The 286925-nt window shown below is 48.9% G+C and overlaps 1 protein-coding gene across 4 annotated transcripts; it reads right to left on the bottom strand.

Annotated features, from left to right (window-relative positions):
- Positions 1 to 49221: 49221 nt before the first annotated feature.
- LOC139227784 (tubby-related protein 3-like) lies at positions 49222 to 240645 on the bottom strand. Of its 4 annotated transcripts, XM_070858823.1 has the most exons (14): positions 240307 to 240645; positions 199365 to 199413; positions 99616 to 99757; positions 97781 to 97939; positions 94262 to 94381; positions 87592 to 87711; positions 84882 to 85022; positions 73948 to 74033; positions 71001 to 71183; positions 68310 to 68422; positions 60242 to 60350; positions 58230 to 58328; positions 54058 to 54229; positions 49222 to 50694 (listed from the first exon to the last, which is right to left on the bottom strand). In XM_070858823.1, exons 1-14 carry the CDS (start codon positions 240432 to 240434, stop codon positions 50561 to 50563), a joined length of 1755 nt encoding a protein of 584 aa, XP_070714924.1. In that variant the 5' UTR covers positions 240435 to 240645; the 3' UTR covers positions 49222 to 50560. The 4 variants fall into 4 exon arrangements, with proteins under 4 accessions (XP_070714924.1, XP_070714925.1, XP_070714926.1 ...); XM_070858824.1 differs by lacking the exon at positions 87592 to 87711; XM_070858825.1 differs by lacking the exon at positions 97781 to 97939 and having other exon boundaries at positions 240307 to 240644.
- Positions 240646 to 286925: the final 46280 nt, after the last annotated feature.

Below are 286925 nucleotides of genomic sequence, written 5' to 3'. Positions count from 1 at the left end.
GGAGAGAGTGGGAGCAGGAGTAAGAGGGAGCAGGAGAGGGGGAGCAGGAGAGAGAGGGAGCAGGAGAGAGGGGGAGCAGGAGAGAGGAAGCAAGAGAGAGAGGGAGCAGGAGAGCGAGGGAGCAGGAGAGAGGGTGCCGGAGAGAGAGAGCAGGAGAGTGAGGGAGCAGGAGAGAGAGGGAGCAGGAGAGAGGGAGCAGGAGAGAGGGAGCAGGAAAGAGAGGGAGCAGGAGAGAGGGAGGAGGAGAGAGGGAGCAGGAGAGAGAGGGAGCAGGAAAGAGAGAGAGCAGGAGAGAGAGAGAGCAGGAGAGAGGGAGCAAGAGAGAGAGAGCAGGACAGAGCGAGCAAGAGAGAGATGGAACAAAAGAGAGAGAGAGCAGGAGAGAGGGAGCAGGAGAGAGGGAGCAGGAGAGAGAGAGAGCAGGAGAGAGAGAGCAGGAGAGAGAGAGCAGGAGAGAGGGAGCAAGAGAGAGAGAGCAGGAGAGAGGGAGCAGGAGAGGGAGCAAGAGAGAGGGAGCAAGAGAGAGAGAGCAGGAGAGAGAGGGAGCAGGAGAGAGGGAGCAGGAGATGGCAGGAGAGAGAGGGAGCAGGAGAGAGAGAGCAGGAGAGAGAGCGGAGAGAGGGAGCAGGAAAGAAAGGGAGCAGGAGAGAGAGTGCAGGAGAGAGGGAGCAGTAGAGAGAGGGACCAGGAGAGAGAGAGAGAGAGAGAGAAAGAGGGAGCAGGAGAGAGTGAGCAGGAGAGAGAGGGAGAGAGAGAGTGAGAGAGAGAGAGAGAGAGAGATCAGGAGAGAGAGAGAGAGGGAGCAGGAGAGAGAGAGCAGGAGAGAGGGAAAAGGAGAGAGAGGGAGCAGGAGAGAGAGAGAGAGCAGGAGAGAGGGAGCAGGGCAGAGAGAGGGAGCAGGAGAGAGAGGGAGCAAGAGAGAGAGAGCAGGAGAAAGAGGGAACAGGAGAGAGAGGGAGCAGGAGAGAGGGAGCAGGAGAGAGACGGAGAAAGAGAGAGAGAGCAGGAGAGAGAGGGAGCAGGAGAGAGAGGGAGCAGGAGAGAGAGGAAGCAGGAGAGAGAGGGAGCAGGAGAGAGAGGGAGCAAGAGAGAGAGAGCAGGAGAGACAGGGAGCAGGAGAGGGGGAGCAGGAGAGAGAGAGCAGGAGAGAGGGAGCAGGAGAGAGAGGGCGCAAGAGAGAGAGAGCCGGAGAGAGTGGGAGCAGGAGAAAGAGGGAGCAGGAGAGAGGGAGCAGGAGAGAGAGGGAGCAGGAGAGAGGGAGCTGGAGAGAGAGGGAACAGGAGTGAGGGAGCAAGAGTGAGAGAGGGAGCAGGAGAGAGAGAGCAGGAGTGAGAGCAGGAGAGAGAGTGAGCAGGAGAGAGAGAGCAGGAGAGAGAGGGAGCAAGAGAGAGAGAGCAGGAGAGGGGGGAGCAGGAGAGAGAGAGCAGGAGAGAGAGGGAGCAGGAGAGAGAGGGAGCAGGAGAGAGAGAGCAGGAGAGAGAGGGAGCAGGAGAGAGGGAGCAGGAGAGAGGGAGCAGGAGAGAGAGAGCAGGAGAGTGGGAGCAGGAGAGAGAGAGCAGGAGAGAGAAGGAGCAGGAGAGAGGGAGCAGGAGAGAGAGAGGGAGCAGGAGAGAGAGGGAGCAGGAGAGAGAGGGAGCAGGAGAGAGGGAGCAGGGGAGAGAGAGGGAGCAGGGGAGAGAGAGGGAGCAGGGGAGAGAGAGGGAGCAGGGAGCAGGGGAGAGAGAGGGAGCAGGAGAGAGAGGGAGCTGAAGAGAGGGAGCAGGGGAGAGAGAGCAGGAGAGAGAGGGTGCAGGAGAGAGAGGGAGCAGGAGAGAGGGAGCAGGGGAGAGAGAGGGAGCAAGAGAGAGAGAGCAGGGAGCAGGGGAGAGAGTGGGAGCAGGAGAGAGAGGGAGCTGAAGAGAGGGAGCAGGAGAGAGAGGGAGCAGGAGAGAGAGGGAGCTGAAGAGAGGGAGCAGGAGAGAGAGGGAGCAGGAGAGAGAGGGAGCAGGAGAGAGAGGGAGCAGGAGAGAGAGGGAGCAGGAGAGAGGGAGCAGGGGAGAGAGAGAGAGCAAGAGAGAGAGAGCAGGGAGCGGGGGAGAGAGAGGGAGCAGGAGAGAGAGGGAGCTGAAGAGAGGGAGCAGGAGAGAGAGGGAGCAGGAGAGAGAGGGAGCAGGAGAGAGAGGGAGCAGGAGAAAGAGGGAGCAGGAGAGAGAGGGAGCAGGAGAGAGGGAGCAGGAGAGAGAGGGAGCAGGAGAGGGGGAGCAGGAGAGAGAGGGAGCAGGAGAGAGGGAGCAGGAGAGAGAGGGAGCAGGAGAGAGAGGGAGCATGGGAGAAGGAGCTGGAGAGAGAGGGAGCAGAGGAGAGGGAGCAGGAGAGAGAATCAACAGAAGAGAGAGGGAGCAGGAGAGAGAGGGAACAGGAGAGAGATGGAGCAGGAGAGAGATGGAGCAGGAGAGCGAGGGAACAGGAGAGAGAGGGAGCAGGAGAGAGAGAGAGCAGGAGAGAGAGAGAGCAGAAGAGAGAGGGAGCATGAGAAAGAAGCAGTAGAGAGAGAGAGCAGGAGAGAGGGAGCAGGAGAGAGAGAGCAGGAGAGAGAGGGAGCAGGAAAGAGGGGGAGCCGCAGAGCGAGAGCAGGAGAGAGGGAGCAGGAGAGAGAGGGAGCAGGAGAGAGAGAGCAGGAGAGAGACAGAGAGGGGGAGAGAGAGCAGGAGAGAGAAGGAGCAGGAGAGAGAGAGCAGGAGAGAGAGGGAGCAGGAGAGAGAGAGCAGGAGAGAGGGAGCAGGAAAGAGAGAGCAGGAGAGAGAGGAAGCAGGAGAGAGAAGGAGCAGGAGAGAGGGAGCAGGGGAAAGAGAGGGAGCAGGAGAGAGAGGGAGCAAGAGAGAGGGAGCAAGAGAGAGAGAGGGAGCAGGAGAGAGAGGGAGCAGGAGAGAGGGTGCAGGAGAGAGAGGGAGCAAGAGAGAGGGAGCAGGAGAGAGAGGGAGCGCAGAGAGAGGGAGCAGGAGAGGGAGCAGGAGAGAGAGAGAGCAGGAGAGAGAGAGAGAGAGAGCAGGGGAGAGAGAGCAGGAGAGAGAGGGGGCAGATAGAGAGAGAGCAGCAGAGAGAGAAAGAGCAGGAGAGAGAGGGAGCAGGAGAGAGAGAGCAGGAGAGAGAGGGAGCAGGGGAGAGGGAGCAGGAGAGAGAAAGAGCAGGAGAGAGAGGGAGCAGGAGAGAGAGAGCAGGAGAGAGAGGGAGCAGGGGAGAGGGAGCAGGAGAGAGAAAGAGCAGGAGAGAGAGGGAGCAGGAGAGAGAGAGCAGGAGAGAGAGGGAGCAGGAGAGAAGGGGAGCAGGAGAGAGGAAGCAAGAGAGAGAGGGAGCAGGATAGCGAGGGAGCAGGAGAGAGGGTGCCGGAGAGAGAGAGCAGGAGAGAGAGGGAGCAGGAGAAAGAGGGAGCAGGAGGGAGAGGGAGCAGGAGAGAGAAAGCAGGAGAGAGAGCAGGAGAAAGAGGGAGCAGGAGAGAGAGGGAGCAGGAGAGAGAGCAGGAGAGAGGGGGCAAGAGAGAGAGAGCAGGACAGAGGGAGCAAGAGAGAGGGAACAAGAGAGAGAGAGCAGGAGAGAGGGAGCAGGAGAGCGGGAGCAGGAGGGAGAGAGAGCAGGACAGAGAGGGATCAGGAGAGAGGTAGCAGGAGAGAGAGAGCAGGAGAGAGGGAGCAAGAGAGAGAGTGCAAGAGAGAGAGAGCAGGAGAGAGAGGGAGCAGGAGAGGGCAGGAGAGAGAGGGAGCAGGAGAGAGAGAGCAGGAGACAGAGGGGAGAGAGAGAGCAGGAGAGAGAGGGAGCAAGAGAGAGAGAGCAGGCGAGACAGGGAGCAGGAGAGGGGGAGCAGGAGAGAGAGAGCAGGAGAGAGGTAGCAGGAGAGGGCAGGAGAGAGAGGGAGCAGGAGAGAGGGAGCAGGAGACAGAGGAGAGAGAGGGAGCAGGAGAGAGAGGGAGCAAGAGAGAGAGAGCAGGCGAGACAGGGAGCAGGAGAGGGGGAGCAGGAGAGAGAGAGCAGGAGAGAGGGAGCAGTAGAGAGAGGGACCAGGAGAGAGAGAGAGAGAAGGAGCAGGAGAGAGAGAGCAGGAGAGAGAGGGAGAGAGAGAGAGAGAGAGAGAGAGAGAGAGCAGGAGAGAGCGAGCAGGAGAGAGAGGGAGCAGGAGAGATAGAGCAGGAGACAGAGGGGAGAGAGGGAGCAGGAGGGAAAGGGAGCAGGAGAGAGAGAGCAGGAGAAAGGGAGCAGTAGAGAGAGGGACCAGGAGAGAGAGAGAGAGAGAAGGAGCAGGAGAGAGAGAGCAGGAGAGAGAGGGAGAGAGAGAGAGAGAGAGAGAGAGAGAGCAGGAGAGAGCGAGCAGGAGAGAGAGGGAGCAGGAGAGTGAGAGAGCAGGAGAGAGGGAGCAGGGGAGAGAGAGGGAGCGAGAGAGCAGCAGAGATGGAGCAGGGGAGAGAGAGGGAGCAGGAGAGAGAGAGAGAGCAGGAGAGAGAGGGAACAGGAGAGAGAGGGAGCAGGAGAGAGGGAGCAGGAGAGAGACGGAGCAAGAGAGAGAGAGCAGGAGAGAGAGTGAGCAGGAGAGAGAGGGAGCAGGAGAGAGGGAGCAGGAGAGAGGGAGCAAGAGAGAGAGAGCAGGAGAGAGAGGGAGTGGGAGAGAGAGAGCAGGAGAGGAGAGAGCAGGAGTGAGGGAGCAGGAGAGAGAGGGAGCAGGAGAGAGGGAGCAGGAGAGAGAGTGAGCAGGAGAGAAAAGGAGCAGGAGAGAGAGGGAGCAGGAGAGAGGGAGCAGGAGTGAGAGGGAGCAAGAAAGAGAGAGCAGGAGAGAGGGGGAGCAGGAGAGAGAGAGCAGGAGAGAGAGGGAGCAGGAGAGAGAGGGAGCAGGAGAGAGGGAGCAGGAGAGAGGGAGCAGGAGAGAGTGGGAGCAGGAGAGAGGGAGCAGGAAAGAGACTGAGTACGAGAGAGAAGGAGCAGGAGAGAGAGATCAGGACAGAGAGGGAGCAGGAAGGAGGGAACAGGAGAGAGAGAGCAGGAGAGGAAGAGGGAGGGAGAGAGGGAACAGGAGAGAGGGAGCAAGAGAGAGAGAGCAGGTGAGAGGGGGAGCAGGAGAGAGAGAGCAGGAGAGAGAGGGAGCAGGAGAGAGAGAGGGAGCCGGAGAGAGAGGGAGCAGGAGAGAGGGAGCAGGAGAGAGAGGGAGCAAGAGAGAGGGAGCAGGAGCGAGAGGGAGCAGGAGAGAGAGAGCAGGAGAGAGAGAGAGAGGGAGCAGGGGAGAGAGAGCAGGAGAGAGAGGGAGCAGGAGAGAGAGCAGCAGAGAGAGAGAGAGCAGGAGAGAGAGGGAGCAGGAGAGAAAGAGCAGGAGAGAGGGAGCAGGAGAGGGAGCAGGAAAGAGAGGGAGGAGGAAGAGGGAGCAGGAGAGAGAGGGAGCAGGAAAGACAGAGAGCAGGAGAGAGAGGGAGCAAGAGAGAGAAAGCAGGAGAGAGAGAGAGCAGGAGAAAGAGGGAGCAGGAGAGAGAGGGAGCAGGAGAGAGAGCAGGAGAGAGGGAGCAAGAGAGAAAGAGCAGGACAGAGGGAGCAAGAGAGAGATGGAACAAGAGAGAGAGAGAGAGCAGGAGAGAGGGAGCAGGAGAGAGGGAGCAGGAGAGAGAGAGGGCAGGAGAGAGGGAGCAGGAGAGAGGGAGCAAGAGAGAGAGAGCAGGAGAGAGGGAGCAGGAGAGGGAGCAAGAGAGAGGGAGCAAGAGAAAGAGAGCAGGAGAGAGAGGGAGCAGGAGAGAGGGAGCAGGAGAGGGCAGGAGAGAGAGGGAGCAGGAGAGAGAGAGCAGGAGAGAGAGCGGAGAGAGGGAGCAGGAGAGAAAGGGAGCAGGAGAGAGAGAGCAGGAGAGAGGGAGCAGTAGAGAGAGGGACCAGGAGAAAGAGAGAGAGAGAGAGAGAGAGGGAGCAGGAGAGAGAGAGCAGGAGAGAGAGGGAGAGAGAGAGAGAGGGAGAGAGAGAGAGAGAGAGAGAGAGAGCAGGAGAGAGAGAGTGAGGGAGCTGGAGAGAGAGAGCAGGAGAGAGGGAGCAGGAGAGAGAGGGAGCAGGAGAGAGAGAGAGAGCAGGAGAGAGGGAGCAGGGGAGAGAGAGGGAGCAGGAGAGAGAGGGAGCAAGAGAGAGAGAGCAGGAGAGAGAGGGAACAGGAGAGAGAGGGAGCAGGAGAGAGGGAGCATGAGAGAGATGGAGCAAGAGAGAGAGAGAGCAGGAGAGAGAGGGAGCAGGAGAGAGAGGAAGCAGGAGAGAGAGGGAGCAGGAGAGAGAGGGAGCATGAGAGAGAGAGCAGGAGAGACAGGGAGCAGGAGAGGGGGAGCAGGAGAGAGAGAGCAGGAGAGAGGGAGCAGGAGAGAGAGGGAGCAAGAGAGAGAGAGCCGGAGAGAGTGGGAGCCGGAGAAAGAGGGAGCAGGAGAGGGGGACAGGAGAGAGGGAGCAGGAGAGAGAGGGAGCAGGAGAGAGGGAGCAGGAGAGAGAGGGAACAGGAGTGAGGGAGCAAGAGAGAGAGAGGGAGCAGGAGAGAGAGAGCAGGAGAGAGAGCAGGAGAGAGAGGGAGCAGGAGAGAGAGAGCAGGAGAGAGAGGGAGCAGGAGAAAGACGGAGCAGGAGAGAGGGAGCAGGAGAGAGAGCGCAGGAGAGAGAGGGAACAGGAGAGAGGGAGCAAGAGAGAGAGAGCAGGAGAGAGAGTGAGCAGGAGAGAGAGGGAGCAGGAGAGAGGGAGCAAGAGAGAGAGAGCAGGAGAGAGAGGGAGTAGGAGAGAGAGAGCAGGAGAGAGACACAGAGGGGGAGAGAGAGCAGGAGAGAGAGGGAACAGGAGAGAGAGAGCAGCAGGTAGAGAGAGAGCAGGCGAGAGAGGGAGCAGGAGAGAGAGAGCAGGAGAGAGGGAGCAGGAGAGAGAGAGCAGGAGAGAGAGGGAGCAGGAGAGAGAGGGAGCAGGAGAGAGGGAGCAGGGGAAAGAGAGGGAGCAGGAGAGAGAGGGAGCAAGAGAGAGGGAGCAAGAGATAGAGAGGGAGCAGGAGAGAGAGGGAGCAGGAGAGAGGGTGCAGGAGAGAGAGGGAGCAAGAGAGAGGGAGCAGGAGAGAGAGGGAGCGCAGAGAGAGGGAGCAGGAGAGGGAGCAGGAGAGAGAGAGAGCAGGAGAGAGAGAGAGAGAGCAGGGGAGAGAGAGCAGGAGAGAGAGGGGGCAGAGAGAGAGAGAACAGCAGAGAGAGAGAGAGCAGGAGAGAGAGACAGCAGGAGAGAGAGGAGAGAGAGACAGCAGGAGAGAGAGGGAGCAGGAGAGAGAGGGAGCTGGAGATGGGGAGCAGGAGAGAGAGGGAGCTGGAGCGAGAGAGCAGGAGAGAGAGGGAGCAGGAGAGAGGGAGCAGGAGAGAGAGGGAGCAGGGGAGAGGGAGCAGGAGAGAGAAAGAGCAGGAGAGAGAGGGAGCAGGAGAGAGAGAGAGCAGGAGAGAGAGGGAGCAGGGGAGAGGGAGCAGGAGAGAGAAAGAGCAGGAGAGAGAGGGAGCAGGAGAGAGAGAGCAGGAGAGAGAGGGAGCAGGGGAGAGGGAGCAGGAGAGAGAAAGAGCAGGAGAGAGAGGGAGCAGGCGAGAGAGAGCAGGAGAGAGAGGGAGCAGGAGAGAAGGGGAGCAGGAGAGAGGAAGCAAGAGAGAGAGGGAGCAGGAGAGCGAGGGAGCAGGAGAGAGGGTGCCGGAGAGAGAGCAGGAGAGAGAGCAGGAGAAAGAGGGAGCAGGAGAGAGAGGGAGCAGGAGAGAGAGCAGGAGAGAGGGAACAAGAGAGAGAGAGCAGGACAGAGGGAGCAAGAGAGAGGGAACAAGAGAGAGAGAGCAGGAGAGAGGGAGCAGGGGAGAGGGAGCAGGAGAGAGAAAGTGCAGGAGAGAGAGGGAGCAGGAGAGAGGGAGCAGGAGACGGAGCAGGAAAGAGAGGGAGCAGGAGAGAGGGAGGAGGAGAGAGGGAGCAGGAGAGAGAGGGAGCAGGAGAGAGAGGGTGCAGGAGAGAGAAAGCAGGAGAGAGAGCAGGAGAAAGAGGGAGCAGGAGAGAGAGGGAGCAGGAGAGAGAGCAGGAGAGAGGGAACAAGAGAGAGAGAGCAGGACAGAGGGAGCAAGAGAGAGGGAACAAGAGAGAGAGAGCAGGAGAGAGGGAGCAGGAGAGAGGGAGCAGGAGGGAGAGAGAGCAGGAGAGAAAGGGATCAGGAGAGAGGTAGCAGGAGAGAGAGAGCAGGAGAGAGGGAGCAAGAGAGGGGGAGCAGGAGAGAGAGAGCAGGAGAGAGGGAGCAAGGAGAGGGCAGGAGAGAGAGGGAGCAGGAGAGAGAGAGCAGGAGACAGAGGAGAGAGAGGGAGCAGGAGAGAGAGGGAGCAAGAGAGAGAAAGCAAGCGAGACAGGGAGCAGGAGAGGGGGAGCAGGAGAGAGAGAGAGCAGGAGAGAGGGAGCAGTAGAGAGAGGGACCAGGAGAGAGAGAGAGAGAGAGAGAGAGGGAGCAGGAGAGGGCAGGAGATAGAGGGAGCAGGAGAGAGAGAGCAGGAGACAGAGGGGAGAGAGGGAGCAGGAGGGAAAGGGAGCAGGAGAGAGAGAGCAGGAGAGAGGGAGCAGTAGAGAGAGGGACCAGGAGAGAGAGAGAGAGAGAAGGAGCAGGAGAGAGAGAGCAGGAGAGAGAGGGAGAGAGAGAGATAGAGAGAGAGAGAGAGAGCAGGAGAGGGAGAGCAGGAGAGAGGGAGCAGGAGAGAGAGGGAGCAGGAGAGAGAGAGAGCAGGAGAGAGGGAGCAGGGGAGAGAGAGGGAGCGAGAGAGCAGCAGAGATGGAGCAGGGGAGAGAGAGGGAGCAGGAGAGAGAGGGAACAAGTGAGAGAGAGCAGGAGAGAGAGGGAACAGGAGAGAGAGGGAGCAGGAGAGAGGGAGCAGGAGAGAGACAGAGCAAGAGAGAGAGAGCAGGAGACAGAGGGAGCAGGAGAGAGAGGGAGCAGGAGAGAGAGGGAGCAAGAGAGAGAGAGCAGGAGAGACAGGGAGCAGGAGAGGGGGAGCAGGAGAGAGGGAGCGGGAGAGAGAGGGAGCAAGAGAGAGAGAGCCGGAGAGAGTGGGAGCAGGAGAAAGAGGGAGCAGTAGAGGGGGAGCAGGAGAGAGGGAGCAGGAGAGAGAGGGAGCAGGAGAGAGGGAGCAGAAGAGAGAGGGAACAGGAGTGAGGGAGCAAGAGAGAGAGAGGGAGCAGGAGAGAGAGAGCAGGAGAGAGAGCAGGAGAGAGAGGGAGCAGGAGAGAGAGAGCAGGAGAGGGAGCAGGAGAGAGAGGGAGCAGGAGAGAGGGAGCAGGAGAGAGAGCGCAGGAGAGAGAGGGAATAGGAGAGAGGGAGCAAGAGAGAGAGAGCAGGAGAGAGAGTGAGCAGGAGAGAGAGCGAGCAGGAGAGAGGGAGCAGGAGAGAGGGAGCAAGAGAGAGAGAGCAGGAGAGAGAGGGAGTAGGAGAGAGAGAGCAGGAGAGGAGGGAGCAGGAGGGAGGGAGCAGGAGAGAGAGGGATCAGGAGAGAGGGAGCAAGAGAGAGAGAGCAGGAGAGAGGGGGAGCAGGAGAGAGAGTGCAGGAGAGAGAGGGAGCAGGAGAGAGAGGGAGCAGGAGAGAGAGAGCAGGAGAGAGAGGGAGCAGGAGAGAGAGGGAGCAGGAGAGAGGGAGCAGGAGAGAGAGAGATCAGGAGAGAGAGGGAACAGGAGAGAGGGAGCAAGAGAGAGAGAGCAGGAGAGAGAGGGAGCAGGAGAGAGAGGGAGCAGGAGAGAGGGAGCAAGAGAGAGAGAGCAGGAGAGAGAGGGAGTAGGAGAGAGAGAGCAGGAATGGAGGGAGCAGGAGAGAGAGAGCAGGAGAGAGAGGGAGCATGAGAGAGGAAGCAGGAGAGAGAGGGAGTAGGAGAGGGGGAGCAGGAGAGAGGGAGCAGGAGAGAGGGAGCAGGAGAGAGGGAGCAGGAGAGAGACTGAGTACGAGAGAGAAGGAGCAGGAGAGAGAGAGCAGGAGAGAGACAGAGAGGGGGAGAGAGAGCAGGAGAGAGAGGGAGCAGGAGAGAGAGAGCAGCAGAGAGAGAGAGAGAGCAGGAGAGAGAGGGAGCAGGAGAGAGAGGGAGCAGGAGAGAGGGAGCAGGGGAAAGAGAGGGAGCAGGAGAGAGAGGGAGCAAGAGAGAGAGAGCAGGAGAGAGAGAGGGAGGAAGAGAGAGAGGGAGCAGGACAGAGGGAGCAAGAGAGAGGGAGCAGGAGAGAGAGAGAGCAGGCGAGAGAGAGAGAGAGAGCAGGGGAGAGAGAGCAGGAGAGAGAGGGGGCAGAGAGAGAGAGAGCAGCAGCGAGAGAGAGAGCAGGAGAGAGAGGGAGCAGGAGAGAGAGAGCAGGAGAGAGAGACAGCAGGAGAGAGAGGAGAGAGAGACAGCAGGAGAGAGAGGGAGCAGGAGAGAGAGGGAGCAGGAGATGGGGAGCAGGAGAGAGAGGGAGCAGGAGCGAGAGAGCAGGAGAGAGAGGGAGCAGGAGAGAGGGAGCAGGAGAGAGAGAGAGCAGGAGGGAGAGAGAGCAGGAGAGAGAGGGATCAGGAGAGAGGTAGCAGGAGAGAGAGAGCAGGAGAGAGGGAGCAAGAGAGGGGGAGCAGGAGAGAGAGAGCAGGAGAGAGGGAGCAAGGAGAGGGCAGGAGAGAGAGGGAGCAGGAGAGAGAGAGCAGGAGACAGAGGAGAGAGAGGGAGCAGGAGAGAGAGGGAGCAAGAGAGAGAAAGCAAGCGAGACAGGGAGCAGGAGAGGGGGAGCAGGAGAGAGAGAGAGCAGGAGAGAGGGAGCAGTAGAGAGAGGGACCAGGAGAGAGAGAGAGAGCAGAAGAGAGAGGGAGCAGGAGAGGGCAGGAGAGAGAGGGAGCAGGAGAGAGAGAGCAGGAGACAGAGGGGAGAGAGGGAGCAGGAGGGAAAGGGAGCAGGAGAGAGAGAGAGCAGGAGAGAGGGAGCAGGTGAGATAGAGGGAGCGAGAGAGCAGCAGAGATGGAGCAGGGGAGAGAGAGGGAGCAGGAGAGAGAGGGAACAAGTGAGAGAGAGCAGGAGAGAGAGGGAACAGGAGAGAGAGGGAGCAGGAGAGAGGGAGCAGGAGAGAGACAGAGCAAGAGAGAGAGAGCAGGAGACAGAGGGAGCAGGAGAGAGAGGGAGCAGGAGAGAGAGGGAGCAAGAGAGAGAGAGCAGGAGAGACAGGGAGCAGGAGAGGGGGAGCAGGAGAGAGGGAGCAGGAGAGAGAGGGAGCAAGAGAGAGAGAGCCGGAGAGAGTGGGAGCAGGAGAAAGAGGGAGCAGTAGAGGGGGAGCAGGAGAGAGGGAGCAGGAGAGAGAGGGAGCAGGAGAGAGGGAGCAGTAGAGAGAGGGAACAGGAGTGAGGGAGCAAGAGAGCGAGAGGGAGCAGGAGAGAGAGAGCAGGAGAGAGAGCAGGAGAGAGAGGGAGCAGGAGAGAGAGAGCAGGAGAGGGAGCAGGAGAGAGAGGGAGCAGGAGAGAGGGAGCAGGAGAGAGAGCGCAGGAGAGAGAGGGAACAGGAGAGAGGGAGCAAGAGAGAGAGAGCAGGAGAGAGAGTGAGCAGGAGAGAGAGGGAGCAGGAGAGAGGGAGCAGGAGAGAGGGAGCAAGAGAGAGAGAGCAGGAGAGAGAGGGAGTCGGAGAGAGAGAGCAGGAGAGGAGGGAGCAGGAGGGAGGGAGCAGGAGAGAGAGGGAGCAGGAGAGAGGGAGCAGGAGAGAGAGTGAGGATGAGAGAAAAGGAGCAGGGGAGAGAGGGAGCAGGAGAGAGGGAGCAGGAGAGAGAGGGAGCAAGAGAGAGAGGGAGCAGGAGAGAGAGAGCAGGAGAGAGAGGGAGCAGGAGAGAGAGGGAGCAGGAGAGAGGGAGCAGGAGAGAGAGAGAACAGGAGAGAGGGAGCAAGAGAGAGAGAGCAGGAGAGAGAGGGAGCAGGAGAGAGAGGGAGCAGGAGAGAGAGGGAGCAAGAGGGAGAGAGCAGGAGAGAGAGGGAGCAGGAGAGAGAGGGAGCAGGAGAGAGAGGGAGCAAGAGAGAGAGAGCAGGAGAGAGAGGGAGCAGGAGAGAGAGGGAGCAGGAGAGAGAGGGAGCAAGAGAGAGAGAGCAGGAGAGAGAGGGAGTAGGAGAGAGAGAGCAGGAATGGAGTGAGCAGGAGAGAGAGAGCAGGAGAGAGAGGGAGCATGAGAGAGAGGGAGCAGGAGAGAAAGGGAGTAGGAGAGGGGGAGCAGGAGAGAGGGAGCAGGAGAGAGGGAGCAGGAGAGAGAGGGAGCAGGAGAGAGGGAGCAGGAGAGAGACTGAGTACGAGAGAGAAGGAGCAGGAGAGAGAGAGCAGGACAGAGAGGGAGCAGGAAGGAGGGAACAGGAGAGAGAGAGCAGGAGAGGAAGAGGGAGGGAGAGAGGGAACAGGAGAGAGGGAGCAAGAGAGAGAGCGCAGGTGAGAGGGGGAGCAGGAGAGAGAGAGCAGGAGAGAGAGGGAGCAGGAGAGAGAGAGGCAGCAGGAGAGAGAGGGAACAGGAGAGAGGGAGCAGGAGAGAGAGGGAGCAAGAGAGAGGGAGCAGGAGAGAGAGGGAGCAGGAGAGAGAGAGCAGGAGAGAGAGAGAGAGAGGGAGCAGGGGAGAGAGAGCAGGAGAGAGAGGGAGCAGGAGAGAGAGCAGCAGAGATAGAGAGAGCAGGAGAGAGAGGGAGCAGGAGAGAGAGAGCAAGAGAGAGGGAGCAGGGGAGAGAGAGCAGGAGAGAGAGGGAGCAGGAAAGAGAGGGAGCAGGAGAGAGGGAGCAGGGGAGAGAGAGGGAGCAGGAGAGAGAGGGAGCAAGAGAGAGAGAGCAGGGAGTAGGGGAGAGAGAGGGAGCAGGAGAGAGAGGGAGCAAGAGAGAGAGAGCAGGAGAGAGAGAGGGAGCTGAAGAGAGGGAGCAGGAGAGAGACGGAGCAGGAGAGAGAGGGAGCAGGAGAGAGGGAGCAGGAGAGAGAGGGAGCAGGAGAGAGAGGGAGCAGGAGAGAGAGGGAGCAGGAGAGGGGGAGCAGGAGAGAGAGGGAGCAGGAGAGAGGGAGCAGGAGAGAGAGGGAGCAGGAGAGAGAGGGAGCAGGTGAGAGGGAGCTGGAGAGAGAGGGAGCAGGAGAGAGGGAGCAGGAGAGAGAGGGAACAGAAGAGAGAGGGAGCAGGAGAGAGGGAACAGGAGAGAGAGGGAGCAGGAGAGAGAGGGAGCAGGAGAGCGAGGGAACAGGAGAGAGAGGGAGCAGGAGAGAGAGAGCAGGAGAGAGAGGGAGCAGGAGAGAGAGAGCAGGAGAGTGAGAGCAGGAGAGAGAGGGAGCATGAGAAAAAAGAAGTAGAGAGAGAGAGCAGGAGAGAGTGAGCAGAAGAGAGAGAGCAGGAGAGAGAGGGAGCAGGAAAGAGGGGGAGCAGGAGAGAGAGAGCAGGAGAGACGGAGCAGGAGAGAGAGGGAGCAGGAGAGAGAGAGCAGGAGAGAGACAGAGAGGGGGAGAGAGAGCAGGAGAGAGAGGGAGCAGGAGAGAGAGAGCAGCAGAGAGAGAGAGAGGGCAGGAGAGAGAGGGAGCAGGAGAGAGAGAGCAGGAGAGAGGGAGCAGGGGAGAGAGAGCAGGAGAGAGAGGGAGCAGGAGAGAGAGGGAGCAGGAGAGAGGGAGCAGGGGAAAGAGAGGGGGCAGGAGAGAGAGAGAGCAGGAGAGAGAGAGAGAGCAGGACAGAGGGAGCAAGAGAGAGGGAGCAGGAGAGAGAGAGAGCAGGAGAGAGAGAGAGAGCAGGGGAGAGAGAGCAGGAGAGAGAGGGGGCAGAGAGAGAGAGAGCAGGAGAGAGAGGGAGCAGGAGAGAGAGAGCAGGAGAGAGAGACAGCAGGAGAGAGAGGAGATAGAGACAGCAGGAGAGAGAGGGAGCAGGAGAGAGAGGGAACAGGAGATGGGGAGCAGGAGAAAGAGGGAGCAGGAGCGAGAGAGCAGGAGAGAGAGGGAGCAGGAGAGAGGGAGCAGGAGAGAGAGGGAGCAGGGGAGAGGGAGGAGGAGAGAGAAAGAGCAGGAGAGAGAGGGAGCAGGAGAGAGAGAGCAGGAGAGAGAGGGAGCAGGGGAGAGGGAGCAGGAGAGAGAAAGAGCAGGAGAGAGAGAGCTGAAGAGAGGGAGCAGGAGGGAGAGGGAGCAGGAGAGAGAGGGAGCAGGAGAGAGAGGGAGCAGGAGAGAGAGGGAGCAGGAGAGAGGGAGCAGGAGAGAGAGGGAGCAGGAGAGAGAGGGAGCAGGTGAGAGGGAGCTGGAGAGAGAGGGAGCAGGAGAGAGGGAGCAGGAGAGAGAGGGAACAGAAGAGAGAGGGAGCAGGAGAGAGGGAACAGGAGAGAGAGGGAGCAGGAGAGAGAGGGAGCAGGAGAGCGAGGGAACAGGAGAGAGAGGGAGCAGGAGAGAGAGAGCAGGAGAGAGAGGGAGCAGGAGAGAGAGAGCAGGAGAGTGAGAGCAGGAGAGAGAGGGAGCATGAGAAAAAAGAAGTAGAGAGAGAGAGCAGGAGAGAGTGAGCAGGAGAGAGAGAGCAGGAGAGAGAGGGAGCAGGAAAGAGCGGGAGCAGGAGAGAGAGAGCAGGAGAGAGGGAGCAGGAGAGAGAGGGAGCAGGAGAGAGAGAGCAGGAGAGAGACAGAGATGGGGAGAGAGAGCAGGAGAGAGTGGGAGCAGGAGAGAGAGAGCAGCAGAGAGAGAGAGAGAGCAGGAGAGAGAGGGAGCAGGAGAGAGAGAGCAGGAGTGAGGGAGCAGGAGAGAGAGAGCAGGAGAGAGAGGGAGCAGGAGAGAGAGGGAGCAGGAGAGAGGGAGCAGGGGAAAGAGAGGGTGCAGGAGAGAGAGGGAGCAAGAGAGAGAGAGCAGGAGAGAGAGAGGGAGGAAGAGAGAGAGGGAGCAGGACAGAGGGAGCAAGAGAGAGGGAGCAGGAGAGAGAGAGAGCAGGAGAGAGAGAGAGAGAGAGCAGGGGAGAGAGAGCAGGAGAGAGAGGGGGCAGAGAGAGAGAGAGCAGCAGCGAGAGAGAGAGCAGGAGAGAGAGGGAGCAGGAGAGAGAGAGCAGGAGAGAGAGACAGCAGGAGAGAGAGGAGAGAGAGACAGCAGGAGAGAGAGGGAGCAGGAGAGAGAGGGAGCAGGAGATGGGGAGCAGGAGAGAGAGGGAGCAGGAGCGAGAGAGCAGGAGAGAGAGGGAGCAGGAGAGAGGGAGCAGGAGAGAGAGGGAGCAGGGGAGAGGGAGCAGGAGAGAGAAAGAGCAGGAGAGAGAGGGAGCAGGAGAGAGAGAGCAGGAGAGAGAGGGAGCAGGGGAGAGGGAGCAGGAGAGAGAAAGAGCAGGAGAGAGAGGGAGCAGGAGAGAGAGGGAACAAGAGAGAGAGAGCAGGAGAGGGGGAGCAGGAGAGATAGAGCAGGAGAGAGGGAGCAAGGAGATGGCAGGAGAGAGAGGGAGCAGGAGAGAGAGAGCAGGAGACAGAGGAGAGAGAGGGAGCAGGAGAGAGAGGGAGCAAGAGAGAGAAAGCAAGCGAGACAGGCAGCAGGAGAGGGGGAGCAGGAGAGAGAGAGAGCAGGAGAGAGGGAGCAGTAGAGAGAGGGACCAGGAGAGAGAGAGAGAGAGCAGGAGAGAGAGGGAGCAGGAGAGGGCAGGAGAGAGAGGGAGCAGGAGAGAGAGAGCAGGAGACAGTGGGGAGAGAGGGAGCAGGAGGGAAAGGGAGCAGGAGAGAGAGAGCAGGAGAGAGGGAGCAGTCGAGAGAGGGACCAGGAGAGAGAGAGAGAGAGAAGGAGCAGGAGAGAGAGAGCAGGAGAGAGAGGGAGAGAGAGAGAGAGAGAGAGCAGGAGAGAGAGAGCAGGAGAGAGGGAGCAGGAGAGAGAGGGAGCAGGAGAGAGAGAGAGCAGGAGAGAGGGAGCAGGGGAGAGAGTGGGAGCGAGAGAGCAGCAGAGATGGAGCAGGGGAGAGAGAGGGAGCAGGAGAGAGAGGGAACAAGGGAGAGAGAGCAGGAGAGAGAGGGAACAGGAGAGAGAGGGAGCAGGAGAGAGGGAGCAGGAGAGAGACAGAGCAAGAGAGAGAGAGCAGGAGACAGAGGGAGCAGGAGAGAGAGGGAGCAGGAGAGAGAGCGAGCAAGAGAGAGAGAGCAGGAAAGACAGGGAGCAGGAGAGGGGGAGCAGGAGAGAGGGAGCAGGAGAGAGAGGGAGCAAGAGAGAGAGAGCCGGAGAGAGTGGGAGCAGGAGAAAGAGGGAGCAGGAGAGGGGGAGCAGGAGAGAGGGTGCAGGAGAGAGAGGGAGCAGGAGAGAGGGAGCAGGAGAGAGAGGGAATGAGTGAGGGAGCAAGAGAGAGAGAGGGAGCAGGAGAGAGAGAGCAGGAGAGAGAGCAGGAGAGAGAGGGAGCAGGAGAGAGAGAGCAGGAGAGGGAGCAGGAGAGAGAGGGAGCAGGAGAGAGGGAGCAGGAGAGAGAGCGCAGGAGAGAGAGGGAACAGGAGAGAGGGAGCAAGAGAGAGAGAGCAGGAGAGAGAGTGAGCAGGAGAGAGAGGGAGCAGGAGAGAGGGAGCAGGAGAGAGGGAGCAAGAGAGAGAGAGCAGGAGAGAGAGGGAGTCGGAGAGAGAGAGCAGGAGAGGAGGGAGCAGGAGGGAGGGAGCAGGAGAGAGAGGGAGCAGGAGAGAGGGAGCAGGAGAGAGAGTGAGGATGAGAGAAAAGGAGCAGGGGAGAGAGGGAGCAGGAGAGAGGGAGCAGGAGAGAGAGGGAGCAAGAGAGAGAGGGAGCAGGAGAGAGAGAGCAGGAGAGAGAGGGAGCAGGAGAGAGAGGGAGCAGGAGAGAGGGAGCAGGAGAGAGAGAGATCAGGAGAGAGAGGGAACAGGAGAGAGGGAGCAAGAGAGAGAGAGCAGGAGAGAGAGGGAGCAGGAGAGAGAGGGAGCAGGAGAGAGAGGGAGCAAGAGGGAGAGAGCAGGAGAGAGAGGGAGCAGGAGAGAGAGGGAGCAGGAGAGAGAGGGAGCAAGAGAGAGAGAGCAGGAGAGAGAGGGAGCAGGAGAGAGAGGGAGCAGGAGAGAGAGGGAGCAAGAGAGAGAGAGCAGGAGAGAGAGGGAGTAGGAGAGAGAGAGCAGGAATGGAGTGAGCAGGAGAGAGAGAGCAGGAGAGAGAGGGAGCATGAGAGAGAGGGAGCAGGAGAGAAAGGGAGTAGGAGAGGGGGAGCAGGAGAGAGGGAGCAGGAGAGAGGGAGCAGGAGAGAGAGGGAGCAGGAGAGAGGGAGCAGGAGAGAGACTGAGTACGAGAGAGAAGGAGCAGGAGAGAGAGAGCAGGACAGAGAGGGAGCAGGAAGGAGGGAACAGGAGAGAGAGAGCAGGAGAGGAAGAGGGAGGGAGAGAGGGAACAGGAGAGAGGGAGCAAGAGAGAGAGCGCAGGTGAGAGGGGGAGCAGGAGAGAGAGAGCAGGAGAGAGAGGGAGCAGGAGAGAGAGAGGCAGCAGGAGAGAGAGGGAACAGGAGAGAGGGAGCAGGAGAGAGAGGGAGCAAGAGAGAGGGAGCAGGAGAGAGAGGGAGCAGGAGAGAGAGAGCAGGAGAGAGAGAGAGAGGGAGCAGGGGAGAGAGAGCAGGAGAGAGAGGGAGCAGGAGAGAGAGCAGCAGAGATAGAGAGAGCAGGAGAGAGAGGGAGCAGGAGAGAGAGAGCAAGAGAGAGGGAGCAGGGGAGAGAGAGCAGGAGAGAGAGGGAGCAGGAAAGAGAGGGAGCAGGAGAGAGGGAGCAAGAGAGAGAGAGGGAGCAGGAGAGAGAGGGAGCAAGAGAGAGAGAGCAGGGAGTAGGGGAGAGAGAGGGAGCAGGAGAGAGAGGGAGCAAGAGAGAGAGAGCAGGAGAGAGAGAGGGAGCTGAAGAGAGGGAGCAGGAGAGAGACGGAGCAGGAGAGAGAGGGAGCAGGAGAGAGGGAGCAGGAGAGAGAGGGAGCAGGAGAGAGAGGGAGCAGGAGAGAGAGGGAGCAGGAGAGGGGGAGCAGGAGAGAGAGGGAGCAGGAGAGAGGGAGCAGGAGAGAGAGGGAGCAGGAGAGAGAGGGAGCAGGTGAGAGGGAGCTGGAGAGAGAGGGAGCAGGAGAGAGGGAGCAGGAGAGAGAGGGAACAGAAGAGAGAGGGAGCAGGAGAGAGGGAACAGGAGAGAGAGGGAGCAGGAGAGAGAGGGAGCAGGAGAGCGAGGGAACAGGAGAGAGAGGGAGCAGGAGAGAGAGAGCAGGAGAGAGAGGGAGCAGGAGAGAGAGAGCAGGAGAGTGAGAGCAGGAGAGAGAGGGAGCATGAGAAAAAAGAAGTAGAGAGAGAGAGCAGGAGAGAGTGAGCAGAAGAGAGAGAGCAGGAGAGAGAGGGAGCAGGAAAGAGGGGGAGCAGGAGAGAGAGAGCAGGAGAGAGGGAGCAGGAGAGAGAGGGAGCAGGAGAGAGAGAGCAGGAGAGAGACAGAGAGGGGGAGAGAGAGCAGGAGAGAGAGGGAGCAGGAGAGAGAGAGCAGCAGAGAGAGAGAGAGGGCAGGAGAGAGAGGGGAGCAGGAGAGAGAGAGCAGGAGAGAGGGAGCAGGGGAGAGAGAGCAGGAGAGAGAGGGAGCAGGAGAGAGAGGGAGCAGGAGAGAGGGAGCAGGGGAAAGAGAGGGGGCAGGAGAGAGAGAGAGCAGGAGAGAGAGAGAGAGCAGGACAGAGGGAGCAAGAGAGAGGGAGCAGGAGAGAGAGAGAGCAGGAGAGAGAGAGAGAGCAGGGGAGAGAGAGCAGGAGAGAGAGGGGGCAGAGAGAGAGAGAGCAGCAGCGAGAGAGAGAGCAGGAGAGAGAGGGAGCAGGAGAGAGAGAGCAGGAGAGAGAGACAGCAGGAGAGAGAGGAGATAGAGACAGCAGGAGAGAGAGGGAGCAGGAGAGAGAGGGAACAGGAGATGGGGAGCAGGAGAAAGAGGGAGCAGGAGCGAGAGAGCAGGAGAGAGAGGGAGCAGGAGAGAGGGAGCAGGAGAGAGAGGGAGCAGGGGAGAGGGAGCAGGAGAGAGATAGAGCAGGAGAGAGAGGGAGCAGGAGAGAGAGAGCAGGAGAGAGAGGGAGCAGGGGAGAGGGAGCAGGAGAGAGAAAGAGCAGGAGAGAGAGAGCTGAAGAGAGGGAGCAGGAGGGAGAGGGAGCAGGAGAGAGAGGGAGCAGGAGAGAGAGGGAGCAGGAGAGAGAGGGAGCAGGAGAGAGGGAGCAGGAGAGAGAGGGAGCAGGAGAGAGAGGGAGCAGGTGAGAGGGAGCTGGAGAGAGAGGGAGCAGGAGAGAGGGAGCAGGAGAGAGAGGGAACAGAAGAGAGAGGGAGCAGGAGAGAGGGAACAGGAGAGAGAGGGAGCAGGAGAGAGAGGGAGCAGGAGAGCGAGGGAACAGGAGAGAGAGGGAGCAGGAGAGAGAGAGCAGGAGAGAGAGGGAGCAGGAGAGAGAGAGCAGGAGAGTGAGAGCAGGAGAGAGAGGGAGCATGAGAAAAAAGAAGTAGAGAGAGAGAGCAGGAGAGAGTGAGCAGGAGAGAGAGAGCAGGAGAGAGAGGGAGCAGGAAAGAGGGGGAGCAGGAGAGAGAGAGCAGGAGAGAGGGAGCAGGAGAGAGAGGGAGCAGGAGAGAGAGAGCAGGAGAGAGACAGAGAGGGGGAGAGAGAGCAGGAGAGAGTGGGAGCAGGAGAGAGAGAGCAGCAGAGAGAGAGAGAGAGCAGGAGAGAGAGGGAGCAGGAGAGAGAGAGCAGGAGTGAGGGAGCAGGAGAGAGAGAGAGCAGGGGAAAGAGAGGGTGCAGGAGAGAGAGGGAGCAAGAGAGAGAGAGCAGGAGAGAGAGAGGGAGGAAGAGAGAGAGGGAGCAGGACAGAGGGAGCAAGAGAGAGGGAGCAGGAGAGAGAGAGAGCAGGAGAGAGAGAGAGAGAGAGCAGGGGAGAGAGAGCAGGAGAGAGAGGGGGCAGAGAGAGAGAGAGCAGCAGCGAGAGAGAGAGCAGGAGAGAGAGGGAGCAGGAGAGAGAGAGCAGGAGAGAGAGACAGCAGGAGAGAGAGGAGAGAGAGACAGCAGGAGAGAGAGGGAGCAGGAGAGAGAGGGAGCAGGAGATGGGGAGCAGGAGAGAGAGGGAGCAGGAGCGAGAGAGCAGGAGAGAGAGGGAGCAGGAGAGAGGGAGCAGGAGAGAGAGGGAGCAGGGGAGCGGGAGCAGGAGAGAGAAAGAGCAGGAGAGAGAGGGAGCAGGAGAGAGAGAGCAGGAGAGAGAGGGAGCAGGGGAGAGGGAGCAGGAGAGAGAAAGAGCAGGAGAGAGAGGGAGCAGGAGAGAGAGGGAACAAGAGAGAGAGAGCAGGAGAGAGGGAGCAAGAGAGGGGGAGCAGGAGAGATAGAGCAGGAGAGAGGGAGCAAGGAGATGGCAGGAGAGAGAGGGAGCAGGAGAGAGAGAGCAGGAGACAGAGGAGAGAGAGGGAGCAGGAGAGAGAGGGAGCAAGAGAGAGAAAGCAAGCGAGACAGGGAGCAGGAGAGGGGGAGCAGGAGAGAGAGAGAGCAGGAGAGAGGGAGCAGTAGAGAGAGGGACCAGGAGAGAGAGAGAGAGCAGGAGAGAGAGGGAGCAGGAGAGGGCAGGAGAGAGAGGGAGCAGGAGAGAGAGAGCAGGAGACAGTGGGGAGAGAGGGAGCAGGAGGGAAAGGGAGCAGGAGAGAGAGAGCAGGAGAGAGGGAGCAGTCGAGAGAGGGACCAGGAGAGAGAGAGAGAGAGAAGGAGCAGGAGAGAGAGAGCAGGAGAGAGAGGGAGAGAGAGAGAGAGAGAGAGCAGGAGAGAGAGAGCAGGAGAGAGGGAGCAGGAGAGAGAGGGAGCAGGAGAGAGAGAGAGCAGGAGAGAGGGAGCAGGGGAGAGAGTGGGAGCGAGAGAGCAGCAGAGATGGAGCAGGGGAGAGAGAGGGAGCAGGAGAGAGAGGGAACAAGGGAGAGAGAGCAGGAGAGAGAGGGAACAGGAGAGAGAGGGAGCAGGAGAGAGGGAGCAGGAGAGAGACAGAGCAAGAGAGAGAGAGCAGGAGACAGAGGGAGCAGGAGAGAGAGGGAGCAGGAGAGAGAGGGAGCAAGAGAGAGAGAGCAGGAGAGACAGGGAGCAGGAGAGGGGGAGCAGGAGAGAGGGAGCAGGAGAGAGAGGGAGCAAGAGAGAGAGAGCCGAAGAGAGTGGGAGCAGGAGAAAGAGGGAGCAGGAGAGGGGGAGCAGGAGAGAGGGTGCAGGAGAGAGAGGGAGCAGGAGAGAGGGAGCAGGAGAGAGAGGGAATGAGTGAGGGAGCAAGAGAGAGAGAGGGAGCAGGAGAGAGAGAGCAGGAGAGAGAGCAGGAGAGAGAGGGAGCAGGAGAGAGAGAGCAGGAGAGGGAGCAGGAGAGAGAGGGAGCAGGAGAGAGGGAGCAGGAGAGAGAGCGCAGGAGAGAGAGGGAACAGGAGAGAGGGAGCAAGAGAGAGAGAGCAGGAGAGAGAGTGAGCAGGAGAGAGAGGGAGCAGGAGAGAGGGAGCAGGAGAGAGGGAGCAAGAGAGAGAGAGCAGGAGAGAGAGGGAGTAGGAGAGAGAGAGCAGGAGAGGAGGGAGCAGGAGGGAGGGAGCAGGAGAGAGAGGGAGCAGGAGAGAGGGAGCAGGAGAGAGAGTGAGGAGGAGAGAAAAGGAGCAGGAGAGAGAGGGAACAGGAGAGAGGGAGCAGGAGAGAGAGGGAGCAAGAGAGAGAGAGCAGGAGAGCGGGAGCAGGAGAGAGAGGGAGCAGGAAAGGGAGAGCAGGAGAGAGACGGAGCAGGAGAGTGGGTGCAGTAGAGAGAGGGAGCAGGAGAGAGAGAGCAGGAGAGAGGGAGCAGGAGAGAGAGATAGCAGGAGAGAGAGGGAACAGGAGAGAGGGAGCAAGAGAGAGAGAGCAGGAGAGAGAGGGAGCAGGAGAGAGAGGGAGCAGGAGAGAGGGAGCAAGAGAGAGAGAGCAGGAGAGAGAGGGAGTAGGAGAGAGAGAGCAGGAATGGAGGGAGCAGGAGAGAGAGAGCAGGAGAGAGAGGGAGCATGAGAGAGAGGGAGTAGGAGAGGGGGAGCAGGAGAGAGGGAGCATGAGAGAGAGGGAGCAGGAGAGAGGGAGCAGGAGAGAGACTGAGTAGGAGAGAGAGGGAGTAGGAGAGAGAGAGCAGGAGAGAAAGAGGGAGGGAGAGAGGGAACAGGAGAGAGGGAGCAGGAGAGAGGGAGCAGGAGAGAGAGGGAGCAGGAAGGAGGGAGCAGGAGAGAGAGAGCAGGAGAGAAAGAGGGAGGGAGAGAGGGAAGAGGAGAGAGGGAGCAAGAGAGAGAGAGCAGGTGAGAGGGGGAGCAGGAGAGAGAGAGCAGGAGAGAGAGGGAGCAGGAGAGAGAGAGCAGGAGAGAGAGGGAGTAGGAGAGAGCAGGAGATAGAGGGAGCAGGAGATGGAGTGAGCAGGAGAGAGAGGGAGCAGGAGAGAGGGAGCAGGAGAGAGATTGAGCAGGAGAGAGGGAGCAGGGGAGAGAGAGGGAGCAAGAGAGAGAGAGCAGTGAGCAGGGGAGAGAGAGGGAGCAGGAAAGAGAGCGAGCTCAAGAGAGGGAGCAGGGGAGAGAGAGCAGGAGAGAGAGGGTGCAGGAGAGAGAGGGAGCAGGAGAGAGGGAGCAGGGGAGAGAGAGGGAGCAAGAGAGAGAGAGCAGGGAGCAGGAGAGAGAGGGAGCAGGAGAGAGAGGGAGCTGAAGAGAGGGAGCAGGAGAGAGAGCGAGCAGGAGAGAGAGGGAGCAGGAGAGAGGGGGAGCAGGAGAGAGAGGGAGCAGGAGAGAGAGGGAGCAGGAGGGAGGGAGCAGGGGAGAGAGAGGGAGCAAGAGAGAGAGAGCAGGGAGCAGGGGAGAGAGAGGGAGCAGGAGAGAGAGGGAGCTGAAGAGAGGGAGCAGGAGAGAGAGGGAGCAGGAGAGAGAGGGAGCAGGAGAGAGAGGGAGCAGGAGAGAGGGAGCAAGAGAGAGAGGGAGCAGGAGAGAGAGGGAGCAGAAGAGAGAGGGAGCAGGAGAAAGAGGGAGCAGGAGAGAGAGGGAGCAGGAGAGAGGGAGCAGGAGAGAGAGGGAGCAGGAGAGGGGGAGCAGGAGAGAGAGGGAGCAGGAGAGAGGGAGCAGGAGAGAGAGGGAGCAGGAGAGAGAGGGAGCAGGGGAGAAGGAGCTGGAGAGAGAGGGAGCAGGAGAGAGGGAGCAGGAGAGAGAATCAACAGAAGAGAGAGGGAGCAGGAGAGAGAGGGAACAGGAGAGAGATGGAGCAGGAGAGAAATGGAGCAGGAGAGAGAGGGAGCAGGAGAGAGAGAGAGCAGGAGAGAGAGAGAGCAGGAGAGAGAGGGAGCATGAGAAAGAAGCAGTAGAGAGAGAGAGCAGGAGAGAGGGAGCAGGAGAGAGAGAGCAGGAGAGAGAGGGAGCAGGAAAGAGGGGGAGCAGCAGAGAGAGAGCAGGAGAGAGGGAGCAGGAGAGAGAGGGAGCAGGAGAGAGAGAGCAGGAGAGAGACAGAGAGGGGGAGAGAGAGCAGGAGAGAGAGGGAGCAGGAGAGAGGGAGCAGCAGAGAGAGAGAGAGCAGGAGAGAGAGGGAGCAGGAGAGAGAGAGCAGGAGAGAGGGAGCAGGAGAGAGAGAGCAGGAGAGAGAGGGAGCAGGAGAGAGAAGGAGCAGGAGAGAGGGAGCAGTGGAAAGAGAGGGAGCAGGAGAGAGAGGGAGCAGGAGAGAGGGTGCAGGAGAGAGAGGGAGCAAGAGAGAGGGAGCAGGAGAGAGAGAGGGAGCAGGAGAGAGAGGGAGCAGGAGAGAGGGTGCAGGAGAGAGAGGGAGCAAGAGAGAGGGAGCAGGAGAGAGAGGGAGCGCAGAGAGATGGAGCAGGAGAGGGAGCAGGAGAGAGAGAGTGCAGGAGAGAGAGAGAGAGAGAGCAGGGGAGAGAGAGCAGGAGAGAGAGGGGGCAGGAGAGAGAGAGCAGGAGAGAGAGGGAGTCGGAGAGAGCAGGAGATAGAGGGAGCAGGAGATGGAGTGAGCAGGAGAGAGAGGGAGCAGGAGAGGGGGAGCAGGAGAGAGAGGGAGCAGGAGAGAGGGAGCAGGAGAGAGAGGGAGAAGGAGAGACGGAGCAGGAGAGAGTGAGCAGGAGAGACAGGGAGCAGGAGAGAGGGAGCAGGAGAGAGAGGTAGCAGGAGTGAGAGGGAGCAGGAGAGAGGGAGCAGGAGAGAGAGAGCAGGAGAGAGAGGGAGCAGGTTAGAGAGGGAGCAGAAGAGAGGGAGCAGGAGAGAGAGAGCAGGAGAGAAAGAGGGAGGGAGAGAGGGAGTAGGAGAGAGAGAGCAGGAGAGAGAGGGAACAGGAGAGAGGGAGCAAGAGAGAGAGAGCAGGAGAGAGAGGGAGCAGGAGAGGGAGGAAGCAAGAGAGAGGGGGAGCAGGAGAGAGAGAGGGAGCAGGAGAGAGAGAGAGCAGGAGAGAGAGGGAGCAGGAGAGAGAGAGCAGGAGAGAGGGAGCAGGAGAGAGAGGGAGCAGGAGAGGGGGAGCAGGAAAGAGGGAGCAGGAGAGAGGGAGCAGGAGAGAAAGGGAGCAGGAGAGAGGGAGCAGGAGAGAGGGAGCAGGAGAGAGAGGGAGCAGGAGAGAGAGAGCAGGAGAGAGGGAGCAGGAGAGAGAGGTAGCAGGAGAGGGGGAGCAGGAAAGAGGGAGCAGGAGAGAGGGAGCAGTAGAGAAAGGGAGCAGGAGTGAGGGAGCAGGAGAGAGAGGGTGCAGGAGAGAGGGAGCAGGAGAGAGAGGGAGCAGGAAAGAGGGAGCAGGAGAGAGAGCAGGAGAGAGAGGGAGCAGGAGACAGAGGGAGCAGGAGAGAGGGAGCAGGAGAGAGAGATCAGGAGAGAGAGGTAGCAGGAGATAGAGGGAGCAGGAGAGAGGGAGCAGGAGAGAGAGGGAGCAGGAGAGAGGGAGCAGGAGAGAGAGGAAGCAGGAGAGAGAGAGCAGGAGAGAGAGGGAGCAGGAGAGAGAGAGCAGGAGAGCGGGAGCAGGAGAGAGAGGGAGCAGGAAAGGGAGAGCAGGAGAGAGACGGAGCAGGAGAGTGGGTGCAGTAGAGAGAGGGAGCAGGAGAGAGAGAGCAGGAGAGAGGGAGCAAGAGAGTTAGAGCAGGAGAGAGGGAGCAGGAGAGGGAGCAAGAGAGAGTGAACAAGAGTGCGAGAGCAGGAGAGAGAGAGAGAGCAGGAGAGAGAGGGAGCAGGAGAGTGGGAGCAGGAGAGAGAGAGAGCAGGAGAGAGAGGGTGCAGGAGAGAGGGATCAGGAGAGAGGGAGCAGGAGAGAGAGAGCAGGAGAGAGGGAGGAAGAGAGAGAGAGCAGGAGAGAGGGAGCAGGAGAGGAGGGAAGAGCGAGGGAGCAAGTGAGAGAGGGAGCAGGAGAGAGGGAGCAGGAGAGAGAGCAGGAGAGAGAGGGTAAAGGAGAGAGAGGGATCAGGAGAGAGAGAGCAGGTGAGAGGGAGCAAGAGAGAGAGAGCAGGAGAGAAGGAGCTGGAGAGGAAGCATGAGGGAGGGAGAAAGAGAGAAAGCAGGAGAGAGAGGGAGCAGGAGAGAGGGAGCAGGAGAGAGGGTGCAGGAGAGGGAGCAGGTGAGGGGGAGCAAGAGAGAGGGAGCAGGAAAGAGGGAGCAGAGAGAGGGAGCAGGAGAGAGGGAGCAGGAGAGAGGGAGCAGGAGAGAGGGAGCAGGAGAGAGGGAGCAGAGGGAGCAGAGAGAGGGAGCGGCAGAGAGGTCGATCTTGTAGAGGCATTACCTGTTTAACAGGGTGTACAGGCAGAAGCTCAGATTCCTTGACCTCAGTCGAGCAGTGGGCGGCAACAAATGCATCAGGCAGGTGACTGACGGACTGTTTGCCAGGGCTGACAATTATGTCAACTTTGCCTGTAATGACAGTAGTCAGAATGAGCAGGTTTGTACCCCACAGCTGCAGCATGTCATCAACTACACACACGTGGCACACTGTACATCCCCAGATCAACCAGGAGCATTTGTCAACCACATGGGCTTCCACTCCATCAACGTGCAGCTGGTGTGCAACCACAAGGAAATGTTTCTGCAGGTGTGCGCCAGCTTCCTGGGTAGCTGCCGTGATGCTTTCATCCTGCGGCAGTCTAAGATCACTGAGGTCTTTGGACCTATGATCAGATTCAAGGGGTGGCTGTTCGGGGTCAAGGGATGCCCACTTCAAACTTGGTTGGTGACACCCATGAGAGACCCAACCAATGAAGCCTAAGAGCTGTACAATGAATGCCATATGACAACCAGATGTATCATTGCACAAGTGCTCGACGTGCTCAAGATGCGCTTCAGGTGCCTGGACAGATCTGGAGGCGCCCTTCAGCGCTCACCAGCCAGGGTGTCCGGAATGGTCGTGGTACGCTGAACTCTGCACAATATTGCACAGCGGTGAGGTTTGGAGCTGCAGGAGGAACAAGATGCAGAGCGCAGATCGTCTGCGGACAAATCCGAGGAGGAGGAGGAGGAGGATTGGAGGCTGAAGGTGGTGCCTGAATGCTGCATCAGCCGGCCTGTGATGTCGGGGATTCCCTTATAGTTGTACGGTTCAGTTAGTTACCATCAGTGGACCAATGTAACATCCACATCCAACAACTACTCTCATTGCAACGCCGCCCCCCTCCCCAATTCCACTGACACAAAGCAAGCAACCACCCATTACATAGAAACATAGAAACATAGAAAATAGGTGCAGGAGTAGGCCATTCGGCCCTTCTAGCCTGCACCGCCATTCAATGAGTTCATGGCTGAACATTCAACTTCAGTACCCCATTCCTGCTTTCTCGCCATACCCCTTGATCCCCCTAGCAATAGAAACATAGAAAATAGGTGCATCCCCCTACCCCATTGGTCCCCGGTAATTCATGCCTTCCCAATCATCAACAAACACTGAAAAGACGAGTTGCCAGCCAGCAATCAGGAATGGGCAACGCGGGAATGTGCCGCAGAATATAACAATTTATGGGATTCTACTAAACAATGGAAACTTAACAACATAACCTTTGGTCAAACATCCATCTGAATACCCCTTGTGCAATGAAAAAGCTTTATTCTTCCATTTCCTGCCGCTCCATCGAGGTGAATTTAGGGTTAGGGTTAGGGTTAGAGTTAGAGTAGGGTAGGGTTTCTGCAGAGGTAGAGGCAGGCTGCTCAGATCCTGCTATGACTGCTGAGATGTTTTTGACCGGGACCACCTCTCGGTGTTGGGGCCCATGAGGGTCCCCCAAAGTCTGCTCCACCTGCAACTGTGTGGGGGGTGAGGGGGCAGACTCAGCCGTCGGGGGAGGAGGCAGCATGTCGGATACTGGCAGCGGGTGAGGAGTGGAAGCTCTTTGAGTGGAATTCCCACTTCCACGACCCATCGTCCCGCTCCTGGGCCAGCCACACGTCACCCCTTCCCCTCTCACTGGCAAGCAGTATGGAGCAGATTAAGAGCCTGCTGTAGGCCTCGGCTAAGATATCTGTCGCCCTACTTAAGGTGCCACACACATTGGCATCCAGAGTCTGCACGGCAGTGGGCAAGGCCTGCGTGGACTCTTTTGATTGGCGCGACTGATGTTCCACGGAGCTGGCCAATTCTATTCACGGAAGAAGACATCCTCACAAAGCCCTGTGACATCAACCCACTGGAGGGTGCTGAGCACCTCGAGTCTCGACACCGAGAGCATACAGATATCAAGCGCAGGCAGCGGAAAGAGCATGCGGCAAACCTGTCCCACCCTCCCTTACCTTCAATGACTGTCTGTCCTACCTGTGACTGTTCAGCCACCTAAGGACTCATTTTAAGAGTGGAAGCAAGTCTTCCTTGATTCCAAGGGACTGCCTATGATGATGGGTCAATGCCTCACAGATTCTCTGCTGCCCCTCAGCGATTATCCTTTGTATCCGAGCTTGGAGGAGGCTCCAATATCTAACTGTTGGTTTGTTGTCTGGGAGGTTCATGGACCCCTGCTTCATGCGTGATGCCCCACGGAGAGAAAAGATGTGAATTAGTTCTGGCAAGGTAGGAATGTTGACACTCATCATTCCGAAGATCATATTTCAGTCGCTGAAATCGAGTCAACATGACTGGGTGTTGTTTAATTCTGTCACCAGGTACCTGGGAGGTCCATCTTCAATGGCCAGAGATGTTGACATGTCACTGATTTCCAGTGTCTCCCCCTCTGCAGCTGTCAGCTGCACGCTAGGACCACCTCCGGTTCTCTCCCTCTCCCTAGTGTTCTGTGCTCGCTTCTTCTGCAACGGGGGAAAGAGCAGACTTATGGCACATAAGTCACAGGATATGTGACTGTAATGGCACTTGTTCACCGATGGGTGAGGGTGACTATCAGAGGCAGACACCAAATTAGATAAGGATCCGGGTGAGTGGGAGTAGACGAGGATGTGAGGAAGTGCATAGAAAGAGAAGGTAAGTGGGTGTAAGGAGTGATGTGAAGACGTAGGCTTGACAAGGTCCATGAGGGGGGAAGGCTGATGCGGGATGTAGGTGAATGTGCAACTGTACTCACCTTTGCTGACGTGGTTATGTCATTAAAGCACTTCCTGCGCTGAATCCAGGGGCGTGGCCACAATGCTCCTGCTGCTGAGCTCCTGGGCCAGCTCCAGCCATGCCTTCTTTGTGGTAGCACCACGTATCTTCCTCCCATTGCTGGGGAACCGGATCTTTCTCTGCCTCCTCACTGCCCCCGGCAGTACTTCAAGGGAGGTGTCATTAAATCTTGATGTAGCCAACGCCCATGCCCGCCCTGAACCCGTTCCAATATTTCTCCTTCACTTTGCTGCGACTCCCAAATCTTCCAAATTCTATGCTTGGATTGGCGTTTTACATGCTGCAGTTGCGATGGCGCCATTCGGGCCCTCACTGCACTCACTGTTGCGCACTGGCGACGCCAAACCCGCAAGAAATATTATAATGTGGTGAAACTGTACATTGCCAGGCATCGAGACTTCCTCCAGGTTTCACCCCCAATATCCCACTCCCTCACTCCGAACACACTTCAGAATTATAATTGGGCCCAGTATTGCAGCTCAGGCCCAACCAGCGCTACATAAAGGTTTCGCATATCTTCCTTGCTGATGACCTGGCCTCCTCCTCCAGCACAATGGCTGTGACCACCCCGATCTTCCACTCTGAACACCAGTGGACCACTGGCCCTCCCAATGCCTGCTCCCAACCAAGTCTCGGACCACCTACCATCTCAACAAAGGCCGCTACTCAGCGCCGAGCTTACGGCCAACATCTCGCCGTAAGCAACTAGACTCATACAGCTTATATCTCAGTTATAGAATAGCACAGTTAGTTAGATCGAGAATAATGACCTTTTTAACACCGTCACATGCTAAATCTGGCCGAGTGAGAGCACCACGAGTACAAGGTCATCAAAGGTGATGATGGGCTTGGATCGGAAGCGATGTGGCACGAAGTGACTGGTAGTGAATGACAAGTTGTTTTGCCAGTGTTGACTGGGAATTCCCTGTTCATTGTTTCACCCACACCCATGGTACATTTATAGAATGTACAGATCTGCTGTTGCTTACAACACCTGGCAAAGGAAGTATTAAAAACATTTTTCAAAAACACTTACAGTTCCTTGCACAATACCTCGATATATTGTTTTAATCTACAGAAATAAGAGAAGTACTTTGAGCACAAGTACTTTCCCTTTTTATGTCAAAGAACATACGCACAGATATAGATATATTTGATTGTAATTTTAGATCATTCAAGCCCACAGTTTGCTTGGAAACATTTAATTCAGTCAGACTTTGCTCTCAGTCAAGCTACCGACAGCAATAATAATATTATGAGTTTATTTCAGTTGAATTAGGTTTTGTGTTGAATTGTGGTGTCTCCTTAGTTTGAGTGGGGTCACTTGTGCAGTTGCCGTTGTGTTAGTGGCACAGGGGCAACCCAGGGTCACTATTGGTTTATTTAGAGTAGGTGAGTGAGCACTGACTGACTGGGCAGGCCACATTGTCCACATGCCAGACACGAGACTCCCAAAGCAAGTGCTCTACTTGGAGCTCCTTCACGGCAAACGAGCCAAATGTGGGCAGAGGAAATGTTACAAGGACACCCTCAAAGCCTCCCTGATAAAGTGCAACATCCCCACTAACACCTGGGAGTCCCTGGCCCAAGACTGCCCTAAGTGGAGGAAGTGCATCCGGGAGGGCGCTGAGCACCTCGAGTCTCAACGCCGAGAGCATGCAGAAAACAAGCGCAGGCAGTGGAAAGAGCGTGTGGCGAACCAGTCCCACCCACCCCTTCCCTCAAAGACTATCTGTCCCACTTGTGACAGACTGTGGCTCTCATATTGGAATGTTCATTTTTAGAGTGGAAGCAAGTCTTCCTCAATTCCGAATGTCTGCCTATGATGATGATGACTGGGCAGCGGGGCAATGGATGGACAAGATGGAGCTCCAGTCTACCCCAGCTGCCACTGGAGCCCTGGTGCGGATTGCAGGAAGGAACGGGTCTGTCAGGGACCCACAGCGTGCCTGAGAGCAGACTGACGAACTGCTCCAAAAACATTTCTTTCAGCTGGAGCAAACAATCTCACAGCCAACCCCCTCCCCCCACCCCCCACCTCCCCCAGTGAAGCAGACAAACATGGAAAGGTACTGCCGAGAGCCTTGCAGCACGATCAAACGGGTAGAAGCAGTGCTCTTTCAACGCCTCCCTTCCTTCCCTGGGGAGCACCTTTGTGAGAAGTTTCTGACACATTCCTGTTTCTCTGTGGATGCAACTTAAACCCTTGCCAGGGTGGCGGAAAGGCAAACAACAAACTGGAAGATCGAGTTTGGCACTCTTGCTGTTTGTTTTCGAAAAGGCAAATCCTCCCTCTCCCTCAACAACAGCAATGTTGAATGCTCCCACATAAATCAGGTTAAGTGGATGTGATTGTTCCCGGACTGGGTGGGACCTGAACACCAGCAGCTGGAGCTCCCACCGTTTCCTCTCAGAAATGTCTGGGGGGTGGTGTCGCTCCCGCATGCTCGGGGTGGGGGGGGGGGGGGCGGGGGGGAGGAATGGTGTCTGTGTGCTAAGGTATTTAAAAAAATATCTCTCATACATTGAGTTGTACAATCAGATCAGCAGCGGGAAAACAAAGCCTCAGAATCTACATCGGAGTAGGGCATTCAAGGTGCGGCGGGAGATCGTGGCGGAGGTGCGGCGAATGTTTGTGGCGGAGGAGTGGCGAGAGATCGTGGTGGAGGTCCGGTGGATGAGTGTATGGGGCCCAGAAGAGGCGAGGGCCCAGGGGCAGCACGGGCCAGCCCACACTGCGATGTGTGTGCACACTAGGTCTGCGCAGCAGAGCAGGTCTCCAGTCGTCCTGGTTAACCCTTGCCACTGGATAAAGGCCTAGCTCTGTTGAGCCCGTGTGGTGGCTGATATGCAACGGTCACCACACGTTAAACAAATCCATGCACAGGCATCTTCCACCCGCACTGGAGTTCAGGACTGGAATATGTTGATTGAAATATCTGTGAACTCATGTGGAAGCAAGTCATCCTCGTTCGAGGGACTGCCGATGATGATGATGTCCAATATTCAACACAGCTTCTTAGGCCCGGTTACAGTTACAAGGTTCACGCTGCGACAGATTGCAAATCAACAGGTTCATATGCCGAGGCCCCCCAATTTCCTGAAATATAAACAGAACGTGCTGCAAACACTCAACAGGTCAGGCAGCATCTGTGAAGAGAGAAGCAGAGTTAACGTTTCAGGTCAAAACCCCTGGGCGCCCGATGTGCTGCTCCAGCCCCACGTTGCAGTTCTATAAAACTCTGGTTAGACTGCATTCAGAGCACTGCGTTCAGTTCCGGGCCCCACACCTCGGGAAGCATGTATTGGAAGGGGTGCAGCATGATACCAACAACAACAACAACTTGTATTTATATAGTGCTTTTAACATAGTAAAACGTCCCAAGGCGATTCAAGTGTTATAACACAAACATTTGACACTGAGCCACATAAGAAGAAATTGCGGCAGATGACCAAAAGCTTGGTCAAAGAGGTAGGTTTTAAGGAGCGTCTTAAAGGAGGAAAGAAGAAGAAGAAAAAGACTTGCATTTATATAGCGCCTTTCACAACCACCGGGCGTCTCAAAACGCTTTCCAGCCAACGAAATACTTTTAAAGTGTAGTCACTGTTGTAATGTCGGAAATGCGACAGCCAATTTGCAATGCTCCCACAAACAGCAATATGATAATGACCAGGTAATCTGATTTGTTATGTTGATTGAGGGATAAATATTGGCCAGGAAACCGGGGATAACTCTCCTACTCTTCTTCGAAATAGTGCCATGGGATCTTTTACAACCACCTGAGAGAGCAGATGGGGCCTCGGTTTACCGTCTCATCCAAAAGAGAGGTACAGAGGCGGAGACGTTTAGGGAGGGAGTTCCAGAGCTTAGGGCCTGGGCAGCTGAAGGCACGGCACCGATGGTTGAGTGATTATAATCAGGGATGCTCAAGAGGACTGACTTTGAGAAGTGCAGATATCTCGGGGGGTTGTGAGGCTGAAAGACATTACAATGATGGTGAGGGGCGAGGCCATTGATGTATTTGTAAACAAGGATGTGAATTGTAAAATCAAGGCGTTGCTCAACCGGGTACCAATGTAGGTCATGGAGCACAGGGGTGATGGATGATCGGGACTTGGTACAAGTTAGAACACGGGCTGCCGAGTTTTGGATGACCTCAAATTTACGTAGGGTAGAATGTGGGAGGCCAGCCAAGAGTGCATTGGAGTAGTCAAGTCTAGAGGTAACAAAGCCATGGATGAGGGTTTCAGCAGTAGATGAGCTGAGGCAGGGGTGGAGGCGAGCGATGTTACGGGGGTGGAAATAGGTGGTCTTAGTTATGCCGCGGATATGTAGCCGAAAGCTCATTTCATGGACAAATATGACACCTAGATTGTGAATAGTCTGGTTCAGCCTCAGACAGATGTAGGCAGAGGGATGGAGTCGGTGGCTAGGGAACGGAGTTTGTGGCGGGGACCCAAGACAATGGCTTCGGTCTTCTGAATATTTAGTTGGAGGAAATTTCTGCTCATCCAGCACTGGATGTCGGACAAGCAGTCTGACAATTTAATAGGGGTCGAGAGAAGTGGTGGTGAGGTAGAGCTGGGTGTCATCAGTGTACATGTGGAATCTGATGCTGTGTTTTCGGATGATATCTCCAAGGGACAGTATATAGATGAGAAATAAGAGGAGGCCAAGGACAGATCCTTGGGGGACACCAGAGGTAACGATGCGGGAGTGGGAAGAAAAGCCATTGCAGGCGATTCTCTGGCTACAACTGGATCAATAAGAATGGAACCAGGCGAGTACAGTCTCACCCAGCTGGACGATGGTGGAGAGGTGTTGGAGGAGGATGGAGTGGTCAACCGTGTCAAAGGCTGCAGACAGATCGAGAAGGACGAGGAGGGATAGTTTACTTTTGTCACAGTCACAAAGGATACCAGGGCTAAAAGGGTTAAATTATGAGGACAGGTTTCCTAGACTAGGCTTATATTCCCTTTATAGAAGATGATCTAATTGAGATGATTAAAGGAGTTGATAGGACAGATAGAGAGAAACCATTTACTCTGGTAGAAGAGTCCAAAACAAGAGGGCATAACCTTAAAACTAGAGCTCGGCCGTTCAGGAGTGATGTCAGGAAGCACCTCATCACAGGAGATAAGATACAGATTAGCTATCACCTCATTAAATGGCAAAACAGGCTCAAGGGACTAAATGGCCCACTCATGTTCCCATAGCGAAGACCCTGTTTCAGATCCCGGGGCCTGGGCTATTTTAATGTCGGGGGCAGTCTGTCAGCACCTACAAGGATGCATCAACAGCACCCGCCCCACCCTGCCCAGAGCCGCCCAGACCTGCTCCATCTGAGGATACATTGGGGCCAACTGGGGCTGAAGGAAAAATGTGAATTCCTGGAGCTTTCCGTTTAATTTTGCTTTCAGATGAGCCCTTCCTTAGCCCAATCACAGATCAGAGCCTCATGGCAGCTCTCCACTCTCAGCTTTAAAAACATTGTCTTTAATTTGTTCCTGGGATGTGGATGTCGCTGGCAAGGCCGGCATTTATTGGCCATCCCTAATTGCCCTTGAGAAGGTGGTGGTGAGCCATCCTCTTAAACTGCTGCAGTCCGTGTGGTGAAGGTACTCCCACAGTACTGTTAGGGAGTTCCAGGATTTTGACCCAACAACGATGAAGGAACGGCGATATAGTTCCAAGTCCGGATGGTGTGTGACTTGGAGGGGAATGTTGTTTCCATGTGCCTGCTGCCGTGGTGGAGGGAGTGAGTGTTTAAGGTGGTGGATGAGGCGCCAATCAAGCGGGCTGCTTTGTCCTGGATGGTGTGGAAAGTATTTTTATCTAAGCTGATACCATACGGTATTTGTGTGCCTTTTGATTAAAATGGAGTCCTGGCCCTTCCAGAACTTTCTGCATTTTAGCAGTCAGCTTGCATAAACAGCTAAACCTGCTGTTAGATGGCTGATGGCCATCAGACAGCTAGGAGACAAGTCATGCTGAGACAAGTAACCCCCCATGGTGCTCTCCTATTGTCTACACTACAGGAGTTCCATGTCACCCCACCCTTATCTTCTAGCCATTATCTCTTTCCGAGATCTCATCCATTTGATGCAAACAGATAAACTGACCAGGAAATTGAAACAATCCTGACACCATACAAGACAGGTGATAGCCCATTACCTATGACTCATGGAGTAATGGCCGTTTGGCTTTCTGATAACCCTGACAAAAGGAAATATCTGGATATCATGTCAGGACCAGGATATAGTAATTAACTCTTTATCTGTATTCACTGACAGTGAGACAGAGCAATACACAGGGAGAGGCCAGAACTTTGGTTTTACTGTATAAATATCTTGTTAAACTGAACCATTTTCGGAGGTGTTCACTTAGCCCTTGACTGAGTGTGACCTACCCCTTGCGAGCAAGTAAAGTAAAGAAACTTCTACCGGAGCTGTAAGTGTCGGAGTCATTCTTTTCGGAGGTCGAGATTTCGACAGTTATACTTGGAGGTCCCACCGAGATGCATACTCTCTGTCCTGTGAGTAAAACGGATACAGGCATAGTGCCTCTCCAGTGAAAGGCTTCGGTGGCCAAACAAGGTGAGCCTTTTGCTCACAAGAGGTTTCTTCACTGTTGAATCGCAGATGTAATCTGTTGTCCACAGCAGAGGTACTGCATCTACAAGACTCGGCATTTAAAAGTTAAAGGTATTTTTTTATAACCATTTCTTTCTCAGCTCGCCAGCAGAAGAGAACAGGTTCTGGAAAAAATCTCGAGACAGCCCGGGGAAGGTTTCAGTAGGTAAGGGAGCGCTAGTCGATCGAAAAGGGTTCCAGGTTCTTATGTGATAAGATTTTTATTGTTTTTAATTCGGAAGGGGTTCTTATGTGATAAGACTATTAAAAAAAAAAGAAAGCGCTAATCGATCGAAGGTTCTTATGTGATAAGATTTTTATTGTTTTTAATTCGGAAGGGGTTCTTATGTGATAAGAGTACAGGAAAAAAAAAGAAAGCGCAATCGATCAAAGAGTTTGGGTACGGAACCATTAAAAAGGAAACTTCTACCGGAGCTGTAAGTGTCGGAGTCATTCTTTTCGGAGGTCGAGATTTCGACAATGGTGTCGAGCTTCTTGAATGTTGTTGGAGTTACACTCATCCAGACAATTGGAGAGTATTCCATCACACTCCTGACTTGTACCTTGTAGATGGTGGAAAGGCTTTGGGGAGTCAGGAGGTGAGACACTTGTCGCAGAATACCCAGCCTCTGACCCGCTCTTGCAGCCACAGTATTTATGTGGTTGGTCCAGTTAAGTTTTTGGTCAATGGTAACCCCCAGGATGTTGATGGTGTGGGATTCAGCGATGGTAATGCTGTTGAATATCAAGGGGTGGTGGTTATCTCGCTTGTTGGAGATAGTCATTGCCTGGCACTTCTGTGGCACAAATATTACTTGCCACTTATCAGCCCAAGCCTGAATGTTGTCCAGGTCTTGCTGCATGTGGGCATGGACTGCTTCATTATCTGAGGAGTTGCGAATGGCACTGAACACTGTGCAATCATCAGCGAACATCCCTACTTCATACCTTATGATGGAAGGAAGGTCAATGATGAAGCAGCTGAAGATGGTTGGGCCTAGGACACTGCCCTGAGGAACTCCTGCAGCGATGTCCTGGGGCTGTGATGATTGACCTCCAACCACCACAACCATCTTCCTTTGTGCTCGGTATGACTCCAGCCAGTGGAGAGTTTTTCCCTGATTCCCATTGACTTACATTTTATGAGGGCTCCTTGATGCCACACTCGGTCAAATGCTGCCTTGATGCCAAGGGCAGTCACTCTCACCTCTCCTCTGGAATTTAGCTCTTTTGTCCATGTTTGGACCAAGGCTGTGATGAAGTTTGGAGCCGAATGGTTCTGGAGGAACCATGATCTGGCGTGAGTTGTGCTGCAGCCTTCTAATGACTTAAAGAATGACATATCCGGGTCAACCCAGGTATTCTCCCTTAACATGAGGCAGATGGAAGATCCATCCATGGTTCCTCCCAGTGCTATTTAAATGACCCGTACAAATAGGACAGAATCCTGGCCGAATCCTCCAGCTCGACAACCCTCCATTTCTGACTTCTTCTGCATCCCCGACTTCCTTCACTGTTTAGGCCCCAAGCTCTGGAATTCCTGACCTAAACCCTTGGCCCTCTCCGCTCCTTCTTTAAGACGTTCTTTGCAAGCTACTTCTTCGAGCAAGCTTTTAGATACCCATGCTCCTTCGTTGTCTCAGTGTCAGTACTTGTCTGATTTACGATCCTGTGATGCGCCTTGGGATTTTTTTACTATCTTAAAGGCGCTATTTAAATGCAAGTTGCCGTTGTTGTTGTAACCGGGATCTACCTCAAATCCCACGTTCCGTTTCCCGGGCTGAAGTCATCCTTTCCACCCTCTCTAGCCCCAGGAAATGTGGGATCCAAGAGCCCTAAAAAAGCCCAATAGTTCTGCACAGGACTGAGATCACACTCTGCAGGCTACTGAGGGGGAACTCTTTTACAGGGGCCTTAATGTAGTTCTGTTTTGATTGTATTGTCATTGTTCCTTCCCATGGTCAGATATCCTGCCTCTAACCCCCTGCCAGGGGCACTCTGTCATTACATTGAACTATTTATATTAACGACAGAAATCCTTTCATGTTTTTTGCAGAGAGACCTGACCCGTACAGATAGTCTTACTTTGAATAATGTGGGCTTGTGTCAGCTGTGGCTCGTGTGGGAGTGGTCTCAAATCTGAGTCAGGGGATTGTGGGTTCAACTCCCACTCCAGAGACACTCCAGTGCAGCACTGAGGGAGTGTGGCACTGTCGGAGGTGCTGTTTTTCAGATGAGACGTTAAACCGAGGCCCCGTCTGCTCTCTCAGGTGGATGTAAAAGATCCCAGGGCACTATTTCGAAGAAGTTAACCCCGGTGTCCTGGCCAATATTTATCTCTCCACCAACATCACTAAAACAGATTATCTGGTCATTACCACATTGCTGTTTGTGGGAGCTTGCTGTGCGCAAATTGGCCACCGCGTTTCCTGCATGACAACAGTGACTACACTCCAAAAGTACTTCATTGGCTGTAAAGCGTTTTGAGACATCCTGAGTTTGTGGAAGGTGTGATATTTTCTTCATGACATCACAAACACACACATTCTAGAAGATGGCTCCAATACATCATGTGACTTTTATTGTATTTACAGCAGTAGTTGCATTATCACAGTAGTCCACTAGGCGGAGCAGTAGTCCACAAGGTGGCGCTCTATGGAGGCAAGTGATTTCTCTTTTCTTTTTGTATATAACGCAAGGGGCAGAGTTTAGTGTGATTTCAAGTTTCCTGCAAAAATCCCGTGCTCCAGCCATGGGGAATTTTCCTTGCTGGGATATAAATGGCCCAATGGTCAGTCACTAACTGGAGTAGGGCAGCTTGCTTCCCTCTCCGACTTAATCTCTGCTCTGACGGTCTCCCCAGAGGCACCAGCTGCCGTCAGGAATAGGGTTGCCTTTCGGAGGCAGGTTAAGGGGTCGGGTGACAGCTCGAGTTCCCATGATGCAAGTCCCCCCGAGAGCTGGAATAATGGAGTTGTTGATTAATAAATGCCTCCTGATCATCATACAATGCCAGTGGATTTGAAAAATCCGACTTTTGCCGCCTGATTTACATTCTTGCAATTTCTGACAGCCCATTCAATAAATAAAGGAACACTTGGACAAGCGGTGACTTGAATCAGTAACGCACCGTGAACATGCAAAGAATTTCGGAGGAATTTCTTTACACAGAGAGTAGTGAGAATGTGAAACTCGCTGTCACATGGAGTAGTTGAAAGAGAGAGTGCTGACACATTTAAAGGGAACTTTGATGCTCACACAATGGAGAAGGGAATAGAGAGATATGGGAGGGGGGCAGGGTGGGACGAGCCAATTACAGTGGGAGGAGGCTCATGTGGAGTATAAACACTGGCAAGGAGCAGTTGGGCCGAATGGCTGGTGTCCGTGAGGGAGATTCTAATTAAATTCTATTTGGGGGTCAGTGTACTCGGGTTTGCCTGTGAAGTGCCTTGAGACGTTTTACTACATTAAAGGCACTATATAATTGCAAGTTGTTCTTGTTGTTTGGTCCTGCACAATTGGCTTCAGCCCATAGGTTTTGACAGTACAAGACCGCTCAGGATTGAAAGAACAGAAGTATCCTCAGACACGTGTAACCGCTCATCATCGTCATAGGCAGTCCCTCGAAATCGAGGACGACTTGCTTCCACTCCAAAAGTGAGTTCTCAGGTGACTGAGGAGCCCAATACGGGAATTGCAGTCTCTGTCACAGGTGGGACAGATAGTCGTTGAAGGAAAGGGTGGGTGTGGAGTCTGGTTTGCCGCACGCTCCTTCCGCTGCCTGCGCTTGATTTCTGCATGCTTTCAGCGACGAGACTCGAGGTGCTCAACGCCCTCCCAGATACTCTTCCTCCACTTAGGGCGGTCTTTGGCCAGGGACTCCCAGGTGTCAGTGGGGATGTTGCATTTTATCAAGGAGGCTTTGAGGGTGTCCTTGAAATGTTTCCTCTGCCCACCATGGGCTCGCTTGCCGTGTAGGAGTTCCGAGTAGAGGGCTTGCTTTGGGAGTCTTGTGTCCGGTATGCGGACAATGTGGCCTGCCCAACGGAGCTGGTCGAGTGTGGTCAGTACTTCAATGCTGGGGATGTTGGCCTGATCGAGAACTCTGATGTTGATGCGGCTATCCTCCCAGGGGATTTGCAAGATCTTGCGGAGACATTGTTGTTGGTATTTCTCCAGCAATTTGAGGTGTCTACTGTATATGGTCCATGTCTCTGAGCCATAGAGGAGGGCGGGTATCATTACAGCCCTGTAGACCATAAGCTTGGTGCCAGATTTGAGGGCCTGATCTTCGAACACTCTGTTCCTCAGGCAGCCGACGGCTGCACTGGTGCACTGGAGGCGGTGTTGAACCTCGTCATCAATGTCTACCTTTGCTGATAATAGGCTCCTAAGGTATGGAACGTGGTCTACATTGTCCAGGGCCGTGCCGTGGATCTTGATGACTGGGGGGCAGTGCTGTGTGGTGGGTCAGGTCGGTGGAGGACCTTTGCCTTACGGATGTTTAGTGTAAGGCCCATGCTTTCGTACGCCTTGGAGAAGATGTTGACAATCACTTGGAGTTCAGCCTCTGTATGTGCGCAGACACAAGTGTTGTCCATGTACTGTAGCTCAACGACAGAGGATGGGATGGTCTTGGATCTAGCCTGGAGACGGCAAAGGTTGAACAAGTTCCCACTGGTTCTATAGTTTAGTTCCTCTCCAGCGGGGAGCTTGTTGAGCGTGAGATGGAGCATTGCAGCGAGGAAGATTGAGAAGAGAGTTGGCGCGATTACGCAGCCCTGCTTGACCCCGGTTCAGACGTTGATTGGGTCTGTGGTGGATCCGTTGGTCAGGATCATGGCTTGCATGTCATCACGGAGGACAAACTTTTGGGGCAACCGAATGAGATGAGGACACTCCTTGGTCCCTCGCGTTTAACATTAGTGTCAAAGGCCTTTGTAAGGTCAAAGAAGGCCTTATACAAGGGTTGGTGCTGTTCCCTGCATTTCTCTTGTAATTGTTGCGCCGTAAAGATTATGTCCGTTGTGCCTCATTGTGGACAGAATCCGCACTGTGACTCCGGGAGGAGCTCCTCAGCCACAGGGAGGAGACGGTTGAGGAGGATTCTAGCGATGACTTTCCTAGTGGCTGACAACAGGGAGATTCCTCTGCAGTTGCCGTAGTCAGACTTGTCCTCTTTTTTAAAGATGGTCATGATAACTGCATCTCTGAGATCTCCCGGCATGCTCTCCTCCTTCCAGATGAGAGAGATGAGGTCATGCATTCGAGCCAATAGTACCTCTCCGCCATACTTTAGTGCCGCAGCGGGGATTCCATCCGCTCCCGTGCCTTGTTGTTCGTGAGCTGACGTATCATATCATATCATATCATCATATCAACATATCAACAGTGAAACTGGACCACTGAACTGAAGAGATTCTTGAATCGGCTAACAAGATCGTACAGAGCACTCTGGCAGTCCAGGACACAACTTTATAACTGGCTCATCTACATGTTGCCCCTTGACAACATTATACGAAAACACGGAGTCAGTTTCCCATGTACACTGACAACACCCAGCTCTACCTCTCCACCACTTCTCTCGACCCCGCCACTGTCTCTAAATTGCCAGACTAATTGTTCAACATCCAGTACTGGATGAGCACAAATTTTCTCCAATTAATTATTGGGCAGACCGAAGCCATTGTCTTTGGTACCCGCCTCAAACTCCGTTCCCTAACCACTGACTCCATCCCTCTCCCTAGCATCTGTCTGAGGCTAAACCAGACTGTTCACAACCTAGGTGTCATACTTGACTCTGAAATGAGCTTCTGGCCACATATCCATGGCATAACTAAAACCGCCTATTTCTACCTCCGTAACATTGCCCCTCTCCACCCCGCCTCAGTTCATCTGCTGCTGAAACCCTTATCCATGCCATTATTAACTCTAGACTTGACTATTCCAACACACTCTTGGCTTGGCCACTGTTGTGTATCTGTAAAGCATGCACTCCCATGTTCCGCCACCAGGGAGCGCATTCCCTGAAGTCCCAAGGGATCCAAGCATCCCTTGGGAGCACTGTATATAAGCCAGCCCCTAAGGCCTGTTACTCACTCTGGAGTGTCTTAATAAAGACTGAGGTCACTGTTACTTTAACCTCCCTATGTGCAGTCTCATCTGTGTTAGGAATACAACAACTGGCGACGAGTATACGCATCCAATGCAAAGATGCAGAAAACTGTGGGCATCCAGGAGAAATTCTTGGAGGGTGAGGACTGGGAAGCCTATGTTGAACGGTTAGACCAGTACTTTGTAGCCAACGAGCTGGACGGAGAAGGAAGCGCTACAAAAAGGAAAGCGGTTCTCATCACAATCTGCAGGGCACCAACCTACAGCCTCATGAAGAATCTTCTGGCTCCGGTGAAACCCACAGATAAGTTGTATGAGGAGCTGTGTACACTGGTTCGGGAGCATCTAAACCCGAGGGAGAGCGTGCTGATGGCGGGTTATCAGTTCTATACGTACCAGCGATCTGAAGGTCAGGAAGTGGCGAGCTACATCGGCGAGCTAAAGCGACTTGCAGGACAATGTGAGTTGATGGCTACCTGGAGCAAATGCTCAGAGACTTTTTTGAACTGGGCATTGGCCACGAGACCATCCGACACAAACTTTTGACTGTAGAGGCACCGACCCTCAGTAAGGCCATTGCGATAGCACAGGCGTTTATGTCCACCAGTGATAACACCAAACAAATCTCTCAGCACACAAGTTCATAAATTAACTGGAACTGTGTTTGCGAGCAGAAATGTACAGGCCTCAGGTGACCCAGATGACTCAGAGTCCGCAACAAAGGATGAATGCAAGGCAATTCACACCTTGTTGGCGTTGTGGAGGCTTCCATTCAGCCTATTCATGCCGCTTCAAAGGGTATGTTTGCAAGAGCTGTGGAACAATGGGGCACCTCCAACGAGCTTGCAGACAAGCTGCAAGCTCTGCAAAACCTGCTAACCACCACGTGGCAAAGGAAGATCTGTCCATGGTGGACCAAAGCAATTTCGAGCCTCAGAGAGAGGAGGCAGATGCTGAAGTACACGGAGTGCACACATTTTCGACGAAATGTCCACCTATAATGCTAAACGTAAAATTGAATGGCTTACCCGTAGCCATGAAACTGGACACTGGCGCTAGCCAATCCATCATGAGTAAAAAGATGTTTGAGAGACTGTGGTGCAACAAGGCACTCAGACCAGCCCTGAGCCCCATCCACACAAAACTGAGAATGTACATCAAAGAGCTTGTCACTGTCCTGGGCAGCGCCATGGTCAAGGTCACCTACGAGGGCACGGTGCACAAACTGCCACTCTGAATTGTCCCGGGCGATGGCCCCACACTGCTTGGAAGGAGCTGGCTGGGCAAAATCCACTGGAACTGGGATGACATCCGAGTGCCATCACATGTCGATGAGGCCTCATGTACCCAGGTTCTTAACAAATTTCCTTCTCTTCTTGAGCCAGGCATTGGAAACTTTTCCGGGGCGAAGGTGCAGATCCATTTGGTCCCAGAGGCACGGCCCATTCACCACAAGGCGCGAGCGGTATCTCACATGATGAGGGAGAGAGTGGAAATCGAACTGGACAGGCTGCAACGCGAAGGCATCATCACCCCAGTGGAATTCAGCGAGTGGGCCAGCCCGATTGTTCCAGTACTCAAAAGTGATGGCACCGTCAGGATTTGCGGCGATTATAAAGTAACTATTAATCGTTTCTCGCTACAGAATACCCGCTACCTAAGGAAGACGACCTATTTGCGACGCTGGCAGGAGGCAAGACTTTCACCAAGCTTGACCTGGAGGAGTCTTCGAAGGGCCTCACCTGCATCAACACACACAAGGGACTGTTCATCTACAACAGATGCCCCTTTGAAATTCGGTTGGCTGCAGTGATCTTCCAGAGAAACATGGAGAGCCTATTCAAATCGGTACCACACACGGTGGTTTTTCAGGACGACATATTGCTCATGGGTCGGGACACTGCCGAGCCCCTACAAAACCTGGAGGAGGTCCCCCAGTGACTGGATCACGTAGGGCTGCGGCTGAAGAGGTCAAAATGCGTCTTCATGGCAACAGAAATGGAGTTTTTGGGGAGAAAGATCGCGGCGGATGGCATTCGGCCCACAGACGCTAAGACAGAGGCTATCAGGAACGCGCTCAGGCCACAGAACGTCATGGAGCTGCGGTCGTTCCTGGGACTCCTCAACTATTTTGGTAACATCCTACTGGGGTTAAGCACCCTCTTAGAGCCCCTGCATGTGTTATTGTGTAAAGGTGAGAACTGGGTATGGGGAAAAAACCAAGTAATTGCTTTTGAGAAAGCCAGAAACATTTTATGCTCCAACAAGCTGCTTGTATTGTATAACCCGTGTAAAAGACTTCTGCTAGCATGTGACGCATCGTCGAACGGAGTCGGGTGTGTATTACAATAAGCTAACGTTGCGGGGAAGTTGCAACCTGTCGCCTATGCTTCCAGGAGCTTGTCTAAGGCTGAGAGGGCCTACAGCATGATTGAGAAAGAGGCATTAGCATGTGTGTTCGGGGTAAAGAAATTGCATCAGTATCTGTTTGGTCTCAAATTTGAGCTGGAAACCGATTACAAACCCCTCACATCCCTGTTCGCTGAAAACAAGGGGATAAATACTAATGCCTCAGCCCGCATACAAAGGTAGGCATTCACGCTATTAGCGTATAACTATATCATCTGCCACAGGCCAGGCACCGAGAACTGTGCGGATGCTCTCAGTCGGCTACCATTGCCCACCACGGGGGTGGAAATAGCGCAGCCTGCAAACTTGTTGATGGTGGCGCAGCCCGCAGACTTGTTGGTGGTCATGGAAGCATTTGAAAATGATAAATCGCCTGTCACGGCCCACCAGATTAGGACTTGGACCAGCCAAGATCCTCTGCTGTCCATAGTAAAAAAACTGTGTACTGCATGGGAGCTGGGCCAACATCTCCGTTGAAATGCAAAAGCTAATCAAGCCGTTCCAGCGGCAAAAGGACGAGCTGTCCATTCAGGCAGACTGCCTGTTGTGGGGTAACTGCATAGTGCTGCCCAAAAAGAGCAGGGAGACGTTCATCTCGGATCTCCACAGCACACACCCGGGTATAGTAATGATGAAAGCGATAGCCAGATCCCATGTGTGGTGGCCTGGTATCAACTCTGACTTAGAGTCCTGTGTACGGCAATGCAGCGTATGTGCTCAGTTGAGCAACGCGCCCAGAGAGGCACCACTAAGTTTGTGGTCCTGGCCCTCCAGACCATGGTTGAGGATCCATGTCGACTATGCAGGCCCGTTTCTCGGTAAAATGTTCCTGGTGGTGGTGGACGCTTTTTCAAAATGGATTGAATGTGAAATAATGTCGGGAAGCATCGCCACCGCCACCACTGAAAGCCTGAGGGCCATGTTTGCCACCCACGGCCTGCCTGACATACTGGTCAGTGACAACGGACCATGTTTCACCAGTGCCGAATTTAAAGAATTCATGATCCGCAATGGGATCAAACATGTCACCTCGGCCCCGTTTAAACCAGCCTCCAATGGGCAGGCAGAGCAGGCAGTACAAACAATCAAACAGAGCCTTAAACGAGTCACAGAAGTCTCGCTCCAAACCCGCCTGACCCGAGTACTGCTCAGCTACCGCACGAGACCCCACTCGCTCACAGGGGTGCCCCCGGCTGAGCTACTCATGAAAAGGACACTTAAAACCAGACTCTCGCTGGTTCACCCCAACTTGCATGATCAAGTAGAGAGCAGGCGGCAGCAACAAAATGTTCGCGCCACTGTATCACGGGAAATTGATCTGAATGACCCTGTGTATGTGCTAAACTATGAACATGGTCCCAAGTGGATCGCGGGCATGGTGATAGCTAAAGAAGGGAGTAGGGTGTTTGTAGTCAAACTAGACAATGGACAAATTTGCAGAAAGAACCTGGACCAAACGAGGCTGCGGTTCACAGACTGCCCTGAACAACCCACAGCAGACACCACCTTTTTTGAGCCCACTATACACCCAAAGGATCAACGACACCACGCCGGACCAGGAAATCAAACCCATTACGCCCAACAGCCCAGCAAGGCCAGGCTCACCCAGCAGCCCTGCAGGGCAAACAACATGCCAGCCCAGCGAGGGCACAGCCAACACACCAGAACAGACATTTGTACCGAGGCGGTCCACCAGGGAAAGAAAGGCTCCCGACCGCCTCACCTTGTCAATAGTTTTCACTTTGACTTTGGGGGGGGGGGAGTGATGTTGTGTATCTGTAAAGCATGCACTCCCATATTCCGCAACCAGGGAGTGCATCCCCTGAAGTCCCAAGGGATCCCAGCATCCCTTGGGAGCACTGTATATAAGCTGGCCCCTAAGGCCTGTTCCTCACTCTGGAGTGTCTTAATAAAGACTGAGGTCACTGTTACATTAACCTCCCTGTGTGCAGTCCCATTTGTGTTTGGAATACAACAGTGACATTGTACCCTGCGTAAACTTGAGGTCATCCAAAACTCGGCAGCCCGTGTCCTAACTCGCACCAAGTCACGATCACCCATCACCCCTGTGCTCGCTGACCGACATTGGCCCCCGGTTAAGCAACGCCTTGATTTCAAAATTCTCATCCTTGTTTAAAAATCCCTCCAGGGCCTCACCCCTCCCTATCTCTGTAATCTCTTTCAGCCTCACAACCCCACGAGACATCTGCACTCCTGAAATTCTGCCCTCTTGAGCATCCCTGATTATAATCGCTCAACCATCGGTGGTTGTGCCTTCAGCTGCCTGGGCCCTAAGCTCTGGAACTCCCTCCCTAAACCTCTCTGCCTCGCTCTCTCTCTTTCCTCCTTTAAGACGCTCCTTAAAACCTACCTCATTGACCAAGTCTGCCGTAATTTCTTCTTGTGAGGCTCAATGTCAAATTTCAGTCTTATAACACTGCTGTGAAACACCTTGGGACGTTGTACGACGTTAAAGGCGTTATATAAATACAAGTTGTTGTTGTTTTCTCTGCTCTCCCAAGCTGGCATTGCCCCACAGTGTCACTGTCACACCTGGTGGAGATGAATGTAGCCCCATCTGCTGGCACAGCTGGTGTACTGCATGGTTCGCTGGTCCTGTTATTAATTGACAGCAGAAGACTTCACTCGTAAATTATTTTCTATATTGTTTATATGCACCATTGATCACTGTAACTGAGCAGCCTCGGGCACATTCAGCTTTTCACATGGCAGCTTTCATGTGGCCCAAGTTACATCTTGTAGATCAATCATTAAAAGGCCTGTTGGATCAATGGCAAATCCCAGATTCCCAAATCCCTCCTCACAGATCGAGGAACTGTACAGTCAGCTCTGTGGGGAGATGATCTCTCCACCCTGGGGCATATTTAACAAGCTGATCTGATGAGTGGATACACGTGTCTGTGTTTCAATCCTGAGCGGTCTTGTGCTGTAGAAACCTATGGGCCGAAGCCAACTGTGCAGGTCCAAATAACAAGAACAACTTGCATTTATATAGTGCCTTTAATGTAATAAAATGTCACAAGGCGCATCACAGGAGCGTTATAAAACAACATTTGACACTGAGCCACATAAAGAGAAATTAGGGTAGATGACTAAAAGCTTGGTTAAAGAGGTAGTTTTAAGGAGTGTCTTAAAGGTGGAGAGAGAGAGAGAGGTAGAGAGGTGGAGAGGTTTAGGGAGGGAGTTCCAGAGCTTGGGGCCTAGTCAGCTGAAGGTTGACCACCGATGGTGGAGCAATTAAAATCAGGGATGCTCAAGAGGCCAGAATTAGAGGAGCACAGATATCTCGGAGGGATGTAGGGCTGGAGGAGATTACAGAGATTGGGAAGGGGTGAGGACGGGGAGGGTTTTGAAAACAAGGATGGGAATTTTAAAATCGAGATGAAAAGAGTAGGGGGAAAAGATGAGGTAAATCGTGTAACGGCAGTCTGGGTTTTAAAAGCCTTCCTCAGGAAGAAAGGTTGACTGAGGAGATAAGCAGCGCGACAGTTTTGAGATAACTGGTAACGTCAGAGCGGGTGACGATGGAATGAATCTCCATTTGAACAGAGGACGCAGGGAGCAGAAAAAATGTACAGGACATTATCATTGCAACTTAGGAGTAGGAAGAGAGGACAGTTCAGAGGAGCACAGACACTGTTCGAATCGGTAAAATAAAGAGACACAAAAAAAGACTGAGATGGAGAAAGGAGATTTTGGAAGTTGTGAGGGAGAGCAAGCTGGTCCTGTATCATGTTCAGCGGCATGAGAAGAGCTGGTGCAGAGATGTGCCTTACTGCCTATAGAAATAGAATTGAACGCTTGGATGGCCATGGGGAGTCTACAGAGGTCAGAGTTACTAGTGTGACCAATCCCCATAGCGGCCCAATATATCTGCATCTGTTTGTTCTTCCCAGTTTCCGTTAAGTCACAGAAGTTCCAATCCGTATGGTTGTGCAGGGACCATTCTACACACTGTCTCACTGTGTTACCCACGCAAAGATATACTTGCACACACATGGACACACATACCCACACACACAAACGCGCGCACACACACGGACACACGGCAGGGACCAGGAACAGGAGCTCTGCCTGGTATTCTCCACTCTAGCCCAGGGATGCATAACGTAATAGCAATGTCCATACTGCTACCCAATCAAATCAGCAGGAGACCAGGAACTAGTCCTGGGCCTGCCCAGCCTGTTTAGTTCAGCTACGCATCGGAGAGAGTCATTGGGCCATGAGGAGGGTTCACTGGACCGTGGGGGAGACTGGGCTGTGGGGAGACTGGGCCATGAGGGGGGGTCACTGGGCCATTGGGGGGGGGGTTCACTGGGCCATGAGGGGGGGTCACTAGGCCGTGGGGGGGGGGGGGTCACTAGGCCATGGGGGAGACTGGGCCATGGGGGAGAGGAGCTCCTGGTTTCCCTGTACATATTTGTCCCTGTGCCCAAAGGCGATCCAAATATCAGTTTGCCCAAATAAAGGGCATCTAATAAAGAGACCCCAGCCCACAGCCCCCACCCTGTCCTGCAGCTGTGTGTGCGGGTACTGAGCTTCCCACCTGTCCCACGAGCACATCACTGGGAGGGATTTCCCTGCCTCGTAAGCTCCCACTTTCTCTTGCTGTGAGTTTGTGCCAATGTTTTGTGGCCTGTCGGGCTTGCCTTACTGAGGATGTGGGGCCAGTGCGATGACCCGGTGCACAGACAGGGTCAGGATGCTTGGATACTGCGTGCAGGAGGCCGGAGTCAGCAGAGCAAGTCCGTGCCGCCTGGGGGAGAAATTCAGCTGCTTAGCGCGCGTCCCATTAGTGCCTGGGGCGGGGTACCGGGCGCCGTGGGGTGAGCGACCGGGTGCGGAGAATGCAGCAATACCTGCGATCCTCAGTGCCGGTTTAGCACCAACGCTTATCGCCTGGCCCTCTAGCGCCTCGCAGATTGTGACGTCATAAAGTGCCCTGCGCTCCGTTACCGCCCCGGATGTGAAATTGCCTCCCGCCCCCTGCTGTATCGCCAAGCGTGAACAACGGCAGGAAGAGGAGGCGTTGTCACCTCGGCTGGCCACTGGGGGAGCGCTAATTAAAGGCAATGATTTTCAGGTAGGCCAACCTTTATTCTTTGCACCAGTCTGGTGCCTGCTGAATGTTTTCCATGTTTTATTGCTGTGCGATGTCCCAGCCTTCCACTGTGTGAGAGTGTTTGGGGCTATCATGGCAGTCGCGCAGGTCACCTGGCAACGCAGAAATGCCGATGAGTAGGTTGTGCACTATCGTTGCCCCTACCCTTTAAGCGCGGGAAGCAGTCTCTGATGCTGTTAGCGATGGGCTCCACATTGTTCTGCCGCTAGCGCCCTGCTCTCGGACTTTAGCGGCCCGAGAGAAGTGGTTAGCGCTTGATTTAACGCTCCATTTCCCTCTTGGAGTGCTAAAGCTGAATTTCCCGGCAGGAGCGAATCATTAGGGCCTGGTGTTACTGTTTGTACTTTGCAAAAGTTAACGCCCCCAACTGGGGCACAACAGAATTTCTACCCCAGGTGTCCCAATTCTCCACCGCAGTAAATAAATCTCATAATATTTCAAAGGAAATGATAATTGTTAGGAATAAATACTCAAGTCGGCGTGGCGATTTAACGGCTGGTTTTATTTCAGGCTCTGGAACATTCTCCGCCAAGGTGTAACATTCGGGAGCACGGTGAGAGCCTGGTGTTCTACAGAATGCCAGGGCGCCCTCTGGTGTCCCACGAACAAGGTGCAAGTACAATACATGTCAATGGGCAGCACTTCCATTAAACACTCCTAATGGGCTGCAGTCCTTCGGGACCACCCTTGGAGAAAGCAGCCATTTGATTCCTGCTCCCTGGGGAGGAGTTTACTATTGCCCTCAGGTGGTTGGTCTCTCTCACTGGTGGAGGATACACCCCCAATCGTTTTACCCCGGCTCTCTCTGACAGATACTGACTGATTTGCTGCGATAGATCGCCAGCATTTGCAGTTTTCCTTTATAATTTCCACCGGCTTAACAGCTCTTTTGAGAGGACGCTGTGAACCCCTTGAAGTGAAAGAGGTGCACTTTTTCCTGAGATTACTCCCTCAGTCTCTGCCCGGAAGACATGCTGGTGTGCCGCTATTAAAATAATTCGCATTGTCTCGCTTGGTGAAGCCTGTGGTTTTGTATCTCCGTCCCCCCAGGAGCCACACTGGCATCACTGATGGGAATGAACACCCCCCGGGGAGTGGCTCCATTCATGCCAGGGGTGGGAGGAGGGGTCCTTCAACTTCAGAAGAGCCAGTTGATGTGGAGCCACTTCAGCCCCCCTCGCCCTCCCTGGAAACATGCTGGCGATATAATGGGTGGGGCAGGGCACTGGTTAACGCACTTGCGTAAAATACTGCGGTGTGTTATTTTAAAATCGTGTGTGAAAGAGACTTTCCACGAACACGTTAAGCAGAGAATGTTAAACTCCCAGTATGCCGCACACCAAGGCTGGACTCTGGTGCCCGATTATATTGCCAGCTCTAATGAATGAGAAAATGTTTGCCAAAGCACAAAACATACAGGTAGGTGCTTGACATCATCACAGATACTCTGCTGCTGAGGAAAATTAGAAAAAGACATTAAAAAATTAGGGATATGAACTAAAAATATTATATAAGTTAGGGTTATTAATTAAAAATATCATTCTATTATTCTCCTCTCCAACCTCATAATATTGACTCAATGTGCAAAAAAACACCAAAGTGTTGCCTCCATTTTGGAAACCGTGCGTTCCAGTCACACAGTTTTACCAGGGAGCCAAGTACTTCTTTAGTTCCAAGTTCTATTGCCCTGGCCAGTCCACGAGAAAACTCTCACACAACATTGCAGACATGCTAGCCACCGACATTGTCTCTTTATTCTAAAACTAGTCTTACATCTTAAGTAAAGCGCACTTCAGTAGCGATGTCCGTGCTGTGTGTGCGGGGTGGGCCGCACGGGTCATTCACACGCCAGCTTCCCGTCGAAGCTGGAGAGGGCGATGGCGAAGGCCTGGACAGCACACATCGGGTAGCTGTAATCCATGGTGAACGCATCGTCCGCCACACGTCCAAACTGCATCACAATGTAGTCAGCTGGGAGCGACAGAAGAAGCAGAGGCTGGTTTTACACCGACAGACAATGCATTCAAACCCTCACTGAACAGCTTTTAAAATGGTCATCCTCATCCCTCGAGGGAGCGCTCAAAAAATAATGTTATTCATTGTCCCCTTCCCCTCCCTTGGGTCACCAACCCTCCAGGATTGTCCAGGAGACTCCAGGAATTAAAGATTACTCTCCTGCTGTAATGCATTTGCTTCATGGGTTGTTGGCTTAAGAATTCATTGCAGCACATTGCTATTAAGAACTAGTTGGTTTATTAGCAAAAGGTTTAACAATCACACTACACATTACCAGTTCATCCACCAGGCTCACAACTGCCTGCCTCATCGTGAATGACCTAGGCTCCATTGACTGGGGTTTTATTAAGTCTTGTGAAGATCATGTGACTGGCTCAGCCATTCACAATGCAACAGCTCTACAAATCTGTGCGCGTTCTCGCAGGTGCATAGATTACAGCAAAAAAATGGTGTGCTTCTTAATTTTATTTTGAACACTTTCATTTATTAGTTATAAAAATATTAGAGATTGGATGAAAAGGGCTGTTTGATTGACAGTCAAGAATCATCCAATTGTATAACCAATTGGCATGGGAAGGCAGAACCCCTGAGGATGGATGTGTCGGGCGACCAATAGCGGGCGTGTGGGGGCAGGGCGAGGGGAAATGAGAGGTCATGTGACGAGACCTCCAGGAATGTCGCCACCCAGGGTTGGTAACGCTCTCCCCTCCCCCCCGCCTCGCCCCAGAACTGAAGGGTCAGATGATTCCTGTCACATGGCTACAGGCTCTGGTATCTCACCTAAGGGGCCACTCTTTCCGTGCGAGCCTAGGCAGCAAGTTTCAGCAAGCTGCTTCACCAGGGGAGGGAGAACATAAGAACATAAGAAATAGGAGCAGGAGTAGACCATACGGCCACTCGAGCCTGCTCCACCATTCAATAAGATCATGGCTGATCTGATCATGGACTCAGCTCCACTTCCCCGCCTGCTCCCCATAACCCCTTATCCCCATATCGATTAAGGAACTGTCTATTTCTATTTTAAATTTATTCAATGTCCCAGCTTCCACATCTCTCCGAGGCAGCGAATTCCACAGATTTACAACCCTCTGAGAGAAGAAATTTCTCCTCATCTCAGTTTTAAATGGGTGACCCCTTATTCTAAGATCATGCCCTCTAGTTCTAGTCACCCCCATCAGTGGAAACATCCTCTCTGCATCCACGTTGTCAAGCCCCCTCATAATCTTATATGTTTCAATAAGATCGTCTCTCATTCTTCTGAACTCCACTGAGTAGAGGCCCAACCTACTCAACCTTTCCTCATAAGTCAACCCCCTCATCCCCGGAATCAACCTAGCGAACCTTCTCTGAACTGCCTCCAAAGCAAGTTTATCCTTTCGTAAATATGGAAACCAAAACTGCACGTATTCCAGGTGTGGCCTCACCAAACCTTGTATAGCTGTAGCAAGACTTCCTTGCTTTTATACTCCATCCCCTTTGCAGTAAAGGGCCTTCCTGATCACTTGCTGTACCTGCATACTAACCTTTAGTGTTTCATGCACAAGTACCCCCAGGTCCCGCTGTACTGCGGCACTTTGCAATCTTTCTTCATTTAAATAATAACTTGTTTTGATTTTTTCTGGAAAAGTGCATGACTTCACACTTTCCAACATTATACTCCATCTGCCAAATTTTTGCCCACTCACTTAGCCTGTCTATGTCCTTTTGCAGATTTTGTGTGTCCTCCTCAAACATTGCTTTTCCTCCCATCTTTGTATCGTCAGCAAACTTGGCTACATTACACTCAGTCCCTTCTTCCAAGTCATTAATATAGATTGTAAATAGTTGGGGTCCCAGCACTGATCCCTGCGGCACCCCACTAGTTACTGGTTGCCAACCAGAGAATGAACCATTTATCCCTACTCTCTGTTTTCTGTTCGTTAGCCAATCCTCTATCCATGCTAATATATTACCCCTAACCCCGTGAACTTTTATCTTGTGCAGTAACCTTTTATGTGGCACCTTGTCAAATACCTTCTGGAAGTCCAAATACACCACATTCACTGGTTCCCTTTTATCCACCGTGTTCGTTACATCCTCAAAGAATTCCAGCAAATTTGTCAAACATGACTTCCCCTTCATAAATCCATGCTGACTCTGCCTGACCGAATTTTGCTTTTCCAAATGTCCTGTTACTGCTTCTTTAATAATGGACTCCAACATTTTCCCAACCACAGATATTAGGCTAACTGGTCTATAGTTTCCTGGGGAGTCACCAAAGCCCTCGCTCGATGTGACAAATGGCGGCAGGAGTCAGGGGGCATCCATCTGGAGCGGGAATCCTAGCTGAATTTCTGTCCCTCACCCCCCCTGCCCCCCGCCCTAGTTCCTCCGTGCTGAGAGCAATTGTACTGTTCCCACTGCCACTTGCAGCTCAGATCAACCAAGCGGGGAGGGAGCCCAGCATCTTCGAGTCAATGCTGAAATGACCACCTCCTCATCCCGTCAGTGATTGCGCCTGGAACCTGAACTGATCCAAATGTGGCCAACATCCACGCATACTCGCGGAGACCTGAGAGGACCCGTGGTGCGTCTGGCTAATTTTGTGAATGAAAGGCGAGTGAGATGTGAGCGAGATATCACTCAGGGATGCCATACTACTGTGGCACTTTGAAGCAGTAATGTGAGGCAGGGTGGAATTATGGCTTTGCGATTGGGAACAGTCATGTAGTGGTTATGTCAGAGAATAATAATCCAGTAAGCGTGAGTTCAAGTCCCACTATGGCAGACTGAGAGTTTGGATGTAGTAAAACGATGATCAATGTAAGTGACCATGACTCTATCAGATTGTTGTAAAAAGCCGACAAATTCGTTCATGCTCTATGGGGAAGGAAACCTGCCGTCCTTACACAGTCTGGCCCATACGTGACTCCAGTCCCACGCTAACGTGGTTGACCCGTAACTGCCCTCTGGCGTGCCCGAGCCAGCCGCTCAGTTGTAACAAACTGCTCCCAGCAGTTTAAGAAGTTGGCTCACTGCCATCTTCTCGTAGACAGCAGGGGATGGGCAATAAATGCTGGCCTGGCCAGCGACGCCCACATCGCGAGGATGAAGTTATTAAAAGCATGCGCACTGCCGATCTCCCAGACACAGCTTTGTCGCTGGAGGGGAGAGGCTGACTGGAAGACCAGTCACTCTCCAAAGACAGGGGAGGAGAGGGCCGAAAAACTGCAACCTGAGAACAGAGGCAGTCGCAGTGTCAAACAACAGTGCTGCTTTACAAAGACCTTAATGTTCCAGCACTCGCTGTAAGCACGCCGGATCGGAGATGGAACTCACCATCGTTCTCATGGACAATCTGGAAATTTTTCACTGAGGCGTGCGTCACTCTCCCGTAGAAGTTCAACACGTAGGACTGAGTATCGTCGTTCCACACTGGGGTCTTGTTGTGCAGTTCGATTAAGTTCTCCGCATTTTTATTTTGCCATCTCGAGAGCAGGCCCTCTTTGTCCTAATGGGATGACCACATTTCTTTAGCGGGCAACAGGCATCGGCTCACGTTCCTCTCCAAACACAGGCCCCACCACACCCAACAACCGGGGGACAACAATTCGGGCGCAAACCTTCAGCTCAGTGCCAAGGGCAGAATGTGAGGCCGAATGTGCTGGGGGTTCAGGGGCTGCTCCAGGCCGCCACAAGCTGGGACTTGTTACTTTACTCTGCTTGATACAAAATGTAAACTGATTGATGAGGGGCGTGCGTGTACTTCACAGAATCTGGGCAATTGTTTAGAAATGGGGTGGAATAGTTTACTACAGTGTGGGGAGGGGGGGGCGGTGAATGGTTTACTCCAGTGTTGGGGGGGGGGGGGTGCAGTGAATGGTTTAGTCCAGTGTGGGGGTGGTGGGGGCAGTGAATGGTTTAGTCCAGTGAGAGGCGAGGTGGGGGTTTAAAAAATTGGTTTCTGGGATGTGGGCGTTGCTGGCAAGACCGGCATTTATTGCCCATTCCTAATTGCCCTTGAGAAGGTGGTGGTGAGCTGCCTTCTTGAACCGCTGCAGTCTGTGTGGTGAAGGTACTCCCACAGTGCTGTTAGGGAGGGTGTTCCAGGATTTTGACCCAGCGAAGATGAAGGAACGAAGATAAATGTCCAAGTCAGGATGGTGTGTGACTTGGAGGGGAACGTGGAGGTGATGGTGTTCACATGCGCCTGCTGCCCGTGTCCTTCTAGGTGACAGAGGTCGTGGGTTTGGGAGGTGCTGCCGAAGAAGCCTTGGCAAATTGTTGCAGTGCATCTTGTAGATGGTACACACTGCAACCACGATGCGCCGGTGATGGAAGGAGTGAATGTTTAAGGTGGTGGATGGGGTGCCAATCTCGTGGGCTGCTTTGTCCTGGATGGTGTCGAGCTTCTTGAGTGCTGTTGGAGCTGCACTCATCCAGGCAAGTGGAGAGTATTCCATCACACACCTGATTTGTGCCTTGTAGATGGTGAAAAGACTTTGGGGAGTCAGGAGCTGAGACACTCACCGCAGAATACCCAGCCTCTGACCCGCTCTTGTAGCCACAGTATTAATGTAGCTGGTCCAGTTACATTTCTGGTCAATGGTGACCCCCAGGATGTTGATGGCACGGAATTCAGCGATGGTAATGCCTTTAAACATCAAGGGGAAGTGGCTGGATTCTTTTTGTTGGAGATAGTCATTGCCTGGCACTTGTGTGGCGCAAATGTTACTTGCCACTGAACAGCCCAAGCCTGAATGTTGTCCAGGTCTTGCTGCATTTGGGCACGGATTGCTTCATTATCTGAGGAGCTGCGAATAGAACTGAACACTGCAATCATCAGTGAATATTCCCACTTCTGACCTTATGATGGAGGGAAGGTCATTGATGAAGCAGCTGAAAATGGTTGGGCCTATGTCATTGCCCTGGGGAACTCCTGCAGTGATATCCTGGGGCTGTGATGATTGACCTCCAACCACCACAACCATCTTCCTTTGTGCTCGGTATGACTCCAGCCAGTGGAGCGCTTTCCCCGATTCCCATTGAGTTCAGTTTTACTAGGGCTCCTTGATGCCACACTCGGTCAAATGCTGACTTGATGTCAAGGGCAGTCACTCTCACCTCACCTCCAAAATTCAGTTATTTTGTCTATGTTTGGACCAAGGTTGTAATGAGGTCTGGAGCCAAGTGGTCCTGGCGAAACCCAAACTGAGCATCAGTGAGCAGGTTATTGGCGAGTAAGTGCCGTTTAATAACACTGTTGACAACACCTTCCATCACTTTGCTGATGATTGAGAGTAGACATGGGGCAGTAATTGGACAGGTTGGATTTGTATGGCTTTTTGTGGACAGGACATACCTGGGCAGTTTTACACGTTGTCGGATAGATGCCAGTGTTGTAGCAGCTTGGCTAGAAACGCAGTTAATTCCAGACCACAAGTCTTCAACACGACAGCCAAGATGTTTTCGGGGCCCATAGACTTTGCTGTATCCAGTGCGTCAGCCGTTTCTTGATTTCAAGTGGAATGAATCAGACTGACTTCTGTGATGGTGGGGACCTCAGCAGGAGGCCAAGATGGATCATCCACTCGGTGCTCCTGGCGGAACATGTTTGCAAACGCTTCAGCCTTGTCTTTTCCACTTGCGTGCTAGGCTCCGCCATCATTGAGGATGGGGATATTCATGGAGATTCCACCTCCCGTTAGTTGTTTAATAGCCCACCACCATCCACGACTAGGTGTGGCAGGACTGCAGAGCTTTGATCTAATCTGTTGATTGTGGGATCGCTTAGCCCTGTCTATGGCATGCTGCTTCCGCTGTTTAGCATGCATGTAGTCCTGTGTTACAGCTTCCCCAGGTTGGCACCTCATTTTTAGGTACGCCTGGTGCTGTTCCTGGCATGCTCTTCGACACTCCTCATTGAACCAGGATTGGTCCCCTGGCTTGATGGTAATGAGTGAGGGTTATGCCGGGCCATGAGGATACAGATTGTGGTGGAATACAATTCTGCTGCTGCTGATGGCCCACAGCACCTCATGGATGCCTATGGAGCTGCTAGATCTGTTCTGAATCTACCCCATTTAGCATGTTGGTAATGCCTCACAACACAATGGAGGGCGTCCTCAGTGTGAAGACAGGATTTCATCTGCGGTGGTCACTGCTGCCAATGATGTCATGGACAGATGCATCTGCGACAGGTAGATTGGTGAGGACGAGGTCAAGTAGGTTTTCCCCTTGTGTTAGTTCTCTCATCACCTGCCGCAGGCCCAGTCGGGCAGCTATGTCCCTCCAGACTCGGCCAGCTGTCTGTAGTGGTGCTATCGAACCGCCCTTATTGACAGACACTCCAGCAGGAGGCTGAATGGTTTACTCCAGTGTGGGGGAGGGGTGGGATGGTTTACTTCAGTGTGGGGGAGGGGTGGGATGTTTTACCACAGTGCGGGGGAGGGGTGGGATGGTTTACTCCAGTGCGGGGGAGAGGTGGGATGGTTTACTCCAGTGCGGGGGAGGGGTGGGATGGTTTACTCTGGTGCGGGGGAGGGGTGGGATGGTTTTTTCCTGTGTGGGGGAGGGGTGGGATGGTTTACTCCGGTGCGGGGGAGGGGTGGGATGGTTTACTCCGGTGCGGGGGAGGGGTGGGATGGTTTACTCCGGTGCGGGGGAGGGGTGGGATGGTTTACTCCAGTGTGGGGGAGGGGTGGGATGGTTTACTCCGGTGTGGGGGAGGGGTGGGATGGTTTACTTCAGTGCGGGGGAGGGGTGGGATGGTTTACTCCGGTGTGGGGGAGGGGTGGGATGGTTTACTCCGGTGCGGGGGAGGGGTGGGATGGTTTACTCCAGTGTGGGGGAGGGGTGGGATGGTTTTCTCCGGTATGGGGGAGGGGTGGGATGGTTTACCCCAGTGCGAGTGAGGGGTGGGATGGTTTACTCCAGTGTGGGGGAGGGATGGGATGGTTTACTCCGGTGCGGGGGAGGGGTGGGATGGTTTACTCCGGTGCGGAGGAGGGGTGGGATGGTTTAGTCCGGTGTGGGGGAGGGATGGGATGGTGTACTCCGGTGCGGGGGAGGGGTGGGATGGTTTACTCTGGTGCGGGGGAGGGGTGGGATGGTTTACTCCGGTGCGGGGGAGGGGTGGGATGGTTTACTCTGGTGTGGGATGGTTTACTCCGGTGTGGGGGAGGGGTGGGATGGTTTACTCTGGTGCTGGGGAGGGGTGGGATGGTTTACTCCGGTGCGGGGGAGGGGTGGGGTGGTTTACTCCGGTGCGGGGGAGGGGTGGGATGGTTTACTCCGGTGCAGGGGAGGGGTGGGATGGTTTACTCCAGTGCGGGGGAGGGGTGGGATGGTTTACTCTGGTGCGGGGGAGGGGTGGGATGGTTTACTTCAGTGGCAGGTAGTCTCCAGCAACATGTGGCCCTGGTATCTCGGATCAGAGCCGGGTTGAGGGACAAGGTGTTTGGTTAAAGGTAACAAAGAATGGGCACTTTTAATGTTTTGCTCCAACTCACGTTGCGCGGTCGGAAGGGAATGCGTTCCTGGTCCTCATCCATCGCTGGGATGATTACTGTCATCTTCCTGGGGCCTTTGAATCCAAGGACATTTGTCTCCTGTAAACAATTTACAACTTTGTGTGACGCTTCATTAAAACACACGGGCGCCACGTCGATCAGAACGCTGTAACATGTGCCCAGGTTCACGGTTTATCTGTCCGTACAAAGTCTCTCTGACTAAGTGTAAACCTTGCCCCACATTAAATCCCCTGATCTGACACTTCCAACATGGAGCAGGAGACAAATACAGCCTCAGTGTGAGGGGAGTCCAAGGGACAGAGGTTCAAAGTGTAGACCCTGTCTTGCTTCACAGAAGCTGTGATTGTGGCAATTGGGCCTTGTGGTCGCAATTTACAGGAGGGTCTCAATTCTGGATTGGCCCGAGGGTCAGCTGGAGAGAAACACGATAGTGGACCTCATAGGGTATCAGAGAGGAATTTTCCAATTTTTATTTTGCTAAGTGGCCTGTTTTTAAAATAACCCAGTTTTTCTGCCTCTCCCAGGAGATGACATGTCCTCGTGCAGGTGGGTTGTGTCTGTATTGTGAGGCCGAAGGATGGGCTGAATGGCCCAGTATGTTTTCATATGTTTATATGTCTTCAGTCGTTCCCATGTTGAACCCTGGTCATCTATAAGGAGGTACCTTTGAGGGTAACGCCCAATCGGTCCAGCCCAGCTGGTGGTCTCCTCCTCAAAGGAATCAGGATGTGCCAGGATGTGGGCAGGAAGCGCCAGGATTTGGGCAGGAAGTGGTAGGATGTAGGCCGGAAGTGGTAGGCTGTGGGCAGGAAGTGGTAGGATGTAGACAGGAAGTGGCAGGCTGTGGGCAGGAAATGCCAGGATGTGGGAAGGAAGTGGCAGGCTGTGGGAAGGAAGTGGCATGCTCAGGGTAGGAGCAGCAGGCTGGCAGTAGTTGCAGGGCCTGCTCATGACCTAGCAAGCGAAGGTCGAGCCTCAGAGCCATGTCTCATTGAGGAGGAGGCTGCCATCACGCTCACTCCTGCTGAGAATGTGAATAGAAGAGTTGTGAATGTGTCAGTTGAAAAGGATCATGGGAAGATAGCTAAAAGAAAATGTCAAGCTGTGATATTTGCAATGTCGACACAAAAAGGGGTTACTCAGAGTTGTGGTCAAACACGAGTTACGCGAAAAAGCAAAGTCAGGCATGAGTCAGACGAGGGGCTGCTATAACCAGCCGTAAAATAGGGAAATGCTATGTAAAACGAAACTATAAACACATCCCTGGAGCCCGCCCTATTTGGAGAGTTGTTAGCCTGCAATTGGGTATGCTATGGGGGAAGTCGACCAATGATTGTATAAACTGAGTGCCACTCAAATATGTTCTGCTGTAACAATGTATAAATATTGAGCTTTTGTACTGTTACGAGACTTGTCAAGAGAGAGGTGGACACGCTCAAATCGAGGGTATTCCCTTTATCTTAACAGGTCCCGGCCGGAGAATCTCGAATAAAGATCTTATGCTGCTAAGACTAAAAGTGTTCGTGTGTCAGTGAATTCGCTGAAACAGATTGAAGGGAAAAGAATCCAGTATCTACACTGCTACTGAGGTGGCCCTGAGATAGAGCCCTGGCTTAGGTCAGAGAAAGCACACATTAGGGTGGACTTTGTGATCAGTTGCCCAATGGCTGTAAAGTGGGCCTCCCTGATTCGGAGAACGGGTGCCGATGCATTGCAACAGATTTCTGCTCATTGCGTGCTCCGCCTCATTTCCTGCTCAGGGTTGGTATTGGTGCCAGACAATTGGCCAGTTTGCCGCTTAGGCACTGATGACATCATTTAGACATTCACATCACTTCCTGCTACCGTGTTTCCTGCGTTTTGGGACATCCCAAGGTCATGAAAAGTGCTATTGAAATGCAAGTCCTTGCTTTCTTTCTATGAAAGTATAATACAAGCCTACAGCTGGCGAAAGGTAATTTGGTAAGACAATCTCGTCTCTTGACACTTACGTAAACGACGGCTGAAATCTCCTGACGGACGTTGGAGCGATTGATCTTTCCCCTCTCAGGGTTGACCCCATTGTCAAACACTGTAAACTTGGTCCCCATCAGGTTCGACCTTAGAAAGTTCAAACAGACCGAAATAAAGCTGGGCTACACCAAGGGCCACTAATTATCAACACAGTCACAAAGGGAGCAAGGGAGAGAAAGAGTTCAAGAGGTGAGCATACGACCATTCAGGTAATGATGAATAGGGAAGGACAGTCTGGTCCATCCAGCCAGTCACGTGTATACCTTGTGTATGACAATATAAACAATCTGTCTCCATCCCATCCAAAACCATGTGATTCCCTGGGAGAGGCGACAAATCAGATAAAATCTCAGACCCCAAACAAAATCCGTCTACGACTACCCCCGCCTCCCCCCACCTTTACACGATCAAAACTAATCCAGGAGATGATTCCGGTGGTGACTAATGCCATACAGTATTTACCTTTTGTACAAGGTGATCCCTGCCCCAGCCAGAAACAGGTCTAGCCCTTGCTTGAAGGAATTCCATCGCACGAGACAGCAGCCTGGTCCAGAGGTCCACCATTCTCTGGGAAAAGACCCAAATCCTGACCTTATATAACGTGTGACCCCCTGGTCCTCCCGAACCACCTCCTACAGCAGACCAGGATAGTATTTTTGGTGAACCGAGCGCTGGATTTGTGTATCTGCTTGTGCGTGACAGAGCCACCCGCTACAGTAATGGACTAGTTTATGGAAGATGCCAAGGAGTGCTTCGTCACACCGCAGGTGATCAACAGTTGGATTTGGTCATTGGTAAGGTTGGAACATAAGAACATAAGAATTAGGAGCAGGAGTAGACCATTCGGCCCCTCGAGCCTGCTCCATCATTCAATGAGATCATGGCTGATCTTCTACCTCAACTCCACTTTCCTGCACTGTCCCCATATCCCTTGATTCCCTTAATATCCAAAAATCTAGCAATCTCCATCTTGAATATACTCAAAGACTGAGCATCCACAGCCCTCTGTCCTTCAGGATTTTTTCCAATAATTTTCCCATCACTGAGGTTAGGCTGACAGGCCTGTAATTACTCAGCCTATCCCTTTCTCCCTTCTTAAACAAGGGTTCCGCATTATCAATCTTCTAGTCCTCCGGCACCATGCCTAAATCCAAAGAGAACTGGAAAATGATGGTCAAAGCCTCTGCAATTTCCTCTTTTGCTACGCTCAACAGCCTGGGATGCATTTCATCTGGGCCTGGAGACTTATCCACTTTCAAAGCTGCTAAACCTCTTAATACCTCCTCTCTCATTATGTTTATTTCATCCAGAATATCACACTCCTCCTCCATAGCAATATTTGCATTACCTCTTTCCTTTGTGAAAACAGATGCAAAATATTCATTAAAAATCATACCAACATCTTCTGCCTCCACATAAAGATTACCCTCATGGTCTCTAATAGGCCCTACCCTTTCTTTAGTTATCCTCTTGATTTTAATATATTTATTGAATATCTTTGAGTTTTCCTTGATTTTAATTGCCAAGAATTTTTCATGCTCTCTCTTAGCATTCCTAATATCCTTTTTAATTTCACCTCTGAACTTCCTATATTCCTCCAGAGATTCTACAGTATTTAGCCCTCGGTATGTGACATAAGCTTCCCTTTTTTTCTTTTTCCTCCCCTATAGGACCCTAGACATCCAGGGGGCTCTAGAATTGTTATTCCCACCCTTTTGCTTTAAGGGCATATGTTTGACCTGAGCCTTTCGGATCTCCTCCTTGAATGCCTCCCGCTGTTCCAACACTGATTTACCCACAAGTAGCTGTTTCCAGTCCACTGTGGCCAAATCACTTCTCAACTTAGCAAAGTTATCTTTTCCCCAATTTGGGACTTTTATTCCTGGCCTATCCTTGTCCTTATCCATAACTACCTTGAATCTGACTGAATTATGGTCACTAGCACCCAAGTGCTCTCCCACTGATACCCCTTCCACCTGCCCAGCTTTATTCCCCAAAACTAAATCCAAAACCACCCCCTCTCTTGTTGGGCTTGTTACATACTGACTAAAAAAGTTATCTTGAATGCATTTTAGGAATTCCACACCCTCTATACCCTGCACACCATATTTGTCCCAATCAATATTAGGATAGTTGAACTCCCCTACTATTACTGCCCTATCGTTTTTGGACTTCAGAGATTTTCCTACATATTTGCTCTTCTATCTCCCTCCCACTGTTTGGGGGTCTATAATACATGCTCAGCAGTGTGATCGCCCCTTTTTTATTATTCAATTCGACCCATATGGCCTCGTTTGATGATCCCTCTCACATATCATCCCTCCTCATAGCTGTAATAGTTTCTTTAATCAATGCCGCGACCATTCCTCCTTTTTACCCCCTCTCTGTCTTGTCTAAAAATCCTGTAACCAGGAATATTGAGCTGCCAAACCTGCCCCTCTTTTAGCCATGTCTCTGTAATGGCTATAATGTCATACTCCCAAGTGTATACCTGTTCTCTCAGCTCAGTTTATTTGCTATACTCATTGCATTAAAGTATATATCATTTAACACAGGAAGACCTCCTTGATTACTACTTACTAACCCTTGTTTCCTCTGTCTTATAAATTTACTTTCTACATTCTTGCTTTGCAATTTCAGCTTTACTTCCTTCCCTATTGAATTTGTTCTCAGGTTCCCATCCCCCTGCCAAGTTAATTTAAACTCTCCCCAAAGCACTAGCAAAACTCCCTGTGAAATTCCATTTGCCTTTCTGATTACTTGCTGTACCTGCATATTAACTTTTTGTGTTTCATCCCTATGTACTGCAGCATTATGCAATTTTTCTCCAAATAATAATTTGCTTTTTTATTTTTTCTACCAAAAGTGGATAACCTCACACTTTCGCACATTATACTCCATCTCCCAAATTTTTGCCCACTCACTTAGCCTGTCTATATCCCTTTGCAGATTTTTTGTGTCCTCCACACAACTTGCTTTCCCACCATCTTTGCATCATCAGCAAACTTGGCTACATTACACTCGGTCCCTTCATCCAAGTCATTAATATAGATTGTAAATAGTTGAGGCCGCAGCACCAATCCCCATGGCACCGCACTAGTTAAAGTTTGCCAACGGGAAAATGACCCATTTATCCTGACTCTTTGTTTTCTTTTGGTTAACCAAACCTCTATCCATGCTAATATATTTATCCCAACATCGTAAACTTTTATCTTGTGCAATAACCTTTTATGTGGCACCTTATTGAATGCTTTCTGGAAATCCAAATACACCACATCAACTGGTTCCCCCTTATCTACCCTGCTCGTTACATCCTCAAAGAACTCCAGCAAGTTTGTCAAACATGATTTGCCTTTCATAAAACCATGCAGATTCTGCTTGACTGAATTATGCTTTTCCAAATGTCCCGCTACTGCTTCCTTAATAATGGACTCCAGCATTTTCCCAACGACAGATGTTAGGCTAACTGGTCTATAGTTTCCTGCTTTCTGTCTCCCTCCTTTTTTAAATAGGAGTGTTACCTTTGCAGTTTTCCAATTCGTTGGAACCTCTCCAGAATCCAGGGAATTTTGGTAGATCACAACCAATCCGCTATCTCTGCAGCCACTTCTTTTAAGACTCTAGGATGTAAGCCGTCAGGTCCAGGGGATTTGTCCACCTTTGGTCCCATTATTTTACTGAGTACTTCTTCAATAGTGATAGTAATTGTTTTAAGTTCCCCTCTCCCTATATCCCCTTGATTATCCACTATTGGGATGTTTTTAGTGTCTTCTACCTTGAAGACTGATACAAAATATCTGTTCAAAGTCTCTGCCATTTCCCTGTTCTCCATTATTAATTCCCCAGCCTCAACCTCAAAGGGACCAACATTTACTTTAGCCACTCTTTTCCTTTTTATGGGCCCAAATTTCCTCATGAGTTGCACTGTTTTTTTTGGTGTAACTTGATTTTTCTGGTGTATCCTTTTAGTTGCAAATATGGCCATTTAATTTGCGCCAGTGTAAGTGAGTTAGTTAGGTTTTTTGTTGGGTCAGTTTTTTTTTCCAAAAGGGGCAGTCCCAACCACTTACACCATTTATGCCAATTTGGCCAGAAAGAAGTTGTACTAAACTAATTTAGGGCAGTGTATGTGTCCACTTTTGTCCGCACAGAAAGACCTTACTTACAGTTAAGGAATCGGTGCAAGTAACTACATTTAAAGCATCACCAAGCACCAAACAAAGCACAAAAAGTAATAAGCAATTAATTAACACATAAAATATAAGGAACCCTGCCTCTAAAGCACCAAGACCAAAGTAATAAGCAATCAATAAATAACAAATAAAAAAATAGAAGGAACCCTGCACCTAAAGCACCAAAATCAATCAGTAAATAACAAATAAAAAATAGAAGTCCTACCTTAGGGAACACAGCGGGCCGCCGATGAGGGAGCCCTTTCAGCCAGGGCTAGGAGGGGTGGAGGGAGGGGGGGGGAGGTGAGGGAGTGGTGGAGAGAGGAGAGGGGGGGAGAGGAGGAGGTGGGTAGGGGGGCAAGGGGGTGAGAGGAGGGGGGAGGTGGATGTACCCTCTTGCGAATCACATCTAAACTGATGTCCAGCATGGCATCAAACACCTGCATGAATTCCCGGTTCATCTGGTCGAGAGTTACAAACCCAGACCCCCAGAAACTCTTCAGGAGTTTTACAATCAGGTCAGAGGCGTCGCCACTGGTGGACTCAAGAACCATCACCACGGGCCCCTCCCAGGCCAAAGTTCCAGCTTGATTTTCTGAAAGTGTTTCTAATCTGTAAATCCCCTAATTCAAGCCTGAAAGGAATCAACTCATCTTTTGACATGAAGGGAAGAAAACAATCAGATGACACATGTGCAGACTCTGACCGCCGATGAGAGAGCCCATTCGGCCTGGGCTTGGGACGGCGTGCTTCGGGCCCCTCCCACACAGCCTGCAGCGCGTGCTTGCAGAAACGGCCTGCCAGGAGCTACTGCACATGTGCACAGATTCTGGCTCCATCCCCAATCCATTGGACCACACTGCACCACGATGGCAGAGAGGCTGGGGAGCGGCCAGAATACGGAGGTCTTTTTTCGGCACACTTGGAGGCGGAGAAAAGCGACGCACTTCGAGTGAGGGTGCCAGAAAACAGGTTAGGGAAATTCTAGCCCTATATACCTGCAGAAACTTATACTATCTGTTTTTATATTTCTTGCTAGTTTACTTTCATAATCTGTCCTCCATCTCTTTATTATTTTCTGGTTTTTAAAAGTTTCCCAATCCTCTGGCCTCCCACTCGTCTTGGCCACTTTGTATGCCCTTGTTTTCAATGTGATACCATCCCTTATTTCCTTAGTTAGCCACGGATGGTTATCCCTTCTCTTACAGTCTTTCCTTCTCATTGGGATATATTTATGTTGAGAGTTATGAATTAACTCCTTAAATGTCCACCACTACTCATCAACCATCCCACACTTTAATCTATTTTCCCAGTCCACTTTAGCCAACTCTGCCTTCATACCTTTATAGTCTCCTTTATTTAAGCTTAGTACGCTGGTTTGAAATCCAACTTTCTCACCCTCCAACTGAATTTGAAATTCAACCATGCTATGATCACTCTTTCCTAGAGGATCCTTTACTATGAGATCATTTATTAATCCTGTCTCATTACACAGTAGCAGATCTAAGATAGCCTGCTTCCTGGTTGGTTCCACAACATACTGTTCAAGGAAACTATACCGGATACACTCTATGAACTCTTCCTCAAGGCTACCTTGGCCAATTTGATTTGTCTAATCAATATGAAGGTTCAAATCACCCATGATTATTGCCGTTCCTTTTTTGCAAGCCTCCATAGATTGTGAATAGCTGAGGCCCAAGCACCGATCCTTGCGGTACCCCACTAGTTACAGCCTGCCAACCCAAAAATGATCCGTTTATTCCTACCCTATATTTTCTGTTCATTAATCAATTCTCAATCCATGCTAGTATATTACCCCAAATCCCATGAGCCCTCATTTTGTTCAATAACCTCTTGTGTGGAACCTTATTGAATGCCTTCTGAAAATCCAAATACACCACATCCCTTATCTATTCTGCTAGTTACAAATTCAAAAAACTCTTAACAGAGTTGTCAAACATGATTTCCCTTTCATAACTCCATGTTGACTCTGCCCAATCCTATTATTATTTTCAAAATGCCCTGTTACCACATCCTTAATAATAGATTCTAGCATTTTCCCTACGACTGATGTCAGACTAACTGGTCTGTAGTTCCCCGTTTTCTCTCTCCCTCCTTTCTTAAATAGCGGGGTTACATGAGTTACCTTCCAATCTGCGGGAACCGTTCTAGAATCTATGGAGTTTTAGAAGATGACAACCAATGCATCCACTATCTCTATAGCCACCTCTTTCAAAACCCTAGGATGTAAGCCATCAGATCCAGGGAGTTATCAGCTTTCAGTCCCATTAATTTCTTCGGTACTATTCTTTTTACTAATACTAACTTCTTTCAGTTCCTCATTCTCGCTAGACCCTAGGTACATCATTTTTTCCAGGAGGTTTTTTGTGTCTTCTTCCATGAAGACAGACACACAGTGTTGTTTAATTTCTCTGCCATTTCCTTATTCTCCATTATAATTTCTCCTGTCTCAGCCTGTAGGGGACTCACATTTACTTTTGCTAATCTTTTCCTTTTTACATACCTATAGAAGCTTTTACCGTCTATTTTTATGTATCTCACTAGTTTACTCTCATATCCTATTTTTCCATTCTTTATCAATTTCTTGGTCCTCCTTTGTTGAATTGTAAAATCCTCCCAATCCTCAGGCTTACTGCTCTTTTTGACAACATTATAAGCCTCTTCCTTTGATCTAATACTATCTTTAACTTCTCTTAGCCATTGTTGGACCACTTTTTCCTGTGTGACTTTTGTGCCTTAAAGGAATGTGTGTTTATTGTAAATTATGTATTTAAATGCTAGCCATTGCTTATCTACCATCATATATTTTAATGTAGTTTCCAAATCTACCTTAGCCAACTCTACCATCATACCTACATAGTTTAGATTTTGTTTAGATTTAAGACCCTAGTTTCAGACTTAACTAAATCCCTTTCAAACTTAATGTAAAATTTTATCATATTATGGTCACTCTTCCCCAAGGGCCCCTTTACTACAAGGTTATTAATTAACTCTTTCTCATTGCAGAATACTATGGAGCCGATTTTCATCAAGGCCTCCGCCGCCCAAGTGCCTCCCAAAGTGCTGCCGAGGTACCGGACGGTACTTTGAGTGGGATATTCATCGCCGCGGTCCCTCGAAGGTCGGCGGGCGGCAAATGGACGATGTACGCCGCCAATCTGGGCGGCAGCGGGCAGGAGGTCTCATTCTCGCCGGCAGAGGCGCTTGCCGCCCAAGTGCTGCCGAGGATGGAGTCGGGCCCACGGAGGGTCGAAGAGCTGGAAAAAAAAATCATCAGTAAAAAATACAACTATCGGACCTTCAGGGGACCCCATCCAGGTGAGTCGCTGTGGAAAAAAATATATGAAATGTTCACTTACTTTTTTGTCAGGTTCTTCATACTTACCGTCGGGGACAGACCAGCCTCCAGCCAGCGGTCCAACCCCATTCTGGCGACGACTCCCGCCCGCAGGAATCTGGAAGCTCGGCGGGCGGGATGTCAGTTGCGCCACTCGGCCGGCCACTGACGTCAGCGGGCGATTCCCGGCGGCTCTCCCCGCCCTGCCCGCTCCAGCCCACCCCGAAAGTGGCACTGGGCAGATCTTTCAGAGGAATGTTGGTGGCAGTGGGCGGCAGCAGTGGTGAGTTGCCTGTTCCCGAGTTGGTTCCTCAACATCCTGATCTAGAAAACTATCTTGTATACATTCCATGAATTCGTCCTTCACACTATTACTGCAAATTTAGTTTGCCCAGTCTCTATTTAGATTAAAGGCCCCCACGATTATTGTTGCATGCACCTGTACTTTCCTGGTTTATACCGTACTCTACGTTACCACTACTACAGAAGGGATGGGCAAACGGTAAGAGGCACAACCTGAGCTTTCCAATGAAGTTCTCTCCTCCTCGGGACAGGTCCGTCGGATCGATTGAAATGAGGTAATTGGACGTCTTGCTCTTCTTCCGCTTCCTCCCAGCGAGCAGGAAAACCTGTGAGGAAGGAGGGATTTAGTTAGACGCACAGTTACTACCCAGATTAGCCAATGATGTAATGTGCGAATCTAAATTCCAATCGGTTCAACCTCGACTGTTCATTAATGTGACTTTCAGCACTGAGTAACCTCTGGTTCAAGTGGACCAGTGTAATGCGAGCGTTACTGTGTCGTGCCGTGAGCCACTGTGCAGCCTGGGATGTCAGTCATTCTATAACATGTGACGGTGTTTGTGGCCAGCTTGCCAACTCTGCTGATCGAACTAATGACCCAAATGTTCAGATCCCTACATTTACTGACCCTCCCACCTCCCTCCCTCACTGGTGACTTGCTGCATCATTTTCAGATAGGCTACGGGAAGGAGAGCTCAGTGAACGGATGCAACGTTCCATTACTTTCTTTCTGGAGAGACAAGAACAGTATCAAATCCTCCCCGCAGAAGCATATCTGTGTCACATTAATACTGATGGATGTTGAGAAGTCCACTGTTGTCCTTAAATGGGGCATATCTTCTGCTAAGTCAACCACAGTTCCCAACTGTTCTCATGGGAAATGTTGCGATATTTACTAGTATCCCTCTGCTACCCTTTGTTAGTGCTAGCTAACGATAGCCTGGAATGTATCGTGGAGCTTTGGGCTCTGTGTGCAGCTCTGCGCTGAGGCTGTGTGGAACTGTGCGTTGGCCTCGGTGTGGAGCTCTGCGCTGAGGCTGTGTGTGGCACTGCACTGTGGAGCTCTGTGCTGAGGCTCTGTGTGGAGCTCTGTGTTGGCCTCAGTGTGGAGCTCTGTGCTGAGGCTGTGTGTTGGGCTCTGTGATGAGGCTCCATGTGGAGCTGTGTGTGGAGCTCTGTGCTGAGGTTTTGCGCTGGGCTCTGCGCTGAGGCTCTGTGTGGAACTCTGTGTTGGCCTCGGTGTGGAGCTCTGCGCTAAGACTGTGTGTTGGGCTCTGCGCTGAGGCTTTGTGTGGAACTCTGTGTTGGCCTCGGTGTGGAGCTCTGTGCTGAGGCTGTGTGTGCAGCTCTACGCTAAGACTGTGGGCTCAATTTTGCCCAACCCCTTTTTTCGGCGCATTTGACTTTGCATGCTGGAAACGGCCCCGGAAAAAAGTCACCCATCCTGGCCACTCTTCTGAGTCCCCGGAGTCCCAGCGTGGCGTGCATTCCGAAGTGGGGGGGCGGAGCAACAGGGCAGCGCCGAAAACAGTAAAACAGTGCTGGCACCTGCGCGAATGCACAGTGGTATCGGCCCGATGTGCGCGCATGTGCAATAGCGGCGAAACTTGGCACTACGTAGCGGCGCCCCCCCGCCCCCCCCCCGTGACATCGTGGCCAGCAGCTCGCATTTCTCCGGTCGCTCTGGACTCCCGGTGCGTGTCTTCCCACCTCTATCCCAGGCTGAATGGCCTCACGCACAGGCCGGCCCGCTTCCTTCTTCCCGGGCCGACTTCAAAGATTAAGGTAGGATTTACTTCATTTTTATTAGTATTTTAATTGTTTGAGCTTTTCCTTGCAATGTTTGGTGCTGGGTTGGCCTCTCCAGTTCCCTTCCCTCCCCTATCCCTGCCGAATGTGCGCTGCTTTTTCTTCACTGCCCGCAAGGTTTTTCAGAGCTGGCCACATACGCTGATCTAAGTGGATCTAGAGTACGTTTTTGCTGGCCAAAGTGGCATAAATGGCCAAAACTGGTGTAAGTGTCTGGGAATGCCCCCTTTTGAAAAAAAAACTGACCTAAAAAAAAATCATACCTAACTGACTTACTCTGGAGCAAATTTTTGGGGAAAAATGGCATTTTTTAACTTCTGCCAGAAAAAACAACTTACTCCAAAAAAATTGATGCAAGTCATTGCCAAAATTGGGCCCATTGTGTTGGGCTCTGTGCTCAGGCTCTGTGCTGAGGCTCCGTGTGGAGCTCTGCACTGAGGCCGGTGCTGATGGTAATGGTTGCTCCATCTGTAATTGAATCTTTTAAAGTTTTTCTTTTGTAGAATATTGATGCACTAGGCAGTCACAGTTAGAGTGGAAAACAATGTTACAGCTAGTTAAAAATGTTGTCCGACTGTAAAATGTAACTGGGTCTCTGTCAGTCACGGAATAACCTAGCTCTTCCACTGTTCCCTGCCCAGCATCTTCTGCTTGCTTTTTAAAGAACTTCTTAATCAGCCAAAGCAAAGTTTACACTGTGAAAACCAGAGGCCAAACACCAGTAAGGATGGGGACAGCTCAGTCAGAGATATTCATGAGATAAAATCTGATAAAAGGCCACAAAAAATTCCTAACCAAACTAGAATTGCCAATCCATCTCAACCCTCGGCACCTGAAGGAAGGCCCGCAGATTCCGCCGGTGTATTTTGCTACACATCGCCGAGAGCATGCAGAAACCAAGCGCAAACAACGGAAAGAGCGGGCGGCAAACCAGTCCCATCCACCCCTTCCCCCAACGACTGTCTGTCCCACCTGTGACAGGGACTGTGATTCTCATATTGGACTATTCAGCCACCTAAGGACTCATTTTTAGAGTGGAAGCAAGTCTTCCTCGATTCCGAGGGACTGCCTATGATGATGATTTTGCTACTCTACCTTTTTACTCTCGTCTGTGTCCAGGTGTAGGTAGTACGTGGGGTACAGGCCTCGGTCCATGCCTTTCTTGTCTCTCGTGACTCTGCACTTGATGGTCACGCCCTGCGCTGCAGGCCTCAACACAAACTTCTCCAGGTCGTCGACCTCCACGATGGGAGACTCTGCCCTGGATGTAACGCTATCCTGGAAACAGAAAATGGGTGATGACCCACCCTGACATGATCAGCGCTCCACTGCGGACTCGAGCAGGACATCATCTGCCCTGCTCTAGCAAACATCACCTCTTCCACCCCTCAGTGCAGCCATCGGTTGGTGGATCACTAGATTGTCTGCTCGCTCTCATTTCTGATATATGCGGGAGCGCATACAGCGCAGTTTGTACATAAGCAGGAGGACGTTGAAGATTTTTTAGAACTGGGTGGCCACCTCTTGATATTAAGGGTTAGTCAGGAATGAAGGTGGGAATTTTAACTCCTGGGCGGGAAACCAGCCTAGCGAGCGGCAGGCCTGTGCGGAAGTGGCAATGGGAGGCCCAGCCCATTTTGATGCCCAGTTCCCATTGACAAGCCATGGCTGACTTTCCAACCAGGAAGTCAGCGGGAAGCAGCATCAAATTTGGCAGCTCGGAGGCTTTTCGCCAGGCCCAAGGTAAGAGTGGGGTCAGGGGCTCCAGGCTGGTCAATGGTTGGGGGTGTGGGGGCGTCCGGCCAAGGAAAGCCCAACTTGCCTTGTGGGGCTGAGAGGGACACACCTACACCTCGCGTGGCCCCACAAGAGAAAGGATTAAATATACCTTCGGTGGTTTTGGCCAGGTACTTGCTGTCAGAGTGGCCACACTGCTGACCCCCTGGTCACAGTGGTGTCAGGGTCCCATTGATGTAATAGGCCCCCAATTCGTGTTAATGCATGAAGGCTCCTGCCTGACTCAGACTGGCTCCTCAGACCCTGAAAAATCAGGGATTCTGAAAGCACAGTGGATCGTGGACGGGAAGGGTAGTGGTCCTGCTCCATTGTAACTGCGCCTGGATCCCCCTGACCGAGGCCAGCTGAATTTGCCCTTCAAGAAGTCTGTGCCATGGGCACAGTGGGTACAATCCAACTGGTCGTCCCTTGGGTGACCTCAGTCCTCTCACGTTTAAGGCTGAAGAATATCGGATTCTCAAGTCGTGTTACTGAATGGTGGCAGCATTCATTTAGCAGTCAGTGGCACGAATGTAAGGCTGGTGATACAACCCCCACTGCACTCATGGTCATCTCAATGCATGTCCTATCCCGGTGCCTAACCCCTTAGCAGCAACTTGTGATCTCTGATGTACCCACACAAGATAGTCATGTGTCAAAAATATCCCATTTCATAAGAACATAAGAAATAGGAGCAGGAGTAGGCCATTCGGCCCCTTGAGCCTGCTCCGCCATTTAATACGATCATGGCTGATCTGATCATGGACTCAGCTCCATTTCCCTGCCCGCTCCCCATAACCCCTTATTCCCTTATTGTTTAAGAAATTGTCTATTTCTGTCTTAAATTTATTCAATGTCCGAGCTTCCACAGCTCTCTGAGGCAGTGAATTCCACAGATCCACAACCCTCTGAAAGAAGAAATTACTCCTCATCTCAGTTTTAAATGGATGGCCCCTTATTCTAAGATCATGCCGTCTAGTTCTAGTCTCCCCCATCAGTGAAAACATCCTCTCTGCATCCACCTTGTCAAGCCCCCCTCATAATCTTATACGTTTCGATAAGATCACCTCTCATTCTTCTGAACTCCAGCTTCCTGAAGGTTACCCTGACCAATTTGATTTGTCCAATCAATATGGAAGTTAAAATCACCCATGATTATTGCTGTTCCCTTTTTACAAGCCCCCACTTTTTTCCTGGTTTATGCTCCGACCAACAGAGTTGCTACTGTTAGGGGGCCTATAGACTACACCCACCAGTGACTTTTTCCCTTTGTTATTCCTTATATCCACCCAAACTGTTTCAACATCCTAATCATTTGAGCCAATATCGTTTCTCACTATTGCAGTGATTCCATTGTAGTGAGCTACCCACCTCCTTTTCCTTTCTGTCTGTCCTTTCGGATTGTCAAAAATTCCTGAATATTTAATTCCCAGTCCTAGTCACCTTGCAACCACATCTCTGTAATGGCTATCAAATCATACCCATTTGTCTCAATTTGTGCCATCAACTCATCTATTTTGTTACAAATGCTAGGTGCATTTGGACAAAGTGCCTTTAAATTTGTTTTTTTACCCTTTTTTCCTACTTGTTTCCTCTCTCCTTCAAACTCACTTACTTTATTTTTGCTTTCTAATTCCAGCTTTACTCCCCTCCCTACTGAATCCAGTTTCAGGTTCCCAGCCCCCTGCCAAGCTAATTTAAATCCTCCCCAATATCACTAGAAACCCCCCCCCCGCGAGGATATTGGTCCCGGCTCTGTTGAGGTGCAACCCGTCCGGCTTGTACAGGTCCCACTTCCCCCAGAAGCGGTCCCAATGCCTCAGGAAACTAAAGCCCTCCCGCCTGCAACATCTCTCCAGTCAGATATTCATCTGCTCTATCCTCCTATTTCTGTACTCACTCGCTCCTGGCACTGGGAGTAATCCGGAGATCACTACCTTTTGAGGTCCTGCTTTTTAATCTCTCTCCTAGCCTTCCTTCCTTTAATCCTTGGCAGACCCCCAGTTCTCGACTATGGCCATTCACTTCTGCGACCAGTCCAGCCTCACACTGCCACACTTACTCCGTTACCATGTCCATCTCCTTCCAGTTTTTATCTCGCATACACTGGCTGGGTTCCTGACTCTGGCATCAGTCCCACTCTCCAATTACTGTCAATGGGGGCCCTGTTGCCTTCCAGAGTATCGGAAGTTAATCAAACCACGGGTGGTTCAACGGGATCAAGAACTACTTCACAGTGTCTGGATTATACTAAAAATAAACTTACATTTTTTGATTTTTTCTTTGAAGCTTTCCCCTTTCTATTGCTGTTCTTTTGTGCGATTGTGTTTTCTTCATCCTCATCATCGGATCCTGTCAGATCAGAGACATATGGTTACTCACAGCCAGAGAGATTATCTCAACCTGGTGCGTGTGATGGGCGCAGGAATCACCATATCTCATCGGAACAAGAGTAGGCCATTGAGCCCCTCAAGCCTGTTCCACCACACACTGAGATCATGGCTGATTTGTGACCTAATTCCATCCCTTAATACCTTTGGTTAACAAAAATATATCAATCTCAGATTTAAAATTAACAAGTGACCTGGCATCAACAGCTTTGTGGGGAAAGAGTTTCAAACTTCTACCATACTTTGCCTGTAGAAGTGTTTCTTAACTTCACTCTGGAAAGGCCTGGTTCTAATTTTTAGACTATGCCCCCTATTCCTAGACTCCCCAACCAGTGGAAATAATTTATCTCTGTCTACCTTATCAGTTTCCATTAATAGCTTAACAACTTCGATCAAATCACCCCTTGGTAGGAAAAAATTAAAGACAAAGTATTATTTAAATGATGATGGCTTGGGAAATGTCGATGTACAAAGGGACCTGGGTGTCCTTGTACACCAGTCATTGAAAGCAAACATGTAGGTGCAGCAAGCAGTTAGGAAGGCAAATGGTATGTTGCAAGAGGATTTGAGTACAGGAGCAAGGATGCCTTACTACAGTTATACAGGGCCTTGGTGAGACCACACCTGGAGTATTGTGTGCAGTTTTGGTCTCCTTATCTAAGAAAGGATATACTTGCCATAGAGAGAGTGCAGCGAAGGTTCACCAGACTGACTCCTGGGATGGCAGGACTGTCGTATGAGGAGAGATTAGGTTGACTAGACCTGTATTCACTAGAGTTTAGAAGAATGAGAGGGGACCTCATTAAAACGTATAAAATTCTGACGTGGTTGGATAGACTGGATGTGGGGAGGATGTTTCCCCTGGTTGGGAAGTCTAGAACAAGGGATCACAGTCTCAGGATACGGGGTAGGAAATTTAGGACTGAGACGAGGAGAAATTTTTTCACTCAGAAGGTGGTGAACCTGTGGAATTCTCTACCGCAGAAGGCTATGGAGGCCAAGTCACTGAATATATTTAAGAAGGAGATAGATAGATTTCTAGATACAAAATACATCAAGGGGTATGGGGAAAAGCGGGAATATGGTCATGATCATATTGAATGGCGGTGCAGACTCGAAAGGCCGAATAGCCTACTACTGCCCCTATTTTCTATGTTTCTATTAACCTAAATTCCAGGGAATATAGCACTAGTTTGTGTAATCTCTCCTCGTAATTTAATCTTTGGAGTCCAGGTATTCTGGTCAACCTACGCTGCACTCCCTCCAAGGCCAATATATCCTTCCTAGTGCTTCAGGTGTGGTGCCCAGACCTGCTCACAGTGCTCCAGGTGTGGTGCCCAGACAAGAACAAAGCCACAATCTGGCCCAGCCCATAGAATCATAGAATCATAGAAAATTACAACACAGAAGGAGGCCACTTGGCCCATCGTGTCTGTGCCAGTCGAAAGAGAGTTACCCAGCCTAATCTCGCCTTCCAGCACTAGGTCTGTAGCCCTGTAGGTTACAGCTCTTCAAGTGCACATCCAAGTACCATTTAAATGTGATGGGGGTTTCTGTCTCTACCACCCTTTCAGGCAGTGAGTTCCAGACCCCCACCACCCTCTGGATGAAGAAATATTTCCTCATCTCCCCTCTAATCCTTCCACCAACTACTTTAATCTATGCTCCCTGGTTATTGACTCCTCTGCTAAGGGAAATAGGTCCTTCCTCTACACTCTATCTTGGCCCCTCATAATTTTATACACCTCAATTAAATCCTCCCTCAGCCTCCTCTGTTCCAAGGAAAACAACCCCAGTCTTTCCAATCTTTCCTCATAGCTAAAGTTTTCCAGTCCTGGCAACATCCTTGTAAATCTCCTTGGCACCCTTTCTAGTGCAATCACATCTTTCCTGTAATGTGGTGACCAGAACTGCATGTAGTACTCAAGCTGTGGCCTAACTAGTGTTTTATACAGTTTGAGCATAACTTCCCTGCTCGTATTCCATGCCTCAGCTAATAAAGGAAAGCATGCTTTTTTAACTACCTTATCGACCTGTCCTGCTACCTTTAAGGATCTGTGGACATATACTCCAAGATCCCTCTGTTCCTCCACATCTCTCAGTATCCTCCCATGTATTGTGTATTCCCTTGCCTTGTTGCCCCTCTCCAAATGCATTACCTCACACTTTACTAGAGTGAATTCCATTTGCCACTTTTCTGCCCAACTGACCAATTCATCGATATCTTCCTGCAGTCTGGAGCTTTTCTCCTCACTGTCAACCACACGGCCAATTTTTGTATCATCTGCAAATTTCTTTATCATGCCCCCTACATTTAAGTCTAAATCATTAATACAGTATATACTACAAAAAGTAAGGGACCGAGTACTGAGCCCTGTGGAACCCCACTGGAAGCAGCCTTCCAGTCACAAAAACTCCTCTCAACCATTACCCTTTGTTTCCTGTCACGGAGCCAATTTTGGATCCAATTTACCACTCTCCCTTGGATCCCATGGGCTTTTTCCCATCAATGCAGGCAGGACAATTGAGTACATTAGACAATAGAAACATAGAAACATAGAAAATAGGTGCAGGAGTAGGCCATTCGGCCCTTCTAGCCTGCACCGCCATTCAATGAGTTCATGGCTGAACATTCAACTTCAGTACCCCATTCCTGCTTTCTCGCCATACCCCTTGATCCCCCTAGCAGTAAGGACCTCATCTAACTCCTTTTTGAATATATTTAGTGAATTGGCCTCAACAACTTTCTGTGGTAGAGAATTCCACAGGTTCACCACTCTCTGGGTGAAGAAGTTCCTCCGCATCTCGGTCCTAAATGGCTTACCCCTTATCCTTAGACTGTGACCCCTGGTTCTGGACTTCCCCAACATTGGGAACATTCTTCCTGCATCTAACCTGTCTAACCCCGTCAGAATTTTATATGTTTCTATGAGGTCCCCTCTCATTCTTCTGAACTCCAGTGAATACAAGCCCAGTTGATCCAGTCTTTCTTGATAGGTCAGTCCCGCCATCCCGGGAATCAGTCTGGTGAACCTTCGCTGCACTCCCTCAATAGCAAGAATGTCCTTCCTCAGGTTAGGAGACCAAAACTGTACACAATACTCCAGGTGTGGCCTCACCAATGCCCTGTACAACTGTAGCAACACCTCCCTGCCCCTGTACTCAAATCCCCTTGCTATGAAGGCCAACATGCCATTTGCTTTCTTAACCGCCTGCTGCACCTGCATGCCAACCTTCAATGACTGATGTACCATGACACCCAGGTCTCTTTGCACCTCCCCTTTTCCTAATCTGTCACCATTCAGATAATAGTCTGTCTCTCTGTTTTTACCACCAAAGTGGATAACCTCACATTTATCCACATTATACTTCATCTGCCATGCATTTGCCCACTCACCTAACCTATCCAAGTCGCTCTGCAGCCTCACAGCATCCTCCTCGCAGCTCACACTGCCACCCAACTTAGTGTCATCCGCAAATTTGGAGATACTACATTTAATCCCCTCATCTAAATCATTAATGTACAGTGTAAACAGCTGGGGCCCCAGCACAGAACCTTGCGGTACCCCACTAGTCACTGCCTGCCATTCTGAAAAGTACCCATTTACTCCTACTCTTTGCTTCCTGTCTGACAACCAGTTCTCAATCCATGTCAGCACACTACCCCCAATCCCATGTGCTCTAACTTTGCACATCAATCTCTTGTGTGGGACCTTGTCGAACGCCTTCTGAAAGTCCAAATATACCACATCAACTGGTTCTCCCTTATCCACTCTACTGGAAACATCCTCAAAAAATTCCAGAAGATTTGTCAAGCATGATTTCCCTTTCACAAATCCATGCTGACTTGGACCTATCATGTCACCTCTTTCCAAATGCACTGCTATGACATCCTTAATAATTGATTCCATCATTTTACCCACTACCGATGTCAGGCTGACCGGTCTATAATTCCCTGTTTTCTCTCTCCCTCCTTTTTTAAAAAGTGGGGTTACATTGGCTACCCTCCACTCCATAGGAACTGATCCAGAGTCAATGGAATGTTGGAAAATGACTGTCAACGCATCCACTATTTCCAAGGCCACCTCCTTAAGTACTCTGGGATGCAGTCCATCAGGCCCTGGGGATTTATCGGCCTTCAATCCCATCAATTTCCCCAACACAATTTCCCGGCTAATAAGGATTTCCCTCAGTTCCTCCTCCTTACTAGACCCCCCCGACCCCTTTTATAACCGGAAGGTTGTTCGTGTCCTCCTTCGTGAATACCGAACCAAAGTACTTGTTCAATTGGTCCGCCATTTCTTTGTTCCCCGTTATGACTTCCCCTGATTCTGACTGCAGGGGACCTACGTTTGTCTTTACTAACCTTTTTCTCTTTACATATCTATAGAAACTTTTGCAATCCGTCTTAATGTTCCCTGCAAGCTTCTTCTCATACTCCATTTTCCCTGCCCTAATCAAACCCTTTGTCCTCCTCTGCTGATTATATCACTGTGCAGTCTGCTGGCTTACTTCACCTGAAGGTCTTGCTTGGGTTTAGTAATGACTATTAATGAGCTATAATTATGTAATTAACTCCCTCCTGAGGGAAATCCTTATTAGTCAGGAAATTGTGTTAGGGAAATTGATGGGATTGAAGGCCGATAAATCCCGAGGGCCTGATAGTCTGCATCCCAGAGTACTTAAGAAAGTGGCCCTAGAAATAGTGGTCATTTTCCAACATTCCATGGACTCTGGTTCAGTTCCTATTGATTGGAGGGTAGCTAATGTAACCCCACTTTTTAAAAAAGGTGGGAGAGAGAAAACAGGGAATTATAGACCGGTTAGCCTGACATCAGTCATGGGGAAAATGCTGGAATCAATTATTAATGATGTAATAACAGCACATTTGGAAAGCAGTGACATGATCGGTCCAAGTCAGCATGGATTTATGAAAGGGAAAACATGCTTCGCAAATCTTCTAGAATTTTTTGAGGATGTAACTCGTAGAGTGGATAAGGGAGAACCAGTGGATGTGGTGTATTTGGACTTTCAAAAGACTTTTGACAAGGTCCTACACAAGAGATTAGTGTGCAAAATTAAGGCACATGGTATTGGGGGTAATGTATTGATGTGGATGGAGAACTGATTTGCAGACAGAAAGCAAAAAGTGGGAATAAATGGGTCCTTTTCAGAACGGCAGGCAGTGTCTCGTGGGGTATCACAAGGTTCAGTGCTGGGACCCCAGCTATTTACAATATATATTAATGATTTAGACGAAGGAATTGAATGTAATATCTCCAAGTTTGCAGATGACACTAAGATGGGTGGTAGTGTGAGTTGTGAGGAGGATGCTAAGAGGCTGCAGGGTGACTTGGACAGGTTAGGTGAGTGGGCAAATGCATGGCAGATGCAGTATAATGTGGATAAATGTGAGGTTATCCACTTTGGTGGCAAAAACAGGAAGGCAGATTATTATCAAAATGGTGACAGATTAGTAAAAGGGGAGATGCAACGAGACCTGGGTGTCATGGTACATCAGTCACTGAAAGTAGGCATGCAGGTAAAGCAGGCATTAAAGAAAGCAAATGGCATGTTGGCCTTCATAGCGAGAGGATTTGAGTATAGGAGCAGGGAGGTCTTACTGCAGTTGTACAGAGCCTTGGTGAGACCACGCCTTGAGTATTGTGTGCAGTTTTGGTTTCCTAATCTGAGGAAGGACATTCTTGCTATTGAGGGAGTGCAGCGAAGGTTCACCAGACTGATTCCTGGGATGGCAGGACTGACATATGAGGAAAGACTGGATCAACTAGGCTTATATTCACTGGAATTTAGAAGAATGAGAAGGGATCTCATGGAAGCATTTAAAATTCTGACGGGATTGGACAGGTTAGATGCAGGAAGAATGTCCCCGATGTTGGGGAAGTCCAGAACCAGTGGTCACAGTCTAAGGATAAGGGGTAAGCCATCTAGGACCGAGATGAGGAAAAACTTTTTCACCCAGAGAATTGTGAACCTGTGGAATTCTCTGCCACAGAAAGTTGTTGAGTCCAGTTCATTGGATATATTCAAAAGGGAGTTAGATGTGGCCCTTATGGCTAAAAGGATCAGGGGTATGGAGAGAAGGCAGGAGTGAGGTACTGAAGTTGCATGATCAGCCATGATCATATTGAATGGTGGTGCAGGCTCGAAGGGCCGAATGGCCTACTCCTGCACCTATTTTCTATGTTTCTATGTTCCTGTTTCCATATTCACTTTGAATCTGGGATATCCTTTGAGTCAGAAACATCGGGCAATGTGATAGGTCATTAAATGTTTGCCAACCTTTCTTTACCCCTTGGTAGAGGAGTTCTCAGATAGCACTGTATGTGTTCTGCAGAAAATGGCCAGCGTTTTAAAAGCTAGATGCAACTTCATATTGATTTATTTTTTACTCTATTGTCCCACCATAGACTCTGCTGTTGATATTCTTTCTGCTGCCATTAGGGGGTGTGCTGCACAGACCATCGCTTGTGGGTGCCCTCATTGCTGTGCCCTGCCCTGCCCTGCCAACAGGCAATGCCTCTCCAGAGTATGTCCGACCCTGAATTCTTCCCTGTCTCCCAGGATGGCGCGCAGTCCTACCACACATTGAAGGGTTGAAATTACACTTTAAAGGTGGGGTTTACACCTTGGTGCAAGTATGCAGACAACCTGCTATTGAAGTAAGTAATGCGGTAAGTAATTAATTGCCCTCCCCCTGCCCCCCTCCCCCCTCCCACCCTGCTATCCAAGTCAACATAACAGCCTGTTATAAGGTGGGAATTCATAAGATGGGTCACAGAGACAAAGGATTTCCAGAGATGTAAAGTTAATGCGAATGTATATATATCAGGAAAGGATGAACATGCTGGGTCTGTTTCCTCTTGAAAAAAGAAGACTGAGTGGAGACCTAATCAAGGTCTTTAAAATGATGAAAGGTTTTGATAGAGTGGATACAGAGAGAATGTTTCCACTTGTGGGGAAGACTAGTGGCCTTCAATCTAAGATAGTCACCAAGAAATCAAGTAGGGAATTCAGAAAAAACTTCTTTACCCAGAGAGTGGTGAGAATGTGGAACTCACTACCACACGGAATGGTTGAAGCAAATAATATTGATGCATTTAAGGGGAGACTGGACAAGCATATGAGGGAGAAGGGTTATGAGGGTTATGTGGATAGAGTTAGATGAGGAAGGACAGGAGGAGGCTCGAGTGGAACATAAACGCTGGCAAGGACTGGTTGGGCCGAATGGCCTGTTTCTGAGCCGTATATCCGATGTAATCCTATGTAATCAATTACTCTGAGATTTTTAACTTTAAAATTCCTATTCTGCTCACTGTTGGTGAATATATTACTGTGACGGTAACAACACCTTTAATGTATAAAGTCCCAAGGTGCTGCACAGAGGGTTCATCATAAAACAATGGGACTTGGAGCCAAAAGATGAGACAATAGAAAGGTTGACCAAAGTCTTCACATTAAGGAGGATCTTACAGGAGTCGAGGGAGGTGCCGAGGTGGAAGGATCCACGGAGGAAATTCCAGAACTTGGGGTCTAAGCAGCTGAAGGCATGGCCACCAATGGTGGAACAATGAGAATGTGGTGTGCACAAGAGGCCAGACAGAGGAATGGAGAGCTCAAGGGATGGGGCGGGTTGTAGCGCTGGTGGGCGGGTGAGGCCATGGAGAGATTTATCTACAAGAATGGGAATTTTATATTTGCAGCATTGGCAGGGGTGGAGCCAGTGGGCACAGGGATGATGGGAGAATGGTACTTGGTGCGAATTAGGATATGGAATGATGGGAGAATGGGACAGAGCGAGTTAGGATACGGAGTGATGGGAGAAAGGGGTGATGGGAGAATGGGACGGAGCGAGTTAGGATACGGGGTGATGGGAGAATGGGACGGAGCGAGTTAGGATACGGGGTGATGGGTGAAGGGGGTGATGGGTGATGGGTGAAGGGGGTGATGGGTGAATGGGGTGATGGGTGAACGGGACCGAGTGAGTTAGGATTCGGGGTGATGGGAGAAGGGGGTGATGGGAGAACGGGACGCAGCGAGTTAGGATACGGGGTGATGGGTGAACAGGACTTGCTGCGAATTAGGATACAGAGTGATGGATGAACGGGATGGTGCGAGTTAGGATATGGGCGGCAGAGTTTTGAATGAGCTCAGGTTTATTTGGGTTGAAGATGGAAGGAGAGCATTGGAATAGTCAAGTCTGGAGGTGACAAAAGCCTGGATGAGGGATTGAGGGGCAGATGGGATGAGGCCGGTGTAGAGGCTGTCGATGTTATAGGATGCAGGTGGTCTTTCTGATAGAGAGCATATGGCCTTGAAAGCTCAGCTCGGGGTCAGATAAGAGGCCGAGGTTGTGAACAGTCTAGTTCAACCGGAGACAATGGCCGGGTTAGGGAAGGAATCGGTTACAGGAGTACAGAGTTTATGGCGGAGCCGAAGGTGATGTCTTTGATCATTCCTATGTTTTACTGCAGGAAACTACAGCTCATCCAGGACAGGCAGTCTGATGACACAGGGGCTGTGCAGGGGTCGAGAGAGTTGGTGGAGCTGTGTTTCGTTAGCGTACAAATGGAAGCTGACCACATGTCTGAGTATGATGTCTCCAAGGGCAGCATGTAGATGAGGAAATTAAAGGGGCCAAGGTTAGATTTAATTTATAAAACAGTATCCAGTGGGACTTCTGGTTATTGATCCAGCAGGATAGATAGGTAGTAACCAGTTGAATTTATATTCTATGTAGCTAATATTCAATCTCTGGTCTCTACTCCTGATTGCCAACAGCTTCTTCAACAACAAACCCGTGACCTGCCCCATATAGGACAGCAGTGGGTGCATCGAAACACCACCATCTCCACGTTCCCCTCCGTTACACAACATTCTGACTTGGACATATACCATCGTGTCTTCATCATCACCGAGACAAAATCCTGGAACTCCCTCTCTAACAGCACTGTGGGAGCACCTTCACCGCACGGACTGCGGCGGTTCAAGAGGGCGGCTCACCACCACCTTCTCCAGGGCAACTAGGGATGGGCAATAAATGCCGGCCTTGCCAGCGATGCCCACATCTCGAGAATTAATAAATAGAAAATATACTGAAGGACATTGGGCACCCACCACTGCATTACCAGCCTCATTGCGTCAGAATAAGTGTGCAGGCACTCTGATCATCTCACAATCTCCAGTACCCGTGGTGTTCATTTATTAAGGCCGTACTGCCTGCTGTTTTTGTCACCCAAAAGTGGGAATGCCAGCTGGCCAGTAAGTAACCTTATGCACCCATCCCTCTGACTTCAACTACAGACTCAACTTAGCTCTGCCATTCGAATCAGGGACCCTGCACTAAACACAGACAAAACAACACATTTTAGGGACCAGGTCCAAAGAAACCTAACAAAGTGAAATTGATTCATTGCTAGGCATGTGATGGCACTTATGGATGATTCATATCCTATGCAATCTCTGATGGGATGATAATCAAGCAGCCTCAAGGACACCTGGGGCTCATGACATGTTAACCTGACAATGGGATGTGCAGCTGCTGTGGAACATCTGGGGGTAGAATTTCCATAGGGGGATTCATCCGATTTTTGGTGGAAGACAGTGGGAACCCTGAAAAAATGACTGGAAGAAGCGTTTCTCCAGGGATTTGGTTGGAAGTTACGGAGGGAGAATGGGAGAACCCCATGGGAATTACTGGTGCTAGATTTCTGGTTTATTCATTCAGTGGATAATGGAATTCACATGGTTTACATTTCCCCGTACATGGTTTGGCCTCTTCCCCCACAGATGTTTACCATTAGGTTACCATTCCATGTCCGTGTCTATCCATCAGCCATCTTTCACGTGCCAGCCCAGTCCCCCTGACCACTGGTAGGCTATCACCCTGTGCAATCTATCCCAAACACGTTCAATCTCACCTGACCCCAAATCCTGATGACCTCCCAACACTGGACAGTCAGAAGGAGCAGGTTCCTGGGTTGGTTTCCATCCTCCCTAGCCCAGAGATTCTGGGCCAATTCAAGCATTATCATCACTGCCAACTAACTCAGTACAGAGCACACATCAATCTGGGTATGGCTAAACACCACATGTTATCGGCCAGTCGAATCAACGATTGCTGACACTAACCGCTGCATTAAGGTGTACGGAAGATCGGTTACTTTAAGTTTCTTTAAAACATTTAAGCATCCATGGATAGCCTTTTTCTGTTATTGTTACTGAGAACCCCAGGTGATGGGTCAAGGTCCATTGTGCAGGAGAGGTTAAAGATTAAAAAGAGCAAGGGAGAAGGCGACATATATCAGGATGGAGTGATTAGGTGACACCAAGGCTTGGTATTAAAAACCTTGTAGCTTTCAGGAAGTGGAGGAGACTGAGGGAATAAGGGTAATCCACAGGAGATGGTGTGATGGGGGTAATTGTAACTTGGGGCGATGGTGTAAAATGGGTGATATTGAATTTGGCGCCCATTATAAACCCAGCATGATTCTCCTCTCCATGGATGGGAAAATCAGGCGGGTTGTAAAATGGACTACCAATTCGATGTCGTCTAATTTATACCAACCAAAGTTAGAATTACCCGCCATGGTGTCTTGATTTCAATGCAGTCAGGGTGTATGGAGCGTACCCATCACTGTCATGCTGTAAAAGTAAACCAATTGTCCAGACTCTACTAAAGATTGTGGGTCACATCTAGGGATAGGACAGCCTGACTCATTGAGGGAGATGTGAAGTGAAGGGTAAGGGGGAAGTGTGAGAGATACTTGTTGATGCAGCGAGCTGTAACCTTTCTTTTGGCTCTTTCTCTCCTTTTTAGCGGCACCAGCCTGGAACATATTGGCCGTATTCTTCTTCTGCTTCTTCTTGACTTTTGTTGCTTTTGGATTGGGTTCTGAGTCCTCATTCTCATCCTGCTCTGACTGGGCTTCTGGGCAGTGGAGAGATAGAAGGTACAGAAGGAAAGGAAGAAAAGATTAACAGATTGAAGCAAAAGATGGAGGGAAGCAAATGATTCAAAGAGCCTGAAGAAAACTAAAATACTGTAATGGTCGGAGCTTTTTGACAGCTTGTAGTTACCGTATCCTGTCTTGCCGCTTCCCGCCACTGGGTGGTGTTTTTTGCCATTACAGTCGAGAGCCGGAAAGACAGGGAGAGAGAGAAGCCACATGATCTGCCTCCATTTTAGCTAGAAATATCTTTAACTTTTGTTAATCGGAAATGAGACTTCTGTGTTTGTGAACCTTCCTAGAAGTACAGTTATGTAAATAATTTCTCCTTATCCAATCGTTCTGGAATTATTGTATTTTATCTTTGATGTACAGTAAGAGATAATTAACTTCTCTTCAAGCTGCTTTGTAAATCATTTCTGTGTATTACAAGAATTCTAGACCTGTCTTTATTTTTGCCAACAGTTCACACAATATTTATTAAAGAATTTGGATTCTGAAGCTCTGACCTTTACCCATATTTCTTGGTGTAGTGTTGAAGCTAGCTGGAGAATCAGAGTTATCGCTTGCCATATGCTACACTCTGACAAAACCAGTACAAATACATTGTGGGTAATTTTGACCTTGGGCGACATTGACTCAGCCATCTGTCATACATCTCTCCTGATTTCCATTTCCATTTCCATCGAAGTCCCTCGCCCATTTACACCATCGCCCAAAATTAAAATGATCCCCATTGTGCACAATTGATTTAAATTGATTCTGCTTTCCCAAACACCTATGTAAGTGGAGAGCTGGTGACCCAGTATTAGAGAGGATGGCAAGGGCAGTGAGGCTAAACACCCCAGTTTCCTTTACCATTGATACAACTGGATGACCTTTGACTGAATTTAATCTAAACCTGGACCACTAAAAGCACCTTCCCAAATCCAGAATACAATTTTCCAGGCCCAAGACTCCATTAAATAGAAAGAATCCCTTTACTGGGATGTACACTTATCTGGTTTTTGACCCAATAGTCCAGTTTTTCAGTGGAGTCTCTGGAAATAGAATGTAAATCTATGTATCTTGCGTTGCGATGGGGTTAGTAAGGTTTTCAATCAATCTCCCATCCCTCACACCTTGCCCAGTTTTGGACTTGGGAATTGCTGCCAACCTTCCATGATGTCTTTTCAACCCACCTTTGCCGCATAGAATCATACAGTGCAGATGGAGGCCATTCGGCCCACTGTGCCTGTGCTGGCTCTTTGAAAGAGCTGTCCAAATAGTCCCACTCCTGCAATAATTCTGCGAGTCTTTCCTTTTCAAGTATGTAACCCAATTCCCTTTTGAAAGTTACTATTGAATCTGCTTCCACCAACCTTTCAGGTGGTGCGTCCCAGATCACAACAACTCGCTGCTTAAAAAAAACATTCTCCCCATCTCCCTTCTGGTTCTTTTCCCAATTATCCTGTGTCCTCTGGTTAGTGACCCTCCCGCCAGTAGAGACAGTTTCTCCTTATTTACTCGATCTGGCTCGCTGGGCGTCATCGGGGATCAAGGATCGGGTGAGGTAGGTGAGTCGACGCCGAGGAGGAGGCTGCTGAACGGGGGAAGAGGTCCAGATCATCATCGCAGGAGGCCCGGTCGTTGTTGACAGTCCGGTCATCATTGCCGATGGGTGGTGCGGTGGGAAGCCTGAGGTAGGCCTGAACTTGTGGGATTCGCAGGGTTGGGTTTAAAGTAAGGATTTAAGTGAATAATTAGGGTCTATTAGGGCTAGGGGAAGTTTAGACTGTGGGAGGGGGGAGGTTGAGGGTGGAAAGTTGCCAGATGGCAGAAGATGGGACAGGCGATTGGGCCTTCACCACCACCCCCCCACCCCCTCCAGTGCCGATCGCGTCCCCTCCAACGGCGATCGGGCCCCCTCCCCAACAGCAGTGACAAATGGGCCTCTCCTCCATGACGGCGTCTGGGCCTCCTCCAAGACGCTGGACCGCCCGTGGCGACAGATGACCTCCTCCTCAATGGCAACCGGGCCTCCTCTCCTACAATGGCGGTTGGCCTCCCCTCCTCCTTCAGCGACGACTGGAGTTCTCCTTCCCCACTGGTGACCTGGCCTCTTCTCCTCCTCCAGTATGTAGTGAGTATCATGGCTGTGAACACCCTGACCTTCCACTCTGAACCCCAGTGGGCCACTGACCCTCTCAATGCCTGCCCCTAACCTAGCCTCAGACCACCTACCACCAAGGGCGCTACCCAGCGCCGAACTTGCAGCCAACATCTCGCCGTAGGCAACTAGGCCCATAAAGCAGTGCCTGGCCTCCAGTCGTCTTGAACCCCCCTTGCCACTGGACCAAGACCTTGCTCAGCTAAGCCCGTGTGGTAGCTGGTGTGCAACGGCCACCCCACGTTAAAAGAACTCACCTAGGCATTTCAGCTTCATCATTTACTCTATCAAACCCCCACCAGTGCGAGTTATACCTATTATTCCACAGGGAATCGTAGAAAACAGAATCAAGGTGCTGTGATGTGAAATGAGAGTGTTATTGAGAGGAGAGTGAAGCTGACCTTTCTTTCTGCTTCGGCCTTTTTTCTCGGCCCCAGCCTGAAACACCAGGGTGGGATCCTTTTTCAGAGTTTTCCCGGTTTTCCCTCTGGCCTTAACATCGGGCTCACTTTTGTCTTGCTCTGAGTCCCAGTCGGTGAATGATGCAAAGGCAAAGGGGTTGAAGAAGAAAAGCCAGTGAGGGCGGCGAGATAGAAAGAGGACAGAGAGGGTGCAGGGGACTCAGAAAAGCTGTTCTCAGAGGGGAAACTTAGCAACGTTTCAAACACTTGCATTTTCATTAACAATTTATCAGATTTGCAATTGTTCTAATGCACAAAGAATCACAGAGATAGAAGAGAGACAGAGAGAGGCTTGCATATATGTAGTGCCTTTCAATTCCTCAGGATATCCCAAAATGCTTTACAACCAATTTTGAAGTGTAGGATATATGGCACAGCAAGCTCCCACAGACAGCAATGTGATATTGACCAGATAATCTATTTTAGTGGTGTCCGTTGAGGGATAAATATTGGCCAGGACACTGGGGATAACTCCCCTGCTCTTCTTCAAAATAGTGCCATGGGATCTTTTACATCCACCTGAGAGAGCAGACAGGGCCTCGGTTTAACGTCTCATCTGAAAGACGGCACCTCTGACAGTGCAGCACTCCCTCAGTCTAGATTTTGTGCTCAAGTCTCTCAAGAGAGAGAAGGAGAATTTTTCTCTTTCAATCCTTTCATAATGAATTGTGCAGATTAATAATAGTGTCAAATCAACAAATTATGAACTGAATTACAGATCGTGGGAATACTGCTTTATTTGTCAGGGTAAATACAAGAGATGTAAATGAATCCCAATATCAGTCCTTTAGTGTAAGAATGGCAAGTACCTAATAAGAAGCAAAATCCAGACACATAAACTGGGATAAAGCAACTAAAACTCCCGATTAAGACCTGACATATCATTATTCAGGACCTGTTGCAGGCACCCTAGTAGTAAGGGTGTAATATATATAGCTCCACCCAGTGGACTACTGTGGTAATGCAGCCATTGTTGTTTACAACAATAAAGTGGGAACATGACAGGTTCCTGACTTTATCAACAATCTTAAAATCTGTGCGTTTGTGTGTGTATACATGTGACTGTGTGTGTGTATATATGTGTGTGTGTATGTGTGTATATATATATGTGTGTGTTTTTGTATATATATATATATATATATGTGTGTGTGTATCCATGTCTGTGTGTGAGTGTATATGTGTGTGTGTGTATATGTGTGTATGTATATATGTCTGTGTGTGCGAGTGTATATGTGTGTGTGTGTATATGTCTGTGTGCGAGTATATATGTGTATGTGTGTGTATATGTGTGTGTGTAACTATGTCTGTGTGTGTGTGTATATGTGTGTGTGTGTGTGTCTACGTGTGTATATGTGTGTGTGTATATATGTCTGTGTGTGTGTGTCTACGTGTGTGTGTGTGTGTGTATATGTGTGTGTGTATATATGTCTGTGTGTGTGTATATGTGTGTGTTTGTGTCTATGTGTGTATATGTGTGTGTGTATATATGTCTGTGTGTGTGTGTGTCTATGTGTGCGAGTGTATATGTGTGTGTGTATATATGTCTGTGTATGCGAGTGTATATGTATATGTGTGTGTATATATGTCTGTGTATGCGAGTGCATATGTATATGTGTGTGTATATATGTCTGTGTATGCGAGTGTAAATGTATATGTGTGGGGAGGCCCCAACCTGCGAGAAACCATCAATGGCAGGTCGGGGCCATAAAAGGAGCAGGGTGCGGCCCAGGAAGCAGCGTGAAGGCAGGCCACTACAAGGTACAGCGCGAGCTGGTGCAGGAGGGCAACGGCAGCAAAGAGTGACGTCAGCAAGGTCCAGGTCGGTGATTGGAGCGTGGGCAGATACAGCAGGAGAAGCGAGATCAGGGCAAAGGAGCAGCGAGAGACTGTGGAGGGATGTGATCAGGGGCCAAGGGAGGAGTGAGGGATGTGATTCGGGGCCAGAGGCCCAGGGGCAGCACAGGCCAGCCCACACTGCCATGTGTGCGTGCACAAGGTCTGTGCAGCAGAGCTGCTCTCCAATCGTCTTGGTTAATCCTTGCCACTGGACCAAGACCTAGCTCTGTCAAGCCCGTGTGGTGGCTGGTGTGCAACGGCCACCCCACGTTAAAAAAATCCAAGTACTGGCATCTTCTCTGTTGGGGAGGAGTTAAACTAATATGGCAGGGGGATGGGAACCTATGCAGGGAGACAGAGGGAGACAAAAAGGAGGCAAAAGCAAAAGACAGAAAGGAGATGAAGAAAAGTGGAGGGCAGAGAAACCCAAGGCAAAGAACAAAAAGGGCCACTGTACAGCAAAATTCTAAAAGGACAAAGGGTGTTAAAAAAACAAGCCTGAAGGCTTTGTGTCTTAATGCAAGGAGTATCCGCAATAAGGTGGATGAATTAACTGTGCAAATAGATGTTAACAAATATGATGTGGTTGGGCTTACGGAGACGTGGCTCCAGGATGATCAGGGCTGGGAACTCAACATCCAGGGGTATTCAACATTCAGGAAGGATAGAATAAAAGGAAAAGGAGGTGGGGTAGCATTGCTGGTTAAGGAGGAGATTAATGCAATAGTTAGGAAAGACATTAGCTTGGATGATGTGGAATCTATATGGGTAGAGCTGCAGAACACTAAAGGGCAAAAAACGTTAGTGGGAGTTGTGTACAGACCTCCAAACAGTAGTAGTGATGTTGGGGAGGGCATCAAACAAGAAATTAGGAGTGCATGCAATAAAGCTGCAGCAGTTATAATGGGTGACTTTAATATGCACATAGATTGGGCTAGCCAAACTGGAAGCAATACGGTGGAGGAGGATTTCCTGGAGTGCATAAGGGATGGTTTTCTAGACCAATATGTCGAGGAACCAACTAGGGGGGAGGCCATCTTAGACTGGGTGTTGTGTAATGAGAGAGGATTAATTAGCAATCTCATTGTGCGAGGCACCTTGGGGAAGAGTGACCATAATATTGCATTCTGAATTAGGATGGAGAATGAAACAGTTAATTCAGAGACCATGGTCCAGAACTTAAAGAAGGGTAACTTTGAAGGTATGAGGCGTGAATTGGCTAAGATAGATTGGCGAATGATACTTAAGGGGTTGACTGTGGATGGGCAATGGCAGACATTTAGAGACCACATGGATGAATTACAACAATTGTACATTGCTGTCTGGCGTAAAAATAAAAAAGGGAAGGTGGCTCAACCGTGGTTATCTAGGGAAATCAGGAATAGTATTAAAGCCAAGGAAGTGGCATACAAATTGGCCAGAAATAGCAGCGAACCTGGGGACTGGGAGAAATTTAGAACTCAGCAGAGGAGGACAAAGGGTTTGATTAGGGCAGGGAAAATGGAGTACGAGAAGAAGCTTGCAGGGAACATTAAGGCGGATTGCAAAAGTTTCTATAGGTATGTAAAGAGAAAAAGGTTAGTAAAGACAAACGTAGGTCCCCTGCAGTCAGAATCAGGGGAAGTCATAACGGGGAACAAAGAAATGGCAGACCAATTGAACAAGTACTTTCGTTCAGTATTCACTAAGGAGGACACAAACAACTTCCGGATATAAAAGGGGTCAGAGGGTCTAGTAAGGAGGAGAAACTGAGGGAAATCTTTATTAGTCGGGAAATTGTGTTGGGGAAATTGATGGGATTGAAGGCCGATAAATCCCCAGGGCCTGATGGACAGCATCCCAGAGTACTTAAGGAGGTGGCCTTGGAAATAGCGGATGCATTGACAGTCATTTTCCAACATTCCATTGACTCTGGATCAGTTCCTATCGAGTGGAGGGTAGCCAATGTAACCCCACTTTTTAAAAAAGGAGGGAGAGAGAAAGCAGGGAATTATAGACCGGTCAGCCTAACCTCAGTAGTGGGTAAAATGATGGAATCAATTATTAAGGATGTCATAGCAGCGCATTTGGAAAATGGTGACATGATAGGTCCAAGTCAGCATGGATTTGTGAAAGGGAGATCATGCTTGACAAATCTTCTGGAATTTTTTGAGGATGTTTCCAGTAAAGTGGACAAAGGAGAACCAGTTGATGTGGTATATTTGGACTTTCAGAAGGCTTTCGACAAGGTCCCACACAGGAGATTAATGTGCAAAGTTAGAGCACATGGGATTGGGGGTAGTGTGCTGACGTGGATTGAGAACTGGTTGTTAGACAGGAAGCAAAGAGTAGGAGTAAATTGGTACTTTTCAGAATGGCAGGCAGTGACTAGTGGGGTACCGCAGGGTTCTGTGCTGGGGCCCCAGCTGTTTACATTGTACATTAATGATTTAGACAAGGGGATTAAATGTAGTATCTCCAAATTTGCGGATGACACTAAGTTGGGTGGCAGTGTGAGCTGCGAGGAGGATGCTATGAGGTTGCAGAGTGACTTGGATAGGTTAGGTGAGTGGGCAAATGCGTGGCAGATGAAGTATAATGTGGATAAATGTGAGGTTATTCACTTTGGTGGTAAAAACAGAGAGACAGACTATTATCTGAATGGTGACAGATTAGGAAAAGGGGAGGTGCAATGAGACCTGGGTGTCATGGTACATCAGTCACTGAAGGTTGGCATGCAGGTACAGCAGGCGGTTAAGAAAGCAAATGGCATGTTGGCCTTCATAGCGAGGGGATTTGAGTACAGGGGCAGGGAGGTGTTGCTACAGTTGTACAGGGCCTTGGTGAGGCCACACCTGGAGTATTGTGTACAGTTTTGGTCTCCTAACTTGAGGAAGGACATTCTTGCTATTGAGGGAGTGCAGCGAAGATTCACCAGACTGATTCCCAGGATGGTGGGACTGACCTATCAAGAAAGACTGGATCAACTGGGCTTGTATTCACTGGAGTTCAGAAGAATGAGAGGGGACCTCATAGAAACGTTTAAAATTCTGACGGGTTTGGACAGGTTGGATGCAGGAAGAATGTTCCCAATGTTGGGGAAGTCCAGAACCAGGGGTCACAGTCTAAGGATAAGGGGTAAGCCATTTAGGACCGAGATGAGGAGAAACTTCTTCATCCAGAGAGTGGTGAACCTGTGGAATTCTCTACCACAGAAAGTAGTTGAGGCCAATTCACTAAATATATTCAAAAGGGAGTTCGATGAAGTCCTTACTACTCGGAGGATCAAGGGGTATGGCGAGAAAGCAGGAATGGGGTACTGAAGTTTGATGTTCAGCCATGAACTCATTGAATGGCGGTGCAGGCTAGAAGGGCTGAATGGCCTGCTCCTGTACCTATTTTCTATGTTTCTATGTTTTCCACCCTTCGGGTTCCTCATTCGAAACACCTGTGAACTCATCCTTTTTTTTGGTGTGGGAGCAAGTCATCTTCGTTTTGAGGGACTGCCTATGATGATATGTGTGTGTGTGTATATGTGTGTGTGTGTATATGTGCGTGAGTGTATATATGTCAGTGCTGGGACTGAAAATATGTAAAATGACCCATTACAGTTTAGGAATGCGGCTGTGTGATATTATGATTCAAATACTTTAAAATAAACAGGTTAGCTCCTCCATTAAATCAGCAAAGTCATTAGTTTTCACACATCAATATCACACTGTGTAGTTTCCAGCTTTCCTTCCTTCCTTGCTTTCAAGCGTTCATGGTTCAAATAATTTGTTGCAGCCAAACACACAGACTTTACGAGTTGGCAGGGAGCAACTGACTTTGAGGTTATTAGGAAAATAAGCAGCATGTTGCGAATGACACATACTCTGAGTAGGACGGTACCATACACAGTCACACAGGCCAGAGCCTCACTCAAGCTCACAGCTCTGAATCCACCCGGTAAATCCCTGACGTGTTTTTGCAGGTCTGGTAGTTCTATTTGCGGTAGATTATATTTTTGGTTTGCATATTTTCCATTGCTGAAGTCAAACGTCCCATCAGGAGATACATTCACATAATTATCTGACAGCAGCCCCTTTTCAAGATGGCCACCCGCACATCAATGTTATAATTGTCAGAACCTGTGTGAGTAAAGAGAGCTGGGCTATCGAAATAGAATACAGATCAGGGAGATATCAGGATGGAAACAGCAGATACCTGCAGCAAAATAGTCATTCCTCACCCTCTGCGCACATACATTGTGTACACCCACCCTTACCCAACTGCACACATTCACCATGCACTCCTGCAAGCAGCATCCCCATACACACCGCCATCAGATTACCCCTACTTACAACTATACACACACATACCATGTAAACATACACGTATACCCATGTACATGCACAGATGCCCATATGCTCCCACACAGCCAAGCATAGTGGTATGCACGCACACACACACACACGTGGGTACACACACATATTTATACATACTAGTGTGTACACACACACACACGAGTACACACACATAATCATACACACTAGTGTACACACACACACGCACACGCACACATGAATACACACACATATTCATACACACTAGTGTGTACACACACAAACACATGGGTACACACACATATTCATACACACTAGTGTGTATACACACACACACACATGGGTACACACACATATTCATACATACTAGTGTGTATACACACACACACACATGGGTACACACACATATTCATACACACTAGTGTGTACACTCACACGTCTTTGAATGTGACTCTAGTTGAATGCCTGACCTTTCTGTTTTGGCTTTTTCTCCCTTGAGACCTTGTTTTTCGTGCGTTTTTTGGCAGTCACTTCTACTGCCTCTTCCTGCACCTTGTTCTCGTTATCCTCATCCTCCTCCTCAGACGCCTCTGTGATAAAGGTTTAATAAATAAAAATGACAACATGAGGAGATTCTATGCACAAATAAGCTCAGAGCCAGTGATATCTGAGGCATTGCAGTATAGTTGGTGTCCCATCAGCGGAACGGACGTGTATTATTGTGTGGTTATGGAAACAGCGCACACTATCCATGATCTGATTTAATGAACACTGACCATGAACGATGAACATGAACCATGGACCATGAACCATGAACCATGAACAGCTCTTTCAGGGAGGTATGGTTTAACATGGGAGAATAGTTATACATAGGTGTCACAGTTTCTGAGTTTCTACACTTGATATTCACTCAGATTCAATGTGACTAGTCACTGCCATAAGTGAACCTCGTGATCCCGACGAGCCGAAGTGCACCCTTTTTTACCCCATAAACAACAGCATGGTCGAAAGATCAGAACAGAGAATCCTTCCTCCATATAGTGGTGATGGGTATAAATGACGCCTCTCTTTGTGGATAAAAAATCTACTGAGTCAAGACACAAGTTTCGAACCAACACATAGTTTTATTTATATGAGATTGCCCATGGGAACAGTACTGATTGGCTGCGCTTTAGTGGTGACAAACACTCCTGGTCCTCCCAGCTCTACATTCAGGTGAGTTACTTATTGTTCAGCAGGCGATCCCAGGGACTGACCTATCCTGAGTGCAGCCTGCAATGGTGCTGGCGATGGCAATGGTTGCTGAGACAGCCAGTCTCGGGAGAGGGGACCTCAGGCAGGCAATAGGCTCCTTGTTTGCATATGCTAAGGGCCGAATGCTCACTTCAGGTGTGGGTAAAGGTGCCTCTTGCTCGTCCTTACTCAACACGCGATAACTTGCTGGAGTTTGTGGGCTCAGTGGTTGGGGAAACCTCACGCGTGTGGGACAGGTGGAGCTTTCTGATAAAGAGAGATGGGAATCTGAGCTGGAGTGGAGAGAGACTCCTCCAGTTGGCAAGCAGGTGCTGTCTTCAAAAAAACGGAGATGACATTGGTATTTTTGTGATAGGAACTGAGGCAGGGCTTTGGAATGATACAGTAATCATATGATCACCGAATGTGTTTGTTTTTAATTGCTCAGTCCACGGTCAATGTATAAGACCAGGACCACCACTCGGCACATGTCACACAGGAGGCACCAATGTGTTGCACTGCGGCCTTTCAGTCCCTTCTTCAGATACGGAATGCAAGTCTGAAAAACTAAACCACAAATCTTAACACAAGAAGCATCGAGGAGCGTGGGCGATCGGTGAGATGACGCAACATGCTGGCATTCGCAGTTTGCAATGTGGTTATTCTGCTGGCTGCGAGTGTGTGGGGTGGGGGGAGGGGGGATAGTGGGGGGGGGAAGTACTCTCAGTGGGGAGGGATAGTGGGTGGGGGTAAGTGTGGGGGGGGGTTAGTGTGGGGGGGGTATGGATACTCTCAGTGTGGGGGGGGGTTTAAGGATACTCTCAGTGTGGGGGCGCAGTGTACGGATACTCTCGGTGTGGGGGGGATGTACGGATACTCTCAATGTGTGGAGGGGGGGTTGTATGGATACTCTCAGTGTGGGGGGGATGTACGGATACTCTTAATGTGGGGGGGGGGTGTATGGATACTCTCATGGTGGGGGGGATGTACGGATACTCTCAATGTGGGGGGGGGGTGTATGGATACTCTCAGTGTGGGGGGGGGGGTGTATGGATACTCTCAGTGTGGGGGGGGAGGTGTATGGATACTCTCAGTCTGGGGGGGTATGGATACTCTCAGTGTGTGGGGGGGGGTGGTGTATGGATCTCAGTGTGGGGGGGATATGGATACTCTCAGTGGGGGGGTTATGGATACTCTCAGTGTGGGGGGGGAGGTGTATGGATACTCTCAGTGTGGGGGGGTATGGATACTCTCAGTGTGGGGGGGGAGGTGTATGGATACTCTCAGTGTGGGGGGGTGGTGTATGGATACTCTCAGTGTGGGGGGGGGTTATGGATACTCTCAGTGGGGGGGGGGTGTATGGATACTCTCAGTCTGGGGGGGTTGGTGTATAGATACTCTCAGTGTGGGGGGTGGTGTACGGATACTCTCAGTGTGGGGGGGGTATGGATACTCTCAGTGTGGGTGGTGGTGTACGGATACTCTCAGTGTGGGGGGGTTGTATAGATACTCTCAGTGTGGGGGGTGGTGTACGGATACTCTCAGTGTGGGGGGTGGTGTACGGATACTCTCAGTGTGGGGGAGGTGTATGGATACTCTCAGTGTGGGGGGGGGGGTGTATGGATACTCTCAGTGTGGGGGGGGTGTATGGATACTCTCAGTGTGGGGGGGATGTACGGATACTCTCAGTGTGGGGGGGGGGGTGTATGGATACTCTCAGTGTGGGGGTGTTTACGGATACTCTCAGTGTGGGGGTGGGTGTATGGATAATCTCAGTGTGGGGCGGTGTACGGATACTCAGTGTGGGGGGGAGGTGTATGGATACTCTCAGTGTGGGGCGGTGTACGGATACTCAGTGTGGGTGGGAGGTGTACGGATACTTAGTGTGGGAGGGTGTATGGATACTCTCAGTGTGGGCGGGAGGTGTATGGATACTCTCAGTGTGGGCGGGAGGTGTATGGATACTCTCAGTGTGGGCGGGAGGTGTATGGATACTCTCAGTGTGGGGCTGTGGTGTATGGATACTCTCAGTGTGGGGGGGTGGTGGTGTATGGATACTCTCAGTGTGGGGGGGGGGGTTATGGATACTCTCAGTGTGGGGGGGTGGTGGTGTATGGATACTCTCAATGTGGGGGGGGGGGGGGCGCGGCTGTGCCAACAAACTCAGCCACTAACACCTCTGTAGGGGGCTCCTTGCTTCTCAGCTTTGCCTGTCTGCGTGTGGCTCAGTGTGTAGTGCTTTCTCCTCTGATCAGAAGCTGGTGGGTTCAAGCCCCACTTCCAGAGACTTGAGCACAAAATCAAGGCTGACTCTCCAGTGCAGTGCTGAGGGAGCGCTGCAGTGTCGGAGGTTCTGTCTTTGGGATGAGACGTTAAACCGAGACTGCAATTGATCTCAGGAATGGGTAAACGATCCTATGGCACTATTTGAAGAAGAGCAGTAAAGTTCTCTTCGGTGACCTGGCCAATATTCCTTAACCAACATCACTAAAGTCATTGTCACATTGCTGTTTGTGGGAGCTTGCTGTGTGTAAACTGGCTGCCGCGTTTCCCACAGTACAGCAGTAATCAAAAGCACTTCATTGGCTGTAAAGTTCTTTGGGATGTCCTGAGTTGTGAAAGATGCTATATAAATGCAAATCTTTCTTTTCCTTTAAAGTTGGTCATCTTGGGGCATAAATAATATACATATTGGATTAATTTTTCTATCTTATGATGTATAGAAACACGTGGAGCATTGGGCTCCAGCCCTGTACCTTGCTGTTGTTTTCTGGGTGTCCTTCCGACAGTGAAATAGGAAGCGGGATTCTCCTTTTTCTTCTTGGGGTCTCTGATGAACTTGTCGTACGGATCTTTCTCTGGCTCCGGATCCTCCGCCTTCACTTTCTTCTTCCTTGGTTTCTTTTCTGTACCATCTTTTTTGAGTGTGTGCAGGTCCGGAAGGGGGAGAGCAAGCAATGTCGGTGGTGAGAGACTTCCGCAACAACCACAAAGGATCTGTTGAGCAAGCTGGCCGTGGGTCTACAGCTGCGGGGGAGCGGAGGCCTACTGAGGATCTGTGCAGGTCAGGGGTCGAGGGGGGTCAGGGGTCAGGAACAGGGGGCACCTGATGGACACACATTGAGGAATAGTTTGATAAGCAATACAACCTATGGCTGAGGGCATAACACGAAGGACAACATTGGAGGCACTTAATATAGATCTTGCCCATCGGTATATAAATGAGATAAAGACACAGTTCCTCTCGGTGTGCTCTGTACACACAAATAGCAAAGGAATAAACCTATAAACCCCGCGTTACATTTATTGAACATTAACTTTTAATTAAATTGGGAAAAAAGTGCTGCTGAAAGCAGGTGAAATGCTCACCTCTATTAAATAGTATTTAAGTCATTCAAGCCATTAACTGGCTCTCTGTGATTGGAGTATCCGTAATGTCTTCCCCTCCATTCCATTCTTCACCAATCCGCACTGAATCACTTGTCTACCTTTCAGTCTCCAGTCCCAATGCTGGGTGATACCTGCCCACACCCACCACAGGCGCTGACTCACCAGCCTCGTGGTTGCAGTGTTTTCTGGGTTTTAATGTCAGAATTCCAGCATTTGCAGCTTTTATTTTGGGTTTTCTTTCTCTCGCTAGGTGTTAGTTACTCTAAGTTCCCTGGTTCACTCATTTACAGCATGAAATATGATGGGTAGGTTGGTTCATAAACATGTCTAAAATGATAAACATGAGGATGGGGGTGGGGGGGACGGGGTCGGGTGGGAACGAGAATTCCTGTGGTCACTGTGGTGCATTCATCTGTATGCAAAGATTTCCTCCTCTCAGCATGTCTAACAGTATGTGCCTCATTCAGCAACATATCAAGTCACTGTGCATAGAACCATAGAACCATAGAATCATAGAACCATACAGCACAGAAGGAGGCCATTCGGCTCATCATGCCTGTGTTGGCTCTCTGAAAGAGCTATCCAATTAGTCCCACAACCCTGCTTTTCCCCCATAGCCCTGCAAAATTTTCCTTTTCAAGTACCTGTATATATTCACTTCCCTTTTGAAAGTTACTATTGAATCTGCTTTCACCTCCCTTTCAGGCAGTGCCTTCCAGATCACAACAACTCGCTGTATAAAAAAATGCCTCCTCTTCTCCACTCGCCTTTAGTATAAACCCTCCCCCGTGCTCGGAAAACCTGGCCCAGTCCTTGTGGGGGCCTGAGTGTCAATAAACCTTCGAACCGTGACACCAACACTGAGCCTAATCCATTGTTACCACAATGACCACATACCTTCACTTTCCAGCTCATGGCCCTGGATAGTGGTCAGGAAGCCCGCCTGCAATTTCCCCCCCTCGGGCCTAAGGGAGGCCAATTGTAGAGCAGTGACTCTGATCTAAAGAGGTGCTACGCTGCCTTGCTGCTCCCAGTGTCACAGCAGGCTCCGATGGTCCTGAACAACCATGCATTGCATGGGCCTGGAATTTCCCTATCACCGCTCCTGGTGCAGCCCGGGGTATGTCTCTCGAACATTGCGCGTGCCCAGCTTGGGCCGTTCTCACCGTTACAAACTAATGGCACTGTCCGCCTGTCTTACTTTGGTTCACGGTCTTCGCTTCAACCAATGGGGTCTGTTCGTCGGGGCGTTTAGTCTTCGTCTTCTTCAGCTTCTTGTCCTTGGATTGAGGCATCTGCGGCTCCTGGCGTTTCTTTCTCTGTTTCTGCTCCAGCAGTGCACGCTGTGTGGACAGGACAGGGAAGACAGCTGTTAGCAGGGGTAGACTCAGGCCATTGGGGGCAAGAACGATCCAGAATCAGACATGGAAAGGAGAAAGCGGGTCAATATAAAACACTCTCAGTATAAAATGTAATGCACGTCTAAATCAATTAAAAGAGCTGGATACTCCCCAGTACTTCCCCTTCATTAATATCTGTAATCAGTTAACTTCTGACAGAAAAATGCAAATGCCAAATCTGTTGAATTGAGTGGTTGGCACTACATCAGTGTCAGTCAGTGCCTTTGCCCTCTGGCGACATCGTTAAGTCTCCCCAGGATTCATCTCCCTTCTTAACCAGTTTCTTAAACGATAAAGGAATAAGGGGTTATGGGGAGCGGGCAGGGAAGTGGAGCTGAGTCCATGATCGGACCAGCCATGATCTTATTAAATGGCGGAGCAGGCTCAAGGGGCTGTATAGCCTATTCCTGCTCCTATTTATTATGTTCTTATGTTGTCTGAAAAGTGTGCACTGAAATCCATTAAGTACCAACATTATAACGATGCTGCACATTTTATCTGTGGAGTTTGCCTGGGAGATTAATTTAGATTGTGCAAAAAACTAGATAGAAAATGTCAGGTGGAACCGCTGCAATTATAAAACCCCTCCCTGGTCCTGTGGAATTTCCACTAGTGTCAGCACAGCAGCTCACACCTTGATCTAAGTGAAGTGATGATAAGATCATCATCATCAGAGGCGGTCCCTCGAAGCGAGGATGATTTGCTTCCACACCGAAAAGGGATGAGTTCACAGGTGTTTCAATGAAGGACCTAATATTCCAGATCCTGAACTACATCCTGAAGGGTGGAAGATGCCTGTGCGTGGCTTTTTTTAACGTGCGGTGGCCGTTGCACACCAGCCACAACACGGGCTTGACAGAGCTAGGTCTTGGTCCAGTGGCAAGGATTACCCAAGACGACTGGAGACCTGCTCTGCTGCAGGGACCTAGTGCGCACACATATCGCAGTGTGGGCTGGCCCATGCTGCCCCTGGGCCCTCGCCTCTTCTGTGCCTCGAACTCACACCTCTCCTGGGCCCCGATCACATCCCTCTACGAACTCTTGCCGCTCCTTCACTAACTGCTAACCCCAAAGATTCACCAGCAAGCTCTGATTGGCTGATTCACCGACCCAGACTTTGTGAATCTTTAATTTAACAACATCTCCATGGGAGAGGCAGAGCAGTGAGGAAAAATAACTGTGCAGTATTTTATAACCTCTTTCTGTGCAGGATTACAATAATAGTGATTGTTTGCACTACACATTGGAAGTTATTTCCTGCAGAACACCGGCAGGCAAGTGCCTCGGGGATTATGGGCCTTCTGGCACAATTCTGTAATAGCATCTCTTCCTACAAAACTGTTCAAGGCTCTCTTCTCATCAGGAATCTGGGGACAGGAGTCTCATTCCAGACTTTTCCTGCCTGTTGGGAAAAACATGCAAGTGTCTTCCCCAGACCCCCAGCATGTTAGTCTTACCAGATCTGTGAGGTTAAAGGTCACACAATGACCAACTGTAAACAGTATTGTATCTGCAATGGCTGAAGTGCAAACCAATTCCTTTCACTAAACTACGAGGAGAAGAAGGTAGGTTGTTGTTAAACCCAGAGAGTCCCTCCATGTACCATCCCAGATAGACACTTCTCCACAGAGCTCCTCCCACTACAATGGACTTTCAAAACGCCTTTGATAAGTAGACAGACATGACTGAGGTCTGATCCTGTGGAGTCAGGGGACAAGTAGCAGAATGGATAGCAAACTGGCTACAAAACAGAAAAACCGAGAGTCGGAGTTAAAGGTAGTTACTGAGACTGAGGGAAGGTGGGACCACTTGCATTGCTCAACATTTACATAAATGATTTAGACTCAGGATTTATGGATGACACCAAATTGGGGGTACAGTTAATACTGAGGAAGACTGTGACAAAATACAAGAGGACATTAACAAATTTGCAGAAAGGATGTGTAATTGGCAAATGAATTTCAACAACAACAACAATTTGTATTAATATAGCGCATCTAGCGTGGTAAAACGTCCCAAGGCGCTTAACAGGAGTGCTTTAAGATAAAAATTTGTCATCGAGCTACATTAGAAGAAATTAGGGCAGATGACCAAAAGCTTGGTCAAAGAGTTGGTTTTAAGGAGTGTCTTAAAGGAGGAAAGAGAGGTGGAGAGGTTTAGGCAGGGAGTTCCAGAGCTTGGGGCCTAGGCAACAGAAGGCATGGACACCGATGGTTGAGCGATTGTAATCAGGGATGCTCAAAAGGGCAGAATTAAAGGAGCGCAGCTGTGGGGCGGGAGGAGATTAAAGAGATAGGGAGGGGTCAGGCCATGGTGAAATTTGAAAACAAGGATGAGAATTTTGAAATCGATGAATTGCTTAATCTGGAGTCAATGTAGGTCAGCGAGCACAGGGGTGATGGGTGAATGGGACTTGGTGCGAGTTAGGACACAGGCAGCAGAGTTATGGATGACCCCAAGTTTACGTAGGGTATGTTATATATGTAAACTTGTATTTACTCTGTACAGCCACTAGATGGCTCATCCCCTGGAGTCCCAAGGGATCCCATAATCCATTGGGAGCACATGTATTTAAGGAGGCCTCACAGGTTGGAGAGGCACTCTGGACACCTGCAATAAAAAAATAAGGTCACACTTTACGTTGAGCTCACAGAGTTCAAGTCTGACTCTTTCTCCATACATAACAATTGATGACGAGATACAGATAGCGAACCCAAAGATGCAGAGAAAAGCAGGCATCCTGGAGAAATTCTCGGAGGGAGATGATTGGGAAACTTTTGTGGAATGACTCGACCAATACATCGTAGACAACGAGCTAGATGGGGAAGAGAACGCTGCCAAACGAAGAGCGATCCTCCTCACCGTCTGTGGGGCACCAACGTATGGCCTCATGAAAAATCTGCTCACTCCAGTGAAACCCACTGAGAAATCATACGACGATTTGTGCACACTGGTCCGAGAGCATTTGAACCCGAAGGAAAGCGTTCTGATGGCGAGGTACCGGTTCTATACCTACAAAAGGTCTGAAGGCCAGGAAGTGGCGAGTTATGTCGCCGAGCTAAGACGCCTTGCAGGACATTGCGAATTTGAAGGATATTTGGAGCACATGTTCAGAGACTTTTTCGGACTTGGCAGTGGCCACGAAACCATACTTCGCAAACTTTTGACTGTAGAGACCCTCACCTTGAGCAAGGCCATAGCGATAGCCCAGGCGTTCATTACCACCAGTGACAATACGAAGCAAATCTCTCAGCACACAAGTGTTGCTACAAGTACTGTGAACAAAGTGATGTTGTTTTCGAATCATAAGGTACAGGGCAGGTCACACATGCCTGCAGCTGCACGTCCGCAGATGTCTCAGAGTCCACCATCAAGGGTGATGAATGCAAGGCCATTAACACCTTGTTGGCACTGCGGGGGTGACCATCGTTTCCATTTATGCCAATTCAAAGGATACGTTTGCAAGGGCTGTGGAACAATGGGACATCCCCAACAAGCGAGCTGCACAGCCTGTTAAACCTGCAAACCACCATGTTGCAGAGGAGGACAGATTGACGAAGGATCATGATGAACCAGAGCCTCAGACCAAGGAGGCAGAGGTACATGGGGTACACAAATTCACCACGAATTGTCCCCCGATAATGCTGAAGGTTGAACTAAATGGACTCCCGATGTCAATGGAGCTGGACACGGGCGCGAGCCAGTCCATCATGGGCAAAAAGACTTTCGAAAGGTTGTGGTGCAACAAGGCCTCAAGGCCAGTCTTAACTCCAGTTCGCATGAAACTAAGAACTTACACAAAAGAACTGATTCCTGTAATCGGCAGTGCTCCCGTAAAGGTCTGGTCCCACGCTGCTCGGCAGGAGCTGGCTGGGAACGATACGCTGGAACTGGGACGACGTTCGAGTGCTATCACCCGCTGACATCACTTCGTGTGCCCAGGTCTTAAACAAATTTCCTTCTCTGTTCGAACCAGGCAACGGGAAATTCCAAGGAGCAAAAGTGCAGATCCACCTAATTCCGGGGGCGCGACCCATCCATCACAAGGCGAGAGCAGTACCGTACATGATGAGAGAAAGGGTAGAGATCGAGTTAGACTGGCTGCAAAGAGAGGGCATCATTTCACCGATCAAGTTCAGTGAGTGGACCAGTCCTATTGTCCCAGTCCTCAAGTGAGATGGCACTGTCATAATCTGTGGCGATTACAAAGTAACTATTAATCGTTTCTCCCTGCAGGACCAATATCTACTACCAAAGGCCGACGACCTCTTTGCAACGCTGATGGGAGGAAAGACGTTCACGAAGCTAGATCTGATTCAGCCTACATGATGCAGGAACTGGAGGAATCATCGCAGGCCCTCACCTGCATCAACACGCACAAAGGTCTTTTTATTTATAACAGATGCCCATTTGGAATCCGATCAGCAGCGGCAATATTCCAGAGAAACATGGAAAGCTTACTGAAGTCGGTCCCGCACACTGTGGTCTTCCAGGATGACATCTTGGTCACAGGTCGGAACACAGTCGAGCATCTGCAGAACCTGGAGGAGATTCTTAGTCGACTCAACCGCGTGGGGCTCAGGTTAAAACACTCGAAGTGTGTTTTCCTGGCGCCTGAAAAACGAAGATGGAGGCAATCGAGAATGCACCGAGGCCACAGAACGTGACAGAGCTGCGGTCGTTTCTGGGACTCCTGAACTACTTTGGTAACTTCTTACTGAGTCTCAGCACCCTGTTAGAACTGTTAGCGTTAGTGTTTTCTTAGAAGAATCACTCAACACTCAGGGTCGGTTCCAATGCTGAAGCAGCTTTATTACGCTCAGCGGGAAGGAAAAACTCAGGACCGTATCCAGGTTTCTCTTCACAGAACAAAGAGTTACATGTACCTTTATATGTTTTACAACAGTTAAAAAACAGCTTACTGCAGTTACACAGCTCATCACGGCTGGACACAAGCCAATCATAACGATTATAGATTACATATAGGTTTTTTAATCCAATAGAATTCTCCTAGTAACCAGGGAACCATTGTCAATTTGGGTTGATCGATGACTTTATATGTTCTCTCCCTAGTTCTTTCATCTGGGAGAAATAATTGGTTTGTAGCCTTGTTTACAGCAAATGGTTTCCCTCTTATCTTACTTCCTGGGGAATTAATTGGTTTATGGCCTTGTTCACAGGAGATGGCTTCCTTCTTATCTCTGCCTTCCCAGGCATTCCTACAGTGGGCCTCACAGGGTTATTGCTCGGTCAGTGAACGTTCAACAGTTCACAGTTTGACTACCTGATTTCCCATAATGCCTGGGCAGCCATTTTATGTGTGTGTCCATTTAAGCTTATGTGAGTTCTAAATATCCAGCAGGTGCCTAATGCCTAAGTCTATATATATCTTTCGACTCTCTACAACAATTCCCCCTTTCGGTAAAGGGACTAGCCCTAGTCCCCTTTTAACCGAAATACTGCCTTTATCTGATATTTGTGCACGGCCCGGTATTCCTTGCCTCAACGTGCTGGCCAGTCACGCGGTTTCAGGAGTTCCGGTTGCTCAAATCAAATTAACAAAGGCTAGCTCCTCCCGTCCCCTTATCAAACAGACTTGTTTAATATCCAGGGAACGGTGATTGGTCCGTTTCTGCCGTTTGTGGCGCCTGCATACCTGGCAGGCCATCACGCCCCATGTTATTGCTAAGATTAATTGTATTCCGACCAGTGTGTGTGAAATAATTCGAATCCATGGGTGGATGTTCACATTTATTCCCCAGTCCCAGACCTTTCTCCACCAACTCTGACTTTGTAAGTCTACCTCGGTATCTTCTTTGATTTTAGTTTGTAGCTGGTGATAGAGTTTTACAGATTGACCCACTCTGAGCCTTAACTCCCGTAATACTTCGGTTAGATGTGGGATAGGGACCTGCTCTGGCTCGTCATAATCCTGCAAATGATCATGGAGCTGATCAGTTACTTCAATAACTTCGGACTTCCGGCGCCTAATCTGGGTGATATGCGCTTGCCCGATCGCGACAGGTCGTAGTGGTGTAAAGCAAAAGTTTGGCTGCGGTATAGGGCACTGCAGGTCATTATACTGGTATGAACGCTCAGTAGTAGAGACGCAGTATCTTCCCCTCCCTCCGTAGCCTGCCCTCGCGAAGTGCATGTGTGCGGGCACTATTTCTAGTACACACCCATTGGTTCGGTTAAACCCGCACTCGTCTAGTTCGCCTCGGCCCACCGGGTGAGGGCATACTGTGATTTCCCCCCTTTGCTTGCAATCTGCTAGGGAAATCCCGGTAAGTATGTTGTTTCGACGAACGGCAGAGGTGGTGGTCAGGTAGTAGCGTATGGAGACATTTTCCCGTATTACTCCGATATTCTCTAGTTGGTATAAGGGGAACGGCCCTGAGTCCGGCGTTGCTATGGGGATCAACAGGACTATCCCTATCCCGGTAGTCCTACCCATCTGGCAATCTGGAATTGCGGGGTATACTCGGGTCAGTCCCTTCAGAGTACAATTATCCAGTGTCCCCCTTTGGTTCGCCAACTGAGCTAAATGTGAACTGTCTATCCAATCGGGTACCTCCCCGCGTTGGATCTGGTTGAGGTTGTGGCGGATCTGTCCCACCATCCACAGACCATAAGCATGACAGAGTTGCCCCTGTCTTTGCTTTATTGTATCTTCTTGTTCTCTATCAATGAGGTGATTGATGGTTTTAGCGTGAGCTTCCAGGACTGAGATGCCATCCAACTGGATTTCGGCCCCCTCCTTTCCTAGGTTGGCCTGGTCTTCCTGGTTTTGCTCCACCCTCTCCAATAACCCCTTCATCACCCCTTTAAGCTGTTCTACCCTCTCATTTAGCCCTTGTATGTCTATCGAGTTCACTACGGAGGTTCCTGTATTGAAAACGGTAGCAACATCATTTACTATTTCCCTCTTCACCCTGGGTGCTAACCCCTGTCCCCGGAACTTACTGGCACCCATGGCATCGGCAGCCTGCTGCATTACGACTTTACTTAATACATTGTACATCTTCCTTGACTGTTCGGTACAATATTCCGGCATCTGGATGCCTGAAATATTGATCAGAACAGGCACAATTTCATGTTTAACATTATCATACAATAATTCCCCTTCGTTGTACATTGCAATCCCATTTTCTGGTCCCTTAGTAGTTATGGGACAAGGCAGTTCTTCGGGCAATGTAGTGATTCTTATGGGGCGCGGTGTCGGAGGGGGTGAGAAACATACATACAATTATATTGCAGCCGCCCCCGCCTCCTCGTAATACCCACACAGCCCCATTCCCTTCTTGCGGATGACTGATTGCTGGGATTGTCCCGGAGGCGCGCAAATTATGCCGAAAGTACATTCATCAGGCCCTTTGACATCCCTCCGTTTAATGCATCTGCTCCTTATACCCGTGGAGCACTGTACACATACTCTTATTCTTATTAGGATTCTTATTAGGATTCACTTGTAACCATGCATTAAAATAAGTCCTGTCCTTGCTCCAGTCCTTGGTTGCTGGGATGCACATTCCGTCCGTTAAATTAAACAAGACTCCATAGTTCATATCGTTGTTTATTTCCAGCGTGCTCTGCTGTCCGTCGGTGTTGCCCAGGGTACGTGCATGTCGCAGGGCTATCCATATTACGAGTAGCGCCTTTCGTATTCCCATTCCGGTAAGTATTATCTGTAATTTTAAACAGACGGCCTGGTCGTCACCAGGGGTTAAGTTTTTTTGCTCTACGAGTGTCCCTGTCACCCTGCAAAATCAGAAGGACAAGGTTATAATCGAACCATTTCGAGCTGAATCTGTAGGGCGTGCGCCCGTGTCTTTACCCACTTAAATATTACCCAAACTCCTATTATGACCAAGGCCAAAGCTATTCCTCCAAACATCGCTGTCTGCTTTACCGTTAGGTTGGGTTTGTGGACTACACCTACCCACCGTGGGGTACATTGGCTCTATTGCCAGAGGTGATGGTGCTATGGCTGCGCACTGCACTATCCGTCTAGTCCCGTTATCTCTTCCAGCCTGTTTATCTTAGCTTTTAACTCTTCAATTTGTTTTATTGAATATCTATTTCTTTATTGTATCAGGCAAGTATTATTACATAAGCTAGTTCTGTTTTTATTTTTGTTTCCTCTGTTAGGTGAGTCCTTTTTTTCCCTATTAAGAAATCCAAATTAATAATGTTCAGTATAAAACGGCTGTCAATGGAAAGGGTTAACTCCTTTCCAGGTTTGTAAAAAGACCTGATGTCATTACGTGACTTCACGTAATCATCTGAAAAAAAAGTCTTTGTGCCTTCAAAACTGGCTTCGAAATTAGGAATCCGTTAAACAGCATAAATCATTAGAGTAAACTCCAATGTTTTCTTAACTTCTAATTCAAGTACTTGCCAAAGAATTTTTTTTTTTTAAATTGTTTTAAAACAAGACCACACATACAATAGCAATTTTGTTTACTGAAATTCAATTCTGTGTTTTTTTTTATTTCTCTCTTTCTCCTCGTTATCTTCAAAACCCTCCTGCTTGTTTAGACTGTTCGGGACATTTTGGAAATCTTTTCAAACTGCATTGAAACTTTTTCATAATTGAAAATTCAAATCCATGTAGAGTGTTTTTTACTTATTCCAATTTTTTTTTTTTTCCTCTTCTAATTAAACCAATATCTTTTTCACAGCAAACATCAACTAGTATTTAGTAAGTTATGTCTTTTTCCATTTAGTCCGTTACATCTTTTTTTTTTTTTTTCTTTCTTCAAATTAGGTTTTGTATTTTACACGGAGGGTTCGTAACTCCATAAAGTTGTTAATTTGTTTACTTTCAAAGTGGCGTCTTTATCTTTTTCTTTTTCTCCATAACTGGAATGGAGACCAGCTTTGAGAGTTTGAGTGCTGCCTTTCGTTATCTCAAAATGCTCCAGTTTCAAAGCCGTTACTAAAGCTTGCTGTTTTTTAACATTTTCCAAAAGTTCCTTTTACACCTTCGCAGATAGCTCGCCACTTGCCCAGGAGTTTGACCTGATCAGATTTAATTTAATCTTTTTTTTTTAAATCCACCTCAGTATTTCCTGTGCCTTCTCTGAATATCTCAAAATCCCAATTCAAACTTTGTAATTTCAATCTTTATTTGAAACTTTTTTTTTAGAAGCTCTTTTTTTTTAAAGCATTCTTTATCTCATTCCGAGACTAAATTTATGTCTTTCAACCCAATCAATCATTGCATGTTTACTTTCGGCAAGTAAGTGAGCATGTCAAATAAATATTTTGCTCAACAAACCTATTCTTTATTTGTTTATTCTCCTAGCTCCGTAACTTATCATCCGAATAAATCCACACCTGCGTTTCTAACTTAAATGTCTTAAAACTTCCCACATACAGGACAACATTACAAAGGGTTTAAAAAAAAAGACTTTCACTCTGTTTCTAAAATAAACAGACACTTGCATTCCTCTTCCAACCAGGCTTTCGGAACATGAAAACATAAAACAAAAATTCATTCTGCAGTCAAAAATCACACAGACACTTCTCACTCAACGATCAGACATTTACAACAGTCTCTCTTCTTGTTTTGGCCGGCTCTATTTTTGGATCCATGACCTTTCAGGGAATTCGTAGTTTTATCTAAATAATTCCTCACATAACTAATTAGCTTCTTTTGTTTTTCCGCCAGGTGGCGGGTAAGCGACCCTTCTGGTCCCCACTCGAGTTTACTTGTTTTCATGGCCATTCCTGGGTAGGACTACTACCGTTAGGAATCTACTCTCAGAGGTCCGCTTTCTTTCTAGCGCGACTTGTAGTAAACTGTCTCTTGGCTACTGTCAGGTCACAAGTTCTGCTGTTGCACAAACTTATACAATTCTTAAAAACGCGTTTAAGCAATTCCCGCAGTGCTCTACATATCCTTAACGACTACCTACCACCGCTCAGCCTGTTGGTCCGACCCTGTTCACAGGTTTGGATTCCGTTAGCCGCTGTACACCGCTTGGTTCTATCCCGGGGTATTTCAAATTACACTACTGGGTCCGGAAGATGTCTCTCGGTATCACGATCCCACGGTCTAAGTGTGTTCCCTACGCCTACTTGGTTCCTGGCCGTCACGTGGGACAAAAGTCCTCTTAATTCAGGCTCAGGCTAGGCGTTTGAGATATTAGACCGTCTCCTCATGTCGATCAACCAGCTTCCACCTTCCGCACCCTTTATACTTAAAAATTGTTTTTTTATACTCACCCGGGTTTTTTCCAAGGGCGTCCAGCGACTCCGGGAAATCCCGTCGACTACGCCATTGTTAGCGTTAGTGTTTTCTTAGAAGAATCACTCAACACTCAGGGTCGGTTCCAATGCTGAAGCAGCTTTATTACGCTCAGCGGGAAGGAAAAACTCAGGACCGTATCCAGGTTTCTCTTCACAGAACAAAGAGTTACATGTACCTTTATATGTTTTACAACAGTTAAAAAACAGCTTACTGCAGTTACACAGCTCATCACGGCTGGACACAAGCCAATCATAACGATTATAGATTACATATAGGTTTTTTTAATCCAATAGAATTCTCCTAGTAACCAGGGAACCATTGTCAATTTGGGTTGATCGATGACTTTATATGTTCTCTCCCTAGTTCTTTCATCTGGGAGAAATAATTGGTTTGTAGCCTTGTTTACAGCAAATGGTTTCCCTCTTATCTTACTTCCTGGGGAATTAATTGGTTTATGGCCTTGTTCACAGGAGATGGCTTCCTTCTTATCTCTGCCTTCCCAGGCATTCCTACAGTGGGCCTCACAGGGTTATTGCTCGGTCAGTGAACGTTCAACAGTTCACAGTTTGACTACCTGATTTCCCATAATGCCTGGGCAGCCATTTTATGTGTGTGTCCATTTAAGCTTATGTGAGTTCTAAATATCCAGCAGGTGCCTAATGCCTAAGTCTATATATATCTTTCGACTCTCTACAACAGAACCACTGCATGTTTTACTACGAAAAGTGAACGAATGGGTTTGGGGCAAAAGCCAAGAAAATGCCTTTATAAAAGCGAGAAAATTGTTTTGCTCAAACAAATTGCTTGTGTTGTATGATCCATGTAAGCGTTTGGTACTAGCATGTGATGCATCGTCATATGGTATCAGGTGTGTATTGCAACAAGCTAATGATTTCGGGAAACTGCAACCGGTTGCTTATGCATCCAGGAGTCTGTCTAAGACTGAGAGAGCCTACAGCATGATTGAGAAAGAAGTGTTAGTGTGTGTCTATGGGGTAAAGAAAATGCATCAATACCTGTTTGGGCTAAAATTCGAATTGGAAACTGACCATAAGCCACTTATATCCCTGTTTTCCGAGAGTAAAGGGATAAATACCAATGCATCGTCCCGCATCCAGAGATGGGCGCTCACGTTGTCCGCATACAACTATGCCATCCGCCACAGGCCAGGCACAGAAAACTGCGCCGATGCTCTCAGTAGGCTGCCATTGCCCACCACGGGGGTGGAAATGGCGCAGCCCACAGATCTAGCCATGGTTATGGAAGCATTTGAGAGTGAGCAATTACCCGTCACTGCCCGGCAGATCAAAACGTGAACAAGCCAGGACCCCTTATTATCTCTAGTCAAAAGCTGTGTGCTTCACGGGAGTTGGTCCTGTCTCCCAGTGGAAATGCAGGAAGAGATAATGCCATTCCAGTGGTGCAAAGATGAAATGTCTATTCAGGCAGACTGCCTTCTGTGGGGCAATCGAGTAGTGGTCCCCAAGGAGGACAGAGACACCTTCATCAATGACCTCCACAGTACCCACCCAGGTATCGTAATGATGAAAGCGATAGCCAGATCCCACGTGTGGTGGCCCGGTATCGATGCGGACTTAGAGTCCTGCGTTCACAGATGTGATACATGCTCGCAGTTAAGCAATGCACCCAGGGAGGTGCCGCTAAGTTTATGGTCTTGGCCCTCCAAACCGTGGTCTAAGGTACACGTCGACTATGCAGGTCTGTTCTTGGATAAAATGTTCCTTGTGGTTGTAGACGCGTACTTCAAGTAGATTGAATGTGAGATAATGCCAACTTGCACGTCCGCTGTCACTACTGAAAGCCTGCGGGCCATGTTTACCACACACGGCTTACCCGCTGTCCTGGTGAGCGACAACGGAACATGCTTTACCAGTGCTCAGTTCAAAGAATTCATGACCTGTAACGGGATCAAACATGTCACATCTGCCCCGTTTAAATCAGCGTCCAATGGTCAGGCAGAGAGAGCAGTGCAAACCATCAAGCAAGGCTTGAAGAAGGTAACTGAAGGCTCACTGCAGACTCGCCTATCCCCAGTCCTGCTTAGCTACTGCACGAGACCCCACTTGCTCAATGGGATCCCACCTGCTGAACTGCTCATGAAAAGAACACTTAAGACAAGGCTCTCGTTAGTTCACCCTGTTCTACATGTACAGGTAGAGAGCAGGCGGCTTCAACAAAGTGCATACCATGATAGCGCAAATGTGTCACGCGAGACTGAAATCAATGATCCTGTATTTGTATTAAATTATGGACAAGGTCCCAAGTGGCTTCCCGGCATTGCGGGGGCCAAAGAGGGGAGCAGGGTGTTTCAGGTCAAACTTTCAAATATACTCATTCACCGGAAACACTTGGACCAAATCAAACTCAGATTCATGGACTATCCTGAGCAACCCACCTTGGACCCTACCTTTATTGATCCCCCAACATATACACCAGTGGCAACCGGCACCACAGTTGACCACAAAGCAGAACCCATCATCCACAGCAGCCCAGCAGGGTCCAACACACTAGGCAGCCCCGCAAAGCCAGCTGCACAGCAGCCCAGCGAGGGCCCAACAAATGATTCAACAACACCAGCTTTCACATTGAGACGATCAACCAGGGCAAGAAGGGCCCCAGATCGACTCACATTGTAAATAGTTATACTATTGACTTTGTGGGGGGAGTGTTGTTATATATGTAAACTTGTATTTACTCTGTACAGCCACCAGAGGGCTCATCCCCTAGAGTCCCAAGGGATCCCATAATCCCCTGGGAGCACAGGTATTTAAGGAGGCCTCACAGGTTGGAGAGGCACTCTGGAGACCTGCAATAAAAGACTAAGGTCACACTTTACTTTGAGCTCACAGTGTTCAGTCTGACTCTTTCTCCATACATAACAAGTTAGAATGCAGAAGACCAGCCAAGAGTACGTTGGAATAGTCAAGTCGAGAGGTAACAAAGGCATGGATGAGGGTTTCAGCAGCAGATGAGCTGAGACAGGGGCAGAGACGGGCGATGTTACAGAGGTGAAAATAAGCGGTCTTAGTTATGCTCCACCTTTGGTGGCCGTGCCTTCAGTTGCCTCGGACCTAAGCTCTGGAATTCCCTACAAAAACCTCACTGCCTCTCTTTCTTAGATAAGTGTGAGGAGGTGTAGTTTGGTAGGAGGAATAAGGAAGTCACATATTCCTTGGAAAATCTAAATGGGGTAGAAGAGCAAAGGGATCGAGGGGTACACAAATCATTAAAAGTAGCAACACAGGTTCACAATGTCATAAAAACTGCAAACAAATCTAGAGGAATAGAATTCAAAAGCAGAGAAGTTTTGTTAAACTTGTGTAGAACATTGGTTAGACCACACTTAGAGCTCTGTGCATAGTTCTGGTCTCCATCTTACAAAAGCGATATAGAAGCACTGGAGAAAGTGCAAAAAAGATTTACAATAATGATACCAGAACTGAGAGTGTCAGAGAAGGCTGAACAGGCTGGGGTTCTTTTCTCTAGAAAATAAAAGGCTTGGCGGTGACCTGATAAAGGCTTTTAAAATAATGAAGTGGTTCAATAGGGTAGACTGAGGAAAGCTGTTTGCACTTGGGGGAAAAGTACAAAATTAACAGTCATACTTATGAAATAGTTACTGATGAATCCAGAATTCAGAAGAAACTTCCTTACTCAAAGAGTGATGAGAATGTGGAACTCGCTACCACATGGAATGATTGAGGCGATTAGCATCGATTCATTTAAGGGAAAGCTAGATAAGGGAGAAAGGAATAAAAGAGTATGCTGATTGGGTGAGATGAAATAAGGTGAGGAGGCTGGTGTGGAACACAAGCACTAGTTGGGCCGAATGGCCTGTTTCAGAGCTGTATAATTCGACGTAATTCTATGTAATCCCAGATAGGCACTTCCCCATGGAGTTGTGCACAGTGGCTAATCATTTTATTTAACATTTTAAGTTTTTCATACTGATTATTGACATGGCTACAGCACTGATCTGCAGGAGTGCCTGCTCCCTGCAGGTTGGGTGAACTGGGATGTTTCAGGCAATAGCAGCTCATGCCAATTCCTTTGCTGCTTCCTCAGGAAGGAATCCATTGACTTCATTCACCTTGTTATATCAACTCCATGTGGCCTGCAGCAGTTGGTGCATGGACGACCTCTATAAACGAGGTTAGGAAGATGCTAAATTCCTCATCATAAAATTATTCCTGTGCTGGGGTTAAGTATCTGTCTGTGAGAGAGAAAACCCTCCATTTTAAAGTACCCATAGTAAACAATCGAGTCTGCTGCATGGACAACTTTTTGATTTTTGATGTAAAGAATCACCTCATGAAAGTGTTTCTCATATGTTGGGACATTCCAAAGATTAATGGTTTGGCCGAGCCAAGTGGAACTGAAAATTGCCGATTTCAGGTTGAGGCATTGCCGGATGCATTTTCTTCAGTTGGAAAATGGAACTCATCCATCCATCAGTAGTGAGGGCACACCAAATAAACAACTGGATTGGTCTCGATTCAATGGGAGAGCTGGTTGCTCAGTCACCATTTTATAAACATGGTCCTCCTGAGTCTGATGCTCCAAACCAATGGATCAGTGCAATTACTGCCCAGTCATGGCTACAGACAGGAGAAAAACATGGGCACAAGCTCATGTGACTTTGAAGAGGAGGCCAAACGTTCCACAGTCCTGTTCGGCCCCTGAACATTTCCATCGTCGGAACTCCTGGACCCTTCAGAACTGGTCCTCGGAGATTCAGGCTTTTATTTATTTTTGTTTGTTGTACCTGTCTTCACACAGGAACCTAAAATGTATTTCATTTGTTGATCTTAGTGGCCACTGGATAACATTTTGTCCCTGATCTCTGAGGTAGCCAAACATTTGCCTAAATTCAGAACCCAATGTGAGGGGCAATGGCCCATAGTGCAGGACACCAACAAGACTGAAGAATAAAAGCGATGAGGTGAGTCAGGAAGCAATGATTGGGCCTATGATAGGAGGAGAAAGGAAAGGCTGAGTGAGATAAGAAGTGGCAAAGTTTTGAAGAATGAGTTAGAGTGATGTGAGGTCTGGTGCATGTAGGGAGTAGGAGGTGTGAAGAGGTGTATTTGGAGTTTAGAAGGAACAAGAAAGCAAAGCCTATTGGATCACAGTTCATAGTATTGGTGATAACACAGAGAAGGACAAGAAAGGTTGTGATGGAGAGACAGCAGTCAGAGGCTCCTGGGAAGAGACAGTTCATTGAAAAGAAAGAGGAAACTGAGCTTTGTGGAGGGGATGGAGAGTTTCACCTGTCAGAGGATAGTGAAGGCAAGAAGGTCACTAGAGGAAAGGAGGACTAAAGTGGAACCAAAGATGGTCATTGGATTGAATTTGGCAGAGACCCGAGGAAACTGTGGCTGTAATTTCCACTTCACCGTTGAGGGAAAGGACTGGCAGAACAGATCGTCTGATCGGTCTCGAACTGCCCGACTTTCATTTCCAACAATTTCAGCGCAAAGAATCTTCTATAATGAACGACTGATCTTCCCAAGCAGTGAAGGTGAACGTCACCCCGTGTGTCTTTGAAGAATTGAAAGAGATGAGAGGGGTACGGTGTGTACTGTATGCAGCCATGAGTTTGTTCACAGGTTTGTACAGCTGTTGAGTTGGGAGTGGCTTAGCCAGTCACGTGATGTTTACAAGACTCAATAAAACCCCAGCCAGTTGGGTTCGGTGGATCCACGATAAGGCAGATGGTTGTGAGCCTGGTGAATGAACTGGTAATGTGCCGTGTGATTGCTAATAAACCAACTGGTCCTTAATAGCAATGTGTTGCTATGAATTCTTAAGCAAAGAACCCATGAAGCAAATACATTACAGGGTGAAATTTGATTGGGTGGGAATGTAAAATGGACGGTATCGGACCGGCCACCTGTTATTCGTCCCGGCTCATATTCAGTTCCTTTTACTTCAACAGAATGGAATATAGCACGGGGCATATAGTTGACTACAGAGGTGACATCGTCCACACCCAAGCCAAATTTCACCCCAAAGAACTTCATCATCCCATTGGACGGTGTGAAGAAAATCAGAGAATGGCGATTCAGACACTGGATCGCTGATAAATAGGTGGAGGGAGTCGGACCCTGACCAAGGTTTGGGGGGGGGGGGTCCATGGTGATGTCAGATGATTGATCAAGAGCAGAGTTACAGAGGCATGCCCCATAGGCAACAAGGTCAGCAGTGAGCTGGGCACCCTGATAACCGTTCTGTGCCATCATGGACTAGCTTGAGCTTTCAAGGTTAAAATGGGTCAAATGCAAGTGAGCATGCTGGTCTGCACTTAACTGGGAAAATATTCTGTGCTGCAGCGATAACTCTGTGGGAATGGATTCGAGCATGCTGAGATGCCTTGAACTAAGAAAGCTTAACTTCCATTGGATAGAAAAGTCTCTAATCCCATCGATCAGAGTTAGATTTTAAACCAATATTCAAAACAGTAGACTAATGCATTAAACACTCTTCCATTAGTATCTCACAATGTAATTTCAGGGCCCTTATATTATTAAAGTAAACCTCCCTCCCTCTCCCCTCCTGCCTTGATCAACTGCGCACTCATCCACTCTCTTGTAACATACGTTTCTGCCATCAAACAACAACTAATGTAAATCTCAGCAATAGAAGTGAAGGGAGACGAGAGGCTCATCATTCATTGCAGGGGCAGAGCGCAGCCCCCATCAGTGCGTTCTTTCAGGGGTTTCCACTCTCTTCCACAGCACACTGTCACCATTGTTTCAAACACGGAGCACATGTATTTTTAGCCTTTAAGAGCATTTGACATGTGGCTTCACTGAAGGAAGTAATGCAGACAAGCTGTGGCTCACCCAGCATGATGTCTACATGTCTCCATCAGACAACGCAGCCCATCAGAAGTGCTCTATTCTCGTACACTTTACAGTTGTAGGGCTGCAATTAGTTCTCACTCAGGTATTGTTTGCCATGTGTGGGTTGAAATTGTTAACATTTTGGTACAGAATTGCTCTCTCCTCTATTTCACTGACCCATCTAAACTCAACGGGCTGAAATTTCTCGAGCCCAGAGCAAACCACAGCTCAACATCACATTGCCGCAGAAACAGTCACTAATACCATTCATTATCAACTCTCGGGGTTGGATTTTGGGCTTTTGCGATTTCGGGGCGCTAATAGCAGCAGGGCGTTAAAGATAGCGCCTGAAAATAGTTTGCGCCCTCAACTGCAAGTTTAGGCAAAAATGTAAGATGGAGGAGTGTTGGCGTTAACTCAGGCGTTGCACAACGGACTTTGTGCGCCTGAGCCGAAACTCGCGGCGGTGAAGAAGTTTCAATGTTGTTTAGTGCCCTGCAATATAACGTTGTGTATTGTATGGTTTTATTTTTGTGACTTTGCTGAAGTTAATAATCAGCGTTTGCCATTGGTGTCTTGTGCATCATTCCAACGTTCACCGGATACCTGTCTTTATGGGAGCACATAGTGTGTCCTGTATTAGCTCCAGCCTTCTCACACACTGCTCCTCAGAAAGCTAGAGGACTGAGCATTGGTGCCTATAAACCCGTAGAGGGTAAGCCCTCCTCTCCTGATGTCTTCGGCCTCTTCTCATCCGTGGGCCGACATGGAATAACACGGAGCATGATACTCTGCAGAACTAGTAATACCCCCATTAAATTCTCTCACTGAAGTTGTAAGGGCACTGTAATTGCAGATAAAAGTGAAGTTTGCAAGTCGGAGCTTCACGCACCGTGATGTGCGCAACCGTTGTAGTCAATGTGGCCTGAAATGTAGAATCCTCCTCACTACATTTAAAAATGCTGCCAATACCGCCTTCTGCACCCTAGGAATGTCTGTTTTTTTAGGCGTTTCCTGGGGCGGGCGATAAATGAGGTGTTAAGGCCGAAAGTTCCATCCGGGGTGCTCGCGCAGCATTGCACGACGATTGACGTCATCGTCAAGCTAAAAACGGAGGGCGGGGCGGTAAGTTTTTGTGCCAGCGCTCATCATTATCATCATAGGCAGTCCCTTGGAATCGAGGAAGACTTGCTTCCACTCTTAGCATGAGTTCTTAGGTGGCTGAACAGTTCAATACGAGAACCACAGTCTCTGTCACAGGTGGGACAGATAGTCGCTGAGGGAAGGGGTGGGTGGGACTGGTTTGCCGCACGCTCCTTCCGCTGCTTTCGCTTGGTTTCTGCATGCTCTCGGCGATGAGACTCAAGATGCTCAGCACCCTCCCGGATGCACTTCCTCCACTTAGGGCGGTCTTTGGCCAGGGACTCCCAGGTGTCAGTAGGGATGTTGCACCTTATCAGGGAGGCTTTGAGGGTGTCCTTATAGCATTTCTTCTGCCCACCTGGGGCTCGTTTGCCATGAAGGAGTTTCGAGTAGAGCGCTTGCTTTGGGAGTCTCGTGTCTGGCAGGCGAACAATGTGGCTCGCCCAACGGAGCTGCCGGCGCTAACCATTAGCTGAATCTACCGCCGGGTGGTAAATCCTGGACGCCCGGCATTACGCCCATTAACAGCATTTAACGCCTCACCGGGACACTAACTGAGGTGCAAAAGAGCCGAAATTCCAGCCCTAAGTGCCTGCGGTGGATCAGTTGTCCCACTCTTACCTCTGGGTCAGCAAGATATGGGTTCAAGCCCCACTCTCGACACTTGAGCACAAAATCTAGGTTGACACTCCCGTCCTATGTGCAAAGTGGCTGTCACGTTTCCTACATTACAACAGTGACTACACCTCAAAAGTAAAGTGCATTGGGATGTCCTGAGGTCATGTAAGGCGCTATATAAATGCAAGTTCTTTTTTTCTTGGTAGAATTTTCCAGAAGTCAGCTTGACTTTTCAAGCGGTTGTACTGACGTATCAATCGTTAAAACTCAAGGTCGGGGACAGGAACATCATCTCACACACAGGAAGCAGCGTGCACTGTGCCAGCTTTGACAAATGCAACTAGAAAACCAAATTAAACAGTCTTCACCCCAAACCTGCAACAAATGTTCCCACATATAGATTTTAACATAGAGTTCATAGAATAATACAGCACAAAGGAGGCCATTCGGCCCATCGTTTCGGTGCCTGTGCCGGCTCTCTGAAAGAGCGATCCAATTAGTCCCACTCCCCCGCTCTTTCCCCGCAGCCCTGCAAATTTTTCCTTTTCAAGTATATATCCATTTCACTTTGAAAGTTACTATTGAATCTGCTTCCAGCACCCCTGCAGGTAATGCATTCCAGACCATTACACCTCGCTGTGTCAAAGAAAATTCTCCTCATCTCGCCCTGATTCTTTTGACAATTATCTTAATTTTGTGTCCCCTGGTGCTGACCTATCCATCAGTAGAAACCTCCTTGTTTACTCTATCACAACCCCTCATAATTTTGAACACCTTTATTACATTTCCCCTTCATTTCTCAGCTCCTCCAGTCTCTCGCGTGTCTGACTAACTTGATTGAATTTTTTGAGGAGGTAACAAGGAGGGTCGATGAGGGTAGTGCGTATGATGTAGTGTATATGGACTTTAGCAAGGCTTTTGATAAGGTCCCACAAGGTAAAAGCCCATGGGACCCAGGGCAAAGTGGCAAGTTGGATCCAAAATTGGCTCAAAGACGGGAAGCAAAGGGTAATGGTCGATGGGTGTTTGTGTGACTGGAAGGCTATATCCAGTGGGGTTCCGCAGGGCTTAGTACTAGGGGCTTAATTTTCCCCAATGCCTTTTTTTGCCGTATTTCAAGAGTTATGCCCGTTTTTTTTGGCCACGACTACTCCAAAAACATACTTGCAAGTTTTCCCGTTCTATTTTTTTTAATTGGCGCCGCGCAGCCTGTCCTTTAGCTTCGGGGGGTGGGGGGTGGTGGAGCCTAAAGTCTGCGCTGAAAAAACGATGCCCCTCTTCTGCGCATGCGCGGGAAAAAATTGATCTTTTTTACGTGACTGCTATGGCGTGCATGCCCAGTACACCTCCTGGTCTGCATTCGGTCATTTTTAAAGAGCCAGTTGTGTGTGAGAACTTTAATTCTCAGTGGAAAAATTGGAGCTGCAATATGCAATGTGGCTCAAGGACCAAAAATTTCTCACAGGATGAAGTGGAGGCACTAGTTACTGTAATTGAGGCCAGATGGCATGAGCTGGACACCAGTAGAGGTCACATAAAAGTTTCACCAAAAGAAGTGAAGAAACGCTGGAACCAACTTGCAGAAGATTACTGTGCAATGGTGACCACCCCGAGGTCTGGGGCCAGTGCAAAAAGAAATGACAGGACCTTGGTCAAGTAGTTAGTGTAAGTAAGATTTTCATTTATTCACTGGAATTGCAATTGTAAATGTGACTATCGGTATGTCCCACCCAGCAGAAAGACACCCTCTTTAAAAAGTTATATTTTCATCTTTGCAGAGGAAGGTGGCACACAACAAAATGGAAAGAACTCGAACAGGAGGAGGCCCAGCAAATCTGCATCCACTGACACCCTTGGAAGAGAGGGTTACTGTTTTGATGGCTCCTGCCTGGAGAAAAGCAACCACCACTACACAAGCTGGGCCCACACTCGAGGGAGAGGGCAAGTCCTACAAATTCCACATTCTGGCTTTGCTGAAAGTTAAGTACTGCACGGGCTAGCCATGCTTCGGTTCATGGGGATGTCTCCGTCAGCTACGCTTCGGTTGATGCAATGTGCCATCATTCATCATGTTCCTTCAAATGAGCCTGCTGCCTGTGCTGTGTGAGCCTACTCATACCACCATGCCCCCTCCTCTGCTGCTAACCATTTGTCTGTTCTGTTATATTTTACAGAACTTGAAGCCAACCCTGACAAGGCTGAAGCTGATGCAGAAGAAGATTCAGACGTGGACAAACCTGAAGAGGAGAACATCTTCCAATCCGACCTTCCAGACCAAGAGCATGGGGGTGAGGGGGAGGGGTAGGGGGAGGTGATGGATGAAGCCCCCACTGTTGTACTTACTCTGGAGGAGGTGCAGGTGCCGCCCATTGAGTTTTCCTGAATCGTACAAATGTTGGGACATTCCATGGTTTCGTACAGACCGAGGCTGCGGGTTCCAGTGGGATGCAGCAGGTCACACCTATGGTGAAGAGGAGAAGGAGAGCTCGACAGCACTCTCCTGAGGTGCAGGATGCAACAGATGTGGTTCAGATGATGGCAATGAGTGTGGAGTGTGTTAACCTTACGCGATCACTCCTGGACACCATCAGTAGAGTGGGTGATGAGGTATCGGGACTGTTGGGAGAAGTAACAACACTCTCACGAGAAATGGGAACACTGTCTGATCACATGAGGGAGGGACTGTTGCAGGTAGCTGATACACTGTCGGTGAACATGAGCGAGGGAATGTTGCAGGTAATTGATACACTGTCGGGGCACATGAGGGAGGGAATGTCGGAGTTAGCTGTTGCAATAAGGGAACATGCCCAGATCATGCGGCCATTGACAGAATCAACTGCCACTCCCACTTCAATCCCCAGACCAGCCTCTGAAGAGGCCCAAGCCGGGCCTTCCACATTAACGCCTGCCCCCGCACCCCCCCATCAAGAAGATGCTCAAAAGAATAAGCTTGGTACCAACCCGAAAAACACTGTGCTACTGCCTGCAGGCAGGGATGACGTCACCAAGACCAAGCGCAGCGGGCGGTCTTAGAATAAGGTGGAGGAGAGATGGGTGCAGCCTTTCTTTGCTGCTGCTGTTGTTGTTGTTATTATTAATGTTATTACTGTTGTAACTGTTCTCAAATTAAAAGTTTTTTGTAAGTGATGTAAATTTACAAGTTTAAAAGTTTGTAAGTGATCATAAAATTTTTAAGTGATCTTAAAGTTGTAAGTGATCTTAAAGTTTATAAGTGATCTTAACTGAAAACTTTAAAGTTTGAGACAAGAATATTTTTTTTAAGTTAAGTACAAACAAATGTTAAACTTTTGAATAAAATAGTTTTAAAATTATAACTGAATCATTTCCATTATTTGTTCCATTAATACAACACCACATTAAGGAACAGCTCCAAACAGTAAACATGGTCCATTGGGAATAGTTGCCGCTTCAGGCAGCAAAGTGTTCATGGATGAGCTGCTGACGCAAGGCTCGAGCAATCGTTAAAGGGCGACAATGGCCCGCCCTCCTCCGCCGCCGTGCTCTGGGTTCAGGTAGTTTCATCATCATCATCATCATCATCCTCCTCATCATCATCATCATCATCATCATCATCATCCACTCTCACCTCAGGTGGGTCTTCTATTACCAGCTGCTGCTGCCTCATGATGGCTAAGTTATGCAGCATGCAACATACAACAGTGAACTGACTGAAGTACAGCAAGTAGCCTCCGGAATGGTCCTCTCTATTATGCTGCACGTTATAATGTGCGACATGTTATATTCCTGGTCAGCTTCCGTCCGGGTTATGAGTAGGGGCTTCATGAGCCAGGTGGCGAGGCCGTACTCTTTGTCTCCCAGCAGCCAGCTCTGCCCTTCTGGTTGCTGCTGAAACATGGCAGATATAGCACTCTCGTGTAGGATCAATGCATCATGGGTGCTCCTAGGGTATCTTGCATCGACTGACATGATGCGATGCATGTTGTCACACACGAGCTGCACATTCACAGAGTGGAAGCCTTTTCTGTTCCCGTACATCTCGGAATCCTCCAAAGCTGCTCGCAAGGCGACGTGGGTACAATCAATGCAGCCCTGTACCTTTGGGAAGCCAGCAATCCTGGAGAAGCCCACAGCCCTGTCACGCATTGCCTGGCCGGTCATGGGGAACTTTATGTAGTCATTCCTCTGGGCATATAGTGCAGCAGTCACCTGTCGAATGTGTTGCATGTTGAGAAATGGTGCACACATCCCTAGTTGTGGCCTGGAATGATCCAGATGCATAGAATGAAAGTGCAGCTGTAACCTTCACTTCAACTGACAAAGCAGTCCTCCTGACGCTTCTAGGGTGCAGGCCTGCTTTTGCTAACTCACAGATCTCAGTTACAACTTCTTTGTGGAAACGCAGCCTTCTCACACAGTCTGCGTCACTCAGGTGCAGGTATGAACAACTGTCTCGATATTCCCGATGTGGGTAAGGCCTCCTGCCCATCACCCTACGTGCTCTGAGGTTCCTCATGCGATCAATCATCTCCTCCACAGCACCATCATGCAGAAGGCTTGCACGAGGTATGACATTATCAATATTGCCCCCATAATTAAATTGTAGCTTTGCAAGAAGCTCAAAACAGCAGGACAAGGAGTTAAAGCTTCCCTCCTCTTTCTCTCCCCAAGGTCGATGCCCTAGTATGGACAACACCCTGGTCTGCGCATGCGCAATAGGCTTGCTTAGAACGAGAAGCTAGGCATCCAATAAAGACATTTGAGGCAACTAAGTTGAATGCAATTCTTTAATTTTTGATTTTTTTTCAAAGTATCACCCCACCACTGACCGAACGTCTCCTCATCGGGCTCGAGTGTCGGCTGGCAGAATCGCTCCCTCGCCCGGACACAGGGGCTCAGCGTCCATCCACCTCTGCCCCCCTCCTCCTCCTGGGCTTCTTATGAAGCCGAGCCCCGAGCCCCTGTGTCCAGGTGAGAGAGCGATTCTGCCGGCCGACGCACCAACCCTTGAGCCCGGTGAGGAGATTTCCATATTTCCTTTTTGACTTTGAAAAAAATTAAGCTTCATGATACATCTTCTTTGTCATCTTGACTCCCTCGAAAACTTCGCCTAAAAACAATGGCGTCTTTCTGCGCCGATTTTTTAATGTGCGCTGGTTTTTCTTAAGTGTCCAGAAGGTTTTTTGGGAGTGGACACATACGCTGTCCTAGGAGAAATGTAAGTTGGCCAAACTTGCTTAAATGTGAAAAACTGGCACAGGCATCAGGTTATGCAACCTGTGACGCAAAAAAAACTAACCTAAAAAAATCGCACCTAACTGAGTTACGCTGGCACAAAACTTTGGGGAAACTGGGAGATTTTAATTCTGCCAAAAAAATGGTGCAGATATCTGGGGAAAATTGAGCCCCACAAGCATAACCTCCCTGCTATTGTATTCTATGCCTCGGCTAATAAAGGCAAGTATTCCGTATGCCTTCTTAACCACCTTACCTACCTGTCCTGCTACCTTCAGGGATCTGTGGACATGCACTCCAAGGTCCCTTTGTTCCTCTACACTTTTCGGTGCCCCAACATTTAATGTGTATTCCCTTGCCTTGTTAGACCTGCACAAATGCATTACCTCACACTTATCCAGATTGAATTCCATTTGCCATTGTTTTTCCCACCTGACCAGTTCATTGATATCTTCCTGCAGTCTACAGTTATCTTCCTCACTATCAACCACACGGCCAATTTTTGTATTATCTGCAAACTTCTTAATCATACCCCCTTATATTCAAGTCTAAATCATTGATATATACCACAAAAAGCATGGGAACTATATAAAACACTGGTTAGGCCACAGCTTGAGTACTACGTGCAGTTCTGGTCACCACATTACAGGAAAGATATGATTGCACTAGAGAGTATAGAGAGGAGATTTACGAGGATGTTGCCTGGACTGGAGAATTTTAGTTATGAGGAAAGATTGGACAGGCTGGGGTTGTTTTCTTTGGAACAGAGGAGGCTGAGGGGAGACCTTATTGAGCTGTATAAAATTATGGGGGCCTAGATAGACTGGATAGGAAAGACCTGTTTCCGTTAGCAGAGGGGTCAACAACCAGTGGGCATAGATTTAAAGTACAGGCAGCTCTCGATTATCCGTACATGGATCTAACGGAGAACCCACTGCAACGGCATTTTAAAAAACTGTTGCACATGTGAATACCAGCTGACATAATGAGGGTTGTCACTTCGTCCCCAGTCAGGAACAGATGAAAAACAAAACGTATACTGCAGTCGGTTCTGGTTACTTACAGGGAGGTTAAATCATTGGGGGGGATCCTTGGGACAGATGAAATTCCGATACACATGATAGTGTCCCGTGTACAGCTGCACCAAGATGGACATTTCGCTGTTTTTCTAATCTCAGCACCGGATAACAAACTGATCCCAACTGCAACAGAAAGCAACGCAAAGCTCCTGTCCAAACTACAGTATTTATTTTTGGCCTTTAACGTGCTCTTACAGCCCTGGGTGCAATGAATTATTTATTGAATGTTCCCACTCCAGAGAGTTAAAAAATATCCGCATCCAAAACAATAAGATTCACCGTGTCCTTGCCCGCGGTTTTACCTTTCTCTTCACGTGAAAGACCACGGATCAAATTACAGAGGCATTTAAATTACAGCGGCATCTAAAAACAAAACATAACTAACACAGACGATGTGAATCTATTGTCATGTATTTTATTACCTTCACGCTAAGATAACACGCACTAAGCCTTTGTGGTTGGTTCTATCACCATCAAATTTCAGCTCTGAGAAGTGCACGCGCCCTAGTGGCAAAATCATTTACCCGGAATAGCCCAATCCCCGAGGGACCCGGGTAATCGAGAGCTGCCTGCAATTGGTAAGAGGTTTAGAGGGGATTTGAGGGGAAATTTCTTCACCCAGAGGGTGGTGGGGGTCTGGACCTCAGTGCCTGAAAGGGTGGTAGAGGCAGAAACCCTCACCACATTTACAAAGTACTTGGATGTGCACTTGAAGTGCCGTAACCTACAAGGCTACGGACCAAGAGCTGGAAAGTGGGATTAAGATGGATAGTTCTTTGTCGGCCGGCGCGGACACAATGGGCCGAATGGCCTCCTTCTGTGCTGTAAATTTCTATGATTTTATGATTCGACAAAACTGAAGTCCCCTCCTCCCTGGTATCATTCTGGAAAATCCCCTCAGCATGCTCTCCTTCCTAAAGTGTGGTGCCCAGAATTGGGCACAGTCTGGAGCGCATATTCCAGAGCCAATAAAGTGCCCTGTTTTTGATCACTCTCCAATAAAACAAATCAAAAAATAGATTTTTTTTTGTGCTCATCGCTGTGAGAGATGGCAGCTTTGAGAAATGGAACACATTGCCCACTTCAAATATCAAAGGGATTGGTTCTCCTGTCTTCACACCCCCAGTGGGGAGCCTTGTGTATCAGAAGCAGATAAGGGAAATTATCAGGGTTAAATTATGAGGACAGGTTGGTTTGCATTCCCTGGATTATAGAAGGTTGAGGTGTTTAAACTGTTGAAAGGATTTGATAGTGTGGATTTGGAGAATCTATTTCCTCTAGTGGGAGAGTGAAGAACAAGGGGACATAATCTTAAAATTAGAGCCAGGCCTTTTTGGAGAGAAATCAGGACGTACTTTATCAAGCAAAGGGTAGTGGACATGTGGAACTCTCTCCCCCTTAAAGGCTGTGGATGCTGGGGGGGGCTGGGGGGGGGGGCAATTGGAACTTTCAAGAGTGCGATGAATAGATTTTTGTTGGGGAAGGATATCCGGGGACATGGGGCAAAAGCGGGGAGATGGAGTTAAGGCACAGATCAGCCACGATCTAATTGAATGGTGGAGCAGGCTCGAGGGGCTGAATGCCCTCCTCCTGTTCTTAGGTTCATAAGTGCACCTGGATTGCGATAAGTGTTGCGGCAGGTGAAGCTCTCTGTTGGGTGCACGATGTCAGAGAATGATGTGGAAATGTATTTTTATCTAAGCTGATACCATACGGTATTTGTGTGCCTTTTGATTAAAATGGAGTCCTGGCCCTTCCAGAACTTTCTGCATTTTAGCAGCCAGCTTATTATGAACAGCTAAACCTGCTGTTAGATGGCTGATGGTTATCAGACAGCTAGGAGACAAGTCATGCTGAGACAAGTAACCCCCCATGGTGCTCTCCTATTGTCTACACTACAGGAGTTCCATGTCACCCCACCCTTATCTTCTAGCCATTATCTCTTTCCTTTACCTCATCCATTTGAAGCAAACAGGTAAACTGACCAGGAAATTGGATAATCCTGATACAATACAAGACAGGTAATAGCCCATTACCTATGACTCATGGAGTAATGGCCGTTTGGCTTTCTGATAACCCTGACAAAAGGAAATATCATTTCAGAACCAGGATATAGTAATTAACTCTTTATCTGTATTCACTGACTGTGAGACAGAGCAATACACAGGGAGAGGCCAGAACTTGGGTTTTACTGTATAAATATCTTGTGAAGCTGTACCATTGCGGAGGTTTCATTTGGCCCTTGACTGAGTGAAACCTACCCCTTGCGAGCAAGTAAATTAAAAGGGAAACTTCCATCGGAGCTGTAAGTGTCGGAGTCATTCTTTTCTGAGGTCGAGATTTCGACAGGTTATTGGAGGTTCCACCGAGATGCATACTCTCTGTTCTGTGAGTAAAACGGATACAGGCATAGTGCCTCTCCAGTGAAAGGCTTCGGTGGCCAAACAAGGTGAGCCTTTGCTCACAAGAGGTTTCTTCACTGTTGAATCGCAGATGTAATCTGTTGTCCACAGCTGAGGTACTGCATCTACAAGACTCGGCATTTAAAAGTTAAAGGTATTTTTTTTATAACCATTTCTTTCTCAGCTCGCCAGCAGAAGAGAACAGGTTCTGGAAAAAACCTCGAGACAGCCCGGGGAAGGTTTCAGTAGGTAAGGAAGCGCTAGTCGATCGAAAAGGGTTCCAGGTTCTTATGTGATAAGATTTTTATTGTTTTTAATTCGGAAGGGGTTCTTATGTGATAAGACTATTAAAAGAAAAGAAAAAAAGAAAGCGCTAATAATCGATCGAAGGTTCTTATGTGATAAGATTTTTATTGTTTTTAATTCGGAAGGGGTTCTTATGTGACAAGACTATTAAAAAAAAAGAGCGCAATCGATCAAAGAGTTTGGGTACGGAACCTTAAGTTTTATCAGCTGTTATTAGGATAAGTTAAGGACTCGGTCTGTAGTGGCGTACAACGCAGACTGAGAATTTGTTTAGAGGTTATGATTTGTGTACTCACGGGAATATTGTTTGTTGTCCTTGTATTACTGTTGTGTGCAATACCTTTGTGAGTCATTGCCATTAGAGAAACGGGAAGAGTCACTAGGGAAAATTGTGATTCGAAAAAAAAACACAAGGATTGATTAAGAAAAGAAACAGTAACTGATTGATCAACTACGGTTGGTTCGTGCCAACATATCTCACACACCCAGACTGAGCCCGAATTAAGAGCCTTTTCAGGCCACGTAACGGCCAGGAGAAGTGGGCGTAGAGAACTCGGTTGGCCGAAAGGATTGTGAGATCAGAAACTGTGGAAAATCTTAAATGATCCAGAATGGGTGCCGGAGCAAGTTAAAACACCACAAAAGGCACACCAGCCTATGTCATGCTCCAGAATTGTGGTCAGTCTTCAATTGACCAAAGAAACAAAAACCAGTAAAGTGGACTAAGGGTGAAAACAGGCCATTTCCACCCGATGGTTCATTTAATTTAGAGAGAACAACTTGTCTAGAGGAATGTCTTATAAACAGAGATCCAGGTAAAAAAAAAAAGGAAAGTAATAGAAAAGGCCTGGGTTCCGATTCTTCAAGCCCATGTAAAATTAACAGAGGAAGTAAATCAAATGTAAAAAAAAAAAAGAGAACCTGATAGTGACTTATGAAAAAAAAATGAAGCTAGTAAAAGAAAAAGCTTTATTGAATGGAGAGAGACTTGTGAATGTCTTGTCTTTGAATGAGAGTGCGTGAATGTCTTGTCTTTGAATGAGAGTGCTTCTGTCTTTTTAGCAACCATAACGGATGGGTGTTTGTTATGTCGAGGGCGATTCACCTGCTCTACCCGTTCATCCCCCTGCTTTCTCCCTTTAGTACACTGCTTGCTAACTCTTAGGCTCTTCTCGTGTCGTTCCTCAGCTTCCCTTTTCCAATCTCCAAACGCTGACCAATTCACTTTTTTTTTTCCTCTTCGGGTGCCGGAGCAAGTTAAAACACCACAAAAGGCACACCAGCCTATGTCATGCTCCAGAATTGTGGTCAGTCTTCAATTGACCAAAGAAACAAAAACCAGTAAAGTGGACTAAGGGTGAAAACAGGCCATTTCCACCCGATGGTTCATTTAATTTAGAGAGAACAACTTGTCTAGAGGAATGTCTTATAAACAGAGATCCAGGTAAAAAAAAAAAGGAAAGTAATAGAAAAGGCCTGGGTTCCGATTCTTCAAGCCCATGTAAAATTAACAGAGGAAGTAAATCAAATGTAAAAAAAAGAGAACCTGATAGTGACTTATGAAAAAAAAATGAAGCTAGTAAAAGAAAAAGCTTTATTGAATGGAGAGAGACTTGTGAATGTCTTGTCTTTGAATGAGAGTGCGTGAATGTCTTGTCTTTGAATGAGAGTGCTTCTGTCTTTTTTCCTTGTGTCTGGAAACCTGTTTGGAAAAGTTGTGGAGCTGCCTGTTTGTTTTAGCTCCGCCCACTTTTTCAGACAAAGTGAAGTTTTTTAACCCTTCATAGTGTTGTCCTGTATGTGGGAAGTTTAAGACATTTTAAGTTAGAAGCGCAGGTGTGGATTTATTCGGATGAGAGGTTACGGAGCTAGGAAATGCACAAAGGATGGGTTTGTTGAGACATGGTCCCGGTGGTTAAAAGTTGTAATGCTTTTTTTTTAAAAAGCCTTTGTGGGTCTCTCGAGGTGCAGGCTGGGGGAGTACACTCTCATTGTCCTTGGTGTAAATTCTTGGTACAAAAGCTTCTAGCTCAGTAAAAGGATTTTTTTTTGATAAAAGAATGACAGTACAATAATTGAATTGGGATTTTGAGATATTTCAGGTGATCTCCTTGATCAACATTTAGAGTGTATTGGAAAAATCTTGGGTTTGGAAGCCTTTTAATAAGATTAGAAAACAAGTACTTTACATTCTGTGATCTGTGAATCACTATAAGCATAAATGAGAAGTCCGTGTAACACACAGATTTGTCCAGTTCAGAAGCCCACACAAATGGAGGTTTGTCCATGACCTACGAGCTGTGAATGAATCTACTATATTCTCACAATGCTTAAAGGATGTGGAATGAAGTATCCCGGAATGCTTTCCAGAACCTTAAGCAGTCCCTCACTTCAGCACCAGCCTTGGGATTACCAGATTACACTAAGCTATTCAACTTATTTGTGCATCACAAGTCGGGTTTTGCACAATCTGTTTTGACTCAGTTACATGGGGACAGGCAGCGACCGGTAGCGTATTTCAGTACCCAACTAGACCCAGTGGCACGCGGACTACCAGGATGTCTTCCTTCGTTGGCAGCAGCTTATTATGCTATGCAACAGGCTCAGACAATAACTCTAAATCATCAGACCATTTTATATATCCCACACTCTGTCGAGATTTTACTTACTAAATGTGCCACCCAACACCTAACCTCCGCAAGAACCACCAAATACGAGGTCGAACTGTTATCAAATCCGAACCTTGTCATCAAAAGATGTACTACCTTAAATCCAGCCACTCTACTCCCCACGGAAGATGACGGCGAACCCCATTCATGTGAAATGGTAACCGAATTAGTGACTAAACCACGTATCAATCTAACAGATGTACCAATGTGTAACCCTGAGCTAGTGTACTATGTTGTCGAAACAGCCTCTCTTCCAGACTCCTTTTCAGCCCAACAAGCCGAATTGTTTGCGTTAACTCGAGCCTGTATTCTGGCTGAAGGACACACAGTTAATATCTACACTGACTCCAGGTATGCTTTTGGGGTATCACATGACTATGGACAAATTTGGAAGATTCGCGGGTACCTGACTTCTTCAGGAACCCCTATCAAAAATGCAGAACAAGTGGAAAATCTCCTGCGAGCCATTCAATGCCCCTTAAAACTTGCCATTATCAAATGCCAAGCACATACAGGCCAGTCGAATGAGGTGGCACTTGGGAATGCCAGAGCTGATAATGCAGCTAAGTCAGCAGCTCTGTCGAAAGGGGGGATGCAGGTGTCATTGTTCCCACTAAGGAAAAATAATTGCTCAGACCCGCCACCCATTATTAATGACGTGCTGGCCTTTCAGACACAGGCCAGTACGGAGGAGGTGGTGACCTGGACAAAGGATCAATGTTATAAAAATCCAGAAGGAATATGGGTTCACCATGACGGCCGCGTGGTGGCCCCTAGATCCTTACTTCCATGGATTGCCCGATGTGTTCATACATTCACACATGCAGGCAAAGGGGGATTGGCAGATTATATTTTGGCAACTTGGTATGCACCAGGTATTTCGGCAATTGCAAAACAAATCTGTGAAAATTGTGTTACCTGTCAGACAATGAATCCGGGTAAGACGGAAAAAGTAGAATCTGCCTCCCACCCAAATCCAGTCGGGCCTTTTGTACATTTACAAATGGATTTTATTGAATTACCTATGTGTATGGGATTCAAGTATGTATTAGTTATTGTAGATGTGTTCTCTAGATGGATTGAAGCCTTTCCATGTAAAAAGGCCGATGCCACTACTGTTGCTAAATGTTTGTTAAAAGAAATTGTACCGCGCTTCGGAATCCCTGCTAAGCTTTCCAGTGATAACGGGTCACATTTCACGGGAACTGTCATAAGAGAAATGTGTAAAGCTTTACAGATTAATCAACGTTTTCATTGCAGTTATCATCCACAATCAGCTGGACTTGTTGAAAGATATAATGGAATGCTTAAAAATAAGCTGGCAAAACTATGCAATGACACTGGACTGAAATGGACAGAACTGCTGCCCTTAGCTTTGATGGTAATGCGATCTGCAACCAACAGAACAACAGGCTTGTCACCACATGAGATAGTTATGGGACGTCCCCAACGACTACCTTTTACAGCACCATTTACTGCAAAACAGATGGACATCCACAAAATGGAGGCAAATATGTTGAATTATTGTATTGCACTAACCAAATGTATTTCCAGCTTTCATTCACAGGTAAAGGAAGCCCAAGTCAAGCCAGCGGAAGGGAAGTGTCATAACCTGGAGCCAGGGGAATTCGTTTACATCAAGATTTTTAAAAGGAAAAGCAGTCTACAGCCAAGATTCGAAGGACCATACCAGGTCTTGCTGGCGACCAATACTGCAATCAAGGTAAAGGAAAGACCAACATGGATCCACGCATCCCATTGCAAACGGGCACCCGACCAGGAGGAAGGGACGAAGGAATCAGAGGAACAGAAAAAGGAAGACTGAATAAAGAACTGTATGGACTATGGGGACTGATGGTGCTGGGCTTGACAGGGTTTTACTTCACATTATTGATTACACCAGGGGTGCAGACCCACCACCGAAGGGAATTGCACGTAAACGTATTTATGGCACTGAGTCATAGGTATGCTCAAGAAAGAAACTTGTCGAGTTGCTGGATATGTTCCCATGTACCTGTCCACTCCAGGGGGGGTATTCCCCTCAGATCTGTCCCCTTTAACGAATCAGAAATGGTAGAATGGTTGACAGTGCAAAACAGGACAAAACTAACTAAGGGGCCAGAAACAAAGGAGCAAACAGAATGGAGGTCGGCAGGGTATAAACTTACAGCCTTCCAGGGATGGTACCAGCCCAATTATGATAATAACCATCAGCCTCCCTTCCTAAGCATTACTCCCAGAATAGGAAATCCTGAGGGTATAATATGCCTAGTGAGTAATGAGACTAAAAGAAATGGAAATGGAGAGACTGTACAAGATCAGAATGGATTGAGTTGTCCTTGTGAAGGACAAAATGGGGGAATGTGGAAATGTATTTTTATCTAAGCTGATACCATACGGTATTTGTGTGCCTTTTGATTAAAATGGAGTCCTGGCCCTTCCAGAACTTTCTGCATTTTAGCAGCCAGCTTATTATGAACAGCTAAACCTGCTGTTAGATGGCTGATGGTTATCAGACAGCTAGGAGACAAGTCATGCTGAGACAAGTAACCCCCCATGGTGCTCTCCTATTGTCTACACTACAGGAGTTCCATGTCACCCCACCCTTATCTTCTAGCCATTATCTCTTTCCTTTACCTCATCCATTTGAAGCAAACAGGTAAACTGACCAGGAAATTGGATAATCCTGATACAATACAAGACAGGTAATAGCCCATTACCTATGACTCATGGAGTAATGGCCGTTTGGCTTTCTGATAACCCTGACAAAAGGAAATATCTGGATACCATTTCAGAACCAGGATATAGTAATTAACTCTTTATCTGTATTCACTGACTGTGAGACAGAGCAATACACAGGGAGAGGCCAGAACTTGGGTTTTACTGTATAAATATCTTGTGAAGCTGTACCATTGCGGAGGTTTCATTTTGCCCTTGACTGAGTGAAACCTACCCCTTGCGAGCAAGTAAATTAAAAGGGAAACTTCCATCGGAGCTGTAAGTGTCGGAGTCATTCTTTTCTGAGGTCGAGATTTCGACAATGACCTCGCCCGTGTCAGCACCAAGCACTCCCAGCTCAGAACCTGGCCGCATGATTCTGGGGCCTGCTTTCAAACCCAGCCCCGGCTGCTGGGATGAATGCCAGCTACGGCACAGTTAGATACAGAATAAAGCTTCAGCCACCTTGTCGCAACTAGGTATCTCAGCTCCAACCTCAGTAGAGTCATTCCTAATGCACGGGTGTGAGATTTTCAACTTCCTTATGCGGCTTGGAGTCAACTTTTTTCTGATAACGCTCCTGTGAAGCACCTTGGGATGTTTTACTATGTTAAAGGCGCTATATAAATGCAAGTTGTTGTTGTTATGACACCAGCCAGCCTGTGCCCTCTCTAGGCGAGACTACCAATTTCATGAGGGACTAAAGGCAGCTTTGTGCAGCCACGCTCACAAGGAACTGGATTGAGACAGGCCAAAATCAGCTCACGTAAGATCTGTCGCTGGCATTCATCCCAGCAGTCTGGGCTCGGATGGACACCAGGCTATGTTGTAACCTACTGCATCACCCAGTCCCCGGAAGAGTTGTTGATTTGTGATCAGTTTACAGCTCAGTTTACTGTACAATGAACGTAAGGGAGGTTACTTACCCGCCAGAGAGAAATGTAACGAGAGTAAGAAAGGAGAACAGAGAAGGATTTGTTAGAGCAGGCTGGGAGAACAATAAAGGACAAATTTAACAACCATAAATAATGAGAGTAATGAAGGGAAAGGTTACAGATCATCACTGCGGAGCCTAGTAACTATAGTAACTAGTGAATCAGTGCTGCTGCCTGAACCCACTGCAGTGCTATTGATAGTCTAGTTTCCACCATTGTGGGGTTTTTTGATGCTTTTTATTCTCCCTGCTCGCCTGATGACACTGACTCATGCTGGGCTACAGCCCAGGGTGCCCGATCTCACACACATTCATTGTTCTATCACAGGAACCAAGGCCTGGCTTTTGTCCCTGGGGTTCATTACAGCTGAGCCTAATCCTGACTTCATCATTCGTCCACTATACACACGTACACACACCGTAAATGTACACGCACACATACAAACTGCATACACACACCGCATATATACATGCACACATACACACTGCATACATACACATGTACACACACCATATACACACATGTACACACACGCTACATACACACTACATACTCACATACACACACATGACGTACGCGTACGCACACTCAGATACACACACACCCGCAAACACGCATACGCGTGTGCACATGCACACCACACACAGCGTTTTAGGCAGGCATTTCAAGCACCCAGCAATAGGGCCCTGGGAAAGTCACAGTGAGCCGATTGGCGGGATTAACTAGACGGTAAGACCACCAACTCCAGAATTAGACCGTTACCGCCCTGTTATCACGGATATTCCCCAGTGAAAATTGACCTCGCTGTCTCAAGCTCCAAACTTAATTCCTGGATAGATCGGCCTCCCTCCAATCCTGTCCTGATGGACCACCTTTAGTGCACTGGTTTAACGTGTATGTGATAGATTCCTGTGTGTGCCGATGAACAAAGTCATAAAATGATTGAGTGTTACACAAGAGGGAGTTTTAACTGGGAGCGGGATTGGGCTGGGGAGGGAGGTGGGGGAGGGGCAATCGATCCCGATCCTGGTGCCCTGAGTTGCTAGGTGATTTTAAGTCCCGAGCTATATCTGCAGGGGTCTGACAACTGGCACCAGTGGGAGGCTGTAAGTGGCAGGGAGGGGGTCTCAGGAGGGTATGGGGGCCTCAGGGAAGGGTATGGGGGTCTCAGGGGAAGGTCTGGGGGGTGTCAGGGCAGGGTATGGGGGCCTCAGGGGAAGGTATGGGGGTCACAGTGGAGGGTATGGGGGGCTATGGGGAGGGTATGGGGATCACAGGGGAAGGTATGGGGGTCACAGGGGAAGGTATGGGGGTCACAGGGGAAGGTATGGGAGGGTATGGGGAGGCTATGGGGTGGGTATGGGGGCTATGGGGAGGGTATGGGGGCAATGGGGAGGGTATGGGGGTCACAGAGGAGGGTATGGGGGTCACAGGGGAGGGTATGGGGATCACAGGGGAGGGTATGGGGTCACAGGGGAGGGCATGGGGGGGTCACGGGATGGTAAGGGGGTCACGGGAGGGTATGGGGGTCACAGGGGAGGGTATGGGGGTCACAGGGGAGGGTATGGGGGGGTCACGGGATGGTAAGGGGGTCACAGAGGAGGGTATGGGGGTCACAGGGGAGGGTATGGGGGGGTCACAGGGGAGGGTATGAAGGGGTCACAGGGGAGGGTATGGGGGCTATGGGGAGGGTATGGGGGTCTCAGGCCGGGGGGGGGGCTGACAATCCTCTATTGGCCTGCTCCTCCTGGCCCCACAAGGAACACTAAAGCATTTTCCATCAATGGATCTTAGTCCTGGATCCTTTTCCCACTGTCTTCACCTGACAGGAAAACTAGAGCGGCTTCCCCCTACGGCATCAGTGGATATTTAAAGAAGAACCCCGTTGGTTTTCAGGCGGGTGCCCCTGCGCCGCCTGGAAGACGGTGTGATCTGGGCGGGGCATGGGCGGTAACTGCCTGTCCGATTTACCCCAGGAGCACAGGGTTAAAACATTCCCCCACCCCCACCTCCCCACACATAGTGCCAGAATGAACACAACATGGAAATGCACAAAATAGAAAGCTCTGAGATGAGAAAAAATAAAGAAAAACCTGTAGGAAATGAGGAAAGATTGGGATCGCAACTGGCAAGGAGAATGCCAATTAATTATTTATTTGAAGTAAATTAGCGCTTGTAGGAATTTGAGACAGATGCGATAGACGGTTGGTTACATACAGCACCACAATATCTCAACCACCTGCTATTCACAACCAGTTACACCGTATAACCCCATGAGAATTAATGCTTTACATCGTTACCTAACACACTGTGTACAAAGCAGATTAGAAAGAAGAACTTGCCTTTATATAGTGCTTCTCACTGCCTCAGGACATCCCAAACACTTTACAGCCAATGAAGTACTCTTGTAATTAAGGAAATACAGCAGCCCTATGTGCGTCCAGCAAGTTCCCATAATTAGGAATGTGATAATGACCAGATCACCATGTTTATAGTGATGATGATTGAGGGATAAATATGGTTTCAGCAGCAGTGGGGCTGAGGCAAGGGTGGGGGTGGGGGGGGTGGCTGCCGGGGGGATGGGGGGGGCAGGTGCAGACAACTGATGATATCATGGCTCAGAGTTTTAACAATCTGAACTTTGAAACAGCATTCAGAGTGTGGGCATCTCAGAGAGCAACGGAGCCTGAGGTTCAGATTTACTACAATTTAAGGCTTGATTTCAGGCCTTCCTCTGATTGATGTTAGCCCCACTATTCCTCCCTCCACCCCAGAAGACGCTGACTGTTGCTGGGTGAGATTCCACAGCCACCAGCGGCCCACCTGTACCTTGCTCAAGTGGCTGCTTGTCATGCGTGCACCTGGACAATGAGTGCCGGCAGGCTACTTGGCAGTGAGGGGCATCACGGCTGAGCCTGACCCTGCACTCAACACACTTTATAAGGGGGGGGTAACTCCATGGCAAGTTGTTTACAACAGTGACTACATTTCAAAAAGTACTCAATTGGCTGTGAAGCACTTTGGGATGTCCTGAGGTGATGAAAGGCGCTATAGAAATGCAACTTCTTTCATTCGTTTGTCGAGCGAGGCCAGCTGTAGCTCTTCCGCTGCTGAGATCAACTAACTCGCCATGAACAGGGACCAAACCTGAACCGTGTTCGGTATCTCACTGGGCAGTGCACTTAGCAACTTTTCCTTTACAATATTTCATTCAGTAAGTGCCTGGGACTATTATGGGATATACGGCACAGAAACAGGCCATTCGGCCCAACCAGTCCATGCCGCGTTTATGTTCCACTCGAGCCTCCTCCCATCCGTCCTCATCTAAACCTTTTATTCCTTGCTTCCTCAGATCCTTATTTAGCTTCCCCTTAAATGCATCTAAACTTGACTTTATTCACAGATAGCAGGCCGGGATTCAATGCTGAGCTAATTCCCTCAGCTTACCGGCACTGCAACCTCCAGCCATAAAGCTGATCATTCAAAGCTCTTGCAGTGATGTAGAAGACAAGGATTAGAGAAGATATTCTTACACTAATTAACATGCCACGCTGTGTATAGATTTTTCTTTGCTTTATAAGATTCCTACTCCATGTTGTAAGAATACACCATTTTAAAATGGCGGAACTTTAAAATTGACCAAATGCTGTAACCAGCAGACCTTGCGAAGCCAAGAAGCTACTGTGGGAGCTGTCAGTTAAGCAAAAGCTGTACTTTCTCACAGATAGAAGGAGTAACCGACCTTGGACAGAGGGTGGAGTTATCCTGAGGAATTGATAAGACCATCTGTGCACAATGATGTCTTTAAGGAAAATTTTTAACGAACGGATTATTGATAAGGCCATTGAAAAGAACATCACACATTTAATTAACTGACTGCTGAAGAGGAAAAAGACAACGCTGGTCTTACAGAGTGGACCGGTTGCCAACCTTTTAGGTATAAACAATGGTGTGAGAGGATACTGGTGGTGACTTGCTCAGTTACCAACCAGAGCCACGGACTAATTACTGGCCACTTGACCACCGGTACTATTAGTTACGTGTGAGTTTTGCTTAAAGTTGCTTAAGTATACAGTAAATAAACTAAGTAAAGTAAGTGTTACAGGGTAGGTCTATTAAGGAACTGTTGTGTAATGATGCTATGGAATGGTTAATTTTACTCTGCTGTTGAATTTTAAGTAAAGGTTACCCGATGAGGGGAAACGAATCACCCTGTGTCCATGCTGTTGGTCTCACAAGTCGAACTCTGTAAAGTGTAGCTCAAGACAAGATCTTACCGGATAAAACCTATTTTATTAAGGTAAGTCTTGACTCTGTTATAGTAAAAAGAAAAGACAAAATCTTGCAGGCTAAAACCTGTCCTTATAAAAGTGAAGTCTTACAGTGTTGTACATTCTGTTTCACCAGAATGATCCTGGGGCTTTGGGAGTTCAATTATGCATAAACGTGGCTTGTATTTCCTTGAGTATAGAAGATTAATTACATAGAATTACGTAGAATATACAGTGCACAAATAGGCCCTTCGGCCCAACCAGTCCATGTCGATGTTTATTCATTCTCTTCTCAAGCCTCCTCCCATCCTTCCCCATCTAACTATTAGCTTAACACTCTATTCCCTTCTCCCTCATATGCAAGTTTTACTCTTCCCCACAAGTAGAAAAACGATGTCTGCTCCAGCAAAAACTTTCATAATTTTAAAGATGTCTATTAGGTCACCCTCTCAGCCTTCTCTTTTCAAGAGAAAAGAAGTCCAGCCTGTTCATCCTTTTCTGATAAATATAAGCTCACCGTTCTGGTATCATCTTGTAAATCATTTTTTCACCCTCTCCCGTACGTCTATTTTCATTTTATAATATGACGCCCAGAGCTGGGCACAGTGCTCACAGTGTGGTCTAACCAAGGTTTGATACAAGTTTAGCATAACTTCCCTACTTTTAAATTCTATCCCTCTACAAATAAACCCGAGTGCTTGGTTTATTTTTGTTATGGCCTTGTTAACCTGCGTCACTACTTTCAGTGATTTGTGTATTATACTCCCAGATCCCTTTGCTCCACTACCCCATTTAGATTCTTATTTTCAAAGTAATATGTGACCTCCCTTTCTTTTCACATCAAAATGTAAAACCTTACACTTATCTATGTTGAAATTAATTTGCCAATTATATCAAAGTTTATTAATGTTTTCTTGTAATTTGTTTCATCCTCCTCAGTACTGACTATAGCCCCCCCCGCCCACCCGCCCCTCCAATTTGGTGTCATCCACAAATTTAGAATTGTGCTTTTGATTACAAAGTCTAAATCGTTATATATTAATTATAACGGGATTGGACAGGTTAGATGCAGGAAGAATGTTCCCGAGGTTGGGGAAGTCCAGAACCAGGGGTCACAGTCTCAGGATAAGGGGTAAGCCATTTAGGACCGAGATGAGGAGAAACTTCCTCACTCAGAGAATTGTGAACCTGTGGAATTCTCTACCACAGAAAGTTGTTGAGGCCAGTTCATTGGATATATTCAAAAGGGAGTTAGATGTGGCCCTGACAGCTAAATGGATCAGGGGGTATGGAGAGAAGGCAGGAGTGGGTAACTGAGGTGAATGATCAGTCATGATCATATTGAATGGTGGTGCAGACTCGAAGGGCCAAATGGCCTGCTCCTGCACCTATTTTCTATGTTTCTTTGTTTATATTAACATAAATATAAATTGTGAACAACAGTGGTTCCAGCACTGATCCTTGTGGAACACCACGCCCCACCTTCAGCCCCTGTGAATAGCTACCTTTACCCCTACTGTCTGCGTCCTGTCTTGCTGCCTGCTTGCTATCCATTCTGCTCCTTGTGATGGGTGACCTGATCAAAGTGCTTAAATGTTGAAAGGGTTCGATAGGGTAGATACAGAGAAACTAGTTCCTCTGGTGGGTGAATCAAGAATGAGGGAATATAGGGGGCAAAATTTGGTAATGTCCCATTTGGGGCGTTAAGTTTTAACTTTTTGAACAGTTAACACCTGGCGAGATGGACTGCAAAATTGTGGAAAATTGGACATTTTTACCTCTGAAATGAAGGGAGGCGGTATCCGAGGCATTAATAGCCACAGTGGGGCCCGGCTGCAGCGCTTTTACCAGAGCTGTACCCAATTTCAGGTGACTTTTATTCAGCAATCATTAGCCTCCTGCTCATTCCAGTTCTTAAAGGGGATGTCATTTCAGGCAGCACCTGGTCATTTTCAGCATTGCTGGACTTCACTGAGAGCTGGAAGGAAGTTCTGAGATGGCTGCTCCAAATCCTCAGAAGGGCCACTCGGCTCAATGACCCGGCATTGGAGGCAGTGGTGGGGGCAGTGGAGAGAAGGAGGGAGGCACTTTTTCCTCCATCTGGGGGAAGGCCAATGCTGCAGGTTTTTAGGACCATGTGGGCAGAGGTGGCCGCAGAGGTGTCGGCCAGCACCGTGGTCGACAGAAGCCCAACACAGTGTCGCAGGAAATCCAACAACCTCAGTCGGGTGGTCAAGGTGAGTACGTGTTTACACAACTCTTACATACCAGCCTCTGAACCTCTCTCTGTGCACACTCTTCAAACCAGCACTTAACCCAACAGGCAACCCACCAACCATCCGTACCTACTCACAGCCACATCCTCATTTCATGCCTTGCTAACATTCACAGCTATTCAACCATGGCAGGCATAGCTTCTATCTTCTACACACATAGCTGGACCCTTACTCACACAGGTTCCGCTCTTTTTCAGGCCAAGATGGCACATAACAGAAGGGAGCAGCAGCAGACTGGAGGGGGGAAGCTGAACTGTGGCAGCTGACTAACCTGGAGGATCGAGTGCTGCGGCTCATTGGCCCGCAGGTGGTGGGCGCCGTGGCCGGCGGTGACATCAAGCCCGCTGGGGGCAACAATGGTATCTTAATCCCCTCTTCTCTCGTCTCCGTTAAACCAGAGGTCTTATCAATTTCCAGCTTCTCATTCTGTCTGCCTTCCTTGCTCCATTCCTGCTCCCCCTGCCCTCACCTTAACGCAACTTTGTGCCATTTATGCTTTCAGATAACCATGCAGCAGATGACCAGCTTGTGCCTGAGCCTCCCCAACTGAGTCACGAGAGAGAAGAAGAGGGGGATAAGGGGGAGGAGGAGATGGAGCCAAGCACTGCATCACTGCTTCTCTCACTCGCAGGCACCAGCTCAGTTACTGGCACTACGCGGTTAGGTTAGGTTAGTAGAGGGGCCGGCACCGGGGCCTAGCAGGCTACAGCAAGGTCAAGGGGTAAGGGAACCTCGGGAGCCAGCTCCCTGGAGGGTGAGTTCGTGCGCGAGTTCTGCTGCACAGGACTCAGATGTGAACCTCGATGGAGAGGCGTTCACAGTAAAGGTGATGCCCTTGCTCTGGGTGATGATGGGTGCAATGGCAAGGTGCCCGAGAACCTCTCGGCAATGGTAAGGAGCCTGGAGGAGTCCACCTCCTGCATTGCACAGAGCTCTGCGCACATCATGGAGCCCATCATTGCCAGTGTGCAGGCGATGGTGGACTCCCAGAGAGACCATGTGGATCCAGACCTCACATTGCATGTCATGGGTGATGTGGCAGCTTCCATTGTAGCACAGGCAGAAGCAACACAATGTCTTGCTGCTGTAATGGAGTCAATGGTTACTCACACGGAAGCTCAGACTGCTCTCATGCAGTCTCAGCAGAATGCCACGCAGCTCTGACTGCGACCATCGTCGCTGGGTCCACCACTGTCCATCGGGGATCTCACGGTGTCGCAGCAGCTCAGCAAGCTGTCCTGCAGCAGATTAGTGGGGATGCTGAGGTGCTGCCCCGGGGGAATGGCAGTCGGTCAGTAGAGCAGGAACCTGCTGTCCTCTCTCAGGATGCCACTCCGCCATTGCACTTATTGTTACCTGTCACCCAGACTGCCGCCGCCCAGCCTGAGGTGGTGCCATCTACAGCCGGGCCTTCCAGGCCCAGAGCTGGTCGAGGGAGTCCTGCCGGCCATCTGTAGTCTCTGGCCCTGATACACAGCAGCCTTCCACCAGCCGTGCTGCAGCCACTGGGGAGGCACTACGGAGGAGTTTTAGAATAGGTCAACGAAAGAGGGGATATAAGGAAATGCACAAGGGTGATCAATAAATACAGAGTTATACATTTTATTGTTGTCTCATAAATGTTGATTGGAATGTTTAATGTTTGCTGTTGTCTCTCATTTCAATCTTGGGGCTTTGGTATGGAAGGGCAAATTGATGTGGTGATGGGGACATCCACAGGAAGCAGGAAGTGGGATGGAAATCTGGGGAAACGAGCTTTGATGAGACGGTCGCGGACCTCCCTTGCAGGATTGCGATGGACTCGCTGCCTCCTCCATCGCAGGTATTGTTGCTGCTCCTGCTCCTCCTGGTCCTCCTCCTCCTGAAATGGTGCGGCTATGCCTGGTGGCAGTGGCTGTGCTTCATGATGGCCAGGTTGTGCAGCATGCAGCAGACGATGACTAATAGGGGCACCCTGTTTTTTATGTAGCTATGTAATACTTGCCACCAGAGGGTGTGACTGTTGGTCACCTGCACACATGTGCAGGGCCAGTATAAAAGCTTGGCTGCCATGTTGTTTAGGCACTCTAGATTTGTAATAAAGAAGATTGAGGTCACACTAAGTTTAGCTCACAGTACTCAGCCTCTTCTATACATAATACACCCGCTCAGCCGAGTACTCGAGCGGTCAAGGCAATGGAACCGTTGCTTGAGCACTCCGATGGTCTGCTCACGATGTTCCTGGTGGTGGCATGGCTCTCATTGTATGAGTGCTGGGCCCGAGTGTTGAGGTTGGGGAGGGGAGTCATGAGCCAGGTGGAGAGCAGACAGCCCTTGTGTCCCAGCAGCCAACCGCGAGCTTGATGTGGTGGCTGGAAGAGTGCTGGCACACCGGTCTGGGGCAGGATGAAGGCATCGTGGCTGCTGCCAGGATAGCGAGCATTAAGGGTGAGGATTTGGCGTGTGTGGTCACACACCAACTGCACATTAAGTGAGTGGCAGCCTTTGCAGTTACCGAATACCTCAGGTTTGTTATGCAGTGCCCATAAAGCGATGTGGGTGCCGTTAATAGGAAAGATCGCTATCCTGATGAATCCACATGCACACTCCTGCTGCTTCTCTCTGGTTATGTAGTCCCTCCTCATTCTGTAGAGAGCACCCGTGACCTCACCTGGCTCATGACTCCCATCCCCAACCTCAACACTCGGGCCCAGCACTCATACAATGAGAGCCATGCCACCACCAGGAACATCAGTGAGCAGACCATCGGAGTGCTCAAGCAACGGTTCCATTGCCTTGACCGCTCGAGTACTCGGCTGAGCGGGTGTATTATGTATAGAAGAGGCTGAGTACTGTGAGCTAAACTTAGTGTGACCTCAATCTTCTTTATTACAAATCTAGAGTGCCTAAACAACATGGCAGCTAAGCTTTTATACTGGCCCTGCACATGTGTGCAGGTGGCCAACAGTCACATCCTCTGGTGGCAAGTATTACATAGCTACATAAAAAACAGGGTGCCCCTATTAGTCATTGTCTGCTGCATGCTGCACAACCTGGCCATCATGTAGCACAGCCACTGCCACCAGGCATAGCCGCACCATTTCAGGAGGAGGAGGACCAGGAGGAGCAGGAGCAGCAACAATACCTGCGATGGAGGTGACCTCGCAGATGGAGCATCGGACGGCAAGCTGGGAGATATTGCAGATGTCTCCTGTTGCACACTGGAGGGATCCACTGGTGTAGAAATTGAGCGCGATGGTGACCTTGACTGCCATTGAGAGAGCCGTCCTCACCCTGGTCTGGGGCTCGAGGTCTGGTTGCCAGAGACAGCAGAGCTCTGTCACCACGTCCTTGCTGAAACGCAGCCTTCGTGCACACTGCTCCTCAGTGAAATTGATGTAGAACTGCTGCCAGAATATCCGGGGAGGGTAAGGCCTCCTGTTGGGCCTTCTCCTCTGGCCACATCTTGCTGTCCTTGTACCTGTCTTTCTCCCTCCCTCTCTCTCTCCCTCTGCCTTTCTCCCTCTTTCTCTCTTTGCTTCTGCCTTTCTCCCTCTCTCTCTCCCTCTGCCTTTCTCCTTCTGTCTCTCCCTCTGTCTTTCTCCTTCTCTCTCTCCCTCTGCCTTTCTCCCTCTCTCTCTCCATGCCTTTCTCCTTTTATTGCTGTCTCTCTTTCTCTCTGTCTTTGTCTCCGCCTTTGTCTCTGCCTCAGTAACCTCCCACGGTGATGTCGCAGCAGGAGGTCGAATGTCAACACAGGCCCCATGAAACGAGACAAACGTTGCAGAGTCAAATCTGCCCTGAATTAAACAAAGCAATGTTTAAGAGCCAGACAGTCCTTGAGGTGAAAACCGCTGCATTGCTTGCAACAGGCACTCTGCCTATCTGTCAGCAAGCTGGAAATAATAATGGCCAACAGAAAAGTTTTCGACACGATGGCCCCTTTAAATAGCACTACTCCAGCCAACTCCCGCCTGCAACTCGACGGCTGAAGCTGTCATTGTCAGCGCCTTGCGGGCCTTGAGGGGGAGACGCCGAATTTATGGTGGGGGTGGTGGGGGCGGTAATGGGGCAGTGCGCACGGCGATGACATCATCGGCGGGCGTACCTGAGCGGGGCGCTGCTGGTACCTGGTATCGCCTCCAAAAAACCCGAGGCCAATGTTTCTAAGAGCGATTGCCCCGGCGAAAACTGATTTGCACCCTGCTAGCGCCCCCCGGAGGAGCTTATGGGAGGCGCAGATGAGGCCAATTCGGTCCCAATATATTTTAAAATTAGAGCCGGGCCATTCAGGAGTGAAATGAGGAAGCTCTTTTTCACACAAGTGAAATCTAGGTAGTGGGAATCTGTAACTCTCTTCCTCAAAAGGCGGTGGGGATGCTGGGACAATTGGAGCTTTGAAGACTGAAACTGAATGAGTTTTGTTAGGTAAGGGTATCCAGGGATATGGGGAGAGATGGTGACCAACTTGTGCCAACACTACGATCCTGTATATTTTATGCACTATTCACTCTGTGATATCCTCGTGTAACGAAACACTCGGTGTGTGCAGAGTGTGAATTAACATTGTAATTACCCTAGTAAGGTATCATTACAATGGATCAATGGAGCTAAATGCCACAGAAAGGACACGTGTTAGCTGTGGTGCTGAGGCAAGCAATAGGATGCTGAGAGCAGTAGGGCTGGTGTCACAGTGACTTTCACCAAAGAGTTTAATCACAGATGTCGCCAACCACATCCCAGAATATTATCATCGCAGAATGACAGATGGCTATAATAAGGGTTTGTTTGGTTCCAATGTTTTTCCCTTTCATCTCCTGAGGCCACTGCCTGTTGCTGGGATAGGTTACCATGTGTGCCAGTTACCCTTTAGTACCTCATCCAAGCGGTCAGTCTTCAAGAGTTTTACTGCAAATCGAGCAGCCATTTAGCTCATCGTGCCTGCTAGCCACACCATCCAATTCCCCTGCCTTTTCCATTAGCTGTTTAAATTTTCATTTTCAAATATCTATTGGCTTTCGCTTTTGAAAGCTATTTGGATTTTGCGTTCTGCTCCCTCTCCCTCACCCCACCCGTCCCGTTCCTGGTCGGGTAAGCCCTCCCCCTCTGTGTAAAATAAATTAATCATTTAATCTCTCCCTTCATTCTCTCAGCATAGATCTTGAATTTATGCCTTCTAGTTACTGAGTCGCAAAAATAGCTTTTCCTGAATTACTTTTCAGAACCTCTCATAATTTGAACACCTCACCTTCTCAGTCCAATTTGTTTTCCTACACTTTTGTTTGACAACATCTCAAAGTACTTCATTGGCTGTAAATTGCTTTGGGACGTCTTGAAGTTGATTCCGGAGATGAAGGGGTTGTCTTATGAAGAAAGATTGAGCAGGTTGGGTCTATACTCATTGGAGTTTAGAAGAATGAGAGATGATCTTATTGAAACGTATAAGATTAAAAGGGGGCTTGACAGGATAGATGCAGAGAGGGTGAATCTAGAACTAGGGGGCATAGTTTCAGAATAAGGGGTTGCCCATTTAAAATGGAGATGAGGAGGAATTTCTTCTCTCAGAGGGTCGTGAATCTGTGCAATTCTCGACCCCAGAAAGCTATGGAGGCTGGGGCATTGAACATATTTAAGGTGGAGATAGACAGATTTTTGAATGATAAGGGAGTCAAGGGTTATGGGGAGCGGGCAGGGAAGTGGAGCTGAGTCCATGATCAGATCAGCCATGATCTTATTGAATGGCGGAGCAGGCTCGAGGGGCCAGGTGGCCTACTCCTGCTCCTATTTCTTATGTTCTTATGTAAGTCTTTCTATCTCTATCTCCAGGTTGCTGTCACGACAGACAGTGACAGTGAGAACATATCATGCAGCTGATGTTGGAATGCATCACACTGGAGAATTAGCAATGCCATGTGATCCTTGTAAGCGTTTGTCTGATTACACTCCTGTGAAGCGACATTAAGGGCGCTATATAAATGCAAGCTGCTGTTGTTTAGTGAATGATGATGTGATAGTGCTGGTTATCTGGTCAGGCTGAGTCCGGTTCTGATCACCAAGGCAGGACACGAACATCAGAGTCCTGGCAAGGCCATGGGATTGATCTCTCGAGCCAGGGGTCCGAGATATGAGAAAAGGTCAGGCAATGAGACCCTGGTCCTTGTCCAGGAAATGGAGACACACTGGGAAGTGGGGACACACTGGGAAATGGGGAAATGGGGACACACAGGGAAATGGGGACACACAGGGAAATGGCAACACACTCGCAATGGGGAAATGGGGACACACTGGGAAATGGGGACACACTGGGAAATAGGGAAATGGGAACATACTGGGAATTGGGGAAATAGGGACATACTAGGAAATGGGGAAATGTGGACACACTGGGAAATGGGAAAATGGGGACACAAAGGGAAATGGGGAAATGGGGACATGGGGAAATGAGGACACACGGGGACACACGGGGAAATGGGAACACACTGGGAAATGGGGAGGTGGGGACACAGTGGGAAATGGGAAAATACTGGGGAATGGGGAGGTGGGGACACAGTGGGAAATGGGGAAATGGGAACACACTGGGAAATGGGGACATGGGGAAATGGGGACACACGGGGCAATGGGCACACATGGGGAAATAGGGAAATGGGAAAATGGGGACACACTGGGAAATGGGGAGGTGGGGACACAGTGGGAAATGGGGAAATGGGGACACACTGGGAAATAGGGAAATGGGGACACACTGGGAAATGGGAAAATGGGGACACACTGGGAAATGGGGAGGTGGGGACACAGTGGGAAATGGGGAAATGGGGACACACTGGGAAATGGGGACATGGGGAAATGGGGACACATGGGGAAATGGGGACACATGGGGAAATAGGGAAATGGGGACACACTGGGAAATAGGGACACACTGGGAAATGGGGAAATGGGGACAGACTGGGAAATGGGGATATGGAGAAATGGGAAAATGGGGACACACGGAAATGGGAAAATGGGGACACACTGGAAAATAGGGAAATAGGGACATACAGGGAAAGAGGGAAATGGGAAATGGGGACACATTGGAAAATGGGGAAATGGGGGCACACTGGGAAATGTGGAAATTGGGAAATGGGGACACACTGGGAAATGGGGAAATTGTGAGAAATGGGGAAATGGGAACACTGGGAAAAGGGGAAATGGGGACACACTGGGAAATGGGGTAATGGGGACACACTGGGAAATGGGGAAATGTGGAAACTGGGAAATGGGGACATATGGGGAAATGGGGAGATTGGGAAATGGGGACACACGGGGAAATGGGTACATACTGGGAAATGGGGACATACTGAGAAATGGGGAAACACGGGGAAATGGGGACACAATGGGAAATAGGGAAATGGGGACACACTGGGAAATGGGGACACACTGGGAAATGAGGAAATCGGGACACACTGGGAAATGGGGACACACTGGGAAATGGGGAAATCGGGAAATGGGGACAAACGGGGAAGTGGGGAAATGGGGACATGGGGAAATGGGGACACACTGGGAATTAGGGAAATGGGGAAATGGGTAATGGGGATACACGGGGAAATGGGGACACACTGGGAAATGGGGAAATAGGGACACACTGGGAAATGGGGAAATGGGGACATACTGGGAAATGGGGACACACTGCAAATGGGGAAATGGGGACACACAGGGAAATGGGGACACACGGGGAAATGGGGAAATAGGGAAATGGCGACAAACTCACAATGGGGAAATGGGGACACACTGGGAAATGGGGAAATGGGGAAATGGGGTCACACTGGGAAATGGGGACACACTGGGAAATGGGGAAATGCGGACACAATGGGAAATGGGGAAATGGGAATACACTGGGAAATGGGAAAATGGGGAAATGGTTACACACTGGGAAATAGGGAAATGGGAACATATTGGGAAATGGGGAAATGGGGACACACTGGGAAATGCGGAAATGGAGACACACTGGGAAATGGGGAGGTAGGGACACAGTGGGACACATTGGGAAAATAGGGAAATGGGGACACACTGGGAAATGGGGAAATGGGAAAATGGAGAAATGGGAAAATGGAGAAATGGGGACACACGGGGAAATGGGGACACATGAGGAAATAGGGAAATGGGGACACACTGGGAAATAGGGACACAGTGGGAAATGGGGAAATGTAGACACACTGGGTAATAGGGAAATGGGGACACACTGGGAAATATGGACACACTGGGAAACGTGGAAATGGAAACAGACTGGGAAATAGGGAAATGGGGAAATGAGGACACACTGGGACATGGGGAAATGGGAAAACGGGGACACACAGAAATGGGAAAATGGGGACACACTGGGAAATGGGGACATACAGGGAAAGAGGGAAATGGGAAATAGGGACACATTGGAAAATGGGGACACACTGGGAAATGGGGAAATGGGAACACACTGGGGAATGTGGAAATGGGGACACACTGGGAAATGAGGACACACTGGGAAATGGGGAAATACTGAGAAATGGGGAAATGGGGACACACTGGGAAATGGGGACACACTGGGAAATGGGGACACGCTGGGAAATGGGGAAATACTGAGAAATGGGAAAATGGGGACACACTGGGAAATGGGGACATGGGGGCACACTGGGAAATGGGGGAATGGGGACACACTGCAAAATGGGGAAATGGGGACACCGGGACATGGGAACACACTTGGAAATGGGAAAATGGGGACATACTGGGAAATGGGGAAATGGGGACATACTGGGAAATGGGGAAATGGGGACATACTGGGAAATGGGAACACGGGGAAATGATGATGCACTGGGAAATAGGGAAATGGGGAAATGGGTAATGGGGATACATGGGGAAATGGGGAAATAAGGACACACTGGGAAATGGGGAAATGGGAAATGGGGACACACTGGAAAATGGGGACACACTGGGAAATGAGGAAATACTGGGAAATAGGGACACATTGGGAAATGGGGAAGTCGGGAAATGGGGACATACTGGGAAATGGGGAAATGGTGAAATGGGGACACATGGGAAAGTGGGGAAATGGGGACATGGGGAAATGGGGACACACTCGGAATGAGAGAAATGGGGAAATGGGTAATGGGGATACACGGGGAACTGGGCAAATGGGAACATACTGGGAAATGAGGTAATGGGGACATACTGGGAAATGGGGGCACATTGGGAAATGGGGACACGGGGAAATGGTGATGCACTGGGAAATAGGGAAATGGGGAAATGGGTAATGGGGATACACGGGGAAATGGGGAAATAAGGACACACTGGGAAATGGGGAAATGGGAAATGGGGACACACTGGAAAATGGGGACACACTGGGAAATGAGGAAATACTGGGAAATAGGGACACATTGGGAAATGGGGAAGTCGGGAAATGGGGACATACTGGGAAATGGGGAAATGGTGAAATGGGGACACATGGGGAAGTGGGGAAATGGGGACATGGGGAAATGGGGACACACTCGGAATGAGAGAAATGGGGAAATGGGTAATGGGGATACACGGGGAACTGGGCAAATGGTAACATACTGGGAAATGAGGTAATGGGGACATACTGGGAAATGGGGGCACACTGGGAAATGGGGACACACTGGGAAATGGGGAAATGCGGACACAATGGGAAATTGGGAAATGGGAACACACTGGGAAATGGGGAAATTGTGAAATGGGGACAAACGGGGAAGTGGGGAAATGGGGACACACTGGGAATTAGGGAAATGGGGAAATGGGTAATGGGGATACACAGGGAAATGGGGACACACTGGGAAATGGGGAAATAGGGACACACTGGGAAATGGGGACATACTGGGAAATGGGAACACACTGCAAATGGGGAAATGGGGACACACAGGGAAATGGGGACACACGGGGAAATGGGGAAATAGGGAAATGGCGACAGACTCACAATGGGGAAATGAGGACACACTGGGAAATGGGGAAATGGGGAAATAGGGTCACACTGGGAAATGGGGACACACTGGGAAATGGGGAAATGCACACACAATGGGAAATGGGGAAATGGGAATACACTGGGAAACGGGAAAATGGGGAAATGGTTACACACTGGGAAATAGGGAAATGGGAACATACTGGGAAATGGGGACACACTGGGAAATGGGCAAATGGGGACACACGGGGAAATGCGGAAATGGAGACACACTGGGAAATGGGGAGGTTGGGACACAGTGGGACACATTGGGAAAATAGGGAAATGGGGACACACTGGGAAATGGGAAAATGGAGAAATGGGAAAATGGAGAAATGGGGACACATGGGGAAATGGGGACACATGAGGAAATAGGGAAATAGGGACACACTGGGAAATATGGATACACTGGGAAATGTGGAAATGGAAACAGACTGGGAAATAGGGAAATGGGGAAATGAGGACACACTGGGACATGGGGAAATGGGAAAACGGGGACACACAGAAATGGGAAAATGGGGACACACTGGGAAATGGGGACATACAGGGAAAGAGGGAAATGGGAAATAGGGACACATTGGAAAATGGGGACACACTGGGAAATGTGGAAATGGGGACACACTGGGAAATGAGGACACACTGGGAAATGGGGAAATACTGAGAAATGGGGAAATGGGGACACACTGAGAAATGGGGACACACTGGGAAATGGGGAAATACTGAGAAATGGGGACACACTGGGAAATGGGGACACGCTGGGAAATGGGGAAATACTGAGAAATGGGAAAATGGGGACACACTGGGAAATGGGGACATGGGGGCACACTGGGAAATGGGGGAATGGGGACACACTGCGAAATGGGGAAATGGGGACACCGGGACATGGGAACACACTTGGAAATGGGAAAATGGGGACATACTGGGAAATGGGGAAATGGGGACATACTGGGAAATGGGGAAATGGGGACATACTGGGAAATGGGAACACGGGGAAATGGTGATGCACTGGGAAATAGGGAAATGGGGAAATGGGTAATGGGGATACACGGGGAAATGGGGAAATAAGGACACACTGGGAAATGGGGAAATGGGAAATGGGGACACACTGGAAAATGGGGACACACTGGGAAATGAGGAAATACTGGGAAATAGGGACACACTGGGAAATGGGGAAGTCGTGAAATGGGGACACATGGGGAAGTGGGGAAATGGGGACATGGGGAAATGGGGACACACTCGGAATGAGAGAAATGGGGAAATGGGTAATGGGGATACACGGGGAACTGGGGAAATGGGGACATACTGGGAAATGAGGTAATGGGGACATACTGGGAAATGGGGGCACACTGGGAAATGGGGACACACTGGGAAATGGGGAAATGCGGATCCAATGGGAAATTGTGAAATGGGAACACACTGGGAAATGGGGAAATTGTGAAATGGGGACAAACGGGGAAGTGGGGAAATGGGGACATGGGGAAATGGGGACACACTGGGAATTAGGGAAATGGGGAAATGGGTAATGGGGATACACGGGGAACTGGGGAAATGGGGACATACTGGGAAATGAGGTAATGGGGACATACTGGGAAATGGGGGCACACTGGGAAATGGGGACACACTGGGAAATGGGGAAATGCGGATGCAATGGGAAATTGGGAAATGGGGAAATTGTGAAATGGGGACAAATGGGGAAGTGGGGAAATGGGGACATGGGGAAATGGGGACACACTGGGAATTAGGGAAATGGGGAAATGGGTAATGGGGATACACAGGGAAATGGGGACACACTGGGAAATGGGGAAATAGGGACACACTGGGAAATGGGGAAATGGGGACATACTGGGAAATGGGAACACACTGCAAATGGGGAAATGGGGACACACGGGGAAATGGGGAAATAGGGAAATGGCGACAGACTCACAATGGGGAAATGAGGACACACTGGGAAATGGGGTCACACTGGGAAATGGGGACACACTGGGAAATGGGGAAATGCGCACACAATGGGAAATGGGGAAATGGGAATACACTGGGAAATGGGAAAATGGGGAAATGGTTACACACTGGAAATAGGGAAATGGGAACATACTGGGAAATGGGGAAATGGGGACACACTGGGAAATGGGCAAATGGGGACACACGGGGAAATGCGGAAATGGAGACACACTGGGAAATGGGGAGGTTGGGACACAGTGGGACACATTGGGAAAATAGGGAAATGGGGACACACTGGGAAATGGGGAAATGGAAAAATGGAGAAATGGGAAAATGGAGACACACGGGGAAATGGGGACACATGAGGAAATAGGGAAATGGGGACACACTGGGAAATAGGGACACAGTGGGAAATGGGGAAATGTAGACACACTGGGTAATAGGGAAATGGGGACACACTGGGAAATATGGACTCACTGGGAAATGTGGAAATGGAAACAGACTGGGAAATAGGGAAATGGGGAAATGAGGACACACTGGGACATGGGGAAATGGGAAAACGGGGACACACAGAAATGGGAAAATGGGGACACACTGGGAAATGGGGACATACAGGGAAAGAGGGAAATGGGAAATAGGGACACATTGGAAAATGGGGAAACACTGGGAAATGGGGAAATGGGAACACACTGGGGAATGTGGAAATGGGGACACACTGGGAAATGAGGACACACTGGGAAATGGGGAAATACTGAGAAATGGGGAAATGGGGACACACTGGGAAATGGGGACACACTGGGAAATGGGGAAATACTGAGAAATGGGAAAATGGGGACACACTGGGAAATGGGGACATGCTGGGAAATGGGGAAATACTGAGAAATGAGAAAATGGGGACACACTGGGAAATGGGGGAATGGGGACACACTGCGAAATGGGGAAATGGGGACACCAGGACATGGGAACACACTTGGAAATGGGAAAATAGGGACATACTGGGAAATGCGGAAATGGGGACATACTGGGAAATGGGGTAATGGGGACATACTGGGAAATGGGAACATGGGGAAATGGTGATGCACTGGGAAATAGGGAAATGGGGTAATGGGGATACACGGGGAAATGGGAAATAAGGACACACTGGGAAATGGGGAAATGGGAAATGGGGACACACTGGAAAATGGGGACACACTGGGAAATGGGGAAATGGGAACACACTGGGGAATGTGGAAATGGGGACACACTGGGAAATGAGGACACACTGGGAAATGGGGAAATACTGAGAAATGGGGAAATGGGGACACACTGGGAAATGGGGACACACTGGGAAATGGGGAAATACTGAGAAATGGGGAAATGGGGACACACTGGGAAATGGGGACACGCTGGGAAATGGGGAAATACTGAGAAATGAGAAAATGGGGACACACTGGGAAATGGGGACACAGTGGGAAATGGGGAAATGTGGACACAATGGGAAATTGGGAAATGGGAACACACTGGGAAATGGGGACACACTGGCAAATGGGGAAATGAGACACACTGGGAAATAGGCTATTGGAGAAAAGGGGACACACTGGAAAATGGGGAAATGGGGACACACTGGGAAATAGGGAAATGGGGAAGTGGAGACACACCGGGAAATGGGAAAATGGGAACACACTGGGAAATGGGGAAATACTGGGAAATGGGGAAATGGGGGCACACAGGGATATGGGGACACACTGGAAAATGGGGACATACTGGGAAATGGGGAATGGGGAGGTGGGGACACGATGGGAAATGGGGAAATGGGAACACACGGGGAAATGGGGAAATAAGGAAGTGGGGACACACTGGAAAAAGGGGAAATGTGGACACACAGGGCCGCATGGGGAAATGGGGACACACGGGAAAATGAGGACACACTGGGAAATGGGGACATACGGGGAAATGGGGACATACTGGGAAATGGGGACAGACTGGGAAATGGGGAAATGGGGACAGACTGGGAAATGGGGAAATGGAGAAATGGGGAAATGGGGACACACTGGGAAATAGAGCAATGGGGACACACTGGGAAATGGGGAAATGGGGACACACTGGGAAATGGGGAAATAGGAAATGGGGACACATGGAAATGGGAAAATGGGGACACACTGGGAAATGGGGAAATACAGGGAAAGAGGGAAATGGGAACACATTGGAAAATGGGGAAATGGGGACACACTGGGAAATGGGGAAATGGGGACACACTGGGAAATGGGGACACACAGGGAAATGGGGACACACGGGGAAATGGCAACACACTCGCAATGGGGAAATGGGGACACACTGGGAAATGGGGAAATGGGGACACACTGGGAAATAGGGAAATGGGAACATACTGGGAAATGGGGAATGGGGAAATAGGAAAATGCTGGGAAATGGGGAAATGTGGACACACTGGGAAATGGGAAAATGGGGACACACGGGGACGCAAGGGGAAATGGGGACATACTGGGAAATGGGGACACACTGAGAAATGGGGAAATGGGAAGACTGGGAAATGTGGAAGTGGGGGCACACGGAAATGGGGAAATGGGGGCACACTGGGAAATGGGGACGCACTGGGAAATGGGGAAATACTGGGAAATGTGGAAATGGGGACACACTGAGAAATGGGGACACACTGGAAAATGGGAAAATCAGGAAATGGGGACATACTGGGAAATGGGGAAATTGTGAAACGGGGACACACGGGGAAGTGGGGAAATGGGGACATGGGGAAATGGGGACACATGGGGAATTAGGGAAATGGGGAAATGGGTAATGGGGATACATGGGAAAATGGGGACACACTTGGAAATGGGGATGCACTGGGAAATGGGGAAATGGGGACACACTGGGAAATGAGGAAATGGGAACACACTGGGAAATGGGGAAATTGGGACACACTGGGAAATAGGGAAATGTGAACATACTGGGAAATGGGGAAATAGGGACATACTGGGAAATGGGGAAATGGGGAAATAGGGACACACTGGGAAATGGGGACACGCTGGGAAATGGGAAAATGCGGAGACAATTGGAAATGGGGAAATGGGAACATACTGGGAAATGGGGAAATAGGGACATACTGGGAAATGGGCAAATGGAGACACACTGGGAAATGGGCAAATGCGGACACACAGGGAAATGGGGACACACGGGGATGCACGGGGAAATGGGGACACACTGTGAAATGGGGACACACTGGGAAATGGGAAAATGGGGGCACACTGGGAAATGGGGAAATAGGGAAATGGGGGCACACTGGGAAATGGGGAAATGGGGACACACTGGGAAATGGTGACACACTGGGAAATGGGGGCACACAGAAATGGGGAAATGGGGGCACACTGGGAAATGAGGAAATGGGGATATACTGGGAAATGGGGAAATGAGGACACACTGAGAAATGGGGAAATGGGGACACACTGGGAAATGTGGAAATCGTGAAACGGGGACACATGGGGAAGTGGGAAAATTGGAAAATTAGGACATGGAGAAATGGGGACACACTGGGAATTATGGAAATGGGGAAAAGGGTAATGGGGATACACGGGGAAATGGGGACACACTGGGAAATGGGGAAATAGTGACACACTAGGAAATGGGGACACACTGGGAAATGGGGACACACTAGGAAATGGGGAAATGGGGACACACTGGGAAATGGGGACATACTGGGAAATGGGGGCACACTGGGAAATGAGGAAATGCGAACACACTGGGAAATAGGGAACCTACTGTGAAATGGGGAAATGGGGAAATAGGAACATACTGAGAAATGGGGAAATGGAGACATACTGTAAAATGGGCAAATGCGGGCACACGGGGAAATGGGGACACACGGGCACGCACGGGGAAATGGGGACACACTGGGAAATGGGGACACACTGGGAAATGGGAAAATGGGAAATGGGGACACACTGAGAAATGGGGAAATAGGGAAATGGGGGCACACTGGGAAATGGGGAAATGGGAAATGGGGACACATTGGGAAATGGGGAAATGGGAAATGGGGACACACTGGGAAATGGGGACATACTGGGAAATGGGGAAATGGGGACACACTGGGAAATGGGGACATACTGGGAAATGAGGAATTGGGGACACACTGGAAAATGGGGACACTGGGAAATGGGAAATCAGGAAATGGGGACATACTGGGAAATGGGGAAATGGGGAAATTGTGAAATGGGGACACACGGGGAAGTGGGGAAATGGGGACACACTGGGAATTAGGGAAATGGGGAAATGGGTAATGGGGATACACGGGGGAATGTGGAAATGGGGACACACATGGAAGTGGGGAAATAGGGACACACTGGGAAATGGGGACACACTGGGAAATAGGGACTTTGAGAAATGGGGACACACTGGGAAATAGGGACATGGAGAAATGGGGAAATGGGGATATATTGGGAAATGGGGTGATGGGGACATACTGGGGAATGGGGACACACTGGGAAATAGTGAAATGTGGAAATGAAACACACTGGGAAATGGGGACGTACTGGGAAATGGGGAAATTTGGGAAATGGGGACACACTGGGAAATGGAGACATACTGGGAAGTGGCGAAATGGGGAAATGGGGACGCACTGGGAAATAGGGAAATGGGTAATGGGGATACATGGGGAAATGGGGACACAGTGGGAAATAGGGACATGGAGAACTGGGGAAATAGGGACATACTGGGAAATTAGGAAATGGGGACAAACTGGGAAATGGGGAAATGGGGAAATGCGGACACACTGGGAAATGGGGACACATGGGGAAATGGGGCAGAATTATAAGGAGGTCGCTAGATTCTGTGATGGGAAAATTGGGGTGAATTTATTTTCTCGTCTGGATTTATCGCCTGATCTTTCTGTAATGGGTATTTTATTACAAGGAAAAGCACAATCAGTGTTTAAATCATGTACAAATAAGGTTCAGTTTTCACATAAAACTCTTGAAGAAGACACTCATGAAAGCTGTCCCAGATACTGAACTAACTCTTCTTCTGAATGACCGTCTTCTTTGGCAATTGAAGCAAGATGTTCAGGTTTATAATTGGCAATGATGTGCTTGTGAGGCAGATTTTTGCCGACAGTGCATCTTTTGATGAGTGGTGGTCCCTATTTAATTCTCAGAGTGCCACGTCGTTTTCTGCTGACAGCTCTGACTCCAGGAGCGGCCTTGTTGTGGTCCCTACATTTTTCCTCCCCATTCATCCTTCCCACACTTTGGTCTGAGTTGGTGCCAGAGGTACTGATTGGAGCATCTGCTGTCACTGTCACACGACTGGAGATGTTAATAATTGTGTTTGCAGGGAGGGCAAGTTTTAGCAGAATCAATCATCCTTTGATTGAAGTTTTCTTAAGGTTGTGCCTTAAGCCTAACGATGTTTGTGGAGCGATGTGGTATTCAGTGTCAAATTTTGTTTTATAACACTCTTGAGAAGCACCTTTGGACATTTTACTCCGTTAAAGGCGCTATATAAAAGCAAGTTGTTGTATGCACTGCTGCCACAACAGATAGATGAATGGAAGCTTCCACTACTTCCTGATTTAGATCATTTTCCCTCCAACGCTTCCATCAACCTTGCTGGGTTCTTCTCCTGCCGGAATTGTCTGTTTATTGAGATTTCTCACAATAATGAAAACACAGCCTGTTTCTGAGGGTGGATTATGTCCCTATTTCAGGAGGATGTGCTTCACTTTAAACCTCTTCCGTAGGGCTGCCCTTTGCCTGTGGCCTTCCTTAGGATTGGTGTCGCTCTTCCTGAACGCCTTTTATTTCACGCTAAACTGCTGCAATCTTTCCTGCTGTTGTGATCTGGAAGCACTGGCTGAAAGGGTGGTGGTAGCAGATTCAACAGTAACTTTCAAAGGGAACAGGAAATATATTTGACAAGGAATAATTTGCAGGACTATGGAGAAAGAGCAGAGGTGTGAGAGTAATTGGATAAGTCTTCAAAGCGTGGCACAAGTACAATGGTCTCAATGGCCTTCTGTATCATTCCATGAACCCAGACCCTTTTTAGGTGGAGTGGCAATGAATGCATGATCAGGGAATGTGGAGCGTATCCTCTGAGACGGGACAGATGTTTGGACAATGTGGAATGTATTCTCTGAGACGGGACAGATGATTGGACAATGTGGAATGTATTCTCTGAGACGGGACAGATGATTGGACAATGTGGAATGTATTCTCTGAGACGGGTCAGATGATTGGGCAATGTGGAATGTATTCTCTGAGACGGGACAGATGATTGGGCAATGTCGAGTACATTCTATGAGACAGGACAGATGCGACTCAGTCAAGAACACATGACACGCAGCTCATTGCCAGTGGCATTGTGGCTCAGAGTCCAGTGTTGTACAGCTTGAACAATCGGAAAGCTAGGCACATTTCAGAGAACGGGTTCCACCACCAGCACCCCTTTAACCAACAAAATCTCCGGAGGTCTGGGTGATATAATGGGGTGCATTTGGTTTTGTACTTCTGAGACAAAGGTTCAAACGCAGCTCAGACAGATGACATTGAGGCCTCCTCATTCTGACGGCTGTAAGGATTGTCTAAGAAATGAGCTTGGGCACTTTTGATTCAGTTCGTGTGTTAGCATGGACCCACAACACAAAATTACCTCTAATGGGGCTCCAAGTAGCAATAAGTTTGACAGTAAAAGACCTTCATTTACATAGAACATTTCATGGCCTCAGGACGTCCTAATTTACAGCCAAAGAAATTGGAGTGTAGTCACTGTTGTAATGTGGGAAACACAACAGCCAATTTGTGCACAGCAAGCTCCCATGAACAGCAATATGATAATGACCAGATAATCTGTTTTAGTGATGTTGATTGAGGGATAAATATTGGCCAGGAAACCAGGGATAACTCCCCTGCTCTTCTTCGAAATAGTGCCATAGGATCTTCTACACCCATCTGAGAGGGCAGACGGGGCCTTGGTTTAACGTCTCATCTGAACAACGGCACCTCCGACAGTGCAGCACTCCGTCACTGGAATGTCAGGCTAGAATTTGTGCTCAAGTCTCTGGATTGGGACTTGAACCCACAACCTTCTAAAGCAGAGGTGCGAGTCCTATCACTGAGCCATGGATGATGCCATGAGTAGCAGTCTCACTCAGAGAGGCGACAGGAATACTGGGTGATAAATGGAGAGAATGTCACACTGGAGCAGCTACGCAAACACACCTGAAAGGGACAGAAGCGCGATGTTGGGCAAATTAGAGAGATTAATGTTGCATCAGACCTTGTTGTACTGAACCTGGGCCTGCTCAATGGTGACACCGTGTCTGTGGGCAGGGAAGTGGAGCTGAGCCCAAAGTCAGATCAGCCATGATCTTATTAAATAGCGGAGCAGGCTCGAGGGGCCAAATGGCCTACTCCTGCTCCTATTTCTTATGTTCTTATGAAATGAAAATTGTTCCATTCCACGGAGCTAGCACTTGGACGAGGACAAAATAAAAATCAACATTATCCGATAGTTAGCGTATTTCTTTAGTTGATTTCCTGAATACTGTGATTTGATGAATGGGCCTAGTGGTGTGAGTGAGCCTGAGCTGGATTAGTGACCTTGGCCATGTGACACACTGACTGAAACCCAGGGACTTTTGCCGATGTTAATTCAAATCCCTCATATTGTTGCTGTCTGTGACTCTGCCCAGCCCGCAACCCCTTCCCTTCCATGAAGTCAACAGCAACCACTTATCAAAGAAGAAACAAATAAACAAAACCTCAGCAAATACAAGCCAGAATGGTGCTAACGTTTACTCTGTAGCTTTCGGGAACCATTTGATGTTCAAAGGGCTCCTGATGGAGAGTGTGCCACTTTACTCATCTGACGGGTTATTAGCTCGTTCACACTACATGATTCCACAGTTACAAAAAGTTGTAGCTTTTGTGATCTGCTGAAAAGTCACAACTGATAACGATCATAGAATGATACAACACAGAAAGAGGCCAACCAGCACATCGTGCCTGTGCCTGCTCTTTAAAAGAGCGATCCAATTAGTCCCACTCCCCCGCTCTTTCACTGTAGTCGGACAATTATTTTCCTGTCACGTATTTTCCAGTTCCCTTTTTGTAAGTTACTGTTGAATTCTGCTTCCCCACACTTTCAGGCCGTGCATTCCAGATCACAACCTGCTGCGTAAAAACCATTCTCCTCATCACCCCGCCCCCCCTTGGCTTTTTTGCCAATGATCTTAACTCTGTGTCCACTGGTTACTGACTCTCCCACCAGTGGAGGGTTGATCAAAACCCTCATATTGAACACCTCTATTAAATCACCCCTTAACTGTCTCTGCTCTAAGGAGAACAATGCCAGCTTTTCTAGTCTCCCCTTGTCCCTGCTACCATTCCAGTAAATCTCCTCTGCACCCTCTCCAATCACCCATCTTAAACACAGGGCTAATGTTAAGAGTATACTCTCCTGGCCGGCCTTCTGTAAACTCTGTTGCTGGCTGTGTCCTGACTCGCACCAAGTCCCGTTCACCCATCACCTCTGTGCACACTGACCTACAATGGCTTCCAGTCTGGCAGCGCATCGATTTTAAAATTCTCATCCTTGTTTTCAAATGCCTGTGCAATACAGCTGCCAGTATCAGAACCGATAGGCTTTAGCCTAATCCCTGATAGCAAACCTGGAATTAACTTTATAAAGAAATAGCTTCCAAAAAGGAAACTTCATCGAGACGAACATCTTGAAAAGTCTGTAATAAGGTCATTGAGCAGTTCGAGGGTTAACCATTACAACAGACTAAGTCTCAATCCGCTTAGATAAATCCTTCAGGCCCGATACACAGCAACATTATTTTAATTCTGAACTCTTGCAGAGTTGCTTACGTCAATGAGAAACTGTTTCCCATTTAAAAAAAAACGTATTGTTTTCCGACAAACCCCGTTTCGATCCCGATGAGCTGACCACCCTCCATCTCCCACGCATGTTCTCACCTTCTCTGCTGACATCCTTGGCGCAGGGCAGACAGGCGGGCACCCCTGCCAGACACAGGCTCGGGTCTCCGTCAGTCCCTCAGACCAGGCACGCGCTGAGCTGGCTCATCGAGAACAGAAAAGTGTCGACGACAAAATAAAAAATATATAAGTTGCCCCTCAGTTGAGCAGAGGATCCAACAAAGAACGTGGGAATGACGATTGGCCTGGTTCGCAGCACGAGCCTGGTGCTGTGTAACTGGGCCCACCAATCACTGAGCGGATTGACAGCTAAGGTAAAGCTCCCCTCACAAGTCGTCACTTGCACAGAAGCTACCAAGGAGCCACACAGGCAGGGGATGTGGCAGATAACCCTGATTAATCTGTGTACTAGTTGCATCCAGGGACAGACTCACTCAATCACTACCTGACCAGTCCATCCTTGTACCACTGAAATGGTGGCTGTGTCGTTAACATCGCTACATCTGACAGCAGCCCCTTCCCCCCCTCCCGCCCCGCTCCCCCAAAAAATGTTACCACCTGGGAAAACAAAGTATGTTGATAAATGCTAACTGGTCGTGTCATGTAGGAGAGGGCCTGAAGTATTTTTCAACCTCCAATGACCTCAGTAACAGCCAAATATAACATGGGTGTGACTTAGGGGTAATTTTGGTAACGGTGTAAAACGGGCAACCTCGGATCAGCTGCCTGTTGAACATCTCAGTTTTTATTTCCAATGAAGTCAATGGAAATTAAAATGGGATGAGATGTATAACGGAGGGGTGTATTTGCTACTGCCCGTGTTACACTATTGACCAAGGGTAAAGCTCCCCAGTAGTGCGAAGCTCCCTCTGCACCATGACGGCAATGGGCCATATTCTACCATTGGGTCGCGAACTGGTGACAGGCATGTTCTCAGTGTCGTTTATAAATCGCTAGCAAAATGTAACCAACGTGGTTTTGATAACTCCGTTTTCTGCGAATGTGATTTTATTAGTGATAGTGAATTGTTGTGTCCAGAAGAACGATCCTTTAACGTTGCACAAGCCATTTAACTGGTATAAATGCTAAAAAACAAACACCATTAATCCAGCGACAGAGTATTGTGGTAGATCATGCTGTAAAAACTCAGTTCATCCTGATTTACGCACAAGGCCCTAGATGTGAACATAATTGACATTCCTTCTAGTAAATAGATTGAATGATAACAAAACCGCTGTTACATTATGGCACTTGAGATAGAGAAAATAAAAGAGTTATATCACTGAAGATTCCTTTAGCTCATATTAATCATCATTGTTAAATTGTTATTTTTAGATATTAAAACATAAACCTACAAAGCAGGACAGCAGACATTTATTAATGAAGCATGCTCACTGTTTTGGATACAGTTCCTTAGATTATAGTTTATGTTTTAAAACATTAATTTGTGGCTGAGGTTTTCCTATTACAAGAAACAATTTACAGTTCCAGCAAAACACAACTTGTATTTGTATCACAGCTTCAGCAAGAATCATGTCCCAAAGCCGGTCACAGACACAATCCAAAACTGGATGGCAAGTCAAAGTGGGAGGGGTGAGGATAACCAAAAGCTTCTTCAAAGAGGTGGGTTTTATGGAGGTCCTAAAGGAGGAGCTAGATGTGGAAAGGTGGAGGGAATTTCAGAGCTCAGGGCCTAGCCGGCTGGAGGATGGCTGCCAATGGTGGGGTGATGGGAGATGGGGGATACACAAGACTTGCATTTATATAGCGCCTTTCACAACCAATGGACTTATCAAAAGCACTTTACAGCCAATGAAGTACTTTTGTAATGTAGGAAACGTGGCAGCCAATGAGCTCACAGCAAGCTCCCACAAACAGCAATGTGATAATGACCAGATAATCTGTTTTTGTTATGTTGATTGAGGGATAAATATTGTCCAGGACACTGGGGAGAACTCCGCTGCTCTTCTTCATAATGCTGCCATAGGATATTTTACGTCTACCTGAGAGAGCAGACAGGGCCTCAGTTTAACGTCTCAGCTGAAAGACGGCACCTCCGACAGTGCAGCACTCCCTCAGTACTGTCCTAGAGTGTCGCCTAGATTTATGTGCTCAAGTTCCTGGAGTGGGACTTGATCCTAGAACCTTCTGACTCAGAGGCGAGTGTGCTACCCACTGAGACACAGCTGACACTAGAGGCATGAGTCGGTTGAACAGAGGAGGGGATTTAGTGCTGGAGGAGGTTACAGAGATCGGGAGGGGTGGGGACGTGGGGACGAGAATTTTAAATTGAAGACACTGGGAAACTGGGAGCCAATGTAGGTCAGCGAGGACAGAGGTGATGGGTGGCTGAGATTTGGTGTGGGACAGGAAATGGGCAGTAGAGTTTTGGCTGAGCTGAAGTTTATGGAAGGTGAAGGACAGGAGACTGGCCAGGAAAGCATTGGAATAGCTGAGTCTGATGGAAAAGGTATGGATGAGGGTTTCAGGGGCAGTTGGGCTGAGGTAGGGGCGGAGATGGGCGAAGTTATGGAGGTGGAAGCAGGCAGTCTTTGTGATGGAGAGGATATGGGTTTGGAAGCTCAGTTTAAATAGGATTCAGAACCTGCAAACAGACAGCACTTGCGGAGGGGATGGAATTGGAGACACGGTTGAGGAGTTTGTGATGATGGCCAAAGACAGTGGCCTCAGTCTTCCCAATGTTTTGCTGCAGGAAATTGTGCCTCAATCAAGACTGGATGTTGGAAAAGTAGTCTGACACCACAGGGAGACTGGAGAGGCTGAGAGGGGCAGTGTGTCAGCTGATCCAGTGTGTGTGGGTGGTGTGGCCTTGGGATGAGGAAGAGGAGGGGCTGAGAGGTGCAGTGTGTCAGCTGATCCAGTGTGTGTGGATGGTGTGGCCTTGGGATGAGGAAGAGGAGGGGCTGAGTTAGGACTCAATTCATAGAGGCCAGTGTCTAAAGGCTTGTCTCAACCAGTCAGTCCATAAAAATCATTACGTTTAAAGAACCAGAACTTTGTTCAAGAAAGGAGAGATGGTTAAATGCCAGTTTCCCCACAGCTGAAATACTCTAAGATTCGTAATTTGAAGTAAAATGACCGTGCATTTAAAAATTGCACGAATCAGTCAAGGACAGCCAGAATGGGTTTGTTGAAGTCAAGCTGCGATTTGCTAATTTAATAGACTTTTAAAAATAAATGACCGATTTGATAGAATGTGCAGTACTGAGGAGAGTGCTGCACGGTCAAAGATGCTGACTTTCTGATGAGACATTTAAAAAACATTATTTTTTTAATTCATTCATTGGATGCGGGCTGCACTGGCAAGGCCGACATTTATTGCCCATCCCTAATTGCCCTCGGGAAGGTGGTGGTGAGCCGTCTTCTTGAACCGCTGCCTTCGTGTGGTGAAGGTGCTCCCACAGTGCTGTTAGGGAGGGATTCCAGAATTTTGACCCAGCGACGATGAAGGAACTGCGATATATTTCCAAGTCAGGATGGTGTAGGACTTCGAGGGGAACGTGGAGGTGATGGTGTTCCCATGCGCCTGCTGCCCTTGTCCTTCTAGGTGGTAGAGGTCACGGGTTTGGGAGGTGCTGTTGAAGAAGCTTTGGCGAGTTGCTGCAGTGCATCTTGTAGATGGTACACACTGCAGCCACGGTGTGCCGGTGGTGGAGGGAGTGAATGTTTAAGGTGATGGATGGGGTGCCAATCAAGCGAGCTGCTTTGTCCTGGATGGTGTTGAGCTTCTTGAGTGTTGTTGAAGCTGCACTCATCCAGGCAAGTGGGGAGTATTCCATCACACTCCTGACTTGTGCCTTGTCGTGCTTTGGTATATCCGGAGGTCGTGAAAGGCGCTCAAGAGATGCAAGTTTAAAAAAATTGTTTTTGATGATCAGCATTCGAGAGAGTAAAATGGGTGAATATTTTGGGTGGGACCCTTAAAAATAGCGCCTTTCACAACCTCTGGATGCCCAAAAGTGCTTTACAACCAATGAAGTACTTTTGGAATGTGGTCACTGTTGTAATGTAGGAAATGCGGCAGCCAACTTGCGCACAGCAAGCTCCCACAAATATCAATGTGGTAAGCACCAGATAGTCTGTTTTTGTTATGTTGACTGAGGGATAAATATTGGCCAAGACACCAGGGATAACTCCCTTGCTCTTCTTTGAAATAGTGCCATGGGATCTTTTATGTCCACCTGAGAGAGAAGACAGGGTCTCGGTTTAACGTCTTATCTGAAAGACGGCACCTCCGACAGTGCAGCGCTTCCTCAGCACTGCACTGGAATGTCAGCCTGGATTTTGTGCTGAAGTCCCTGGAGTGGGACTTGAACACACAACCTGCTGACTCAGGGGCGAGTGTGCGGTCCACTGAGCCACAACTGCCACATCATCCAATAGCATGAATGGGAGGGAGGTGAAGTGAGCAGGTTCATATATCACAGGGCTAGAAATATGATTGAACTGTAATTTATACCTACAGCTATTTCAGAGAGAAAAATACAGGTGCACAGCACTTTTCTGAAGATGAAATGGTGCCCAAAGGGAGTTTACAAGATGGAGTCAAGTTGTGGGAATTGCTGCATTAAAAGCTTTCAAATCAGTCTTCTTATCAAGGGGGTTGATTATGAGATGTGCGCATGTTTAAGCTGGACCCACCAGCTCTGCCCCCATGCGGGTTTCGCGTGCCACACGTTTCAAGCCCACCCTTTAGCGGGCACCCGAGACACAGCTCTACAGGCACCGCCTCCCAGCAACTTCACCGGGAACCTGCAGTGGGCTCCAGTAACCAGCGGGGCACGGATACTGCTCCGTCGTTGACTCAGAATCACCCTCCGAAGTGGTCGAGCAAGCCGCTCGGTTGTGTCAAAACCGCACATGCAGAAGGTGGCTCACCACCACCTCCTCACGGGGCAGCTGGGGACGGCAATAAATGCCTCACCAGAACGGATCGTGAGAATTGATCAAATAAAAGTGACGGCAGAGGAGTGGCAATTGGAGATCTTGGGCCCCTTACTGGGGTGGATAGATTTTTGTTGGGTAAGGGTGTCGAGGGATACGAGTTAAGGCAGGTAAATGGAGGTGAAGTGCAGATCCGCCCTGAACTCATTGAATGGCGGAACAGGCTCGAGGGGCCGAATGGCCTCCTCCTGCGTTCCCCTGTGAGTGTTATATTGTGAGGTCATTTAAATGTAGCGTTCTGTATTTCGTTCTTGAGTAGACACACACAGGCCGGTTCACATGAACACAGAAGGATTGCAAGCTGAGTGTTTTACTGTTTACTGAGAGGCCTATGTGAAAGGCCAAACCCAAGAGCACAAGAGACCACCCAGGCTGACAAGAGGATGAGTCTGTTCATGCCACAGCATGTGCAACGATGGTCCTGGACTCTGGCCAATTCAAAACCCTGTGGGAATTCTCACTAGCCCCCTCCAGCGAAACCCCAGGACATTAATCAGAACTCCGTGACTCAGCCCTGATCTGCTGCACTCCACAGATGCCTGCCAGACCAGAACAGGGCCCATCGCGTTCCAAATGGAAAGAGGCGGTTCACAAACATGTGTGATCCTGGCTGTTTTTGAGTTTGGGCCTGTACACAGGCTGGCTGCAAACCAACATAGTCCCACACACACACACACACACACACACACACACAGCCTGATTTACCCGGACATAAACAGGGTGCCTTCCTCTTCTGGGCCACAATATGACATATACTGATATGTCCTGACTACACAGTATAAATGCACACAAGGCCCATGCTTGAGAGAAGGTCAGTCTGTGACCTGTCCTTTATTCCTTAGCACTCAAGTGATGAAGGTGGGTGGAGCTTCCCCTTTTATACCTGAAGGTCCAGGTTAGGAGTGTCTCCCACCTAGTGGTCAGTGTTCTTACGATGTACAACTTAGGTCAGTTTATACATGGGTTACAATGCTGGTTGAATACATGACATCACCTCCCCCCCAAAGTCTTATTGGGATCACAGGTTGAGTCTCTCTGGTGGTTTACGCTCCCTTGTAGAGCGCCTGAGTTGGGGCTCCTGTTGTTGGGCGCTGGCCTGAGTGTCTGCTGTTTGCAGTGCCTCAGGCCTGTCCGGACTGCCCACAGTGACTGGGCTCTCCTCCCTTTGGTTCCGGTGTTCGGTCACCTGTGGTGGAGTGAACTCTATATCGTTCTCTTCCTCTGCTTCTTCTATGGGGTTGCTGAACCTCCTTTTTGTTTGATCCACATGTTTGCGGCAGATTTGTCCATTGGTAAGTTTAACTACCAGAATCCTATTTCCCTCTTTGGCAACCACAGTGCCTGTGAGCCATTTAGGCCCTGCAGCGTAGTTGAGGACAAAAACAGGTTCATTTACATCAATACATCGCGCCCTCGCATTCCTGTCATGGTAGTGATATTGTGACTGGCGCCTGCTCTCGACAATTTCTTTCATGGTGGGGTGTATAAGGGATAATCGGGTTTTGAGCGTCCTTTTCATTAGTAGCTCTGCGGGTGGAACCCCTGTGAGCGAGTGTGGTCGGGATCTATAGGCCAACAGGAGGCGTGATAAGCGGGTTTGTAGGGAACCCCCTTGGAATCTGAGCATCCCCTGTTTGATTATCTGCACTGCTCGTTCTGCCTGGCCGTTTGAGGCCGGCTTGAACGGTGCCGTTCTAACATGGTTAATTCCATTGCCTGCCATGAAGTCCTGGAATTCAGTGCTTGTGAAGCACGGGCCATTGACGCTGACCAAGATGTCCGGTAGATCGTGGGCGGCGAACATTGCCCGTAGACTTTCTACCGTGGCAGAGGATGTGCTTGAATTTAAAATGTCACACTCGATCCATTTGGAGTAGGCGTCTACTACAACCAAAGACATTTTCCCCATGAAAGGACCTGCGTAGTCCACATGGATGTGTGACCAAGGCTTGGTGGGCCATGGCCAGGGGCTAAGGGGGGCTTCCCTGGGCGCATGGCCCAGCTCGGCACACATGTTGCACCTGCGAACACAAAGTTCCAGATCTGCGTCTATCCCCGGCCACCAAACATGTGACCTGGCAATTGCCTTTATCGTGACAATGCCCGGGTGCCCATTGTGGAGTTCTCTGATGAACATCTCTCTGCCCATCTGGGGCATGACTACGCGGTTTCCCCACAGTAGGCAATCGGCCTGAATCGAGAGTTCATCCTTGCGCCTGTGAAATGGTTTTAAATTCAGTGCTTGTGAAGCACGGGCCATTGTCGCTGACCAAGATGTCCAGCAGACCGTGGGCGGTGAATATTGCCCGTAGACTTTCTACCGTGGCAGAGGATGTGCTTGAATTTAAAATGTCACACTCGATCCATTTGGAGTAGGCATCTACTACAACCAAAAACATTTTCCCCATGAAAGGACCTGCGTCCCAGTCCCCATTCAGGACACATTTCTTGACTAGAGACAATAGCGGGTCTCTATTTGTCCAGACTTTAATCTGACGGGCTGTCACGGGTGAGCCTTCGCTTCCGAAAGCTTCAACAGCCATGACCATCTCAGCACCATGCTCGGTAGCCCCCTCAGTGGTGGCTAGTGGGAGCCTGCTGAGTGCATCGGCGCAGTTTTCGGTGCCCGGTCTGTGCCGAATTGTGTAGTCATAGGCAGCTAACGTGAGTGCCCACCTCTGTATACGGGCCGATGCGTTTGCATTTATGGCCTTGTTGTCAGCCAAAAGGGACGTTAGGGGTTTGTGATCTGTCTCCAGCTCAAATTTCCTGCCAAACAGGTACTGTTGCATTTTCTTTACCGCATATACACATGCGAGCGCCTCCTTTTCTACCATCCCGTAGCCCCTTTCTGCCTGGGACAGACTCCTGGAGGGATAAGCTACCGGCTGTAACTGACCCTTGGCATTGACATGCTGCAACACACACCCGACACCATAGGATGACGCATCGCACGTTAACACAAGTTTCTTACATGGGTCATATAGCGTTAACAGATTGTTGGAACATAACAAATTGCGTGCTCTATTAAAAGCCCTTTCCTGGCTGTCCCCCCAGACCCATTCGCAACCTTTGCATAGGAGCACATGTAGCGGCTCTAGCAGCATGCTCAATTTGGGAAGAAAGTTACCAAAATAGTTCAGGAGCCCCAGGAACGAACGGTGCTCCATCGTGTTACGGGGTCTGGGTGCTCTCTGGATCGCTTCCGTCTTGGATGCAGTAGGGCTGATCCCATCTGCTGCTACCCTCATCCCCAGGAATTCTACCTCTGGAGCGAGGAAGACGCACTTCACCTTTTTCAGTCGCAGACCTACCCGGTCCAGTCTGCGTAGCACCTCCTCCAGGTTGTGGAGGTGTTCTTCAGTATCGTAACCCGTAATGAGGATGTCGTCCTGAAAAACCACCGTCCCTGGAATCGACTTGAGGAGGCTTTCCATATTTCGTTGGAAGATCGCGGCGGCCGAGCGAATCCCGAACGGACATCTGTTGTACTCAAACAACCCCTTGTGTGTCGTGATGGTGGTCAGCTTCTTCAACTCACTCGCCAGCTCCTGGGTCATGTAAGCTGAGGTCAGGTCCAATTTTGAAAAAAGTTTGCCACTGGAAAGCGTCGCAAAGAGGTCCTCCGCTCTCGGTAGCGGGTACTGGTCTTGGAGTGACACCCGATTGATGGTGGCCATGTAATCGCCACATATCCTGACCGACCCATCTGCCTTGAGCACCGGCACAATCGGGCTCGCCCAGTCACTGAATTCGACTGGCAAGATGATGCCTTCCCTCAACAGGCGGTCCAATTCGCCTTCTATCTTTTCCCGCATCACGTACGGCACCGCTCTGGCCTTGTGGTGTACTGGTCTGGCGTCCGGGTTTATGTGAATCATTACCTTGGCCCCCATGAAAGTGCCAATGCCAGGTTGAAATAATGAGTCAAATTTGTCCAGGACCTGTGAGCATGATACTCGCTCCACAGAGGAAATTGCATTGACATCGCCCCATTTCCAGTTCATGACAGCAAGCCAACTCCTCCCCAGTAGTGCGGGACCGTCCCCTGGGACAATCCAGAGTGGCAACCTGTTCTCCGAATCTTTGTGGGTCACGACTACCGTGGCGCTGCCTCGCACCGGAATGATCTGCTTTGTGTAAGTCCGTAGCTGTGCGTCAATCGGCGATAATTTTGGCCTCCTGGCCTTGGATGCCCACAACTTTTCGAACTGTTTGATACCCATCAGGGACTGGCTGGCACCCGTGTCTAACTCCATTGATACTGGGATGCCATTGAGGAGCACTTTCATCATTATCGGTGGCGTCCTGGTGTATGAACTGTATACGTGCTCCACATGAACTCGCTGAACTTCAGCTTCCAGCGATTTCCCCCAGTGTCTATTTCTGCAATTTCTGCAGGTATTTTGCTCATCTCTGCAAACTCCGGCTGAATGTATGCCTCCACGCCTCCAGCATGAGTTGCGGTTTGAAATAGAAGGTCCCTTGCCAGTCGATCGTCCCTGACTGCCCCTGTTATTGTCCTTGAGTGCACCATTAACAGGTGTTGATGGCCCCATTACTGGCCGCATTGTCCCTTGCAATGGCGTGAATCGCTGTTCAGCTTGCCATTGTCTCTGTCGAACTCCCCCTCTGGGTTCGACTACATGTTGGGGCATGCCTGACTGCCCTTGTCTGCCTGGAGAACTGTGTGCTGCTTTAACAATGTTGAATCTCTGTCCCAACCATTCCTTAACACAGTACCTCTCGTCTGTTCTGCTAGTGGCCATGCTCGCGTGGTTTAAATCCCAGTTTCTTGTCGCCATTGATACGTCTTTACTACACAGTATAAATGCACACGAGGCCCATGCTTGAGAGAAGGTCAGTCTGTGACCTGTCCTTTATTCCTTAGCACTCAAGTGATGAAGGTGGGTGGAGCTTCCCCTTTTATACCTGAAGGTCCAGGTTAGGAGTGTCTCCCACCTAGTGTTTAGTGTTCTCACGGTGTACAACTTAGGTCAGTTTATACATGGGTTACAATGCTGGTTGAATACATGACATATACAGCAGTGTAATAAATAAAGTGAGGCCATTTGCTGATAACACACCCAGATCAATTATTACAGATGGGTGTTTGAAATTGGCTGTGTGACCCGTGGATGCAGCTTGAAATTCTTTTATCTCCCAATTCAACAAGAAGCATTAATCCTGTTTAGTAAAATAATTCCCTCCGCACTCATTGAAACCGTTACTGTTTGTATCATACAGCACGATTACAACCCAATTCAGTCACGAATTCGATTAGATTGAATACTTCAGCGAGGTTGGGGCATCACTGGCTGTCGATGGCAGCGTCGGCCATGACACCTTCCGCGAACAAAAGCTGGAAACCAAGGGGGACAAATTTGAGAGCGTCCGTTTTAAAAGTTGAAAAAACTAGCTGCAGGCGCTAATAATTTTGAAATGTTAAAAATGTTGGCACTTGCGCTCCAGGTAGGAAGTGGGGTGCTAAATCAGGCGCTCCACTTCCTTCCTGGAGAGTAACAGACCACAGGCGGGGCAGTCGTGGTGGTACACTGGGCCGTGCAACGCTGCCGCGTTCCGAGGCTCCTTCCCTCCCTTAAAGAGAAGGGCCATCGCTGCAGGCTCTGCAAGGGAAGGACTTACCAAGTCCCTTCGGGAGTCACGATCCGGCCCGATCAGCCCCATGCACTGCAGCAGAGCGGCGGGCTGATCGATCGCGGCCGAAGAGGAAGCAAAAAAAATGATAAAGACCATTTTGTAATTTTTTTTACTTACCTCGGCTACCTCACCTTTAACCTCTGCCCCCAAAGCGCCCGGCCTCCCGATCAACGCCTCCTGCAGCTGCCGGTGTTTTTGCCCGGCGAGGCTGCGGGGGGCGGAGCCAACGTTCGGGTCCGGGGTACTACCGAGGCGATGCACATGGCAATGACGTCACAATCTCCGGGCGAAAGAGATCGGGGTGCAAAGTGTTACCGTCACCGCTGAATTTAGCGAGAGTCGTTCATCGCGCCGCGCTCGGCCGGTAAGTGATTAGCGCCTCGTTATCGCCCCCTGGAGCCTATAATGGGAGGCACTAAGAAGGCCAATTTCTAAGCCAATGAAAAACTCCATCAGGAACAGGAATTAATCTCATCTTGGGTTCAACTGGCAAACTCATGAAGGTTCACCCTCAATTCACACTTTAGCAGAACTCCTTGATTATTTCCTCAGGACCCTTATTTTCCAGCTGGGACACCATTAGTATTAAACAACCAGAGGCAGCGCTGATTGTAGATCCTTCCTTGGATTGGTTCCTTCAATGTGATTGTAAAGGAAAGGCCTTGCATTTATATAGTACCTTTCATGACATCAGGATGTCCCATTGTGCTTTACAGCCAGAGTAGTCACTGTTGTAATGTAGGAAACGCAGCAGCCAATTTTGTTTTTTAGTGATATTGATTGAGGGATAAATATTGGCTGGGACATCGGGAAGGGAATTCCCTGTTCGTCTTCAACATAGTGCCATAGGATCTTTTAGAACATAAGTGTTATGTATGCATAATGTATGTACTGTAACACTAGACCACTGAATGTATCTTCACACTGTATATACCATACCTGTACCACCAGAGGGTGCTACTGGTGAAACATAGAAACATAGAAAATAGGTGCAGGAGTAGGCCATTCGGCCCTTCGAGCCTGCACCGCCATTCAATAAGATCATGGCTGATCATCCCTTCAGTATCCCTTTCCTGCTTTCTCTCCATATCCCTTGATCCCCTTAACCGTAAGGGCCATATCTAACTCCCTCTTGAATATATCCAGTGAACTGGCATCAACAACTCTCTGCAGCAGTGAATTCCACAGGTTAACAACTCTCTGAGTGAAGAAGTTTCTCCTCATCTCAGTCCTAAATGGCCTACCCTTTATCCTAAGACTATGTCCCCTGGTTCTGGACTTCCCCAACATCGGGAACATTCTTCCCGCATCTAACCTGTCCAGTCCCGTCAGAATCTTATATGTTTCTATGAGATCCCCACTCATCCTTCTAAACTCCAGTGAATAAAGGCCCAGTTGATCCAGTCTCTCCTCGTATGACAGTTCATCCATCCCGGGAGTCAGTCTGGTGAACCTTCGCTGCACTCCCTCAATAGCAAGAACGTCCTTCCTCAGATTGGGAGACTAAAACTGAACACAATATTCCAGGTGAGGCCTCACTAAGGCCCTGTACAACTGCAGTAAGACCTCCCTGCTTCTATATTCAAATCCCCTAGCTATGAAGGCCAACATACCATTTGCCTTCTTTACCGCCTGCTGTATCTGCGTGCCCACTTTCAGTGACTGATGAATCATGACACCCAGGTCTCGTTGCACCTCCCCTTTTCCTAGTCTGCCGCCATTCAGAAAATATTATGCCTTCGTGTTTTTGCCCCCAAAATGGATAATCTCACATTTATCCACATTATACTGCATCTGCCATGCATTTGCCCACTCACCTAACCTGTCCACATCACGCTGCAGCCTCTTAGCGTCCTCCTCACAGCTCACTCCGTCACCCAGTTTAGTGTCATCTGCAAACTTGGAGATATTACACTCTATTCCTTCATCCAAATCGTTAATGTATATTATAAAGAGCTGGGGTCCCAGCACTGAGCCCTGCGGCACTCCACTAGTCACTGCCTGCCATTCTGAAAAGGACATATTTATAGAAGCTTTTGCAGTCAGTTTTTATATTCCCTGCAAGCTTTATATTCCCTGAAGACCTATGGGTCACCTGCACACTGCAGGTAACCAAGTATAAAAGGGAACAAACCTCACTGTGTCCTCACTCAGGGAGCTACAATAAATGGACTAAGGTCACAACATTTCAAGTACAATACCTTACCTCGTGGAGTCATTACTAGAGTGCTTACATATATAATAACTGGCAACGAGATTACAAATTTCCACGTGCAAAATAGCTAACCTAAGCAATTTCCAACAATTCGCTGATGGGGAAGATTGGGAATCCTTTGTGGAAAGGCTCGAACACTTTTTCATCGCGAACGACCTGGCTGGAGACACACTGACCTCTCTGGCAGACAAGCACAGAGCCATCCTGCTCAGCAGTTGTGGGTCCAACGTCCATGGCCTCGTCAGGGATCTGCTAGCCCCAGCGAAGACGACAGCCAAAACGTACGTGAAGTTTGTAACTATAATACAGGAACAGCTCAAACCTAAAGAGAGCATCCTCACAGCCAGACACTGGTTCTACACCCACCGGCGGCCTGAAGGCCAAGAAATCGCAAAATATGCTGCAGACCTGAGACGATTGGCTGTACCGTGTGATCTTGGCGACCACCTCACTGAAGCACTGAGGGACATCTTTGTTATTGGAATCGGCCACAAGGGCTCTCTGCGGACACCACGGTCACCCTGCAGAAGGCAATTAAAGTGAGCCAGGCATTCATGGTCTCGGCCTGCGATTCCAAGAGGATGATGACTCACCCCCAGGACTCTAACTCGACGAATACAGTGAACCGAATGGCGCCTTTCAGAGGCAAGTCTGCTGACCCAAGTCCTGCAACACTGAGTCCGCCACATGGGGCCAACCGGCCAGTCCCATGCTGGCGCTGTGGAGGAAATCACAGGGCCCACCAGTGCTGATACAGAGACTATACTTGCAAGGGTTGTAACACTAAAGGTCATCTCCAGCGAAGTGTAGAAGAAATTTTACTCACTGAGTCGCTGAAGAGTTGGCCGATCACCCGGGCTCCAGCGCTGATGAAGACGAAGAGAGAGTCCAGGAGGCAGCTCAGTCCCAGGAAGAGATGTACGAAGTGTTTACCTGCTCCATCGAGAGTTCCCCGTGGAAAATGGAAGTAGAAATCAACGGTGTTCCAGTCTCGATGGAGGTCGACACAGGGGCAAGCCAATCGCTGATGAACCAGCTGGCCTTCGAGAAACTCTGGGACAATCCCGCCGAACGACCTAAAATGCTCCCAATCCAGGTGAAGCTGCTCACTTACACAAACGACTCCATCCCATTCATTGGCAGCGTGGATGTCCAGGTGTCCTACGGCGGCGCGATGCACAAGCTACCTTTGTGGATCGTTGCTGGTGATGGTCCAACGCTGCTAGGAAGAAGATGGATGAAACAAATCCAAATCTGTTGGAGCTGGGAAAGCCTCCAGGCCCCGGCGATCAACATCCTGCGTGACCCCAAATTTAGATCCATCACAGCACCTGAAGATTCTATCGTCCGACTCGACTGCGCGGCGACGACACAGACCGCACAACTCAACGGCGAGATGATCGAACCCGAACAACCAGACCTCACCCTCCGGGCTCATTGGCAGGACTCCGAAGGAAGAAGATCGGCGCAGATGGTAAATTCTCGGCTTCCGTGGCAGAATCTGGGAAGAAAAGGATCACCACAGCCTACCTCATAGAGGGAAAGAAGATGGTGTCCGCACCACGAGGTGAAGCACTTGAAATCAAGATGGACGCGACCAGACCACGAGCGGCAGCATTGAAGGAGCAACACGTGATGCTGAGCAGCGAACTGGATTGGGGTAAAGATTGCAAGGCTCTCTTAAAGGAGACCGGCAACCCAACACAATTAAAGGGACAGTTCCACTCTTTGTACAGCGATGCCGGTGACACTAATGAAAAAGATGTAATCAACAAATGCAAGTATCTAAATGTAACCTTGCACAGCGACACTGATAGTACACAGGAAAGTGATGTAATTGACAAATGCGAATTTGTAAAGACAACTAACAATGTTGAGTCGGCTGATTGCGGTCGGAGCCAATGTATCATGAACGCTAATGATGAAATGAGATGTGATGTCAGGTTCTACATGCACACCGACAAAGCTAAGGGCATCCTCCCATGGGAAGCACCCAGGTCCAGCGGGCTACCCGATCATGTAGCCTGTGCCTCCGGGACCAATGTGATGCCCCAGGGTGTGTGGCCACACACACAGTAGGAGCATACCCACTGCAGGGCCAGCGATCAATGGATGGCACAGGCACCACTACTGGCACCCTGCCTCAGATCGGCCCTACCCCTCTGGCCACCAGGGCCAGCAACGGGAGCAGGAGGCCAGCACCCTACAGCCCTCCCAACAGGACCTGGGATGACCAGACTCCCACCACCACTGAAGGGCAGCAGGGAGATCCTGCAGCCCTCAACAAGAGGATAGGGACCACACATTTCGGTGGCTTTGCCCACCACTAGGCAACGGCAAAGGCCCTGAGACACAGCCAGGTGAGCAATCCGAGCCCACCCAGCTGGCAGGGGAGCAGCACCGTCATCAGACAACTTGGACACAGTCCGGTTACTCTAGAATTAGTGTCCTCACCCACCTGCACCTAGACCCCACGGGCAAGGCTGTAATACCACATATGTACCTTACCTGTAATATGTATTTGTTCCACCACTGCTGAACTCAAAAACAGTGATATAACTAATCTTATCGATCATTCTTTGTACATGTACGCCAATGCAGATGTCGAGCCACACATGGTCTATGTATGGGGGTGGGGGGGAGGCGGGGCGGGGTAATGGATGTATGTAGCCATGGACACACATGGATCACACCCAGAACCCACACAACCCTCACTACAACCTCCAACCGTCCCAAAGTCGTGGCAATATGGACTTGGAGGTCTACAGGAAGAGAGCCAATCCCAAGCATAGACAAAGCGCAAGGGCTTTGGGCACTCAAGTCGAGGGCCAGAGCACACAGTGCAAAGGCCAGTGGCACAAGTCTTAGGGGAGAGTGATGTTGTGTATGCATAATGTATGTACTGTAACACTAGACCATTGAATGTATCTTCACACTGTATACACCATATCTGTACCACCAGAGGGTGCTACTGGTGGAGACCTAAGGGTCACCTGCACACTGCAGGTAACCAAGTATAAAAGGGAGCTCACATCGCCGTATCCTTACTCAGGAGCTACAATAAATGGATTAAGATCACAACATTTCAAGTATAGTATCTTACCTCGTGGAGTCAATACTAGAGTGCTTACATATATAACAATAAGAACATAAGAAATAGGAACAGGAGTAGGCCATATGGCCCCTCGAGCCTGCTCCGCCATTTAATACGATGATAGCAGATCCAACCATGGACTCAGGTCCACTTCCCCGCCCGCTCCCCATAATCCCTTATTCCCTTATCAGTTTAGAAACTGTCTATCTCTGTCTTAAATTTATTCAATGACCCAGCTTCCACAGCTCTCTGAGGCAGCGAATTCCACAGATTTACAACCCTCTGAGAGAAGAAATTCCTCCTCATCTCTGTTTTAAATGGGCGGCCTCTTATTCTAAGATTATGGTCTAGAACTTCCACTTCTGAGCTTATCGCCCAAAAATAGTCATCATGACATGCGCAGAAGAGGAGACAGAGAGAGAGGGAGCTCAGAGGCACTGAAAGCGTGTGTGGCTGTGGTATGTGCTTGTTTGGCTGTTGTGGGAGGAACAAAGGAGATTCACCAGCAGCAAAAAGTCTACTAAACACCAAGAACATAGTTGGCACGTGTTTTTGTCCAACAAATAACATATAAAATGGAAGGGATAGAGGAGGCCCTGGAGCTGGTAGCCAGGAACACTGGTGGCAGAGGGCTCCCAGTGGTCCCGGAGTGCTGCACTGCACCCCAAGGTGATGCACCCCCATTGCCAACCACATATGAGAGCCAGCAGCAACATCTTGCTTCTGGCTCGGAGCACATTCCCACCTCAGGACCATCCTCTCCTGTATCCGTCCAAGCAGCGCTTCGGCTGTCACCCCTCCCCCCCACAATGAAGCATCGCCCAAGGACCTTCTCGGCCAGGCGGCTTCGAGGCAGGAGGGGAAGGGGAAGGGTAGAGGTGGGGAGGAGAAGCTGGGGGCGGTGGAGGGATGGGGGAGAAGGGTTGGTTTGTACAGAAATACTGATGATTTCAGACTAATATTCGGTTTAAATGTTTTTTATTTAACAAAACCTTGTAGCGCATTGGCTCAGATAGCTGCACCATTACACGCTGGTGATTCCTCAACATCAAAGGGGATAATAACACTTAACTTCAATCAACTTAAACTTTAACTGTCACCAAGGTGATGTCCACCATTGACGTGTGACCTGCACACCCAGCAGTGTGTCAGCCTTGTAAATAACACCGATGTTCTTTCAGGCAAAGTGATCATTGATAAGCTCCTGATGTAAAGCTCTTGCAGCTATAATGCCACCATGGGCCCCTTTCATGTGGTCTACAGGGGGACGGAGGCATGGCTTTAGCGTCAGCCTGATTGTCTGGCCCGATGTCAGCGTCCGCCTCCTTGTCCTCCTCTTCCTCTTTCTGGTGAAGTGGACTGTCAGACTCCATCAGGCAATTCTTGTCCCCTCCTGATAACCAATTTGTGTAGCATGGATCAGACTACCACGAATATTGAGCTACCTGCTCAGAATGGTATTGGAGCTCATAGAAACATAGAAATATAGAAATATAGAAATTTACAGCACAGAAGGAGCCACACGGCCCTTGATCAGTAGCCCTAAAGGTTACATATAAACCTATGAACAATGATGGAAAGGCAAAGAGCACCCAGCCTAACCAGTCTGCCTCAAACAACTGCGACACCCCTTATACTGAAAACATTTACACTCCACCCCAACCAGAGCCATGTGATCTCCTGGGAGAGGCAAAAACCAGATAAAAACCCAGGCCAATTTAGGGAGAAAAAAATCTTGGAAAATTCCTCTCCGACCCATCCAGGCGATCGAAACTAGTCCAGGAGATCACCCTGGCCATATTTTATTCCCTGAAGTACTTACCATTATATCTGCACCGTCCAACAAAAGGTCACCCAGTCTAATCCCAGTTACCAGCTCTAGGTTCGTAACCCTGCAGGTTACAGCACTTCAAGTGCTCATCCAACCATCTCTTAAAAGTGATGAGGGTTTCTGCATCCACCACTCTTCCAAGCAGCGAGTTCCAGATCCCCACAACCCTCTGTGTAAAGAAGCCCCTCTCAAATCCCCTCTAAACCTTCCACCAACCACCTTAAAACTATGCTCCCTCGTAATAGACCCCTCCACCAATGGCAATAGACCCTTACTATCCACTATGTCCAGGCCCCTCAATATTTTGTACACCTCAATGAGGTCTCCTCTCAACCTCCTCTGTTCCAATGAGAACAAACCCAGCCTATCCAATCTGTCCTCATAACTAAGATTCTCCACTCCAGGCAGCAACCTAGTAAATCTCCTCTGCTCCCTCTCTAGTGCAATCACATCCTTCCTATAATACAGCAACCAGAACTGCACGCAGTACTCCAGCTGTGGCCTAACCAAAGGGTTATACAATCTAGGCATAACCTCCTTGCTCTTATATTCTATGCCTTGGCCAATAAAGGCAAGCATTCCGTATGCCTTCTTAGCCACCTTATCCACCTGGCCTATTACTTTCAGAGATCTGTGGACAAGCACTCCAAGGTCCCTTTGTTCATCTACACTATTAAGTGGCCTACCGCTTAATGTATATACCCTTTCCTTATTAGCCCTTCCAAAGTGCATCACCTCACACTTCTCTGAATGAAATTCCAATTGCCACTGCTCTGCCCACCTGCCCAGTGGATTGATATCCTCCTGCAGCCCATGACTTACCTCTTCATTATCAATCACACAGCTAATTTTAGTGTCGACTGCAAACTTCTTAATCATACTCCCTATATTCAAATCTAAATTGTTGATATATACCTCCTGAGTGGTCCAGGCATCTGTAGCGCCGCTTCAGCACTCCAATAGTTTCCTCCACGATATTGCGAGTTGCTCTGTGGCTCTCGTTGTATCACCTCTCGGCCTCGGTGTGGGTGTCACGCCAGGTGGCGAGGCCATATCCTTTGTCCCCAAGCATCCAGCATTGACCTTGTGGCTGATTGTTAAGCAAGTCAGATACAGTGCTCTCACACAGGATGTGCACATCATGGATGCTGCCCGGAAATTTAGCATTCACTGCCAGTATAATTTGCTGGTGGTCGACAATCAGCTGAACATTCAGGGAGTGGAATCCCTTGCGGTTCCTGAAAACCTCAGCATCCTGAAAAGATGCCCGCATCGCAATGTGCGTACAGTCTATTGCTCCCTGCACCTTGGGGATGTTTGCAATTCTGGAGAATCCTAGAGCCCTCTCACTCTGTGCATCCCTGGTCATAGGGAAGCTGATCAAGTCCCTATTGCGTGCGTACTGGGCTTCAGTGACCTGTCTAATGCAGCGATGTGTGGCATGCTGAGAAAGTCCGCAAATGTCGCCATCTGTGGCCTGAAAAGAACCCGAGGGATAAAAACGACAGTGCCGCGGTGACTTTGACCTCGATGGACAGTGCAGTACTGATGGTCCTGGCACGCTGCAGATCTGCCCTTATCAGCTGGCACACCTCAGTGATAACCTCTTTGTGGAAGCGCAGTCTCCGAAGGCAGGTGGTGTCAGATAAGTCGAGGTAAGAATGCTTCTCCTTGTACTTGCGGTAGCTGTAACATCTGGTCCTCCTCATCTGTCTGTGATTTCGTACATTGGGCACATAATGCAGTGGAGTGTTCGAGTCTGCTGCATGGATTTGGTCACCAAGAGAGGGTGAGAAAGGATAGGCCCCATTGCAGTAGCTCTCTGTTTTCCACTGATTGGTCACAAACAAGGAATGTCCTGACAAACACACCTCTTCAATTCCAATTGGTCACAGTGTGGTCAAGATGTTTTTAGAGATGTTCACATCAACTCCAACGACCTGCAGAGTACATCCGAACTCCACCGAGGTTGAAGCACAGCAGCCTTTTAAATGATGCGGCATGTGATCGAGAACATGGCGTCTATACTGCTGTGATTAGTTCCGGTTACTTCCACTTTTTGTTGGCGGTTTTTTGAGCGAGCAATATTGTGGGCGAAATGTGTGCAAGATGGTGAAATTGATGATGGGCGATCTCCATGGCTGCTAGTTTGGGTAAATATGCTCTTTACGACAAAAAACAGTCGCCGGGCTTTAATATTGAATCTCGGCGTTAATTCCGTGCGAAGAGTAACGCTGGGCGATATTATGGGTGTTGAATTCACCCATTCTGCTGATTCCGCCCCAAAAAAGTGGGAGGGCGATAATATTTTTTCTCAGCGTTAACCACATGGGAAAAGTAACATTCGGCGAAAAGTTTCCGAAAAATGCCCACCAGTTTCCATTTTGTACCAAAATGGGCGATATCTGGGTATTATACGTAATTTCAGCGGTAAAATGGGCATTAAGTGGGCGTTAAGCAGGCAAAAAAAGTAGAGGTTCTTATTGTGTTCCTAACACAGATGAGACTGCACACAGGGAGTTTAAAGTGACAGTGACCTCAGTCTTTAATAAGACACTCCAAAGTGAGGAACAGGCCTTAGGGGCCGGCTTATATACAGTGCTCCCAAAGGATGCTGGGATCCCATGGGACTTCAGGGGATGAGCTCCCTGCTGGCGGGAGATGGGAGTGCATGATTTACAAATACACAACATCACTCCCCGACAAAGTCAAAGTGAAAACTATTTACAAGGTGAGGCGGTCGGGAGCCTTTCTTTCCCTGGTGGACCGCCTCGGTACAAATGTCTGTTCTGGGGTGTTGGCTGTGCCCTCGCTGGGCTGGCGTGTTGTTGGCCCTGCAGGGCTGCTGGGTGAGCCTGGCCTTGCTGGGCTGTTGGGCGTGATGGGTTCGATTTCCTGGTACAGCGTGGTGTCGTTGATCCTTTGGGTGTGTGTTGTGTGCTCGAAAAAGGTGGTGTCTGCTGTGGGTTGTTCAGGACAGTCTGTGAACTGCAGCCTCGTTTGGTCCAGGTGCTTTCTGCAAATTTGTCCATTGTCTAGTTTGACTACAAACACCCTACTCCCTTCTTTAGCTATCACCGTGCCTGCGATTCACTTGGGACCATGTCCATAGTTTAGCACATACACAGGGTCATTCAGATCAATTTCCCGTGACACAGTGGCGTGACCATCGTTTACATTTTGTTGCTGCCACCTGCTCTCTACCTGATCATGCAGGTTGGGGTGAACCACCGAGAGTCTGGTTTTAAGTGTCCTTTTCATGAGTAGCTCAGCCGGGGGCAAGTGGGGTCTCGTGCGGTAGCTGAGCAGTACTCGGGACAGGCGGGCTTGGAGTGAGCCTTCTGTGACTCGTTTAAGACTCTGTTTTATTGTTTGTACTGCCCGCTCTGCCTGCCCATTGGAGGTTGGTTTAAACGGGGCCGAGGTGACATGTTTGATCCCATTCTTTAAATTCGGCACTGGCGAAACATGGCCCGTTGTCACTGACCAGTATGTCAGGCAGGCCGTGGGTGGCAAACATGGCCCTCAGGCTTTCAATAGTGGCGGTGGCAGTGCTTTACGACATTATTTCACATTCAATCCATTTTGAAAAAGCATCCACCACCAACAGGAACATTTTACCGAGAAACGAGCCCGCATAGTCGACATGGATCCTCGACCATGGTCTGGAGGGCCAGGACCACAGACTTAGTGGTGCCTCTCTGGGCACGTTGCTCAACTGAGCACACATGCTGCATTGCCGTACACAGGACTCTAAGTCAGTCGATATCGGGCCACCACACGTGGGATCTGGCTATTGCTTTCATCATTACTATACTCGGGTGTGTGTTGTGGAGATCCGTGATGAATGTCTCCCTGCCCTTTTTTGGTAGCACTACACGGTTACCCCACAACAGGCAGTCTGCCTGAATGGACAGCTCGTCTTTTCGCCGCTGGAACGGCTTGATTAGCTCTTGTATTTCAACGAGGAAGCTGGCCCAGCTCCCATGCAGTACACAGCTTTTTACTAGGGACAGCAGAGGATCTTGGCTGGTCCAAATCCTAATCTGGCGGGCCGTGACAGGTGATTTATCATTTTCAAACGCTTCCATGACCATCAACAAATCTGCGGGCTGCGCCACCATCAACAAGATTGCAGGCTGCGCCATTTCCACCTCCGTTGTGGGCAATGGTAGCCAACTGAGAGCATCCGCACAGTTCTTGGTGCCTGGCCTGTGGCGGATGGTATAGTTATATGCTGATAGCGCAAGTCCCCACCTTTGTATGCGGGCTGAGGCATTAGTATTTATCCCCTTGTTTTCAGTGAACAGGGATATGAGGGGCTTGTGATTGGTTTCCAGCTCAAATTTGAGGCCAAACAGGTACTGATGCATTTTCTTTACTCCGAACAATCATGCTGTCGGCCCTCTCGGCCTTAGACAAGCTCTTGGAAGCATAGGCGATAGGTTGCAACTTCCCGCAACGTTAGCTTGTTGTAATACACACCCGATTCCATGCGACGATGCATCACATGCTAGCACAAATCTTTTACACGGGTTATACAATACAAGCAGCTTGTTGGAGCATAAAATGTTTCTGGCTTTCTCAAAAGCAATTATTTGTTTTTTTCCCCATACCCAGTTCTCACCTTTACGCAATAACACATGTAGGGGCTCTAAGAGGGTGCTTAACCCCGGTAGGAAGTTACCAAAATAGTTGAGGAGTCCCAGGAACGACCACAGCTCCATGATGTTCTGTTGTCTGGGTGCGTTGATGATAGCCTCTGTCTTGGCGTCTGTGGGCCGAATGCCATCCGCCGCGATCTTTCTCCCCAAAAACTCCACTTCTGTTGCCATGAAGACGCATTTCGACCTCTTCAGCCGCAGTCCTCCAGGTTTTGTAGGTGCTCGACGGTGTCCTGACGCGTGACCAATATGTTGTCCTGAAAAACTACCGTGCATGGTACCGACTTGAGTAGGTTCTCCATGTTTCTCTGGAAGATCGCTGCAGCCGACTGAATTCCAAATGGGCATCTGTTGTAGATGAACAGTCCCTTGTGCATGTTGATGCAGGTGAGGCCTTTCAAAGATTCCTCCATCTCCTGCGTCACGTAGGCCGAAGTCAGGTCGAGCTTGGTGAATGTCTTGCCTCCTGCCAGCTTCACAAATGGATCTTTGCCTTAGGTAGCGGGTATTGGTCATGTAGCGAGAAACGATTAATAGTTACTTTATAATCGCCACAAATCCTGACCGTGCCATCACTTTTGAGTACTGGACCAATCGGTCTGGCCCACTCGCTGAATTCCACTGGGGAGATGATGCCTCCGTGTTGCAGTCTGTCCAGCTCGATTTCCACTCTGTCCCTCATCATGTGAGGTACCGCATAGCGGCTTGTGGTGAATGGGTTGTGTCTCTAGGACCAAGTGGATCCACACCTTTGCCCCGGAAAAGTTTCCAATGCCTGGCTCAAAGAGGGAAGGAAATTTGTTAAGAACCTGGGTACATGAGGCCTCATCGACATGTGATAGCGCTCAGATGTCATCCCAGTTCCAGCGGATTTTGCCCAGCCAGCTCCTTCCAAACAGTGTGGGGCCATCGCCCGGGACAATCCTGAGTGGCAGTTCGTATACTGTGCCATCGTAGGTGACCTTGACCATAGCGCTGCCCAGGACAGTGATAAGCTCTTTGGTGTATATTCTCAGTTTCGTGTGGATGGGGCTCAGGGCTGGTCTGAGTGCCTTGTTGCACCACAGTCTCTCAAACATCCTTTTACTCATGATGGATTGGCTAGCGCCAGTGTCCAGTTCCATGGCTATGGGTAAGTCATTCAATTTTACTTTTAGTATTGTAGGTGGACATTTCGTCGAAAATGTGTGCACCCCATGTACTTCAGCATCTGCCTCCTCTCTCTGAGGCTCGAAATTGCTTTGATCCACCATGGACAGATCTTCTTCTGCCACCTGGTGGTTAGCAGGTTTTGCAGAGCTTGCAGCTCGTCTGCAAGCTCGTTGGAGGTGCCCCATTGTTCCACAGCTCTTGCAAACATACCCTTTGAAACGGCATGAATAGGCTGAATGGAAGCCTCCACAACGCCCTCAAGGTGTGAATTGCCTTGCATTCATCCTTTGTTGCGGACTCTGAGTCATCTGGCTCACCTGAGGCCTGCTGGCAGTTGCAGACTCATGGTTTCTGCCCTGTACATTTCTGCTCGCAAACACAGTTCCAGTTAATTTATGAACATTGCTAGCACTTGTGTGCTGAGATTTGTTTGGTGTTATCACTGGTGGACATAAACGCCTGTGCTATCGCAATGGCCTTACTGAGGGTCGGTGTCTCTACAGTCAAAAGTTTTCGTAGGATGGTCTCGTGGCCAATGCCCAGTATAAAAAAGTCTCTGAGCATTTGCTCCAAGTAGCCATCAAACTCACATTGTCCTGCAAGTCGCCTTAGCTCGGCGACGTAGGTCGCCACTTCCTGACCTTCAGATCGCTGGCATGTGTAGAACCGATACCTCGCCATCAGCACACTCTCCCTCGGGTTAAGATACTCCAGAACCAGTGTACACAGCTCCTCATATGACTTATCTGTGGGTTTCACCCGAGCCAGAAGATTCTTCATGAGGCTGTAGGTCGGTGCCCCGCAGACCATGAGGAGGACCGCTCTCCTTTTTGCAGCGCTTCCTTTTCCTTCCAGTTCATTGACTAAAAAGTACTGGTCTAACCGTTTGACATAGGCTTCCCAGTCCTCACCCTCTGAGAACTTCTCCAGGATGCCCACAGTTTGCTGCATCTTTGCGTTGGATTTGTATACTCGTCGCCAGTTATTGTGTTCCTAACACAGATGAGACTGCACACAGGGAGGTTAAAGTAACAGTGACCTCAGTCTTTAATAAGACACTCCAGAGTGAGGAACAGGCCTTAGGGGCCGGCTTATATACAGTGCTCCCAAGGGGTGCTGGGATCCCTTGGAACTTCAGGGGATGAGCTTCCTGGTGGCGGGAGATGGGAGTGCATGCTTTACTGATACGCAACAGTTCTAGCCCTAGTTCTAGTCTCCCGTATCAGTGGAAACATCTTCTCTGCATCCACCTTGTCAAGCCCCCTCATAATCTTATATATTTCGATGAGATCACCTCTCATTCTTCTGAATTCCAATGAATAGAGGCCCAACCTACTCAACCTTTCCTCATAAGTCAACTCCCTCATCATTTTATGTCGTACTGAGAGAGCAGACTTCAAAGTCTCATCCAACGACGGCACCTCTGACAGTACAGCACTCCCCTAGCACTGCACTGAGTGTCAGCCTGGTTTATGAGTTCAAGTCTCTCGGTTTGGGACTTGAACCTATGACCTTCTGACTCGAGGCAAGAGTGATAACACCAAGCCATGACTGATGCACCTACATTTCTACCATTTTGTGTTTTAATTTACCATTTCCAGTGGCCTGTTCTTCTTTCCTTGGCTTCACCCTCTCCAAGGCTTTGACTTCCTTCCTGTGTGGTGCCCAGAATTGCCCACAATACTCCAGCTGATTTATAAACGTTCCCAGCTGTCGTGCTGAAGACATGCTCCAAAATTAGCTGCGCCTCTAGACACGCTGTTCCAGTACAGCTACAACACTGGCATCTACCCGACAATGCCCAGTATGTCCTGTTTAAAAAAACAGGAAAAATCCAATCCGGCCAATTACTGTCCCATCAGTCTACTCTCAATCATCAGCTAAGTGATGGAAGGTTTCGTCGACAGTGCTATCAAACGACACTTACTCACCAATAACCTGCACACCAATGCTCAGTTTGGGTTCCACCAGAACCACTCAGCTCCAGACCTCATTACAGCCTTGGTCTAAACATGAATTCCAGAGGTGAGGTGAGAGTGACTGCCCTTGACTTCAAGGCAGCATTTGACCGAATGTGGCATCAAGGAGCCCTAGCAAAACTGAAGTCAATGGGAATCGGGGAAAAACCTCCACTGGCTGGAGGCATACCTAGCACAAAGGAAGATGGTTGTGGTACATCGCTGCAGGATTTCCTCAGGGCAGTGTCCTCGGCCCAACCACCTTCAGCTGCTTCAGCAATGACCTTCCCTCCATCATTAGGTCGGAAGTGGGAATGTTCGCTGATGATTGCACAGTGTTAAGTTCCATTCTCAACACCTCAGATAATGAAGCAGTCTATGCCCGCATGCAGCAAGACTTGGACGACATTTAGGCTTGGGCTGATAAGTGGCAAATAACATTCGCACCCTGCAGTTGCCAGGCAATGACTATCTCCAACAAGCGAGAGTCTAACCAGCACCCCTTGAAATCCAATGGCATTACTCTTATGTATGCAACACCTTGTAACCAGCATTCTACCGCCACCAGAGGGTGCATCTGCTGGAGTCCCAAGGGATCCCAGTATCCCTTGGGAGCACTGCATATAAGCAGGTCTCCCATGCTGTGCCAGCCTCTGGAGTCAGAATAAAGAGACTAAGGTCACACTTGCTCAAATCTACAGTACTCAGCCACATTGCTTTATTTGAGATGTAACAATAGGCGACGAGTAATAGATAACGACCCATCATGCGAAAATGCAGAAAACTGTTGGTATCCTGGAGAAATTCTCAGGTGGTAATGATTGGGAAGCCTTCATGAAGTTACTCGACCAATACTTCGTGGCCAATGAGTTGGAAGGGAACTGCCAAATGAAGGACGATCCTCCTCACCGACTGCGGGGCAACAACCGACGACCTCATGAAGAATCTTCTTGCTCCGCTGAAACCAACAACCAAGTCATATGAAGAACTGTGTACGCTGGTCCGGGAGCACCCAAATTCGAAGGAGAGCGTTCTGATGGCAATGTATCGATTATATACATGTCAACGGTCTGAAGGCCAGGAAGTGGCGAGCTACGTCGCCGAACTAAGGCGCCTTGCAGGACATTGCGAATTTGGTGGATTCTTGGAGCAAATGCTCAGAAACTTTTTCGTGCTTGGCATTGGCCATGAGGTTATCCTTCGCAAACTATTGACTGTTGAAACATCGAACCTGAGCAAAGCCATAACGATAGCCCAGGCATTTATGTCCACCAGCGATAACACCAAATAAATTTTGCAGCATAAAGATGCATCGGCAAGTACTGTACACAAAGTAACGTCGTTTTCAGACAGGAATGCATATGGCAGAACATACATGCCTGCAGCTGCACGACCTCAGATGACTCAGAGTCCGCCATCAAGTGTGAATGCGAGGCAATTAACACCTTGTTGGTGCTGCGGAGATGATCATCGAGTTTATCAATGCCGCTTCAAACACTATGCGTGCAAAGGCTGTGGAACAGTGGGACCACCTCCAGCGAAAGTGCAGATGAGCTGCAAATCCTGCAAACCACCATGTTGCAGAGGAAGACCGATCCATGGCGGATCAAATTGAACTAGACACTCGAATCGAGGAGGCAGAAGTATACGGGGTACACACCTTCACCACGAAATGTCCACCAGTCATGTCAAAAGTGGAACTGAATGGAATTCCAGTATCCATGGAATTGGACACGGGTGTGAGTCAGTCTATCATGAGCAAAAAGGCCTTCGAGAGGCTGTGGTGCAGCAAGGCACAAAGGCCCAAGCTGAGCCCTACTCATACCAAGCTGAGAATTTACACTAAAGAGCTGATCCCTGTAATTGGCAGCGCAGCAGTAAAAGTCTCCTATGATGGAATGGTGCATGAACTACTACTATGGATTGTACCAGGAGATGGCCCCACACTGTTCCGCAGAAGCTGGCTGGGAAAAATCCGCTAGAACTGGGACGACATCCGAGCACTTTCATCCATCGACGACGCCTCATGTGCCCAGGTTTTGGGCAACTTCCCTTCGTTGCTTCAGCCAGGTACCGGAAAAATCTCTGGGGTGAAGGTGCAGATCCACTTGGTTCCCGGTACATGACCCATCCACCACAAGGCACATGCGGTGCCATACATGATGTGAGATGTGATATCTTCACAGAGCACAGTACACACAGCTTCCTAACATGCAGGCTGCTCTCTCGGAACTCTCCGGAAAGCCTATTCTGTTTAATGATTAACTATACAGCTTCAGTACACAATACATCCACATCCAGTGTGGAGCTACAAGCATTACAAGCTTACATCCTTAATGAAAAAGCCATCATAACAAACATCATAAATAACTTTCATTTTTATATATATTTATAAATTTAACTTTACCACTTGTTTTCTGTTTCGAAGAGGACACCTTCGCTCTCAAACAGAATCTTCCAAACATGGTGTTGATTTCACACTCATTTGAGGCTCATCCTGAGGAACATTTTCCTCCCTATCAGGTGTAACCTATGACGGGGAAGGCAATCTAGACATTGCATCAGCATTACTGTGATCAGCTGATCGTCTGTATTTAATATCATATATATACGCTGACAAAATCAAACCCATCTCTGCATTCGGGCTGCAGATAATGTTGGAACTGGGGACTTTGGATGGAGGATTGCTGTTAGGGGCTTATGGTCCGTAACAATGGTAAATTTACGACCATACAAGTATTTGCGAAACATCTTGACCCCAAAAATTAATGCCAAAGCTTCCCTTTCAATTTGCGCATAATTTCTCTCACTGGCACTGAGAGTGCGTGAAGCAAAAGCAATTGGTCTCTCCTCCCCACGACTTAATACATGAGAGATTACTGCCCCAATTTCATACGGAGAGGCATCACATGCTAGCTTAATCTCCTTAGATATGTCATAGTGAATTAATATGGTGCTCTCTACCAATTTGTTTTTACCCTCTTTGAATGCTGTTTTGTATTCTTTTGACCAATTCCACTGGACCTGTTTTTTCAAAAGTTCATTCAGTGGATGTAATACTGTAGCCAAATTTGGTAGGAACTTTCCATATTAGTTCAAAAGACCCAAGAATGAATGAAGTTCAGTGATATTCCTGGGAGTGGGTGCATTTCTAATCGCATCCAGTTTTTCCATGGTTGGATGTAAACCATCTTTGTCTACTCTGTACCCTAAGTACTCCACTGAGTTTTTAAATAACTCACACTTACGAGCAGATACTCGTACTCTGTGCTTCTCTAGCCGTTTGAGGACTTCATTCAAACTTTTATTATGAATTTGCCTATTTGGTGCTGAAATTAGTATGTCATCCAAATAACATACTACCCCTTCAATACCTTGCAAAATCTGGTTCATCACCCCTTGGAAGGGGCGGAAGACACTCCAAACGGTAGCCTATTAAACTGATATAGGCCTAGATGAGTATTTATAGTCAAACATGACTTGGACTCCTCATCTAGTTCAAGCTGTAAGTAGGCATTCGTAAGATCCAGTTTTGAGAAGATCTGACTAACAGTCAGTGTTGTGAACAAATCTTCTCTATTCGGCAATATATTGGGGACATTACCCTCTAGAACCTGGTTCACGGTTACCTTATAATCACCACAAAATCTTACTTTACCATCAGACTTAGGTACAACAACAATGTGTGTAGCCCAATTACATCTATCTTACAAATAATGTTCTCAGTCTCTAGTCTTTTGAGTTCTTGCTCAACTTTCTCCTTGAGTGCATATGGTACGGAACGTGGCTTGTAGTAAACTGATCTAACGTCCTTCTGTACCCTGACACTCGCCTTGAAGCCTTGGATTGGACTGCCCGTTTCGCAGAGCACCTTCGGATACTGCTTGATAACCTCATCCGTTGATGAAAATCTTGCTTCCACACAGAAAATCTTACTCCAATCCAGCTTCAGTGAGCTCAACCAATTTCTTCCTGGTAAGGCAGACTTTTCTCCTTTCACTTCTATTCGAGGCAAGTTCTGAAACTGATCTTTATATTTCACCGGTACGGTGATACGACCTACCACAGGAATTTTCTCTCCCGAGTAGCCTCGCAGCTCTATCTTGGATTTCTCCAGTTGAAAATCACGCAATTTGTCGCGGTACAGTGACTCCGGTACTACACTCACGGCGTATCTTGAAACCCGCAACATCTATGTGGATTTTGATGCTTTCCAAATCGCTGTCCATTAACCTCGTGCTCCTGATGACGTGTAACTCTAACATCTCCTCGTCCTGTTATTGTTCTTCCAAGCTATGTAGTCTCTTTGGATTTCGACTCATAGCTTTGAACGCTGGACTCATAGCTTAAAAAACTGGTTTACCCTTCAGTCAGCATGCCTTCGCCAGATGCCCAGTCTTTCTGCAGAAGAAACACTCTGCCTTCACGTATGGACAACTTTTAGCAATGTGTTGTCCCAGGCACCTATAGCACGACTTCGACGCTCTAGTAGAATTTGCAGTTTCTGAGACTTTTGGCCATGGCCGTCTTTTACTGTTAACCTGCAGGTGATTTACCTCGGTTGACTGACAACCGTAATCATTATTTAATTCTCAGGAATATTGTTCGGCCATGTTCATCGAACTCGCTGTCTGACAATCAATTTCAAAAGTTAAGTCATCTGTTGTCAATAACTTCCTTCTGATCGCATCATTTTTCACCCAACAAACAAAACAATCCCGTAATGCTTGGTTTTGAAAGTTTCCAAAATTACAGTGCATCAATAGCTTTTTTAATGCTATGATGTAATCAGTGATACTTTCATCCGCCTTTTGATTCCGAATCCCAAAACGATAGCTTTCAGCAATTTCTAAAGTTTTGGGGTTATAGTGCTGCTCCAGCTTCATTAAAATCTCCTAAAGCATTGTGTCCTATGGCTCGTCAGGCACAAGCAGATTTACAAGGGTTTTGTATAATGCCGGACCTGCCACTGATAAGAAGATCGCTTTCTTATGTTCCAACACAGCCTGGTTCTGGACTGCATTGTTTGGAACTTCGATTATGTTATTTGCAATGAAATAGATTTCTAGCCGATCCACATATGCCTTAAAACGTTCCCGGTCGTGTCTATATTCACCCAAATATCTGATTACACCTGCCATTTTTAATCTCCACCTGTTCACACCGTGTGCTGTTTTTTACCTCGGATTTTGTTGCTTTTTTTTTTCAAAGACAGAAACTTCCAAATTCTTCTGTCAGCTGGCTGAATCCTTCACCAACAAAATTTAAGCTTTAAACATCCGAAAAATCTCCCATCTCGCCGCTAAATGTGATATCTTCACAGAATGCAGCACACACAGCTTCCTAACATGCAGGCTGCTCTCTCGGAACTCTCCGGAAAGCCTGTTCTGTTTAATGATTAACTATACAGCTGCAGTACACAATACATCCACATCCACAGTGTGGAGCTACAAGCATTACAAGCTTACAGACATTACATGAGAGAAAGTAGAGATCGAGCTGGACAGGCTGCAACGAGAGGGCATCAGCGTGCCGGTTGAGTTCAACCAGTGGGCCAGTCTGATTGTTCCGGTTCTCAAGGGCGATGGCATGGTCAGAACTTGTGGGGACTATAAAGTAACGATTAACCGTTTTTCGCTGCAAGACCAGTACCCGCTACCCAAGGCAGACGACCTATTTGCTGGCAGGAGGGAAGGCGTTCACCAAGTTGGACCTGACCTTGGCCTACATGATGCAGGAGCTGGCAGGATCTTTGAAAGGCCTCACCTGCATCAACATGCACAAAAGTCTGTTCATCTATAATAGATACCCGTTTAGGATTCGATCGGCTGCGGCTATTTTTCAAAGGAACATGGAGAATCTGCTAAAGTCGGTTCCGCGCACCGTGGTTTTCCAGGGCGACATATTGATCACAGGTTGGGACACCATCGAACACTTGCAGAACCTGGAAGAGGTTCTAAGTCGGCTAGATTATGTGGGACTCAGGTTGAAATGCTTGAAGTGTATTTTCCTGGCGCCAGAGGTCAAGTTCTTAGGGAGAAGAATCGCGGCAGATGGCATCAGACCCACCGACGCCAAGACGAAAACCACCAAGAACGTGCCGAGACCACATAATGTGACGCTGCGGTCATTCCTGGGACTCCTCAATTATTTTGGTAATTTCCTAACCGGGTTAAGCACCTTGCTAGAATCTCTACACATGTTGCTACGCAAGGGAGATGACTGGGTATGGGGGAAATCACAAGAGACTGCTTTTGAGAAAGCTAGAAATTTGTTATGTTCCAACAAACTGCTTATTCTGTATGACCCATGTAAATGTTTAGTGCTAGCTTGCAATGCTTCTTCGTACGGGGTCGGGTGTGTGTTACAACAAGCAAACGAATCGGGAACATTGCAACCAGTCACTTATGTGTCCAGGAATTTGTCCAAGGGCCTATAGCATGATTGAAAAAGAAGCTCTGGCATCCGTTTACGGGGTGAAAAAAATGCACCAGTATCTGTTCGGGCTTAAGTTCGAGTTAGAAACTGACTATAAGCCGCTCATATCGCTATTCTCAGAGAGCAAAGGTATTAATACCAATGCCTCTGCTTGCATCCAAAAATGGGCGTTCACATAGAAACATAGAAACATAGAAAATAGGTGCAGTATAGGCCATTCGGCCCTTCGAGCCTACACCACCATTCAATAAGATCATGGCTGATCATTCACTTCAGTACCCCTTTCCTGCTTTCTCTCCATACCCCTTGATCTCTTTAGCCCTAAGGGGCATATCTAACTTCCTCTTGAATATATCCAATGAACTGGCATCTGCAGTAGGGAATTCCACAGGTTAACAACTCTCTGAGTGAAGAAGCTTCTCCTCATCTCAGTCATAAATGGCTTACCCCTTATCCTTAGACTGTGTCCCCTGGTTCTGGACTTCCCCAACATCGGGAACATTCTTCCTGCATCTAACGTGTCCAGTCTCGTCAGAATTTTATATGTTTCTATGTGATCCCCTCATGCTCTCTGCATATAATAATGTAATTTGCCACAGGCCAGGCACAGAGAACTGCGCTGATGCTCTCAGTCGGCTACCATTGCTCACCACCGGGGTGGAAATGGCACAGCCTGCAGACTTGCTCTTGGTGATGGATGCATTTGAAAATGAAAAGTCACCCGTTACGGCCCGCCAGATCAGGACCTGGACCAGCCAGGATCCTTTACTGTTCCTTGTAAAAAACAGAGTCCTCCATGAGAGCTGGTCCAGCATCCCAGCGGAGATGCATGAAGAGATCAAGCCATTCCAGCGGGGCAAAGACGAAATGTCCAAACAGGCGTACTGTCTTTTGTGGGGTAATCGCGTGGTTTAGCCTAAGAAAGACAGGGAAACATTTATACGCAACCTACACTGTATCCACCCAGGCATAGTAATGATGAAAGCTATAGCCAGATCCCATGTGTGGTGGCCCGGCATCGACTCAGATTTGGAGTCTTGCGTGCACCAATGCAACACTTGCTCTCAACTGAGCAATGCACTCAGGGAGGCACCGCTAAGTTTGTGGTCCTGGCCCTCCAAACCGTGGTCTAGGATCCACGTTGACTTCGCTGGCCCGTTTCTAGGCAAAATGTTTTTGGTTGTTGTGGATGCTTATTCAAAATGGATTGAGTGTGTAATAATGTCTGTAAGCACGTCGACTGCCACCATCGAAAGCCTACAAGCCATGTTTGCCACGCACGGCCTGCCTGATGTCCTTGTCAGCGACATGGGCTGTGCTTCACCAGCGCTGAATTCAAGGAATTCATGACCCACAATGGGATCAAGCACGTCACATCTGCCCCGTTCAAGCCCGTATCTAACGGCCAGGCAGAATGGGCAGTCCAAACCATCAAGCAAAGTTTGAAACGCATGTCGGAAGGCTCCCTGCAGACCCGCCTGTTCCGAGTCCTGCTCAGCTACTGCACAAGACCCCACTCACTCACCGGGGTTCCCCCTGTCGAACTGCTCATGAAAAGGGCACTCAAAACAAGGCTCTCTCTAGTCCACCCTGATCTCCATGATCATGTCGAGGGAAGGCGACATCAAAAAAGCATGTACCATGATTGCGCAAATTTGTCACGCGATATTGAAGTCAATGACCTTGTATTTGTACTCACCTATGGACATGGTCCCAAATGGCTTGATGGCACTGTCGTAGCCAAAGAAGGGAGTAGGGTGTTTGAGGTCAAACTTGCAAATGAACTAACTGCAGAAAGCATTTGGACCAAACCAAACTGCGATTCACAGACAGTCACGAGCAATCTGAAGGGGACATCACCAACTTCGACCCTCTGATACACACACAAGTGGCAACCGACATCAAGGTTAACCAAGAAGCTGAACTCATCATCCCCAGCAGCCCAGCAAGGCCAGCTGTTCAACAGCCCAGCAAAGGCCCAACCAACTCACCTGCACCTGTGTTTGTACCGAGACGATCGACTAGGGAGCGGAAAGCCCCAGACCATCTCACCCTGTAAATAGGTGTACTGTTGACTTTGGGAGGGGGGGGGAGTGATGTTATATATGCAACACCTTGTAACCAGCATTCTACTGCCATCAGTGGGTACATCTGCTGGAGTCCCAAGGGATCCCAGCATCCCTTGGGAACACTGCATATAAGCAGGCCTCCCATGCTGTGCCAGCACTCTGGAGTCAGAATAAAGAGAATAAGGTCACACTTGCTCAAGTTTAAAGTACTCAGTCATGTTGCTTTATTTGAGACATAACAATTACCATCGCTGAATCCCCCACCATCAATATCCTGGGAGTCACCATTGACCAGAAACTTACATGGACCAGCCTCATAAATACTGTGGCAACAAGAGTGGGTCAGAGGCTGAGTATTCTGTAGTGAGTGTCTCACCTCCTGACTCCCCAAACCCTTTACACCATCTACAAGGCATAAGTCAGAAGTGTGATGGAATACTCTCCACTTGCCTGGATGAGTGCAGCTCCAACAACATTCAAGAATCTCGAGACCATCCAACACAAAGCAGCCCGCTTAATTGGTACTCCATCCACCACCGGTGCACCGAGTCTGTAATGTGTACTATCTACTTGCCAAGGCTTCTTTGGTGGATCATTCATCAATATAAGACAGTCACCAAGAAATCAAGTAGAGAATTCAGAAAAAACTTCTTTACCCAAAGAGTGGTGAGAATGTGAAACTTGCTACCACAGGGAGTGTTGAAGAGTTTAGTATAGATGCATTTAAGGGGAGGCTAGATAAACGTTTGAGGGAGAAGGGAATAGAGGGTTGTGCTGATAGAGTTAGATCAAGTAAGATTGGAGGAAGCTCGAGTGGAACATAAATGCTGGCATGGACTGGTTGGGCTGAATGACCTGTTTCTGTGCTGTATATCCTATGTAATGTAATCCTATCAAATGACAGCACCTCCCAAACCCACGATCCCTACCACCGAGAAGGACAAGAGCAGCAGGAGCATGGGAACACCATCATCTCCAAGTTCCCCTCCAAGTCAGACACCATCCTGACTTAGAAGGGTATCGCCATTCCTTCATTGTCGCTGGGTCAAAATCCTGAAACTCCCTTCCTAACAGCACCTTCACCACATGGACTGCAGCGGTTCAAGATGGCGGCTCACCACCATGGTGATGGGCAATAAATACTGGCCTTGCCAGCGATGCCCACATCCCAGGAACGTATAAAAAAAAATAGGGTGCAGGACTCATCTGACATTTATTTGGCTCGATTTAATTCCCTGCCTGATCCCTCTCCCTGATCCTTTAGTACAGCTAGTGGGATTAGTACATGATATCAGGCAGATTCAACTGTGGTTAGGTCCAGATACAGACACAAAATCAAAGGAGTGCTTGAACTGCCATACTGTAGACAACACAGAGACAGAATCTTGATTTCCTGTAGGCCACCAACAAGAGTTGATAGAATGATGCAGAATAGCAGGAAGCCATTCAGCCCGTCGTACCTGTGAGCTCATCACTATCCAAATAGAATGTAACCACTTTACAAGGATGTGCTTGTGTCTTGTTTTCAAATCCCTCCATGGCCTCGCCCCTCTCCATCTCTGTAAACCCCTCCAGCCCTACAACCCACAGATGTCTGCGCTCCTCCAAATTATGGCCTCTTGAGCATCTCCAATTTTAATCGCAACACCATTGGTGGCCGTGCCCTCAGCTGCCTAGGCCCCAAGCTCTGGGATTCCCTCCCTAAACCTCTCCGCCTCTCTACCTCTCTCTCCACCTTTAAGACGTACCTTAAAATCTGCCTCTTTGACCAAGCTTTTGGTCATCTGTCCCAACACCTCCTTATGTGGCTCGGTGCCAAATTTTGTTTGATAATCGCTCCTGTGAGATGCCTTGGGATGTTTTACTGCGATAAAGGCGATATATATATATATTATACATACATACATACATACATACATACATACATATATATATATATATATATATTTCAAGTTGTTGTTGTAGATTACCTATCACATAGATTCCTCTCGAAGGATGAGCAATTGATGGCCCTGCTGATTCTGGTCCCAAATGATTGAATTGTTGAACCTCACCAGCTGCCTGAAGCTAGTTTGGGTGCTGCAGTTTGCCTCAGGATCAGAGTTAGGAAGAGGTAAATTTAGTCACGGTTGCTGCTCCCGATTGCCCTCTCGTGGTTTCTTCTGGAAAGTCCGTGTATGTTCAGGCCTACTGAGCGCAGGATCAGGATTGGGCTTCGCTTTGAGTGATGAGCCTGCCAAATCTCACCATCAAGGCTCATACATTTAAAATGGCCACTTGGGTTAGGTACCAGCGAGTAACTATGAAAACGTAACCCATAACTTCTCTTTAATTAATGTAACAAGTGAGACTGGAGAAGAGAAAGAGACAATTAGCAATTCCCTACCTTTAGTGGGTGCAATGTATGTACCTGTGAGTATGCTCACAGGTTTGTCAAGCTGTTGCCACGCCACGGAGCACCATCTTGCCAACCGGAAGAGGCGGGGGTCTCCAATGAAGTGCTCTCTACGCGGGAGTCCTCCCTGTATTCATTGGGAACTTGGCCTGGAGGGTGTTGCACGGAGCAGTCCCGTGCAATAAGTTTTTAAGTCGGTTCTCGGGCTCCCAGGCCGCCTGTAATTTCTACGTCGAATGTGTGAGGTTGCAGCCCCTCTTCCAATATTTGAAGGGGCTGCTGCTCAAGTTCTGGTTGCACTTCAGTCCCACACTCCTGATCTTTGGGCACCCTATGCGGAGGGGAGCGGACAGGTCCGAGGGCCTCCTCATAGGACTGCTCCTGGGCACGGCCAAGGTGGCCATTAACTGGTCCAGGCAGCGGGCGGTCGAGGGGGTCGTTCAGCCCGACTGCCTGCCTCTCTTCCATGGTTACGTCCGAGCCAGGGGTGTCCCCGGAGATGGAGGGACTGGAGTACATCATCACCCCATGCAACCAAATTTTAATTTGACCATATTTGAAAAAGTTTAATTTGTCGGTTTTAGTGCCCCTTTAATAAGGGGCCATTTGTATTAACGTTTTACAAAAAATAGTTGTAGAACTGTTGCCTTGTGAGTGGCTTAGCCAGTCACGTGATCTTTACAAGACTCAATAAAACCCCAGCCAGTTGGGTTCGAGGGATCCACGATGAGGCAGATGGTTGTGAGACTGGTGGATAAACTGGTAATGTGTAGTGTGATTGTTAAATGTTTGCTAATAAACCAACTAGTTCTTAATAGCAATGTGTTGCTATGAATTCTCAAGCAAAGAATCCATGAAGCAAACACATTACAGTGAGGATCAGATTATTTGATAATATCTATAGTGTGGTAAATCAGCGCGTGCACAGACATTCACACACAGAGACTTGTCACACTAGTTTATAAAAATTTGTACACTCTGCCTAGATATTTCAGTGCAGTACTGAGGGAGTGCTGCACTTTTGGAGGTGTCGTTTTTCGGATGAGACATTAAATCGAGACCCCGAACGCTCCCTCGGGTGGGTGTTAATTACCCACTGGCACTATTTCGAAGCAGAGCATGGGAATAACCCCCACCTCCCCCCCCCCTCCCCACCTACCTCAGTGTCCTCAACAATATTTATCTGTCAGATAATTGGGAAAGTGGATTATCGGCGTGCAGATAATGGAGACTCCACTCTATCGTGCTTCATATTTTTATTTAGAAGCTTTCAAATAAAAGAATGCACCACAAAAAAAATGTGAATGTCAAGAGAAAATATTAGAGCAGCGAAGGTTAAAGGGAGATTTAATGGAGGTGCTGAAAATGATGAGTGGTTTTGATAGAGTAAATAAGGAGAAGCTGTTGCCACTGGTGGGAGGGTTGGTAACCAGAGGACACACAGTTAAAATCATTGGCTAAAGACCCAGAGGCGAGATGAGGAGAATTTTGTTTAAATGCAGCGCCGCCTGCCCGTCATTGCTCATATGTAACAGTTTAAGAAAATATTGAAGTTACCTGCTGCTCCAGTCGCCTCTGAGGAGTCTCCGCTTCATTGATGAGAATTCTGCAAGGAAACACAAACACTGTCAGCGACAAACTGCACCCACAGAGACTGGAGAACAGCCAGGCTGTCCCGCAGGACCTCAGCAGCAAGTGAAATCTTCCTCACACCTGCCGAGCAATCGCAATTGGAAGAGCGTCCGTACCAACAAGCGGCAAAAGTGGCCAAGAATGAACGTTGGCAGCACTCCTCGAACAATGGGCAAGTTAACATTGGCTAAGAGGGAACACATTATCAACCAACTGCGAGAGGTTATGCAAATATATTCAAATAGGGCTGCAAGCTATCTGTGAAAAGTTCCCAAAGGTTAAACCCTGGTCACCAAGGTTAAAGAATAGGGAATTGCTTTTGTTCGAATTACTGCCACCCCCCGCCCCAACCCCCCCATTTTAATTCAACATCCAGACATTTGATAAAAAGAAAAGTGTTGTTTCCTCCAGTACTGGCGATGCTTGGATTGTTCATTGGATATATTCAAGAGGGAGTTAGATATGGCCCTTACGGCTAAGGGGATCAAAGGGTATGCAGAGAAAGCAGGAAAGGGGTACTGAGGGAATGATCAGCCATGATCTTATTGATTGGTGGTGCAGGCTCGAAGGGCCGAATGGCCTACTCCTGCACCTATTTTCTGTGTTTCTATGTTTCTGTGTTTGAGTTGGGTGTCCTTCCATGGTGGAAAGACAAGGTGACATCAGTGACTGGGAGCTTCTCAGAACAGCTTCACTGTTCAGGGTACAGGGCTTCTAACCAGCCCGAGAGACGCTCCAGGGGTCTCCAGGCCCACGACTATTTTGAGGTGGACCCAGTGGGGTGTCATTGGGCTCGCCCATGCCACCAAGACACAAACATCGCAACAAGTGCCCGCCCTCAGGAGGAGGGCACCACTAATACTGATGGTCCACTCAAACTAATCAGTGTACAAAACATAAAGCCAAATCATACAATAACTACTTGTACATATAGCGCCTTTAAGGTAGTAAAGCGTTCCAAGGCACTTCAAAGGAGCGTTATCAAACGATGTCGCAGCAAGATCCTGCAAATCCCCTGGGAGGACAGATGCACCAACATTAGCGTCCTCGATCAGGCCAGCATCCCCAGCATTGAAGCACTGACAACACTTGATCAGCTCCGTTGGGCATACCTGACACAAGACTCCCAAAGCAAGCGCTCTACTCAGAAATCCTTCGCAGCAAACAAGTCAAAGGTGGGCAGAGGAAACGTTACAAGGGCACCCTGAAAGCCTCCCTGATAAAGTGCAACATCCCCACTGACACCTGGGAGTCCCTGGCCAAAGACCGCCCTAAGTGGAGGAAGTGCAGGCGGGAGGGCGCTGAGCACCTCGAGTCTCATAGAAACATAGAAACATTGAAAATAGGTGCAGGAGCAGGCCATTCAGCCCTTCTAGCCTGCACCGCCATTCAATGAGTTCATGGCTGAACATGAAACTTCAGTACCCGCTTCCTGCTTTCTCGCCATACCCCTTGATCCCCTGAGTAGTAAGGACTTCATCTAACTCCCTTTTGAATATATTTAGTGAATTGGCCTCAACTACTTTCTGTGGTAGAGAATTCCACAGGTTCACCACTCTCTGGGTGAAGAAGTTTCTCCTCATCTCGGTCCTAAATGGCTTACCCCTTATCCTTAGACTGTGACCCCTGGTTCTGGACTTCCCCAACATTGGGAACATTCTTCCTGCATTTCACCTGTCTAAACCCGTCAGAATTTTAAACGTTTCTATGAGGTCCCCTCTCATTCTTCTGAACTCCAGTGAATACAAGCCCAGTTGATCCAGTCTTTCTTGATAGGTCAGTCCCACCATCCCGGGAATCATTCTGGTGAATCTTCGCTGCACTCCCTCAATAGCAAGAATGTCCTTCCTCAAGTTAGGAGACCAAAACTGTACACAATACTCCAGGTGTGGCCTCACCAAGGCCCTGTACAGCTGTAGCAACACCTCCCTGCCCCTGTACTCAAATCCCCTCGCTATGAAGGCCAACATGCCATTTGCTTTCTTAACCGCCTGCTGTACCTGCATGTCAACCTTCAATGACTGATGTACCATGACACCCAGGTCTCGTTGCACCTTCCCTTTTCCTAATCTGTCACCATTCAGATAATAGTCTGTCTCTCTGTTTTTACCAACAAAGTGGATAACCTCACATTTATCCACATTATACTTCATCTGCCACGCATTTGCCCACTCACCTAACCTATCCAAGTCACTCTGCAACCTCATAGCATCCTCCTCGCAGCTCACACTGCCACCCAACTTCGTGTCATCCGCAAATTTGGAGATACTACATTTAATCCCCTCGTCTAAATCATTAATGTACAATGTAAACAGCTGGGGCCCCAGCACAGAACCTTGCGGTACCCCACTAGTCACTGCCTGCCATTCTGAAAAGTACCCATTTACTCCTACTCTTTGCTTCCTGTCTGACAACCAGTTCTCAATCCATGTCAGCACACTACCCCCAATCCTATGTGCTTTAACTTTGCACATTAATCTCTTGTGTGGGACCTTGTCGAAAGCCTTCTGAAAGTCCAAATATACACATCAATTGGTTCTCCTTTGTCCACTTTACTGGAAACATCCTCAAAAAATTCCAGAAGATTTGTCAAGCATGATTTCCCTTTCACAAATCCATGCTGACTTGGACCTATCATATCACCATTTTCCAAATGCGCTGCTATGACATCCTTAATAATTGATTCCATCATTTTACTCACTACTGAGGTCAGGCTGACCAGTCTATAATTCCCTGTTTTCTCTCTCCCTCCTTTTTTAAAAAGTGGGGTTACATTGGCTACCCTCCACTCGATAGGAACTGATCCAGAGTCAATGGAATGTTGGAAAATGACTGTCAATGTATCCGCTATTTCCAAGGCCACCTCCTTAAGTACTCTGGGATGCAGTCCATCAGGCCCTGGGGATTTATCGGCCTTCAATCCCGTCAATTTCCCCAACACAATTTCCCGACTAATAAAGATTTCCCTCAGTTCCTCCTCCTTACTAGACCCTCTGACCCCTTTTATATCCGGGAGCATGCAGAAATCAAGCGCAGACAGCGGAAAGAGTGTATGGCAAACCTGTCAAACCCACCCTTTCCCTCAATGACTGTCTGTCCCAACTGTGGCAGGGACTGTTGTTCTGGTATTGGACTGTTCAGTTACCTAAGGACTCATGTTAAGATTGGAAGGAAGTCTTCCTCGATTCCGAGGGACTGCCTATGATGATGCTCAAACAGAATGATACCGAGCCACATAGAGAGATATTAGGACAGGTGGGCCAAAGCTTAGTCAAAGAGATAGGTTTTAAGAAGCCAAATCATACTGCTGTTTTTTATGTTATAGAAACATGGAAACATGGAAAATAGGTGCAGGAACAGGACGTTCGGCCCTTCGAGCCTGCACCGCCATTCAATATGAACATGGTTGATCATGCAACTTCAGTACCCGGCCCCTGCCTTCTCTCCATACCCCCTGATCCCTTTAGCCGTAAGGGCCACATCTAACTCCCTTTTGAATATGTCCAACGAACTGCACTCAACAACTCTCTGCGGTCGAGTAATTCCACAGGTTCACAACTCTCTGGGTGAAAAAGTTTCTCCTCATCTCGGTCCTATATGGCTTACCACTTATCTTTAGACTGTGACCCCTGGTTCTGGACTTCCCCAACATCGGGAACATTCTACCTGCATCTAACTTCTCCAGTCCCGTCAGAATTTTATAAGTTTCTATGAGATCCCCTCTCATTCTTCTAAATTCCAGTGAGTATAAACCTAGCCGATCCAGTCTTTCCTCTTTCCTGCCATTCCGGGAATCAGTCTGGTGAACCTTCGCTGCACTCCCTCAATAGCAAGCACATCCTTCCTCAGATTAGGAGACCAAAACTGCACACAATACTCAAGGTGTGGTCTCACCAATTGCGGTAAGACCTCCCTGCTCCTATACTCAAATCCCCTTGCTATGAAGGCCAGCATGCCATTTGCTTTCTTTACTGCCTGCTGTACATGCATGTCTACCTTCAATGACTGATGTACCATGACACCCAGGTCTCGTTGCACCTTCCCTTTTCCCAATCTGTCACCATTCAGATAATAGTCTGTCTCTCTGTTTTCACCACCAAAGTGGATAACCTCACATTTATCCACATTATACTGCATCTGCCATGCATTGCTCATTCACCTAACCTGCAGCCTCTTAGCATCCTCCTCGCAGCTCGCACTGCCACCCAGCTTAGTGTCATCTGCAAACTTGGAGATATTACCTTCAATTCCTTCGTCTAAATCATTAATGTATATTGTAAATAGCTGGGGTCCCAGCACTGAACCCTGCGGCATCCCACTAGTCACTGCCTGCCATTCTGAAAAGGACCCGTTTACTCCCACTCTTTGCTTCCTGTCTGCAAACCAGTTTTCTATCCACGTCAATACATTACCCCCAATACCATGTGCCTTAATTTTGCACACTAATCTCTTGTGTGGGACCTTGTCAAAAACCTTTTGAAAGTCCAAATACACCACATCCACTGGTTCTCCCTTAACCACTCTACTCGTTACATCCTCGAAAAACTCTAGAAGATTTGTCAAGCATGATTTCCCTTTCATAAATCCATGCTGACTTGGACCGATCCTGTCATTGCTTTCCAGATGCGCTGCTATTACATCTTTAATAATTGATTCCAGCATTTTCCCACCACCGAAGTCAGGCTAACCCTGTTTTCTCTCTCCCTCCTTTTTTAAAAAGTGGGGTTACATTAGCTACCCTCCAGTCCATAGGAACTGATCCAGAGTCCATGGAATGTTGGAAAATTACCACCAATGCATCCACTATTTCTAGGGCCACTTCCTTAAGTACTCTTGGATGCAGACTATCAGGCCCTGGGGATTTATCGGCCTTCAGTCCCTTCAATTTCCCTAACACCATTTCCTGACTGATAAGGATTTCCCTCAGTTTCCCCTTCTCGCTGGACCCTCGGTCCCTACTATTTTCAGGAGGTCATTCGTGTCTTCCTTATTGAAGACAGAACCAAAGTATTTGTTTAATTTGTCTGCCATTACCTTGTTCCCCATTATTAATTCACCTGATTCTGACTGCAAGGGACCTACATTAGTCTTCACTAATCTTTTTCTCTTCACATATCTATAAAAGCTTTTGCAGTCAGTTTTTATGTTCCCTGCAAGCTTACTCTCATACTCTATTTTCCCCCTCCTAATTAAACCCTTTGTCCTCTGCTGAATTCAAAATTTCTCCCAGTCCTCAGGTTTGCTGCTTTTTCTGGCCAATTTATATGCCTCTTCCTTGGATTTAATACTTTCCCTAATTTCCCTTGTTAGCCACGGTTGAGCCACCTTCCCTTTTTTATTCTTACGCCACACAGGGATGTACAATTGTTGTAGTTCATCCATGTAATCTTTAAATGTCTGCCATTGCCTATCCACCATCAATCCTTTAAGTATCATTCTCCAATCTATCCTAACCAATTCACGTCTCATACTGCCGAAGTTTTCTTTCTTTAAGTTCAGGACCCTAGTCTCTGAATTAATTGTGTCACTCTCCATCTTAATGAAGAATTCTACCATATTATGGTCACTCTTCCCCAAGGGGCCCCACACAACCAGATTGCTAATTAATCCTCTCTCATTACACAAGACCCAGTCTAAGATGGCCTGCTGTCTAGTTGGTTCCTCAACATATTGGTCTAGAAAACCATTCCTTATACACGCCAGGAAATCCTCCTCCACAGTATTGCTACCAGTTTGGTTAGCCCAATCAATATCTAAATTAAAGTCACCCATTATAACTGCTGTACCCTTATTACATGTGTCCCTAATTTCCTGTTTGATGCCATCCCCAACCTCCCTACGACTGTTTGGTGGTCTGTACACAACTCCCATTAACCTTTTCTGCCCTTTGGTGTTTCGCAGCTCTACCCATATAGATTCCACATCATCCACGCTGATGTCTTTCCTTGCTATTACGTTAATCTCCTCTTTAACCAGTAACGCTACCCCACCTCCTTTTCCTTCCTGTCTGTCCTTACTGAATATTGCATACCCCTGGATGTTGAGTTCCAGCCTTGGTTACTCTGGAGCCATGTCTCTGTAATCCCAATTACATCATATCCGTTAACAGCTATCTGCGCAGTCAATTCACCTTATTATGAATGCTCCTTGCATTGAGACTCAGAGCCTTCATTTTTTTAAATTCTCTTTGTCCTTTTTGAATTATGTTGTAATGTGGCCCTTTTTGAGTTTTGCCCTTGATTTCTTTGTCCTCCACTCTTGCTTTTCTCCTTCCTACCTTTTGCTTCTGCCCCCTTTTTACTTCCCTCTGTCTCCCTGCAGAGATTCCCATTCTCCAGCCATTTTAGTTTAAACACTCCCCAATAGCACTAGTAAACACACCCCCTAAGATATCGGTTCTGGTCCTGCCCAGGTGCAGACCGTCCAGTTTGTACTGGTCCCACCTCCCCCAGAACCGGTTCCAATGTCCCAGGAGTTTGAATCCCTTCCCCTTGCACCATTCCTCAATTTCTCAAGCCACGTATTCATTTGAGCTATCCTGCAATTGCTACTCTGACTAGCATGTGGCACTGGTAGAAATCCTGAGATTACTACCTTTGAGGTCCTACTTTTTAATCTGTTAAGTTAAGAATTACTCCACGAGACTGTGTTGTAAGCTAAACCTTTGTGACCTTGGTCACTTTAATATAATTGCAAAGTGAGGCAGCAGCATGGTGGACTGCCTTTTATACCTGCTTGCACCAGGGTACACAGAAGACCCATAGGTCTCCCACAGGTGTGCCCTCTAGTGGCAAGTCTTACACACAGGTGAGGTTCACATACATAACATCACTTCCCCCAAAGTCTTGAGTACAAGTTATTTTCAGGTTGAGGTGGTCTGCGTTCCCAGGTTGATCGCCTGAGTTAACATCCTGGCATGGGTGAGTTGGTCAGATCATCACTGCACGGCAGCTCGGCTGGTCTGATTGGACTGACGGGTTCATCCTCGTGGTTGACAGCGAGGTCAATTGCTGGTTGGTTGTGTGTTGGTGGATCATAGATGGTAGGGTCTTCTTCAAACTGTTTTTGGTAGTCTGTGAATCGTAGTTTGGTCTGATCCAGGTGCATTCTGTATGTTTGCCCATTCAACAATTTCACAACAAACACCCTATTCCCGTCCTTGGCTAAGACAGTGCCAGCAATCCACTTTAGAAGAAACACCGGATCATTGACTTCAATGTCACGCGAGGTCGTTGCACGATCGTGGTTCACGTTATGCCTGTGCCGCCGGGTTTCTACGTGATCATTGAGATCCGGGTGGACTAAGGAGAGCCTGGTTTTGAGTGCTCTCTTCGTTCACAATTCTGCAGGGGGAACCCCAGTGAGCGAGTGGGGGCGCGTCCGGTAGCTGAGCAGGACGTTAGATAGCTGGGTCAGCAAGGAGCCGTTCGTTACGCATCTCAAGCTTTGCTTGATGGTTTGGACTGCCCGTTCCGCTTGACCGTTGGATGCTGGCTTAAATGGGGCAGGCCTGACATGCTTGATGCCATTGCGGGTCATGAACTTGTTGAATTCCGAGCTGGTGAAACATGGTCCATTGTCACTGACAAGGACATAGGGCAAACCATGGGTGGCGAACATGGTCCTGAGGTTTTCAATGGTGGCAGTGGACGTACATGATGACACTATTATACATTCAATCCATTTTGAGTAAGTGTCCACTAATACTGGGAACATCTTTCCTGGAAAGGGGCCAGCGAAATCTACATGGACCCTGAACCACGGTTTGGAGGGCCATGACCACAGACAGGGGGGCCTCCCTGGGTACATTGCTCAGCTGTGAGCAAGTGTTGCATTAGTGTACGCATGACTCTAATTCGGTGTCAATGCCGGGCCACCAGACGTGCGACCTGGCGATAGCCTTCTTCATGACTATGTCTGAGCGGGTACTGTGTAGGTCGCGTATAAACATTTCCCTGCCTTTTTTGGGTAAAATCACATGACGTCCTTGCGTCGATGAAAAGGCTTAATTTCATTTTGCATTTCCCCGGGAACCCCTGACCAGCTCCCATTGAAGATGCACCTTTTTACTAGTGATAACAGGGGATCTTGGCTGGTCCAGGTCCTGATCTGGCGAGCCGTGATGGGTGACCCCTTGCTCTCAAAAGCATACATTACCAGAAGTAAGTCTGCGAGTTGCGCCATTTCCACCCCGGTGGTGGGCAATGGCAGCCGACTGAGGGCATCAGCACAGTTCTCAGTGCCTGGTCTGTGGCGGATTACATAATCATATGCAGACAATGTTAGTGCCCATCTTTGGATGCGGGACGAAGCATTGGTGTTGATACCTTTGCTTTCTGAGAGCAGTGAAGTAAGTGGTTTGCGGTTGGTTTCAAGCTCGAAGCGGAGACCAAATAGATATTGATGCATTATCTTAACCCCGTATATACAAGCTAATGCTTCTTTCTCAACCATACTGTAGGCTCTTTCAGCTTTGGATAAACTTCTGGGCATATGCAACTGATTGCAGTTTGCCTGACACATTTTCTTGCTGTAACACACAACCGACCCCGTATGATGACGCATCATATGCTAGTACTAAGCATTTACATGGGTCATACAATACAAGTAACTTGTTAGAGCATAGCAGGTTTCTGACCTTGTTAAAGACTGTTTCTTGAGATTTACCCCAAACCCAGTCGTCACCCTTGTGTAGCAACAAATGCAAGGGTTCCAGCAAAGTGCTCAACCCCGGTAGAACGTTACCAAAGTAGTTGAGGAGTCCTAGGAACGAATGCAGCTCCGTCATATTCTGACTGGGTGCATTCTTGATGGCCTCTGTCTTGGAGTCCATGGGTCTGATGCCGCAATCTTTCTCCCCAGAAATTCGACCTCTGGCGCCAGGAAAACACACTTGGAGCGTTTCAGCCTGTGTTCCACTCTATCCATTCGCTTTAGAACCTCTTCCAGGTTGTGCAAGTGTTCCATGGTGTTGCGACCAGTGATCAAGATGTCGTCTTGGAACACCACGGTGCATGGAACCGATTTCAGCAAACTCTCCATGTTCCTGGAAGGTGGCTGCCACCAAGCAAATCCCAAAGGGGCATCTGTGATACACGATCGGTCCTTTGTCATGTTGATGCACGTCAACTTCTTTGACAGTTCAGCCAGCTCCTGTGTCATGTAAGCGGAGGTTAGGTCTAGCTTGGTGAACGACTTTCCCCCTGCTAGCATTGCGAATAAGTCCTCCGCTTTGGGTAGCGGGTACTGGTCCTGGAACGAGACTCGGTTGATCTTACCTTGTAGTCCCTGCAGATTCTGACCGTCCCATCGCTCTTTAGTACCAGCACGATTGGACTGGCCCACTCGTTGAACTCAGCTGGCGATATGATTCCTTCTTGTTGAAGTCTGTCCAGCTCGATTTTGATTTCTCTCGCATCATATATGGGACTGCTCGGGCCTTGTGATGAATGGGCCATGCCCCAGGAACAAGATGGATCTGCACTTTGGCGCCTGTGAAGTTGCCGATGCCTGGCTCAAATAATGCCGGGAATTTGTTTAGCATTTGGGCACATGGGGCGTCATCCCCCGAGGACAGCGCTTTGAAATCGTCCCAGTTCCACCGGATCTTGCCGAGCCAGCTCCTGCTGAACAGCGTTTGGCCATTGCCTGATACAATCCATAGTGATAAATCATGCACCATTCCGTCGTACGATACTTTCACTGCCACACTGCCGATAACTGGTATGAGTTCTTTGGTGTAAGTGCGCAGCGTTGTGTGGATCGGGCTCAGTTTTGGCCTCTGTGCCTTGTTACTCCATAGTTTCTGAAAAGCCTTTTGGCTCATAATCGATTGACTTGCCCCTGTGTCCAATTGCATGGAGACTGGAATGCCATTAAGTTTGACTTTTAACATTATCGGAGGGCTTTTGCTGGTGAAGGTGTGTACCCCATACACTTCCTCCTCATCCACCGTGCTGGATCGGTCGCTCTCTGCTGACTTTGCCACATGTTGAGTCCGAGGTCGCTTGCACATTCACTGGAGGTGCCCCATTGTTCCACAGCCCTTGCACACATGGTACTTGAATCGATATTGATGGGCTCTGTGACTGCCCCCGCAGCGCAAGCATGGTGTTAATGGATTCACATTAGCACTCACCAGTGTCCTTTGAGTCACCCTGGGCCTGGCCTCTGTGGTCGTGTGAGCCCTACCCTGTACAGTCCTGCCTGCTGAAGGCATTATTTTAAGCACAGTACTTGCCAGTGAGCTTCGGTTCTGTGAAGATATCTGTTTCGTGTTGTCGCTCGTGGATGTGAAGGCTTGGGCTATCGTGATGGCCCTGCTCATATCCAGAATTCGGCAGACAGCAGTTTGCGAAGGATGCACTCGTGGCCAATTCCAAGCACGGCAAAGTCCCGCAACATTTCCCCCAAGGATCCTGAAAGTCACACTGCCCCGCAAGGCCTCTTAGGTCGGCGACAAAACTCACCACGTTCTGGCCCTCGGAGCGACAGTGCATGGAAAAGCGGTACCTGGCCATCAGGATGCTCTCCCCTGGCTTAAGGTGTTCCTTGGCCAGCGTACACAGCTCTGCGTAAGATTTGTCCGTTGGCTTATCCGGTGCCAGCAAATCTTTAAGGAGGCCATATACCGATGATCCACTTAAGGCGAGGAGAATCGCCCTGCGCTTGATCTCTGTTTCAGCCGCGTCCAATTCGTTGGCCACAAAGTACTGGTCCAGGCACTCAACAAAGGCTTCCCAATCATCATCCTCAACAAATCTCTCAAGAATACCAACGGCAGCCATTTCCGTGTGAAATTTCGTGATCTGTAGCTCGTCGCCAGTTGTTTTCAGAATAACGAGACTGTGTAGTAAGCTCAAACCATTGTGACTTTGGTCTCTTTAATATAACTCCAAAGAGAGGCAGCAGCGTGGTGGACTGCCTTTTATACCTGTTTGCACCAGGGTACACAGGTGACCCATAGGTCTCCCACAGGTGTGCCCTCTAGTGGCAAGTCTTACATACAGGTGAGGTTCACATACATAACATTATCGATAATGCCAGAGAAGGCCTCAAACATACCAGGTGACACTGTCGAATCTCGCTCCAGGATCAGTCTGGCTCGCACATGGCCAGCCAGCCCAGGGAAGGCCTCAATGCAGGCCGAGGTCACAGATTTCCAACCTGTAGCGGGGCTTCCCAGAGTCAGGCAGCTCGAGGGTGGCTCACAGCTTCAAATGCTGTTCCCTGCTACCTGCTGCCAAGCCACTGACATCACCGGGGCAGCCTAGCGGAGGGCAAGTCTTGGCCCGAAGTCTCCGCGCCAGCAATAAAACTGACGTTTCTTTTACATCAAAGATATTCACCGTGATGTCCCTTGAAGTCCTGGACAATATTTACCCCTCAACCAACATCACTAAACAGAGTTCTGACAAAAGGTCACAGACCTGAAATGTTAACTCTGTTTCTCTCTCTCTCCACAGATGCTGCCAGACCCGCTGAGATTTCCAGCATTTTCTGCTTTTATTTCACTAAAACAGTTCTGGTAATTTATCTCATTGCTGTTTGTGGGATCTTGCCGTGTTTAAGTTGGCTGCCGCGTTTCCTACATTACAACAGTGACTGCACTTCAGGAGTACTTCATTGGCTGTAAATCTCTTTGGGGCCTGAGGTTGTGAAAGGCGCTATATAAATGCAAGACTTTCTTTTAGTTACTGATCCTTTAACCACCTGCAATTGTGACTCTTGCTTTTGTTTACATTGTCAGAATATCGCTAAACTGAGCAAGGTACAAGGTAGCTAGTTCTACAAAGCAGCTCCTTATTCTGTTGCACTATACCGGGAGAAAACTGTCCCTTTGTGTATGGTCTCACTAACCTGTTTCTCACTGACGTTTTGTCACTTTAAATCAGAGTGAATGCTGGAGCTCTGCAGCCCCTTCCTGAAATAATGAGGTTGTTGTACGCACGGCATCCTCGGTGCATGCTGGGTTGGGGCTCCATAGGTGTCGCTTTCCAGATGCTTTCCCACCCAAGTGGCCAGTGAGTGTTGAAAGGCTATTCACCCATGGTAGTCTTCATACTTGAACCCTATTCTATCCTCACTCGATGCCAACACATGCTCATTTTTAGCAGGAGACACTGGATAACGATCGAAACCCAATTGATTTTCTCCTGTCCTCCCATCCCCTCCTCTTGGCAATAAGAACCTTATAATATAATAAATACGAATACATTACCTACACTCGTGCCTTAGCTTAGAACAGGGATCAAACATACATCATCTATCAGTGACCATTGATTAGTTACTATAAGCAATCTATCAGTGACCATTGATTAGTTATTGGTGAACATAGGTAATCTATCAGCGACCAGCGATTAGTTATTGGTGAACATAGGTAATCTATCAGTGACCAACAATTAGTTATTGATGAACATAGATAATCTATCAGTGACCATCGATTAGTTATTGATGAATATAGGTAATCTATCAGTGACCAGCGATTAGTTGTTGGTGAACATAGGTAATCTATCAGTGACCAGCGATTAGTTATTGATGAATATAGGTAATCTATCAGTGACCAGCGATTAGTTGTTGGTGAACATAGGTAATCTATCAGTGACCAGCGATTAGTTGTTGGTGAACATAGGTAATCTATCAGTGACCATTGCTGTCTCTTACCCCCCGTTATTGATGAGCAAGTCCCTCCTGAAACAATATGTTTCCTGCAAGGCATGAATCACTGATTTGGGATTCTGCACAAGCTTGGCCCAGAGGATGGTGTAGTCAGCGAGTGTTCCAGCCATGGCAGGGGTAGGGACATCTCGTGCCCCACACCAGCACCTTACACTGGCAGTGTGACAGGGGTGGCAGGGAGGGATACTGTAGGCCCATCTGATCCCATGGTCATTCAGCATAATATAACACCAGCTCACTCTCACACGCTTGTTGCTGGGCAGCAGCCTTGCTTCATGTCAGTAAATCTGAAACACAAGCCCTTAACCCTTGCACCAAAATCTCTGACCCTCTGCAAAACTTTGTTAGAACACATGGCCTGGAGCTTAAACTGCTGTTAGCACTCCTGGCCAAATAGCTTTTCTACAAGAGCTAGCTTGGATAGTGGACGATTCAACATGGGGGCATCGTACCTAAAGAAAGACTTACATTTCTATAGCGCCTTCCACGACCGCAGGACATCCTAAAGCACTTTACAGCCGCTGAAGTACTTTGAACTGTAGTCAACCTGCTATAGTGTAGGAAACGCAACAGCCAATTTGTGCACAGCAAGCTCCCACAAATCTGCCACAAATAGCAACAACCAGATATTCTGCTGTAGTGACGTTGGTTGAGGGATAAATATTGGCCAGGTCACTGGGGAGAATTTTCCTGCTCTTCTTCAAAATAGTATCAAGGGGTCTTTTACCTGAGAGGGCAGACATGGCCAAAGACGGCACCTCTGACAGTGCAGCACTCCCTCAGTACTGCACTGGAGTGTCAGCCTAGATTTATGTGCTCAAGTCTCTGGAGTGGGACTCCACAAGACTTCTGACTCAGGGTGCGAGTGCTACCCACTGAGCCAAGACTGACACCTCATCCAGATCCTTACAGATCCTCATCCATACACCGCATTTTTCTGCAGGGGCTCATTATTTAGTAATGACAGGCAGATACATGGACAATGTGCACCATTTCCCATACCTCGGGAGCCTCTTATCAACAAGAGCAGACATGGACGACGAGATTCAACACCGCCTCCAGTGTGCCAGTGCAGCCTTCGGTCACCTGAGGAAAAGAGTGTTTGAAGACCGGGCCCTCAAAACTGCCACCAAGCTCATGGTCTACAGGGCTATAGTAATACCCGCCCTCCTGTATGGCTCAGAGACGTGGACCATGTATAGCAGACACCTCAAGTAGCTGGAGAAATACCACCAACGATGTCTCCGCAAGATCCTACAAATCCCCTGGGAGGACAGACGCACCAACATTAACATCCTCGACCAGACCAACTTCTCCAGCATTGAAGCACTGACAACACTTGATCAGCTCCGCTGGGCAGGCCACACTGTTTGCATGCCAGACACGAGACTCCCAAAGCAAGCGCTCTACTCAGAACTCCTTCACAACAAACGAGCTAAAGGTGGGCAGAGGAAACGTTACAAGGACACCCTGAAAGCCTCCTTGATAAAGTGCAACATCCCCACTGACACCTGGGAGTCCCTGGCCAAAGACCGCCCTAAATGGAGGAAGTGCATCCGGGAGCACCTCGAGTCTCATTGCCGAGAGCGTGCAGAAACCAAGCGCAGGCAGCAAAAAGAGCATGCGGCAAATCAGTCCCACCCACCCTTTCCCTCAATGACTATCTGTCCCACCTGTGACAGAGACTGTAATTCCCGTATTGGGCTGTTCAGCCACCATAGGACTCATTTTAAGAGTGGAAGCAAGTCTTCCTTGATTCCGAGGGACTGCCTATGATGATGACATGGCTATCTTTGACCCTCCATAGCTCGGTGGCACTGAGGTCAATTCCAGTGCCCTAACAGCCACCTCAGCTGAGATTAGCTCACTCTGGGGATATGGGGCTCTGATTTTCTCCCCGGCCCCTCTCACACTGAAGCACTGAGCACGATGAGGAGCAATCAATGAACAGAGGTCGTCGTGGAAACGCAGTGGCACCCAGAGCATTGTGGGAGTGCTGCTTTAAAGCTAAAACTGTTCCCCTGTGCCTGCCTTGAAAGGATGTTGTGCCCTTGTACCCTGACAGATCACAGAGAGAAAATTACTTTCCCTTTTGAAATATTAATGGGCCATCTGTGGTGCTTAGTGCTAATTAAAGGCAACTGAAGCACCTGTAATCTAGGCAGGGTTAACCCTCTTGTTCAGGCCTCTGAACTGATGGCTCATTTTAGGTATCAGCTATAGCTCAGTGGTACCACCTTCATTTCTGAGTTAGGAGGTTGTGGGTTCAAGACCCACTTGAGATAATTCAGCATATAATCTAGGCTAACACTCGAGGGAGTGAAGCGATTGCATTTTTCGGATGAGACGTTAATTTCAGGCCCTGTCTGCTCTCTCAGATGGATGTAAAAGATCCCGTGGCACTATTTTGAAGAAGAGCAGCGGAGTTATCCCCGGTGTCCTGGGCCAATGTTTATCCCTCAATCAACATCATTGAAACAGATTATCTGGTCATTATCACATTGCTGTTTGTGAGAGCTTGCTGTGTGCAAACTATCTGCCACATTTCTTACAATGATCCGGAGACATGAGTTTAAATCCCACCATGTCAGCTGTGGAATTTAAATTCAGTTAAATCTGGAACAAAAAGCTAGTATCAGTTATGGTGACCATGACATTACCGGATTATTGTAAAAACCCATCACATTCGTTAATGTCCTTTAGGGAAGGGAATCTGCTGTCCGTACCCGGTCTGGCCTCTTTGTGACTGCAGACCCACAGCAATGTAGTTGACTCTTAACTGCCCTCTGAAATGGCCCAGCAAGCCACTCAGTTGTATAAGGTGGCTCACTACCACCTTCTCGAGGGTTGGGCAATAAATGCTAGCCTTGCTAGTGATGCCCACATCCCGTGAATGAATTAAAAAAAAACATATACACGAACTGAAACATGTTCACACGCTCAACACAAACATGCACGCAAACAAACATGTCGACATGTACACACAGACATGTTCACAAACACTAACGTTCAGACACACACACAAGTAAACAGACATATAAATAAAAACATCACACAAATGCAAACATGTACACATTACACAAACATGCTCACATGTTAATTCACATTCACACACTCACATAATAACAACAACTTGTATTTATATAGCGCCTTTAACATAGTGAAACGTCCAAAGGTGCTTCACAGGAGTATTATGAGACAAAAAATTTGACACCGAGCCACATAAGGATAAATTAGGGCAGTTGACCAAAATCTAGGTCAAAGAGATAAGTTTTAAGGAGCGTCTTGAAGAGAGGTAGAGAGACGGAGATGTTAAGGCAGGGAATTCCAGAGCTTAGGGCCTATGCAACAGAAGGCATGGCCACCAATGGTTGAGCGATTATAATCAGGGATGCTCAAGAGAGCAGAATTAGAGGAGCGCAGAAATCTAAGAACATAAGAACATAAGAATTTGGAGCAGGAGTAGGCCATTTGACCCCTCGAGCCTGCTTCACCATTTAATACGATCATAGCTGATCTGATCTTGGGCTCAGGTCCACTTCCCTGCTCGCTCCCCATAAGCCTTCACTCCCTTATCGCTCAAAAATCTATCTATCTCCACCTTAAATATGTTCAATGACTAGGGAGGGGCGAGGCCATGGAGGGGTGAAATTGAAGTGTTGCTTAACTGGGAGCCAATGTGGGTCAGCGAGCACAGGGGAGTTGGGTGAGCGGGACTTGGTGCGAGTTAGGACACGGGCTGCTGAGTTTTGGATCACCTCTAGTTCATAATAAACTTATAACCTGACACTAGCAAACCCCTCTGCAGAGAAGGGGGTGTCAGAGGGAAGAGTGGACACCTACAAAGGGGGAGTCCCTTGCGTAAAGTTGAGGTTGCCAGCGGAGTCCCCAGGAATGAAAGATTACTCTGCTGCAAGCAACCCAGGAGAAAAATCACAGGGGCATTCAAAAATTGTGTTTTTTTTTCATTTTCTTTGATCACTTCTGTTCATCAAAATGTTGGAGCTGGGGAGAACGGTTATTTGATCAGGTGGGGTGGCTAGAGGTCTAAGGTCATGTGATGACACCTTGAGGAATACATCCAACCAGAGTTAGCAACCCTACATGAAGTGCAGCTGATGCTCCAAGCGGTGTACTCAAAGCCACAAAGCCCCATGTGTCCACGGCAAGCTAATTAGAGTAAGTGACTAAACCATTGCTTAAACTTGCACACAAAGCTGATCCAGATTGGAATAAGCTTTCCTCTTTCCACAGTGCTCCCCTTACAGTGACATCGTGATGCCAGAAAGTTCACAATCAATATCCTTTTTAAAGAAAATTACCCAGTGCACAGTCCAGCAGTTAGCAGGAGTGTCACAGGTGAGAACACTATGTCCCACTGCAGATCGCAATCTTGTTCATATCTGTGTTTGTGTTGACAGCAAGTGATCGCTGCGGAAGAAGCCCTCTCCCATCATTCATTGAGCTTGTTGTAATGTATTTGCTTCATGGGTTCTTTGCTTAAGAATGCATAGCAACACATTGCTATGACGAACTAGTTGGTTTTATTAACAAAGGTTTAACAATCACACTACACATTAGCAGTTCATCCACCAGGCTCACAACTGCATGCCTCGTCGTGGATGACATAGACCCAACTGACTGGGGTTTTATTGACACTAAAGCAAAATACTGCAGATGCTGGAATCTGAAATAAAAACAGAAAATGCTGGAAATCTCAGCGAGTCAGGCAGCATCTGTGGAGAGGAAGCAGAGTTAACGTTTCGGGTTGAGGACCCTTCGTCAGAACTGGAGACTTCGGAAAGAACAGATTCTTAACAAGCACTGAAAGGGGGAGGGGAAGAAAGAACAAAAAGGAAGGTCTGTGATAGGGTGGAAGACAGGAGAGATTAAAGAGACAAAAGGGATGATGGCCCAAATTCAAATGATAATGCCAGGAGTTCGAAAAACATTAGTCAAGATAGGGTGTGAATGGCGGGATAATGACCAGCTGCCATTAGAGACAAGGAGAAAAAAAAAGAAACAGGCTCTGAGAGGGAAGGGAGCCAAAGATGGGCGGAGGTTATGGTCTGAAATTGTTGAACTCAATGTTGAGTCCAGAAGGCTGTAAAGTGCCTAACCGAACGACGAGGTGCTGTTCCTCGAGCTTGCGTTGAGCTTCATTGGAACAGTGCAGGAGACCGAAGACGGAGAGGTCAGAGTGTGAGTGGATCGGGGAATTAAAGTGACAGGCGACCGGAAGCTCAGGGTCACACTTGCGGACTGAACGGAGGTGCTCCGCAAAGCGGTCACCCAATCTATGCTTGGTCTCCCCAATGTAGAGGAGACCACATCGTGAGCAGCGAATACAGTATACTAATTTGCAAGAAGGACAAGTAAATCACTGTTTCACCTGGAAGGAGTGTTTGGGGCCCTGGATAGTGGGAAGGGAGGAGGTAAAAGGGCAGATGTTGCATCTCCTGCGCTTGCACGGGAAGACGCCGTGGGAAGGGGAGTCTTGTGAATGTCATGTGACTGGCTAAGCTGCTCACAATGCAACAGCTCTACAACTATTTTAAATTTGAATTAAACTATAAACTATAAAGCCTTATTAAAGGGGCACTAAAATCAACAAATTAACAAATAAAGCTTTGTTAACCTTAAGTGGCCAAATTAAAAATGTTGTTGCCGGGGGTGATGATGCACTCCAGTCCCTCTGGTGCCCACCTCTCGCGGAAGGCCACGATCGTACTGGTGGACACCACGTGCTCCATCTCCAGGGATACCCTGGCTCGGATGTAACCATGGAAGAGAGGCAGGCAGTCAGGCTGAACGACCCCCTCGACCGCCCGCTGCCTGGACTGGCTGATGGCCCTCTTGGCCCAGGCAACAGCTCCACAAACCTGTGAGCATACTCACAGGTGCATACATTACACCTGTGAAGTAGGCTGTACAGCTTCAGTAGAGAACTTTCATTATCGCTATGAATGTTGGGAGAACCCGACTTCCATTGCTCTCCAGTATGGGACAGCAATGGAAGGTTCCTCCAATTCCCACAGACAGGCAGGCTGTCAGAAGAAAAAGAAAAAAAGTGAGACAGAAAAAGAGGATAAAATCGAGTGGAGGAATACATTTTTGGTTCTTGGACATCCCTTGCAGCCCGAATAACAACCACTGCTTGCTACTTTCAGTCGATGTTGTTGGAGAGAGTAGATTCCTCAGGTGTACAGTTTTGGAGTGGGAATCTCACATTTGGGCATCTTGGTGTACGCTTTGCCAGTTAGGTGGGGCTAAATATCCTGCTGCAATTTGGAATCAAATGCTCTTTAGGTATGGCCCAGGACATGATTAAATTTGTTAGCAGGTGTCTTATATAATACAAGATAACTGATTGTTTGGAGAAGGTAAACCGAAGGGTTTGAAGTTAAAGCTGTGACAGTGGGGCAATGCCAAGAGGGGCAGGTTCAGACAAGGAGAGGTAAATGCAGCACTGTGACAGGATGTTTACACACAAAGGGTGACCAACGCAAAATGAACTCTGTGTAGAATAGTGGAGGCAAAAACCATAACATCATTGAATAAAGCGGTTGGATACTATGATAACCCGTGGGGGTTATTTTGGCCAAAGGGTGAAAGCGGGCACTAAATGGGTGCAGTGTAAATAAGACACGCCTGTTTGAAAGTCTGGATTTAACACACAATTTTGGTCCTAATTGCTGATTACCATAACTTGAACTTGCCCAGAGGTGCTGAACCAAAGGCCTGCAGGTTTAACACTCCAATGCTGATGCAATTTTGGTGGGGTCCTCGCAGCCACTCTCACTGAAGGTGTGGAGTGCCTTGGCTGGCAAACAGCAGCACGTTTCAGGATGGCTCAGGGGCCGAGGGAGAGGGCACACAGGTTCTCGGACTCAACACTGGAGGTCCTGGTGGAGGAGGTCCAGAGGAGTAGGGAGGTCCTGTACTCGCAGGGGGAAGAACTCCACCTCACCCTCCTGCCCCTCTCTCCTCCAGCAGCTGGTGCTGTTCTGCCTGGCCTCATCTCCTCCTCCCATTCCTCGTCCAGACCAAGGGTGCCCCCATGACCAAGCACTGCCTTTCTCCTGGTGACTCCTGTAAGGATCATGGAGTAGCACAGCACTGACTCTTTTTAGGTGAAGTCCTCAGAGAATTAATGCAATAAATGTTGCTCAAATGCTGATGAAATCTTGACAAAGTGTACCAGAAAGTCTCCTGATGTGTTTCAGAGGTGCTCTTCACAACTCCAGCAGCAATGCCCATGTGGTGAGTATCCCTTTAAGTGGTGAGTATCCCTTTAAGTGGTGAGGATACCTTTAAGTAGCACTCAGAATCCACATCAAACATAGAAACATAGAAACATAGAAAATAGGTGCAGGAGTAGGCCATTCGGCCCTTCTAGCCTGCACCGCCATTCAATGAGTTCATGGCTGAACATGCAACTTCAGTACCCCCTTCCTGCTTTCTCGCCATACCCCTTGATCCTCCTAGTAGTAAGGACTTCATCTAACTCCCTTTTGAATCAACGCCTTGTTTACTCCCAAACAGCAGGTTGCTGTTAGGAGAGGGCATTATGACAAGCACCAGCCACCAAAATGCCGTGCAGCCTCCTCAATGAGCGCTAGCAGGCAGTTTTAGTGGCAGTCAGCCCCTGAATGAGCCTCCGGGCGGCTGTTCCTAATGTGTGCCTCAAGACCCCACCTTGGCCACCTCAGAGGATCTTTAGTGCCTGAACACACTGCTGAAAATCGTTATAGATCAACAGGACAGAATGGTCAGAGGGGCCTTTCTCATCCATATCTCTCATGTGATGTTGTGATTTTGAGTATTGATAACCACACCCAATCAGTGGACATTAATCCAATGTGCGCACACATTCCCGGTACTGATGCTGGTTACCATCCATTTATCCTTACTCAATCCCATCAAATAATCCAGATCCCATTCACTCAATCGATCCAAGTTCCTCTTCAGTTCTCTCCACCTTCCTACATTCATCACTTGACCACACAGGTCAATGTCACCAGGATATGTAATATAAGTCAAGGGAAGAGATATTGCCATGCGTGTTCTCTTACATACTGTTTATAAATGAAAACATAGGGCTCAATTTTCCCCAGTATTTATGCCGTTTTTTTTGGAGCAGGCTGTTTTTTCTGGCCTAACTTAAAAATCCCCAGTTTCCCCAATCAATTTGCACCAGCGTATCTCAGATAGTTACATTTTTTTTAGGTATGTTTTTTTTTCCTCAAAAGGGGGCGTTACCAGCCACCTATGCCAATTCTGGCCATTTAGGCAACTTTGGCCAGCTAATAGCTACTCCATTTGCACTTAGGCCAGCGTATGTGGCCTCTCGAGAAAACCCTTGCGGTGAGTTAAAGAAATCGGTGCAGGTAAGTACATCGGAGGCCATTCAGCCTGGGCTAGGGGCTTGAAGCGGAGTGTACCGGGACCGGCGCTCACTCGCCACTGGAGAGGCTCGGCAGGGGAGGGAGGGAACAAACTGACTGGCAGGCATGCACTCACTCGGGGACCAGAGAGGCTCGGCGGGAGAGGGAGCGAGCTCGAAGTACAACCCCTAGTAAAATGGAGAGTTTACAGACAGTAGAATTGTTCTTGCCTAGTAGGACATCACTGTTGCTTCCATTTGCAGTGAAACTCTTTAGACTACAAGGAAATACTTCAGTTGCTGCGTTCGGTTTGCGTCACTGATCTTTGATGGTATTAGGTGGTAATGAGTTCACTCTCTTGAGAGGTGCATCAGTTGCCTGGTATTGCAATCGTGATGCCATTCCTCTCTCAAATTTGTTCTATTCTATCTCATATTCCCCCTCTCTTTGCCACTAAACTGTCAGACTTATTTCCTGTAATACTTTCCTGTGATTGAAATTATCGTCATGCCTGCTTTCGGTCATAATTACGCTCCCTGTTCATTTTAACTACCTCTGACTTGAGTCCTTTAAGCCCAGTCTCCAAACGAGGTGGTGATGTTACTTACTTACCATTGAGCAGTCTTGAAGGACCAAAAATGAGTCCTGTGGCCTGATGCTGCCTCTCATGGCTGCCATCCACAAGCCAACACTGCCTGCCATTCGTCTTTCTCTGAGCTCTACTGCGCATGCGCGGCCATTTCAGCAACGTCAAGAATGTCAGTTTTCCCCCCACAATGCGCAGAAGGCCCGATTCCTTTTTCCAGCGCAGACCGCAGGCTCCACTCCCCCGAGGCGACTGGCCACGCAGAGCGGCTGCAGGTTACAGCCCAAACATCGGGGAAACTTCGGAGATTTTTTCTGGCGCATTTATTTACCTAATTAAGGGACACAACTTTGGCAATACGCCAGAAAACAGGCTTGGGGAAAATTGAGCCCATAAGAACAGGAGGAGGCCATTCAGCCCCTCAAACCTGTTCTGACATTCAGTTAGATCATGGCTCATCTGCTTCCCAACTCCATATACCCAAGAGAAGACCACTTGCCACATCCCACCAATCAGGGAACAAATCCTTTATCCCTACTCTCTGTTTCCCACCTTCCAACCAATTACTGACCCATAACCCAGGTTACCTCTAACTCCATGCAACTTCATTTTTCCAATCATCTCTTGTGTGGAACCTTGTTAAATGCCTTCTGAAAGTTTCATACAGCCACCATCCATAGATAGTCCTCCATCCAGCATGCTAGTGACCTCCTCAAAAACTTCAATGAGATTGGTCAGACATGACCTACCTTTCACAAATCCATGATGGCTCTCGTTAATAAGTTAATATTTGTCCAAGTGCTCAGCCACTCTCTCTGTCTGATCATTGATTCCAGTAACGTCCCTACAATTGATGTTAAACTGACAGGTCTGCAGTTACCTGCTTTCTCTCCCACTCACTTCTTTAATAATGGAGACATTTTCCCCTATTCAACATCTACCAACTATCCATCTTCCTCAAAATATTTAGCCAAGTTAGTGAGACAGGACCTGCCTTTTCGGGTGTCATGTTGCGATTCTCTAATAATGCCTTCTCTGTCTAAGTGGCCATACAGTGCATCTCTAATAATCCATTGCCTATATGGTGCCCAGCTTCTGGCTGCAATATTGGAATCACCACTCTCCAACCCATGGGATCATTCCCAGACCCCAGCGAGCTGTTAAATCAATGAGTAAGTTGTTTTGCTGATCACAGTTCCTATTTCATTCTGCACTCTTGGATGAATACCCCCAGGGGCCAGAACCCTGATCCATTTCTAGCCAGGATTTTACCCACAACACTTTGATATGTTCAATGATAGCATCAGTCAATAACATATTATTGGTAATGAAAACAGAAAATGCTGCAAACACTCAGCAGGTCAGGCAGCATCTGTGGATAGAGGAACAGAGTTAATGTTTCAGGTTGGTGGTCTTTTGTCAGAACTGGAAAAAGTTGGAGATGTGACCGGTTTTAAGCCAGTGTAGAGGTGGGGAAAGGGGGGATGGGAGGAGAGAGCAAAGGGAAAGGTCTGAGACAGGGTGCAAGGCAGGAGGGATTACAATTACAAAAGGGATGATAGTACAAAGCAACAGGAGATGGTAATGGGACCAGTAAAGATAAAAACGATGAGTCTAGAATAGGTGTAAGTGGGAATGGCAGGATCAATAGCTGCCATGGGGAAAAATGGAGAGTTATTTGCACTAGAAAAATGCTCTGATTGGCTCTCCATTATCACATGACTTGATTGCTGATTGGTCCCCTTAGAGGATAAGCCATACCCAGAGGTTTCTCTGGGATATGTAATTGGATCTGCCCAGCCCAAATTCTGAGTTACTTTGCAAAGTGTAATTCGAGCCATTCTGACTTCAGATCCCAGAGGATAGAGCTCCCCAACCCAGCACTGTATTTTTCTCTCCCACTGTGTGTCTCTCCCCCATCCCCGTCTCTCTCTCTCTCTCCCCCCCACCCCCGTGTCTCTCTCTCCCCCACCCCGTGTCTCTCTCACTCCCCCCCATATCTCTCTCCCCCCACCCCCGTGTCTCTCTCTCCCCCACCCCGTGTCTCTCTCTGCCCCACCCCATGTCTCTCTCTCTCCCCGCCGTGTCTTCTCTCCCCCACCCCCGTCACTCTCTCCCCCACCCCTGTCTTTCTCTTCCCCCCCAGTATCTCTCTCTCTCTCCCCCTCCCCCGTGTCTCTCTCTCTCCCTCACCCCCATGTCTCTCTCTCTCTCCCCCCCATGTCTCTCTCTCTCCTCTCCGTGTCTCTCTCTCTCCCCCCGTGTCTCTCTCTCCCCCACCCCGTGTCTCTCTCTCTCACCTCCCCGTGTCTCTCTCTCTCCCCCGTTTCTCCCTCTCTCCCCCCCATGTCTCTCTCTCTCCCCCACCCGTGTCTCTCTCTCTCTCCCCCCCGTGTCTCTCTCTCTCTCCCCCACCCCGTGTCTCTTTCTCTCCCCCCGTGTCTCTCTCTCCTCCCTGTGTCTCTCCTTTTCCCCCCCACCTCCGTGTGTCCCTCTCTCTCTACCCCCCATGTCTCTCTCTCTCCCCACCCCCCCAGTGTCTCTCTCTCTCTCTCGCCCCGTGTCTCTCTCTCCTCCCTGTGTCTCTTTCTTTTCCCCCCACCTCCGTGTGTCTCGCTCTCTCTCTCTCCACCTTCGCACTGCTGCCCGCCCGCCACCTCTCTCTCTCTCTCCCAATACTTCCGATGTTTTCTCTTCCACAGAAAGCCGTGAAAGTGTTCCCAATAATGCAAAATCTGGAAACAAATCCAGCTCGGGGCTCCAGCGGCAAAAAGTGTTTCCGCAGCAGACTCCACGTGACTCGTAGTTTGGCTCCACTTCCGACTTCCTCATCCGTTGCACTGTGCATGCGCGGGCGAATCGAGGCGCGCATGTATTGAAGGACACACAAAAAGCTAGTAGCAATAGTCACTCTGTGAAAATATAGGGGCAGAGGCACCAACATGAAGCGAAACAGCCTCCTCCCATCCCAGTAATTTCCAATTTGCCGGACACTCACTCCCCTCACTTAGAGCAGACGGAAGTTACCATGGCATAGGAGCCGGCCATTCAGCCCTTCGCGCTTACTCCGCCATTCAATGAGATCAGAGCTGATCTGCACTTCAACTCCATCAACCCGCCTTTGTTCCACATCCCTTGGTATTCTTATCTAACAAAACCTATCCATTGCAATCATGAAAGCTCTAATTGTCCCCAGCATCCCGACAGCCTCGTGAAGGACGGAAATCCAGATTACCTCTCCCCTTTTCCCTCCTGAATGGCCGAGCTCTCATTTTAAGATTATGTCCACTCGTTCTGGATTCCCCCATTAAAGGAAATGGTTACTTATCAAATCCTTTTATCATTTTAAACACCCCGATCAGATCACGCCTCAAACTTGTATACTCATGGGAATATAACCAGGTTTCTACACCTTGTCCTCATAATTTAACTCTCTAGGCCCCAGTATTCTGGTGAGTCTGCGCTGCACCCACTCCAAGAGCAATGTATATTCTCCCTGAGGTGCGGTGCCCAAAACTGAACACAGTTCTCCAGATGGGGTCTGACCAAGGCTGTGTACAACTGAAGGATCACTCCCTACCCCTCCAGATAAAGGCCAGCATTCCATTAGCTTTTTGTACCTGTGCACTAGCTTTAAATGATTTCTGTACTTGGGACCCCCGAATCTCTCTCTGCTCCTCTTCAGTCCCCAGCCTCTCACCCTTCAGAAAATACTCCGATCGATCTTTCTGGGGTCTGAACTGGATGGCCTCCGCACTGGCCCTCACTGAACTCCAGCTGCCACACCTCGGCCCACTCATTCAACGAAAAGTTTCAGAGAGGGGTACTCACGGTTCCGAGGCCCAGACTTCATGCAGAATATCTGACTGGAGAGGCATTGTTTGGGTCTGCTGGAACCCTCGGCACCAGAAGGCAGACAGAGAGATCTGATTAGCAGAACCACTCATGCCCACTAATACGATTTCATTAGCAAATTGCAAGCAGATTGCCTTCAGGCAGCGAGCATGCTGGCACAGTCACTCCATCTCCCATCTGTCCTGTATAACTAATTTCCATTTGAAAGTACTATCAATGAGTATCACATTTTTGACCATTGTGTGTTTACTGTTTTTACATTTGAGGCATGAGATAGCGAAGAGGTTTTGCTATTCTCTGTTCCTGTTTATTACTTTAATACTGACCCAGCCCCAGCATTTTCTGTTTCTACAATACTGCATATTTACACTGTGCTTGTAAGTGAAGTAGTTGAGTCCATTATAAAATTTGGGTGTACTAGACATTGACGTAGAAGACATAGAAAACATTGTAAAGTCCTGTCCCCTCAGTACAGATTCACACGAGGCATGTAGTGAAGTCAAGGTCACTCTGGACCTGCACCTTTATTTCACAGCTCAGGAATGCTGCACTTGCCTGAGACCTGTCCTTATATACCTGTCTCTTGCAAGTGCACCCCTGGTGGTAAGGTATGTTGGTGGTTACAGGTCATATCTTATTATAGTCATGTCTAGCATGTTAGGATACAGTTATATATAATAATGTAAGATACATGACATCACCCTCCCCCAAGGTCTTATTGCCTTTATAGGTTCAGTCTCTCAGGTGGTCTACGCTCTCGTGTGAAGCGTCTGAGTTGTGGTTCAGTTGTTTGCCTTGGTGTCGGTTTTTCTTTGGGTATGGTTGCTGGTATCTCACCTGGGCTGTCTGTTTCGATTGGTGTGATTGTTGTTGACTCGCCTGGGCTGTCTGTTGGGATTGCCCTTTCCTCAGGTTGTTCCCTCTGTCTGTCCACCAGGTGTGGTGCGAGTTCCACATTGTAGTCTGCCTCTGGTTCCGCAGTGCTGTTGGTAAATCTGCTTTTGACTTGGTCTACATGCCTCCGGCAGGTTTTGCCATTGGCCATTTGTATTACCAGTAGCCTGTTTTCTTCCTTGCCCGTTACTGTCCCTGCAAGCCATTTGGGACCCCTGCCATAGTTTAGTACAAACACTTTGTCCCCTATCTCATTCCATCTCCCCCTCGAATTTCTGTCATGGTACTCAGTCAGCTTACGGCGCTTTGCCTCAACGATTTTGTGCATGTCTGGGAGGATTAATGAGAGCCTTGTTTTTAAAGTCCTTTTCATCAACAGTTGCGCGGGGGGGATCCCAGTCAATGAGTGCGGACGAGATCTGTATGCCAGCAGCAGTCGCGACAGGCGACCCTGCAGCGTGGGACCTTGGATTTTAAGCATGCCTTGTTTAATGATTTGCACTGCTCTCTCTGCCTGGCCATTGGAGGCCGGCTTGAACGGTGCCGTCTTGACGTGATTTATGCCGTGGTCAATTATAAAATCTTGGAATTCTGCGCTGGTGAATCATGGACCATTGTCACTGACCAATATGTCAGGGATTCCGTGCGTTGCAAACATGGTTGCGAGGCTCTCCACAGTGGTGGAGGTTGTACTCGAGTTGAAAATGGTGCATTCGATCCACTTTGAAAATGCATCTACAACTATGAGGAACATTTTGCCCATGAATGGGCCCACATAGTCTACGTGCACCCGCGACCACGGTTTGATAGGCCAGAGCCAGGGGCTCAGGGGAGCCTCCCTGTGGGCATTGCTGAGTTGGGCACAAATGGTGCACCTTCGGACGCAGAGCTCCAAGTCCGCATCAATACCAGGTCACCAGATGTGGGATCTGGCTATGGCCTTCATGAGAACGATCCCCGGGTGCTCGCGGTGGAGCTCCCGGACAAATGTCTCTCTGCCTCGCAGAGGTATGACTACTCAGCTGCCCCACATCAGGCAGTCTGCTTGTAGTGATAGTCCATGCATGCGCCTGTGAAAGGGTTTTAATTCCTCGGGGCAGGCATCGCGAGCCTCTGCCCAGTCACCGGTTAGGACACATCTTTTTACTAAGGATAACGTGGGGTCGCTGGCCGTCCAGGCTCTGATTTGGCGAGCTGGCATGGGTGAACCTGTGGACTCAAAGGCATTGATTGCCATGACTATCTCACAGTCCTGTTCGTCAGACCCTTCAGTGGCCACCAGGGGTAGCCTGCTGAGCGCGTCGGCACAGTTGTCTGTGCCTGGTCTGTGCCTTATGGTATAGTTGTAGGACACCAGCATGAGTGCCCACCGTTGAATTCGCGCCGAGGCGTTGGCGTTTATTGCCTTGCTCTTGGATAGGAGGGACGTGAGGGGCTTGTGGTCAGTTTCTAACACGAACTTGGCCCCGAAAAGGTATTGGTGTATCTTTTTGACACCGTACACGCACGCGAGCGCCTCCTTCTTTACCATTCCGTACCTGCGCTCCGCCCGCGAAAGTGACCTGGAGGCATAAGCTATGGGTTGTAATTTGCCCGCACTATTGACATGTTGTAAAACGCACCCGACCCCATAAGCTGACGCATCGCATGTGAGAACTAGCTTTTTACCTGGATCAAAAAAAGTCAAAACACTGTTGGAACACAGAAGGTTGCGTGCCTTATTGAAGGCGCGTTCCTGGGTGTCCCCCCAAAACCAATCGCACCCCTTCCTGAGTAGCACGTGGAGAGGCTCCAGCAGCATGCTTAAGTTCTGCATAAAGTTCTCAAAGTAATTGAGTAGCCTGAGAAAGGCACGCAGATCTGAGACATTCCGGGGCCTGGGTGCCAGGTGAATTGCTTCTGTTTTGGACTCTGTTGGACGGATTCCATCAGCGGCAATCCTTCTGCCCAAAAATCAACCTCGGGTGCGAGAAACAGGCACTTGGGTTTCTTGACTCGTAGGCCTACCCGATCCAACTGCTTTAGTACTTCCTCCAAATTACGGAGATGGGAGTCGGTGTCCCTGCCCGTGATAAGTATGTCGTCTTGAAATACAACCGTCCCCGGGATGGACTTGAGCAGACTCTCCATGTTGCGCTGGAATATGGCAGCTGCCGACCTGATGCCGAATGGGCATCGATTGTACATGAAAAGGCCTCGATGTGTGTTGATGGTGGCGAGTAGCTTGGATTCCTCGGTCAATTCCTGCGTCATATACGCAGATGTGAAGTCGAGTTTTCAGAAAAGTTTACCTCCAGCCAATGTGGCAAATAAGTCCTCCGCTCTGGGCAGCGGGTACTGGTCCTGTAGGGAGACTCTGTTTATGGTAGATTTGTAGTCCCCACTGATTCGTACGGATCCATCAGGCTTCATGACTGAGACGATGGGACTTGCCCAGTCGCTAAATTCCACAAGTGATATAATGCCTTTCCGCAGAAGCCTGTCTCGTTCGTGTTCAATTTTTTCCCTCATCACATAGGGTACAGCTCTGGCCTTGTGATGGACCGGTCTAGCATCCTGTGTGATGTAGATTTTGACTTTGGCCCCTTTGAAAGTGCCCACACCTGGCTGAAAGAGATGTTGAAATCGCTTTATAACTGTTGAGCAGGAGGTCCGTTTCTCTAATGACATGGCATGGACATCATCCCATTTCCAGTTTAGTTTTGCCAGCCAGCTTCTCCCCAGCAGTGCTGGGGGGTCTCCGGGGACAATCCACAGGGGAAGTCAGTTCACTGTCCCTTTGTGTGTGACAGAGAGCATGGCGCTGCCGAGGACTGGTACGATTTCTTTGGTATAGGTCCTTAGTTTGGTGTCGACCTTTGTGAGTTTTGGTCTGTCTCTTTTATGCAGCCACAGTTCAAATTGTTGAGCGCCCATGAGAGATTGACTCGCTCCCGTATCCAGCCCCATGTTGACAGGTACCCTATTGAGTAGGACCCTCATCGTTATAGGAGGAGTACTGTTGTAGGAGCAGCGGCCATTGATCGTGTTGACCCGCTGTACATCGGTGTCCCGGGTACTGTCCCCACCGTCTTCTGGTCCACTTTCCGACCCACCCGATTCATATACCAGCCGAGCTGCCGTTTTTTTGCACATGCGGGCCAAATGCCCTGTATATTCACAGTTCCTGCAAACAGCCTGCTGAAATCGACATCCCCTTGACGAGTGCCCACCCCCACACCTCCAGCACAGACCGCTTCTATTGTTCCCAAGAAATGAGCTGCGTCTGTCTGATCTCTCTTGAGCTTCTCTCAGTTTGTAGTTGATTGCTCGCATTGTGGGTTGATGAGGTGTGAACGGCCGTTCCTGTGGCCCTTGATAGCTTCTGGCGCCATTGCCTGCTGTCGAGAGCCTGTTCTCCCGGTTTTGTCTGTGTGTGGGGGGTAACAGCTTGTTTAATGCTGTGAACTTCTTGTTCCGATATTTCGTTAGTTGTCGTACCTGCATTGTAAATCAACCTCGTTTCTTCTTCCCCACCAAGAATGTCTGTGCAACCAGTGCTGCTGCCTCTAAGGTCAGGTTCTTGGTCTCTATGAGCTTTTGGAATATGCCTGCGTGGCCTATTCCTTCAATGAAAAAGTCTCTCAGCATTTCTCTCCTCAGTTCATCGGAGAACTCACATAAACTAGCCAACCTCTGAAGTTCCGCCATGAAGTCGGGTATGCTCTGGCCCACACAGCGTCTGTAGTTGTAGAATCTGTGACTGTCCATGTGTAGGCTGCTCGCTGGCTTCAGGTGGTCTCTTACCAGTGTGCTCAATTCTTCAAACGACTTGCTTGCTGGTTTCTCGGGTGCCAGCAGATCCTTCATTAAAGCGTATGTTTTCGAGGCACAGCTGGTCAAGAGATGGGCTCTTCTCTTGTCTGCTTTGTCGTCTCCTAACCAGTCTTTGGTTACAAAGCTTTGCTGGAGCCTTTCTCTAAAGTCCTCCCAATTGTCTCCCACTTTGTACTTTTCATCTGATCCGTTGTTCACCATTCTGTGGATTCTGTAATCCCGTAACTTGTCGCCACTGTAAAGTCCTGTCCTCTCAGTACAGATTCACACGAGGTATGTAGTGAAGTCAAGGTCACCCTGGACCTGCACCTTTATTTCACAGCTCTGGAATGCTGCACTTGCCTGAGACCTGTCCTTATATACCTGTCTCTTGCAAGTGCACCCCTGGTGGTAAGGAATGCTGGTGGTTACAGGTCATATCTTATTACAGTCATGTATAGCATGTTAGGATACAGTTATATATAATAATGTAAAATACATGACAGTTTTCAAAACCACAAAACCTTTACGGGACTGCAGGTGATCGGTGGGGATTGTCCCGGTGACACAGGGTCCAGGAGGGGCTTAACGTATCAGGAAGTATGGTGGCAGATCAGTTCTTCCACCTTCTCTTCCCTCCATATTGTCCCTGCCCACAATCTCCTGGGCTGCCTCTTCGAACTGGCTGAGAGGATTCCGTTTGGGAGGCGGCTCCTCCTAGCCGGCTTCTCTCCCTCTCCCTCAGTGTCAGCCGTGGCTCAGTGGGCAGCACACTTGCCTCTGAGTCATAAGGTTGTGGGTTTGAGCCCCACTCCAGGAACTTGAGCACAAAAATCTAGACTGATGCTCCCAGTGCAATGCTGAGGGAGTGCCGCACTGTTGGATGAGATGTTAAACCGAGGCCCCATCTGCTCTCTCAGGTGGTCTTAAAAGATCCCATGGCACTAGTTCGAAGAAGAGCAGGGAGTTATCCACAATGTCCTGGCCAATATTTATCCCTCAATCAACATCACTAAAAACAGATTATCTGGTCATTATCACATTGTTGTTTGTGGGAGCTTGCTGTCTGCAAACTTGCTGCTATGTTTCCCACATTACAACAGGGACTACACTCCAAAAGTACTTCATTGGCTGTAAGACTTCTGGTGGTCATGAAAGGCGCTATATCAATGTAAGTCTTTCTTTCTTTCTTGTTATGGCATTCTGCTCCTGCATGAAGATTCTGGGGGCAATTTTAACCTAACTCGCATGTCGGGAAGCTGACAGGATGGGCTTTAACGCTGGTTTTAAAACCTGTTGGAATTGAAGTCAGCGGGGAGTAATATTGTGCGGGGTGTAAAGAGGGCGATCCATGTGATCCCGTGGGTTTCCCGCCCAGTGAGTTTGGATCAAATTCCCACCCCCCCCCCCGAATTTCTAGGCTGATGGCTGTTGCTATTGAGGACGATGTAGGTAGAAGTGATAATGAAGGCAGCAGGGGAATGGGCCCAACCTGTTGCTATGGGGCAAGTGGGGCAGAGAGAGGATGTAGGACTGTTGGTATAGGGGCTGCAGGCCAGCTTTTAGTTCGTCTGGTCATTAGTCTTCGATGGTTCCTGTCTGCCTGGTCACACAACGGCTATTCTCCCTCCTCCCTCCTCCTCTGAAGGCTAACCTTGCCGTCCTTCTGGTTACATGGGTTGCCCCATCTAATGGCGGACACAATCATTGATACCAATCTGTGGTTGCAAGACGGCACTGATCTGTCCACACTGCGCAAGTGTTGCTCCAACACCCCAACGCTGGTCTCTGAGAATTTCGCTAGAGCCTTGAGCCCGAAATATTTTCTTTGGTGACAATAGGCAAGGCAGCCGGCAGTGTCCCTGGTCACCACCTGCTCACATGGTCTGCTCCTCCATGTAGTTTTGTAGTAGCAGTCAAGTACACTGCTCTGCTGGGCAGGCCACATTGTCCGCATGCCAGACACGAGACTCCTAAAGCAAGCGCTCTACTCGGAACTCCTTCACGGCAAACAAGCCAAAGGTGGGCAGAGGAAACGTTACAAGGACATTCTCAAAGCCTCCTTGATAAAGTGCAACATCCCCACTGACACACGGGGGTCCATGGCCAAAGACCGCCCTAAGTGGAGGAAGTGCATCCAGAAAGGCACTGAGCACCTCGAGTCTCATCACCGAGAGCATGCAGAAACCAAGCGCAGGCAGCGGAAAGAGCGTGCGGCAAACCTGTCCCACCCACCCTTTCTCTCAATGACTATCTGTCCCACCTGTGACAGGGACTGTGGTTCTCCTATTGGACTGTTCAGTCACCTAAGGACTCATTTTTAGAGTGGAAGCAAGTCTTCCTCGATCCCGAGGGACTGCCTATGATGATGATAATGATGATGACACCGCTGCCCAGATCCTAACTCACACTGAGTCCCGCTCACCAATCATCCCCGTGACCTACATTGGCATCTGATCCACCAACACCTCGATTTTTAAATTCCGACCCTTGTGTTCAGTTCCCTACATGTCCTTCCCCACTCCCTATCTCTGTAACCTCCTCGAACCCTCCAACCCTCCAACTCTCCAAAATTTCTGCGCTCCTCCAACTCTAGCATCTTAAGCATCCCTGATTTCCTTTGCTCCACAATTCGTGGCCGTGCCTTCAGCTATCAACCCTAAACTCTAGAATTCGCTCTCAAAACTTCTCCGCCTCTCTACTTCTCTCTCTCCTCAGAACCTATTTCTTTGACCAAGCTTTTGGTCACCTTTCCTAATATCTCTTTATGTTGCTTGGTGTCAAATTTTGTGAATCGCTTTGGGATATGTTACTCCGTTAAAGCTGCTATATAAATGCAAGTTGTTATTGTTGTGATGGTGCCACCATTAACTGAAACTACCTGGGCACCGGCACCTGGGAGTCCCTGGCCAAAGACCGCCCTAAGTGGAGGAAGAGCATCCGGGAGGGCGCTGAGCACCTCGAGTCTTGTCGCCGAGAGTAAATGCAGGCAGCGGAAGGAGCTTGTGGCAAACCAGACTCCTCACCCACCCTTTCCTTCAACCACTGTCTGCCCCACCTGTAACAGATACGGTAATTCCTGCATTGGACTGTTCAGCCACCTGACAACTCACTTTTTGAATGTTAGCAAGTCTTCCTCGTTTTCGAGGGACTGCCTATGATGATGATGACGACTGATCGAATGAAATGATTCAGAGATGCTAGCGGTTATTGGTTGGTGACTGATGGCAACATTGGGTGCCATAAATGTGACTCTGCCTATTGGGGAACCCGGGCACTGGGTAGAAGCATTGGGTCATCTCCAGTTCTTCCTCCTTTGGGGAAACTGGGAAAGGTGTCGCTAGAAATCAAGGCTGGAGAGACCTGCCTAATGCACCAGTGTGTGGCCTACTGACACTGCAGCATCAGTGTCTTGGAATGGGACGTCTAACGTTACCTGCAGCAGTAGGCCTGCCCATTGCTGACTTGTGACTGAAGGCCTTGCCTGCAGTAGACGGCACAATTCAGGCACTGCTTCCCTGCTGAAGCACAGGTGGCAAAGGCAGGTCTCGTCTGACAGTCCCAAGTAATTGTGCATGGGCTTTTTAAAATATTTATTCTCGAGATGTGAGCGACACTGGCAAGGCCACCATTGTTGGCCATGAAAAGGTGTTTGTAGGTATTCCTCTTCAACATCCACAATGATAGGTAAAAAGACAGACTTGTATTTATATAGCGCCTTTCACAAAAAACGGATGTCCCAAAGCGTTTTACAGCCAATGAAGTACTTTGGCAGTGTAGTCACTGTTGTAATGTAGGAAATTACTCCAGCCATTGGAGAGTTTTCCACCCGATCCCCATAATGTCCGGGCCACCTGCTAGTGATGGGGGGAGGGAGGTGGGGCGGACCATCTGCTGGTGATGGGGGGGGGCGGTGGAGGTGGGGCTGACCATCTGCTGGTGATGGGGGGAGGGAGGTGGGGCTGACCATCTGCTGGTGATGGGGGGAGGGAGGTGGGGCTGACCATCTGCTGGTGATGGGGGGGGCGGTGGAGGTGGGGCTGACCATCTGCTGGTGATTGCGGGGGGGGGGGGGAGGTGGGGCTGACCATCTGCTGGTGATGGGGGGGAGGGAGGTGGGGCTGACCATCTGCTGGTGATTGCGGGGGGGGGGGGGAGGTGGGGCGGGCCATCTGCTGGTGGTGGGGGCGATGGGGAGTGGGATGATGGGGGGGGTGGGGTAGTAGCGGGCCATCTGCCGTCCCTGTGCCCCTGCACCCCCTCCCGCTGTAGATGTTCCTCTTCCTCCTCCAAACACAGCCCAGCCAATGCAGTCCCGACAGAACACCCGTGGGCAGCACAGCCTGAAGCTGTGGGGACAGCTGGGAGAGGCATGAATGCTGCTGTGGGAGGTGTGGGCCACAGAGCTGAACTGAAGGGAAGCAGCAGCGAGCAGTGAGAATAATAATGCAACAGTTCCACTGCACAAAGTTCCATTTATCAGAATGCAAGTCCCACAAACAGGGCATTTCTTGCAGCTCTGCCCCCACCTGTCTTACACAGGCACTCATTGAGTCAGGGGTTGTGCTGCAGGATCGCTCAGGGACTCTGGCATGGGGCCTATTGGCACCAGATTACAGAATCCTGTAGAGATTAATGACAACGTACAAAATTGAACAACCTTTAGTCCCACAGAATCAGTCGTTCAGTGCCAAGTACACTGAGTCCTAGCCACCTGACCCAGCTGCTGTTAAAGAGCCACTCGCTCCCTGACCCTGTGAAGGCAGGGAGTTTGACTGAAAGTGGAATAAGTCACAGGCCTGTCATAACCTCACTACAGGCACAAACAACATTCAGTCAGCTTTAGTGCAGGGCACTAACACACAGGAGAGTGCGGTTTGAGAAATGATTAAAGCGATGAGTATTGAGGCATCAGACACATTCTCTAGCAGGATCCTGGAGCATACCACCCCTCTCTAGAAAAATTTGATTGCTTGACACTTTATTTGAAGACAGGATGATAATTATAAAGGAATTGTAGAATCCCAGATCATGACACAGAATCTTCCTCTCACAGAGCGGGACGTTCTAATGCTTGTGCTCCGCTGTTGGAAGCAGAGTGTCGGATGAGCTGCGGCGATTCTCTCGCAATCATCATCGTAGGTGATCCCTCGTATTGAGGATGACTTGCTTCCATACCAAAAAGGGATGAGTTCACAGGTGTTCCAATGAAGGGCGTAATATTCCAGGTCCTGAACTACATCCTGAAGGGTGGAAGATGCCTGTGCGTGGATTTTTTTAGCATGTGGTGGCCGTTGCACACCAGCCACCACACGGGCTTGACAGACCTAGGCCTTGATCCAGTGGCAAGGATTACCCAAGATGACTGGAGATCTGCTCTGCTGCACGGACCTAGTGCGCACACATATCGCAGTTTGGGCTGGCCCATGCTGCCCCTGGGGCCTCGCCTCTTCTGGCCCCGAACTCACGCCTCTCCTGGGCCCCGAAATCATAGGATGCCGGGTAAAGGAGAGCAGATTAAAGCGGCCTGGTGAAAATGACCAGCTGAATCCCACTTCCTGTACCTGGGCTGCAGCTGCTGTGGCGCAACCATTCCACCAGAGAGCGCCAGAGACCAAGAGTCTGCTGCCTGTCACAACCCAGGAGGAGGAGCTTGCACTTATAGCTTCACACCCTCACAACATTCAGAATTGGATCAGAAGGGCCCTTCACATCCTCACAACGTACTGAAGCACTTCACAGCCCGAGAATTACCTCTGAGTTTAGTCACTGTTCTTTATATGGGCAAATGTATCAGCCAGTCTGTGCACAGCAAGATCCCACGAGCAGCACATGCCCACATTATCCGCAGTGTCAGTTTAGGTTAGGTGCTATAACAGGGCCGGGTGTTGTGTAAAGGCAATTGTCCAGTGTTGCTCATTGCTTCCTTCGGTATATGGTTTAGCGGGATGAACAATGTGCCACACTGCTGCTTGATTCTTCGCCAGTACTCGATCCTGTGGGTCTGCCTATTTTTGTACATTTCTCTACACCCACATGAAACATTTATTAATCTCTTTTTGAATCCCTCAGGATAACATCCATCAAAGGGTGTTTAAAGCAGTGGGACAGGTGCTCTGTGAGCCCCTTGCCCGTAGCTTCAATACTTCAATAGAGTTGGGAATAGTTCCCTTGGACCTTGGGACTAGCTCACCTAGGTCCTATGTTCAAAGGAAGGGGAGATATCAGAGCCACAAACTATAGGCCTATCAGCCTGACATCCATTATTGGGAAGATGCTGGACGGGATTGTAAGAGATCTCCTTTACGATCACTGGGAATGGGAAGGAGACATTAGAAATACAGCTTCCAAAAAAATAGGGCATCCCGAATTAATATCATATTCCCATGTGACTATTCGTGTTTGCAGCTCACCAACCTTACTTACCAGGCTTCGTGCGTTTACACACATGCTCTGTAAACTTGTCTTAGACCTTATATTCTCTCTCAGTCTGACCCCACCTAATACCGTACTATTTCTTACACTAGTACTATCCGTCTCTCCCAATCCTTTGTGCACCTTGTTTCTCCTTTCCAATGCTACATCTTGGTGCACCCTCCCCCACCCCCACAACGTACACCAGCTGCCAAACTATCTAAAAGGGAAGTAACAAAAGGATGCATTACGTAATATTACAGATGGTCGCCCAGGCTTTCCGTAGCTTCAGCTGATGCAGCTGTTACTGATCCAGCCATCTTTTCTTCATTTCCTCAGGAAACCTCGGCCATCGTTTGCTAAGTACGCACTTTCTCCCGGCTCTCTGTGCAGGCTGGGCACACTGCTTACGTGGAGTCTGCCTGAGGATGTAAATCCGTACCTTGCATTACAGGCTCGCCTGGCCTCCAGTGGGAACCCAGCTTCCTGCTGACATTGGAAGACAACTCTGAGACTGGGTCAGAGTCCCAGGTGTAGCCCGGGACTGAGGTAGATCGGAGATCGGGATCCGAATCTGAGCTCGGATCTGGGCATATGGCTCGTCCCACTGCGGGACTTGTTCACCAGTCTTCAGCCAACATCCACTGGTTGGTGAATAGTCTGCGATTAGCAATAGGGCACTGAATTAGAACATTGCCATCTTCTATATCGCTTTATCTGCCTCCACGAAGCGCAGTTTCTTCAGTGCCAAACACTTCCCCTCAACAACTCTCAATAAGGCCCAGGTCTACCCCAGACCGGAAGACGGATGGAAGGCATGAGACTGCTGACTCGTCTAATATCCCCCCTCACACACCCAAACAGGATGCACGAAAAATCCTCTCATTCCTAGCCTCCCGTTCTCCATGGCAGACTTTCTGGTCTCTTTCTATTGATACCACTATGGTTAGTGGCTCTCTGAATTCAACTTTGGAGGGGGTGCAAAAGGGGTAACATAAGAACATAAGAACTTAAGAAATAGGAGCAGGAGTAGGCCATACAGCCCCTCGAGCCTGCTCCGCCATTCAATAAGATCATGGCTGATCCGATCATGGACTCAGCTCCACTTCCCCGCCCGCTCCCCATAACCCCTTATCCCCTTATCGTTTAAGAAACTGTCTATCTCTGTCTTAAATATATTCAATGACCCAGCTTCCACAGCTCTCTGAGGCAGTGAATTCCCCAGATTTACAGCCCTCTGAGAGAAGAGATTCCTCCTCATCTCAGTTTTAAATGGGCGGCCCCTTATTCTGAGACTATGCCCTCTAGTTCTAGTCTCCCCCATCAGTGGAAACATCCTCTCTGCATCCACCTTGTCAAGCCCCCTCATAATCTCATACGTTTCGATAAGATCACCTCTCATTCTTCTGAATTCCAATGAGTAGCTCAGCTGCCCGTTGTACACCACACCTGATTTCCCTTCCTATTGACCTCAGTTTGAACTGTCGTAACCCTCAGGGTTATGGGCCAAGATCGGGAAAGTGGGATTAGGCTAGATAGCTCGTTTTCAGTCGGCACAGACACGATGGGCTGAACGGCCTCCTTGTGTGCCGTAAACGTCTATGATTCTTCTATGAATTGAAAAGGAAATCATGTGGGGTGTGCACTGTGTTGCCGAACTACTGTCATCTGCTGCGTGCCCACCCAAAGGTAGAATGTCACCCCCCCCGCCCCCCCCTTGGCCGCTTAATCCTCCTGAGCTACAATGACCATGTCCTGATGAGCTTCTCCGTTATTCTCATTATGTTCAAATAAAGGCTCATCGCTCACCCTCCGACAATAACTCATCTTTCCACGGAGCTCAAAACTGGGCAACTCCTCTTCTCCCTCAGTCTTTCATTCCTCCTACACTTTGCTGGCTTTAGGAACCCAAACGTAGCATCAGCTCAGGATTGCTGCCCTGCACTGTGGACCAATCTCTTTTCACTTTGATTTCTCAATATTAAAACACATGCCACACACAGCGCGGTTACCTCACCCAGCCAGCATGACAGGGGTCGCTTCAGATCTAGGGTTACCAACTCTGGTTGGTCGCATTTTGTTTTATTCATTCCTGGGATGTGGGCATCGCTGGCAAGGCCGGCATTTATTGCCCATCCCTAATTGCCCTCGAGAAGGTGGTGGTGAGCCACCGCCTTGAACCGCTGCAGTCCGTGTGGTGAAGGATGCTGTGCGACTTGGAGGGGAACGTGGAGGTGGTGGTGCTCCCATGCGCCTGCTGCCCATGTCCTTCTAGGTGGTAGAGGTCGCAGGTTTGGGAGGTGCTGCCGAAGAAGCCTTGGCGAGTTGCTGCAGTGCATCTTGTAGATGGTACACACTGCAGCCACGGTGCGCCGGTGGTGGAGGGAGTAAATGTTTAAGGTGGTGGATGGGGTGCCAATCAAGCGGGCTGCTTTGTCCTGGATGGTGTCGAGCTTCTTGAGTGTTGTTGGAGCTGAACTCATCCAGGCAAATGGAGAGTATTCCATCACACTCCTGACTTGTGCCTTGTAGATGGTGGAAAGGCTTTGGGGAGTCAGGAGGTGAGACACTTGCCACAGAATACCCAGCCTCTGATCCGCTCTTGTAGCCACAGTATTTATGTGTCTGGTCCAGTTAAGTTTATGGTCAATGGTGACTCCCAGGATGTTGATGGTGGGGGATTCGGCGATGGTAATGCTGTTGAGCGTCAGGTGGCGGTGGTTAGACTCTCTCTTGTTGGAGATAGTCATTGCCTGGCACTTGTGTGGCACGAATGTTACTTGCCATTTATCAGCCCAAGCCTGAATGTCTGCCAGGTCTTGCTGCATGTGGGCATGGACTGCTTCATTATCTGAGGAGTTGCGAATGGAACTGAACACTATGCAGTCATCAGCGAACATCCCCACTTCTGACCTTATGATGGAGGGAAGGTCATTGATGAAGTAGCTGAAGATGGTTGGGCCTAGGACACTGCCCTGAGGAACTCCTGCAGCCATGTCCTGGGGCTGGGCTGACGGACCTCCAACAACCACAACCATCTTCCTTCGTGCTCGGTATGACTCCAGCCAGTGGACAGTTTTCCCCCTGTATTCCTGGAGGTTTCATCACATGACCTCTCGCCCCCAACCGCCTCACCCAGTCAAACAGACAGTTTTTTAAAATCATCCCCAATATTTTTTATAACTATTAAAAAAGTTTTCAAAGAAAATTAAAAAGCATACAGTTTTGTTGGATGGCCCGATGATCGTTCTCCCCTGTTGCTCACAGTAGTGTCATGGAGATTCATCTTCAATTTCAGGACAATGCTGGAGGGTTGTCAAGCTTTCTTTAGTCTAACTGTAGGGGTGAGATACAGTCCCCGCCACTTGCACTGTCCACGCTTACTCTGGGCAGCCCCGATATTGGCCAAATGGCGCTGCCCATTCGCCATATCATTGAGGCAAGTATAAAGACACCACTTATGACACTTTAAGCCCACTGCCGATTTTGGGCAGACTTTGCAATGTCACTTGCCTTGTTTGCTCTATCATTTCAGTGCTCTCCCGCTCAATCAGACTGTGCTTCTATGCTGTCAAAAACAGCTGGAGCTCAATCCAAGTAGATTTTTAATGGTGCGAAGTTTTACGACTGACGTCAGGAGCGGGGAAGTTGCAGACGGTGACCTATGACCTGGAACAGGTGTAGTTAGTCACACGGCTGCTTTTTTGCCTTCCTGCTGCATGTTATCATGACGACCACCGCCTGTAACAGGCCAATCACATTAACTGTAACCTGCCCGTTGTAAGCGATGAGGACTGTGCTGAAGTTCTCCATCTCTCCCAGTTCTGTTTTACACCGGATGCTCTGATCAGTCTACAGTTACATGATTATCCTTCGGATATTCACAGCACTTTCACCTCTTTAGCCAAGTTGGCAGGTTGCCAAAGTCAGCCGAAGATTAAGTGGTCGAAATTCGGTACCATTGTTTTGGAGGCGGTGCCATCGCATGAATGGTGATTTTACCGCCAGGCTCAAACTGCCAAATTCAGTTTTTACGCCCACAGATGAGGGAGCATCGCTAAAAGTGGTGTTGCACACTCACCCTCGGGCGCCAACATGGTGGGACCTCAGTGGCCGACCGAATTTCCCCACGGCAGGCGTGCGAGTTGAAAAAACTGAAAAAAAAAGTTTCAGAAAACTTCTCTGACTCACAACCACACTTCCCCACTGGTGCCATTAATACATAAATGCTGAAAAAAAATTAAAGTTAACAATTTACCTTGATCTCTGGATGATACCTGCCGCGGCCAGCTTCTCCAAACTGTACAAACAGCTGCTGGTAAGGCCACCGTACATATCTAATTTCACAGCCACGGCAAGGGGGCATTGCATGCTGGATGATGTCATCACGTGGGTGGCGGCCGAGTGCGCAGCGGTACATCTTGTCACTGCCCCCACCGCCCAGCTACATTTCTCGTAAGCCGAGGAAACCGGTCGCCCTCGATGGTAAGTCCTTAGCCGCCCGTTAGTTGCCCCTCTCCGGCGGCAACAGATGGCGTTGCAAGCGGATCTTTGACCCCTGAGACACTAGCCGCACAGAAGTGTGAATTGTTGTGCTGAAGCTGGCAGACTCCTCGAACAGTACCACCTAGTGTACAGGGTGTGTAATTACCTGTATCTTTATACCTATCGAGCACTGGGCAAATAGCGCTGTTATAAAGAAAATCTTCTTCTGTGGAAGTACGGCTTCCAATCTCTCCTCGAACGGTAAGTAGCTTATCCTTGAGTTGCTTTTCATTCATTCTTCCAGGCCACTGCTCCACGAGCCAGAGCCTGGGAGTAGACCCAGAGTGGAGTCTGGAACTGGGCCAGGTTCAAGAGTCAATCCTGGAGAGAATTGAAGTGTTGGGCTCAATTTTCCCCAAGCCCGTTTTCTGGCGAATTGCCAGAGTTACGCCTGTTTTTCTAGGCCAGAAATGTGCCAGAAATATTTTGCCAAAGTTTCCCCGATGTACACTTTGAATTTGGTGCCACACAGCAGGTCCAGTCGCCTCGGGAGGTGGAGCCTGCTGACTGCACCGAAAAACGAAGCCACACCTTCTGCACATGCGCGGGGAACAAAAATTACATTTTTGACGTCGTTCCAATAGACGCACGTGCTCAATACAGCTCGGATTTGGCAATCGGCCATTTTTAAAGCTGTGTATGAGAACGTTGAGTGCTGGAAAAATCGCAGCTGGAGCAATACAAGATGCAACACGGTGCAAGGACCAAGAATTTCTTACAGGAAGAAGTGGAGGCACTAGTTACTGTGATTGAGAACAGATGGCAGGAGCTGGACACCAGCAGAGGTCACATAAAAGTTCCACCCAAAGAAATGAAGAAATGCTGGATCCAAGTTGCAGAAGATTACTGTGCAATGGTGACCACCATGAAATCTGGAAGCCAGTGTAAAAAGAAATGGCAGGACCTTGGTCAAGTAGTTAGTGTAAGTAATATTTTCATTTATTCAATGCAATTGTAAATGTGACCAGCTGTATATGTCCCACCCAGCAGAAAGACACCCCTCTAAAAAGTTGCATTTTCATCTTTGCAGAAGAAAGTGGCACATAATAAAATGGAAAGAACCCGAACAGGAGGAGGCCCGGCAAATCTGTATCCACTGACACCCTTGGAAGAGAGGGTCGCTGCTTTGATGGGTCCAGCCTGGAGAAAAACAACCACCACTGCACAAGCTGGGCCCACACTCGAGGGAGAGGGTAAGCCCTGCAAATTCATCATGGTCCTTCAAATCAGCCTGCTGCCTGGCCTGTGATGTGTGAGCCTATTCATGCCACCCACCCTGCCCCCTCCTTTGCTGCTAATCATTTGATAGTTCTGTTATATTTTGCAGAACTTGAGGCCAATCCTGACGATGCATAAGAAGATTCAGGCGCAGACAAGCCTGAAGAGGAGAACATCTTCCAATCCAACCCTCCAGACTAACAAGGGGGTGAGGGTGAGGGTGAGGGCATGGAGCTGGATGAAGCTCCCACTGTTGTACTGACTTTGGAGGTGGTGCCGCTCATGGAGGTGGCAGCCCCTTCCGTGATGTGTGGCTGGAGTGTTGGTGGGACATTCCATGGTTTCACAACTTCTGAGGTTGCGGGTCCCAGTAGTGTCATGCAGCGAGGCACACCCAGGGCCCCACCGTCCCAGGCTGCGGCTCCCAGAGGTGGGGTGCAGTGAGCCGCACCCATGGGAAGGAGAGCTCGACCACGCTCTCCTGAGGTGCAGGATCGAACAGATGTGGTTTAGATAATGTCATTGATTGCGGAGAGCACTGACCTTACCAGATCACTCCTGGACGCTGTCAGTAGGGTGAGTGATGAGGTAGCGGGACTGTCGGGAGAAGTAACAGCAATGACATGAGAAATGGGAATGATATCCAGGACCATCAGTGAGGGAATAGTGGCCATGAGGGAGGGAATGTCAGAAGTAGTGCAAACCTCGTCGCTGACCATGAGGGAGGGAATGTTGCAGGTCGTTGAGACACTGTCAGGGCGCATGAGGGACGGCATGTTGGAGTCGAGAGGAGGCGTCAGAGAGGCCTATAAAAGGCCTGCGAGTTCTGGAGGCCAGCGGCAGTCAGGAGGAGGCATCGGAGAGGCCTATAAAAGGCCTGAGAGTTCTGGAGGCCAGTGGCAGTCAGGAGGAGGCATCGGAGAGACCTATTAAAGGCCCGTGAGTTCGGGGAGCTGCGGGAGTTTGGAGGAGGCGTCGGAGAGGCCTATAAAAGGCCCGCGAGTTCGGGAGGCTGCGGCAGTTGGGATGAGGTGTCAGAGAGGCCTATAAAAGGCCCGCGAGTTCGGGAGGCTGCGGCAGTTGGGATGAGGTGTCGGAGAGGCTAGCTGGTGCTGAAGCAGGGGCAGAAGGTAAACAAAGAAGTAGAAAGAAATCGAAAGGTGACATCACAGCCAAGGGGTAAGTGATTGGCTGGTGATTGATGAGTAGTTTTTCTTTTTCTTTTCCTTTATCAGTAGGTAACCTTTATCATTGTTGTTGCCAAATTAAGTTAACCTAGGGGTTAAGTCATGGCAGGAGAGCTCGGACATGCTCCCCCTGTGCTATGTGGGAACTCAGGAACACTTCCAGTGTCCCTGATGACTACATGTGCAGGAAGTGTATCCTGCTGCAGTTCCTGACAGACCGCATTGCGGCACTGGAGCTGCGCATGGATTCACTCTGGAGCATCCGCGATGCTGAGGATGCCATGAATAGCACGTTTAGTGAGTTGGTCATACTGCAGGTAAAGGTTACACAGACAGAAAGGGGATGGGTGACTAACAAGAAGAGCAATGGAAGGAAGGTAGTGCAGAGGTCCCCTGCAGTTATCCCCCTCCAAAACAGATACACCGTTTTGGGTACTGCTGGGGGGGGGATGACTCATCAGGGGAGGGCAGCAGCAGCCAAGTCCATGGCACTGTGGGTGACTCTGCTGCTCAGGAGGGCAGGAAAAAGAGTGGGAGAGCTGTAGTGGTAGGGGATTCTATTGTAAGGGGAATAGAAAGACGTTTCTGTGGCCGCAATCAAGACTCCAGGATGGTATGTTGCCTCCCTGGTGCAAGGGTTAAGGATGTCTCGGAGCAGGTGCTGAACATTTTGGAGGGGGAGGATGAACAGCCAGTTGTCGAGGTGCATATAGGTACCAACGATATAGGTAAAAAATGGGATGAGTTCCTACAAGATGACATGAAGGGAGCTAGGAGTTAAATTAAAAAGTAGGACCTCAAAGGTAGTAATCTCAGATTGCTACCAGTGCTACGTGCTAGTCAGAGTAGGAATTGCAGGATAGCTCAGATGAATACTTGGTTTGAGAAGTGGTGCAGAAGGGAGGGATTCAGATTCCTGGGACATTCCTGGAACCGGTTCTGGAGGAGGTGGGACCAGTACAAACCGAGCGATCTGCACCTGGGCAGGACCGGAACCAATGTTCGAGGGGGAGTGTTTGCTAGTGCTGTTGGGCAGGAGTTAAACTAATGTGGCAGGGAGATGGGAACCTATGCAGGGAGGCAGAGGGAAGTAGACTGGAAGCAGAAGCAAAAGATAGAAAGAAGAAAAGTAAAAGTGGAGGGCAGAGAAACCCAAGACAAAAAGCAAAAAGGGCCACATTACAGTAAAATTCTAAAGGGGCAAAGTGTGTTACAAAGACTAGCTTGAAGGCTCTGTGCCTCAATGCGAGGAGTATTCGGAATAAGGTGGACGAATTAACTGCGCAGATTGTAGTTAATGGGTATGATGCAATTGGCATCACGGAGACATGGCTCCAGGGTGACCAAGGCTGGGAACTCAACATCCAGGGGTATTCAACATTCAGGAAGGATAGACAGAAAGGAAAAGGAGGTGGGGTAGCGTTGCTGGTTAAAGAGGAAATTAACGCAATAGTAAGGAAGGACATTAGCTTGGATGATGTGGAATCTGTCTGGGTGGAGCTGCGTAATACCAAAGGGCAGCAAACGCTAGTGGAAGTTGTGTACAGACCAGCAAACAATAGTAATGAGGTTGGGGACAGCATCAAACAAGAAATTAGGGATGCGTGCAATAAAGGTACAGCAGTTATCATGGGTGGCTTTAATCTACATATAGATTGGACTAACCAAACTGGTAGCACTATGGTGGAGGAGGATTTCCTGCAGTATATTAGGGATAGTTTTCTAGACCAATATGTCGAGGAATCAACTAGAGGGCTGGCCATCCTAGACTGGGTGATGTGTAATGAGAAAGGACTAATGAGCAATCTTGTTGTGCGAGGCCCCTTGGGGAAGAGTGACCATAATATGGTAGAATCCTTTATGAAGATGGAGAGTGACACAGTTAATTCAGAGACTAGGGTCCTGAACTTAAGGAAAGGTAACTTCGATGGTATGAGACGTGAATTGGCTAGAATAGACTGGCAAATGATACTTAAAGGGTTGACAGTGGATAGGCAATGGCAAACATTTAAAGATCACATGGATGAACTTCAACAATTGTACATCCCTGTCTGGAGTAAAAATAAAACGGTGAAGATGGCTCAACCGTGGCGAACAAGGGAATTTAAGGATAGTGTTAAATCCAAGGAAGAAGCATATAAATTGGCCAGAAAAAGCAGCAAACCTGAGGACTGGGAGAAATTTAGAATTCAGCAGAGGAGGACAAAGGGCATAATTAGGAGGGGGAAAATAGAGTATGAGAGGAAGCTTGCCGGGGAACATAAAAACTGACTGCCAAACTTCTATAGATATGTGCAGAGAAAAAGATTAATGAAGGCAAACGTAGGTCTCTTGCAGTCAGATTCAAGTGAATTTATAATGGGGAACAATGAAATGGCAGACCAGTTGAATAAATACTTTGGCTCAGTCTTCACAAAGGAAGACACAAATAACCTTCCGGAAATACTAGGGGACCGAGGGTCGAGTGAAAAGGAGGAACTGAAGGAAATCCTTATTAGGCGGGTAATTGTGTTAGGGAAATTGATGGGATTGAAGGCCGATAAATCCCCAGGGCCTGATGGTCTCCATCCCAGAGTACTTAAGGAAGTGGCCCTAGAAATAGTGGATGCATTGGTGATCATTTTTCAACAGTCTATCGACTCTGGATCAGTTCCTATGGACTGGAGGGTAGCTAATGTAATGCCACTTTTTAAAAAAGGAGGGAGAGACAAAACAGGTAATTATAGACTGGTTAGCCTGACAAAAGTAATGGGGAAAATATTGGAATCAATTATTAAAGATGAAATAGCAGCGCATTTGGAAAGCAGTGACAGGCTCAGTCCAAGTCAGCAGGGATTTATGAAAAGGAAATTATGCTTGACAAATCTTCTGGAATTTTTTGTGGATGTAAATAGTAGAGTGGACAAGGGAGAACCAGTGGATGTGGTATATTTGGACTTTCAAAAGGCTTTTGACAAGGTCCAACACAAGAGATTGGTGTGCAAAATTAAAGCACATGGTATTGGGAGCAATGTACTGACGTGGATAGAGAACTGGTTGGCAGACAGGAAGCAGAGAGTCGGGATAAACGGGTCCTTTTCAGAATGGCAGGCAGTGACTAGTGAGGTGCCGCAGGGCTCAGTGTTGGGACCCCAGCTATTTACAATATACATTAATGATTTAAATGAAGGAATTGAGTGTAATATCTCTAAGTTTGCAGATGACACTAAGCTGAGTGGCGGTGTGAGCTGTGAGGAGGACACTAAGAGGCTGCAGGGTGACTTGGACAGGTTAGATGAGTGGGCAAATGCATGGCAGATGCAGTATAATGTGGTTAAATGTGAGGTTATCCACTTTGGGGGCAAAAACACGAAGGCAGAATATTATCTGAATGGCGGCAGATTTGGAAAAGGGGAGGTGCAATGAGACCTGGGTGTCATGGTACATCAGTCATTGAAAGTTGGCATGCAGGTACAGCAGGCAGTGAAGAAGGCAAATGGTATGTTGGCCTTCATAGCTAGGGGATTTGAGTATAGGAGCAGGGAGGTCTTACTGCAGTTGTACGGGGCCTTGGTGAGGCCTCACCTGGAATATTGTGTTCAGTTTTGGTCTCCTAATCTGAGGAAGGACGTTCTTGCTATTGAGGAAGTGCAGTGAAGGTTCACCAGACTGATTCCCGGGATGGCAGAACTGACATCTGAGGAGAGACTGGATCGACTGGGCCTGTATTCACTGGAATTTAGAAGGATGAGAGGGGATCTTGTTGAAATACATAAAATTCTGACGGGACTGGACAGGTTAGATGCAGGAAGAATGTTCCCGATGTTGTGGAAGTCCAGAACCAGGGGACACAGTCTAAGGAGAAGGGGTAAGCCATTTAGGACTGAGATGAGGAGAAACCTCTTCACTCAGAGAGTTGGTAACCTGTGGAATTCCCTACTGCAGAGAGTTGTTGATGCCAGTTCATTCGATATATTCAAGAGGGAGTTAGATATGGCCATTACGGCTAAAGGGATCAAGGGGTATGGAGAGAAAGCAGGAAAGGGGTATTGAGGTGAACGATCAGCCATGATCTTATTGAATGGCGGTGCAGGCTCGAAGGGCTGAATGGCCTACTCCTGCTCCTATTTTCTATGTTTCTATGTTAGCTGCTGCAATAAGACCCCGCACCCATTCTCAGAATCAACTGTCACTCCCACGCCAATCCCCACACCAGCCTCTGAGGAGCCCAAAGCCGGGCCCTCCAACTTGCCGCCTGACACCGACGCCCCCAACCCTCAAGAGGTGCACAGTACCCGAGATGTTGGAAAGACTAAGTTTGGTATCAAGCCCAGAAACACTGCGGCGCTGCCTGCGGGCAGGGGTAGTGGTGTGTTCAAGACCAAGCATAGCGGACGGTCTTAGAATAAGGGGGATGAGAGATGGGTAAAGCCTTTCTTTGCTGCTGTTGTTGTTGCTAGTATTACTGTTACTGTTGTAACTGTTCTCAAATTAAATTTTTTTTGTAAGTTATGCAAATTTACAAGTTTATAAGTAATCTTAAACTTTTTAAGTGATCTTAAATAGTGATCTTAAAGTAAAGTTTGATACAAGAATAATTTTATTAAATTTAAGTTATTGTAAACTTTTGAATAAAATACATTTTACATTAAAACTGAACCATGTTCCATTAACACAACACAACATTATGGAACAGCTCCAAACAGTAAACTTGGCCTTGTGGAATAGTTGTCGCTGACTTAAATTTAACCTTTGAAAGAAGCTCAAAACGACAGGAAAGCAGGCAGCATAGGTTTGCAGTTGTATCTCTCCAGGTCTGTATGGATGGACCACACCCAAAGGTCTTGTGACTTCTCCTCTCTCTACCGCCCCCCCACCCTTGAGTCTTGTGACTTCTCGCTCTCCCTCCCCCTCCCCGGGCTCCAAGCCTTCCAATTGGCATCTCACTCACTCTCGCTCCTCCCCCCCCACGGCTTGTTTTGTAGCTGAACCCCGACCCCCTGTGTCTGGGCGCAAGGCCAATTCTGCTGGCCAAACCTACGATCCTTCAGCCCTGCTTCAAGACGTTCGCTGGTGGCGTGTGAGTGAGTAAAATAATGAGAGACCTTCTGAAATCCAACACATTTACACTTCTACGTTGATTGGTTAAAAAAAAGGTTGAACTTTATTGTTGATTTTGACAGTGTTCTTGACTCCCTCCAAAATCTTTGATGTAAAAACAATGGCGTCTTTTAGCGCTGATTTGTGAATGTGTGCTGGTTTTCTTAAGTGCCCAGATGGTTTTTCGGGAGTGGCCAGATACGCCGACCTAAGGGGAAAAAATGTTGACCAAACTGCGAACAATTGAAAAACCTGGTGCAGACATGAGGGAACGTCAAAAAACTGGCCTAGAAAAATCATAACTAAGTCAGTTATGCCGGTGCAGATTGCAGGGGGAAACTTGGAAAAAAAAATCCTCCAGAAAAAACGTCAAGCGCCATAAAAACAGCGCAAATGACGGGGGAAAATTGAACCCATAAGGTTGGCTCCTTAGCATCAAAGGGAGTGACAGCTGTGGAGAAACATGAATATATCAACATTAGCATGTCTCTACTGCTCCATTTCCTGTGGATTAGGAACCGCAGTTTAGTGGCTCAAACCTAAAGGCATTAAACAGGTTGAACAGATCAACAAATGAATCATTCAGTGCCACGCGGTTGAACGGTAACACAAGATAAAACAGGTGCAATCTTCCTTTCATTTAGATCTCTGCACTCCGATCACAAAATATTTCTTTGTAGAATGGGAAAGAGTTTGAAATTTTCTGAAGCTTTTCAGGACCCTTACAAAACACAGGTTCGGCCTCAACTGGACTATTGTGTCCCATTCTGGGCACCGCACTTTAGGAAGGATGTGAAGGCCTTAGAGAAGGTGCAGAAAAGATTTACAAGAATAATTCCAGGGATGAGGGACTTCAGTTACGTGGATAGACTGGAGAAGCTGGGGTTGTTCTCCTTGGAGCAGAGAAGGTTGAGAGAAGATATGATAGAGGTGTTCAAAATCATGAGGGGTCTAGACAGAGAAGACAGAGAGAAACTGTTCCCATTGGCAGAAGGGTCGGGAACCAGAGGACATAGAATTAAGGTGATCGGCGGAAGAACCAAAGGCGACATGAGGGAAAACGTTTTACGCAGCGGGTGGTTAGGATCTGTAATGCGCTGCCTGAGAGGGTGGCGGAGGCAGATTCAATCTCCGGTGTGAGACCCACTTCCTCTTTCCTCATTCCTCAAATCCATGACCACTTGTCTGAAATGGATATGCCAGAACTTCCTCGAAGTGAACATCAAAGCCGTCTTATTCATCTCCTGCCACAATCTGTGCCCTTGCTCATAATTCCACTTCACTGTCCGCTGCTCACTCAGCGTGAAGCAGATTGTGCAACAGCTGAGTGGTCTATACAATTCTGAGATAAATCTCCATCCCTATACCTATTCGTCTGCCACCATGCTTTCCTCACCCCCAGTACCATTTCAACCACGTGGTTTCTTCCAGATCTAATTACTCCAGTGCCCCACACGCCAATCTCTCAAACTCCACCACACACAAACTCTACCACATCCAAAACTCCACTGCCTGCATCCTGCCCTGCGTGAACCCCTCCTCGCACATCTACCCAGTCCCTGCAGACCTCCGTTATCTGTCTGCCCCCAATTCATTGCATTCAAAATCCTTGGCCATATTTTCATATCCCTCCAGGTTCTTGCCCCACCATATCTCTGCACATTCCTCCACACTTGCATTCAACCCCATGCTCTTTGGCCTTCCTGTGCACTGCTCTCTCTGCTCCACCATCAGAGTCTCCAGCTGCTTTTACCAACCCTTTGCAATTCCCTCCATTAACCTCCGCTGCTTCTCTTCCTGCTGCATTAAAGCCAATCAGCTGGATTTTCGGCTTTGATGTTTTTGGGGCGATAATGGTGGCGGGGCAGGAAAGTTAGCGGCCGGGAACAGTTTGCACCTCAGTATTTAAGTTTGCGCAGCTGGGCCCTGCGTCAGGGGGCGCAGTGCTAAGGGAAGCGTTGTATACCTCCCTTTGGCGTTAGCATGCGAAACTCCCGAGCTAAAGAGCCGGGCCGGGAACGCTCCGAGAGACGCCTTTAGAGGGGTAGGGGGTGGGGCAAACATTTTTTTAAAAAACCACAAAACATTCCCAAATATTGCCCACGCCACCACAACACAAATCGCAAAAAAAATTCAAAGAAAAAACACACACTTACCTCAGGAGTCCACCTCTTCGCTGTCGATATCGTTGCACCGCCTGATTTCCCAGGCGTTCTCTGCGGGGCGCGCTGCGGGGCGGATGGGTCAGGCTGAAGATCAAACTCCCGCTGGTGTCACAACCAGGGGCGTTGCACACCGGGCGCAGCTCTTCCGGGCGATGTTGTTCCACGTCGCCACAAAACCGGATCCGAGGATCACTGCAGGGCGCTAGAGGTTGATCGCCCGGCCAAACATCTCACTGCCGCCATTGCTGCCGCTCCGGGTCGCAAAATGGAGCGGAGAAGAGCCGAAAATCCAGCCCAATTTTAACCATGCTTTCAATCATCTCCAAACTCTTTTACTACATCTCGGTTTCTCTTTCTCACAGTGAAGCATCTTGGGTTGCTTCCTGCATTGTGTCAGCTGTAGCTCAATGGGCAGCACTCTCGCCTTCAGGTCAGGAGGTTGTGGGTTCAAGTCCCACTCCAGGGACTTGAGCACAACATCTAGACTGATGTTCCAATGCAGTGCTGAGGGAGTGCTGCACTGCCGGAGGTGCTGTCTTTCGGATGAGCTGTTAAACCAAGACCCCGTCTGCCCTTTCAGGTGGACATAAAAGATCCCATGGCACTATTTCGAAGAAGAGCTGGGGAGTTATCCCTGGTGTCTTGGCCCAATATTTATCCCTTAACTAACATCACTAAACCAGATTATCTGATGATTATCACATTGCTGTTTGTGGGAGCTTGCTGTGTGTATATTGTCTGCCATATTTCTTACATTACAAAAGTGACTACACTTCAAAAAAATTACTTAATGGCTTAATGGTAAAGCACTTGAGAACATCCTGAGGTTGTGAAAAGTGCTATATAAATGCAAGCCTTTTTAAAACATTAAAGCTGTTATATAAATGCAAGTTGTAGATATGTCTTTATTCCTCAACATGTGCCAAGTTAGCATACTCAAGTTTAACTACTGGCACAAATTACAATAAATCACCCACTGGAGGATGCCTAATATATTCTCCTGTCACTTCCCTCCACAGAATCTACAGGCTCAGCAACTGGTCAGATTTATTTCAAACAAAAGTATACAGAAGCAAAATGATGCAGAAGGATGCTAAATCAGCACAGTATGAAAGAGTAGATTGAATCATTCCACAAGGGGTTAATACGCTCTTTTCCCAGAAAGTTACTTCCTACAGCCTGTTGCCTGGCAACTGCTCATTCAGATGTGATAGTCGGGTTTTCTCCTTCATGAGCCTTTAAGGTGAGATGTTTCATGTTTATGGCAGGAGCCGAGAATTTGAGGTAATTGGCAAAAGAACCAGAGGAGACAAGGAGAAATGTTTTTTACACAGCGAGTTGTTACGACCTGGAAGGCACTGCCTGAAAGGGCGGTGAAAGCAGATCAAATAGTCACTTTCAAAGGAGAATTGGATAAATACTTGAAAAGGAAAAAATAAATCGCAGGGTGATGGGGAAAGAGGCAGGGTGTGGAAGCGATTAAAGAACTCTTGAAGAACCAGTGCAGGCACGATGGGCCGAATGGTGTCCTTCCGTGCTGTGTGATCCTATGATTCACCCACAGCTTGAAAGCATTTGTTTGAGCTTGAAAACAAGATGCCAAATCTGTGGTTTTATCCCATGAGGCTTCTTTCATGTAAAGCCAATATTTTGAAGTATTTAAAGAACTGGAGATGTTAACAGTTTTTATCCCTTGGTATGGATATATTTCCCAGAGACTGAGCTCCGCACCTGACTTTCAGCTTTCTCTTTTTATATAAAAATCACAACATCTGTCCAACCGCATATATTAGCGTTCCAAACATGGTGTTGCAGTCAGTAAAGTGACTTCATTGTAATACAAGGCAGTGCCCGACTCCTGGGTGTCTGAGTGACTCTGGTCTTCCATTGGGAAAGTTTGAAGAGCTAGAGACGCTTCAGTGTGACCTTGACTACCGACCAAATAAGGGCAGAAATTTTCCTTTGGCACAACCACTGTACGCCTTGTTTTTATGATATGAGTAGAATCATATCTTCTCCCCCTCCTTCACTCTCTCCCTTTCTCCCCCTTTCTTTTGCTTTCTCTGTTACTCATTCCCTCCTCTGTGGCTCCGTGTCTATTACTCTCCCTCTTTTTCTGTGTTACTCTCTCCCCAGGTCTCTGTTACTCTCTATCATTCTCTCTCTGATACTTTCCCCCTTTCGCTCTCTGTTACTCTTTCCATGTGGGCGGGGTGGTGGGGGGTGGGATTTTAATGCCAAAAGATGGTGGGTTGGGATCGGGTGGGAGGTTAAAGAGTTAAAAATTTGAATCTCGACCCCAACCCTCCTCCAACTTTCGGTTTAAACGCACATTTAAATATTATAATGAGGCTGCATGCCTCATGGCCATCCACCATTTTACATTTAACTGTGGGCGGGCGAGTTTCCTGGGCCTCGGGGAACCCACCAGCCAAAGGAAGATGAGGACTGCTGGATATAGGAGGTAAGTGCCTTTCCACTTACCAGTAGGGTCCAGCGGTCCTGCCTCACCACCACCCTACCCCCCCGCCCCCCCGGCAATCGCATCCCCCCCCCCCCGACCCTTCAAAGGAGTTCCTTGGAGGGGGTCGGAAGGCTGTAGGGGGATCGGGGATCAGAGGCCTCCAGGGAGTGGGGTGGTCGGAGGCCTCCAATCACCCCCAGCCTTCCGACCCTGCTCCCCCGGCCTCTGATCCTCGGCCCCCGACCCCTCCTCCGGCCTCTGACCCCCGGCCCCTGGCTCCCGAACCCCCCTCCGGTCTCCGATCTGCAGCTCCCAACCAGCCCTCCAGTCTCCAGCCCCGACTCCCCCTCCGATTTGCTGCCCTCCCCCCCACCCCGACCCTCTCCAAAGATCCCTGGCCTTCCGACCCCACCCCTGATCCCACCCTCCCACCTCTCTGTGGCCTGGTGCAGCAGGCCTACCCACCTGACAGCCAGCCAGCCTCTCCATCTGGCTGGCAACAGGCGAGCAACAGAGATTCAAAATGTTCATCAGGCCTGCCTTTAAATTCAGCGGGGGGGGGGGGAACCTGATCTCCCCCCCCCTACCCCCCCGATCCCGCACCCCCCCCCCCGCCACTCCCTACCATCCTCCAAATTCAAATTCGGGCCCATGTCCCTGTTACTTCCCACCACCGCCTCGGGACTGCATTACACCACTGAGTTAACTTCTTCCTGCCAAAATCATCAAAGACAAACACAAAGGAAATATTTGTAACCTGACACTACTTTATTAACATATCTATGATAAATTGATTCGTATTATCATAAACTTAAGGAGTACACTAAGTACTTGATAAATACAGTTTAACTGTTTAAATCATCAAAAGTACAATGTATCACAAAAACTCAACATCAGCTGGGCCTTACTTACCACCGAATAAACTTCCACTCAGTTTTCAAGATTAAAGTAAAGTCAACAAGGTTATTTACGGTCCCATTCCCTGTGTAGCTGGCAGCTTAACAGCTTTCAGTATTAAGTACGTCCGAGTGAGTTGAAGTCCATTTCACCATCATGTTGATAAACTGTGAGCTTCACACAGCCTTATCCCTGAGTGTTGTCCATGGGACAGTGCGGTACATCTGCCTCTCACTGGTTACACGAGGGACTGCCTAATACTATACTACTTGTATTCACCTTGGGGACCCGGCAAGATACATTTCCATCTGTAGCCGCAGTATTTCTTGCCTTCTTCCACTGGCTTCTTCCCTTCCTGATAAACCTAACCTTCCCTTCTGATCTTAGAAACTCTTACATGCAAGTGACGCACTTAAAACAGTTTCCTATATCTGGTTGGATTTGCTAAACTTTGTGAGTGGTTTGCCCTTGGTGGTTTCGAATCACGCCTCTTACAACAGTTCTAGACACCAGAATTATAGTCGTGAACAATAATATACAGTCATAGACAGGTCTTTTCGGTCTCAACCGTCACAATGCTTTTATTCAAATTAAAGCACTTACCTGCACCCAGTAAAAACACACGCTGTTAGTGTAATACAAACAAACACAGTACAACACACAGTCAGACCCATCTAAAGAGGCCCCTAACGCAAAGTACCCATGTCTAAAACACCCCTGATCGGATTCAAAATTGCACCACTGGATCTGTCCAACAGAATGTGTGTACGCTTATGATCCTTGCAGAAACCTCCCCACTAAACCCCTGGGACACACAACACCCTTTCACACTATGCGGTGGCCTTAAAGATGTGTGGGCTGGGATAAATGCTCACCAATTACCCCTCTGGCTTACTCGCTGCTTCTCCCGATGAGATGTATTGGGGAAAAAGCGGGAATGTGGTGTTGAGATAGAGGATCAGCCATGATCATATTGAATGGCGGTGCAGACTCGAAGGGCTGAATGGCCTACTGTCACTCCTATTTTCTATGTTTCTATGTACCTTCTGGATCTTCAAGTCCAGTCTCAAGGTCAGTTTCCCAGTCGAAGTAGCAAGGCTCTCTGGTGTTTCTTTTCTCCGTCCCAGATGGAGTGCTCAGTCCTTGTGTGTTGAACGAAGTAAGCAGGCGTAGAAGAGGAGAGAGAGAGAGATGGCAGCAAAACTGCCTCTCTTATACTTGCAAAATGCTTCTTCTCATGTCAAAAGTCCTTCCCCTGAGGCTGTGCAACTCTAAAGCAAAATCAAGTCTCTCGCTTGTTCCTTTGTTAACTGGGCTGTACCTGAGGCGAGGGCCCAGGGGCAGCACACTGCGATATGTGTGCATACTAGGTCCGTGCAGCAAAGCAGGTCACCAGTCGTCTTGATTAATCCTTGCTGCTGAACCAAGACCTAGCTCTGTCAAGCCCGTGTGGTGGCTGGTGTGCAACAGTCACCACACGTTAAAAAAATCCAAGCACAGGCATCTTCCACCCTTCATGATTTAGTTCATGATTTTATTGAAACACCTGTGAACTTTTTGACGTGGAAGCAAGTCATCCTTGACTCGAGGGACTGCCTACGATGATGATGATGACCTCGATGTATGGCCCCAATGAGTCCGTGATCAAATAGCTTTCCTTGGCTTTCGATGGCCTGAAACCCTGGCCACTTTACTTCATGTCTTACTTATTGCAAGCCAAAAGGCCTGTCCATCAACCATTCCTGCCAATGATTCTGTAATGTCTGTAAGCTTGTAATGCCTGTAGCTCCACACTGTAGATGTGGACGTATTGTGTACTGCAACTGTATAGTTAATCATTAAACAGAATAGGCTTTCCGGAGAGTTCCGAGAGAGCAGCCTGCATCTTAGGAAGCTGTATGTGCTGTGCTCTGTGAAGATATCACATTTGGCGGCGAGATGGGAAATTTTTCGGATGTTTAAAGCTTAAATTTTGTTGGTGAAGGATTCAGTCAGCCGACAGAAGACTTTGGAAGTTTCTGTCTTTGAAAAAAAAGCTACAAAATCCAAGGTAAAAAAAACAGCACATGTTGAGAACAGCTAGAGATTAAAAATGGTAGGTGTAATCGGATATTTGGGTGAATACAGACACGACCAGGAACATTTTAAAGCGTATGTGGATCGGCTAGAAATGTATTTCACTGCAAATAACATAATCAAAGTTCCAGACAATGCAGTCCAGAACCGGGCTGTGCTGGAATGTAAGAAAGTGATCTTCTTATCGGAGGCAGGTCCGGCATTATACGAAACTCTTGTAAATCTGTTTGTGCCTGACGACCCAAAGGACACAATGCTTTAGGAGATTTTAATGAAGCTGGAGCAGCACTATAACCCCAAACCATTAGAAATTGCTGAAAGCTATCATTTTTGGATTTGGAATCAAAAGGCGGATGAAAGTATCACTGATAACATCATAGCAGCAAAAAAGCTATCGATGCACTGTAATTTTGGAAACTTTCAAAACCGAGCATTACGGGATTGTTTTGTTTGTGGAGTGAAAAATTATGCGATCAGAAGGAAGTTATTGACGACAGATGACTTAACTTTTGAAATTGCTTGTCAGACAGCGATGTCGATGAGCATAGCTGAACAATATTCCCAAGAATTAAATAATGATTACGGTTGTCAGTCAACCGCGGTAAATCACCTGCAGGTTCAAAGTAAAAGACGGCCATGGCCGAAAGTCTCAGAAACTGCAAATTCTACCAGAACGTCGAAGTCGTACTATAGGTGCCTGGGACAATACATTGCTCAAAGTTGTCCATACGTGAAGGCAGAGTGTTTCTTCTGCAGAAAGACTGGGCATCTTGCGAAGGCATGCCGACTGAAGGGTAAACCAGTTTTTAAAGCTATGAGTTCAGCGTTCAAAGCTATGGGTAGTAATCCAAAGAGACTACATAGCTTGGAAGAACAACAACAGGATGAGGAGATGTTAGAATTACATGTCATCAGGAGCACGAAGTTAACGGACAACGATTCGGAAAGCATCAAAATCCACATAGATGTTGCGGGATTCAAGATACCAATGGAAATTGACACGGGTGCCTCCGTGAGTGTAGTACCGGAGTCACTGTACCGCGACAAATTGCGTGATTTTCAACTGGAGAAATCCAAGATAGATCTGCGAGGCTACTCGGGAGAGAAAATTCCTGTATTAGGTCGTATCACCGTACCGGTGAAATATAAAGACCAATTTCAGAATTTGCCTCTAATAGAAATGAAAGGAGACAAGACTGCTTTACTAGGAATAAATTGGTTGAGCTCACTGAAGCTGGATTGGAGTAAGATTTTCTGTGTGGAAGCGAGATTTTCATCACGGAAGAGGTTATCAAGCAGTATCCGAAGGTGTTCTGCGAAACGGGCAGTCCGATCCAAGGCTTCAAGGCGATGTCAGGGTACAGAAGGACGCTAGATCGGTTTACTACAAGCCACGTTCTGTACCATATGCACTCAAGGAGAAAGTTGAGCAAGAACTCAAAAGACTAGAGACTGAGAACATTATTTGTAAGGTAGATCGATGTAATTGGGCTGCACCCATTGTTGTTGTACCTAAGTCTGATGGTAAAGTAAGATTGTGTGGTGGTTATAAGGTAACCATAAACCAGGTTCTAGAGGGTAATGTCCCCAATACATTGCCGAATATAGAAGATTTGTTCACAACACTGACAGGTGGTCAGATCTTCTCAAAACTGGAACTTACGAATGCCTACTTACAGCTTGAACTAGATGAGGAGTATAAGTCATGTTTGACTATAAATACTCATCTAGACCTATATCAGTTTAATAGGCTACCGTTTGGAGTGTCTTCCGCCCCTGCCATGGGGTGATGAACCAGATTTTGCAAGGTATTGAAGGGGTAGTATGTTATTTGGATGACATACTAATTTCAGCACCAAATAGGCAAATTTATAATAAAATATTGAATGAAGTCCTCAAATGGCTAGAGAAGCACAGAGTACGAGTGTCTGCTCGTAAGTGTGAGTTATTTAAAAACTCACGTGGAGTACTTAGGGTACAGAGTAGACAAGGATGGGTTACATCCAACCATGGAAAAATTGGTTGCGATTAGAAATGCACCCACTCCCAGGAATGTCACTAAACTTCGTTCATTCTTGGGTCTTTTGAACTATTATGGGAAGTTCCTACCAAATTTGGCTACAGTATTACATCCACTGAATGAACTTTTGAAAAAACAGGTCCAATGGAAGTGGTCAAAAGAATGTGATACAGCATTCAAGGAGTGTAAAACAAATTGATAGAGAGCACCATATTAATTCACTATGACATATCTAAGGAGATTAAACTAGCATGTGATGCCTCTCCATATGGAGTTGGGGCAGTGATCTCTCATGTATTAAGTAGTAGAGAGGAGAGACCAATTGCTTTTGCTTCACTCACTCTCAGTGCCAGTGAGAAAAATTAAGTGCAAATTGAAAGGGAAGCTTTGACATAAATTTTTGGGGTCAAGAAGTTTCATAAATATTTGTATGGTCATAAATTTACCATAGTTATGGACCATAAGCCCCTAACAGCAATCCTCCATCCAAAGTCCCCAGTTCCAACATTAGCTGCAGCCCGAATGCAGAGATGGGCTTTGATTTTGTCAGCATATACATATGATATTGAATACAGACAATCAGCTGATCACAGTAATGCTGATGCAATGTCTAGATTGCCTTCCCCATCACAGGTTACACTCGATCGGGAGGAACATGTTCCTCAGGATGAGCCTCAAATGAGTGTGAAATCAACACCATGTTTGGAAGGTTCTGTTTGAGAGCGAAGGTATCCTCTTCGAAACAGAAAACAAGTGGTAAAGTTAAATTTGTAAATATGCATAAAAATGAAAGTTATTTATGATGTTTTGTTATGATAGCTTTTTCATTAAGAAGGGAGAAGTGTAATGTCTGTAAGCTTGTAATGCTTGTAGCTCCACACTGTGGATGTGGACGTATTGTGTACTGCAGCTGTATAGTTAATCATTAAACATAACAGGCTTTCCGGAGAGTTCCGAGAGAGCAGCCTGCATCTTAGGAAGCTGTGTGCGCTGTGCCCTGTGAAGATATCACAGATTCTTTGCCCAGCTGATGTGTATTCCTGTGGGACATGTTTGGACCTGCCCCACATCAGTACTGCCTGCTCTCTGCAGTAACAGAAAATGTGTCCAAGCAATGTCCAAAAATTTTAAGTTTTTGCTGTCGATGCTTTTGCTGAATCTTACAACTTGGAAGTCTAATCTTGGTGCTTTCTTGGTGTAGATAAGTCACCAGGACTGGATGGGGTGCATCCTAGGACGCTGAGGGAAGTGAAGGAGGAAATCGCGGAGGTACTGGCCAAAATCTTCCAATCCGCCTTAGAAATGGGATGGTGCCAGAGGACTGGAGAATTGCAAATGTTACAACCTTGTTCAAAAAAGGGTGTATGGATAAACCCAGCGACTATAGGCCAGTCAGTTTAACCTCGGTAGTGGGGAAGCTTTTAGAAATGATAATCTGGGACAAAATTGACAGTCACTTAGACAAGTATGGATTAATTAAGGAAAACCAGCACAGATTTTTTAAAGGCAATTCATGTTTAACCAACCTGATCGAGTTTTCTGATGACATAACTGAGAAGGTTGATGAGGGCAATGCAGTTAAAGTGGTGTACATGGATTTCCAAAAGGCGTTCAACCAAGAGCCACATAATAGGCTTGCCAGCAAAGTTGAGGCCATGGAATAAAAAGGACAGTGGCAGCATGGATACAGAATTGACTAAGTGACAGGAAACAGAGAGTAGTGTGTATGGCTGTTTGGACTTGATTCTAGGACCACTGCTTTTCTTGATATATATTAACGGGTGCACAGGACACAATTTCAAAATTTGCAGATGACACAAAACTTGGAAGTATAGTGAACAGTGAGGAGGATAGTGATAGACTTCAAGAGGACATAGACAGGCTGGTGGAATGGGCGGACACGTGGCAGATGAAATTTAACACAGAAAAGTGCGAAGTAATACATTTTGGTAGAAAGAACGAGGAGAGGCAATGTAAACTAAAGGATACAATTCTAAAGGGAGTGCAGGAACAGAGAGACCTGGGGTTATATGTGCTCAAATTGTTGAAGGTGGTACGGCAGGTTGAGAAAGCAGTTAAAAAAGCTTATGGGATTCTGGGTTTCATGAATAGAGGCATAGAGTACAAAAGCATGGAAATTATGATGAACCTGTATAAAATACTGGCTCGGCCTCAACTGAAGTATTGTGTCTAATTCTGGGCACCGCACTTTAGGAAGGATGTGAAGGCCTTAGAGAGGGTGCAGAAAAGATTTACGAGAATGATTCCAGGGATGAGGGACTTCAGTTACGTGGATAGACTGGAGAAGCTGGGGTTGTTCTCCTTAGAGCCGAGAAGATTGGGAGGAGGTTTGATAGAGGTGTTCAAAATCATGAGGGGTCTGGACAGAGTAGTGAGAGAAACTGTTCCCATTGGTGGAAGGGTCGAGAACCAGAGGACACAGATTTAAGGTGATTGGCAAAAGAACCAAACACACCATAAGAAAAAAATTTTATGCAGCGAGTGGTTAGGATCTGTAATGCACTGCCTGAAAGAGTGGTGGAGGCAGATTCAAAAGTGAGTTCGATAAGTACCTGTAGGAAAATATTTTGCAGCGCTATGGGGAAAGGGCGGAGGAGTGGGATTAGCTGACATACTCTTGCAGAGAGCCAGCATGGGTTCGATGGGCCGAATGGCCTCCTTCTGTGCTGTAACCATTTTATGATTCTATGATTGACTTAGCAGTCTTGTTTCTTGAGTTATTCTGAACTCTCAGATTGCTCCCAATTGGGGTAATTTTGACATCAGACGATAGTATAAGTGGTCCGATATTTCCAGAGACTTCAGTGGAAACGAGAATCCGGCCAGGTGTTTAATGGATGGCTCAGCCCCTATCACATGTTCTACACTATTGTCCAAAGTCAAAATTATCTCCAGTCTCCCGTCACCTCACTGCTGAAGATCTTCTCTCACAACTTCCAAAGCTTATCCTTTCACAGGCTCGAGGGACCAGATGGTCTTTACGTAGAAACATAGAAAATAGGTGCAGGAGCAGGCCATTCGACCCTTCGAGCCTGCACCACTATTCAATATGACCATGGCTGATCATGCAACTTCAGTCCCCCAATCCTACCTTCTTTCCATACCCCCTGATCCCTTTTGCCGTAAGGGCCACATCTAACTCCCTTTTGAATAGATTCAACAAACTGGACTCAACAACTTTCTGTGGTAGAGAGTTCCACAGGTTCACAATTCTCTGAGTGAAGAAGTTTCTCCTCATCTCAGTCCTAAATGGCTTACCCCTTATCCTTAGACTGTGACCCCTGGTTCTGGACTTCCCCAACATTGGGAACATTCTTCCTGCATCTAACCTGTCCAATCCCGTCAGAATTTTATATGCTTCTATGAGATCCCCTCTCATTCTTCTAAGTTCCAGTCTTTCTTCATATGTCAGTCCTGCCATCCCGGGAATCAGTCTGATGAACCTTCGCTGCACTCCGTCAATAGCAAGAATGTCCTTCCTCAGATCAGGAGACCAAAACTGCACACAATACTCAAGGAGTGGTCTCACCAAGACCCTGTAGAACTGCAGCAAGACCTCCCTGCTCCTATACTCATATCCTCTCGCTATGAAGGCCAACGTGCCATTTGCTTTCTTTACTGCCTGCTGTATCTGCATGCCTACTTTCAATGACTGATGTACCATGACACCCAGGTCTCATTGCACCTCACCTTTTACTAATCTGTCACCATTCAGATAATAATCTGCCTTCCTGTTTTTGCCACCAAAGTGGATAACCTCACACTTATCCACATAATACTGTATCTGCCATGCATTTGCCCACTCACCTAACCTGTCCAAGTCACCCTGCAGCATCTTAGCATTCTCCACCCAGCTTAGTGTCATCTGCAAACTTGGAGATATTATATTTAATTTCTTTGTCTAAATCATTAATATATATTGTAAATAGTTGTGGTCCCAGCACTGAACCTTGTGGTACCCCACTAGTCACTGCCTGCCATTCTGAAAAGGACCCATTTATTCCCACTCTTTGCTTCCTGTCTGCCAACCAGTTCTCTATCCACGTCAATAAATTACCCCCAATCCCATGTGTCTTAATTTTGCACACTAATCTCTTGTGTGGGACCTTGTCAAAAGCCTTTTGAAAGTCCAAATACACCACATCCACTGGTTCTCCCTTGTCCACTCTACTAGTTACATCCTCAAAAAATTCTAGAAGATTTGGCAAGCATGTTTTCCCTTTCATAAATCCATGCTGACTTGGACCGATCCTGTCGCTGCTTTCCAAATTATTCCAGCATTTTCCCCACTACCGATGTCAGGCTAACCAGTCTATAATTCCCTGCTTTCTCTCTCCCTCCTTTTTTAAAAATTGGGGTTACATTAGCTACCCTCACCCTGTCTGGTTTGGGTCACTCTAACACAAAGTTAAGCCCCTTATTCCCGTCTATTTGCCCGGTGACCAACATCCTCCTGACCTGAACGCATCATACTCTGTCACCATGCAACTTTATGAAGCTGATTACTCCTCATCTGTCTCAGGAGCAATCTTCAGACCAGCTCGCTTATAAAAGGCTCAGCGGCAGCGAGAGGCGGTGGCAGTCCAAGAGGTGGGAGTTCGTGGTTGGTGAGGCCTATAAAAGTCCCAGTGGCAACGAGAGGTGGCGGCAGTCCGAGAGGCGGGAGTTCGTGGTTGGTGAGGCCTATAAAAGGCTCAGCGGCAGCGAGAGGCATGCTGGTGCACCTGCAGCAGGGAGAGAAGGCAAAAAAGAAGTAGAAAGAAATCAAAAGGTGACATCACAGCCAAGGGGGTAAGTGATTGGCTGGTGATTGGTGAGTAGTTTTTCTTTTTTCTCTTCTATAACAGTGAGTAAACTTTAGCATTGTTGTTGCTTATCTAAGGGTTAAGTCATGGCAGGACAGCTCGGTCACGTGTTATGCTCCTCCTGTACCATGTGGGAACTCAGGGACGACACCAGTGTTCCTGATGACTACGTGTGCGGGAAGTGTATCCTCCTCCAGCTCCTGACAGACCACGTTGCGGAGTTGGAGCTGAGGGTGGATTCACTCTGGAGCATCCACGATGCTGAGAATGACGTGAGTAGCATGTGTAGCGAGTTGGTCTTACCGCAGGGAAAGGGTCCACAGAAAGATAGGGAATGGAAGACCAGCAGGAAGAGCAGTGCAAGGAAGGTAGTGCAGGGGTCCCCTGTGGTCATCCCCCTGCAAAACAGATACACTGCTTTGGATACTGTTGGGGGGATGACTCATCAGGGGAGGACAGCAGCAGCCAAGTTCATGGCACTGTGGCTGGCTCTGTTGCACAGGAGGGCAGGAAAAAGAATGGGAGAGCGATAGTGATAGGGGATTCAATTGTAAGGGGAATAGATAGGCGTTTCTGCGGCCACAACCGAGACTCCAGTATGGTATGTTGCCTCCCTGGTGCAAGGGTCAAGGATGTCTCTGAGCGGGTGCAGGACATTCTAAAAAGGGAGGGAGATCAGCCAGTTGTCGTGGTGCACATTGGTACCAACAACATAGGTAAAAAAAAGGGATGAGGTCCTACGAAACGAATTTAAGGAGCTAGGAGCTAAATTAAAAAGTAGGACCTCAAAAGTAGTAATCTCGGGATTGCTACCAGTGCCACGTGCTAGTCAGAGTAGGAATCACAGGATAGCGCAAATGAATACGTGGCTTGAGCAGTGGTGCAGCAGGGAGGGATTCAAATTCCTGGGGCATTGGAACCGGATCTGGGGGAGGTGGGACCAATACAAACCGGACGGTCTGCACCTGGGCAGGACCGGAACCAATGTCCTAGGGGGAGTGTTTGCTAGTGCTGTTGGGGAGGAGTTAAACTAATATGGCAGGGGGATGGGAACCAATGCAGGGAGACAAAGGGAAACAAAAAGGAGACAAAAGCAAAAGACAGAAAGGCGATGAGGAAAAGTGGAGGGCAGAGAAACCCAAAGACAAAGAACAAAAAGGGCCACTGTACAGCAAAATTCTAAAAGGACAAAGGGTGTTAAAAAAACAAGCCTGAAGGCGTTGTGTCTTAATGCAAGGAGTATCTGTAATAAGGTGGATGAATTAACTGTGCAAATAGATGTTAACAAATATGATGTGATTGGGATTACAGAGACGTGACTCCAGAATGATCAGGGCTGGGAACTCAACATCCAGGGGTATTCAACATTCAGGAAGGATAGAATAAAAGGAAAAGGAGGTGGGGTAGCATTGCTGGTTAAGGAGGAGATTAATGCAATAGTTAGGAAGGACATTAGCTTGGATGATGTGGAATCTATATGGGTAAAGCTACAGAACACCAAAGGGCAAAAAACGTTAGTGGGAGTTGTGTACAGACCTCCAAACAGTAGTAGTGATGTTGGGGAGGGCATCAAACAGGAAATTAGGGGTGCATGCAATAAAGGTGCAGCAGTTATAATGGGTGACTTTAATATGCACATAGATTGGGCTAACCAAACTGGAAGCAATACGGTGGAGGAGGATTTCCTGGAGTGCATAAGGGATGGTTTTCTAGACCAATATGTCGAGGAACCAACTAGGGGGGAGGCCATCTTAGACTGGGTGTTGTGTAATGAGAGAGGATTAATTAACAATCTCATTGTGCGAGGCCCCTTGGGGAAGAGTGACCATAATATGGTGGAATTCTGCATTAGGATGGAGAATGAAACAGTTAATTCAGAGACCATGGTCCAGAACTTAAAGAAGGCTAACTTTGAAGGTATGAGGTGTGAATTGGCTAGGATAGATTGGCGAATGATACTTCAGGGGTTGACTGTGGATGGGCAATGGCAGACATTTAGAGACCGCATGGATGAACTACAACAATTGTACATTCCTGTCTGGCGTAAAAATAAAAAAGGGAAGGTGGCTCAACCGTGGCTATCAGGGTTGAGCCAAGGGAAATCAGGGATAGTATTAAAGCCAAGGAAGTGGCATACAAATTGGCCAGAAATAGCAGCGAACCCGGGGACTGGGAGAAATTTAGAACTCAGCAGAGGAGGACAAAGGGTTTGATTAGGGCAGGGAAAATGGAGTACGAGAAGAAGCTTGCAGGGAACATTAAGACGGATTGCAAAAGTTTCTATAGATATGTAAAGAGAAAAAGGTTAGTAAAGACAAACGTAGGTCCCCTGCAGTCAGAATCAGGGGAAGTCATAACGGGGAACAAAGAAATGGCGGACCAATTGAACAAGTACTTTGGTTCGGTATTCACTAAGGAGGACACAAACAACCTTCCGGATATAAAAGGGGTCAGAGGGTCTAGTAAGGAGGAGGAACTGAGGGAAATCCTTATTAGTTGGGAAATTGTGTTGGGGAAATTGATGGGATTGAAGGCTGATAAATCCCCAGGGCCTGATGGACTGCATCCCAGAGTACTTAAGGAGGTGGCCTTGGAAATAGCGGATGCATTGACAGTCATTTTCCAACATTCCATTTACTCTGGATCAGTTCCTATGGAGTGGAGGGTAGCCAATGTATCCCCACTTTTCAAAAAAGGAGGGAGAGAGAAAACAGGGAATTATAGACCGGTCAGCCTGACCTCAGTAGTGGGTAAGATGATGGAGTCAATTATTAAGGATGTCATAGCAGTACATTTGGAAAGAGGTGACATGATAGGTCCAAGTCAGCATGGATTTGTGAAAGGGAAATCATGCTTGACAAATCTTCTGGAATTTTCTGAGGATGTTTCCAGTAGAGTGGACAAGGGAGAACCAGTTGATGTGGTATATTTGGACTTTCAGAAGGCTTTCGACAAGGTCCCACACAAGAGATTAATGTGCAAAGTTAAAGCACATGGGATTGGGGGTAGTGTGCTGACATGGATTGAGAACTGGTTGTCAGACAGGAAGCAAAGAGTAGGAGTAAATGGAGACTTTTCAGAATGGCAGGCAGTGACTAGTGGGGTACCGCAAGGTTCTGTGCTGGAGCCCCAGCTGTTTACACTGTACATTAATAATTTAGACAATGGGATTAAATGTAGTATCTCCAAATTTGTGGATGACACTAAGTTGCGTGGCAGTGTGAGCTGCGAGGAGGATGCTATGAGGCTGCAGAGCGACTTGGATAGGTTAGGTGAGTGGGCAAATGCATGGCACATGAAGTATAATGTGGATAAATGTGAGGTTATCCACTTTGGTGGTAAAAACAGAGAGACAGACTATTATCTGAATGGTGACAGATTAGGAAAAGGGGAGGTGCAACGAGACCTGGGTGTCATGGTACATCAGTCATTGAAGGTTGGCATGCAGGTACAGCAGGCGGTTAAGAAAGCAAATGTCATGGTGGCCTTCATAGCGAGGGGATTTGAGTACAGGGGCAGGGAGGTGTTGCTACTGTTGTACAGGGCCTTGGTGAGGCCACACCTGGAGTATTGTGTACAGTTTTGGTCTCCTAACCTGAGGAAGGACATTCTTGCTATTGAGGGAGTGCAGCGAAGGTTCACCAGACTGATTCCCGGGATGGCGGGACTGACCTATCAAGAAAGACTGGATCAACTGGGCTTGTATTCACTGGAGTTCAGAAGAATGAGAGGGGACCTCATAGAAACGTATAAAATTCTGATGGGGTTAGACAGGTTAGATGCAGGAAGAATGTTCCAAATGTTGGGGAAGTCCAGAACCAGGGGACACGGTCTAAGGATAAGGGGTAAGCCATTTAGGACCGAGATGAGGAGAAACTTCTTCACCCAGAGAGTGGTGAACCTGCGGAATTCTCTACCACAGAAAGTTGTTGAGGCCAATTCACTAAATATATTCAAAAAGGAGTTAGATGAAGTCCTTACTACTAAGGGGATCAAGGAGTATGGCGAGAAAGCAGGAATGGGGTACTGAAGTTGCATGTTCAGCCATGAACTCATTGAATGGCACTGCAGGCTAGAAGGGCCGAATGGCCTACTCCTGCACCTATTTTCTATGTTTCTATATGTTTCTATGTTATTCACCAAGGCCATTGCCTGTCCAATTTCCTTGTCTTTAGCTCCAGCTGTTAACACAGTGTCAGCTGATTTGAAGGCCTTTTGTTCCAAAAGTACTGTTTAAACTAAACTTTCCAGAGTTCTTGTTTTAACCCTAGTTTCCCCACAGCCTGAGCTTGTTGTAATACCCCAGTTTAAGGCCAGTTTTTTAACCAGCCAGCCATGGGGAAACCGGGCTGATTTTCCTCGACTTACTGTAGGGGAATACTGAGGCCAGCTGTACTGTCCCATGCCTGAGGTGTCCACCATCAGCCCATGGGCTGCACGTGACTCCTGCAGGTGACCCCTGCACATGACCACTTCACCCTGGCAATTCAGCTAGTCCCAGTCCTATTTTGTAAAGTTACTAATCTTCAGAAAAACACAGACCATGAACTAAAGATTGATTGATCCAAGCATTTTGAATTGAGCTGGACAATTAAGGACATTCTGTGGTCAAGGACATAAAACTGACTTCATGCAGAACAACAATGGAGTTGTTACATGAGGCCCTGAACTTGATTGACCAGGGTGGGGAAAACAGCCACTGGAGACATCGAGTCTATAAAAAGACCGGACAACAAAGGACTCCACAGAATACAAATTTGTGGATAACAGCATTCAGCAAAAGGAAATATCTTTTGCATTGTCGACTCCATTAGTAGCCATTCAAACTCAGCACCACAGTCAGTTAAACAGATCACCATATCGATAATCGGATCTCGGCCCAGCGGGAAACTTATTAAAAACCTGGATAAATATGCGAGCAAAAAGCAGCTCACAGAAGAAGTACAGGAAGACAGAAGGGGCAGCAGCAGAAAGGAACAGAAGCTGCCGAGAACAGCCGGAAGAAGAAATAGCAGGTTACGGAATCAAGGACCACGAATCTGTGATTTTATGTCTAAAGTCAAATTTTTCTCAGTAGTCTAGTCCTGTAGTTTTAGTCGGGTTTTGTTGCGTAATAAAACTGACACTGGGTTAAGCCTAAATTTTGTGCCACGTGTTGTCCTTTCCCATTAGAAGTTCTGAGGTCTGAGAATCAGAGTAGGGTGAACAACAAACATCCTACAATTTGTCCTTGCATCTTTTATTTGTTGCTTATTCCTGTTTAAAGTTTGTAGACCTGGAGATTGGGCTGTTGTTGGTGATGATACCTCACCCATTCTAAATCAGAAGACCAAGATCTGTTTGTGTCAGCTGGGGCCACGTGTTCACCTTCAGTGTCTGAGCGCTGATGTGGTGGAGCAGATCGTCTGACTGCTGTCGAACCCACCCGATGCTCACCCATTGACTCGGATAGAATGAAAGTCGGCGCGGGTTCCACAAGGAACGGCCGATCGGCTCCACCAGTTGGTGATGGTGAAATCTGCCTCCCAGTAACTTGAGATACATTCCGGTTAATGGGATCACCGACGTTCTTCACAAGGTGGAATCTTGTGTTATCGGTGGCAATTTGAAACACTTGATTAGGAATTGGCTCCCATCCCGCAGCCAAGAGGTTGTAGTTAACGGATGTGATTCAGCTCGGAAACCTGTTACTGGTGCACTGTGTCCCCCGGGGATTGGTCCTGGGTCTGTTACTCTTCACGGTCATTATTAATGTCCTGCACAGCAGTGTTGGGAGTATGGCGAGTATCATTATATAGGATTACGATGGTACAGGAATACAATCACATCCCCCAACATTGTGATGAGCCAGGGGAATGGGCCACACATTGGCAAATGCCATTTAATTTAGATAAATATAGTGTCATGTATGTTGGTAGGGCTAACACAGAATAAACATATTATTTGCAGTGTACAATACTGAAAGGGGTTGAGAAAGAAAAGTATCCAGGTGTTACTGTGCACAGATCACTGAAGGTTAATGACCAATGTGAAGAAGCTGTAGCTAAAGCTAACAGGGTATTGGTTCGTATTAACAGAACCTCAGTGTAAGTCAATGGACACCATTGTGATACTATACAATTCAGGTCAGATCGCATCTGGACTACGGTACCCAATTTTGGTCCCTTCACATGGTGGGTGATATAGTCGCCTTTGAAAAGGTCTACAGAAGAGCTGCAAGAATGATTCCTAGCTTAAAGAACCTCATCTACTCAAATCAGCTCAAGGACCTTGGTCTAGTTACTTTGGAGCAGCGTAGACTTAGCGGTGACTTGCTAAAGGTCTGTAAAATGATTAAAGGGCTGGATAGCGTTCCTACGGATAGATTGTGAAAGTTTTATTGATCAGGGAGGACCAGGGGATGAGAGTTTAAATGATGTAAGAGTGGGAAAAGACTGGATGTTTGGCGGTGCAGGTTTCCCAGAGAGCAGTGAGCCGGCCGGAGTGGTGGGTGATGTTCCCTTTAAGCTGCGTGGTCACATGGTCTCGCAACGCTATGCCGCTCCCACGCAGCTGGCACACCGGCTGTTAAATAGTTAAAACCGCGCAGGGGAGGGATTGTGAATGGGCTGAGCAGCCCTTTAAAGGGGCTATGCATCCCCCAAAAATTGAAGGGAACATTGGTGGTGTGATGTATTTGCAGCCAAGCTCTGTACCACACATTGTACCATGTATGGCTGGGTCTGGGGTAAAAATCAAGAAACTGCCTTCGAGAAGGCCAGAAACTTATTATGCTCAAACTAACTACTGGCGTTGTATGATCCCTGTAGGCATCTTGTTTTAGCGTGCGATGCGTCATCCTACGGGATCGGGTGTGTGCTGCAGCAAGCGAATGTGTTGGGTAAGCTCCAACCTGTAGCGTATGCGTCCTGCAGTCTTTCCAAGGCTGAAAGGAGGTACAGCATGGCCGAAAAGGAGGCCCTAGCTTGTGTGTACGTGGTGAAAAAGATGCACCAGTACCCAGTTGGCTGGCAGTTCGAACTAGAAACCGACCACAAGCCACTCACGTCGTTATTCTCTGAGAGCAAAGGCATTAATACCAATGCCTCAGCTCGCATTCAGAGGTGGGCATTAACGCTGTCCGCTTACGACTACACGATCCGCCCCCCCACAAACCAGGCACTGATAACTGCGCAGGTGCGCTCAGCAGGCTCCCGCTCGCCACCACTGAGGGTGAAGCGGAGCAGCCCGCGGAACTGGTCATGGCCATGGAAGCCTTTGAGGGTGAAGGGTCACTCGTCACGCCACGCCAGATAAGAATATGGACCAGCCAAGACCCACTGCTGTCCCAGGTGAAAAACTGTATATTAAGTGGAAACTGGGCAACCATGTATGGAGAGATGCATGATGATTTTAAGCCGTTTCACCGGCGCAAGGACAAGTTATCAGTCCAGGCCGACTGCATTTTGTGGGGAAATCGGGTAGTCCTGCCCAAGAAGGGCAGAGATTTATTTGTCCAAAAGATCTCCATAGCACACACCCCGGCATCACAATGATGAAAGCTATTGCGAGATCTCATGTGTGGTGGCCCGGCATCGACGCAGACTTAGAGTCGTGCGTACGCCAGTGCAATACGTGCGCGCAACTCAGCAACGCACCCAGCGAAGTCCTCCTGAGCCTGTGGTCCTGGTCCTCCAAACCCTGGTCCCACATCCACGTAGATTACGCGGGTCCCTTTCCAGGAAAAATGTTCCTAGTTCGAATTGATGCTTATTCTAAATGGATCGAATGTGTTATAATGTCGTCCAGCACATCCACCACCACAATAGAGAGCCTTCAGACACTGATCGCCACCCATGGCCTGCCCAACATCCTTGTTAGTGACAATGGACCATGCTTTACGAGTTCCAAATTTTGCAAATTTATGTGCTGTAACGGCATAAAGCATGTCAGGTCGGCCCCGTTCAAACCAGCCTCCAATGGCCAAACTGAACGAGCAGTACAGATCATAAAGCAGGGCATGCAGCGAGTGACGGAAGGCCCCTTGCAGACCCGTCTGTCTCATGTGCTGCTTGCATATCGGATGAGACCCCACTCACTCACAGGGGTTCCGCCCGCTGAACTCCTCATGAAGAGGACCCTCAAAACAAGGTTGTCCCTCATGCACCCAGTTTTAAGTGAGATTGTCGAAAACCGGCATCTTAAGCAATGTACATATCATGACCGCAACTCTGTAACGCGTTGTATCAATGTCGATGACCCTGTTTTTGTGCTGAACTTTGGTACGGGCCCAAGTGGCTCGCAGGCACTGTCTTGGCTAAAGAGGGGAGTAGGGTATTCATGGTAAGACTCATGAATGGCCAAACCTGCAAGAAACCTGCAAGAACCTGGGGGAGGTGAGACCAGTACAAATCGGACAGTCTGCACCTGGGCAGGACCGGAACCAATGTCCTAGGGGGAGTGTTTGCTAGTGCTGTTGGGGAGGAGTTAAACTAATATGGCGGGGGATGGGAACCAATGCAGGGAGACAGAGGGGAAGAAAATGGAGACAAAAGCAAAAGACAGAAAGGAGATGAGTAAAAGTGGAGGGCAGAGAAACCCAAGGCAAAAAACAAAAAGGGCCACTGTACAGCAAAATTCTAAAGCGTCAAAGTGTAATAAAAAGGCAAGCATGAAAGGTCGGTGCCTCAATGCAAGGAGTATTCGGAACCCAGGAGAGTGGGTGAGAGCGTAGATGAACAGGACCCCAAGAAAGAATGCAAAAGGCAGGAGGCAACAGAACAGAGTAGCACTGGGGTAAGTGTAAACCACAAGGTGATAGGAAGGGACAATATGTATGAATATAAAGGGGCTGCAGGAGGGGTCAAAACTAAAAATCATGGTTTAAAAACTAGTATTAAAACACTCTACTTAAACGCACGCAGCATTCAAAATAAAGTAAATGAGTTGACGGCACAAATCATTACAAATGGGTATGATTTGGTGGCCATTACAGAAACGTGGTTGCAGGGTGGCCAAGACTGGGAATTAAACATACAAGGGTATCTGACAATTCGGAAAGATAGACAAGAAGGGAAAGGAGGTGGGGTAGCTCTGTTAATAAAGGATGATATCAGGGCAGTTGTGAGAGACGATATTGGCTCTAATGAACAAAATGTTGAATCATTGTGGGTGGAGATTAGAGATAGTAAGGGGAAAAAGTCACTGGTGGGCGTAGTTTATAGGCCCCCAAATAATAACTTCACAGTGGGGTGTGCAATAATCAAGGGAATAATGGAGGCATGTGAAAAAGGAACGGCAGTAATCATGGGGGATTTTAACCTACATATCAATTGGTCAAACCAAATCACACGGGGTAGCCTTGAGGAGGAATTCATAGAATGCATACGGGATTGTTTCTTAGAACAGTATGTTACAGAACCTACAAGGGAGCAAGCTATCTTAGATCTGGTCCTGTGTAATGAGACAGGAATAATAAACGATCTCCTAGTAAAAGTTCCTCTAGGAATGAGTGATCACAGTATGGTTGAATTTGTAATATAGATTGAGGGTGAGGAAGTAGTGTCTCAAACGAGCGTACTATGCTTAAACAAAGGGGACTACAATGGGAATGAGTGCAGAGTTGGCTGAAGTAGACTGGAAACACAGACTAAACGGTGGCACAATTGAGGAACAGTGGAGGACTTTTAAAGAGCTCTTTCATAGTGCTCAACAAAAATATATTCCAGTGAAAAAGAAAGGCGGTAAGAGAAGGGATAACCAGCCGTGGATAACCAAGGAAATAAAGGAGACTATTGTAGGGGAGGACGAAATCCCCCTCATTTTACCCAGAAGGAAAAGGGCTGTGAGATCAGTCTGTACTGTGAATTGAAACCGATAACAGTTTGACCATGGCAGAGCAGTGATTGGATGGGGGAGGACACCGGGGGGGGGGGAGGACCAATGGTGAGACAGAGTCAGCCCGAAGCATGGGGCTTTCAAGCCAATGGGAGAGCACTTGCTCGAAAACTGGGACTGATCACAGCCATTATCGGACTATTGTCTTCCCCATGTTTACACTATGGAAGGAAATGGCTACAGGAGGCCAACTCAATTAACACCTACTCAAACCTTGAGTAGGTTAGGAAAACTGAATTGAAGGATAATTATGCAGACATTTCGAAACCAGGGAACCCAAAACAACTCAAGGGCCTATACAATGGCTACAGGAAGCCAATGCAATCAACACCCACTCAAACCTTGAGTAGGTTAAAATCAGTGGGAAAAACCCGCAATAATCTAAAACTGCTGCATTTTTCAAAATCACAAAGTCCACCAATGAGAAGAATCGATTTCAGCAGGAGAGGCGGACTGGATCTGGCTATAAAAAAAGGGTTCCTGACGTAGGCGGGGAGGGGGGGGGGTGTGATTTTCCCTGCCCTTGTCATCCAACAATCACAACCAGCAAGATTCTCGACACTGAAAGTAAACCAGTGTCCGAAGACACCGAAGATAGAAGAAACAAACCACCAGACTGCAGAAGGCACAGTAGTGAGTATAACCTCTGGTCCCCGGAACTCCCAACTCAGTTAGGCCAGGAAAGGTGGGAGGTTGGGCATTGTACATTGTACTGCTAAACTGGTGTAAAGATTTTCATTGTGTCCGTTTAGTGGGATTTAGGGGGATTGTTTTGTTGGTGTATTGCTGTTTGTTGAGATACACCTTGTCAAATAAATTGGAAGCCTAAAGTTCCTCTTGGAATCACCTTGTCTCAGTTCTATTATATTACATCTCCTGATCGTGAGTCTTATGTCAGAACAGTGTAAGGGAAGCTAGGAGCACCTCGAAAACGCTCAACTGTGTGTCACAGGCTAGGGAAGAAGGGGTTAGGAGTCTTTGACACTCACAGGTGCCTCACAGGCTAGGCATTAGCTGTGGGGATGCATGAGTCTCAAAACCCCCTTCATAAGCTGTGGACACAGTCTCTCCAGGGGTACTCTTGCAGCACTCAGGGTACCTCACAGGCCAGGCATAAGTTGTGAGGGCAGAAGCCCAGAGAGAGACACCCAAGGCACAACAACACTCCCTGAGAAAACCCCTTACAGAACATGGCAACCACGAAGGGACATAAGCAAACAGGAGATGTTAATATAACAGATGAGGTGATAAGAGAGGAAACTAAAATGGAGGAGAGAATTTCCTCATACATTTTTGGCAAGGTGAACCTCACCAAACCTTGGGTACAAGCCCTCACTCGGGCAGAGCGCCCAGTGGATGCTGCTGCTCAGTGGACAGCAGGGAAGGACCACAACCACAGGGTGGAAAAGGCCATCTGGCTCTTCTGCCTCACCCGCCAAGTCCGAAAGCTCGACCAGCGGGTGAAGGACTTGGAACAGAGTCTTCAGAAATCAGAGGAGCTCTCTGCTATCCGGGCTGCGGTTGGGGACAACCTGCTGGCCGAATTAGCTGAGGAGCAGCAAAGGAACCGGCAGTTGGAGGAGACCTTCCGAAATAGCCGGGACTATCTTCAGTGTCAGGTCACTGAGGCCAAGGGTAGTGAGGGGTCCCTCCGGGAACAGAACTCTCAGTACATCCAGAAAATTTGGGAACTAGAGAATAAATTAAAAGATGTACAGACAGCCTATAAACTGGCCAGTAGCAGTGAGTTTGCAGATTACGGTCCCTGCCAGGAGAGGATTAAAACTCTCACCCACGCTCTATCCCAGGCAAAGGGGATGGTTGCCCTGATAGGACCCGGAGGGTCCACAGGGGACAAAGGAGAGTATTGGTGGGTAGAGGAGAATCCAAAGGCAAGAGACGCCCGACCACCTCCTGAGGCACCGGTGGTTTGTCCGGTGGGGTACCAGGAGGGGCGGGGCACGCAGGTAGTAGCATACCCAGGGCTGGGGGCAGGACCAATGTGTCCCGCTCGGCAGCAGGGATGTGAGGCTCCAGCCGAGGGTCAGTTAAGGACTGGATCAGGCGACCAGGCACTGTCTGCTGCACCGGGTATGGTGGGACAACCAGAGGTAGAAGTACCAGCGCAGAAAGATCCTGAACCAGGGCGGATGTGCCCGGTCAGGCAGCGCAAGTACGGTCCTCCACAGGCAGGTGGCCAAGGTCGGGGAGCGCTGGAGAGCGACTTTATTATTCTCCATGGAGTTCAATCACTCAGGGCCATGGTGGCCCATTTGGCCAAACTCACTCGCAGTGGGGACCCATCTATCCACTTCATGGAGGTGATGCAGGCAGGGGAAATTAATGGGTGCGACGAGGAAGAGACAGCCAAGTTGCTGCTCTTCTCTCTGGACAGCAAATTGTACCAGGCCCTACCGGCAGAATGCCGGAGGGGACAGCGTACATTTGCTGAGGTCCAGAGGGCCGTCCTTGAGGCTATGGGCTTCGATGACGGCAGTCCTTTCGAACGGGTCGAAAGGACAAGGCAGCTCACAGGGGAAACCCCGCAGGCATTTGTGGACAGGCTGTGGGTGGTATACCACGCAGCCTGTGGGGAGCTCCTCGACCGGGCGAATCTTTCCGCGGTACAGACTGGCCGCTGGCTGAGGATGCTGGTGGCAAACTGCTTGCCCCGGCTCAAGGCCAGGGCAGAACTGTGGTTCGATTCCCAGGACCCCAACCTCACCGAGGAAGCAGTGGTCAGGCAACTGGCACTGGTCCAACGGAATGGAGGAGGGGAGGAGGAGAAAACCTCCAAAGGTCGGGTAAATGCAGTAAAACCCAACTCGATTCCCAAAAGGGAATGGCACCAGGAAGGTGGCCGCTCGATTGATAAGGAGGGAGTGTGCTACGGGTGCGGGAAAGCGGGGCATTTTAAAAGGGATTGCAGGAGCCCAGTAAAGAGATATGGGGGGAGAAATTCTTTAGGAGCCGCCCAGAGTGGGAGAAGTGGAGCGAGCTCCTCACCATCCCTTGACCAGATAGTAGCTGCAGTGAGGACAGCACTGGAGGGGACTGGGAAGGTAGCCACGGCAACAGGCAGGGAAACACCAGCAACCCTGCCAGTACAGAGGCCGTGACTAGCCCAGACCCAGCCTGCATACCTGTGTCCACTAGAATACGACCCTGGGGACGACCCTGGGTCAAGATGGAGGTTGAGGGTGTATTGGGTACTTACCTTTTGGACACTGGTGCTTCCAACACGATAGTCCATTCGGAGGACCCCACAACCTCATCTCTATCAAACGGGGTGCCGTATCAACTAGTTGGGTTCACAGGTAATGAGAAGGCTGGGTTTTTCTAAGTCCCGCTCGCGGTTCGTTTAGGAGCACTCCAAACACAATGGAAGTGCGTCCTGATGAACTGGGAGCAGGTGGGAAAAGGGATCTTGGGGGCCGATTTCATCATCGCTCGCCAGATCCTAGTAAACTTGAGGAATCACTGTCTATGGGGCACAGTGGACACGGGAGCAGAGGGAGAAGTCATGGTTATTGATAAGAAACAGGGAAAAGGGACTCTGTGTACAATGAAGCCAAAAGGGGGTTACGACCTGGAGGTTCTGGTCGGTAACACCCCGGCCGAGTACCGGGCCTATGTGCAAGCAAATCTTGCAGCATTTGCCACCCATAAACACGATCGTGGGAGAGTCACAGGAGTGGAGTTTAGAATAGATGGGGATCCCATGTCCCGCCCGCAAAAGCTGTATGGCTTTCCCCGAGAGGCAGAAGCAGACTTGGAGACAGCTTTAAGCTTGCTTGTCGAGCAGGGTGTTTTGAGACCCATAGCCACCCATGTCAACTCTCCGCTTTGGCCGGTTAGGAAACCGGATAATTCTTGGAGGGCTACGGTGGATTATAGGGTGCTCAATAAAAACATCCCAGCTTGTGCTCCCACAGTAGCGGCGGTTGCGGATCTGATAGGGGAAATCCCTGCATCCGCAACCACGTTCACAGTGTTGGACATATCCAACGGGTTCTTGTCTATCCCTGGTACGGAGGGAAGACCAGTACAAGTTTGCCTTCACCTTCCGGGAACAGCAGTATACATGGAGCTGCCTCCCAGCATCTTTCACCAATGCATGGCGAACTGCTTAAAAGGCTTCAGCCAGTCACACCAGCTGGTCCAGTATGTGGACGACTTGTTGTTGTTCACAGACAGCAGTGAGGAACACGGTCCACTGCTGGCCGAACTGCTGGTCGTACTGAAGGAAGGGGGTTTTAAAGTTAACCCCAAGAAAGCCCAGATAGGTCTAGGAGAGGTAAAATTCCTGGGCCTGACGATAAGGGCAGGAGAAAGGGCCATTGATGAGGCTAGAAGAAAGGCAGTGCAGGAACTCCCTGTCCCTAGGGATGTGTCGGGGGTAAGGTCTTTCCTGGGAATCACTGGCTACTGTAGGGACTTCATCGAGGACTATGCAACCACTGCCGCCCCTCTGCTCAGACTCCTACATAAGGGGGTCGAGTGGGAATGGGACGAGGGCTGTGAGGCAGCATTTGTCCGTCTTAAGAGAGACCTGCAGGTAGCACCAGCCCTAGGGGCAATTGATGGGGGGGAGGAATTCTTCCTGGAGGTGGCAGCCAGTGGCGACAGCTTAAGTGCAGTGTTGCTCCAGGAGCGAAACGGTCAGCTGAGACCGTGGTGTACTCCTCCAGGGTCCTCACGGAGGTAGAAAAGGGATACTCCAATTGTGAGAGGCACTTGCTTGCCACCCACTGGGCAGTAAAGAGAGCTCAGATCTTTACCGGAATATCCCCCATTACACTCTTCACCCATCATACCCCGACGCAGATGCTGTTGGACGGGAGGTTTAAGGACGGGACAGTGAGCAGTGCTAGAATCACTCGCTGGAATCTCCTGCTCTCCCAAATGACTTTAAAGGTCAAGGGCCTCTGCGAGCCCAGGCTCGCAGCAAATTTAATCTATCCAGGGCAGCCGCATAGATTCTCTGTGGAGGGGGTATGGGACATCAACTTTAGATTTCGGGCAGGGATACACCCCACAGGCCGCGAGATCTACGTTGATGGCTCCAGTTCAGTGTCTGCGGGTACAAGACTCACGGGCTGCGGAGTTTGGGATCCCAAGGCAGGAATTGCCTTGGCTCTTAAACTCCCATGCACCCTGAGCGCCCAGCAGGCGGAACTCTCGGCGGTGATGTATGTGGTCACACACCCCGAGGAATTCCCTACCCCATACACGATTTGCTTGGACAGCATGTTCACTTGCAATTTGTGTACAGAGTATCTGGTGATTTGGTCACGCCAGGGGTACACCTCTGCGGATGGGAAGCCCCTTGTGACCAAACCCCTGCTACAAAAGATCGTGGCTGCAGTGGGAGAAACCGGGGATGTACATATCCATAAGGTAAAGGCCCACTCCAAAACTGAGCCACGGGGGGATGGTAACCAGCAGGCAGACCTGCTGGCAAGGGAAGGTGCTCGTACAGGTTGCCCATGGGACCCATACGAGACAGGCAGGATAGCAGCAGCAAGAAGCAAGCCAGGGACACAAGGGAGCGTAGGGGCAGCTCCGGCTCCGGACCTTAAAGTAGTCCAGATGCAGGATCCGATCCTGAAGGCTGCCTTGGCTGCTATCAAAAAGGGGGGAAAGGCGGAGGGCCCATACAGTGCTGCAGATATGGCTGTGCGGGAAGGCATGTTGTTTAAAGGGGACAAATGGGTAGTGCCGCCACAACACCGGAGGGAATTCCTTCAGCTGGCCCATGAGGGTCCAGGTGCGGGACACCCTGGGCCGGAATCTACCTGGCAACGGGTAGAAAAGGCAGGGTGGTGGCCAGACCTCCGGGAAGACGTCCGCAACTTCTGTGCAGGCTGTCTGGTTTGCGCTGCAAACAACCCAGACCCTCAGAAAAGGAAGGTGTCTATGGGACACGTCAGGCGGGTAGAGGGACCATGGCAGTTGATCCAGATCGACTACATCGGACCCCTACCGGCCACCCAGGGAGGTTATAAATACTGCCTCGTCCTGGTGGATGTGTTTTCCAAGTGGGTGGAAGCCTTCCCTTGCCGAACAGCTACCGCGGTGGGGACTGCAAAAATCCTGGTGAGGGAGATGTTCTCTCGGTGGGGTCTACCTCAAATCGTGGAGTCCGACCGGGGAAGCCACTTCACCGGCCAGGTGATGCAGGCCACCCTAAAGGTGCTGGGGATAAGAGCCAAATGGCATGTCGCCTACAACCCTCAGCCCTCAGGCCCCGTAGAATGCCTGAACCGGACCCTAAAGGAAAGGCTGTGCAAGGAGACGGGAGACTCACCGAACAAGTGGGTGGAGGTCTTACCGTTGGTCCTCATGGGAATCCGGGCCAGTCAGTCAAAGAGCACAGCTGATGACAGGCCGGATCATGAGGACTCCAGTGCATGTGTTGCCGCCGGTTCTCACCGAAGGGCAGCTTCGAGAGGTGAACCGGGACCGCTTCGTCAGGAATCTGTTTGAACAGCTTCAACAGATTCACTGGCAGGCGGCCAACAACATGGGTAAACAGCATCGTGCCAATCGGCTGCTGCTGGAACCCCGTAGTCACCATGATTGGGAGGTGGGCGACCAGGTGATGGTGAGAAGCTTCGCCCAGGTCGGGGTATTTGAACCACTGTATATGGGACCATACAGCATAGTCGACAAGGCTAGCCCTATGGTCTATGCAGTTCAATTGCCTCGCCGGGTGAAGTGGTATCACATTAATCAGTGTAAATTGTTTGACCCCAAAAGAGGTAAAAAACAGAGGGGACGAGCGAGGGAAGGGAATCAGGCACTGGGGGAAGAACAGGCCCCGGTGAATTTGGAGGCTCCGGAGGAGGCAGTGGGCCCTGAAGCTCGACAGCCGGGGCTGGTTCACTGCTCCAGTAAGGCTATCCCACCACTGGGTAGAGGTTCCCAGCCCACTAACAGAAGTAGGGAGAAAGGCTCTACCATTAGCAAGGTTCAAGGGGAAGCTGAACCTCTCATGGTGGATCAGCTGGGGCTAGCCCAAGAGGTGGAGGAGATAGCATTGCAGCCCATAATGTGGGACTCTGCACCGACAGTAAGGAGGAGTAACAGAGTGCCACAGCCCAGGGCGCCGTGGTCCCCTGTTTACAGCTCCCCGCCCCAGACCGAGAAGGCGAAAGACAACAGGGAGGGTGCTCTGTTGCGCTAGCAAGGGTCTCCCACCGATTATCCGGGGCTCGGGAGGGCCTTGGAGGGCAGCACAAAACTCATTAAGAGGGACTATACGAGCCCCTCAGAGGAGGGCATCCTGGTTCCCAGGGTACGGTCAGCCGAGTGGTCGACGATGCCTGTACAGTGACAGGATGTAGCCTGGCCACCCGGGGACGGGTGGCGGTGTATATATTTTCCCTTCCTGTTTTGTTACTTTGTGTTGTGTGTATATGTGTTTAGGTAAGGCAGTAACGGTTGGGTACAGCATTTTTTGTGTTTGGAACATGTTAAGTGGGCCGAGCCTGGAGAGGTCTCTCAAGGCAAGGCCATGTTCTTCTTGCCTTTCAGATGTCAACACCTCCCTACTGGACGCTAGTGATGCTGGTATCGCTAAGGATCTGCACCGGGCACCGAGGGGACACCGAGGGCTCCCTAGTTTTCGGATGCTCTGGGGGCAGAGCGCCGACAGTGACCACAGGAGAAGGGACTCCGGCGGCGGATGGCCGGGTCACCTACTCCCACGAGGGGAAATAGCCTGGGTGGTTGGGATCGAACTCCACCAAGTACTCCAACCATAAGGACTTTACCTACGGAGAGGCCTCCATCCCCTGCCCGGAGATCACTGTGGCCACTTCCAGAGTGAGAGTGACAGAAGGTATGCCTAACTTGCCAAGGGGACATACCTCTGGGACGGTGGTGGTGGCTCAGAAAGCTCAAGAGGGACGTGGGAGACCGACACTCGGACTGGGAACGTCTGGATAATGATACTTACCGAACCATCAGTGGGTCATCTGGCGGGGTCACGGTGTGCTGGGAGAAATGGTGGGCGTACGACCAAGGAATTTATTTGTGTATGTGGGGATCCACTCGCGTGTGTTCAGAGGGGGTCTCCATTGCTTTTTACAGGTGGTGGCAGGATGTCGGGGATGGGGTGGTATGGGATCGCAGCGGGGAGGCGTGTGTGACCCCCAATCCCCGGGTACCAGTAAATGCCACCGAACTTGTAGTTCGGGAAAGAAAACCCCCACCTACGGCCAAGCCCACCGTCCCACACGGGTGCCCGACAACAACCAGGGGGCCGGGGAATGGTTTAGTGTTGGTCCCTACCGAGAAACTACTTTATCAGGGGGTACACTACGCAGTGGCATCAGTGGTGCTAAATGTGACAGAAGTCCGCCTACCTACGCGGTGTTCCCGGGAAACCGAGCTGTTATACCAGGCTCTGCTGCGGGAGATGTTCCGGAAGTTCTATGAACTGGACTTCGGGGATGTCAAAGTGACAGACTTGTATAAACAGTGGGATAGGGCCGAACCGGGCAGGCAGAGGCGTGGCACTTTAAATGACATTTTTATGGGGTTTAACACCGGGGCGTCCGCCATAAACAGTTTGGATAACATGCAGTTGGCCCTCCAGATAAATGTGTCAAAGAATCAGCTGCGCAAAATCCTGGGGGACAAGAATACCGTAGTGGGATCCGCGCTCCACGAAGAGGTGACAATGACAGTTCACTTAAAGGAGATTATCTCTCAATTGGAGGCACAGGCCAGGGCTGTAAACGCCTTGATTCGGGAGGATAGAAACGCCTCCGATCAAGCCGCCCAAAATGAGGTGTGTGTACTCTATGGGGCCTGGTTGCTGGGAGAGGGACGGAGTAACCTCGAGGATCTGAGACAGGGACAGGTCCCCTCCTGGATCAGCAACCAGCACTTAGCAGCACTGCACCCTTATGATAATGTTTTTAGTCCTTGCCAACTTCGTGTAGCGTCGGAAGCCTACCCGGTACCGGTGGACTGTGGAAAGTCAAATCATACCATCATGGGTGTGATGGTCAGGATGCCCGTGATGGGGGCGTCCCCACGACCAGCACCCCTGTACCGAGTGGAGAATGTGGGAGTCATTCGTGGAGGGGTGCATGTTCGATTCCAAGAGGTCCCACCTTATGTCACAATGTGGGAGCACACTGTGACAGGTACAGACCTCTCGGGTTGTCGGAGCGGGGGATCACAGGTAATCCTGTGCCCCCAGCACTTGAACGCTTTTGCAAGGCCACAATGCGGGTTCAGCACTGCTGGGGCAGAGCCCATCAATTGCACAATGGAGGTAATGGCCCCTAACCACATGCCTCCACAGGTAGCATATGTAGGCGGTGGGACATATTGTGTCACCACAAGTGCCCAACGGTATGAACACGGACCGGGAAGGTGGTGTCCAATACCGTACAGCAGCTTTTGCTTTAAACCCAGGGCACAGGTTCAAGTGGCACACACCAGAATCACACCCATCCCTGAACCTTCCACGATTCACCTCACGGTACAAAACAGCCTCAGCCATCTACAACAATATGTCGCCCAGTTTGGCTATCCCATTGCCCCACCACCTGAGAAACTTACAGCCCTCCTCCAGGCAGTGGTTTGTCTCAAAAACATTTTTACACCATGGAGCAGAAAACTGAAATTCTAGCAGGGGAGATTGCCCAGATTAAACCCCCAGCATGGTGGGATTTGGGAATACGGGCAGACATACCTGCATGGATCCGGGTGGGATCGCATGCTTTAGTAATCGGCCAACTCCTGATTGTAGCATATCTGCTAGTTACAAGCTGTAAGCTCAGGAGAAAAAGAAAAAAAGAACGCAGTTCCTCAGGCTAAGACACAGCCAGGAGAGCCGTTGCTAAACACTCAAGGTGTGTAAACAAAGCTTGACCGCGACACTGAGGCGGTTTTGTTATTTCCAGGGATGACTGCGTTTTCATACATGGTTCCTGGGAAGTTTGCAGGGCAGGTTTCTTTGTTTTACGGTTGAGACTAAAATGAGACTCAATGTACAATTACTGCTGTAACCTTAAGTACATATATGTATGTTGCTGTCGTATATTGTAACCTGTTGGATTCTGTGTTTTGTACCGCGTTAAAAGGAATTGCGCTATATATCGGCGGGATCAGTTTAGAGTTAAACTGGGGAAAGTTGGGCAATTTGGGAGACCTAGGGTTTTCTCACCACCCTGAACTTTGGCACACTCGAGTGGTGTCTGACTGTGTCAGATGGGGGATTATGTAGGGGAGGACGAAAACCCCTTCATTTTACCCAGAAGGAAAAGGGCTGTGGGATCAGTCTGTGCTGTGAATTGAAACCGATAACAGTTTGACCTTGGCAGAGCAGTGATTGGACAGGGTAGGACACCGGCGGGGGGGGACCAATGGTGAGACAGAGTCAGTCCGAAGCATGGGGCTTTCAAGCCAATGGGAGAGCACTTGCTCGAAAACTGGGACTGACTCACAGCCATTATCGGACTATTGTCTTCCCCATGTTTACACTATGGAAGGAAATGGCTACAGGAGGCCAACTCAATTAACACCTACTCAAACCTTGAGTAGGTTAGGAAAACTGAATTGAAGGATAATTATGCAGACATTTCGAAACCAGGGAACCCAAAACAACCCAAGGGCCTATACAATGGCTACAGGAAGCCAATGCAATCAACACCCATTCTAACCTTGAGTAGGTTAACATCAGTGGGAAAAACCCGCAATAATCTAAAACTGCTGCATTTTTCAAAATCACAAAGTCCACCAATGAGAAGAATCGATTTCAACAGGAGAGGCGGACTGGATCTGGCTATAAAAAAAGGGTTCCTGACGTAGCGGGGGGGGGGGGGGGGGATTTTCTCTGCCCTCGTCATCCAACAATCACAACCAGCAAGATTCTCGACACTGAAGGTAAACCAGTGTCCGAAGACACCGAAGATAGAAGAAACAAACCACCAGACTGCAGAAGGCACAGTAGTGAGTATAACCTCTGGTCCCCGGAACTCCCAATTCAGTTAGGCCAGGAAAGGTGGGAGGTTGGGCATTGTACTGCTAAACTTGTGTAAAGATTTTCGTTGTGTCCGTTTAGTGGGATTTAGGGGGATTGTTTTGTTGGTCTATTGCTGTTTGTTGAGATACACCTTGTCAAATAAATTGGAAGCCTAAAGTTCCTCTTGGAATCACCTTGTCTCAGTTCTATTGTATTACATCTCCTGATCGTGAGTCTTATGTCAGAACAGTGTAAGGGAAGCTAGGAGCGCCTCAAAAATGCTCAACTGTGTGTCACAGGCTAGGGAAGAAGGGGTTAGGAGTGTTTGACACTCACAGGTGCCTCACAGGCTAGGCATAAGCTGTGGGGACGCACGAGTCTCAAAACCCCCTTCATAAGCTGTGGACACAGTCTCTCCAGGGGTGCTCTTGCAGCACTCAGGGTACCTCACAGGCCAGGCATAAGCTGTGAGGGCAGAAGCCCAGAGAGAGACACCCAAGGCACAACAACATTCCCTGAGAAAACCCCTTACAGTATCAAATTAAAAACCAATGCGTATAAGGTGGCCAAGGTTAGTGGGAAACTAGAAGAGTGGGAAAATTTTAAACGACAGCAAAGAATGACTAAGAAAGCAATAGAGAAAGGAAAGATAGATTACGAAAGTAAATTTGCGCAAAACATAAAAACAGATAGTAAAACGGAAAAGAGTGACTAAAGTAAATGTTGGTCCCTTAGAAGATGAGAAGGGGGATTTAATCATGGGAAATGTGGAAATGGCTGAGACCTTAAACAATTATTTTGCTTCGGTCTTCAAGTGGAAGACACAAAAACCATGCCAAAAATTGCTGGTCACGGGAATGTGGGAAGGGAGGACCTTGAGATAATCACTATCACTAGGTGGGTAGTGCTGGACAGGCTAATGGGACTCAAGGTAGACAAGTCCCCTGGTCCTGATGAAATGCATCCCAGGGTATTAAAAGAGATGGCGGAAGTTATAGCAGATGCATTCGTTATAATCTACCAAAATTCTCTGGACTCTGGGGAGGTATCAGCGGATTGGAAAGCAGCTAATTTAACGCCTCTATTTAAAAAAGGGGGCAGACAAAAGGCAGGTAACTATAGGCCGGTTAGTTTAACATCTGTAGTGGGGAAAATGCTTGAAGCTATCATTAAGGAAGAAATAGCGGGACATCTAGATAGGAATAGTGCAATCAAGCAGACGCAACATGGATTCATGAAGGGGAAATCATGTTTAACTAATTTACTGGAATTCTTTGAGAATGTAACGAGCATGGTGGATAGAGGTGTACCGATGGATGTGGTGTATTTAGATTTCCAATCGACATTCAATAAGGTGTCACACAAAAGGTTACTGCAGAAGATAAAGGTACGCGGAGTCAGAGGAAATGTATTAGCATGGATCGAGAATTGGCTGGCTAACAGAAAGCAGAGAGTTGGGATAAATGGGTCCTTTTTGGGTTGGAAATCAGTGGTTAGTGGTGTGCCACAGGGATCGGTGCTGGGATCACAACTGTGTACAATATGCATAGATGACCTGGAAGAGGGGACCGAGTGTAGTGTAACAAAATTTGCAGATGACACAAAGATTAGTGGGAAAGCGGGTTGTGTAGAGGACACAGAGAGGCTGCAAAGAGATTTAGATAGGTTAAGCGAATGGGCTAAGGTTTGGCAGATGGAATACAATGTCGGAAAAAGTGAGGTCATCCACCTTGGGAAAAAAAACAGTAAAAGGGAATATTATTTGAATGGGGAGAAATTACAACATGATGCGGTGCAGAGGGACCTGGGGGTCCTTGTGCATGAATCCCAAAAAGTTAGTTTGCAGGTGCAGCAGGTAATCAGGAAGGCGAATGGAATGTTGGCCTTCATTGCGAGAGGAATGGAGTACAAAAGCAGGGAGGTCCTGCTGCAACTGTATAGGGTATTTGTGAGGCCGCAGCTGGAGTACTGCGTGCAGTTTTGGTCACCTTTCTTAAGGAAGGATATACTAGCTTTGGAGGGGGTACAGAGACGATTCACTTGGCTGATTCCAGAGATGAGGGGTTTACCTTATGATGATAGATTGAGTAGACTGGGTCTTTACTCGGAGTTCAGAAGGATGAGGGGTGATCTTATAGAAACATTTAAAATAATGAAAGGGATAGACAAGATAGAGGCAGAGAGGTTGTTTCCACTGGTCGGGGAGACTAGAACTAGGGGGCACAGCCTCAAAATACGGGGGAGCCAATTTAAAACCGAGTTGATAAGGAATTTCTTCGCCCAGAGGGTTGTGAATCTGTGGAATTCTCTGCCCAAGGAAGCAGTTGAGGCTAGCTCATTGAATGTATTCAAGTCACAGATAGATAGATTTTTAACCAATAAGGGAATTAAGGGTTATGGGGAGCGGGCGGGTAAGTGGAGCTGAGTCCACGGCCAGATCAGCCATGATCTTGTTGAATGGCGGAGCAGGCTCAAGGGGCTTGATGGCCTACTCCTGTTCCTAATTCTTATATTCTTATGTTCTAAGCACATCGATCAAATCAAATTGAGGTTCCAGAACCGCTGGATGATACAGAGACATCGACTTCCAACCACAAGCAACAGAATCAGCGGTTCACCAAGAGACAGAACCCGTCGCATCTGACAGTCTGACCAGAGTCGCAGCACCGCAAGGCAGCGACACTCCGGTCAGGCCGCCCACAGCCAGTGTCCAACTCAGACGCTCAACCAGAGAGCGCAGACCCCTTGTCAGGCTTGACCTGTAAACCGCATCTAAGGCTTGGGGGGAAGTGTTGTGATGTATTTGCAGCCATGCTCTGCACCATGCTCTGTACCATGTAATTACATGTAATAGCCAACAGATGGGGAAAGCCCGGGTGGCACACATCACTGCACCTCGTGCTGCCTCCCTATATAAAGCAGGCTCCCCCTGCAGTGTTCACTTTTGGAGTTTACATTAAACCTAAAGGTCACAAGGTGATCAGCTCCAGCATGGGCCACGTGTGATTTGTTATAGTGATAAGCATACGTATCAGGTGGTGGCTGCTAACTCTTTGTCTTTAAGAGGAGCTGGACCGGTTCTGATTGGAGCAGAGATCTCATTAGATAAAAGGTAGTTTGTTTATAGATAACACTTGGTCCGTGTGGTCTCCGGCACTGGGTTTGATCGTCTGAGGGACAGAGAGGAATTTTGCAGAGTAGTTTTTCCCTTATTGGCCCTGAGTTTTTTTATTTTATTGCCCCTCTCAAGAAATTACATGGCTGTGGGTAGGTATGTGATCTGGCGGGGGAGCGCAGCGGGTGGTGGGGGGGACAAATATTTAGCAATGGTGCTCCAGGCATCGTGGTGTGCGCAATGATGGACCAGCTGGTCTTTTCCTGCCCATCAATTTTGTATGTTAGGAAATAAAGAGAGAAAGAGAGAGGGAGAGAGAGAGAGAGAGAGAGAAAGGGAGAAAGTATGTGGTGTTTTTCAGGACCTCAGGACATCCCAAAGTGCTTTTCAACCAATGAAATACTTTTGAAATGTAGTCACTG

The sequence above is a fragment of the Pristiophorus japonicus genome, chromosome 17 (assembly GCF_044704955.1).
Source record: "Pristiophorus japonicus isolate sPriJap1 chromosome 17, sPriJap1.hap1, whole genome shotgun sequence".
Classification (NCBI taxonomy): Eukaryota; Metazoa; Chordata; class Chondrichthyes; family Pristiophoridae; genus Pristiophorus; species Pristiophorus japonicus.
This window is presented reverse-complemented; position numbering and strand designations above follow the sequence as displayed.

Coding starts and splice junctions, on each gene's coding strand:
- LOC139227784 (XM_070858823.1), bottom strand. CDS start 240,434: ATGACATCATCCAGCATGCAATGCCCCCTTGCCGTGGCTGTGAAATTA. Junction 99,758..199,364: donor AGAGGCGACTGGAGCAGCAG/GTAACTTCAATA, acceptor CTGTCCACACAG/CGTGCACTGCTGGAGCAGAA. Junction 54,230..58,229: donor TTCCCTTCCGACCGCGCAAC/GTGAGTTGGAGC, acceptor TCATCCCATTAG/GACAAAGAGGGCCTGCTCTC.